The following is a 288,358-nucleotide window of genomic DNA, read 5'->3' on the forward strand; positions in this document are numbered from 1 at the left end:
TGCTTATGTTATCCACAGTGTCACACTCTACCATGTTGTTTCTTCCTGTATTTTGGTTTAAGCTGTAACTATGACCTGATTGATGCTGTATGTGCATTTCTTTATATTTTCCTGTAACATGTTGTCACTTCTAAATAAACTTTTATGGAATAAAAAAAAATAAAATCTACTGTATGTGGCCCACGGCCAAAGTTAAAAAAGCTATAATAAGAAAAGAACTTTTTAAAAATCTAAAAATGGAGGAACAAGATCATCATGTAACCGTTACAAGGAATATAACAGAATATGTAAAAAGGAAATTATGGCCCCAAAAATTCAAACTGAGCTACAAATTGCAAAAGATAGGACAAACCCCAAAAAAGTCTTCAAATATATTAACAGTAAAAAGGTCAGATCTGAGCATGGTGGCCCTTTACAAAATAATCTAAAGTGGGTGACTGGGGACAAAGAGAAGGCACATTTTTAAAATACCTTCTTCAGCTCTGTGTATACAAAGGAGCATGGGGGAGCTCATGTCCATAGTGGGGATGATAGTAACACAGCCCCAAATGATCCACAATGGCTCAAAATTGATATGGTCCAGAAATATTTAGACGGAATTAGGCTGGGTTCACACTGATGCAGTGCGGAATTTGCAGCATTTTCTGTGCAAATTCTGCACCCCATCAGAATCGCACCCCGTTCATGTGAACCAAGGCGGATGTGTATGTTAAGTTAACAACACCCAAAATCGGTCCGCGAAACGTGGTGCAATGTGCAGAATCTGATCGCAAAGGTGTGAATACCCATGCGATCCGATTCTAGTGCGGATCCAAAAAAGGGTCCTATACCTTTTTTAGTGCAGGTGTGGTACGATCAGAGATTTGCACAGGAATGCGGTGCGGCTCCTGTGCGAATCACATGCGATGTACTGCACCGCATTAGTGTGAACCTAGCCTAAAGATGAATAAAGCACCAGGACCAGTATGCATACACCCACGGGTTCTAAAAGAATTGAGCTTTTTAAAAAGGGATCAAAGTCTTTACCAATTAACTGCAGAGTTGAATAAAAAACCACATAGATGAGTTCTTGCTGGAAAAAAATGTTTTAAGCAATAGACAGCATGGATTCATGAAAGACAGAAGTTGTCAAACAAATCTGATTTCTTTTTATGAGGAGAGGAGGTAAATAAAACCTTATACAAAGAAGTGGCTGTGGACATAATATTCTTGGATTCTGCAAAAGCGTTTGACACAGTGTCCCACACAAAATTAATGTGTAAGGTAAAGTCTACAGGCTTGGGAAAATCCATATGTAAATGGATAGAAAACTGGCTGAAAGATCATATCCAGAGAGTAGTGGTCAATGATTCATACTCTGAATGGTCTAAAGTTATTATTGGTGTACCCCAAGGTTCAGTGTTGGGACCCTTACTTTTTAATATACAGTATTTATAAATAATATAGGATCTAAGATTAAAAGTACCATTTCAGTCTTTGCAGATGACACCAATCTATGCACTTGAATAACATCCTTACAGAATGCACTGCTTAATTGGGCAACTATGTGGTAAATGAGGTTTAATGTTGATAAATGTAAATGTATGCACTTGGGGGATATGAATATGCATGCTCATACATACTAGGGGGGAGTACAACTCGGGAAATCAATGGTGGAGAAGGATCTGGGGGTTCTGGTAGATCATAAGCTTAATAATGGCATAAAATGCCAAGCTGCGCTTTCCAAAGCGAGCAACATTTTTTTCTTGTATTAGGAGAGGTATAGACAAGAGAGAGAGAGAGAGAGAGAGAAGAGAAAGAAAGGGGGGGAGAGAGAGAACGCGAAATAGGTAGGAGAGAGAGAGAGGGAGGAGAGGGGGGAGAGAGGGGAGAGAGAGAGAGGGGGAGAAAGAGGGAGAAAGATAATTTTACCCCTGCACAAATCATTACTAAGACCTCATCTGGAATATGCAGTTAAGTGTTGGGCACCAATTCACACAAAGGATATCGGGTATCTAGTGAAAGTGCAGAGAATGGCAACCAAACTGATAAGAGGCATGGAGGAGCTCAGCTCATGAAGTGAATTTGGTGTAGAGTTAAATCTCCAAATATGGAAACGTTTCTTCACAGTAAGAGCTGTGAAAATGTGGACTAGAATCCCTCAACGGCCTGTTCTGGCCAGTTCAGTAGATTTAGTTAGATGTAGCTTTAAAAAAAAACCTGGATTCTTTCTTCAATGCACATAATATAACTGGATACTAACATTTATATGTAAAGTTGATGCAGGGAATATCCGACTGCCTCTTGGGGGATCAGAAAAGATTTTTTTCCCCTGCTGGAGCAAATTTGATATTGCTTTGCTGAGTTTTTTTGCCTTCCTCTGGATCAACTTTAGGACTAGATGGACTTGTGTCTTTTTTCAACCAGACTAACTATTCAACTATGTAACTAAGCTGCTGGTGACATTTTCTTTGGACTGCTGGAGCATGCAATGACTGTAAACCTAGTAAAGGCACAAGTTTTGCTGGCAGTGAGCTGAAAATGTTCATACTGAACATAAACTGTTTTTGGTTTGCCTTTTAAAAATAAAGACTGTTTTCCTTTTACCAACACTGCTGGCTAGTGATCTGGAACCCCAACATATAACTATAGTATGGCCTACTTCAATTTCAAACATCTGTATTTCTCCTTTGTATGCCTTTATAAATAAGACTCTCTGTATATATTGTCCTGCATGCAGCTTCATGTATTATATTCACAGTCTCTGCATAGCTAATAGTAAAAGAAGGAACTGCACAGTTTGATATTGATATATTGTAATTTATGATTTACCTTATATTGAACTTGAGTCACCAGCATGCAGCTATTAATTAGAGTTTGACACCTTTTTAATTTAACAGAGACTGTTTTTGGCCTTTAACAAGAAAACCATACATGAAGATGGTTTCCATGTGTATCATTTATTCTATTTTTACTATTTAACAGTATTACCCTAGGGTAGAGTGTTAAGTACTTTCTGGTTTCCTTGACAACTTACTTCTGTAAAGGTAAGACAAATGCAGTGTTCAAAAAAACAGGTCATATATCACATGAAATGCGCATTTGCTGATTTGGTGTTATATATATTCATGCTTTTTTAATTTTTTTTTTCAGGTACAGTACTTTTCCATAAAATGTTTTAGTTCTTCCAAGAAACAAAATGCTATTCATGTGTAAGATACCACTTAGCTAATTTAAAGCAGAATTATAAAGATTCATATAATAAATACTTTAAAGTGCAAGCATAACTAAACCTTTTCTTTGTTTTGTTTTTAATAGATTCTGGATGGATGAGACGACTTTCAGGTTTTCATTGCTATCTGTTTCCACAAAGGGTGATTCACACTCTCTATGTGCCCTGGCAGTTTATGTCATAGGACAGGAAGTGATGGGGAAATGAAAATGTTATAGTTGCCCTCTGAACAGGAGGTGAGGGAAATCTTCTAATGAGGACTGCTGTTCCACTGACAGCTGTCCAAGAGGGGATTCCTGCCACTTTGTTGAGTTTTCCTTTCACTTCTTCTACTGTCTCCTGACCAGGAAGAAAAGGTAAATCCTCCTAATGGGACACAAATAGCAGCAAATACATTTTCAGGGGTTTTAACCCTTCCCTAATCTAAAAAAGTTTTGTCTATAGATTTTCATTGTAAAGAGACATAATGCAGTCCATCACATGGGAGGAGGTTAGATGCTCTTCTCTACTCCGGAGGCGGGAGTAGCAAAGGAACGGTAAGGAGTATAGATGATATAGGGGGCACAATACAAAGGTTCTCTCCCTTTGTTCTGGATGGGCAAGATGACAGTGGGGTGGATTTACTAAAGGCCAATAGACTGTGCACTTCACAAGTGCAATTGCATTCTGCAAGTGCAGTTGCTTCAGAGCTTTGTAAATGAGGGGAAGGTCTGCTGACTTTCATTATCCAATCATGTGCAAGCATTAACACTTTTTTTTCTTTGCATGTGTTTGGATATTTTTGCAAAGTGAAGCTTCATCTCATGTACTAAGATCTGAAGCAACTGTCCTTCCAAGGTGCAACTGCACTTGCAAAGTGCACAGTCTAGTTGCCTTTAGTAAATTCACCCCAGTGTCTGTACACTTTAAATTGAAAGATATGAGCTCAGTTACACTTACATTCTCATACATTTTTCATATGTACTCATTTTATGTTATTCTTCTAAACATTAGCTGAAGGTATTGTTCTGTAGCTTTGCCTTTTTTTACATGACTGCAATGCCATATTGTTAACAATCACATGTAGATCATGGATACATGTCATAATTTTCTTACTAGCCTTCTTTATATCAGGCAAGGCAGTCAGCATCCTTCCTAAATGTTTGTTGCTAGAAAATCAATCTGAGAACAGGGCATCCAAAGCTTAGATTGCTTTCAGTGAAAGTATTCTGTGACAGCTTTGATCATGGACTTACATTGTTTTAAAGATCAATAAAGTACAGGTAAATAAACACAGCAAAATCAATGTATATAATGAGTAGAGAGTAGTAAATACATTTACCAGGTTTGGGGTTCAACTTAGATTAGGTTACTTTTCCAACTTTTCCAAACTTTTGGCACATTCTGCTTATATATATATATTTGCAGTGTATCTTTTCAATTGAGTATTTTAAACCTAACAGAAATATTCTAACAAACTTCAAAAAAAGTAATTAGGATGCATTTCTTTCATCCAGCTTCTTTCCCCACACCACCACTCCTGGTTGCCAGTTGTCAAATTGAAAGCCGATAATTGCTTGCATTATGCTGCACTGGACCCGCTGCTACTGTTTAAAATTACCAAAATGATACTTTCAGATAGTCTGCAAGTGTGATTGATTATATGCAATACTATTCAATTGTATGTATTATTTCCTTTATATGTAGTTTAAAGATGAGACTTTTTAATTGCATATGATATCATTTAACCCCTTCCTGCAGTGTATACACATATATGCAGCCTCACAAAAGTGGATCTGCTTCCGTGAGGGCACATATATGTAAACGTGTCTTTATACTGGGAGTGCATAGCTTGCCCCCAGCACAGGAACAGGGCTCTGACCAAGAACACCGGATCCCATACTAACAATCTGGAACTGATAAGCCTGGTTCCCAATCACCTGATCATTGTGATAGCCTCTGATTGGCCATCACACATCACAGTGATCAGTGTGCTGGGAGTATGTATGTACTGTACACACTGTGTGTGTGTATGTATGTATGTATGTATATATATATATGTATGTATGTATATATATATATATATATATATATATATATATATATATATAGTGAGGAACAGAAGTATTTGAACACCCTGCGATTTTGCAAGTTCTCCCACTTAGAAATCATGGAGGGGCCTGAAATTCACATTGTAGGTGCATTCCCACTCTGAGAGACAGAATTAAAAAAACTATTCAGGAAATCCCATTGTATGATTTTTAAAGAATTTATTTGTCTTGCACTGCTGAACATAAGTATTTGAGCACCTAAGAAACAGCAAGAATTCTGGCTCTCAAAGTCCTGTTACTGTGCCTTTAAAAAGTCCACCTCTACTCCACTCATTAATCTAACTTACTAGCACCTGTCTGAGCTCTTTAAAGACACCTGTCCACCCCACAGTCAGTCAGACGCCAACTACTACCATGGGAAAGACTAAAGAGCTGTCAAAAGACACCAGAGACAAAATTGTGGACCTCCACAAGGCTGGAAATGGCAACGGGGCAATTGCCAAGCAGCTTGGTGAAAATAGATCAACTGTTGGAGCAATTGTTAGAAAATGGAAGAGGCTAAAGACGACTGTCAGTCTCCCTCGGACTGGAGCTCCATGCAAGATCTCACCTTGTGGGGTATTACTAATGATAAGAAAGGTGAGGAATCAGCCCAGAACTAGAAGGGAGGAGCTGGTCAATGACATGAAGAGAGCTGGGACCACAGTTTCAAATGTCACTGTCGGTAGAACACTACGCTGTCATGGTTTCAAATCATGCATTGCACGGAAGGTTCCCCTGCTCAAGTCATCACATGTCCAGGCCCGTCTGAAGTTTGCCAATGACCATCTGGACGATCCAGAGGAGGCATGGGAGAAAGTCATGTGGTCAGATGAGACCAAAGTAGAACTTTTTGGTGTAAACTTCATTCGTCGTGTTTGGAGGAAAAAGAAGGATGAGTTACATCCCAAGAACACCATCCCTACTGTGAAGCATGGGGGTGGTAACATCATGCTTTGGGGGTGCTTTTCTGCGAGGGGGACAGGACGACTGCACTGTATTAAGGAGAGGATGAATGGGGCCATTTATTGTGAGATTTTGAGCAACAACCTCCTTCCCTCAGTCAGAGCATTGAAGATGGGTCGTGGCTGGGTCTTCCAACATGACAACGACCCGAAGCACACAGCCAGGATAACCAAGGAGTGGCTCCGTAAGAAGCATATCAAGGTTCTGGAGTGGCCTAGCCAGTCTACAGACCTAAATCCAATAGAACATCTTTGGAGGGAGCTGAAACTCCGTGTTGCTCAGCGACAGCTCCGAAAACTGACAGATCTAGAGGAGATCTGTGTGGAGGAGTGGGCCAAAATCCCTGTTGCAGTGTGTGCAAACCTGGTCAAGAACTACAGGAAATGTTTGACCTCTGTAATTGCAAACAAAGGGTTCTGTACCAAATATTAACCCTGATTTTCTCAGGTGTTCAAATACTTATGTTCAGCAGTGCAAGCCAAATACATTCTTTAAAAATCATACAATGTGATTTCCTGAATTTTTTTTTTAATTCTGTCTCTCAGAGTAGGAATGTACCTACAATGTGAATTTCAGACCCCTCCATGATTTCTAAGTGGGAGAACTTGCAAATTCGCAGGGTGTTCAAGTACTTCTGTTCCTCACTGTATATATATATATATATATATATATATATATATATATATATATACACATATATTTATTTTAATAGCACTAGGCAGTGACAGGTACTCTTTACTGAGAGAACTGGGGTCTGTTAGAACCCAGATCTCTCCTCTTCCCTTAAAAGCTTCTGATCACATCAATCTTGGTGCTGGTCTTTTGTCAAGCCAAAAAGGGTTAAGCAACCTTAAAGAGGTGGAGATCTACTTGAACAACAAGGAGGAAGTCAAAGATGACCGGGCACAGTGTTGCTTCCTCACACCTGATTTAAAGGTCTAATTGCTGTACTACTGTGTTGTGTGCATTGCATGGCAATCATGGGTTTAAATCAGGTGGTGGAGAGGAAACAAATCGCCCCTCCTCCCCCCCACCTGTTAAACACACTCAGATAATTTTTCAGAGTAGCAGTAGTGCCTGCTGCACTTGTGAATGAGCACATAGTTGCATTCAGCAGCAGCACCCTTAGTGCTTATTCGTACGTAATGTTGGGGGGTGGTAAAACCCTGCTGTTGAGTTGCAGTTTACCGCCCCCAGTCCCTACCTCCTTTAACTGCTGTGGCAGCAGCCAAAGGTGTACACAAGAAGCAGCAGGACTTAAACACGCTGTTGCTTTTGGTAGGTACTACCACCTACCAATCGCCACCCATTCAAGTAAAGGGGCCACTCTGCAAGCGCCCCACAACTGCATGGGGTCCAAGGGGTTAAAGCAGGTGGTGAGAAAGCAACATAACACTGCCTGGTTAAACCGCTTGTTTGCAGTACTGCAGAAGATTTCAGAGCACTTGCAGAGTGGTCTCATTCACTTGAATGGGTCATGATTGGCAGGTGCTACACCCACCAACCATGACAGGGTGTATAACTCCTGCTGCGGCTGTGACATGTACACCCCTGGCCTCTGCAGCGAAAGAGCGTGTGGTTGGGGCTTGGGTGGTAAAAACACATCTTAACTATGGGGTTTTACCCCCCCACAAGCAAACTGCTAATGTAAATGAACCCTTACTGTTCTGAGCCCCCTATAAGGCTGCTTTCACACTGATGTGCTACGGTTTACCTGCACCACGGGTGCAATGCAGTACATCTGTGACATCCTGAGTTAGCTGCGCTTTGCCATAGACTTTTATTATATCCTGTGGGTGTGCTGCACTGTCTGAGAGCGCACACAAACTCATGCATTCAGGAGTTTTGGTGTGCTTTCAGAAAGTGCAGCACACCCACAGGATATAATAGAAGTCTATAACTACCCCTACCCGTACCCTTCGCTCCTCACAGGACCTCCTTCTATCCTGCTCCCTGGTCTCCTCCTCCCATGCACGACTGCAGGACTTCTCCAGGTCCTCCCCTATCCTCTGGAACTCACTGCCCCAATCCATCCGACTGTCGCCTTCCCTCCCCACATTCAGGCGCTCCCTCAAAACCCATCTTTTCAGGGAAGCCTACCCCACCCTCACCTAACGGCCTTTCTCCCTCATTCCTCCCACCACTTCATCCCCCTCAGCCACTTCATTCCCCTCAGCCACTTCCTATTGTTCCACTACCCCCTCCCTCCTAGATTGTAAGCTTGAAAGAGTAGGACCCTCTTACCCCTCGTACGCTGTCTGTCTTTGTTGTACTGTGCCATGTATTGTCCCCCCTATTGTACAGCACTGAGCAAACCCCTTGGCGCTATATAAACTCGATGTAATAATAATAATAATAATATAACTAAGCGCAGCTAACTCAGTTGCAGGTAAACTGCACTGCACCCGCGGTGTGAGTAAACCAGCCCTATACTATAATGCCCAGTGTGTTGCTTTGCACTGACTTGAAGGTCACTTCTTTCCTGCTGCTGGCACCACTCTGGAGACCGCTAATCAGAATAAGGGGTGGAGTGCAGTTGGAATCACTTCGCACTGGACAGGCGCCAGCATTAAAGAGGAGGCAACGGCTTATGCAGCTCTTTCTCCCTACTACAGCTCCAACTTTACAAGTAGTTCCTCTGCATTGCACTTTGATGCTCTGGGGAGGGGGGTCAAGCCCAGACCATGATCTACCAGTCACCTGGCAGCGATCTACTGGTGGATCGTGTTCTACAGGTTGCTGATTCCATCCCTAAATACTAAACCCTACCCCTAAAAAGACTGTTGGGCCTCAGAACCATGAACACAGGGGGATGCACAAGAATATGTTGCCCACCACACCTAGCACAGTAGAACAACTTACTCCCCCTACACAGACTGTTAGTCCTCCCTAAACTGCTCTAACACACTGACAAATGACTGCTGGGAACCTGACGTTTATACTAAGGGGACTGGCACATGCCAAAGCTTCCATAATTTGCCATTATAACCTATCTGACCACCACTGAAAGTATGGCGAATGCAAACCTCATCCTTATGAGTATGAGGTTTCCATTTCAAAAACCTTCATGAGTAGAGCACAGTACCCACTGTGCTCTACTCATGAAGGTTTTTGAAATGGAAACAGTTAAAAAAAATATTTTAATTGTGGGGTTTATATTGGTAGTTTAGTTATTTTTGTTATTTTTTTTTTATATATGTGTTTTATTTCTTGTTTGTGTATTATTTTGTTGTCTGTATATTTTGCTGTAAATTGTTTAACTGTTCTTTTTTTTCTCATTTTGTGAAAAAATAAGTAAAATATTAAAGCTAATAGATCTTTATGGCACAAGAACTACTCCATGATAGTTAAAATGACATTCCTTAACCACTTGAGCTCCTGAGGATTTACCCCCCTTAATGACCAGGCCTCTTTTTGCTACTCGGCACTGCACTAATTCAACTGATAATTGCGCGGTCGTGCAATGCTACACCCTAACGAAATTTACGTCCTTTTTTTCACACAAATAGAGCTTTCTTTCGGTGTAATTTGATCACCTGTGCGCTTTTTATTTTTCATGCTATAAACAAAAAAAGGCCAAAAATTTTGAAGAAAAACAATATTTTTTACTTTCAGCTATAAAAAATATATAGTAAACTCAAAGTTGGTTATAAATTTAGGCCAAAATGTATTCTGCTACATGTTTTTGGTAAAAAAAATCCCAATAAGTGTATATTGATTGCTTTGTGTGGAAGTTATAGCATCTACAATCTATGGTATAAATACTGCAATTTACGCCATTTTTCTGCTATACAGCGCTGCGCTAGTTTAATGGACAATTGCGCGGTCATGCAATATGGTACATAAATTAAATTTACATCCTTTTTTCCCCACAAATTCAGCTTTCTTTTGGTGGTATTTGATCGCCTGTGAGGTTTTTATTTTTTGCGCTATAAAAAAAAAGGCTGACAAATTTGAGGAAAAAAAAACAATATTTTGGACTTTTTGCTATAAAACATGTCCAGTAAAAAAAAAAGCAAAAATCAAATTTAGTCATAAATTTCTGCCAAAATGCATTCTGCGACATGTCTTTGCTAAAAAAAATCCCAATACGTGTAAATTAATTGGTTTACGTGAAAGTTATAGCGTTTACAAATGGCGGGAAAGATACTGGAATTTTTAATTTTTATTTATACTAATAATGGCGCCGATCAGCGACATATGGCGGCAATCAGCGATATATGGCGGCGACCAGCGACTTATGGCAGGACTGCGGGACTGCGGCAGACATTTGGACACTGGGGGGGGGAACTGACTTGGGGTCACTGACATCCCCAGTGACACCAATACAGTGATCAGTGAAAAACAAACACTGAAACTGTACTAATGTCACTGGGGAGGAAGGGGTTAACATTTTTAGAATTTGCAGTGTAAGGGGAGTGTTTTACTAGGGGGCGGGGGTGTGTACTGGACTGGGGGAGGGAGGGGGGAGCTGATCGAGGGAGAGAAACTCTGCAGCTTCTCACAAGCTGTCAGAGAACTGACACAGAACAGGGCTGTGTGTAAACAATGCAGCCCTGCTGTGTGTCAGCGATCACCGTCAATCGCGGGAAAACGGCCGGTAAAAACCGGCCGTGACCTGGCGGCTGACACCCGCGGGACAGGTAGGGCGGGCCCCCGCCTCGCGCGTGCCCCCCACCTGTTTTGAAGGAAGCCGTTTTAAAACGTGCTTTTGCCTACGAGTGCCGCCCTGCCGCCGTTTATATGCGGTGGCTGGGCGGCAAGTGGTTAATCCCTAGGAGCAATCAACAGTCCTTTGCATTTTTTAAAAACCAAAGATAACCACCTTAATGTCACTGTACCCATTAATCCGTATTCACCTAAATTATATAAAATGGTATTTTGAGGAAATTAAAACTCCCGCCTTCGCTTATCCATAGTGTTTATGCACTATATCTTTGTGAATGCATATGGATTGAGCAGACCAAAATAATCAAAACTATTTTAGTGCACTACACTTTGAAAAAACTATAGTTTCTGAGGAGACAAGCCCTGAGCATAAAAAAGAAAGGAAGATATAGGGGTTGAGAGCAAAATCTGGTGCAGCTGTGCATGGTAGCCAATCAGCTTCTAACTTCAGCTTGCTCAGTTAAGCTTTAAAAAAAAAATGGAAGCTGATTGGTTTCTATGCAGAGCTGATCCAGATCCAGATTTTGCACTCTCCAGAGTTGGTGAATCAACCCAATAGATTCTGACTCCAACTATAAAAATGATCCAAAAAAGAGAAAGGAGAACTTAGGGTACTGCTGCCTATTTCAATCAAAATACAAATATGAAAAAACAGTAAAAAAAGGAGAACAAACATTTAAAGGTATACAAAAAATTGTAAAAATGTTTGTTAGCTGATTATCCACTAATACCTCCCATGAGGAAAAACCTTTAAACCATTTAAAACACAAAACCACATTAGCCATATAGGACCACTATACAACAAATCAAATGAATATACAATCACCTTATTATGAATTATTGATGCCGAGTATAAATATAAATTAAAAGACGAGAGTTATCTCTCAAGTGTCATATTGAGCACCAGAATAAATGAGAAATCGATGAAAAACCTAATCTATATAACCCTTTGTGATGAATATGATGTATAGTAGATCAAAGCTGCCACTGAATTGGAACCAGTTCACCAGTCACCATACAGGTGGAGCATTTCTGAGAAGAAACCCCCTGGAAACTCCAGGAAAAATTACTTCATAAAGGACCACCAAGGGTTCTAACTCCATGCCATGAAATTAAATCAAGGTAGGCATTCAGAGTGATTATCCTCTAGAGACTGAAAACTTTTCAGGCAATTCTTGAATAAATTCATGCTGTAGAAGTGCACACTTGACACACAAAATGAGGTCTTTGCAGGTCTTGCCTTATCTATTAGTTTGGTAAATTTAGACAGAGAGGACCACTAGTGATGTATTCCATTATTGTCAGCCATGATAGTCACCATGGAGTTAACTTTTACGTGTTAACCTCCCTGGCGGTATTCCCGAGTGTTGCTCGGGGTAAAGTTTCAGCACCACAAGCGGTAACCCCGAGCTACACTCGGGAATACCCTGCAGCGTTGCTCCGGGATCTCTTCTTCACTTACCTTGTCCTGCCCTCCCGCAATGTCCCTCCAGCAGTGTCCCCGGCAATGTCCTCTGGCCGATGCCGGCATCTGTCTTCCGGGTTCCGTTTCCTGCGATGTCGGAACGTACGGGGGATGGAACTGCGGGAAATTTAAAAATGTGAAAGTGGCATTCACTAAATACACTAAATCAAAACGTAAAACATTACTGTATCAAACCATTTCACATACATTTTGTCCTGTGCCCTGCCTGCATTTTTACCGTTCTTTCTGCCTGGAAACTGAAAGCGTCCAAAAAGCGTCCCTTTAGGTCAAAAGCGGTTTTAGAGAACAGTGATAGTAAATTAGAACTACTTGCAGAATTGAGTGATAATGATTCGTAGGGAAATTCGTCATCAGACACTTAAAACGATTCTGCGACTAAGCTCAGTGATGTGCGAACTTGGCGCTCTATTTCAAATTTCAGTGTTTTTGGTTTGATTATATTATTGAATTAAATTTATTATTATTTTTTATGATTATTTATTAAATTATAATTTTTATGATTTCGTGTTTTCAAGTTTTATCATACCGGGATGTTTATTAGACTCTTGTTCGGACAGATTTCAGTGAGTTATTCCTAAAAATTACAGGCCTACAATAAAAAAATACATATTTCCATGCAAAAAAATGTACCACTTTGTGCACAGAATTACTGACATAATCAGACCGCTAGGGAGGTTAATGGCCAGTAATGATAGATGATGGTATTTTGTACAGCCCCTGGCTAAAAGTATGGAATCACCACTCATGGAAAATGTCCATTCAATTGTTTAATTGTGTAGAAGAAAAACGAATCACAGATATGCCTCAAAACTATTTCATTTAACATTCCAACCTTCGGACTTTAAGAAACACTTAACAAAATAAAAAAGAAAGAAAACTGTAGTCAGTTGCAACTGTTTTTGCAGATCAAGCAGAGGAAAAAATATGGAATCACTAAATTCTGAGGAAAATAGAGTGGTGATTCCATACTTTTTTACCAGGGGTTGTAGATATTTGCTTGTTCTATATTATTTATTTATTACAGGTACTTATATAGTGCCATCAATTTACACAGTGCTTTACATATATATATTGTACATTCACATCAGTCCCTAACCCTCAAGTGGAGTACAATCTAAGGTCCCCTAACTCACATTCCTACATACACATACTAGGGCCAATTTAGACAGGAGACAATTAACCTACCAGCATGTCTTTGGAGTGTGGGAAGAAACAGGAGTATTCGGAGGAAACCCACACAATCACAGGGAGGACATGCAAATTCCAGGCAAGTGGTGCCATGGCTGGGATTTGAACCAATGACCTGAGTACTGCCAGGCAGAAGTGCTAATCATTCAGCCACTGTGCTGCCCAACATTACAGCAATATTCACTGACCTCCTTTGTTGGAAGGACTTAAAGGATAAGTTCACCTTTGGGAAGATGCTCCATATTCCACCTGTTTTTAGGGTGGAACATGTAACATGTTCCCATAGCTGCAGCCGTCGCCCACTGCCACCCCCCCCCCCCCCCCTCCAGCCGATAGTATGGGGAGAAGATTCTCCATACTATCTGTCAGATTTGAAAAAGATTTGAAAAAGCTCCGCCCACACGGCCACATTACTCATTCACAGAATTCTGTGTATGAGTGCCTACAAGTCTCGATAGCCTTTGCGACTGTGGACTTGTAGTTTTCAGTAAACTGCCACAGTACTGTGGAGCACCGTAGTGATTCATGTCAGAATATCCGCTTGCTCACACAACCCATATGGCTAGCAGATATTCTGACAGGTCTGCAGGAGACCTGCATGGCATCACCGATCTACTGATCATTGGTGCAATGTTTTCCAGGCTCCTGCAGTCAAAAATAATAAATGCACATTTTTTTACCTGCAAAAAAAATGTGCATTTATTAATTTTGTAAAAAAGGTGAACTTATCCTTTAATGTGTATTGTTCCTCTGTAGTGACCTTTGGTGACTTTGGTGAAGTGTCACCTCTATGACCTCTCACATTACACATTGTGCACAGTAATATGATCTCTTTAATGCCAGCCAAGTTGACATGAATACTTTATTTGAGTATGCATGGAGTTTGTATCATTTTATTTGTCCTATAGAGACTTTAATTTTATCTGGCTGGATATACCTCACCTCATTTACTTAATATCCATACTTGGCATCAATCATTCATAATTCATAGGCAATTGTATATTCATTTAATTTGAGGTTTAGCGGTCATATACTGTATGGCTAATGTAGTTTTGTATTTTAATTGGCTTTAGAGGTTTTGCTTCTTGAGGGCTTTTAGAGGATAATCAGTTAATAACATTTTGCACTACTTTTTGATTACTTTTAAATGTTTGTTGTTCTATTATTTGACAGCTTTTGTATATTTGTATTTTGATTAACTTGGGAAGCAGTACCCAAAGCTCTTCATTCTCCTTTTTTGTACATTTTTGAAGTAAAATATGCTCTTTAAACTTCTGTAGGTTGTCTTCATTTATTATATGCTGAACAAAAAGATGAAGACATACCTATAAATCCAAGTATTAAATGGACATTAAAATATGACAACCTTGTAAAAAAAAGAGAGAAAATGCTGGTTAAAAAACTTAAACCTTGTGCTCTCAGAAAATGCTTTTTAATTATCCCATTAGGCAGTTATAGTAAAGATAATATACAACATATGTTACCACAACAAATTTTATGATCATAGTCATATTTAAAGTCTTATTTTGATTAATTTTTCAAAAGTAATGAAGAATCAGAAGTATCATTTATTCTTTGCCCAGGGACTGAAATTAGAGGTATGTAAGTTTTCAAAAATAAATATTCATGAGTTGTGGTCCTTGGTGCATTAGGAAAATAAGTTTAAAATAAAAACATCCAAGTGGAAAATGTGATAATTGCACCCCAGAGGGCACCAGTATATATGCTACTCTGCAAGGGGCACAAACATATAACTTTTTCCAGAAGAGGAAAAGACAACTTGATTTATGACTTGATGGATCTCCACTCAGCACGTCAGTCATGTTTTATCAGTCCTGTGGTGAAGCAGCATTCTACTTTTGAGCTTCCAGCTGTTGCAAGAAATCCAGATCTGTAAAGCTGTGAAAAATAATATTCAAGATCGACAGGTTAGCTTTATCATGTCAGAGTATTATTAATATTATTTTATTAGATTTAATATATCTACTTTCTGAAGTGTAACACTTAAAGTGCCTGAGTGTAGCTCAGTTATTTAATTTTTTTGATAAATATATTATATACCAATTAGAAAATATCAGAAAAGTAGACAATAATGTTTCATATTATTTAAAAACAAAGATAGATGCAAGCTATCTATTCCATGAGGAAATAAAATGTACATGGACAAATAATAAAATCAATTATTTGAAAAACAAATTTAAAAAATTCACATATGTGAATGAAAATTGTTGGATGCAGATAATTCTTCCACATTTGGTCATATACTAGCAAATATATCCACAGCTTTTATCCACTACAGTCTTCCACCTATTATTTCACTTGTCTATATATATTATTATTTTATATTTTTTTAATATATACAGTATCAAAACTGTGTTATAAACATTTGGTTGCCAAATACCAGGAAACAGCTGAAACCATGGGTGTCAGATACCGTTTCCCCTAAAATAAGACCTACTCCGAAAATAAGACCTAGTGCTATTTTTGGGAATTGCTAAAGTATAAGACCTACCCCGAAAATAAGACCTAGTTGTGATCAGGGCTTTTTTCAGCTGGAACATGGCGGAACGCCATTCCGCCACCTCAGCCACTGGCCCTGCACACACCCATATCTACTGTCTGTTATAAACAGAAGTGACAGCACCATCCGCTCCCACAGAACCTCCCTACCTCTGTACTCACTGTGGGACAGGGAAGGAACAAATATTTGTGGGTGCAGTATGCAGTGTGTTTAGGGGTGGGGCATCTCCTCCTGCAGCCTAATGCATGGAAGCCGATGCCCCAGGGGTGATCGCCGGCCAGTGGGGAAGAGGCTGAGCGGTGTGAGAAGATAGGACCCGAAATGGGAGTTACTATAGAGAGGGGCCGGCTGCTGACAGCTGCGTTTTGCAAAGCTAGCTAACCATATGAGGGCAGTGGAGGGGGAGGGGGGATGTGCAAAGGTGAGCTGCAGTCAGGTGTTGCAGAGGTAAATTGAGCCAGGTGAGTTGCAGACAGGGTGCATAGGTGAGCTGCGGCTGGGGGGGTGCAGAGGTGAGCTGAGTTGCAACCCACCTTTGCACCCCCAGCCACAGCTCAGCTCTGCACCCCCTGACCACAGCTCAGCTCTGCACCCCCTGGCCACAGCTCAGCTCTGCATTCCCTGTCTGCAACTCACCCCTTCACCCTGTCTGTGGCTCATATCTGCACCCTGTCTGAAACTCACCTGTCAAGTCACCCCTCCAACGCCAGACTGCAGCTCACAACTGTCATCAACCGGCCCTCTCTATAGTAACCCTCATCAACAACTGCTTGCAGCTCACCTCTGCACCCCCTGTCCACACCTGGACATTTAAAAAATAAGACCTACCCCGAAAATAAGACCTAGTGTGTTTTTTTTTTAGCCTAAAAAAATATAAGACAGTGTCTTATTTTCGGGGAAACACGGTAGTGGTGAACTCTTTAATACAATGATGTTAATTTACTCAAGGCAAATAGGCTATTCACCTTGCACACCTATTATTTTTTCATCTAAATCTTTTGTATTCAGTGTTCAGGATATTAGAGTGCTGCTGTTTCTGACACATTTTTCATAAAGACATGAAGCTCAGGATTTTTGGATTATTTACACAATTGTTAATGCTTACTTGAAGCTACAGTTGACCATGTAGGCCTTATTGTTATAACATTTGTATTGCCGGATTCAACTACTGACGTGCAATTGTGCAGATTAGGTTTCAAAATAGCCGTACCCTTTCTTCCCCCTATATCTATTCATGTTACCAGGTAAATGCCCAAGAGAAAAAGGGTTTTTGTAAGGTAATGAAGTCCAAACATTGGTGTTTTAAAACACCCAGCTATATAACCAGATAGTGAAGATACAACAAAGGGGGGGGGGGGGTGAACTATAAGCTAACAAATCTACAGGAATCTAAATGAACTAAGAAAGCTGGAAAAAATGGCTAACCCACAGAGACCTTAACACATGTGAACCACAACGTAAACAACACAATACCACAAGTGTACTAACATATGTGAAAACACAAATAAGCACATCCTCAACTCAGGACATGTGCTATAGTACTTAAAGTGAACTGTATATATGAATAAAGTGGTAAATAAGTAGATAAAAATAATAAGCTGGTATAACAATAATCAATACAGAAAGAGCCCAAGAGTGATAGATACCAGTGCAAAACTAAACGTGGATGACATGAATGTCAGGGAAGAATGAGTGAAACATAAATACAGAATTAAACAAGGCATAAATAGTGCCACAAAGGTGTAAATGAGCACAAATATCACAAGTGCACTACCATATGGGCAACCAACCTCCTCCCAGGTACCTTCTCTCAGGCAGCTGCGTGGCACATTTGGTTTCCTAGTCAAACACTGGGCACGTGTTCCTTTTCTTCCTCTTCTCATAGGAAAGGGGAGAAAGCAGTCTCTTCCCTCCTGAGTGACAAAGATATGCTGTGTTTGGTATCCCTGAGTTGAAAATATAATTCTGAATAATAATCTGCCAGTTGCTAGAATACCACCTGCACGTATTGGACGATGTTAATATTAGTATGAAACTGTAGTTGGGACTAAATTTGGTGACCTCCTAACATCCATCCCCTAAACCAGATGATTGGTCAGTTGTTCTCGGGAGACAACCCTTTGATGTCATAGAAAAGCGACTGACCAGATCTAGTAGGGGAGCTGTCATTTTAACATCAACCAAGGAACATCTTAACAGACTTGAGAGCCAAGGCAACTGTTTTGCTTGGACAACTGGACTCTGCTAAAACTAAGGACTTTGCAAGTATTTTACCTTCTTAACTCCTTTCTTTTATTTCTCTGTTGCTTTATTGTTCTCTTTATTTCTTTATAACATCCCTTTCTGTAAATATTTTAATTGCACCATTTGACCTTTTCATTAATAAACGCTATTTTGAAAAGTGTTAAAATTATCTATAAGGCTTTTAATGCAAACCAAAGAATCCCTGCCTCTTGGAGAGTGCTACTGTGTATAATAATCCTCTGAATATACTTGTCTGTGGTGACAGTGTGTGTTGCAGATGTTTATTGTTCACATTTGTTCTTGCTAACATTGTGAAGGGTTGATAGTCCCAAAGCTATCTGGTGGCAGTTTAGAGTTTGAATGGTTAATTGTGTAATAAACTTAACCCAGTGACAATCGCTCTCAGGCTGCTGGCACCTAGATTGTGGTCCCACGAGCTGGAAAATCTTTGTGCAGGGTGCAGCTTTGTGCAGGGTGCAGCGGTATAAGATTGGCTGGTCCTTTGTCACGAGTTGGTGAGAAGGGCAGGGACGGGCACCGTGCTCATCACAGTGAGGTCTTCTGTTATCTTAATACTGAAATTTACTCACAAATGCGCTTTTTCAATTAGGCAGTGCATATTACCACATTTAAGTACTGTTTCTACAGTAACCATTTACAATCCACCTTTGGCTGATTTTTCCTCACAAAAGTAAATTCTGGTTGCTGTGCTACAGAACTATGCACTTAAATTGTTGTTCTATGTATTGTTTACTGAATCAGCCTTGCAGTGACTTTTTTATAACCTTTGTTTAGTGCAATTTTTCCCTATCTTAACTGTGTTCTACATTTCTTTTTAAATACTCCCTGTACAATATTTGCAGAACACACACAAAAAGAAGAAATAAAAAACATACCGTAAGATGACCTTGCAAACAAAAAAAACACTTTTACATTTTTCTTACCCAAATAAATACATTAGGGGGGCACTGTACTCTTTTTGTACTTCTTTCTATTTTCTTTTCTATTTCTTTAATTACCAATTACTTTTTGGAGAAAAATTTGTGCACATCCATGTTAAGTGTCAAAAAAAATTATTAATTATCACAGTCATTCATTTTTGTATTTCAGCTGGCCAGCAAGGTCCACCTTACATTTGTGGTCATTATCAATGCCTTATAGATTATCACATCTGTTTCCTTATTAATTAAAGTGCTAGCGTTGATTGTAGCTGTATTAGTGCACTTGTGACAGAAACAATTGAGCACTGTCCATGATACTTTTTTTATTTGCACTAACATGCAAATAGGAAAAGCTTTTGGGGTATGTCCCCTTCTTCAAGGTCCAAGCAGTACAAATTCACAAAGTATTAGCAGAAAAAAAAGACAATGTCTGAGGGAGAACAAAAAAAAAACACAAAAAAAAACCACACAAACAAATGTACACAGCAATTTCAATAAAATTTAAGATAGTGGCATAAGACCCAGAGAAAGCTATAGACTAGAGGGGAGGCAGTTATGGAGGGGGGTCATAAAACTGTTGGATAATGCATAAGAAACCCCAAGTCTAAAGCCTAGTACACATGATCAGAAAATTGTATGAACATTTTTTTAAGTGATCGTACGATTATCTGAATGATAGTACACAGCTGAAATTATTTGATGGGACACACACTAAACTTTTTCTTGTATGATAACAGATCATAGGATTTTCGCTTAATCAGTACAGTTTTCACCTGAAAATACAATATAAATACATTACATCACTTCTGAATTTTCTTTCTGTCGTACAAGAATTTTCATAACTTTAGTAACCTCTTCACTTTTGATATGAGACTAGCATGTAAAAAAAAAAAAGGGGGCAATGGGCTTAAATTTATCTTTTGTGTCAAATAGAACTATCATTCTTAGTTCAAAAGTTTTCCTTTCCTGATTAGTTTTACAGTTACCTTTAAGAAATAAGACATCGAGGCCTTGTATAATGTGGTCCGATTGTACGACATGGTGTCCCAGAGGCGTGCAGAACTCATCTTCTTTATGTTCCTTGATGATGTGTCTGTGCAAATTCATCCTTGTTCACAGCTTCTGTCCTGTTTCACCAACATAAGATCTTTTGCTACATTTTTTGCATTGGATGAAGTACACAGCATTACTGGTGGTGCAGTTGTATGATCAGTTGATATTGAAGGTTCTTTTTGAGTGTGACACTTTTTTTATTTATTTGGTTACACAGTTTGTAGCGTTTGTTATTGGAAGGTTTGCTTCCATTATTTGTGACTTCATAATCAGAATGAAGTTATCTACTGATTAGTTTATGTCTGAGGTTGGGTGGTTGTCTGAATACCAGTATGGGAGGTTGTTGGAATATTTCTCTCAGAGTTTCATTCTCTGGTATGATGGGTTGCAAAACTTTGATTATCTTTTTAATCCCTCATGCTGGATTGTATGTGGTTACTAGAGGTGCACGGTTGTTTCTTTTTCCTCTTTGTAGAGTATTAGAGTAGATTTTCTCTTCAGGTTTTCAAGGCCGTGTTTATGCTGGTGTTGATGGTTTTGTACTTGTAACTTTTCTCTATGTTTATTTCTATCTTCTGGATCTGAGCATATTCGGTGGTATCCGATGGCCTGGCTGTGTATGATGGCCCATTTAGTGTGTTGGGGGTGAAAACTAGAACTGTGGAGGTAGTTGCATTTGTCAGTGGGGTTCCTGTATATTGAGGAGTGCAACTAGTCATCTCTGATGTATACTGTGTCTAGTGTCTAGGAAGTTGTCATGTGTGTTTGAATAATCCATTTTAAGTTTGATTGATGGGTGAAAAGTGTTGATCAATGAGTAAAATTGTTTAGATTTAGATCTTCACCTTCTGTCCATATGATGAAAATATCATCAATATAGCGATAGTATCTGTATGGCTTTTGTTGTATGCTGTTCAGGAATTTGTCCTCTAGTGGAACTAAAGTCAGAAAACTCCTGCTAGATCACTTCAGGCTGGCCCCTTCTGCAGGTATAGCTATGAAAACAATACAAAATTAGAACATATACTGTTTAAAATCCAGTAATACACTGTCTCACCCTGCTGTGCACATGCTGATTTGCTCTCTATTATTTGGTACTGGGACAAAAATCAGAGCCACTAGAGGCCGCTCTGCTGACAGCCTGAAGATTTAGTGCTGCTCAGGGGCTCTGGGCTTCAGCAAAATGGCACTCTCCAGCAGGAAGAAACATGAACAGTGCTGGAGGCAATTTAGAGCACATGCTAATTTTGTTAGTATAATTATGAATGTAGAATTTATGTTTCTTGCTAAAGAGCATTATTTTTTAATAAGTTGTTATGGGTAAAGTTCTGCTTTAAGATCTTTATAGTTATAATCTACCTTAAATTCTAGTTTTTGAAATTCCTGGAATTCTATGAACTAAATATATACATTTATTTGTTTTTTTTTTTATTTAGGAGTCCATACAGTTTGAGAAGTATCCTCTTTATCTTGCTTTGAAAATTGAGTTTCTCCATATTGCACATTCCGTTACTTTCAGTCATCCAGGCCAAAACTGGAGAGGGAGGGTATATATTCTGTTTCCATTGCCTAAGTAAAGTTATTTCAGCAGCATAGATGATACTCTGTATGACAGAATCTTTAATTGTTGTAACCTAGGGCATGATCACAAGATATATTTTAGTGATTCAATGGATTCTTTACAGAGTTGATTTACTAAAGGCAAATACACTGTTCACTTTGCAAGTGGCGTTGGTCCCTACAGGGGAAATTTCTCCAGAGCTTTGTGAATGTGTCGAAGATTCACTTTGCAAAGAACACCCAATCAAGTGCAAGGAAAATAATTTTTTTTTTCTTGCACACAATTGGATGTTGGAAGTCAGCAGAGTTTCACCTTATTCACCATGAAATTACACTTGCAAAATGAACAGTCTATTTGCCTTTAGTTAATATGCCCCTACATTACATAGGGCGCATGATTGGTTATGCCCTTGCTGTATTTATAACTACTCTTCTGTTGCCTAGCTAAAGTTGAAACTTTGTGATAGAGTAAAAATATTTTATGCCATTGGTCATCTGTAAGCTTTATCCTCAGGTTATTTTCCCATGCCTGCAGGACCTTGGTAATTTGTATAAAGTTACTCTTAACCATCTATATATTTTCATGGTACCTTTCATGGGGATATCATTTGAATTTATAATCTAAACTTAGAAAAGAAGGAAATATTCACTCGCACATGTTTTAGTACTTTGGCCAAAAATTTTCCTTTAATAATATTTTATCTTTCTAAATTCTATATCTAACAGCATATCTGCATAAATTATTGCTATTTCCCTGTACATATTTTAGAAAGCCAGAAGTCAGCATTCCTGTGAAATTTTGTCTATTTGCAAAACCTGTGTGCTCCAAAGTTATATAATTTAGTACTTGCAACCTAGAAATAGAAAAGAAGTCAGGTTCTGAAAATGTTCTTGCAAATGTTTTTGCAAAATATTTTCTTCAAACAATATTTTCTTTTTTCAAATCCTAATATTTCATAACTTGGTTGCATAAATGTTAGTAGTCGCTTTCTATCAATGAGGAGGAGGAGAAATGCGTTGTTTATTAATATACAGTATACTGCTAAGGCTTCAGTGTAATGAGCCTAGTGTAATGTATTTTAGCTTGTTGCTAATTAACTTCTAACATCATCCCCACAAAGCTCTAGGAGTGTTCACACAGACCTTCTCAGAAATTGCACCAAATGAGACTAAGCACTTTAAGCTGTAGCAGAACCCGTAAACAGTGCTATACTACATATAATAAATTATAAATAGAAAACCTACAGGTATATAATATAGTTTCGCACTGTACATTGTTTTTGTTATGGAACCTCTGCCTCTGGAAATGTACCTGTAAATGTTTCTAATTTTCTCACTGATCTTGCTTGATTCACACCTTTCATTAATTAATGCTAACATTGACACTTATTTTCAGCAATAAAAATTACTGCATGCAAAAAATATACATGCATACATTGAGGTGGCAATATACGCAGGAGAACCGTAATAAGTGGTGTCAGTCTGTGAAAATGAGTATGAATGAACAATAAACTCATTTAATCAACAATAAACTAGGAGGATCTTAAAGGAGATCTTAAACTGCATTAAGGACAGATAGAACAACCAGTTTAAATATATGGCCTGATGTATCCTATACTCTCTCATGTAGGGGTGGGGTACTGTATCCACTGGCCCCTTTAATAATAAAAGGGGCTTCCAGATCCTGATAAGCCGCCTGCCCACAGAACCTAACAAGCACTGGTCAGGGTTGTGGTGCAAAAGACCTTACTCTCATTAACATGGCAACAAAGTGCTTTGCAAGGAGGGGTACCCCCATGTGGACTGCATATGGCCTGGTATGATTCAGGGCAGAGGGTACACACGTGTCCCCCCCCCCCTCTTGGTCGGCCAAGCTGTATGTTCAGTTTAAGGGTCTGGTATATACACTGCTCAAAACACTTTGAAAACTCATCAGATCTCAATGGGGAAAAATATCATGCTGGATATCTATACTGATATGGACGGGGTAATGTGTTAGGAATGTAAGGATGCCCCATCATGATGGAAATGAAAATGATCAACCTACAGAGGACTGAATTCAAAGACACCCCAAAAATCAAACTGAAAAAATTATGCAGCAGGCTAGTCCATTTTGCTGAAATTTCATTGCAGCAACTCAAAATGGTACTCAGCAGTTTGTACGGTCCCCACATGCTTGTATGCATGCCTGACAACTTCAATGAGACAACGGATGGTGTCCTGTTGTATTTCCTCCCAGATCTGAACCAGGGCATCTCTGAGCTCCTGGACAGTCTGAGGTGCAACCTAGTGGCATTGAATGGACCATGATATCCCAGAGGTGTTCTATTAGATTTCAGTCAGGCGAGCGTGGGGGCAATTCAATCGTATCAATTCCCTAATCCTCTAGGAACTGCCTGCATACTCTTGTCACATGAGGCCGGGCATTGAAGAACCCATGACGTACTGCACCAGCGTAGGGTCTGACACTGGGTCCAGGGATTTTATCCTGATACCTAATGGCAGTCAGGGTGCCATTGTCTAGCCTGTATAGGTCTGTGCGTCCCTCCATGGATATGTCTCACTGACCCACCACCAAAACAGTCATGCTGAATGATGTTACAGACAGCATAATGTTCTCCACGGCTTCTCCAGACCCATTCATGTCTGTCACATGTGCTCAGGGTGAACCTGTTCTGCCAGTGGGAGACCTGCCAATTCTGGTGTTCAATGACAAATGCCAATCGAGCTCTATGGTCCCGGTCAGTGGGCACAGGGCCCACTAGAAGACATTAGGCCCTCAGGCCACCCACATGAAGTCTGTTTCTGATTGTTTGGTCAGAGACATTCACACCAGTAGCCTGCTGGAGGTCATTTTGTAGGGCTCTGCCAGTGCTCGTCCTGTTCCTCCTTGCACAAAGGAGCAGATACTGTCCTGCTGATGGGTTAAGGACCTTCTACAGCCCTGTCCAGCTCTCCTAGAGTAACTGCCTGTCTCTTGGAATCTCTTCCATGCTCTTGAGACTGTGCTGGAAGACAAAGCAAACCTTCTAGCAATGGCACGTATTGATGTGCCATCCTGGAGGAGTTGAACTGCCTGTGCAACCTCTGTAGGGTCCAGGTATCACCTTATGCTACCAGTAGTGACACTGACCCTAGCCAAATGCAAAACTACTAAAAAATAGTCAGAAAAGATGAGTAGGGAAAAAAATGTCAGTGGCCTCCACCCGTAAAACCATTCCTGTTTTGGGGGTTGTTTCCCTCCTAGTGCACCTGTTGTTATTTTCATTAACACCAAAACAGCTGAAACTGATTAACAACCCCCCCTGTTACTTAATTGACCAGATCAATATCCCAGTTTAATTGACTTGATGCTATACTCTGATTAAAAAGTGTTCCTTTAATTTTTTTGAGCAGTGTTTTTAGGGGGACCTCACACATGTTTTTTTTTTTTCACTTTTTTGCATGGAGTCCCTCTTCAAATGTGTACTATAGCCAGAGGGCCTGGTATACATTTCCTGGGAGACCTCATGCTTTTTGTGTGTAAGGTGTCTCCTTAAAAATCATACCAGACTCAAAGGGTCTGGTATACATTTTCTTTGAAGGGGAGGGCTCTATGCAATTTTTTCATAATTTATTTGTTTATTTCAGGTATTTATATAGCGCCGTCAATTTACGCAGAGCTTTACATATATGTTGTACATTCACACCAGTCCCTAACCCTCAAGGGGCGTACAATCTAAGGTCCCTAACTCACATTCATACATACACATACTAGGGCCAATTTAGACAGGATACAATTCACCTACCAGCATGTCTTTGGAGTGTGGGAGGAAACCGGAGTACCCGGAGGAAACTCACACAAGCACAGGGAGAACATGCAAACTCCAGGCAGGTGGTGCTGTGGTTGGGATATGAACCAACAACCCTGCCAGGCGAAAGTGCTAACCATTTAGCCACTGTGCTGCCCATTATTGCTATAGGATGTACTACAGGAAAAAAAATTACAAAGAAAAAAAATGATACAGCTAAAATTGCCAGCAAATAACAATGCAGCGATTGCATTTTATATGCGGTTCTTTTGAAGTCTATTGTACTAAAAACACAAACTGCTGTGGGAAAAGAAGTCCCTGAGGCCAGGTTTACACCTGTGCATTTTTTTATGCATTTTGCAGGAATGCAGTGCATGCCATTTATCATGATTTCCTATAGATCACGTTATGCAGTTTTTGCGGGCACGTTTTTTGGAAAGGGTCAGGGACTTCTTTTCTCACAGCAGTTTGCATTTTTAGTCCAATAGACTTCAATGGAACCTCATATAAAACGCAAGTGCTACATTTTGTGTGCGTTTTTGATGCGTTCTTGGTGAGATTTTTGTTTTTAATCTGTCCAGCAACAAATTGGCCAAAATAAAAAAATAAAAAACGCAAAACGCATTGAAAACACATGTGCAAGGACACACCGCAAAAAGAACTGCAGAAACGGATCAAGCATAAACTGCATAGGTGTGAACCTAACCTGACCCTTTCCAAAAAACTTGCCTGCAAAAACTGCATAGATGTGAATGTGATCCATAGGAAATCATGATAAATGGCATGCACTGCGTTCCTGCAAAATGCATAAAAAAATGCACAGGTGTGAACCTGGCCTAAGGGAGCAGACTGACATTGAAGAAAATTCTTACTTCTCCCTTTCATACTTGGGGTCAAGGGCTATATTTGAAATGCTGTTTGTCTTATTGTGTTCACTACTGCAGGTACATTTGTGGTTCACTTTGAGATTAGTAATCAGGTGACTACCTTAACTGCCCTAGCAGGTATATGTACGTGATTTTGCATTTCTGGGTAGAGGGCATGTTCAAGGCGCACGCGCCACCATTTGTTGCCACGGCTGTCAATCACTGGGTCCTGGCCGGTAATTAATCGCCGGCACCCGATGACTGCCAAGCATCTCCTACGGTGGGAGAGAACTGTTAGTAAACATAACAGTTCTCTTAGTAAACATAACAGTTCTCTCCCCTGTCAGCTCCTGCACACTGCTTTGCATTGCTGTGCCCCTAATAAAACAGAACACAGTTAACCCTTTGATCTCCTCACATGTTAACCCCTTCCTGCCCATTGCCATTAGTACAGTGTCAGTGCTTTTTGTTAGCATTGATCACTGTATTGGTGTCACTGGCGATGTCAGTGATACCAAGTCAGCCCCCCCCCCCCAATGTCAGAATGCCGCAATGCAAGTGTACAATTCAAACGCACACGTTCCTGCATTAAAAATGGCTGTGTGCATAAGTGGACCGTCGGCTGGAACTGAACAGAATCAGCAAGGGAGAATGTCACCAGCACACTGAGGATCACCTATATGAGTCCAAAAGTTTTAATGAATGATCACATAGTTACAGCAAGGCAACGTTTCGGAGTCTCGCAGGACCCCTTCATCAGGCATGTGAATGCCAGCCGCAGTCCATCGCTATAAGGCGCTAATCGCCACCATTACTAGTAAAAATAACATTTAAAAAATCCCATTTGTAAATGCTATAACTTTCATGTAAACCAATTAATTTACACGTATTGGGATTTTTTTCTAGCAAAGACATGTAGCAGAATACATTTTGGCCTAAATGTACGACAAAATTTGAATTTTTAATTTTTTTTGCTGGACATGTTTAATAGCAAAAAGTCAAAAATATAGTTTTTTTCTCAAAATTGTCAGTCCTTTTTTTTTTCATAGCTCAAAATATAAAAGCCGCAGAGGCGATCAAATACCACCGAAAGAAAGCTCTATTCATGGGAAAAAAGGATGTAAATGTCATTTGGGTGCAGTGTTGCATGACTGAGCAATTGTCAGTTAAAGTAACGCAGCGCTGTAATGCAAAAAATGGCCTGGTCGGGGGGGGGGGGGGATAAATCCTCTGGAGAGCAAGTGGTTAAGAAGTACTTGCCTTAACTGTCTGCAACTAAAGAAACATTAGTAAATATTCAGTTGTTTACTGCAATTTGGTATCTTTGAAATTGTGATTTCTTTTACATTATGTCTGAACCCAGGGTGTCAGAGGTGTCAGGAGGCTCACAAGGTCAGGGCAACCACTGGGGACCTTCATCTTACAGTGGCCCTCACGAGGGTAGTGCTACATGAAAAACGTGAAGTTAGGCTGGCCATACATTATACAATTTTCCTGAGATTTGTGCTTTAGATTTACCATAAACCATATAATATGAGGTCAAACCTAAATAACACTTTCAATTGTATCTAATTAGGCAAGCCCTTGAACTACATAGTGGAAGGTAAATCTAAAGGAAATTGGGCAAAAATTGGTCAGAAAACTGTAAGAAAATTGTATAGTGTATGGCCAGCCTTAAGGACTGATTGGTTACTATGCACAGCTGCACCAGAGTTTTCACTCTCCACTTAAGTAAATCAACCCCATTATATTTTGACAGCAGGGACTCTCACCTGCCAGAATACGCTCATCAGTGCTCACAGCATTGGCTGCAAATGCTTATCAGATACTAGTTTTCCAGCATGACCATTCGTCAGTCATTCATATTTAAGGAGGAGCAATGGAGCCACCCTGGAACAGCAGCACAAATTAACCATTAGCCTCTCCGCCTATAGCCGTTTGGCGGCCACAAAAATGCTCTAGCTTTCCGGGGTGTACGCCATTTGGCGTACTCCTGCACATGCGCAGTTCGCGCGGTTGCAGAGCCGCGCAGCGGCATGATCTGTCACCGGCCGTGTACCTTGGACACAGCCGATAACAGATCTGAGTACCGGCCCTCGTTGCCGGTACCATGTGACCTGCTGTGACCAATCACAGCAGGTCACATGACAGTTGTATACAATGGATGGCTTCATTCATGCCATCCATTGTATACTAGTGCCTAGCTGTGAATGGTCACAGCAGGTCACATGCACATGTCATGTGATTAGCTGTGGCCAAATCACAGCTAAGCACAAAAAAAAAAAAACCCTGAATTAATTGATGTCATTCAGGTAAATGCTTGCTTATAGCAAAGTAATTCTTTGCTATAAGCAAATTGTGTAAAAAAAAAAAAAAAAATACTGATCACTTCCCCAAAGTAGTACAATCTTAAATTTTTTTTAAAAAAATGTAATAAAAAATTAAAAATAAAAAAATAAAAAAACCTAAAAAAAATATTTTTTTTTTCATACTGTCACCAGTCAGTGTCCCTGATCACCGCCATGCCAGTTATATGATGATGCTGTACTGCACTGGTGACAGTATGTAAAAAAACAAAATAGTGAAAATAATTTTTTTAATTTTCCGAAAAATTATGACAAAAGAAATACAACTTCAAAAAACTCACCATGCCTCTTATGAAGTACGTCGGACTGTCTACTTTGCAAAAAGGGGTCATTTTGGGGATATCTGTACTATTCTGACATTCTTGGACCTCAAGAAATTAGATTGGCTGTCAGTACTTCAGGATTGATCAATTTTCAGATCTATACCATAGTTTGTGAACTCTATAACTTTCCTACAAACTAAAAATACATCCTAATTTGGGTTATTTTTACCAAAGACATGTAGCAGAATACATCTCGGCCTAAATTTATGAAGAACAATTATTTATTTTTAAACTTTTATAACAGAAACAAAGAAAAACGTGTTTTTTTTCGAACTTTTTGGTTTTTTTTTGTCAATTTAGCAAAAAATATAAACCCCAGCGGTGATTAAATACCACCAAAAAAAAGCTCTAGTTGTGTGAAGAAAATGATAAAATTTTAGTTTGGGTACAATGTTGTATGACCGCGCAATTGTCATTCAAAGTGTGAGAGCGCTGAAACCTGAAAAATGGCCTGGGCAGGAAGGTGTAAAATTGCCCGGTATTGAATTGGTTAAAGCCTAACTCCAGCTAACACTATTAAGTGGTTATAAAGATATTTTTTCCCATTTATAAAGGTTTTGGCTAAATGAATGAATTACCATCGTAAGCACCCCTGTCAGTGTTAAACGGCTTGTCTCAGCTCTGACTTCTGCTTTTGTTTCACAGTTTGGTCAGTTAAAGAAGTTGAAAAATAAAAGCAGGACCAGCAGGTAAAAAAACATATATGGGGACAAATACTACTTTGGTAATGCTAGTCACAGACTGCATCATATATGTCATTTTTTATTTGCTTTATTTTGCCTTTAGTACCACTTTATTCAAAGTGACAATAAAGTAGCCACAAAATGGGACATAAATATTTACATTAATCTTTAAAATGATCTTACTGATACTCACTTCTTCCTGTTCTATGAAATGCATCAAAGACGAGGAACCTTGCAATAGTTTTACCAAGAGCAATGAATAAATGCATGTTGACAATATAAAAATGATGCATTTATACTGCTTGGTATAAAGTGGCATAATGTTTTAGTACAAACATTTATAAAATGTATGGAATAAATAAGAAAACAATAATAATTTTATATGTATCTTGTGGTGTACTGGTTATGCAAAAGCATCTACTGTATACATTTTCATATCTTTTGCCGCATGTCATCATTCTTGGATTCTGTTTAATTGAGAATGCGTGTGAAAAGTTGTCCCTTGAACTAAAGTAAGTGTATGTTTATCTGTACACCTTACTTTTTATCACATGGTGTTGATTTGTGTTGGTAGCCATTCTGCTAAAGAGAGGAGTCTTGTGTATGTATTTCTTTAACCCCTTGCCTACCGGGCACTTATACCTCCTTCCTTAACAGGCCAATTTTCAGCTTTCAGCGCTGTCGCACTTTGAATGACAATTGCGCGGTCATGCAACACTGTATCCATATGACATTTTTATCATTTTTTTCTCACAAATAGAGATTTCTTTTGGTGGTATTTACTTGCCGCTGGGGGTTTTATTTTTGCACTATAAACAAAAATAGAGCAAAAAAAAAGGTTTCTTTGTTTCTATTAATTTACTTTTTCTCCTTTACTCATGTGCGTTGATGAGGCTGCACTGATAGGCAGCACTGATGGGCACTGATAGGCAGCACTGATGGGCACTGACAGGCAGCACTGAAGGGCACTGATAGGCAGCCCTGATAGGCAGCACTAATGAGGTGGCACGGATAGGCGGCACTGATGATGGGTACTGTTAGTCAGCACTGATAGGCGGCACTGGCTGGCGGCACTGTGGGCACTGACTGGCGGCACTGCTGGGCACTGACTGGTAGCACTGCTGGGCTGCCCTGATGGGCAGCACTGATGGGCACAGGTGGGTGGCACTGATGGGCAGAGGTGGGTGACACAGGTGGGTGGCACTGATGGGCACAGGTGGATGACACCGCTGGGCACTGGTGGGCGGCACTGCTGGGCACAGGTGGGTAGAACTGGTGGGTGGCACTGCTGGGCACCGATCTTCAGGGCACTGATCATCAGTGCCCTGATGATCGGTGCCGATCCCCGCTCTGACAACTGCCGGTTCTCGGCAGTACTTTCCCCACGTTCTGACAGTGTGAGGAAAGTGCAGCCGAGAACTGGCAATTGCATTTCCCTGTGATCAGCGTGTCATTGGACACGGCTGATCATGTGGTAAAAAGCCGCTGTGATTGGCCTTTTACCACATCATGTGACCAGCTGTGTCCGTATGACACACCGTTCACGGAGATCACCGTGTGCGCGCCCCGGGGGGCGCGCAGGAGAGCGCGTTCTGGAAGGACGTCATATGACGCCCTCCCAGAACTGGCCGGCCGCAGTGTAGCCATCATTCGGCTATCTGCGGTCAGCAACTGTTTAAAGAACAACTAAATGCTTCTATATTACAGTCTAAACAAGTATCAAACCAGTTACTATGAAATGCACAACGTAAAAGAAAAAACTTCCTTTGCCTTCCCTTACTGAACCAAATCCTCCATCATTTGTGTCCAGGGGTGGACTGGCCATTTGGAAACTCGGGCACTGCCACGGCCAGGGTCAGTAGGGGGCCCCATGAGATGCCTCTGGTACCTTTTTCATAGGCTTTTTTGAGTTTGGGCAAGGACACAGGGGCCCCATGATCCCCTATTGCCCAGGGGCCCCATGAGTTGTCAGTCCGCCCCTGTTTGTGTCTCACATACTTCCCCTCCCAGACACTGCAGCTTTCAGTGGGAAAGTTTCAACAACAGAGGCAGTGATCTTAATCCAGAAAGCAGTGGGCAGTACTAGATGTGTCCAGATGCTGATTGACAAGCTACAGACGTGGGAATCTAAACTGGCAATGCTCATAACCATGACCCCTGCAATATTTTTTTTTCATCCCAATGTAGTGCAATCCGGTACAGCATACAGGAGGGTGGCAACTCTGCTTTGAATTGAAAGGCAGTGCAGCATTTTTGCCACAACATCACAGGAAGATACATTGGTTGAACTTTATTGGCAGGTTCAACAGGCATTTGTGGGAGTTTGCAAGGGGACTGAGTAATAAACTGGCACAAATTTACAATTTAGTTCGGTGGCACATTTTGTTTTTAAGGGATGCCACAAAACAAGGTGCTACAGAGTCCCTAGGACATTTGCTTTAGTATACTCCTTAGAGGGTTGCAGCTTGCAAAGCTCTCAATATCACCAATATTTAGCTGAGCAATGGGTAGATGTGACCATTGTTACAAAATATGGGCAACAAGGAAACACTTTGGGGTTGATTTACTAAAACTTAAGAGTACTAAGACTAGAGAGTACATGTTAGCCAGTCAGCTTCTAACAGCTTATTCAATTAAACTTTGATTAAAAAAAACAAAAAAAAAACAAAGACGATTCCGCCCTCTGTCATATCAGAAGTTCAATGTGCACACGCAATTGGCAAATAACTGTATCCACAGGTACCACTCGATATGGACGGGCTGTAACAAAATAAGGCTCACAAGGAGCAGATATATCTCCAAAAGTGTAGTATTTATTGTAATATATGAATATAAAAAACACTCGAAAATGATAAAAATAACACTGGCTTACATAGTTGGGCGCTACACAATTGGCGATATATCTGCTCCTTGTGAGACATTTCAAATAAAAGTGGGCTGCCAGGCCCTTAAAAATAGCTCCTGTCTGCCATGGACTCACTGTATAATTGCATCTACCATGAGATAAGTACTCCATGTCACAGTACATTGCACTGTGTCCAAGGTGTTATTTATGAAATTACTGAAGCTAAGTTCTGCAATAATTTTGAGTTTATCATGGAAATGTAGAATGGTTAACACATCCCTCAGATTATCCTCCTAGATTATATGTATGTACTGTAAGTACATGTGTAAAAGAAAATAAAAGACTATAAAAGAAAAACGGCCACAGTTCCACTTTAGGGTTACTGAAGTTTTTGAACTTTATAGTACATATGTGCTACACTGGTCTACTCCCACTTGAAGTGCCCTTGTACTGAAGAACATACTGTATAGAGTCGGATATAATGATAGCACATAAAAGCAATTATAACATACTCTGTAAAGACAAATGATGAACTAGGTTAATTTATAGGCTAGAACTACCTTTAAGTCCCAGAAAAGACCCACCAAGTTCCTTTACGTGTAACAATTACAAAACACAACTTGTTCATCCACCATACTATTCCCCTATGCTTTACTACACATGAATATTTTAGCAGGAGCCTTCTCATGTTCAAACAATTTGCAGTTCTAAGCCTCCGCTTTCCTCTTTCTGAGACAGACAACTCTGCCCTGCTGTGAAGCACATGCCCAGTCTCATGTCACTTTCAGCCTTGTTTCTCATGGATTGTTTTTTTTCTTCATAAGATCCCAAATGTCTGCATGCAAGCAGCTGCTTCTTAAATTGCATCATCTGTTGTGATTTTGGCAAGCTAGTTTTTATCGAAACTACATGGTATTTACTTTTCACAGCATGAAGGCTGGTAAACACAGATAATGAGTGCAACATATGGCAACCCAGTACCACTGCATTAATATTGATATATCCCAAAACACTGATCACAACTGTTATACTGGAAGTGGTTAGGGATTTGATGTATCTTGTGTAACATATTTTGTACAATGACCATTCAAGATCTATAGTTTAAGAATATTAAAAGTAATGTATGTACTGCTGACAAGGTACCATTATTAGAACTTTAGAAAGTCATTCAGTAAATGGCGGCATGGTTAAGGTGCAATGTAGCAAAAATACATATCGTATACAGCAGTGTAATAAAACTGAAAGGTAGGGATAAGCAGAACAATTTTGTCAAAAATGATTTTGCTGAAAAACAAACAATTTTGGCATTGGTAAATATTCACCGAAGTGGAAACTCTCAATTTTGCTTATTGAGCTTCTAGGTGGAAATGTTTTTTTTTTTTTAAATCTATTTTTCTAGAGGGTATGGGCTTTGGATATATTTAGGTTAGCGTATTACATTTTATGTCTTCTTTTTTATTTTGTGTATTTGATAATCATCTGTGTACTTATTTTACTATCTATTTTGTGTATTTGATAATCATCTGTGTACTTATTTCACTATCTATTTATTCTTTTTTTTAACAAAAAACCCTATAAAATAATACGACTAAAGAGGGTCAATTTTTGGCAAAAAAAGAACAAATAAGAATAGTTGAAAGAAGCGTTCATATTCCTCAGGGGTCATTTAAACCCTACTGCACCCTTACAAACCACCAAAAACCACCTGCATATTCTTTTCCCTTTGTCTCCAGTGCATTTTGGCATTTCACATCTGGATCTTGTGGTATGCTGGGGGCATTGGGGATGTACAATATTCACAGCTGAGCATTTTTTTAAGCTATATACTCTGTGTACACTGGAGTGCAATTCAGAAAGAAGGGAAATGCACTTTATTGTATGTATAACTGAACAATGATGTGCATTGCATGCGTTACTGCACCGCAAAGCTTTGAATATAGCTTTAGTCAGCTGGAAAGTTTTCATTGTTTAGCAGAAAGATTCTAGTTTGCAAACAGCTTCATATAGTATTGGTCCAGAGATACCCTATGTTCTTAACACAGAAATCTTTATAATGGAAACCTGAGTTCCTTTGGAACCATGGTTTCATTCAGCTTAAAGTGAATGTATGGGTGGCACAGTGCTTAGTGGTTAGCACATCTGCCTTGCAGTAAATGGGTCATGGGTTTGATTCCTGACTATGGCGCCTCCTGCATGGAGTTTGCATGTTCTCCCTGTGCTTGTGTGGGTTTTCTCCAGGTGCTCTGGTTTCCTCCCACACTCCAAAGACATGCTTGGTAGGTGAATTGGATCCTGTCTAAATTGTCCCTAGTATGTGTATGTATGAATATGAGTTAGGGATCTTAGATTGTATGCCCCTTGAGGGTTAGGGACTGATGTGAATGTTCAATATATATATGTGTAATGCGCTGTGTAAATTGACAGTGCTATATAAGTACCTTAAATAAATGTGAAAGGGAGTGGGAAAACAATTACATTGGTGAATTCCTAGTTTAGATTGGAGGGGGCTGAGGCAAATGTTGTCCTGCCTTTGAAAACTTTGCCCCAGCTTGCCAATTGTTTAGCCAGAGAAAAGTCTCCATCCACCTGCCTATGTTAAACAGGTTGTTTGTTTTTGAGTTGATGATAATCACTACATGTTTCAGCAATGGGATGGCAGGGGGGAAAAGTTTGTTAGCAAACTTGGGAGTTAAGCATTAAACAAAAAAAGTGATGGGGTGAAGTGGAGATGTTGTAATGTACCTACTTTTTATTAGGTTGTCGTCACAGCTGGCAGTATCCTTTTGCTGTCTGAGATGACTGGTGGTTGATGGAGTGGTGTTAGACAGTATCTTGATTAAGTGCTATAGTAGACACAATTCTACTTTACCTATTTAATTTGTTTTAGATGGTTATTGAGTCATTATTACAGTCTGTGATATGAAATCCAAGTAGGCCTGTGAGTCTAATTACCTTGGCTGGAGGTTAAATTGGTTCAATAATTTTGCCACTTAGTACTGCCAAGAGACTTTTTATTTTTTGTGCATTCGCCTATTTATTCTGACAAGTGCATGGTTTGTAAGCTGTCACTGATACATTAAAGTATAAACCCTGTTAAAAATTGTAATAATTTGTATGTCGCATTTATTTCAGATGCTGTTAATGGGTTAGAGAAGTGAACCCTACACCAGTCATGAGTTCACTTACTCAAAAGAACATATTTGCACGGATGTTGATAGTCATAGGAAACATGTAACAGATCTCCAGACACAGGTAATAGGCATATCACTTCCATGTTTAAGTGTGCATGCCTCCTTCACCACTTCCTACGTACATATCTCAGCACAGGGCTGGGCATACAGCGAAATACAGTTACTGTATGTCATGAGATTCCATTTCCCTGCTATTCCTTAAAAGGATACACATATGTTCAGTGGATTGCTTACACAGAGCCCCAGTTGTCCACAACAATGTGCACTGCACTGTGCTGCCACCTGACTTGCATCTGCTTGACTATTCATGGCTCCCAGCCACCAGCTGTCCTTCGATCAACACATCCTTCAATTCACTGCCACATTTACTACTGTCACTAGGTCATCAAAGTCATTTGATTTCCAGCCACTACAGCTATCTGATCCCCAAAAAACAGTCTTCAATCTTATACCGACCACAGCTGAATAACACCCAACTATCACATTCTTGGCTCATGCTGTACACTCCCTCTTGCTACTAAGCCCTGACATAGATCAGGTATTAAATACTACAGCCTGTCTTGCCCAATAATGCTCCGGTCAAAATGTATCTATTTGAATTACTGAAAGGTTTGCTATAACTGCTTCTGCACTGCCCTATAGTAGAAATACTGCTACAAGGCAGCACGGGTGATTCATGATGAGACATGATTCATGCTCCTGCCGTTTTTGCTGGCCAGGGGGGGTGACCCCCTGACCTGTGGGTGCCGTGATTTGATCCCCAAGGGATCAATCATCTGATTTAGGACAGTGATGGTCAGCCTAAATTGAATGATTGATCCTTGCCCTATCAGGGATCTTCCTGTACCTGTGTTTACACTTACACAGGTACAGGAAATGATACAATCTGCTCTCTGTGGGCACATTCCATCCCAGAGAGAAGAATCAAGACACAGTGAGTAAAAACAGCACACTTTTATAGTTAGAACACTTTAGGGCACATTTAACCCTTTGATCCCCCCCCCCGTTAACCCCTTCACTGCCCTGTCACCAGTGTCATTAGTACAGTGTAAAGATTTTTTGTTGATCACTATATTAGTGTCGCCTGATAGCATTAGCATCAGTTATTGACCCTCCCAGATAGTGCCAGGTTGTCCATCAGTACACCAGTAATCACATTTAACCCCTTGTTTGTCAGGAACACATTCACATACACAATAAACCTCCATTGCTAGTATAGTGTCTGAACGGATCAATATCTTTGATCAGATCAGCACTATACCAGCGTTATATACAATGGATTGGTGCTGCACTACTCAGTGAACAAATAAATAAATAAATAAATGGATAAATAAATAAATAAACCCTGCACCCAAGTGTAGAAGTATAGGAACTACTAAAATCAACGGGTGAAAAATTATGACCAAAGCAATGGACAAAAATATATAAACATCTGCATAATATATAAGTATAATTAAAGTGCAAGTGATGAACAAGTGTATAAGTGACCAAAAATATATAATAAATAAACTTGATTGTAGAAAAACATGACACAATATTTAAGTCAAAATCATTAAAAGTAAAAAAAGTGTATTTTTTTTTAATATGAGTTTGAAAAATCGCTGCGAGAGTACTATGTGACATAAAAAATTGCAGCACCCACCATTTTATTCACTAAGGTGTCTTAAAAAATATATAATGTTTCAGGGATTCAAAGTAATATCCTAGCAAAGAATAGTGATATTTTCTCATGTGAACAAAAAGTCTCAGAAAAGGATTGGTCTTCATGTGGTTAGAAGAGTGAGTGATATGTGGCATAAACTTCTAATGCCGGGCATAAAATGCCCCCACCCCCCAAAATGACCCTTTTTGTGGAAAGTAGACACCCCAAACTATTTGCTGAGAGGCATGTTGAGTCAATAGAAGAATTTATTTTTAACCACAAGTTTTTAGAAAATGACCAGAACAATTTTTTTGTTCACTCAAAATTGTCATTTAAATGATTTATTGCTCACACATGCCATATATGGAATTACTCCCCAAAATACATTCTGCTACTTCCCCGATTATGGGGATACCACATTTGAGAGAATTTTTGGCAGTCTAGCCAAGTACAGGACCCCAAAATCCAATAAGCACCTTCAGGCTTTTAAAGGGCTTTATTTCCTCATTAAACTTCCTGGCTACCTATTACAATTTCAGAGGCCCTGAAATGCCAGAATCGCACCTAACCCCCCCCCCCCCCAAATGACCCCTTTGTGGAAAGTAGACACCCCAAGGAATTTGATAAGATGCATGGTGAGTATTTTGCAGATCTTGTTTGTTGCCACAAGTTTTTTGTAAAATGAAGAAAGAAAACAAAAACATATTTTTTCTTTTCTTTTTTTTATATTTCAAAACCTTGTGATAAAAAACTAGATCTGCAAAATACTCATCATGCCTCTTTTTAAATTCCTTGGGGTGCCTACTTTCCAAAAAGGGGTCATTTTGTGGCATTTAGTGCTATCCTGGCATTTCGGGGCCTCCAAAATTTTTATAGGTAGTGAGGAAGTGAAATGAGGAAGTTACGCACCTTCAGGCTTTCAAAGTGATCATTGGATTTCAGGCTCCTGTATGTGGCTAGGCTCCCAAAAAGTCTCACGCATGTGGTATCCCCATACTTGGTAGAAGTAGCAGAATGTGTGTGGGGTGTATTTCCACATATACCCATGGCTTGTGTGAGAATATATATAATTTAAATGACAACTTTGTGTAAAAAAAGAAAAAATGTTTTTATAATTTTCCAAAAAATGTTGGAAAAAATAAATCTTCCATGGACTCAATATGCCTCTCAGCAGATATCTTAGGGTGTCTACTTTATATAAAGGGGTCATTTGTTGGTGTTTGTACTGTCCTGGTATTTTAGCACTTCAAGAAATGTGATGGGCAGTCAGAAAGTAAAAGCTGTGTAAATTCCATTATCTATACCATAGTTTGTAGATGTTATAACTTTCACACAAAGCAATCAATATACACTAATTGGGATTTTTTGTGACGGAAATGAGAAAATATTTTTTTTTCAAAATTTTTTGTTTTTTTGTTTATAGCATGAAAAATAAAAAGCGCACAGGTGATCAAATACCACCAAAAGAAAGCTCTATTTGTGTGAAAAAAAGGACATAAATTTCATTTATGTACAGCATTGCATGACTGTGCAATTGTCCGTTAAACTAGCGCAGCTCTGTATAGCAAAAAATGTTGTACATTGCAGAATCTATAACATAATTTGTAGACGCTATAAATTTACACAAAGAAATCAATATACACTTATTGGGATTTTTTTTACCAAAAACATGTAGCAGAATACATTTAAGCCTAAATTTATGACTAACTTGGAGCTTACTAAAGTAAAAAATATAGGTTTTTTTCAACATTTTTTATTTGGATTTTTTGTGACAGAAATGAGAAAATATCATGTTTTTCAAAATTTTTGTCTTTTTTTGTTTTTAGTGCAAAAAATAAAAAGTGCACATGTGATCAAATACCGCCAAAAGAAAGCTCCATTTGTGTGAAAAAAAGGACATAAATTTTGTTTGGGTGCAGCATTGTATGACCGCACAATTGTGAGTTGAAATAGTGCAGCGCCGAATAGCAAAGAAGGCCTGGTCAGGAAGGGGGTAAATCCTCTGGAGGGCAAGTGGTTAAACAATATGTTCACCTTTTTTTTTTTCAAAGGGCGAATTTAGCCTTTAACTTGTATAACATTCAATCCTAATCTAAATACCTTATATACTCAAATGTAAATATTACAAATAGAAAATTACAATTTAAAAAAAAATAGTGCAAGTGCTATTGAGATACATGTTTGTAGATTTGCCTCTGTGCAAATAACAATAGATAAATAATAATTTGTGCTCATTGCATTTATGTTTGATTTAAACTCATCCATCTTTGTATTCATAGCTTTGGTTCTTTTAAAATTGGTAACAGATTGGGGCACATCCTGCAACATCAGATCATTAAAAATTAATTTAAGTATAATTATTTCCGGTATATTGATTCACAGATTATATAACGATAAATGTTTGTTAAAATTGACGGTTTTATTAACACTTCAATAAAATCTCTTTAGAGTTGCAAACAGGGCTCCGTGTTTTCCATGCAGTGCATTTAGTGCAATATACTGTAAATATACATATGTAATCACTCAAAGTCTGTAATAGTAATTTGAACATGTATACTGTACAGCATATCTGCAATCATTTTTTCACTCTTATTTTAATTGAAATGAAAACAGCCTCAGTGTTGGCTTTGAATTGGAAATCCTGCTTGTCACAAAGACTATAAATCGTGAAATATTGACTGCACAGATGTTGATATGTCATTATTTTACCTTTTCCCTTGTAGCTCATAGTTTTTTTTTCTGTTGGTTCAATGCCACCATATTCTCTACAGAATAATTTAATCAATCATTTTAATCTAAATAGTTGGCAGGTTACAACAGGCCTTTTCAGTGACTGGGTCTTTAGACTCTGGTTGTTCGGCCTGGAATTTATAAAAAGCAAATGCATAGTAAGTCATGAAGCTTCTGTAGGAAGTACCATGGGACCATGTGGAGGGTTGTAGAAAACAGAGCCTCTGAAATGCCAGTGCATAACTGCCCAGATATGTTTTCGTTCTGGCTTTATAAAGCTCTGTTCAACATGGGAAAAGGTTCCGCTTAATGCCCCAATCATTCCATGCTTTGTTATACTGAAATGCAACAATGTGTTGCACTTCCAAACTTTATTAATAAAAAAGCAGTACGACCATCCTACACACTGTATAAAAACACACCTTTTATATTGTATGGACTGCTTTAAGCAGGAGTGTTGCTAACCTAAATTTACCATTGCATCCAAGATGTAGTAAAGGATTGTTAGAGTTCTGCTTTAGTTAGGTTTCCCCTAAGTTCATTTTTATTGTTTGCTTATTCCAGACTGCAATAGAGCAAAAAAAAAAAAACATTAATTCTGAGTTATAAAATTGTATGCCTCCCTGGCCAACCGCTAGGAGATTTGCTGCCAGCGGCACATGCTGGGGAAGAATATAAATGTTTAGGATGACCTAGCAGCAATTTTTCTTCCTGGGCTGTGTGTCAGAGGTCAGTGCCTTCCAGACTTACTGCCTGGGGTGAGGCCTACAGCTGAAAAGAAGCTAAGATCTGTGGTGGACATTGCAGGAAGTTTCCTGTTGATTTGCTTCAGGGGATACATGTGCTATCTGAAGTTGCTTTACACTCTGAAAAGTATAAAGTGCCAGTTTTGAATTAAGTATTGATTGGGAGTACAGGCCTTGCGTCTAATTTTTTGGTCATCCTATGCCCTAATACCCAGCTCTCCTTTTTAAAGTGACTGGTGCCCAATTTTTTCCACCCTACAAAGAGTCACAGATTCCACCCTGAGAGCTGCTTGGGCCCTCCTCATCTGCCCGGGGGTAATGGGTGCTGCAATAGTCAAAAATAGCCTTGGGAGAAAGAAAGAAATACTTTCTGTTTTAAAATATTTTAGAGGAAAACGATTCCAAAAGATAATATTAAAGTGATACTAAACAGAAGAGGTAATTGTCATAATTCATTCAGATAAATCATATTTTTTGTCTGTTTTCCTTTTTTTTCTCTTTTTTTTATTTTTAACTCATAATTCATATACACTGCTCAAAATAACACATCAGATCTCAATGGGGAAAAATATCATGCTGGATATCTATAATGATATGGGCTGGGTAATGTGTTAGGAACGTACGAATTCCCTATCGTTTTATGGAAATGAAAACCTACAGAGGACTGAATTCAAAGACACTCCGAAAATCAAAGTGAAAAAATGTTTCAGCAGGCTATTCCATTTTGCTGAAATTTCATTGCAGCAACTCAAAATGGTACTCAGTAGTTTGTATGGCCCCCACATGCTTGTGTGCATGCCTGACAACTTCAGGGTATACTCCTAATGAGATGACAGATAGTGTCCTGGGGTATTTACTCCCAGATCTGGACCAGGGCATCACTGAGCTCCTGGACAGTCTGGATGGACTGAAACATGATATCCCAGAAGTTTTCTATTGGATTTAGGTCAGGCGAGCATGGGGGCCATTCAATGGTATAGATTCCTTCATCCTCCAGGAACTGCCTGCATACTCTCGCCACATGAGGCCGGGTATTGTCCTGCACCAGAGGGAACCCAGGACCCACTGCACCAGTATAGGGTCTGACAATGGGTCCATGAAATTCATCCCGATACCTAATGGCAGTCAGGGTGCCATTGTCTAGCCTGTAGAGGTCTGTGTGTCCCTCCATGGATATGATATGCCTCCCCAGACCATCACTGACCCACCACCAAAACGGTCATGCTGAATGATGTTACAGGCAGCAAAACGTTCTCCATGGTGTCTCCAAACCCTTTCACGTCTGTCACATGTGCTCAGGGTGAACCTGCTCTCATCTGTGAAAAGCACAAGGCACCAGTAGTGGACCTGCCAATTCTGGTGTTCAATGGCAAATGCCAATCAAGCTCTATGGTGCCAGGTAGCGAGTACAGAGCCCACTAGAGGATGTCGGTCCCACAGGCCACCTTCGTGAAGTCGGTTTCTCTTGAGACTATGCTGGAAGACACAGCAAATCTTCTGGCAATGGCACATATTGATGTACCATCCTCGAGGAGTAGGACTGCCTGTGCAACCTCTGTAGGGTCCAAGTATTGCCTCATGCTACTAGTAGTGCCACATACCCAACCACATGCAAAACTAATGAAAAACAGTCAGAAAAGATGAGTAGGGAAAAAAATGTCAGTGGCCCCCACCTGTAAAACAATTCCTGTTTTGGGGGTCATCTCATTGTTGCCCATCTAGTGCACCTGTTGTTCATTTTATTAACACCAAAGCAGCTGAAAATGATTAACAACCCCCTCTGCTACTTAACTGACTAGATCAATATCCCAGGAGTTTAATTGACTTGATGCTAAACTCTGAATAAAAAGTGTTCCTTTAATTTTTTTGAGCAGTGTATATCATGCTATTCTATTTTTTTTTTTTTTATCCTCTAAGTACCGTATTCCAGCAGCACTGTTGTGTGACCACTTTTTTTTTTTGGTATCTGCAGGGAAAGATCCCTAGAAGGGAATTCATTTGCTATAGTATGTATCTGTCTGCAGAATCCAGGATTGGTGCTGTGCCGGTCACATGACTACAAAAATCCATGAAAATGAATATTTGAAGAGTCGGCTACTCGTCTTCCTGAATGATAATCTTTATTGTAACAAGTAAGATATACAGGTAAAATGTCTTATGCATTTCAGCAATAAGCCTTAATCATGATGGCAATGATTGCGGCTTATTGCCGAATGCATAAGCCATTTTACCTGTACATCTTACTTGTTACAATAAAGTTTATCACTCAGGAAGATGAGTAGCCAGCTCTTCAAATATTCATTTTCATGCTGTGACTGTGTTGGGATGGCACATAGAGCCAGAGCACCGACAGTCCACCTCTATGGGGAATATATCTGGGCATAGTATTTCTTATTCCACTAAAAAAAAAGTTTCAGAAAAGCAATTCAAATTAAATTCTAATATCAAAAACTGTTTTATAGCTCCATATACATATTTTTTGAACATCAAATGTGTATTTTTGTGTATTATTATAGTGTAGGCTGAGTCAAAGATGATTGACACTAGCTTTCATTTTATTCAGATTGCATCTGCATCTAAGGCTCTTTTTTACTTTACAGGTATTAGCAATTACATTTGCATTTATTTAACACTGTTTTATATTAAAACTAAACTTTTTTGTGAGTTTCTTATGGAATCTAATCAATCAGCATACTGTATCCTGCCCCCCATAGTATTTAGCAATAGGAGTATATGGAGGAGGAGGGAGGCAGGGGAGTGTCATTTACTACTGTGTATATGATCACATATGGAACTCTATAGTCATGTGGGCTGCACAGATAAGAAAAAAGAGGAAATAAAGGTCTTAGAAGGTAACTGAAATAGAGCATGCTCAGTAATGGTCACTGGCTGGTCTATACAATCTCAGCCTGCAATGGGGACACAGAGAAGATGGGAGGGACAGCTGAAGGCAGGATCAACCAGGTATATTTCACTGTACATAAAATATACATTTTAGTGGCTTTGTGAGTATGCACACTCTTTTATATAGAATGCAATGAGAGTTTTTCATAATCTGGGTTTAATGACACTTTGAGCCTGAAACTAGACCATCTAATAAACACGAGAACAAGATAACAAGAATGTTTTACAAAATAATTGTTATGATCTATATTGTTATAAATCCAAACAAGTCCAACTGAACTTTTAGTAAGATCAGCTAAACACATTCCAAAAGATGTGTTAGCATACTGTAAGGACCCTTGCTCTCTGAAAGCAGTAGTTCCTCTGCAGAGGTCCAATACAGCCCCTACTCAGTAACATGTATAGTTCTGCAATCAGCAAAACTCATAGACCCTGTTGATCGGAGAACTCTAGCTCTCCTTCTTTAGCAGAGGGTGTGTCAGACCTCTGCAGGGGGACCACTGCTTCCACACAGACACAATAAAGTCAGGAAGTGTTAAAACCCTTAACATGTTTTTCATACTATCTGTCTTAGGAAGATTTGCCCTCTCTAGCTGTCCTGGTGCTGTTACAGGAGTTGGAGGTGAGGGAAAATATTCCAAGAGGGACATTTTTTTGTCTTGACAAAGTCTGATAAACTAGCAAATTTTATGGAGCACTATTTCACATATTGCCTTAGAGCTCTGAAAGAGTTCCGCTCTCCCCTGCTGAAAACAGGAAAAGTATAAAATATCTCTCTTTATGAAATAAAGTTCTTTCTCCTATTATTAAACAAGTTCACTCAATTGAAACTCCTAAAAGAGAAACACTTCCTCCAGCAGGCAAATCTGTCTCTCTTCAGTCTGTGTTGCTTCAACCCTGTTCCCACTACATTGTATAGTTCCGACACATTCAATCCGCCTTTACCCTAATATATGAGAAACAACAGAAGAAACTATCATCCTTTGAAATGCTCCAAAAGAATATTATTAAACCCATACATGGCCAGATGGGGATGCCTGGGACTGAAATATTGTCAAGTTTTCTAAATTATAAATCCCCGTCTCTAGAGCAGAGATCCTTTTAGTAATGATTCAAACAATTTCATTTTGAGTAAAGGAAATCCACTAGGAATGAAAATGCAGCAAAATGAGCAGTACAAGGCCTTTAATCCATCAGACTGGAAGAACCAGAGCTCTGTAAGTACATTGTCTGCTTTATCTCAGCTCTGTGCCTTTTGCATGACATTTCTCACTCATATGGATAGGTTTTAATATCAGAACGGTGTGATTTAAATTTTACTTTTTACAAATATATGGTCACTATGAAAGTAAATAGTTAATGAGGTAAACAAAATGATTTTAGCTCAATGTGCAGTTGCTACACAAACTTCCCATGATGAGGAAACCATTTTTCTGTCCCTCCATAGAATACAATAATGCACATACAGTATAACAGTACTGTTCCATATACTGTCAGACATTTACAATACATAACCAAATCATTCTTTTTGCCAGTTAGATTTTATGCATGATACAATAGTTTAAAGGGAATTAATAACATATTTACATGCAATTGGTTTGATTTACTGGTGAGGGCAAAATCTGGTGCAACTGTGCATGGTAGCCAATCAGCTTCTAACTTCAGCTTTTTTAGTTAAAGTGTTACTAAAATTCCGTTAGCCCCGAACCCATCACTAGCACTCCTACACATTGGAATCGAGAAACTCCCTCCAAGCTCCAGAACAATTATTACCCATATACTCTTTGCCGCAAAAATTAATATTACTAGACTATGGAACACAAACAATACCCCCACAATCACCTCATTGATTACAGACCTTAACACTCAATGCCAAATGGAAAAACTATCCGCAATCAACACTTCCTCCTATCACAAATTCAATCTCCAGTGGACCCGATGGCTAAACCACCCTAAATGTAATATACAACCTTGATGACATCTCAGGAAATGAACTCACACCCCGCACTAAGACTGGTATCTACTCAATTCCCCAGTTATATTCCTCCCTCCCTCCCCACCCTACCCCCCCCACCTCTCCACCACCATCCCCCCCCCAATCCCCGTAACTCCTCACCAAGGCCCTTCAAAGGCACACGAATACCTCTGATGATATTGCTAAACAAGACTAATACCCCATCTGTCCAGAGGGCAGATCTACAACAAACTGATCAACCATATTTGTCTACTGTAATGTTGTATGATTTAACCTTATCTCTTTTCCCTGTTCTTCCATGTTTATCCTTGAAAACTCAATAAAAGTGTTACTAAACCCACAAGAGTAAAATCAGTCTGTATATGCAGTAAAGCATGCTTGTTATACTCACTGTGGAACCTAATGCTCTGCATTGTGTAAAAAGGCTCTTTGATTCTGACTTCTCTTGTTCAAATGTCCACGCTGCTAAGACAGACTGAACCCGTAGCCCTTTTGCACATGCTCAGTTTAGTGTGTATTGCTAGAGAGGTTTTTTTTTTCTTGGTAGAGTGCATGTGATCAGCACCGGGCCAATCAGCACTCCCAAGACAGAGGTCAGGGGTTCTACATCCTCCTTGAGCAGAAAGAAAACTCTTCCTACAAGCTTTAATCAGTGCTCTTCTGAACACTGATAGAAGTTACAAGACTGCTCTAACCGCTGATGACGAAAGGTATTTAGTAGTTTATATTTACTAAAATAATTGCATTTCCATGTTCTGTGCACTGTGGGAGACCAGATATAGTGAATGCAGAGTCCGGGGTTTAGTAACACTTTAAGCTTTGGCAAAAAAATTAGAAGCTGATTGGTTTCTATGCAGAGCTGCACCAGATTTTGCACTCTCCAGTTTTAGTGAATCAACCCCTCTGTCTTTTTCAAGTGTTTTTAGTCAGGTAAATATTATTATGCACTTGAAAGTTTTATATTTACTGCTCACAGTCAGCAGATGGCAAATGTGAGGCCAGTTTTACAAGGGGTTCTGAAAGCTGATTCACTACTATGAGTCCTCATGCACACGGGACGTTTTGATAACGCTAGTAACATTAGCTGTGTAAAGTCATGTTAAAAACATGCGTTTTTCATCTTTTTTAGCATTTTTGTGTTTAGTGTTTAGTGGCGTCTTGCCACGTTTAGTGGTGTTCTCCCGTGTTTTTCCGCGTTTGCATTTTTTATCATTTTTTTACCCCCCCAAATTTTTTTTTGGTCAAAAAAAGCCCAAAAACACTGGTTTGAGGCAGTTTACTGCATTTTACCATATTTTGACACGTTTTTCAGTATTAGAGTGTTTTTACAGCAAAAAACTCCTCAAGAAACCCACTAGTCCTGGGTTTTTTTTTCCATCCAAAAAAACGGCCCAGCCAAAAAACATTGATTACAGTCTATGTGTGCATGAACACATGGGATAACACGCTGGGGGTTTTACTAGCTGTAGAAAAAACCTTCAAAAGCCAAAAACAGCCGCTGTAAAAATGTTAAGTGTGCATGAGGACTGTGGTGTAAACAGCCCGAAACAATCAACAAGTGCAAAGTGTTGTAGAAATGTTAGTCCTGTTGTTCTTAGGGAAAGAAGCCTGTGAACGAAATTGCAGAGAAATGTTTCAGTAAATGTGTGTTGTGTAGCTGGTGTTTCATACATTTTTTAGAAATAGATCAGCCATTAGTCAATAACAGATAAGAAGGATAGCAAAGTATCTAGTATTTGCCTGGTAAACAATATTCAGTCTTGATTAGTGTGTTTCTCAGACAAATGTTGTTTATTTCATCAAGCAGTGTTTGCAAAAGATCCTTTGAAGACAATAGAACAATTGAATAGTATTATTCATGTGTTTATACACTGTAAGCTACTGGCATATATTAGCAATTGTTGTTATTATGTTAGAGAAAACATTAAATCAAACTTAGCTAGAAGCTTGGACTTGCTCTTCAATGGTTCTCTCTTCAACAGTATTAAGACCAAAGACACCTGAATTTCTCTCTTGCTAAATTTTCTATCTACTTTTTTTAATCATGTTCTGTTGTTTGCCGAATGTAAATAAGAAAATCTGAAGTATTTTCTGAGTATTCCCTACTATCTGGGAAATATAAGGTAACTATTGCTGATAGCTGAAACATTATGGTACATTAAATGATTATATTATCAGATCAGGTTTACTTAAAGAGTAATCATAAAAAGAGGAAGTGAGCGCTAAAAGCTTTTTGCAGCCAAAGCACCAAAAGGATACCAAATAACCTCTCAAAACCAAATATATATAAGGTGCAGCACTAAACAGTTCAATTAATACTCATAATGTAAAATATGCCAAATAAAACCATAAAAACATCATAAGAATAAAGTGACTTGTGACAAAGTGCCAAAAATTCATATATTCAGTGACTTTCGTGATAGTCCGTCACTGTTAGAGTGACTAGTAGTAATAATATGATGCTAGAGTAATAGTCCCAATAAAGAGTATGGGAGATCAAATTGTCTCCAGTAAAAGGTGCTCCACCCAGACTGTGGTGAAATGCCCGATCGTGTGTAAAGGCTGTGCACTCACCAGATTCACAGTTTATCTGCGCATTTAGAGACATTATTCTCTGAAGGCTCCTGTGTGGATGGATCTGGTCTGGTCTGGTTGGAACCCTGAAAGGAGTCTTCTGCTCTCTGAGCAGATGGTTAACGGTGCTGATGTTGAGGAAAGACAAGAGCTGTATGCAAGGGGAGACATTGCCAGTAGGAGTGAGCAGTGAGGGGTATACCTGACCAGACCAGATTCATCCACACAGGAGCCTTCAGAGAATATTGTCTCTAAATGCGCAGATAAACTGTGCATCTGGTGAGTGCACAGCCTTTACACACTATCGGGCATTTCACCACAGTCTGGGTGGATGGATCTGGTCTGGTCTGGTTGGAACACTGAATGAATTGGACAACCCTGAAAGGAGTTGTCAGGGCTCCCAGGTGTGACCAGAGGTGTGTGGCTGACGCAGGGAAACGCAGACCTCAGATATGTTATAAACAATATAATTTATTAACACTAACAATACAAACATAAACGCAGTGCAATACTAAAACATAATACAGTGCAACCAAACCAACCACCCACAGATAACAGTACATACAAGCAAGCGTCGTCAGGCAGGCCGGGTCAATATCAATAGGGCAGGTAGGTACAGGGGGAGCAAGCGGACATTGGTCGGGGTCACAGGCCAGGTTCAGCAGGTAGCAAGCAGCGTAGTACAGAGGGTAAGGCAGAGGGATGGTCAGGGTCACAAGCCAGGGATCAGAACAGGTAGCGGGCAGCGTAGTACAGAGGGTCAGGCAGAGGGATGGTCAGACAAGCCAGGGATCAGAGCAGGGTCAGCAGAGAATCAGACAGGAACAGAGAGCAGGAACAGGATACAGGGCCCAAGAGAAACACAACACCAAGGCAGAGTCTGCAAGTCTGGCCATCCCTTAAATACCCCAGCATAATCAGTTCCAGGTGTTAGCTGGCTGCAAAGTTGAGTCTCTGATTGCTGGGAGCACCCGCTGGCCAGCCCTGGTACTGCAGATCAAAAGGCAGGTGAGTCCCACCATTACTGGCTAGTCCATTCCTGACAGGAGTCTTCTGCTCTCTGAGCAGGTGGTTAACAGTGCTGATGTGGAGGAAAGACAAGAGCTGCATGTAAGGGGAGACTGAGCCACATTGCCAGTAGGAGTGAGCAGTGAGGGGTATACCTGACCAGACCAGATCCATCCACACAGGAGCCTTCAGAGAATATTGTCTCTAAATGCGCAGATAAACTGTGCATCTGGTGAGTGCACAGCCTTTACACAATATCGGGCATTTCACCACAGTCTGGATGGAGCACCTTTTACTGGAGACAATATGATCTCCCATACTCTTTATTGGGACTATTACTCTAGCATCATATTATCACTACTAGTCACTCTAACAGTGACGCACTATATGAGATCACGAAAGTCACTGAATATGTGAATTTTTGGCACTTTGTCACAAGTCACTTTATTCTTCTGATGATTTTATGGTTTTATTTGGCATATTTTACATTATGAGTATTAATTGAACTGTTTAGCGCTGCACCTTATACAGTGGGGATCGAAAGTTTGGGCACCCCAGCTAAAAATTTGTATTAATGTGCATAAAGAAGCCAAGGAAAGATGGAAAAATCTCCAAAAGGTATCAAATTACAGATTAGACATTCTTATAATATGTCAACAAAAGTTAGATTTTATTTCCATCATTTACACTTTCAAAATAACAGAAAACAAAAAAATGGCGTCTGCAAAAGTTTGGGCACCCTGCAGAGTTAATATCTTGTACTGCCCCCTTTGGCAAGTATCACAGCTTGTAAACGCTTTTTGTAGCCAGCCAAGAGTCTTTCAATTCTTGTTTGAGGTATCTTTGCCCATTCTTCCTTACAAAAGTCTTCCAGTTCTCTGAGATTTCTGGGCTGTCTGTCACGCACTGCTCTTTTAAGGTCTATCCATAGATTTTCAATTATGTTGAGGTCAGGAGATTGTGAAGGCCATGGCAAAACCTTCAGTTTACGCCTCTTGATGTAATCCCCCGTGGATTTTGAGGTGTGTTTAGGATCATTATCCATTTGTGGAAGCCATTCTCTCTTTAACTTCAGCTTTTTCACAGATGGCATCAAGTTACCATCCAAAATTTGCTGAAATTTTATTGAATCCATTTTTCCTTCTACTCGTGAGATGTTCCCTGTGCCACTGGCTGCAACACAACCCCAAAGCATGATTGATCCAACCCCATGCTTAACAGTTGGACAGAGGTTCTTTTCATTCAATTCTGTGCCCCTTCTTCTCCAAACGTACCTTTGCTCATTCCGGCCAAAAAGTTCAATTTTAACCTCATCGGTCCACAGAACTTGTTTCCAAAATGCATCAGGCTTGTCTATATGTTCATTTGCAAAGTTCAAATGATGATTTTTGTGGTGAGGACGTAGAAGAGGTTTTCTTCTGATGACTCATCCATGAAGACCATATTTGTACAAGTATCTCTTTATAGTGGAATAGTGTACCACAACTCCAGTGTCTGCCAGATCTTTCTGGAGGGATCGTGCAGTCAAACGTGGGTCTTGAATTGTTTTTCTCACAATCCTGCGAGCTGTTCTGTCTGATATTTTTCTTGGTCTTCCAGATCTTGCTTTAACTTCCACTGTTCCTGATGACTGCCATTTCTTAATTACATTCCGAACAGAGTATATTGACATCTGAAAATGCTTTACTATCTTCTTATAGCCTCCTCCAGCTTTGTGAGCGTCAACTATTTTAAGTTTCAGTTTTCTAGACAACTGCTTAGAAGAACCCATGGTGCTGATTGTTGGGGCAAGGTCAGATGAGTCTGGGCATTTAAAACCTTTGAGATTGACATCACCTGGTCTTCCCAGACGATGATTGAGAACAATCCATGACACTGGCAGGTCTTAGCTTGGCAAAGGGGGTAGTGGATGCTATAAATTCTGCAGGGTGCCCAAACTGTTGCAGACGCCATTTTTTAGTTTTCTGTTATTTTGAAAGTGTAAATGATGGAAATAAAATCTAACTTTTGTTGACATATTATAAGAATGTCTAATCTGTAATTTGATGCCTTTTGTAGATTTTTCCATCTTTCCTTGGCTTCTTTATGCACATTAATACAAATTTTTATCTGGGGTGCCCAAACTTTCGATCCCCACTGTATATACTTAAAGATTAGATACACAGATTAAGTATACTTGCTACTTCATCTTCTGTAATTGCCATTCTATGCCTATTTTACAGGGTTTTTTTCTTTATATATAAAGCCCTAATTCCTTAAAACAACACTTTCAACAAATTTAAAAGAGAAGTATGGCTAAAGCTCTTTTGGCCATACTTCTCTTTTGGGTCGAATCAGCTGATCAGAATCAGCCGACAGTGGGCTAAAGTCCACTGTTGGATGAATACTCAGAGCTTGTCCAGTCTCTGCTCATATCCTTACAATAATGTCAGGATTGACCCAGATGCCTGACTGGTAGCTGGCTCAGCCTCTCAACACTATGATGAGAGCCTGAGCCAGCCGCTTCTGCCCCTTCCACAGCCCCGTACTCTAGTGAGTGCTGGAGGGGCAGAGCACAAAGCGGTGTGCTGTGCAGAGAGCAGACCCGATAACTGAGCATACAACAGTCTTTGAACACTCAGTTCCAAGTGTATTGGTGTCAGGGAACAGATGCAGTATCAGATCGATGCTGCATCCACCTAGCTGAGTATGAATGTTTTTTTTTTAAAACCTGCATTTCTCTTTTAAAACTCCAATACTTACAGGAACATTTAAAACTATGTTGGATTATGAGTAAAGTGCAACAAGCCGTACACAATCTTCTGCACTTATCTCTTTTTTTTACTATTCACACTTTTACTGAGTGCAAGGAGTACAGTTATCGCTATGCTCCTGGCGCTCTGAAAGCAGAGATGCACTCTGCTACTCAGAATCTGTTCTATAATCCCTTCCCTCCACAATCCTTTCACAGAATAATTTGAATACTTCCAGGATGGGGCATCAGGAGAGGAGGGGCTTGCAAAGAGGCTGCAAACAAGGTTGCAGTTGCAGGATAGTGGACCCAAAGGTCCTGTGTCAGAGCACCATAAGTTCCCCCAAAGGTCCTCCCAGCACTTACTGAAAATAGTAAAGAGAATAAATATGTCCACAAGGTGGCAATACACCTTGCTGCTATAAGCCAGCACATTCCTAGCTTTCTTCTTTAAACTGACCATAACACCCTAGTCACATCAAGCCTGACTTTGAAATTGTGTGACTTACAGTGAAGTCACACGATTTCAAACTTGGGTGAGATACCGATTTCAGGTGAGATTTACAAGACATCTGACACATATGTCTATGCAAATCGTACCAAAAGTAGTACATGTACTACTTTAGAAATCGGTGCGGCTCCGACCAAGTTGGAACCACACCGATTGGACCGCTCTAATTGTGGACAATAGGGGGCGACTTGGCATATGATTTCCAAGTGCATGGCATGCAAATTGCATGCCAAGTTGCACCGGATGTGACCGGGGTGTAACAGCGGTATCTGTTAAAAAGATAGTGAATACCTACCTATCTTACCACCAAACAAGGCAAATCACTTAATGAAGTCTATTTCAGAAACTTCTATCAGTGTTGATTTGCTGGTTTACTGTCAACACGCACATCACTACTGAAACTTAAGGTTCATATGAACAAGCTTATTATTTGATAGGTGAATCATTTTCCAATGATCAACTATGTATAAAAAAACAGCAACTGCCCTCCTACCATACCTTAATATCAGGCAGGTGGTATGATAAATAATTCAACATTTACATAGAGATTTTTTTTTAAACAAAATTGCATTTCTACTCAAATGTAAGATATATTCAACTAACAAACACATTAAAAATAGCCATAGTTGCTATGTTCCTGCACACAGGCTCACAGGTTAAAGCCCTGATCTAGTTTATCTCTTAGCCTTTTGTCCAAACATTCTGTGTCCATGGCAAACTGGACTCAAAACAATATTATTAGTGAAGTCAGATAGAGAGACTTTCGCTCAGAAAGGATTAAGAGTTTAACATGTAAAACAGACAAAAACACAAGAATGAATTGCTGCTTTCTGAATCTTAAATAATTTTTTTTATACACAAAGGAACCTATACCAGTAGATAATCACAGGTTTTTAATTTTGATGAATATCAACCTCTTAATGCTTGTGGGCAACAGTTTGATGTACTATTGTTGTGAGGGACCGCCGAGCGGCACCACTAGCACTCCACTGGTCAGGCGTGCCCAGAGCGCGGAGTCTAAGCCCCAGGGTACTTGTTCACCAGGGCCCCTGATGGTGGGGATGGACTTGTAGTACCCCGGGACCAGGTCGCCACTACTGAGCACACCTGTCAGTGGTAGGGGTGTTCGCCAGGGGCTCCAACCAGGGAGAGCCAGATGTTAGGAGGTCGGGTGACCCCGATGGGATGGATGGATGGCTGAGCAAGTGCGAAGTCAGACAGGCCGAGTTGGTAACGTAGAGGACGGTAAGGTACAAGGGAGCAGGCAGAGAATCGTCGAGTCACACGCCAGGTCAGCAACAGTAGGTCAGATCTAATGAGGGGCATCCAGGGAGAGAGGTCAGGCAAAGCAAGGGTCTGGGCAGGAGAAATCAGCAGGTCAAGAACAATCCGGGTCAAATAACTTACAAGTCACAGGTTCAGAATCACAGGAAGCAGGTAAGACCAGAAGGCAACGAAATGACAGCTCAGGGACATTTAAATATCCCGCCCTGCACTGCCATTGGTGCCCAGCGGGCGGCCGCGGCTTCTACTGCGCATGCGCGAACTCGAACGCCGCGGCCGACCCGGACCTAGTGCCCGTGTCCCTGCACAGGGCGGAGCAGTGCGCCTGCGCCGGGACCATCGCGGCAGGGATCGAGGGGATCCCTGACAATTGTTGTCACCCACTATGCTAAACACTGGGGTTCCTTTATGTAGTGCCCCTCTAGTTAGCTAGGCGGAGCTAGACAATTCTTTAGGCAGAGGCTGAATAGCAGCCTGGGATGAGTCAGCCTGAGATACATCAGCCAGGTTACTATAGGTCAGGGCTGAAGGCACTGCAGGTCAGTTTCCTGATACCTTCAACCTGCTCTAGAATCTTGAGATGTTTCTAGAAAGCAGTGGGTAGGGGTGAGGAGGGGCTGATCTAAATGAATGTCTGAGGGATCTTGACCAATACTCAAGCAGAAGGTCAGGACAGCCCTCATATATGATTGAGCCTGATCGGCAGGAAGTAGTCAGTGTGTGTCAAGTGGAAGATGGAGTAGGAGGCTGGAGTGTAGAGCCTGGGAGGGGGCCCAGGAAAGTGGCCTACCTACAGGCTGGTTCTGGAAGAGCGGACCTTCACTCTGCCACCGTCTACTAAGAGGGACTGCCTAAGCAGCAGGGAAGGAGTCAGCCCAACAGAAGACCTAAAGGCAGCTACAAACCCATAAATCAGGAAGGACAGTGTGAGTAACCTTACACCCCCTGGGTAAGATAGGGAGAGAGGGCAGTCAGGTGGAGAACCCAACTAGCTCCTCGGCCAGGACTGTTTAATCATTGGCAGCTTCTGGATCCCCTTGCCCAGGGAATACTCCTAGTACTGCTGGGTAAAGAGGAGGATTCATCTGGGGTCTGAGGAGGTACACTGAAGAGCTGGAGTGCTCTCAAAGAAGAGATAGATTTTGCTTCCTGCCCATAGACTTGTACATAGTTCATCTTCACAGTTTACAGTTCCTTGGGCATCCCGTACATCCCTCAACCCCATCCAAGTTCAACACCCCTTAATAAAATCACAAAAACAAGCCTAAGGACTGGTTACTGTCTCAGTGTGAAAGTGAGGAGGAAGAAGATGTGTGTTGCCTGGCTGTGCAGGACTGTAGGGGGACCCAAAAACTTAGCAACTCTTGAGGGGGTAGTGCTACATTTACTAAAAGGGTAGAGGATGTGCACCTTGAATAGTGAATTTTCAATTACATTAGTGAATGAGGTAAAAATTCAATTTGCAAAGAATACACAATCACATGTAGGGGTAATTAAAAAAAAAAAGATTTTTGCTTGCACATGATTGGGTAATTAGTATCAGCAGAGCTCAATCACATTCAATAAGCTTACTGAAACTTTCCTTGCATTCATTTTTCTATTTAAGCAGCCTAAAATCCTTTTGTAAACCAACCCTACTGTTTCCAAACAGACACTGAATGGAATGCAGGGGAAAATCTTTGTGGCAAATGGGGCTAATTAAAGCCACTGGACCAGCCTTCATATTAAACAATATGTGAAATTATTAGTTATGTTTTTATGTTTTGAAAAAACAAAGAGGCGTGTACTGTATATACACCTGCAACATCTTGCCCCTCCTATGTTATCAGCTCTGGTTTTTACCTTACTTTATTTATAACAAGAAGTTTTGTTAAGTACATAAGCACGGGAATGCCACCTAGACTGGAGTCAACCTAAGTGCATTCAAGTCGCATAGTAAAGCAATTGTCACAACAATACTAATTTGTATCAAGCATTAAGTCAAGAACCTCTGCTGTACGGTGAACTGTCATAACTGTACAAAATGAGAAAAACATCCCTTCTACATGTACAGAAAAATAAAAACAGAGAAAAGAGGAGAAAGAAAGAAAATAAAGAACTAAATCCAGTGGTACAAGGGTAGGGGAAGGGACTTCAAGAATGTGTCAGGGACTCATAATCAATAGAACAAATAAAATGCAACCAGTGGACCCACCTACGGCGGAACTTGTCTTCCTGGCCATGAACTTCAGTCATGGTACTTTCCATTGAGTGGATTTCGTCAATCCTATTCAGCCACATGGAGAGAGATGGGGGAGTCTCCTGTTTCCAGAGATATGGTATGCAAGCCCAAGCAGCATTAAGCAGTTGTATTAATAGGGAGTTCTTGTATTGCTTCCACGAGAGGTCGGAGTGGAGTAGAAGATACTTGGCTGGGTTTTCCGCTATGTCAAAGTCTGTCAAGCGTTTGCTAAGTCTCTCTAGCTTGTGACCAAAAATTGGCTTATTTTCTACAGGACTAAAAAATATGAAGGAATGAACTGTCCCCTTCCTTACAATGCCAGCAGACCTTCGCCGCCTCTGGATAGATCTGATGTACAATAAGATGACAGGGACCCTATGCCATTGGGTGAGCAGTTTTAGCCCAATTCCTGATTGTTGTTGAAGAGCGGTGAGCAAAATATAGAATATAATCTCTCTGTTCAATCCAGAATATCAGCTCTGGTTTACTGTAAAGCCAATATTGCCTATCAAACTGTGGATCTTTTTGTCATGAAAATCACTAGAGATGAGCGAATCGAACTTGGCAAAGTGGAATTCGTTTCGAATATTAGGAAAAATTTGATTCGCACCGAATCCGAATTTTAGCAAACTTCGGGTGCACGAATCGAATTTTCCCCGATCAGCCGGCAAAAAGTGTCACTGCAGAGAGCTCCGCTATTTCTGACAGTTCTCTGACAGTTCTGACAGTTCATTTACAGCGGTTGAAACATTGTATCTATTTGTTTCCATTTAGGATACAGATGTTTTTATTCGGAAATAAATAGATACAATGTTTCAACCGCTGTAAATGTGAAGGAACTGTCAGAGAACTGTCAGAAATAGCGGAGCTCTCTGCAGATACACTTTTTGCTGTACTGGAATTCTTCTTCTTTTCATTCTTCTTCTTCTTTTCATTCTTCTTTTCATTCTTCTTATTCTTCTTTTCATTCTTCTTCTTTTCATTCTTCTTCTTCTTCTTTTCCTTCTTCTTCTTTTCATTCTTCTTTTCATTCTTCTCATTCTTCTTTTCATTCTTCTTCTTCTTCTTTTCATTCTTCTTCTTTTCATTCTTCTTTTCATTCTTCTTCTTCTTCTTTTCATTCTTCTTCTTCTTCTTCTTTTCATTCTTCTTTTCATTCTTCTTCTTCTTCTTTTCATTCTTCTTCTTCTTCTTTTCATTCTTCTTCTCATTCTTCTTCTTCTTCTTTTCATTCTTCTTTTCATTCTTCTTCTTCTTCTTTTCATTCTTCTTCTTTTCATTCTTATTCTTTTCATTCTTCTTTTCATTCTTCTTCTTCTTCTTTTCATTCTTCTTTTCATTCTTCTTCTTCTTCTTTTCATTCTTCTTCTTCTTCTTTTCATTCTTCTTCTTTTCATTCTTCTTCTTTTCATTCTTCTTCTTCTTCTTTTCATTCTTCTTTTCATTCTTCTCCTTCTTTTCATTCTTCTTCTTCTTCTTCTTTTCATTCTTCTTTTCATTCTTCTTTTCATTCTTCTTTTCATTCTTCTTCTCATTCTTCTTTTCATTCTTCTTCTGCTTCTTTTCATTCTTCTTCTTCTTCTTTTCATTCTCTTTTCATTCTTCTTCTTCTTTTCATTCTTCTTCTTCTTCTTTTCATTCTTCTTCTTCTTTTCATTCTTCCTCTTCTTCTTTTCATTCTTCTTTTCATTCTTCTCGTTCTTCTTTTCATTCTTCTTTTCATTCTTCTTTTCATTCTTCTTCTTCTTCTTCTTTTCATTCTTCTTTTCATTCTTCTTCTTCTTCTTTTCATTCTTCTTCTTTTCATTCTTCTTCTTCTTTTTATTCTTCTTCTTTTCATTCTTCTTTTCATTCTTCTTCTAATTCTTTTCATTCTTCTTTTCATTCTTCTTCTTCTTCTTCTTCTTCGTCGTGCCCCGTGACTGCCCAAATGAGTGAAGTGTGCGGTGATTCTAAGATCGACGGCACTCATCTGCATGTCATACTGACTGACAGTATTATTTCTCTTCCCCAGCAGACTCCAAGGGCATTTAAATTAAAGGTACAGTGTTCTGCACTAATATAAAGGCTCTCTGAAGCCTAGAAACCCTTTTAATAAGTTAAATTCGCAGCGAATAAATTCGCATCGAATCGAATTTCTCCCGCAAATTCGGCGAATCAGCCGAATCGAATTTTTTAATAATTCGCTCATCTCTAAAAATCACCATTAAACATTAGAATATCTGTCAACATATGTAAATAAGATGAGCAAAAGCCACATCCCCAACCTGTTGAATCTGTACCATCTGTTGAATTTGTCCATTTATTTATTTTAATTGGCCCACTTATACTTTATAGAGTATGTAATTTATAAATCTGGGGAGACCTGGCTCCTTCCTACAATTTTAAGAAATCATAACGACCCTAATTTACCAGGAAAGCCATTAATTGAAAGGCTTTAATCTGAGGCAGTCAGCAGGCCACATAAAAGACACTTCTCGTATGTTATCCTTCTACCCAAGAAGACAGGACCGACCCCCCAGGAACAAATGTATATGCAGCAGAGATGAAATAAGGTATGAAACACATTACTATTGTCTTCACTGTCCTTCACAACCTGGCCTCTGCATAAAGGACTGCTTCCCTCTTTGCCATACCTCACTTCAGTATTAAGATGTGCAGAGTGGTGAAATGTTTGAATTCTAGGAATACGTATAGAGCCAATGTCTATGTTTTCAATTTGCAGATCTCAGCAAGTGCCAGTGTTTCCAGTTTGCTGATCACAGCATGCTCCAGTGTTTCCAGTTTGCAGATCACATGAAGGACTAGTTTCCACATGTGGTGCCCTCTGATGAAGAGGTGTTTTATTGCCTCCTCACTTCCAATTGTAACCCCTTAAACATTGCACTAGCATGACACCACAGAATGAATTGGCCATGCTGTGTGTGAAAAATAACCTGTTAATATGACAACTTTGTGAAATAAAAAATATTTACTTTTTAATTTTTTCAATTAGAATGGAAATTTCAATTAGATCTTCAAATTACTCATAATGGGTCCTTCTAAATACTTTGGGGTGCCTGCTTTCCAAAAAGGGGTCATTTTGAGGTATGTGTACCTTCATGGTATTTTAAGACCTCAAGATATGAGCTAAGCAGTCAGAACGTCAGAGTTCATTTAAGAAAAAAAAAAAAAAAAAAATATATATATATATATATATATATATACACACACACACACACACACACAAGCTATCTGAGCTTTAGGTGAAGTGCTTGCAAAGCAGGTAAAATAATTCCTCCTTGGTAATAGCAAGAAGTAGTTTACTAGTGAGCAAAGTCACAGTAGCAGTAGTAGTAGCAGCAGGGCAGCGCTCCTCGAGTACAAGCTATTTATGGCCGCCTGTTGCAGTCCAAAATTAGTGGAAACTGAACAAAGCCCTTTGCAATGGCAAAGACTGGACACTAGCAAGTGTTTTCTTTTCTTAGACCCACACTAACTATCAAGCACCTGAGGGGTAGCAAAGCCTGCAGAGTCCCCAAGATCTCTCAGTAGTTCTCAGTAAAACTGTTAGAACACTGAAAACTGAAAAATGGCGTGAAAAGAAAGGGAGTGCAACATGACGGTGCTGAGATGGTTACTGCGCTACTCATTAGTGACAATGATGAAAAGTCCCGCACCTGGTATGCTGGTGTATGGATTATGTACTTATTGCCAGCTTTTTGTTTGCAGTGCAGACCTGAAGACTTTAGAGGGTGGTATGTCATAGTTGGTATGTTATCGAATGGTCTGATATTGGCTTTTGAGAAGGCAGATCATACTATGTTTGCAAGCCATTTTCTTGTTGTTGAGGATCTGCAAAATCATGTGTTTCCTGTTCACAGCCAATACATCAAGGAGATGTATGAGCACCTCCACCTATGCCCCAAGCTTCACACTAATAAAATTAGATGTGTCAGCAGTAGCTGGTAGACAAGTGCCAGAACAGCAGCTTAAGGGCTTCCGATGCTCCCTTACCAAATGATTTATTTATTTCCTTCTTATGGTCAATTTACATATCCAGATCTTATCCGTTTATTGCCATTGCCACTATTAGCTGATCTAACACACTGGAAGAAAGTGAAGATGCTGGTCAGGGGGCTCTCTTCCAAACCTCACAACTAGTTACTGGCAATTCTACTTGGGTTCAATTTGTTGGCATGTTCAGTGAACACATCCGAAAATCCAATTTACTGCAAACTTTATTGATGACAATGGGAGTTAAATCATGAAAATCAGTCATCTTCATTTTCAAGGTTAATAGGCAAAAGATTGTCAAACAAACAGCAAGGGAAGCTGCCCACTACTGGAGAGGGATGGGGGGAAATGGAGATATGTACCAATTCAAAAAAAAAATCAATGAAACAAAAATACAGTTTGCCGGGGAGCAGCTTTTTTTTTAATAAGACTTAAAGTGAAACATTACAAATTCACAATTCCTTTAAATACCATGCTTGAGGGATGCTTTAAATCTGACTGTGAAGTGATCCATCTGTAGGATGCACTACAACTAAAGTGAAATTTAGAAAGAAAAAAAAGTTGCTTAATTACATTTTCCTACCAGCTTAGTTCAAATTAGAAAAAATGTCAAACTGCACTGGAAGACATGTACCAATGCAAAAAAACGTAGAACTTAACAACTTAAGAAATGTGTGAACAGAAGACCAGTTGACAACCTCACAAATCTGAAAAACAGATGTCTGATGCTGAAAAGCCCATAAATCACTTACAGATCTGGTTGAGTGAAATCCTATCCTTTAGACCTTTACCTCCTTGAAATGTTTTGGAGCCGGGCAGAGGAAGAGAAAAACTCATAAAGCCAGGTTGAAATCCCATGCTGTCAATGTGGAGTGTACCAGGGCAGCAATGTGAGCAACACCCTTCACAAAGGCTTTCACTAAGGAGTAAGAGGCAAGTGGTCTTTGGAAAAGAATAGCTAGGGCTAAGATCTGACCATTGATGGTACTCAAAGAGGATCTTCAGTGTAATAAAAAAAAAAAAATATGTCAGTGGCTACAAATACTGTAGCTGCTGACTTTTAATATAACAATACTTTCCTGTCCAGGGATCCAGCACAATCCTCACCCAGGCTGATACTTTTTTAGTAAACATATTTTTATTGCAAATTAAACAATACAGAGATTGAAATACAAATAAACACAGACGCAGCAGCCATAGGTATCTATGGTGTCCATTGTGTCCAGTTATATAAGACACAATACAATAGGAAATTGAGATACAATATAACAAAGGAAAAAAGATAGGTCTCAGAACCCAACAAAATGAAACAATAAGTCAAGGTACAAATATGTCCACCAATGGTTCAAACAACGGGCGGTGTTATACGTGTATTGTATGGCTTGTTGCCATTGGAGATCTGTAAAAGAAGCATGAAGGTCAATCTCCCACTTTAATATGGAGATGGTTTTGGACAATTCATGTTTGTTTTGTAGTAAATTATACAGTATTGATATGCGTTAAGGGGGGGGGGGGGTGGTGTGGTAGGATGCAGTAGAAAGTGCCACACTTTAGGGTGCAGGCAAACCATGGGCAAGGGAGAGAACAAAAATATGTGGCTAATGCAGAGTAATGTAAAATAAGTTGTATGCAGCAAATTAAACTGTGATTTGAATTCCTAGGTATGGAATGCTTTTATCTGCCCAGGTATACGGTAGTTGCTGTTTCAAAGAAAGTATACTGTAAATGGCTGGGAGGCTCTAAGGTGTAAGATTAGGGATTTATTAAATTTCACTTTTTAGTATGAAATTGAACTAAACTCCGTTCAATTCCCCGGCCTGGGGAAGAGATGTTTTTGGGTTAGCTAGCATTAAGATGACATCATTCACACACAAGTTGATAGTTTAGGCAGAGCCACCAAAAGTAAAGCCAATTGCTTGTGGATGGGAATGAATGTACTCTTCTAAGATTTCAATCATTTAATTAAAGATTGATGGGGATAAAGGGCAATCTTGTCGGGTGCCATTTGTTATACAAAACTCTTTAGTCAAGATATTGTAGGTGTACACCTGGGCTGAGGGAGAAGAGTACAGGGCTAAAATGGCTGACAAAACTGTACCTTGGAAAATGAATTTAGCTAGGACTTGATTTATACACCACCAGTGTACGATGTCAAATGCCTTCTCCATGTCTATAGAAAGAAGAAGAGAAGGTGTTCGACTATATACTGAACAAGATTCAGGATTCACCTAGTGGTGTCCAAAGTTTGTCTACCTGTAATGAGCCCTATTTGGTCAGATTGTATCAATATAGGTGTAGCACCCTCGTAGTCTGTTAGGGAAGCTAGAGTCCTAATTGCTAGTCAGAGTCAAATTCAGGTCAGAGCTGAGAGGCTCCGCAGATCAGTTCTCTGAGACTTCCCCCTGCACTAGGACTTTGGAAAAAGTTCTAGAAGCAGTAGGCAGATGTTAGGAGTGGCTGATCTGCACCTTTGAGGGATCCTGGCCAATCCCCAACAGGAAGCTTGGAAAGGGGGCAGGACAACCCTTAAAATTGACATAGCCCGCTCAGCAGTAGAGGAGAGTAAGAGGAGGTGGAAAGCAGAGGAGAATTTGAGTGGAAGAGGATGTGAAGGATGGAGAGCAGGAGCCTGGGAGTGGCCCAGATGGAAAGGGGCTCACCTCCAGGCAGGGATCTTGGAGGGAGGAAATCTTAGACCTTCACCGGCCCCCAGGAAGAGGACCACCTGTGTAGCAGGGAAGGAGTGGCCCAGCTAGAAGGCCTGGTAGCAGTCACCGAGCCACCTGTAGCATGAGAGGAGGACCAAGTGAGTAACCCTGCACCCCCTGGGCCAGATAATGGAAGGAGCACTCTGGTGGGAAACCAGTTTAGCAACTACCTGAGACTGTGTTCTTTTAAAGGGGCAGTCAATGGCTCCCCTGCTCAGGGATTCCTTCACGCAGCCAGATAGAGGAGCATCTGGGGTCTGGGGTAGTACTACCGGAGACACTGGCTAGCTCTCCAAAAGAAACTGTTTGCTGAAACCACTTGTACATAGTTCAGGAAGTTGTCCTCAGTTTCTCAGTTCCATTGGGCAAGTTGAAACCCCCCTAATAAAACTTCAAAACAAGCTCAAGGACTTGTTTCTGACTCGGGAATGCAAGTTTGTGTGGAAATACGTGTTGCCTGGCTGTGCAGGACTACAGGGGAACCCAAATACTTTGCAACTCCTAAGGGGATTGTGTTGCATAGACATGATATCTGACAGGCGGTATGCCAACATTTTTGCGTACAATTTTACTTTTGAGTTCAGCAGAGAAATAGGTCTGAAAATAGCCAGCGTATAAAGTTCTTCAGGCTTAGGAAGGGTAACGATGTGTGCCCTCAACATCTCTGAGAGAAGTGAAGCTTTCACAGGAGCGGCATTGAACAGTGCAGCTAAATGTGGGGCAAGACATTCTCCAAAGGTTTTATAATATTTGCTGGAAAATCCATCAGGGCCACGTGATTTACCTTTTGGGAATGTTTAAAAAACACAAAGTGTTTCTGGACTAGAGAAAGGTCGCTTCAGATTGCTGAGAACTGAGACTTTTAATGATGGGATTTGGAGGCGATCTAGAAATTAATAACAGTGGACAATGGTTGGGTATTATTGGGGGTTGTCTTTAAGATTATATTCATAATAATCTGCAAATGAATCTGCTGTATGTTGGAAGTTGGTCAGTTTTTGTTTAATTGCAGAGTTGAGGTATTTTAGATTTCATGCGTTGTGATTTTTAAACCGGAGATTAGAAATTTCCCAGCTGTATTATGTTGGGCATAATACTTGGTTTGAGAAAGCTGGCGAAGCATCAGTTATCATGAAGAAGTCTGCGCAGTTCTGTATTAGGATTAGGGGCAGTTTTATTCTGGGTTTCCAGGGTATGGATAGAAGCCAGCACTTGCCGCAACTTAGTAGATTTGTGTTTTTTCACCTGGGCACCTAGTTGGATTAGTATACCATGCATGTACACCTTGCTTGCGTTCCATAAAGCAAAGGTCTCAGTATTGGGTGAAACGTTGAAACAAAATTATTTACGGAGCCATTGAAGGAGCACATGGCTAGTTGCAGATTCTTTAAGGAGCTTATCATTGCACCACCATAAGTGCATGGGATGGCAGAAGTTTTCTTCGGATATAGTTATGGAGACAGCCATATGGTCATTCCACGTGATATCCGCCATATTGGAAGAGGAAACTCTTTGCAGTAGCCATTTGTCAACTAAAAATACATCAAAACATGATTAAGATAAGAATAGTATGTGTAATTTCTCTCAGAGGAGTGTTGGCAGCGCCAAACAGCATATACATACTCAGTATGCATAAGCTATCTTAACGAATGGGAATGAAGACTTTGGTTTGAGGCGGTATCAATGTGCAGGTCAATGACCGAGTTGAGCTCAGCACATACTATTAAATTACTACTTTTGACCCCTTGGCGCTGACATTAAACAAATATGTGGCCCCACAGGACTAGACTTTTTTCCATGGGGCCTCATATTTGTGTATCTGTCTTTTTGTTAGGAGCATGCCAGCACAAAGACCCAGATGTCACCAATAGACCCATACTATCGATCGGGACTCCCAATTCTGTGTCACCTAATTGTTGTGATAGCCTCTGATTGGCTATCACAGTGATCAGTCACTGTGACGCCTGCTCTCCTTGTATTCTTTCTCTCTGAATGGAGAGGAAAGATACATTATATCTCCCTCTCTCCTTACAGAGAGGAAAAAAAACAACAGCGTGTAAAAATAAGTAAATAAATAAATAAAAGAAAAAATAATTAGGTCAAGGTTTGATCTAGGTCAGTGCTAGGGTTATTGTTTGGTTCAAGGTCAGGGTCAAGGGTCAGGATTTTTTTTATTTTTTTTTTAAATTAGAATCAGTGTCAGTTAGTGTCAGTGTACATACATACACATATGTGGTATTGCTTTGATCATCAGGAGCTGGATAATATATTTTGAGTTGTTCTTTGGTGGTAGGTTATGGTAGTAACAGGAAACACAGATAAATTAAAAAAATTACTTTTTTACTACTTTGGGCAAGTTATTCCTTTGATAATAAAAAAAAAAATCAGGAGATAACCATTACCATTTACCACCAAATGAAAGCCCAACTTGTCCTGAAAATAACAAAGTATAATTCACCTGAATGTAAAAAGTAGTTGTGATGATATGTACAGTTTTACTAACACATGTCAAAGTTACAAAATTTTACTTAGGTATCAAGATTAGTTTTACCCTTAGGCATGAAGGGGTTAACCTTATTTATTATACTTATAAAGAGTTGCGAAAAAAAATCTCCCTTGATGAGTGTTAGGAGCATACACCCGGCAATAGAATATTAATTACCATTAATGTCACACACCAGTATTATAGAGCGCCCCCTCTCATCAATGACAGAAGAGTGGAAAGTAAATGCAACTGAGTTTTTGTTGGCAATAAGTACCTCTTGTTTCTTTGAGGAAAAATTGGCAAAAAAGACATGGGGAAAGTCCGTATGTTGACATATTGGAGCTGCAGAAATTTGAAAGTGAGTTTCTTGGGCTATTAGAACATCCCCTTTGGCTTTAATGGCTTTAATTTCCATAGGAAAAATCTTTTGGCCGGAAGATATAGGCCTTGCGTATTAAGAGATAAAATTTTAAGCGTCATACCAACAGAATATTAAGAATTGTTGTAGACTCAGAACATACCATGGTAGTCAGTCAGAAAGGCGATTAGCTTGGACCATGAGTAGTAAAAATGCTGATGCAATCCAGAATGTGGTGACCATAAGAACTTTATTGGGTGGCCTGAAAAAAAGCAGTATGCAGGGTACCTTATAGAAGCCAGGTTTAAAAGAAAATAAACATATAGCTGAGCTGTAACAAGGAGCCCACCCAAAAGGGAAAAAGGAAAAGTTCCAAGCAGAACCAGTAGCAGCTAGGCTGCTGACTTGAACGGGGTGAATGTAAGTGGGACTCTGGCTGAAAAAGGTCATCATCTCCAGGAGAAGGTTGACCAGGCAATGTAAACTTGTTTTATTTATTGCAACCCATCGCAGGCTGTTTTTTTGTGGAGCTCTTGTAAGAATTTTTTTGCCACTCCAGCTGGGTGTTGGCGGAAGGATGAGCAGGGCCACGTGCAGGAGACTTTTCTGGAATTATGTTCCAATTCTTAAGGAGGCAAATGCCATCTTCCATGTAATTAACAATGGTAGTGGAGCCATCTTGGGTAATTTTTCAGTGTGGCTCGGTATTTCCACTGATAAGAGATGTCATGGTTGTAAAGAGCTTTAGTGATAGGTGTCAGATGTTTACACTGTTGTGAGCTATGTGCGGAGAGGTCTGGGAGCACCTGAAGTTTTGCTGCTTGTTCCAGTTAATGATCTTTTTTGTGGAACATAGGTAAATGGGCAGCACAGTGGCTAAATGGTTAGCACTTCTGCCTGGCAGAACTAGGGTCGCTGGTTCATATCCCAACCATGGCACCACCTGCCTGGAGTTTGCATGTTCTCCCTGTGACTGCGTCGGTTTCCTCAGGGTACTTTGATTTCCTCCCACTCTTCAAAGACATGTTGGTAGGTTAATTGGATCCTGTCTAAATTGGCCCTAATATGTGAATGTGAGTTAGGGACTTTAGATTGTACACCCCTTGAGGGTTAGGGACTGATGTGAATATATAATATATGTATGTAAAGCACTGCATAAATTGACGGCGCTATATAAGTACCTGAAATAAATAATAAATAAATAAATATGTGCACTTTGACCTGATAGAAATGTATCCACATTAGGACATATCTGAGGACTTCCTGAGATAAGGAAGAGGGCTTAGGGACCCTGTGGATTCTATAGATAATGAGATCCTCGGAGATTAGCGAGGGTGTAACTGCTTGTAAGAGGTCAGGCACATGAGGTAGAGGGGTAAGGTGAGGTAATTGAGAAGGTTGTATTGACACCAGTGGGGAATGAGGCTATGAGATCAGGGTGTAGAGCATCTGAGTGTGGCTGAGTGTCTGGCTCACACACCTCCATGCATGGTCCAGGAAAGATGTCTGGGTTAGACTCCCTACTGGGCCTTGATGTTGCCAGGCTTCTGGTGCTGGGATATGAGGCATATGAGCAGCATTCATCCTCTGTGTGGCCCATGTAGTTGGTGGCGGCTTCAAGACCTGTTGGGGAAGAAATCGCTAGAAGTCTTGTAGATGGACTGTTGTCGCCAATTTGTTGGTGATTCCTTGGAACCATCAGGAAGAAACCTGACAGTTCCTGCAGTATGGGTGTCACATTTCGGCACTGGGCCATTGCTGCAAGCTCGGTGTAGTGGAAGGTTACCAAGAGAGGAACGAGAGCAGTGCTGAGTGCTCGTAAATGTAGGATTCTCTCAGAGGGCTAAAGCTTCATGCGGCCATCTTTGTTGAGTGCCCCCCCCCCCACTTAAAGGAGGATCGAATGTTGTAGTACAGATGTACCCATCAAAATTAATCCAGGGAAATTGTATTCACAGTGAGGAGTCTGTTGGAAGCTGATGGTTCAGCTTGTTTTGTTTTAGCAGGCCATCATGATTGTTGTTTATTGTGATTGAGGTGGATCTGTGTTGTTGGACAGCATGACTGATAATGGATTCACATTGTGGGATGCTTTTTTTAATTTTTAATAAAGTTTTATTTTAAGGTGAAATGTGTTTATTTACATTGTAACTTTATTTTGATTGAGAAAAAAAGGTTACTCCTTACTTTCTCTTGTGGAAGGGAGAAGATATGTGGAGGCCTCCCCCATCCCCCAGAGATGTCGAGAAGAGGCCCTTTTCTTTCAACATGTGGACAAGACACTTTGCCAGGGGGGGCAGTGATCTCTCTGGTTGTTATAGACCCAGGGGTGCCTGCACCTACTGATATCCTTTACAGCCATTGACAGAAAGAAATTGTCATGTGTAATAGTGTAAATAATACCAGTTTTATGCAAGACTTTTGGATCCGCCAATTGGATAAAGGTTTGGGCATTCATCCCAATGTCTGAACAGCAAAGTTCAGTTCGAACTTGTTTATAAACCGAATCTTCAGCTCATCCCTAATCTCAGCACTGTACCTGGCCATAACTAACCAAACACGCTATGTCTTTTGTGATTTATGAGTGTCTGAATTTTGAAGCTTAATTCCTGGCACACAGCTAAATTACAATGAAATACAGCTGTTTTACCTGGTAAATAATTTCTGTACCTGTCCATCCATGTACCATGAGAACCATAATTTGGATCATACTCTGCAAATGTCAATCTCACTCCAAATCAGTCTTCCCCCTCCCTTTTTTTGAATGGTATGTGGTCTGTTTGTGTGCTGAGTTCAGGAGTGCACAGGGCACAGCTGGATATGTTTTATGGTTGTAAACCCAATTAGCTGGTTCCAGGATGTCTGTCAGGCTCTTGCCTTGGCCTGGTCGTAAAGCTATAAACCAGTCAGTCACTGGACATGAAAGCATTCTAGAGGGGCAGTAAAACATACATGCCACTTGAAACCACTTTTTCATACAATTTCATAAATCCCAGCAGGAACAAAGTACAATAAAACAAAGCATATATTCAGATAGGTCAGTTTAATGCAAGTCACCTGATACCTTACACCCCTAGATAACGTCTACCAGAGAGTAGAGAGCGATATCTCTTTAACCGTCACAGCCAGATATGTCATATTTGATGTCTGGACGTTCAGAATATCATTCTGCATATTAACCTGCCAGTGGCTAGGCTGCTGCATGCACCTATGGAAGGTTATTTACCATGGTATAAACTTGCTAGGGATTTGGGTCACAGCCTGAGTCTCCACCTAAACACCCCTCCCCAAATGAGGCAATTGGTTCTCTGCTTTAAGGAGACACCCTACTGGGTTCCTAGAAAACAGGCTGTCATGCCTGGAGAGAGAAGATGAAGAGATTCTCCCTTATAACATCAGGAACCAACTTTGGGAGAAAAGGTACCCTTTTGTTCAGGACACTTGAATCTGCTTAAACCAAGGACTTCGGCAAGTATTCTACCTCTCTAAACTTCTTTCTGTTATCTCTCTGTTGTGTTATTGCTCTCTGTATCTATATATATATATTGGCTACATCTTTTTCTGTAAATATTTTTATTGCACCATTTTGACCTTTTTAGTAATAAATCCTATTTTCTGAAAAGTGTTGAACTGTTTCTAAAGCTCTTTAATGCAAACTAAGAATCCCTGTCTCTGAAGAGTGCTACTGTGTGTTTTAAAACCTCTGTATACATCTGTCTGCGGTGACAGTGTGTATACAGTTGCTTATTCAAACATCATAGTGTTACTGATAAGATTTGTGAGTTCCTCCTTCTCTGTAAAAAGGTGGTGGTGGCAGTGTGAAGGGTTAATTGCGTAATTAACCTGACCCAGTAACAATCACTTTCAGGTTGCGGGCACATAGATTGTGGTCCATTAAGCTGGAACATTTTTGTGCAGGGTGCAGCTGAGAGTGGCATTGTTACGCAAGTGGCAGCGTGGTTTTAGATTGGCTAGTCCTTTGGTCACAAGTTGGTGAGAAGGACTGGGGTCTGATGCTGCGACAGTCACAGTGCAAATGAATGTTTTCTTTTCTGTACGGAAAAGGGAATGATATTTTGCAGAGGTTTTCCAATATTCCAGATTTTGTTTGTGTGAAAAGAGTATTGCTATTGTCCTCCAGCTTTTGTTATTGTTCCCTACAACTGCTATATGTCTCAGTCTTTGTGAGTGTTTCTTGGGCAACTTGCTAATGAAAATCAGTTCTTAGGTGCCTAGCTATCTACATGATCTCAATGTCAACAATACTTTTAGAACTAAAATCTTAGATTGTAGAAGTTTTTTGTTTCCTCGATTCTTGCCCGTAATGCTCACTCTCTGTCAGTAATATGTTTTTGCTACATTATTACAATCCTTTAAAGAAAGAACTAAAAGCATCGCCATAGCCCGCCCAGATCTCGTTATCTATCTGTCTGCAAATTAGAAAATACATCTTGGTGTTATTTGCAATTATGTTAGGTTCATCAGACATACTAATAAAGTATCTCATTAACTAGCTTGGATCCTGTGTTCTAGATGTCTAGTGGTACAATCAAGCTTTGCATTTAAATAACATTCTTCCTTTCATTGAACCATGCTTGATGTGACATTTTTCTAGTTGCAGACATTCCCTAAATGATCTAAGGCTGAAGACTAGATTGTCTCCTAAACTAAAACACTAAACACTACAGCAGATGCCAAATTAAACAAATAAGCGACTTACAAATCGTTTCCATTACAAATGTAAAAAGAGAGAACATGTCACATTTAAAGAAAGTGGTATGAGTGTAATACTGCATTCTTTATATATATATAGTATATACAGTATATTAATATACATTATATTAAAACAACATAATATTACAGAGCCATTTGATCCAAACATAGTTACATAGTCAGTCTGGCTGAAAAAAGACAAAAGTCCATCCAGTTCAACCATAAAAAAAAAAGTTATAATCGTATACCTACATTTGATCCAGAGGAAGGCAAAAAAAACCAGCAAAGCATAATCCACTTTGCTCCTGCAGGGGAAATCGGAGAGGGAATCGGATATTCCCTAGATCAACTTTACCTATAAATGTTAGTATCCAGTTATATTCTGTGTATCTAAGAACGAATCCAGGCCTTTTTTGAAGCAATCCACTGAGCTGGTCAGAACCAACTCTTGAGGGAGTCTAATCCACATTTTCACAGCTCTCACTGTGAAGAAACCTTTCTGTGTTTGGAGATTAAATTTCTTTATTTTTTTCACACAGCATACAACTTTCCAGGCTAGTTAGCCATCATCAGGGCAGAGTACAAAAAACATGACATTTATAAAGTAGAGCCAGGGGGTGCAACCGGAAAGTATAACCTGACAGATTATGGTGAGGTGGATTTAAAGATATCAAAAAATGAGATTCGGGAGTATGGTGGTTAACATTAAGCTTTCAGCAAACCTCCGCAAGTCCAGCATAGCCATTCCACCATTTGTAAACAAGAAGTGCAATTATAAAGTATGTAGTGCTACCCACACAGGGGCCACGGTTGTATAATAGGTCCTTTCTCAAGAACTGCAGAGACAGCCAGGCACACAGCAACAGTCCATTAACTTTTGTTCAGTCTAGGGGATGTCTTTTTACATTATGTTTGCTTGTAGAACAGTTAACAGGAGGGGGGTTGGGGTGGTATGTGGTACTTTAGAGGACACTTCTCATTCAGTGACAGCAGTACAAGCAACAGGAAGATTAGAACAGTCTATACGTTCAACCATGGAGACCATGAAGTAGGTTTGAGCACAAGTAGAGGTAGACTGGAAGAGTCTATAGGTTCACAGTTGGGACAATTACGTAGGTTTGAGCACAAATAATAGCATAAATGGAAAATGCAGATGGCTGCACTCCCTTATTCTTGATAGCAACACTCAAAAACAGTCCATAAAAGCAGCTCAATGGTACAATAGTACAAGGGAGTGCAGTAATCTGGATTTTCCATTTTGTACATGTACAGTGGAGAGCTGGGCTAGCACCCCTACTATGTTTGGAAAGTGGATGTTAACTGCTGGCTTACCGTGAGCAGCATTAGAAGTTGACAAATAAAGGCAGACTGTAACAGTCCATAGGTTCACGGCTGGGGACCATGAAGTAGGTTTAGCACAAGTACAGGCAGACTTGAACAGTCCACAAGTTCACTGCTGGGGACCATGAAGTAGGTTTTAAAGCAGCAAGGAGCCTCTTGTAGAGTAGTCCAGCATCCAGTCCAAAGGTTCCAGGGCCAAGTAGCCCCCTCCTCTTAGCTCACTGACTCTTTGAGCTCCGGACTATTTGACAGCACCCCAGCCACTATCTGGGCATGCGTCCCCAGGGATTCACTAGGCTCTGTTCAATATTCAGGCTGGTCATTTGAATTCTTCCTTCCCAAGCTTCAGAAAATTCTTCTAGAGGCAGGGGGAAGCAATCAAACTCCCAGGTTGTGAAGCTCTAAACAGAACAACCAAACCAATGAACCACTGCTCCTCTGATTACAGAAAGAGCAAAAACCTCAATTTTATATAGTTAGTCTGGCTGAAAAAAGACAAAAGTCTATCCAGTTCAAACATAAAAAAAAAAGTTATAATCCTACACACACAGTTGATCCAGAGGAAGGCAAAAAAAACCCCATCAAAGCATGATCCAATTTGCTCCTGCAGGGGAAAAAAATTCCTTTCTGATCCCCTTAGAGGCAATCAGATATTCCCTTGATAAACTTTACCTATAAATGTTAGTATCCAGTTATATTCTGTGTATCTAGGAAAGAATCCAGGACTTTTTTAAAGCAATCCACTGAGCTGGCCAGAATCAACTCTTGAGGGAGTCTATTCTACATTTTCACAGCTCTTACTGTGAAGAAACATTTCCGTGTTTGGAGATTAAACCCCCCTTTAACCTCTTGCCGCCCAGCCACTGCATTCAAACGGTGGCAGGGCGGCATGGCTGCGCAAAAGCATGTTTTTAAACGTGCTCCGCGCTCCCGAGGTGTTCATGGCAGGGTGGGTGCGCACGCCCCCGTCGACCCGCAGCTGTCACCATTTGATCCCCGAGGGATCAATCATTCAGTTTCAGCCAGTGATGTCCAACTGAAATCGGATGATCGGTCCCTGTCCTATCCTGTCCTATCCTGTCCTGTGTTGACAGTTACACAGGACAGGATATGATGTCATTCTTCTCTGCCTGGGCACATTATGTCCCAGAGAGAGAAGAAGACACAGTAAAAGTGAGTAAAACACTACACATTTACAGTTAGAACACACCTAGGTCACATTTAACCCCCTGATCGCTCCCCCAGTTAACCCCTTCACTGCCCTGTCACCAGTGTTATTGATCACAGTGAACAGATTTTTACTGATCACTGTATCAGTGTCGCTGGCGACTTCCAATAGTGTTAGCACCCCTCCCAGATAGTGCCAGTTTGCCCGCTAGTGCACCAGTAATCCAATTTAACCCCTTGATCGCCCCCCCCTCCCAGTTAACCCCTTCACTGACCTGTCACCAGTGTCATTGATTACAGTGAACAGATTTTTACTGATCACTGTATTACTGTCACTGGCGACTTCCGATAGTGTTAGCGTCAATTAGCGCCCCTCCCAGATAGCACCAGTTTGCCCGCTAGTACACCAGTAATCCCATTTAACCCCTTGATCCCCCCCCCCAGTTAACCCCTTCACTGCCCTGACACCAGTGTCATTGATTATAGTAATCAGATTTTTACTGATCACTGTATTAGTGTCACTGCCGACTTCCGATAGTGTTAGCGCCAGTTTACGCCCCTCCCAGATAGCGTCAGATTGCCGCTAGTACACAAGTAATCACATTTGACCCCCTGATTGCTAGGAACACGCTCACTTGCACGCTAAACCTCCATTGCTAGTATAGTGTCTGATTGGATCAATATCTTTGATCAGATCAGTGCTATACCAGCATTCACATTACTATAGTATCCCCAAAAACACAGCGTTAGCGGGATCAGCCCCGGCACCTGCCAGCACTTGCGTTTAGCCCCTACGCTTACCCCCCCCCCTTCTCCCCCAGCAAGTGCAGTGTCAGTAGATAACTGTCACTTGATACATTACACACAAAACCGCAGTGTTCACAGAATCAGGCCTGATCTCTGTTAGCACTTGTCGGTAAATTTTTTGTAGCAGTTCAAGCAGTCCCTGACAGCCAGGCGCTCTTTTTCCCATGAGTCGTACTAGGTACCTGTAAATTTAGTGGCCAAAATGGCTGTATAGCAAAAAATGGCATAAATGACAGTATCTATACCATAGTTTGTAGACACTATAACTTTCGCACAAAGCAATCAATATACACTTATTGGGATTTTTTTACCAAAAACATGTAGCAGAATACATTTTAGCTTAAATTTATGACTAACTTTGAGTTTACAATATATTTTTTATAGCCGAAAGTAGAAAATATCAGGGTTTTTTTCAACATTTTCGTGTTTTTTTTGTTTATAGCACAATAAATAAAAAGTGCAGAGGTGATCAAATACCACAGAAAGAAAACTCTATTTGTGGGAAAAAAAGGACATAAATTTCATTTATGTACAGCATTACATGACCACACAATTGTCAGTTAAACTAATGCAGCACTGTATTGCAAAAAATGGCATAAATTGCAGTATCTATACCAGAATTTGTAGACACTATAACTTTCACACAAAGCAATCAATATACACTTATTGGGATTTTTTTTACCCAAGACAAGTAGCAGAATACATTTTTGCCTAAATGTATTACTAACTTTGAGTTCACTATATATTTTTTATAGCCAAAATTAAAATATACAGTTTTTTTCAAAATGTTCGTGTTTTTTTTGTTTATAGCGCAAAAAATAGAAAGCGCACAGGTGATCAAATACCACCAAAAGAAAGCTCTATTCATGTGAAAAAAAGGACAAAAATTTCATTTATGTACAGCATTGCATGACCGCAAAATTATCAGTTAAACTAGTGTAGCGCTGTATAGCAAAAAAAGGCATAAATTACAGTATCTATACCATAGTTTGTAGACGCTATAACTTTCACACAAGCAATCAATATACACTTATTGAGATTTTTTTTACCAAAACCATGTAGCAGAATACATTTTGGCTTAAATTTATGACTAACTTTGAGTTTACAATATATTTTTTCTAGCTGAAAGTAGAAAATATTGTTTTTTTTTCAAAATGTTTGTGTTTTTTTTGTTTATAGCGCAAAAAATAAAAAGCGCACAGGTGATAAAATACCACCAAAAGAAAGCTCTATTTGTGTGAACAAAAGGACGTAAATTTTGTTTGGGTGCAGCATTGCATGACTGTGCAATTATCAGTTGAATTAGTGCAGCGCCAAACAGCAAAAAAAAGGCCTGGTCATTAAGGGGGGTAAATCCTCAATAGTGCAAGTGGTTAATCTCCTCTTCTTAAGAGAGAATAAATTCAGTTCCTCTAATATTTCCTCATAGCTGAGCTCCTCTATGCCTCTTATCAGTTTGGTTGCCCTTCTCTGTACTTTCTCCAGTTCCCCAAAGTTCTTTTTGTAAATTGGTGCAAAAAATTGAACCGCATATTACAGATGAGGTCTAACTAATGATATGTACCGGGGTAATATGATATCTCTCTCTGGAGTCTTCACCTCTTTTAATACAAGAGACGATTTAGCTCGCTTTATAAACCGCAACTTGGCATTGCTCGCCATTATTAAGCTTGTGATCTACCAGAACTCCCAGATCCTTCTCCACCATTGATTCCCCCAGTTGTACCCCCCCTAGTATGTATGATGCATGCATATACATTGCATTGAGGTCGACTTGTAAGTTGGAGACATCCTGTAATGACATTATTCCACTGCACAGCTTGGTGTCAACTGCAAAGACTGAAATGGAATTTTTAATCCCAGACCCTATATCGTTTATAAATATATTAAAAAGTAAGGGTCCCAACACTGAACCTTGGGGTACACCACTGACAGCTCTAGACCATTCAGAGTATGAATCATTAACCACTACTCTCTGAATATGATCTTTTAGCCAGTTTTTTTATCCATTTACATATGGATTTTTCCAAGCCTGTAGACTTTACCTTACACATTAGCCGTGTGTGGGGAACTGTGTCAAACACTTTTGAAAATCCAAGTATACGACGTCCACCGCCACCCCCCTGTCCAAGGTTTTGCTCACCTCCTCATAAAAAGAAATCAGATTTGTTTGACATGTTCTGTCTTCCATGAATCCATGCTGTTTTTTCCAGCAAGAACTCATCTATGAGGTCTTTTATTAAAATCTCCAGTATCATCTCAACTATAGAAGTTAAACTAACAGGTCTATAAGTACTTGGTAAAGATTTTGACCCCTTTTAAATATTGGCACCACATTTGTCTTATGCCAATCCAGTGGTAGTATGCCAGTCATTAAAGAGTCCCTAAAAGAAACAATGGCTTTGAACTAACAGAGCTCAATTCTTTAAGAACTCGTGGGTGTATGCCATCTGGTCCAGGTGCTTTATTCACCTTTATTCTGTCTAAATATTTTTGGATCATATCAATTGTGAGCCAATGTGGAGCTGTGTCAATGCCATGCCCATTATGGACAAGAGCCCCCCCCCCTTTCCTTTGTATACACAGAGCTGAAGAAGGTATTTAATAAATTTGCCTTCTCTTTGTCGCCAGTCACCCACACTAGATTATTTTGTAAAGGGCCTACATGCTCAGACCGGACCTTTTTACTATTAATATATTTAAATAATTTTTGGGGGTTGGTCCTGCTATCTTTTGCAATCTGTAAATCGTTTTCAGTTTTTGTGGTCTTTATTTTCTTTTTGCATATTCTGTTATATTCTTTGTAATGTTTAAACCATGATAGTGTTCCTTCATTTTTATCTTTAATAATTTAGCTTTTTCATCTTTGGACGTAAGCCACATAGGTTTGATTTTTAGCCTTTTAAACTTCTTGCCCATGGGAATATATTTTTTGCAGTGTGTTCACATGCAGTCTTTTTGAAGAACTTCCATTTCTGTGTTGTGTTCATTGATCCCAATATTCCCTCCCAGTCTGTGTCTTAGAGAGCAGCTCCCAGACTTGGAAAATTAACTCTCTTAAAATTGAGTGTTTTTATTTTTCCAGTATGTGCTTGCTGTTTACAGCTAACAATAAATGCAATCATGTTATGGTCACTGCTACCCAGATGTTCTTTTATATGGACATTCGTAATAAGCTCTGCATGGTTTGAGATTACCAGGTCCAGCAGAGCATTATTCCTAGTTGGGGCCCCTATGAAATGTACCATAAATTGTCCTGTAGTAGGCTTAAACATTTTTGCCCTTTAACTGTTCCTGCAGTACCATTACTCCAGTCAAGTTCCGGGTAGTTAAAATCCCCCATTATTATCACTGTGCCAGCCCTTGCAGCCCTTTTGATCTGTGCAAGGAGCTGAGCCTACACCTCCTCATTAACACTGAGAGGCCTATAACAAACTCCAATGATTACCTTTGTAGTACGCACCCCCATGTGCAGTTTGTTCCACCTATAATGCTTCTGCCTCATCACACTCTCCACCAACTAGGTCCTCTTTCACACTCGCTCTGAGCTCACTTCTTACATAGAGACAGACACCACCACCTTTCCTATTTACCCTGTCTCTCCGAAAGAGAACATAGCCAGGGATAATAATGGCCCAGTCATGTGAAGAATGAAGCCAAGATTCAGCAATACCAATTAAATCATAGTTCTGTTCATGTACCAAAGCTTCCAACTCACCTATTTTTCTTGGAAGACTTCTGGCATTGGTGAACAAACATTTAAATGCATTGACACTTTGTGCACAAATATTTTTACATTTTTTTTTCATACAAATGGTACTAATTCCATTGGTTGTTTGTAACATGGGAACCTTCTTATCATCTGCCATAGCCCTCTCCCATCTTTCTCCATCCACCCATCAATAAGTACTGACCCCTGTCTGATCTGTCTACCCTGTTATAATTTAATTATCCCTCCCCCGCCAATCCTAGTTTAAATACTCCTCCAGCCTTCCCATAAACCTCTCCCCCAGCACAGCAGACCCCCTTCCTAGCAGTATAACTAGAAGGCTACTACACTCACTTTAGTGGTAAATCCTTGCTGGACACCAGATAGAATAGGAGGCTCAGGATGGTATACCGTCAGTTAGGCTGCTGAAAACAAATACAAAAGTTTAGCTATTAACCACCTACCGCCTGCCATATAGTAATATGACGGGTGCAAGGTGGCTCTCATGTTCTGGGAGGACGTCATATGACATCCTCCCAGTCTCACTGCACATGCGTGACTCAGGGAGTGCGCAGCATGGCGATCGGCGATGCACTGTGTCCCTCGGACACAGCAGATCACCAATCACGGAAAGAGCTGAAGATATCGGCTCGGTCATGTGATCAGCTGTGTCCAATCACAGCTGATCACATGTAAACAGGGAAATGCCGGTTAACGGCGTTTCTTTCCTCTCGAGCTGTCACACTGACAGCTCGTGAGGAGAGGAGAGCCGGTAATCAGCTTTCCGCGAGGTGACATGTACACAGATCATCAGGGCACTGATGATCAGTGTGCCCTGATGATCAGTGTAGCCCCAGAAGTGCCACCTGTCAGTGTCCATCAGTGCCTTATGTCAGTGCTCATCAGTGCCTCGTGCCAGTGCCCATCAGTGCCACATCAGTGCCACATATCAGTGCCTACCAGTGCACATCAATGCCACATAGTGCCCATCTGAGCTGCTTTTCAATGTCACCCATCAGTGCCAGTTAGTGCCACCTATCAATGCCAATCAGTGCCATCTATCAGTGCTGCCAATCAGTGCTACCTATCAGTGCCACCTACCAGTGTCAGTCAGTGCTGCTTATCAGTGCGCATCAGTGCCGCCTATCAGTGCCTGTCAGTGCCACCTAACAGTGCCAGTCAGTGCCGCTTAACAGTGCCAGTCAGTGCCGCCTATCAGTGCCATATATAAGTGCCATGTATCAGTGCTGCCTTTCAGTGCCCATCAGTGATGCCTGTCAATGCCCATTAGTGCCACCTACCAGTGCCACCTCATCAGTGCCCATCAGTGCCACCTATCAGTGCCCATCAGTGCAGCCTCATTAGCGCACATCAGTGAAGGAGAAAAATCACTTATTTACAAAATTTTATAACAAAAACTAAGAAAAAACATTTTTTTTTCAAAATTTTCAGTGGTTTTTGGTTTAAGAAAAAATAAAAAACCCAGAGGTGATTAAATACCACCAAAATAAAGCTCTATTTGTCACAAAAAAATGATAAAAATTTCATATGGGTACAGTGTTGCATGACCGCGCAATTGTCATTCAAAGTGTGACAGCGCTGAAAGCTATAAACTGGCCTTGGCAGGAGGGGGCTAGAAGTGCCTGGTAGGCAAGGGGTTAATGACACCCAGCATTGTTCAACCTACTTTCTGTGAGCTTACAGCTTCACAGCCATACCACTGAATAAATAGAACTAAATGTGCACTTTCATGTAGTTCCCACTGTTATTGTCTTCTTTTTTCTCTCATTTATTACATACAAATTCTACCAGAGTACCCCTTTCAACATCACCTTCTTTGGATACCTGATATCTGATAATGTAGCATGTGACAGCGCTGAAAGCTGAAAATTGGCCTGGGCAGGAAGGGGTATAAGTGCCCTGTAGGCTAGTGGTTAAATTATCTTGAAAGACACCACTTCCCAGTATAAGACTGGGCACATACCACTTGTAACCAAGGAGAAGGGACAGCAATACAGAGTCTCCAAACTGCAACCTCCCAAAAGGATCATTGCACTTGCATAAAAAACACCAAAACAGATGGGAGTCTGTGCATGATCCACAATTTGAAAGCATGTGCCTTGTGATCTTAAACATGTTGCTAGTACAGAGAAAAGAGGGAGAGCCCCTCAAACATTGATTTGATTTACATAGGAGAAAACAGCAGTACGTCTCCTTTGTAAAACCTCTGATTATACTGAGGTATTTGTGATTCCAATATGTTTGGAGAGCACCAATTGTTCACTTTCTGGGTGAGTTTCTAAGAGACCAAATTTCGGGGCTTTACATGCCTGAAACAATCCAAAGTGGTTATAGAAAGGAGATGTAAGCTTAATCTGGACAGCAGCTCCTTTTCCTGGCCATACAATAAGGATGTTAGGAAGCCGTCATAGTGAGGGAAAGTAAGCTTAAAGTGTTACTAAACCCAGGACCCTGCATCCACTATATCTGGTCTCCCACAGTACACATAACATGAAAATACAATTATTTTAGTAAATATAAACTGCTAAATACCTTTTCTCATCAGACGTTAGAGCAGTCTTGTGGCTTCTATCAGTGTTCAGCCCAGCACTAGCTAAAGCTTGTAGGATGTGTTTTCTTTCTGCTCTAGGAGGAAGCAAAACCCCTGACCTCCGTGTGACCTGATTGGCCCTGTGCTGATCATATGTACTCTCCCAAGAAAAAAAAAAAACCTCTCCAAACTGAGAATGTGCAAAATGCATACAATTCAGTCTGTCTTATCAGGAGATATATAGAGAGATGGCATAAATAGATCAGATAACAGAAAATTAAATGATATAGGCGATATGAAAGAAAATGTAAAAAATTCTTCTAGATATTCTTTTACATATTTTTTTACATTCATTTACATTTACTTTGATATCTCCTATATCATTTAATTTTCTGTTATCTAATCTATTTATGCTACCTCTCTATTTACATACATACATGGTTATCTCAATTAGTTAATGTTAATATCTCCATCTCATTGGGTTACGCTTACAGTTGTGTATAATAATAATTATTTTTCTTTATTTTAATTTTAATTTTTTAAACAATTGTTTTTAATTCCCTAATAACTAAGTAGTTTATAGCATTAAAAGTAATAGATGTCAGACAGAGGAGCAAACTGCTTGTCCACCCGCCCCATCCCTCCCATTATCCTGCTTCCTTTGCTTATATAAAATTGCCGGTGAGTCTTCGGGGCTTAGGTCTGATGAAGGAGCCCTTTGCACATGCTCCGAAACGCGTTACTACCCCCACCTTACGTCACCTCCGACGTATGCATTTAACGACTCCTCACGAGGTTCTATAGCCATCTTAGTTTAGACATCTCTGCATTCTATGGGTCATGCTGCCCTTGGATGGCCCTTAACCCATACCACCAGGAACATTGGTCGAATTTACTATGATGAGCCTGGCATGTTTTGACATCCTGTAAGTGGAATTTAATCTTTGTATGTTAATAAACTGCCAATACTACACTGAGAGGTGCTTTCTTTCCATGTCTTTTTGCACTAGAGCTTTGATTCCAACTGTATGAAGAGCTGCCTCAGTGTCTGTTTGTCTTCCCTATCCTTGATATCCATTCTGGCACCCCCCTAGTGGCTGCAGAGGTCTGGTTCCAGCAGGAGCACCCTATGGACTATACACAAATAACTCTGTATGGCAGCACGTAAGTAATATATACTTTGGCATAATGGTAGATTTAATAAAAGCAGAAGGAAACATAACATTTTCTAAGCTCCCAGCATTGTCTATCACTTCATGCATACTGCAGTACCAGGGAGCAATTCTGTTTTTTTAATATTAAACTAACCCACTGTGTGCAGAGGACTACATATTGTACATAAATGTGAGCATTCACGTTCACTTGTACTGCACCAGTTCTGCTAATGGCTTTACCTATGTCTTAAGGCTGGCCATGCATTATGCAGTTTTCTTATTCAATATCCTTTAGATTTACCTTCCACTATGTAGTAAGAGGCCCTGTCTGATTGCATACAAATTGAAAGTGTTTAGGTTTGACCTCATATTATATAGCTTTGGTAAATATGAAAGAAAATTGTATAAGAAAATTGTATAATGTATGGCCAGCCTAAGGCTCCATGCACACTAGGTGTTTTAATAACGCCGGTAATGTTAGCTGTGTAAAGTCATTAGTCACATTAATGACAGTCAGCATTTTTGCATTAGCTTTCTATCAGCTTTTAGCTGGATTTTTTGCTAAAAAAAAAAACTATCCAAAACTGCTGGTTTGCCACGATTTATCATGTTTTGCTGCGTTTTTCAGCATTAGAGCATTTTTACAGCTAAAAAAACTCCTCTAGAAAACCACTAGTTCTGGGGTTTTTTTCCAACACCAAACACCCCTGCCAAAAAATGCTGATTACAGTCTATGTGTGTATGGACACATAGGATAACATGCTGGAGAGTTTACTGGCTCTAGGAAAAAACATCAAAAGCCAAAAACAGCAGCTGTAAAAACATCCAGTGTGCATGAGGACTTACAGTTGTGTTCATGTTAAACTGTATGTGAATTATTGTGACAGTTCCCAACTGTTGATCATTGTATGTAGAGACATCACTTGACAAACCAGAGTTGTCTACATGCTAAGTCTGACTCAATATATACACCCTTTGTAGCCAGGGATTTACAGACTATAGCATAGTGGTAATGCAGACAAAAACTCAGTACATTTAAAGGATAATTTCACCTTTTATAACATGTTACACTCATTTTCAGGATGTAACATGTTACGAATTGACTGGCCCCCGCACCCCCCCCCCCCATCCCCGTTGTGACAGCTAGCGGAGGACCTTCTCCCCCCTGCTAGCTGTCACAATTTTAAAAAACCGCGGACGTGCGAGGCTCCACCTGCCTGGCTACGTCACTCTTTCACAGTATTCTGTGAATGAGAAAAATACAAGTTCTGACAGCCATTGTGGCTGTCGGCTTGTCTTTCACAATGAACTACCACGGCACTGTGGAACGCTGTGGTAATTCATTAAGTCTTCCTCTCAGTAAGTATCTGCTTGCCCATACGAGATTACATGCGCACAGATACAAGATCTGCAGGAGACCTGCATGGCACCAGTGATCTTCTGATCGCTGGTGCAATGCTTTAGAGGCCCCAGAAACAAAAAATAATAAATACACATTTTTTTTAACTGCAAAAAAATGTATTATTTTTTTGTTAAAAGGTGAACTTATCCTTTAATTAATACATTTGGTAAATACATTTGGCAAGCATGTGAAGTTGAAATGGTTCCACACTGGTAATCTGGTATATATTGTGATCCTATATAAATGTGTTAAACTCCCACAATAGGAAAGGTTTATGGACCATTAGGAATGGTGAACAGATTGATTCAATTATACTAGACTGGGATGTTCCACAGCAAACCAGTTCAATTCTTTGGGTTTTTCAGATGTCTAAATAGTTGATTTTGTGGCTGCCATGTTTATGTGGCTAGCAATACATAAGAGAGGACATTTATGCTTTGTTACATCAATGACATCACAGTAAGCGGGATATGTCATGCCATAATCCCTTATGCAGCTTCTCAGTCAATAGCATTCTATCGTAACTACCACTGTCTGCTAATTGTAACATGCAGGCAGCCTAAGAAAATGTCTCCAAGTTATTTAATATGGAGTCCAAAAGGATTTGACTAACAGTTCAGTAAGTGTCAACAGACTGCAAGCATCTGTCTTGGGAAGTGAAACTAAGCCTTGACTATGATACTGAATTACCAAGGTTTTGGATTTCCTGTGGCCTACTCATCATTACCTAAGATTACTTAGGATTACTGCATGAATGGCTCCTAACATGTCATTTAATCTTCACGGAAAACCTAACAATATGGAACACATGCAGTTTTTAGACCTTGTTTACATTTGAGGTGCCCTCTGAAAAGTGATCAGTCTATGTGGATCGATTATTAAAGGATAGTTAGATGGCTCAGAGAAGACATGTCCCCTCCTGGGCACCCCCTGGCCTCCAGTGTACCCAAGGCCTTATGTCATGTGTGAAATAAGCTCTTGTTTTCATTTGCAGGAGTGCTTGTAACTGATAAAGAAGATACTCAGGAGATGAATTCTATGATAACTGACTGCATGGGTGTGGCCAAGGGAAAGGAAGATTTTTACCACAGGTTGAAGATTTCTTCAATCCACTGCTTTTTTATTCAGGTAAATATGCATCTGGAGTGGGAGGAGAAAGTTTATATAGGTCAGGGTGGGAGAAAAAAAACAGGACAAGTAATAGATCGTTTCACATTTTTTTTTATTTTCAAGGTTGTGTAATTGTTCAAGTACTGTGTAAAGGAAAAGAAGCATGTTTTTTTTTTCCCACTAGAATATTCATTCTTAAGTGGCATATTCCTGTAAAAATATATTTTATATATATGTATACCCCAGTATTTTAACATTTGGAAATATCATATACATGAGAAAAGTAAGCAATAACAACTGGTTATCCAGACCAGTGTTAGTTATTAAAAGCTACTGGCTATAGATATTTACTGTCACTAATAATGGAGATGATTGTTATTTAATTAGATCTTCTTCTGTCAGGTGAGGTGACATATCTAAAAGGTTGATTTACGGCGTGCTTGCTCAGTCTGGATTTGTTTGCTGATCAGAAAACATATTAGCTCATACCCAGACAGAATAGGGGGAAATAAAAAAGAGTCGCTTTGCAGAGCTTGCACAGCTCTTCTAAAGTTAGATGCTGCTCCTAATTAACAAAAGCCCCCACTCCCCCTCCTTCCCCACTTGGCTAAGAGTAGAGGGAGGAGGAGAGTGTTAACACTGTGCAGGGTCTGCTCGTGTAGTGAATTCACTGCACAGACAGGAAGAGAGAGAGGTGAGTGTTCTGTTGAGAGCTCACATACCATATCACAGGGTCACACCTGGTAGGATTCTGTGGCAATTTTCTGTATGTCAAACTGTTCTATTCCCTCTGTGAATTAGGCGCAGACCATGTACCGGTTTCTATTTTACTCTTAAAGTGGAGTTCCACTCAAAATCGGAAGCTCCGCTTTTTTGCCTCCCCCCCCTCCACTGCCATATTTGGCACCTTTTGGGCAAGGGGAAGCGGTTACCTGTTTTTGACAGGTACCTGCTCCCACTTCCAGCTCAATTCGCCATGACAAAGTGAGCTGGAAGTTTGGCCCTCACCTCCCTCCCGCAGTCTCCTGGGAACTTTCACAGGTCCCGGAAGATTGCCGGACCAATCAGGAGGCACAGCACGACTCGTGCATGTGCACTGGGCACCAAGCTGTGAAGCCGCAAGCTGTCACAGCCTGGTGCCCACAGTTGAGATGCTGGCGCCATGGAGGAAAGGATGGGAGAAGGGAGGGTGTGGGTGAGTACATCGCTGAACCCTGGGACAGGTAAATGTGTGTTTATTGAGAGTCAGCAGCTAAAGTGTTTGTAGCTGCTGACTTTTAATAAACACAAAAACGGCTGGAACTCCGCTTTAAGGTGGCACAAATAGACCTGATAGTTTCCTGCACCATTATAGTTGTGCAGGAAGCTTGATTAATTTCCTGGAATGAGTTTAAGACTGTCATATCAGGATTGTTTACATTTTAAAGAGAATGTTTATGTAGTTTAGCACATAAGGTAAAACTATGTTCACGAAAAGTTAAACATATAAAATTCTTTTTATATAAAAGTACGGTCAACATCTTTCATGCACTCCTTGTAAATCCTATCAAACTCTTCTTCTTGAGCAGGTGTAAAGTAATTCTTGTGATCTCCAGAGATACCTAATAGAGGGAAAGTAAAACAAAAAAAATAGCTGTTTATTGTTAAAACTGAACTCCAGGAACGTTAAGTCGCAAGAGGCGCATGCCACCTCATGGATTTATTTCTTTAACACATTTCTTTATACAAGTGATTTGAACTTCAGGCTCTACTCCACCTGAATGTCTCATTTGATCATATTAATATCAATATCAACCCAGAACTGAACACCGACTGTTTATTTGCACTGTGTCTTTGTGCATTTTGGTATGTGCTGCCTTCACCATCTGTTGCCCTTTCTGCATCATTATGTTTATGTTACTCTGTAAGTGTCTTGTCTAAGTTATGACTGGTCTTATCTTTACAACTCTCTCTGCCCTCTTGAAAGCCTGGCTTAGATGTCAAAAGCTTTCTTTGCTGGCCTGTCATCTTTATATTAGCTCATTGTCATCGATCCAACCCACACGCACATGCCCACAGTGACTAGCTAACCAAGGAGCGCATGTGTGGCCGTGACTTGGGGTAAGAGGGAATAAGGGGGACTTAATCTGAATATATATAAATATGTAAGACCAGCCGTGATATACTTTCACAGCCCGCACTACCTCTGGCCACCACTAGAAGGAGACTCCACTCCAATCCAGCTGGTTAACCACACACACAGGCAGACATGAATCTTATATACAATCTGGTGCACACTAAGGGTTGTGGAGCAGCCTAGCAATTGCACACCCTTCTAGGATTCCTCCAGCTATTCTACAAGCCAGAACCCCGGTGTTAATCACTCTTCCACTGTCCACACACCCTCACCATAGACACACCACAAACGGTAGCTTGCCACCACCCAACAGTTTTACTGGCCTGCTGGGCCACCACACACACACAGATCTCCATCTGGCAGACCTGTTACCTTTACAATCTGCATGCAATCTGCCAACAAGCAGTGCAATTGCATACAGATTGGCACTGAACTTGACCGAGCATATAAAGACACTGCAATACAATACAATCTCTCTGGAGATATGAGCCTGAGCTTAAGTACCCAGAAGTCACTTATTAGTTTTATAATTTAAAATCCCGAAAGTGGGCAGTGTATAAAATAGTACCAATCACCATTCAGCTGTCGCAATCAGGCGCCATATAACCATTTTCTGCATTTCTCTGGGGTTCTACATAGGCTACAAATACAGTTTTACATGCAGGTATAGCCTACAGTGTGTCCAATCAGAAGGAAGTATTTTCATATCTCTGCAGCTAATATTTTAGCTTTTATGAGAGATGAAATATATTAATTTGATCTGCTGATATACTTCAAAACTCCCAGACACATCGAAACCACCTCTGGTCTCCCGCTGTGTCATGAAGCCAAACTGTCTGGAGCCTTTTCCTTCCAGATTTCCCAGAAGGTGACAAATCTTATTGGCATCCAGGTGTTACCTCCTTCCAGAGGATGTTCTGTCCCTTTCAGATGCTAATTGGTGACCATATGTCTCTGACTTAATTCTGAACACATCTTATATTATTATAACATGGACTGAAGTTAAACCTACATTGTCATATTTCTACAGGTCACATCTCAAATCTTACATGTACGTTACACTCATGATTAATTAACAACCAACCAACCACCCCCCCTAATATTATTAATCTAGAGCACTTTTATGGGGAAGCGCTTTGCTGGGAGGAACATTGCTGGGTTCTTTCCTTTAGTGATTCTTTCTAGAAGTGATTCTTTATACAAGTGATTTGCACTTCAGCGATTGTGCGTAGTGAGCATACATAGGAAACTGCACTGAAAAGCACCTAAACAGGCTGTAGGTGACCCTCTCTCTATTCTGCACTCCTCTGTAGCATGCACTTTCTACCACTTTTTCTGACAGTTGTGTCTGCTCTCCTTAAAATCTCTTTCCTTCATTCCTCTTCTCCACCCCACAGCTTATATACATCTCCCTGCCTTCTGTCATCTCCCAATTACTGCACTCACTAATTCCTACTAATTCTAAATCCACCTGCTCATAAAACCTCCAGGACACTGAGGCATGTCCCATTATATATATCACATTCCCATATTAACTCCCTCATCCTTTTGCTTCTCTTAATTTCTGTCAATTAAGTGTGCCCAACACTCCCATCACCCTGCATCCTCTGGCAGCAGCCGCAATCCACAGAACTTAGGCTCCATTTCTCTTCTTCCCAAAGCCAGCCTCCCTTTTCCTGTGCCCTCTGGAACACCCGCTCTGTCTGTAACAAACTCACCTCCCTCCGCTACCTCTTTATCACAAATTCCTTTAACTTACTTGCCATTACAGAAATCTGGCTTCGTGATTCTGATACTGCTTCCCCTGCTTCCCTTTTCCATGGTGGCCTTCTCTGGACTCATTCTCCCAAACCAAATGGATGGAAGGGAGGTGAAGTAGGAATCCTCCTTGCCGCCCAGAGCACCTATCAGGTAATTCATCAACCTCCCTCTCAGACACTCTCCACTTTTGAGGCATATTGTATATTTCTATTCTCTCCAGTTTCTGTAAGAATCGCTGTGATCTACCGGCCCCCTCCTTACCTTCCTTGATGGCTTCTCTGCCTGGCTAACCTTCTTTCTCTGTTCTGAAATCCCCACAATCATTCTCGGCAACTTCAACATCCCTTTTAATGCCAACACTCCTGCTACTTCTAAACTTCGTAATCTAGCCTCCTCTTTAGGACTGAAGCAATAAATACAGGATTCTACTCACTCCATTGGCAACATCCTTGACCTTGTATTCTCCTATCTACCGTGAGGAACAGAAGTATTTGAACCTTGCGATTTTGCAAGTTCTCCTACTTAGAAATCATGGAGGGGTCTGAAATTCATATTGTAGGTGCATTCCCACTCTGAGAGACCGAATTAAAAAAAAAATTCAGGAAATCACATTGTATGCTTTTTAAAGAATTTATTTGTCTTGCACTGCTGAACATAAGTATTTGAACACCTGAGAAAATCAGTGTTAATATTTGGTACAGAAGTCTTTGTTTGCAATTACAGAGGTCAAACGTTTCCTGTAGTTCTTGACCAGGTTTGCACACACTGCAACAGGGATTTTGGCCCACTCCTCCACACAGATCTCCTCTAGATCTGTCAGGTTTTTGGGCTGTCGCTGAGCAGCACAGAGTTTTCGCTCCCTCCAAAGATGTTCTATTGGATTTAGATCTGGAGACTGGCTAGGCCACTCCAGAACCTTGATATGCTTCTTACGGAGCCACTCCTTGGTTATCCTGGCAGTGCGCTTCGGGTTGTTGTCATGTTGGAAGACCCAGCCACGACCCATCTTCAATGCTCTGACTGAGGGAAGGAGGTTGTTGCTCAAAATCTCACAATTAATGGCCCCATTCATCCTCTCCTTAATACAGTGCAGTTGTCCTGTCCCCTTTGCAAAAAAGCACCCCCAAAGCATGATGTTACCACCCCCATGCTTCACAGTAGGGATGGTGTTCTTGGGATGCAGCTCATCCTTCTTTTTCCTCCAAACACGACAAGTGAAGTTTAGACCAAAAAGTTCTACTTTGGTCTCATCTGACCACATGACTTTCTCCCATGCCTCCTCTGGATCATCCAGATGGTCATTGGCAAACTTCAGACGGGCCTGGACATGTGATGGCTTGAGCAGGGGAACCTTCCGTGCAATGCATGATTTGAAACCATGACGGCATAGTGTTCTACCAACAGTGACCTTTGAAACTGTGGTCCCAGCTCTCTTCATGTCATTGACCAGCTCCTCCCTCATAGTTCTGGGCTGATTCCTCACCTTTCTTATCATCAGTGATACCCAACGAAGTGAGATCTTGCATGGAGCCCCAGTCCGAGGGAGACTGACAGTCGTCTTCAGCCTCTTCCATTTTCTAACAATTGCTCCAACAGTTTATCTATTTTCACCAAGATGCTTGGCAATTGCCCCGTAGCCTTTTCCAGCCTTGTGGAGGTCCAAAATTTGGTCTCTGGTGTCTTTTGACAGCTCTTTGCTCTTGCCCATGGTAGTAGTTGACGTCTGACTGACTGTGGGGTGGACAGGTGTCTTTAAAGAGCTCTGACAGGTGCTACTAAGTTAGAATAATGAGTGGAGTAGAGGTGGACTTTTTAAAGGCACAGTAACAGGTTTTTGAGAGCCAGAATTCTTGCTGTTTCTTAGGTGTTCAAATACTTATGTTCAGCAGTGCAAGACAAATAAATTCTTTAAAAATCATACAATGTGATTTCCTAAATCTTTTTTTTAATTCTGTCTCTCAGAGTGGGAATGCACCTACAATGTGAATTTCAGACCCCTTCATGATTTCTAAGTGGAAGAACTTGCAAATTAGCAGGGTGTTCAAATACTTCTGTTCCTCACTGTATGTACTCTGTGCAACATCTCCAACAACCCTCTCCTGCTCTCTGATCACCACCTTATTAGCTTCACTATCTCCCATCTCCTCTCCCTCCAACCACCTAACAGTTCCCTGTAGAAACCTTCACTGACCTCAACCGTTCTCTTTTCTACTCTTTTACTGACCACCTCTATGACAAAATATCATCCGTGTCCTGCCCAGATCTAGCCACGTCTGTCTACATCAGTTCACTATCATCCTCCCTAGACAAGCTCACCCCCCTCACTACATACACAATCAGGTCCCGACCCCTACAACCTTGGCAAACAGATGACACCAGAGGTCTCAAAAAACAGAAAGACTTCGATAAATATAAATCTGCCCTCCAGAAATACTATTCCTGCCTCCACACTGCCAAGCAGACCTATTTCATTACTCTCATTAATACCTTCTCATCTAGTCCCTATCAACTCTTCTCTACCTTCAACTCTCTTCTTCATCCTCCACTGCCTCCACCCACTAACTCACTCACTGCCTAGGATATCTTAAATCCCTTCAAAAAGAAAATCAATACAATTCGTAAGGAGATCTCTGACGCACAGATACCTCCCCTACTTTACACTCCACCTCCACAGGGACAATCACTACTTCCCACATTCAATCCCACTGCTATAGACGAGGTTGTTAAACTTTTTTCTAACTCCCACCTAACCACGTGTCCCTGGACTCTGCTCTGGTCACCCTCTGGCTCTATCCTACCCTCTTTAACTCACACCTTCAATCTCTCCTTCTCTTCCAGCATCTTCCTCAATTCTCTAAAACATGCACTAGTCACCTCCATACTTAAAAAGCCCTCACTAGACCCCACCAATCTTAACAACCTATAACCCATCTCCTTACTCTACTTTTCCTCCAAACTCCTTGAGCGCCTGGTCTGAAACCAGCTGAGCAACCACCTCACTGTGAATAACCTTCTTGATCCCCTTCAGTCTGTATTTCGCTCTCAGCAGTCCATGGAATCTGCTCTCCTCAAACTTACAAACTATCTACTAATGGCTAAAACTAATGGACCCTATTTTGTACTCCTACTCCTGGACTTCTCTGCTGCCTTTGACACAGTAGACCACTCCCTCCTCCTCAAAAAACTTTACTCCTTTGGTCTCCATGACTGTGCTCTTCTCTGGTTCTCATCCTACCTATCCCAGAGCACCTTCAGTGTCACTTACAATTCTACTTCCTCTTCTCCTCTTCCTTACTCCGTTGGGGTTCTGGGATGCCTCCTCTTCTCAAGCTATACCTCCTCTCTGGGTCAGCTGATTGCCTCCCATGGCTTTTAATACAATTTCTATGCTGATGACACCCAAATCTATCTCTCTAACCCTTAGCTCACTCCATCAGTCTCCTCACGCATCACTAATCTACTAACAGACATATCAGCCTGGATGTCACACCACTTCCTGAAAATGTATCTATCCAAAACTAGGCTCATAGTATTTTCTCCTCTATGTGCCCCTTCCACTGACTTATCTGTCAATATCAGCGGCTCAACCATCAACCTGTCCCCACATGCCAGGGTGCTAGGTGTAATCCTGGACTCTGAACTATCCTTTCCACCCCACATCCAATAACTGTCCAAAGCTTGCTAGCTCAAACTCCTCAACATCTCCAAGATACGCCCTTTCCTAACCAATGACACCACAAAGCTTCTAACTCACTCCCTGGACATCTATCCGTTTATCCACTGTGCTGCCCTTATAATAATTTAATTTCATTTGTATGTCCATACATATATATGTATTCTCTCATTTTTCATGCAAGGGTTTCCTTGGTGCTTTTTGTTTTCATTTTCTTTTGTTTTTGTATGTGTATTTTTTATATATTTATATTCAATTTATTATATGAGCATTGTATATTAGATCTGCATGTGTGTTTATTGTGCCAAGTATACACATCTCATTTATTTATATATGTTTGTTTTACTATGTGTCCACTACCCAATCATTGCCCATCAATAGGCCAAGTTCTAAGGGAACATTTTTTACACATTTTTTATATACACTGTTTCATATATATGTTTTTCTTTTACATCAGTGATCACATGCATGTGGCTTCAATCCTGTGTATTGTGTTGTCGGTCAGTGGAGGAAAAGCTTTGCCTTGGATTGGAATGTTGTGCTTTTTTCTCTAGTTGTCCGCACTTAACCACATCATCTTCGGTTCTGGAAGTGACATCAGCGGGACGTACATCTTGTGGACACACTTTCTGTCCCTTTGAGCACACGCTGCTTTGATGGTGTGCATTCCAGCGGCCATCTTCTGCCTCCATGCCCCAGTCATATAACCCCTATAGTCAGTTCTTTTGGCTTCGTAGGAACTGTTCCAATACCTCTGATTGCCTTAAACAAGCTGATATACTGATAAACTACTTCCTTGAAAAAGATCAAATAGATATACAGATATTCCCCTGGGACTTTGTAAGGCAAAAACCAGTCATTCTATGTCTTTGGCCTCTTTCTAGACAAACGTAGCCTGGCCCTACAAGATATCACAATACTACAAGTGGTGAGCAATATTTTTGACCAAAATTTATATAATATTCTTTCATCCACACTTTGGTGGGTTTTCACCTGTTTATTGTCTTTAGCTTGCCCGCTGTTAATACATCCAGCTATTGATAAGGATATTTTTTCAGAGTTTCTGCATTAATCTTTTCCCCTGGGCCACACATAATTTAGTACTCTTGAGGAGACTAGTAATTACTGGACTTTTCTTATCTTATATTATTATACTCTATAGAGTTTTAATTTCTCCATTTATTGGTTGTTGTAGTGTGGTCCTTGCTGATGGGCATCTTACCAAGGCGCATTGCCCTTCCCCCCAGATGTGACATCTGGGAGGCATCTTCACCCAATTTTCTGTGACAATCCTGAAACAATATCTGATGCAGTGTAATCTGTAAATCCATGAGTAATCAGCCATTTTTGCACATTTTGAATTGTATACTTTTCATTATGTTATATGTATCTATTTGATGTTTTGTTATGTTATAGACCTGACATATTTATTCCCTGAAGAAGGAAACATTAATTCCAAAACGTGTTGAATTGGTCTGGTTATCATCATTGTTCAAGTTCAGATGGGCGGACAGCTCACTTGCCAGCTGATGTATTACAGACTGTCAGGTTAAATGTATACTGCACAGACAGGGGGCACAATCACAGAAGGGGGGAATGTTTCCTGCGTGAGTGCATTTTCTGCTGGAGTGTGAAGCAGCAGTTGAATACAGACCCCTGATCATGTCCTCTCTGCCTTTTCACAGGTAAATGCTACTGTCTCATCTCCACCTTAAACTGTTTCCCTGCAATGCACTGACTTTCTGCAAACGTAGAGTAAATGCTACTGTCTCGTCTCCACCTTAAACTGTCTCCCTGCAATGCACTGACTTTCTGCAAAACTCAGTATAATTAGTCTATATCTTTTTGTCAGTTTGTGGTGATTGATTCTCACCTCCTTTTGCCTTTCTGTGATCAGAGAATCAATCATCTTTTATGACTTTGGCCTGTGTCTGTGTGGCTGGTCTGGTTTTGACCAACCTCCCCTTAAATTCATGTGATCCTTATCAGTCCCTAATTGGGGCGGAGAAGAGTTGCTCATTTGATCATCTCCCTATATATTTAGACCAGCTTATGGGGGAGGTCACAGATGGGGGGCATTTTTCTTGTGTGGGTGCATGTTCTGCTGGAGTGCAAAGCAGCAGTTGAACACAGAAGTTTAACTGAGTGCTTTTTCTGCTGGAGTGTGAAGCAGCAGCTGAGCACAGCAGTGTAACTTAGTGTATTTTCTGCTGGAGTGTGACGCAGCAGTTGAACACAGCAGTTTAATTGAATGAATTTTCTGCTGTAGTGCGAAGCAGAAGTTGAACACAGCAGTTTAACTAAAGCAGGATAACTCAAGCAGCAGGAAGATACAACAAAGAACTCTACTGCCCGCTGGATGGACTGCAAGCAAACACCCTGGGAAATATCTCCTACAAGACTGATTCCCACTCCATGTACCTTTATAATATGCCCCCTCTACTCTTACTTTTCATATTACTATCCCGTTATCAAAATCTTATTTCTTTACCCCTCTGCTCCACTCCAAAGCTTACATATCACCCTCACTTCTACCATCTCCCTACTACTGCTCTCATCACCTCCTGCTGATACTTCTTCATCTGCTGACCCAAACACCAGGACAGGAAGGCATGTGCACTCATATACATCCCACTTTACTTTCCTCACCCTCCTTCTCCTAACTTCTGGGGATATCTCCCCAAACCTTGGTCCCTCCATTATCTCACCCCCACACCAGGCACCCTCCTTCCTTCAGGAATAACCGCAATCCACTCAATTTAATCTCAATCCCCATGCTCCTAAAAACCACCCTCCCTTTGGAATGCCCGTTTTGTCTGTAATAAGCTCACCTCTGTCCATGACCTTTTTGTTTCCCACTCCCTTAACCTGATTTCAAGCAGCAGATTCTGCTTCTTCTGCAGCACTTTCCTATGGAGGCCTTCTCTGGACTCACTCACCCAGACCCAGTGGTCGGAAAGGAGCTGGAGTTGGTTTGCTTCTATCCACACTGAGCACCTTTCAAGTCCTCCATAACCCTCCCTCTCTATTCTTCTCTTCTTTCGAGGCTCACTGCATTCGGCTGTGTTCTCCTATTTCTGAGGATTGCAGTGATCTATTGGCCTCCTGGACAGCTTTCTTGATGACTTCTCTGCCTGGCTACCCTATTTTCTCCCCATTAATGTTAACAACCCAGCTACATCCCAACTCTTCAACCTAACCTCATATTTTGCCTTAACACAATGGACACAGTCCTCCACTCACTCTGATGGGAATACATTAGACCTTGCTTTCTCCCATCTTTGTACTCCCTACAAGCTCACAAACACCAACATTCCTCTATCTGAACACAATTTCATCACCTTTATAGTGTCCTCGTCTTCAAACACCTATCCCTCCAAGCAGCAAAGAATTACCCACAGAAACTTAAAAAAAAAAATTAAACCCTTCTCTTTTCCACTCTGCAACTGACTGCCTCTATGACAGAATCTACAATAGTTCGCTTTCATCCACACTAGACTCACTAGCTCCTCTAACTACATGAAGTATCAGGCCCCGACCATTACAACCATGGCAGACTGACAACACCAAAAATCTTAAGCAACATAGTTGTGCACTGGAGCGATTTGCCGTAAAACCAGATCTCACCAAGCATTTACCCTATATAAATCTGCTTTCTTAACATACAATTCCTCCCTCCATGCTGCCAAACAAGCCTACTTTGTCATTCTTATTAATACCTTGTCATCCAGTCATTGTCGTCTCTTCTCTACTTTTAACTCTCTACTTTCTCCACCTCCACCTTCACCCAGTACCTCATTCACTGCTTACGAGATTGCAAATCATTTCAAACACAAGATTGATGCAATTTGTAGGGGCATTTCCACTGCACAGACATCTATCCCACTTAACATACCTTATATTAAACCTCTCTCAACACTTTCCTCTTTTGACCTTGTTACTACTGAAGAGGTCATTAAAGTTTTCTCAGAAGCCCGTCTCACCACCTGTCCCCTGGATCCTGTCCCCTCACAACTGCTAGGGTCACCCTCTTCTTCTATCCTATGCTTCCTCACTCACATCTTCAATCTCTCCCTCTCTAATGGTGCCTTCCCCACCCCTCTAAAGCATGCACACATTACCCATACTTAAAAAGCCCTTGCTGGACCCCACCAACCTGAACAAGTTAAGACCCAGCTTAGTCTACAATCGCGAGAGCTCCTACCTCACTGACAACAACCTTCTTGACCCTTTACAGTCTGGGTTTTGCTCACTCCACTCCACTGAAACTGCCCTACTAAAACTCACTAATGATTTACTAAGTGCTAAAACCACTACAATCACTACTCTATACTCTTACTACTTGACCTCTTTGCAGCTTTTGATACTGTTGACCATCCCCTCCTCCTAAAAAAACTCCACTCTCTTGGCCCCTGAGACTCTGCTCTCTCCTGGTTCTCCTCCGACCTATCGCAGCACTCCTTCAGCATTACCTATAACTCTGTCTCCTCCTCTCCACTTCCTCTTTCTGTAGGGGTCCCTCAAGGTTCTGTCATTGGACCCCTTCTCTTCTCCATCTACACCCCCTCCCTTGGTCACTTGATAAACTCCCATGGCTTTAAGTACCATCTCTATACTGATGACACACAAATCTATCTTTCTACTCCTCACCTCACCCCTTCAGTCTCCTCTCACATTACTAACTTACTAAGTGACATATCGGCATGGATGTCACTCCACTTCCTCAAACTCAATCTTTCTAAAACTAAGCCATTGATGATGAAACATTGATAATTAAATTTTCTTTCCTGCACCCAATCAACTCAATTCCCCCATCTATGCAGTTGGTTTTAATGGGGGAATCCTCTAGCAGAGCTATTGTGATCTCCCAGTGGGTGGGGGGCACATGGAGACATCTCTGCTGGGAGAATGCATTGATTTTTGATGGTGGCTGGCAATAATCGCATGTAAAAATTCAGCATGCGTGTTGTACAGAAGTTGATTGATGGATCAACGTGGGTACAATCTATGGCCAGCTTAAATTCAGTTACACATGGAAAGCAAATCAGCACAAGGAACATTACTTACAGTCAATCTCATGTGTTTTGTGGCTTGTTGAGTCCCTTAGCTGGCTACATTGGCTGCAGTCTTCCTCTGATTGTGTTGAAAAGGGTATGGTGGGATTGGGCGAGGAGGATTTCAGCTAATATGGGAGCCAGCAGTACAAGGGACATGTCCTATTGACTGTAAGTATTGTCTCTTGTGTTGATTTTTGTTTTTTGTTACTAAACCTAGGCTTTAAATAAAAAAAATCTCTAAAATATTATTATTTTGCTGACTTTGATGAAAATGTCAGTAAAATAAGACCATGGCTACCCCCAAGAGTACATTTATGTCAAGGCATAACTAGTATTCCACGGATGTTACCCTATAACATTTCAGAAGCACCTGAAAACAATGAAGTGTCTTTACCTTTTCTATAAAATGATCCTTTTTCCTTGTCGAAGAATTCATTCGGGACTGCACTGTAGTTGGACATGTTGTTCTCTTTCATAGATTTAAAGGAAGAATGTTCTACCACTGAATCTATGGCAGCAGCATCCAGATCTTTTCCCAGGAACTTGCAGATATTAACAACACTGCTCCTTGGATCCTGTTGTATTAAACAAGTGTGTATTTCAATAGTGTTTACACTAAAAAAATGTATAATCATTCAGCTGGGATGGGCTAAGAGAAGGATACATTATAGTGAACAGAACCTATGCAGTTGTTTCAAGGGAGGGGGCAGTAGGTTAAATTACATTTCCAAATTCGAGTGCAGCACACTTGGGCCACCAGAGTAGGAGGTGCCAGCAATACAGAAGTGGAATTTATGTAAAAGTAGCATATATAATCTAAATGGTCACACTGCAATTCCTGACATTTATTCTGCATTGCTTCCTGCAGCTACTGTAAAATACCCAACCTACCTAAGCACCTCCCAGCCATTTGTTATTACCGCCAGTGCAGACAGGGCTTGTCCTTAAATGTTCATGCTTAGTTCAAAGTTCTTTTTAATACTAGAAATTATGTTGAAACATAAGAGTACACAGAAATTACATTCAGCTTTCCATGCCTTTATCTGGAAACGAAAAAAAAACCTAAATACTTGTTATGCATACTCAGACTTCCAGCAAAAGTAATTGGAAAAAACCTTCCTGATTTAGGCTATACAAGTCTGGTTCTCCATGTGTTTGACTGGATCAATAACAAGTTATCATATGCAAACATCAACTCAGAGGCCTAGCTGGTGTCATCATATGCAAACACCAAATCACAGACCTAACTGGTGTCACCTTGGCCATTGCCAGGAGTTATCCATACTCCCCTTTCCAGGTTTCCAGATCACACAAAGAAAAGTATCATACTTAGAGATATAATAATAACTGATGGGAATAAGTAAGTTATTCAGGTTGCTGGGTTCTCTGCCTTCTTTGATGCTCTTCATCCCCATTTTTTCCACAAGGTTGGGATGGGAGACAATGCAGGAGGAGATTTGCTGATTTAATTTGCATTGTTAATTGTTTTTATACTTTTAATAGTCACCGTGTCACTGTGTTGGTACTCCATAAGAGGGCACGGACATGGCTGAGCATCCACTATGGCATTGTATATGCAATGCAACTTTATTGAAAATGTGTATTCATGACATCACTGTTGTACCTGTGTACAGCAGTGCATTAAAAAATACAAGATAAACTCCTAATCATTTAAATGGGAGTGTTAACTCAATTGACAGTGCTTTACCATGTTACTTTCAGCAAGTGTGACACATTGCCTACATAACTCGGCTATGGTATCCAAGGTTTGTTTTTATATAAAACTATAAACGGGGGTGGTAAATAAACACAATGCACATAGCCCTAGAACATGCTAGAAGTGCCCATGGCAAAGTGTGGCCAATGTATTGATTAGTTAATTTAAAAAAAAAAAATATCATGAAATATATTTAATGGGTATTGTTACTGTTTTTTGCAGTTTTGTAGTTGTATGGGTGTTGTAGCCTTTGGTTTCCCTTTTAGTAGCATGGGACAGGGGTCCATGGAAAAATAATTTTCCCTATGATATCTGTAGTGTGTTTCTACCAGGGTATATTTGACATAGATTGAAGAGAGTTACTGTTGCTATGACAAAAGATGCTAGGTTATGTATGTGTGTGATATTACAATGTGTACAGATGTTGATATCTGGTGTATGGGGAAATTCCTCTGGGCTATTCTGTCTCACGAGGGCAGAGAGATAGAGAGAGAGAAAAGTGGGGTGAGTGACTCCTAGGCTGCTAAGTTGAGGATGGCTATGGGTTTTGCAAACACTGACTGAACAGAAGAGACATTATGTCTAACATAGCCAGGCTCTTGAGCGTCTGTGGCATAAGATTAAGTCCCAGCAATGGGGAAATTGCACGACGCGATGAGGGACACATGCTTCCAGCGGTAGCTCCGTTAGACTCGGAGTCCAACGGGTCGATTCCCAGGGCAACAACACCTTGTTTTCCACTGATTTTCATCAGCACCCCTGTGGTACACCCCTATGCATGCTGTCAGGCAAGAAGGTGCGTGGTCGCCCTTCACAGCACTCACTAACCACATATTTATATTTACTCCGCACCAAAGAGAAGGAGGGTATGTCCCAACATGGCGCCCAGTCAGAGCGGGCCCATGCAGCCTCCAGAGGATCCTCAGCTGAGTCTACTACCATCCATAGGGACAGTGAGTACTCCGGTCAGTTTACTGCTGACATAGATGCTAGTCTATCTGCCATATATGAAAAGCTAGCTGATAAAATACAAACGGAACTATATAAAATTACTAGCACTCTTACTCAAGAAATTGCAGCATTGGGCAGTGACACAGACATATTGGAGACTAAACATGAGCTTTCTTTAGCCCACAATGATCTCAGGAAGAAACATGAACTGCTGGCTGAGAACTTTTCCTATTTAAATTCTCATGTAGAAGACTTGGATAACAGAAATCGCCGCAACAATTTGCAGGTTCGAGGTACTCCAGAGTCTGTTATTAAGCTAATGCCTGCAGTATCCAAATTATTTCATACTTGCCTCCCTGAGATACCACTACCCTCCTTTGCATGTGATAGAATCCACAGGGCCTTATGACCCAAACCAACTGCTAATAAACCACCTTGAGATATAATTCTATGTATGAAGGATTACCTAACTAAAGAAGAAATTTTACATGCATACAGGAATACCTCCAAGATAGAATTAGAAGGTTCCAAAATACAAATATTTCCACATATCTCTCCGGCCACTTTAAAAAGAAGATGCAAAATGAAAGCAATAACCTCAGTGCTTCAATCAGTTTGTATAAGGGTAAAGAGCTCCTGGTTAAATTTGGACTTTTAGAACCTGAGCCAGCACAATGCCTTCCTGCAACACCTCGTCCATCACCTATATAGTCTATTCCTTCCTCACCTTGAGATCAAAGAAGATGGTGACAGTCCTTCAGGGATCTGGCAGCTTGAAAAAATGTCTTCCCTCCGTCATAAAGGAACATATTTCATTTGATAAAGAAAGTTTGTTATGATCAATCATGATCAACTACCTATATCACTTGGGACAGAATGTGGATGAACGACAGAGAAGATATAAGAGATCCCGCCCTGCCAATCCTTCCTCCTCTTTCCTCCCCTCCCAGTTTGCTCTTAATAAGTTACAATTGGTCTTAAGGTGTTATCTCATAATGTAAATGGATTTAACCTGCCTTAAAAATGTAAAAAGGCCTTTTGTCATTATAAAAGATTGATATAATCCTTTTACAAGGTACTAATTTTTCACCTTCTAATCACCCATTGTACTTTGAAAAATCTTATGGTCAGCTTCACTGTATTTCATATTCATCTAAATCTCGTGGTGTGGCTATTTTTATTCGCAATTCACTAGTTTTTGAAACCCAAATTATTTACAAAGATCCTGAAAGTCGCTTTTTTACTCTAAAGGGTTCATGTAGAGGTTGGCTTGTTACAATGGCCTCGGTCTATGCCCCTAATGAATCCCAGGATACTTTCTTCAAAAAATTCTTTGAAATGCTTGATCGTTATCATTCTCCACACCTTATTATAGGTGGAGAGTTTAATTTGATTGCTCATCCTATATTAGACAGAAGTAGAGTTTTACCATCCACCAAGGCATTTGCTAAATCTCTTTCTCGCTCATTGAATAGTTTGCAATTGATAGACACATGGAGAGCACATAACATTGCAGTAAAGGATTATACATGCTATCCCCATCCACATGATAGTTATGCCCATTTTGACCATATTTTCAGTACTCCTATACTATTAGCCAATTCTTCTACTGCAGACATACACATACAGTATGCCCATGGTCGGATCATCATTTAGTTTCCTTCACCACTTCCCGTATAGGTTTAGCTCCTACTCCATACAGGTGGCACATTTGTTATCAGCTCCAGAAATTATACCACAACTCTCTTTATATATGGAAGATTATTTTACTCTCAATACAAATTCTAATATTTCTCCCACTTCCCTTTGGACCGCACCTAAAGCTGTAATGCGAGGACATTTAATCAGTGTGGCTGCTGCAAAAAATAGAGCTAAATTGTCTGATATCAGAGTTCTTACCAAAGAATTAGACCGTCTATATAATAGACATAGTCAATCTCCCTCTCCAGACCTTTTTAATCAAATTCAAAATAAACGGCAGGCTATAGACACTACTGTATATCATCATTTGATACTGAAAAATCCCTCAGATGGTCTAGGGCAAAATTTTTTTTACATAGCAATTTCAAATCTTCCATGTTTGCCAGAAAGTTAAATGATTCAACTAAACCTCCTCATGTATACAAACTTAGAAATGCATCGGGAAATCTAGTCTGCCACCCTCAAGAGATATTGAGTATCTTTTCAGATTTCTATAAGAACTTACTATCTACTCCTCAATCATCTCCCAATTATTTTCTCAATCATGGTTAGACAGAATTTCACTTCCCGCACTCTCTAAACAACAAACTGATAGACTTAATGCCCCGTGTACTGACCTAGAGATAAATAACATTATTAAATCACTTAAAACTTCTACTGCACCAGTAGGTAGTTTCTCTACCACTTATTATACAAAAATGTCTTCAATTTTAGTTCCTCATTTAACTAAATTATATAACTTTATTTTTCAAGAAAATTACTTTCCTGAAGAAATGTAATTAGCTAACATGTCCCTGTTACCCAAACCTCATAAAGATCAAACTTTGCCACAAAATTTTTGCCCAATTTCTGTTATTAATAATGATCTCAAAATTTTTGGTTGTTTATTAGCTGACAGACTAGCCAAAGTTATTACCTCTCTGGTTCAACCAGATCAAACTGGCTTTATCCCAGGTAGACAATTCACAGATAATCTTCGTTTAGCCACTAATATTATTCAAGATTCAAATCTTCATTCTCGGTCAGTTTGTATACTGAGCCTGGATATACACAAGGCTTTTGATAGTGTTAGTTATTTTTATACAGTATTTATATAGCGCCAACAGTTTGCTCAGCGCTGTACATTATAATGGGAGACAGTACACAAGACAGTACAGTAACAATACGATTCAATGCACAAGGGGTTCGAAGGCCCTGCTCCTTGGAGCTTACAATCTATGAGGGAGGGGATAGTGGTACAGGAGGAAATATCTGTGGGGGATGGAGTGGTAGGAAGAGTGGAGGAGTTCAGTAATTAGCTGAGGGCGGGGTAGGCTTCCCTGAAGAGATAGGTTTTCAGAGTGTGCCTAAAGGTGAGGAGAGTAGGTGATAGTCTGATGGATTGGGGTAGGGAGTTCCAGAGGATGGGGGAAGCCCTGGAAAATTCCTGGAGACGGGCATGGGAGGAGGAGACCAGGGGACTAGAGAGTAGGAGGTCTTGTGATGAGTGAAGAGTACATTTTGGGTGGTATTTGGATACCAGATTGGTGATGTAGTTTGGGGCAGTATTATGAACAGCTTTATAAATCAATGTTAGCATTTTGGATTTTATCCGTTAGGCAATCGGGAGCCAGTGGAGGGATTGGCAGAGAGGGGTGGCGGATACGGAGCGGTTAGTAAGGTGGATGAGTCTGGCTGCAGCATTCAAGATAGACTGAAGCTGGGATAGCCTGCGGTGGGGTAAGCCGATGTGGAGGGAGTTACAGTAGTCAAGGGGTGATATAATGAGGGAGTGAATGAGTTGCTTAGTGGTTTCCGGGGTTAGGACGTATTTTGGAGATGTTGCAGAGGTGAAGTCTACATGAGTTTGTCAGCGAATGGACCTGGGGCTGGAAGGACAGATTGGAGTCTAGGATGACACCTAGCAATCTGGCTTGAGGGGAGGGACTGATGGTGGTGTTGTTGGTCTTGATGGAGAAGTTGGGGGGGGCGCGGGCTGGGGGGAAAACTAGGAGCTCAGTTTTGGAAAGATTTAGTTTGAGGAAGTGGAGTGACATCCAATCCGAAATGTCGCTCAGTAGGCTTGTGATACGGGCGGAGACTGAAGGGGTGAGGTGAGGGGTAGAGAGATAGATTTGCGTGTCGTCAGCATAGAGATGGTAGTTGAAGCCATGAGAGTGTATCAGTTGGCCAAGGTGTAGATGGAGAAGGGGCCCGAGGACAGAACCTTGAGGGACCCCAACAGAGATTTTTCATAATCTCTCAGGGCTGGGTGTGAATTTATCCAAATGTTCAGCGATGTCTATTAACCTTCTGCCCTTGTTGTCTGCCTCTCTGCAGGAGAGATTCCCAATTTCTTGGTGTACACATTCTTTTTGTTATCTGGGCATTTCCCTTATACAAATCACTCTTCCAAACAAATTATCCATCACTCTTTATATGTATTAAATCGTTATTATCAATGTGGTCTTCTTGCCATATTTCATTTCTCGGGAGAGTGGTTGTTGTCAAGATGGTTATTTTGCCAAAATTGCTATTTTACTTTAGAACTTTACCAACATTGGTCTCTAAAACCACTTTAAAAAAACTTCTCTCTGTAGAGAAAAATTAATAAATTAATTTGGCAAGATAGAAAGCCCAGGTATGGTATGTCTCTCCTGCACAGATCCCAGCTCAGGGGCAGTATAGGTCTTCCTAACCTATGGTTATACTATTTATCGGCAAGATTTACACAATTAACCCAATGGTTTGCCCCATCTACTAACATTCCTTGGCTCTCTTTTGAAATATAACTCATACCATTTGTGGCATCGACATAAAAATAAATTTAATCTGGTATCTCCTACTCCTTCGTTAGCCTCATTTCTTGGAGATCCCAATTTATCTCCTGCTTTTAGAGACAGAGTCTCTTTTATGTCATGGCAAAAACATAATCTCACTAACCTGACATTTTTCACCAGAAACAATAAGTTCAGTTCTTTTGTCTCATTACAATCAGAATATAACTTACCTATAATGGACCTTCCAAGATATATACAAATTAAATAATTTTTAACAAACCTCTACTCTTTAACTCTTCAAACTCCTTATTCACTATTTGAACACAATTTTATATCATCTCCTAGAGATAAAGTACTAATTTCTCGTATATACTGCTATTTAAATTAATTCTCTGTCTCCAAAAAATCATACCCTTTGCTACAATGGGAATCCGATTTAGTTTGCTCCTTTTCTATAAAGGAATGAGACACCATGATTGATAACTTACGTAAATACACTCGCTCAATATCTGTCAGAGAAACATTTCTTAAGGTACATACTAGATGGTATATGACCCCTTCTAAGATACATTCTTTTTATCCTCTGGTTTCCCCTTGCTGCTTCAGGGGCTGTTAAGAACAGGGAACCTTGGTTCATATATTCTGGAATTGCAAGTTCCTGCGACCATTGTGGTTACAAGCTACAGCCAAAATATCTCAAATAGCAGGCAAGACAATTTCCTTAACTCTGCAAATAGGCCTATTTGCCTCAATACCAGATATACCCATTCCTTGTACTAGATTAATACATTTACTCTGTTGCTTCATACAATGGATAGCATTTAACTGGCGCTCCCCTTCTGTCCCATGGTCGCAGGTGCTTGCAAGGATGGAATCAATCAAATTATCTGAATACATACATCATATACTATATAATAATTTACATTTAAAGAAAAATAGACCAGGTGGGCTACACCATAACTTTATATATTTATTTGTATAATTGTCTCAAAATATTTCTTTATATCTACCTTTATTAGTGGTATATGTACTATAATTGTAATCTGTACTGGAGTCAATCAATATCTATGTATTGAGCTTTTGCTATATCTTTGTCCTTTAATCGGATGATATTTAGGTGATATTGTTTAACTCTGACTTCTCTGTATTCGGTACCTTATGACATTTTTGTACATTTGTGTTTGATTGTACTTGAACGTGACCTTCCTAATAAAATAGTTTGTAAACAACAAAAAAAAAAGACTAAGTCCCAGCAAGGCTTTAACCTATATAAACCTGCCCTAGAAAAATAACATTTTTGCCTCCACACTGCCAAACAGACCTATTTTATCAATCTCATTAACACCCTCTCACGCAGTCCCCATCAATTCTTTTCTACCTTTAACTCTCCACTTCATCCTTCATTACCTCCACCCACTAACTCACTCACTGTCCAGGAGATCGCTAATCACAGTACAGATATCTCCCTCACCTTACAATGTCACAATCAATACTTCCCTCATTTAACCCAGCTACTATAGAGGAAGTAATTAAACTTTTTTCTAACGCCCACCTAACTACTTGCCCCCTGGACCCTGTTCCTTTGCAAATTCTATGGTCACCCTCTGTCTCTATCCTACACTCTTTAACTCATATCCTCAATCTCTTCTTTTGGATTGGTATCTTCCCCAACCCTCTAAAAGATGCAGTAGTCACCCCTGTACTTAAAAAGGCCTCACTGGACCCCATCAATCGTAACAACCTTAGACCCATCTGCTTAATCCCTTTTGCCTCCAAACTCCTTGGACGCTTGGTCTACAACCAGCTCAGCTGCCAACTCATTGAGAGTAACCTTTTTGATCCTCTCAAGTCTGGATTTTTCCCGCAGCACTCCACAGAAACTGCTCTTCTAAAACTATCAAACGACTTACTACCAGCTAAAACCAATTTTCCATACTCTTACTCTGGGACCTCTCTGCTACTTTTGATACAGTCGACCACCCCCTCCTTCTGAAAAAACTCTATTTCCTTGGTCTCCGTGACTGTACTCGCCGTTGGTTTAGATCTTACCTATCTCACCGCACCTTCAGTGACACAACTCTATTTCCTCTTCTCCTATTCCTCTTACCATTGGGGTTCCCCAAGGTTCTGTCCTTAGATCTCTCCTTTTCTTGATCTACACTTCTTTCCTGGGTCAGCTGACAGCTTCCCATGGTTTACAAAACCAGTTCTATGCTGATGACATCCAAATCTAGCTATCTTTCTACCCCTACGCTCACCCTATCAGTTTCCTCACATATTACTGATTTACTAGCAGACATATCAGAATGGATGTTACACCATTTCCTCAAACTCAATCTATCCAAAACTGAGCTCATAATACTTCCACCCCCTCTACATGCCCCTTCCCCTGACTTCTCTGTCAAGATCAATGGAACAACTACCAGTCCGTCCCTGCATGCCAGAATGCTAGGGGTAACCCTGGAATCTGAACTGTCCTTTAAGGCCCACATCCAATCCCAGTCCAAACATGCAACCTCAACCTCTGCAACATTTCCAGAATACGCCCCTATCCTGCTTCCAACTAATACACTGTGCTTTTACTTTCTCCATCAGCTCATCCCCCAGAGTTATTACCTTTTGTATCACTTGACCCTCCCTCTTAGATTGTAAGTTCTATCAAGCAGGGCCCTTTGATTCCTCTTGTACAAAATTGTATTGTATCTGTAATATCTGCCTTTATTTTGTAAAGCGATGAGCAAACTGTTGACACTATATAAATCCTGTATAATAATATCTTTTTTTTTTCAAAAATAGTTTTATTGAAAGGATTAAGGCAGATTAATACAGATACATGTACAGGTTACAGTCCGAACATAGACACAGTTTGCAAATGGCCCATTTTGCAGACGGGGTAGAGGTTTGGGACATCTCTCCGTCCATTAAGAAATATATATGTATAACCAAGGGTATAAACCAAACCAGCTTAAACATGATTTGATGTGGACGAATCCTTATGGTAGCACTGTTGATCAATCCTCTAATAAGCCCTTTTGACTGATAAATGTGAAGTCGTGGTATAGGACAGGATGGTAAGTGCACTAGAAAATTGTGTGTCTACCCCAAGGGGTTGGTGTCTAGGAAGAGCTAATCAAACCTATATGACAGTTTAAATTCTAGAGTCCATTGAAGGCATAGATGTGAAGAAGTAATATTAAAGAAGTGAGATAGAAAGAAGTCAGATAGATGGATAGAGAGAAATAGGGAGGTAGGATGGGGAGAGGAGGAGAATGAAAGGTCATGAAAAAGACAAAAACCCCCCCACAAACGAGGGGGGGGGGGGTAGTAGGAGAGGGGAGAAGCGGTGGGGGGGAGGGTATGAGGGAAGGGATATCTGCAACTAAGTGTTAATATATGTGAGTTTGAGTAATAGGCTAATATAGGGGTCGGTAACCTGGATAGATAGGTTATGATGGTGAGTCAGTCTGGATGTGCATTATATGCACAAAAGTAGGGAAAGGTTTCTTGTATCGTACAGTTGTGATTAACTGTTTAGTTGGGGAGTGTAGGAGAGTCATGCTAATAATATCTTTTTAAAACTGTGTAATAATAAACAATTAAGGATGTACCAAGATAAAAATCTCTTTTACACTGGATTACTGCACAGATATAGAAGAATTATGCAAGGCACACCAAGATTCCAGAAGATACATGCTTCTTGTGTCAAGACTTGCATTTAGTTTTCCCAGAATTCAGCTTTAATGAGAAATCCCGCCCTTACAGAAAGAGAGTATTACTCTGGATCCTACATTACCTTGACCTCTTATAACACTCTTATTTGATAAAAGAGTGTATTGGCAGAACAGACCGCAAAGGCCTGTTTTTCAAATACAATAATTTAGCAAAAATGTAAAAACTGTACTTTTGTTTTTTAAGTTAAATAATTTGCTAATATCTCACTGTCTATTTACATTCCTGAATTAAAGGTGTGTGCTCCAACTAAAAAGTGCACTGTCATCAGCCTCTTTATGTATACTGCAAACACAATAGGGTCAGGATTTAGACAATCACAAGTTATAACTTTAGACCACACACAACACAGAAACTATTTAGTACAGTGTGCATTTCACCTCTTAACATATGATAAGAAATGGGATTTCTATGTAGATAAGACCTACCTTTATCATGTTGTCATAAGACAATAACAAGAAATTGGGATTGTCCTTCATTGTCAGCCATCCTTTCACATGTTCAAACCACCGACCAAATATAACTAAAGCAAAAGCACAATACAGAAACCAAGTCAGTGTCATTTTCACATATTTACAAAATTCTTTATTATACTTAAGGGACCTTTTATACCTTTGCAGTCCATGTTAACATGTGTTGGTCCACTCATTTTGAATAGACTATTGCATGAAGACATACAAAAATGGGACCTGTATTTTTTTTTCTTTTTTTTAATGAAGTTCACCATAACACTTGGCATATGTGTTGTGTCATGCTGCAAGGTGAATGAGTTGCATTTTATCAGTTTAAAAGAATGGAACTGAAGAGCACCATGCAAAGTGCAGTGTGTTAACATGCTTGTGGTGATGCGACATGTGGCAAAGGATTTTTCATTTAGCTGTATAATCTGATGGATAGGTGTATGTTGTATATCACAAGATTGAGTATGCTGAATTACAGTATTTAAATAGTGTATTTATCTATATGCCTGGAGTTTTGTTTCATAGCTGGTGCCTAGACAGTGGAGATAGGCGGGAAGAACAGTTCTAATCATAATACCTCCGCCAAAAGTCGGGATCATGGTGATGTGCTTGCATCCTCATCATAAATGGAAAAACTATACAGGAGCAATGAAGGGACCAGTCCTGTGTTGTATGAACAGCATGCACAGGTGTTTGGTCTCCTGCACAGGAGATTCTGCAGTTAAAGTTTCTCAAAGAGGGCTTTAGCAGAAGATATCAGACCAATACTGTAGAAGAAAAAAATACTTTCCCCGAGGACAATGGAGGAAACAGTACTATATTATTTACACACATATTGAATAATTTTTGTCTGAATTTGGGCTTTGACATTGATCTAAACTATAGGGAAGGGTTAAAATGTATGTCAGTTTTTATTTCTTTGCTGTTCCATTTGGGCAATTTCCCTGCACTTGCAAATCCCTTCTTAGACAGTTGTCACTGGAACAGGTGTCCCTACTGGAAGATTTCTCCTTTATTCTTGTTTTTAGTTTTAACTTTACTTTTAAACTCAGTGACAGTGGTTATCAGGGCAACTAAAGAAGGTGAATTTCCCCAGCGGGAACATACAGCAGTAAAAACTTAATTTTTCTAGCCCTTGCACATGCTATCCAAAACTAAAAAAAAAAATAAAAGAGAAAGACTTTAGATACACTTTACAGCTTTCAGTTGCAACCTCTAGACCAAGGGTATTGAATTAAAATTCAAGGAGGTTTGGTCACTAAAATGTTCTTCCGGCCAAGGTCCGAATCTCAAGTTTGGGCTTTGACATCAGAATGTCCCCTTACATCAGGTGTCCCCATCAGAGCACACACTTACATCAGGTTTCTGCATCAGCAGGCCCCCTTACATCAGTTGTCCCCATTAGAGTTCCCCATTATATAAGGTTCCCCCATCACAGTGACACCTTCTATAGGTTCCCCCATCACAGTGACATCTTACATAGGGTGTGCCCATCAGAGTGCCTCCTTACATCAGCTGTCCCCATCATATCAGGTGTGCCCATCAGTGTGCTCCTTTACATCAGGTGTGCCCATCACAGTGCCATTTTCATCAGGTATTCCCATCAGAGTGCCCCCTTACATCAGTTATTCCCATCAGAGCGCATAACAGAGTGCATTAAATAAGGTTCCCCCATCACAGTGACCCCTTACATAGAATGTCCTCATCGGAGTGACCCAATACGTCAGGTGCCCCATCACATTAGGTGTGCCCATCAGAGTGCCCGTTTACCTTAGTTGTCCCCATTAAAGTGCCCCTTTACATCAGATGTCCACATCTATTTTCCCCATCAGAGTGCCCCTTTCCATCACATGCCTATCAAAGTGCCCTTTTCCACAATATGTTCCCATCAGAGTGCCCCCTTAACATATGTGCCCATCAGAGTGCCCCCTTAACATAAAATGTGCCCATCAGAGTGTCCTTTAACATTAACTGTACCCATCAGAGGGCCCCTTATTTTATGTTAAGGGGCATTTAGATGTGCACATTTTATGCTAAGGGACACTCTGATGTGCACATGTTATGTTATGGGGCACTCTGATGGGTACATTTTATGTTAAGGGACACTCTGATTTGCACAATTTATGTTAAGAGGCATGCTGGTGGGCACATTTTATGTTAAGATGAACTCTGATGGGCACAACATAAAATGAGCCCATCAGAGTGCCCCTGAACATTAAATTTGCCCATCAGCATGCCCCTGTAAGTACAAACACACCCTTTGAGCTGCAGGGGTGGGAGCTGTACTGGGCACCTTGGTGAAGTGGGTGGGGCGCGCAATTGACATCACACAAAACACTGTGGAAAGGCAGGGAGCTGGAGCCGGGACGAAAGACAGTGAGCTGCAGGGGGTGGGTTGCACATGTGACATCACTGGTTGCTGGGATGCCCGTGGTCCCAGCAACCAATGACTGCTAAATGGTGAGCATCTGACAATCTAGACTGGCGGTCTGGACGGAAGCATTGCTCGGTCCGTTTTTGGACCACGGTCCGCCATTTATTGATGGCTGCTCCAGACAGGGAAGATCCAGTAAATTCAAATTTATGCCGGATCTCTCCAACTCATGGATTTAGGATGTATCTTATAATTATAGATTCTTTGTTTCTAATGTCTATCCAAGTACATCTAGTATCCAAAGAAAATGGATTCAACATTTTTTAATTTATACATCCAATTATGGGTGTTCTGCTTCTTGGAACTGCTTAATATCAGCTTTATATTGTTTTGGTAAATTGTCAAATACAACTTAAATATCATTCACCAATGTAATCATCATCATATCACCAATGTAATGCTTATATTTTGGGATCCCTTTTGGGGATCTGACCTACACATTAATATAGGGTGCACAGATGAGGCATCTTTTCCATTTACAGCTGCAAGACGTTTTGATATTTTGAACTCAGCAGAGGGTACAGCGAATTGTAAAATTCATAAACCAAACATATGAAACAGAATGTATGTGATCTAGATGTACTGTAGAAGTCATTAAAATTCAGAATGTAGTTAGAATGTTACAGGTGATACAAATGCCCAACATTGGGCTTTAATACACAAAAGGAAATATGGATTAGTAGGCATGTATGTAACATTTACACCAAATGTTACTTTACAATAATAACTAAAAATATATGCTCACTGAAAGTAAGCTACATTTATCATTTAAGATGCCATTCTTACCATCATTGCTGAGAAACAGAGAGATAAAATCCTGGAAATCTTTCCTATTTTCCATGAACTGTGCAATCAAGGAGAAGTGATAGAGAGATACACACACATCTTTAGGGTTGCGTACTGTATAGATCACCTAGGACAGGAAAGTAATATGTAAAGTTACTGCAAAGTTATCACATTTGCACTTTACAGGCAAATTGCTTTCTATAAACTAAAGATGTTAAACATCATCTAGCCAATGATGATGCAAAACATGTAAGCAGCTTCTGTAAATTCCATAGTGATCCTGGCTCTGGCACAGGGGCGGACTGACAACTCATGGGGCCCCCGGGCAATAGGGGATCATGGGGCCCCTGTGTCCTTGCCCAAACTCAAAAAAGCCTATGAAAAAGGTAACAGGGGCATCTCATGGGGCCCCCTACTGACCCTGGGCCCTTGGGCAGTGCCCGAGTTTCCAAATGGTCAGTCCGCCCCTGCTCTGGCAAGTTCTCCCCAGTGGCATGATTGCAAGTGTGACATTAGCCTTATTGCATCAAGCGGATGTCCAGCCACCTGAATATAGTATCTAAATATCAGGGATACTAATTATTATTATACAGTATTTATATAGCGCCAAATTGACTCTCAGTCTTAAAATGCAATAATGTGGACATCTCATGCTATTAGGGAGAGTGCTTTAATGCTAGTAAGGAGAACCTCAATTATTTTAGAAACCATGATGCTTCAAAAGAAAACAAGATCAAGCATTTTTCCCATATTGTTGGGTGAATTCTTTCTTGGACTACCTAGGCATCCACTTAACTTTTGCCTATTCCTCCCTTTTTGCAACCATTATCAACTCTTGCGTTCCATCACCACCCTCATGGAATCCTGGTGCTTTCCCTCCCTATAAATATGGTCAAGATGAAAGTCATTCCCAAAGTTTTGTACTATTTCCAGACCCTTCTGATTCAAGTACCCACCTTTTTCTTACGCCTTCTCCAAAATAGGATTCTCTCTTTCATTTGGGCCCACAAATGTCCCAGGCTGCGAGGAGGGCTATATTTCCAAATATTATATGGTGGCACAAACTCTCAACTTACTATGCTCCATGTGACGTTGGATGTCTCTCTGTGGGTGTTCCTGGAGGTCCCTAACTGCACACCCACCCTGGCCTCAGCCCTTCTATGGCTTGCCTCCAAGCTATGCCCTCTGTCCCTGAGCCCTCTCATGTTAAATAGCTTACATATTTGGGACTCTGTCCGGTACTCTGGCAAACTGATGCCCCCATTTCTTCCCCTCCTCCCATTAATAAACAATCCTCTTTCTCCTCGGGGCTGGAACAGCCTCGAGTATTCTCTTGGTAGCCCGCCCATAGTTTCACCCAAGTCTGTCACTTTTTGGGATCCCATCACTTCCCATCCTGGACCTCAAATTCTTCTGCTACATGCAACTACAACACTGGATAGTTGTCCTTAGGCACAATTCTTCTTTTCTGATCCAGAAAACAATCTTCGAGCATACCTGTCTCCATTTCCCAGGAGCCCATGGTACCATCTCCACACTCTATTCCTTTCTGAACACAGGTGGCCCATTCACATCTCTTCCCTACATGACCCTCTGCAAGCAGATGACTGTGGCCAGTGTGGGGGACAAGATCCACACTTGATGGTCCTGTCCATTCTTGGTGGGATTCTGGTCGAGGGTCTTCGGTTTACTGTTGACCCTCTTCTATACACCTTTCTGCAAAGAGGCCAGATACCCTAACAATCTACAAGAAGATATTCACTATTCTTCATGATGCTCACCCTAAGTTTCTTCAGCTATGGGACTCCTGGTGGTCAAATGCAGTCCGGAACCTACCTCAAACTAGTATGGGCGCCCCCAACTAAGGTGATGCTTCTTAGCCTGCAGGACTTATTTTTCTCCTCTTAGCTTTGCCTTGCTCTTTGCTTTCTCTTCATTACTGCTCCTTTCCCCCCCCAAATTCCACCTTACCCTTCACCCCCTTTTCCTATTTTCCATTGCACCTGCCACTTATGTTTACCCCCGGCCCTCTTGAAAATTGTTTTATACCACTGTACACTCAAAATGCACATACTGATGTTGTGCTATTGTTTTCATTATCCAGTTCTCCTACACGAGAACCGAATACTTCTATGCACTATATAATGTTCACCTTATATTTCAATAAATAGTTGATAGTTGCTGGCATGGGGCATGCTTTCGCAATGGGGCTATTAAGTATGTAGTCTCAAGGAGGGGTATCAAGTTGCTTTGACTGAAATTATTAGTGCACAGTCTGATGACGAAGGGCAGACAAAGCTGAAACTTGCAGCTGTAATAATTTAAAACTCCAAGTGTTTCTGAACACTTTGGGAAGAAATCATTTATTGTACTGTGCTGAAGTGATCTGTTTATGGAAAAAAGAACTTTTGTCCTTTTTAAATTAAAGACTAAGTTCACCTTTTAGTGATGGGCTCAGAATGCTTATTTTTTAATTTTGAACCGAAAGGTGAAGAATCACAGCTGTCATGGACTAGGTAAGTGAGAGATAAGCACATTGGGATAACAGACAGAAAAGACATTAGAAAAGGCTTCTATTTATTGTGAAAAGGTGAACTTAGCCCTAAATCATTTTTGGGTGTAAGGTTAAGTTCAGGGCATTATCCAGGTCTTATCAGTAGTCAGGGTGACTTTGTTGCTCTGAAGTTTACTAAAGAGAATATGATTTGCTGCTGTTCTCATCTCCACCATCGACTCCAGCCTTATGTATAGAAGTCAGTGAGTTAAACTTCATTCATCTTACAATGGAGAAAGGATTCCAAAGCTTTGTTTTTATTACATAGAAATCAGTTTATAGTTCAACTGTTATCATAGTGGGGTTACAACCAGGGGAGGACTGACAACTCATGGGGCCCTGGGGAAATAGGGGATCATGGGGCCCTTGTGTCCTTGCCCACACTCAAACCACACCCAAAAAAGCCTATGAAAGGTACCAGGGGCATCTCATGGGGCCCCCTACTGAACTTGGGACCTCGGGCAGTGCCCGAGCACCGGAATGGTCAGTCCCACCCCTGGTTGCAACTTACCTTGGCCTTAGTCTTGTAAAACGACTGTGGAAATAGATATTTAGGTAAATGTGTTGTGATAAGCCGAGGAGATGGTCTGTTCTCAATTTGTTTTCTGCCAGAATGTTGTTCAATCCATGGGGCACGGTTCCAGCTAAATTCCGTTTTTACTGATGTTGGATCTCCATTGCTATAAATTAAGGTAAGGATTTCTTGAAGCCATGTGGTTCCTGCAAATACATAAAATAATTATTAATGCAGTCAGGTGCTTGGCTATAGACGGAGAGGAATTTGGAACACTGTGCTGCAGTGCTTTACATGTCTACCCTGAACTTCAGGCTGAATGGGTTAACACACCCTCACCTCCATCCACCAGGGGAGCTGACAAGCAGAAGGAGCTCAAGAGATTTGACAGTGGGCAGCATTGAATCATGGAAGATGTAGTGCAGGGGAATGATAATACTTTAGGAGTCAATGGACTTTAGAACAACAATTCCCAATATGAGTAAGGGGTAAAGATAGAGAGAGCTTTATTCTCACAGGCTGAACACCAAGGGATTTCTTAATTACTGCAAGCGGACCAAGGTTTGCACATTGCTGCTCCTGTGTTCACATCAACCTGCTACAAGCCTGTGGCTGGACCAGATTCACTCCAAGCAGATCCATAAGTGAGCTGAACAGTGGGACATCTGTTGCTGTATCGTTGGGATTGGTGAGAGGACATTGCTGACAATAGCCTGCTGCTGTTAGCAGTGACTGAGCATATAGGGATTGGCCATCTAACTAGCAGCATTATTTACTGCATGAAGACTTTACTGGGACTGTACTCATGCGCTCCACCATAAAGAATGGGCTCCATCACTAGCTGGCTAAACAACTAAGGCTAAAGACTGCTCACTCATATAGCAACTTCACAAGAACTTTGCCCATTGTCCATAGCAAGAGGTATCTCTTTAGTGAGTTTCATCACTGCCATTCATACTGACTGCACTCTAATCCAAGAATGGCCTGAAGAAAAAGCTCATGCTCCGCAACGCATCTCCAATTTTGTTTATCATCTGCACTCTAATCCAGCCTACTGTTTACAGAGGAATTATTGCAGTATTAATTATCATTGCTGTTACAGTTTTCTAATGGCAGTTTTAATGCTACTTTTGTGAATTACCAGGTTTATTGTAATTTAGCTGCATAGAACTGCATTCTTTTCTTCAATAGCCTGTAACTGTGATTGACCTAATTCTTTACTCTTCATTTATGTGCATACTGCAATCCATGAGAATATATTGGGTTCATTTACCACTAACCAGTCTGATTTCTGCTTTTTGATGCTGAACCTTAGTTGTGTGCAGGGTATCTATGTTTGTGCTCCCAGTAGCAGAGCAATATCTACTTCTATGTCAGTGGGACTGAGGTTGTTCTCAGAGTTGAAGCAGAAGAACAGAGAACCCAGTCTACCAAGTAGCTCCTGCGGTGGTAGCGCTACATTAGCGTTATTCGCATATGCATGTAAAATATATCTGGCTATGGAAATCTCCCTTCGTGTTCCCCTCCACATTCTCTATTGTTGTGTTTTTACTTACTTTTTACACCTTTTTAGTAAATGAGTAGGGGTACTATATGGGCGGAATCTGGGGCCCCTTTTTTAAATGGGGCTTCCGGATTCCGATAAGTCACCCCCCACATCTTCATCAACATGGGGACAAGGTGCTTTGGGCCTAAAGGGCCTGATAGGGATTTTAAGGGGCCACCCACACTTTTTTCCCCCCATTTGTGGGAGGTGGGGTTCCTCTTAAAGGGTCTGGTAAGTCTTTTAGGGGGGACGCCACGTACCTGGTAAGGATTAAGGGAGGGACCTCAAGCTGTTTGTTTTCATGTATTTTTTTTTAATATATTTTTTTTTTTTTTTCGGGGAGAGTATTCTCCCCTCTGTCTTACATAGGTGTCCGTTTATGAAAGAGAGAAAAGCCGAAATCCTGATGATCACTGCTAATCTCTCAGGTGTGCCAGTTCATGAAGCGGAGAACATTTTCTTCTCATCACAGGACACACCCTTCTGTCATGAACTTTTACAGAGATCACCAGTTTATGAAGATGAAGATCTCACTGGCCATCTCTTTAAAATATCTCTGTCCGAGATTCTCCAGCCCGGAGCTGGAGAATCTTGGTGAGAAGCTGCTGTGATGTGAGGAAAAAGGCTTCTTTCTTCCTAATATCAGCACCAGCGGGATTAAACATTGCTAGAAATTATAACTATATATGTTTATATATGTATATTTGTGTTTTATATATAGTGTACAGTATATATATATATATGTATACATACACACACATACAGTATAGTTATAGTTTATTGTTGTTTAGAACGCATTCACACCTGAGCAATGTAGAATTGTTGGCAGAATTGCACAATTCTTGCCACAATTCCAAATTGTGCTAAAATTGCGTTAAAATACACAGTGCGCTTTTGAGTGACATTTATTGTTAATGGCTCCCAAAATGCATTTGCTGCACATTTTGTCATTTGATAAATAGGTTATCAACGCACCAAAATGCGCATTGAAAAAACACACAACGCTCCATGCCCAGAAAAGGTTCAATTTGGCTTTTTTGGCCCTTTTTAATGCATATTTTGGTGCAGTCTTTAACATACATTTTACTGCTTTTTTCAACAAACATTTAAAAAAAAAGTGAGTTGAAATTTTTATGTGCATTTTGGTGCTTTTTTAATATGTATTTTGGCTCTTTTTTTGTGTGTGTTCTGGAAATGTATGTAGTGCCATTATTTGTTAATGGCACCCAGAAGTGGCTAGCAGATGTGTAGTTTGCCTAAATATGCATAAAAACAAATCAAAATGCACTTTAATAAAGTGCCAAAATACATGCTAAGAAAGTACCAAAATGTTCATTACAAACCACACCAAAATGTTAAAATAACCTGTGCCAAAATATGCATTAAAGCGCCTAAATGTATGTTTAGAAAAGTGCCAAAATGCACATTAAAAAATCCCACATCAAAATGCATGTTAAAAAAAATAAGGCATGTTAAAAAACGTCAAAATGCACATAAAATAATGCTAAAATGCACAATACAAAGGAACAAAAATACACATTTAAAGAATGTGCCAAAATGTGCGTTAAAACATACAAGTGATCAGGTGCTTATTATTTACATGTAATTGCATGGTCTTTTTAACTTTGGATTCATTGTTTAAACTCAGGTGATCTGTATTCACACAATTATCTCACAAGATCACAGGCAGCTCTCCCCCACAGATCTCAGCTGTTCTCAAAGGAAAAACGTCTCCTCTCTTCTCCTTCTGAGAACAAATGTTCTGCGCTTCATAAACAGGAGGACAGAGAAGATTTTCCCTGAGAACTTCAGAGAACTGAAATGAGATAAATGATCTCTACTTAATAAACGTACACCATAGTGTGGGGTGGGGACTGTGCACTGAGAGATCAGTGCATTGTGGGGTGTTTGGCAGGTGAAATGTTGGTGATGCCTTCACACCGTAACCCTTCAGAGTTAGGGCTCGTTCGCACTTGACTGTTTTACCAAACGTCTCTATAGCGTTTGGCAAGCGTTGGTCTGGCGTTTGCGGAGTGTTTTTTAATGCTTGGCAAACGCTCTGCAAACGCCACATGCGCAGTTTAGTGGCGGTTGCTAGGCATTTGCCAAGCGTTAACAACGCCCCACAAACGCCTATAATGAAGTTTGAATGGTGTTACCGCTCTGCAAATGCATCGCAACCGCACCGCAAACGCCGGCCGGGCGTTTGTGGAGCGGCACCATAGACTAGACTAGGAGGCTTCAACGCCTCCTGACTCTACCAGAGGCGTCCATTTTGCCGTGACGCTAACGCTCCCGTTAGAACAGCACCATGTGCTGCAATGTGCAGAATTGTCAGAGGCATTTGGGAAGCGGTAAAAATGCTTCCCAAAGCCTCTCTGCCGCCTGCACACAACGCTAGTGTGAACGTAGCCTTATTCTTGATGAGTGTGGGATTGGACCCCGCTCTAACAATTCCAATTATATACACCTGTCACGCAGGTGCAGAAAAATTGAGCTTTGAGTGTTGGTGGTGCCTGAACATTGTAACCTCTCACAGTTACTTTTGCTGGGTGCAGGAATGGGGCCTGCTGTTAACAATTGTTAAAAATAAGAGAAAAATTGCAAAAAATTTAAATTACATGCACCTGTCAAACAGGTGCAGAAAAATTAGACCTTGGGTGTTGGTGGTGCCCTGAACCAAAAACATTGATGAAAGCTAGCATAATCAGAATTCAGGAATAGGATAGGCAGCATAGACAATCTTCATGGTACCCAAGATCCCTAACAAATTTAATCAGTTACATCAGCATCGGGGGGCTTGATAGCTGCTGTTAATCCCAGACTGATTCATTTTGATAAATGTCAGCCGGTCAATGGAGTCTGTGGACAGATGCAATCTTTTATCTGTCACAAAACCTCCAGCAGCACTGAATATTTGAAAGATCTCAAAGTTTCCTCTTGCCCCTAGATAATCCTGCATCATATGATGCAGATGCTGCCAATGAGTGCTTAACCACTTGCCTACTGGGCACATATACCCCCTTCCTGCCCAGCCAATTATCAGCTTACAGAGCTTTTGCACTTTGAATGACAATTGCGCAGTCATGCAACATTGTACCCATATGAAATTTGTATAATTTTTTTCACACAAAGATAGCTTTCTTTTGGTAGTATTTAATCGCCATTGGGTGTTTTATTTTTTGCGCTATAAACAAAAAAAGAGCAAAGAATTTGAAAAAAAAAGGTTTTTCTTTGTATCTATTATAACATTTTGCAAACAGGTAGTATTTCTCCTTCACTGATGTGCATTGATGAGGCTGCACTGATAGGCAGACCGGATAGGCATGGATAGGCAGCACTGATGGGCACTGATGAGGTGGCATGGGTAGGCAGCACTCATGGGCACTGATGAGCTGGCACTGATGATGCTACACTGATAGTTGGCACTGCTGGGCACAGGTGGGTGGCACTGCAGGGCATAGGTGAGTGACACTGCTGAGTGGCACAGTTGGGTGGTACTGTTGAGTGGCACAGGTGGGTGGCACTGCTGAGTGGCACAGGTGGGTGGCACTTCAGGGCACAGGTGAGTGGCACTGATCGGTACAGGTGGGCGGCACTGCTGGGCACACGTGGGTGGCACAGGTGAGCAGCACCACTGGGGACTGATCATCAGGGCACTGATCATCAGTGCCCTCATGATTGGTGCAGATCCCTTTGCTGACAATTGCTGGTTCTCGGCAGTACTTTCTTCAGATGAACAAAAACAGACAAGGGCGCACTCTCACAGTGCATTACCGTGGAGACCCACGTATTTATTAAATGAAATAGAAATATACTCACAAACCAATGAGAATAAAAAACAGAAAGAGTGGTCCGCAACAACAGCGCATGCAATGCTGTGCTCTTGGAGTGGATTTGCTGATGCATTTCGGGAGACGAAGTCCCTTCCTCAGAGCTCTTTCTGTTTTTTATTCTCATTGGTTTGTGAGTATATTTCTATTTCATTTAATAAATACGTGGGTCTCCACGATAATGCACGATGAGAGTGCACCCTTGTCTGTTTTTGTTCACCAGTATTCAGATTTCCCAGTCTTTGAGGGGCAGCACCTCTTCGTTTGGCATTTTCAATTCCCTGGTCTGCATGAAGATTTGAGCACTGGTTTCATTTGTTTGTCTATTGGAGTACTTTCTTCACGCTATCACAGCGTGAGGAAAGTGCAGCTGATAACCGGCAACTGCATTTACCCGGTGATCGCTGTGTCATTGGACACAGCTGATCACGTGGTAAAAGGCCGCTGTGAATCGCCGATCACTGTACCTCGTGTGCACGCTGCTGGGAGCGCACAGGGGGGCGTGTCCTGGAATTATGTCCATGGACATCATCCCAGGATTACACAACCATGCTGTAGCCATCCTTTGACTATAGCACGGTTGGGAACCGGTTAAACCTAACAGCTCTGGGTGCTGAAGACTAAACAATTGTTTAATGGCATAGGTCAGCAGGTCGCCTTCTCCACCGCTCTTCCTTTGACTGAACAAAGCTTCAGAAAAACACTTAGGAAATGGTAACCTGCCAGTGTCTGCAAAGGTGTTACACAAATTTTTCTTCAAGGCAACCTCAAGATGTTTCATCCTCTGCTCCCTCTGCAAAGGCAGGTTGAGCTCTGCAACTTTAGCCTTGTAACGTGGATCAAGAAGGGTTGCCAACCAGTAATGATCCCTCTCCTTCATACCACAAATCCTTTCATTCTTTCACGGGGTTTGCAGAATCAGGGAGCCCATGCAGCATATGTTTGAGGAGACATGAGATTCTGAGTCCTCTGGGTCACTGAGGATGACACTGTCAGGATCTCCTCCCAGCCACATACTACTCCTTACTGGGTTTCTGTGCACTGAAAATCATCCCTTGAAGACTACCGTATGTTATCCTTTACTTCCATGTTGCCACAATCCTCTTCCTCCTTTCCTGCTGCCTGTTCTGTGACTCAGCAGGAATGGTATTTGCATAAACAGGCCTTGAGAGGAAAGGAAGTCCTCTTCTTCCTCCCTCTGTTTTGCCTCAAGTGCCCTGTCCATGATTCCACGCAGCGTGTGCTCCAGCAGGAAGACTAGAGGGATAGTGTCACTAAAGCATGCATTGTTGCAGCTCACCATCCTTGTGGCCTCCTCAAATGGTGAAAGGACAGTACATACATCCTTTATCCTGGCGTGCTGAAAAGAAGACAAGCTCCCCTGATCCTGTCCTTGTGCCATACTCACACAGGTACTCAATGATGGGCCTCTGCTGCGTGTGCAGCCACTGCAGCATTGCCAATGTTGAATTCCACCTGGTGGGCATGTCGCAGATGAGGTGGTTGGTGGGCTGGTTGAATTCCTATTGAATGTCAGCCAGCTGAATACTGGCATTGTATGCCCGCCGGAAATAGCCACAGACTTTTCTGGGCTGCCTCAGAAGATCTTGTACCTATTCACGAAATGTTGCACCACCAAATTCAGGAGGTGTGCCAAGCATGGAACATGTGTCAAGTGTCCCTGTCAGAGGGCGGAGAGAAGGTTGGTGCCATGTCACATACAACTACCTCTGAACCTGCCCCTGCAGAGCTGACAGAATCTCTGCCCCAGTGTGGCTCCTGTCCCCTAGACAGACAGGCTAAAGCCCTGCATGGCATCTTTTAGCCTGACTGCTTGCATAGCCCCTTGATTGCTTAGACAGAACTGTTGGTTCAGAGGACAATTCACCAGAAGAGGCCATAGAGGAAGAAGAGGGGGTGGAGCAGACAGATGTGACAGAATCACCACCAACTTTTTGGAGGTGTGGTGGCGGAACAAGCTCCAGCACTGAACCCTGTCCTGAATCCTTCCCAGCTGCCAGCAGAGCTACCCAGTGCGACTTGAAGGAAATGTATTATCCCTGGACCACGTGTCAGCAATAATGTGGACCTTGCTGCTGACTGCCCTGTCCAACGAGGCCACAGTATTGCCTTCCACATGATGGTACAGAGTTGGAATGGCCTTACATGAACAAAAATGTCTTTTTGGGAACCTGCCACTGTGGTACAGCACATTCTGCAAATTCACGGAAGAGGGCTGAGTCCACCAAATGGAAAGGCAGCGTTTGTAACGCTAGCAATTTAGCCAAGATAGCATTTAGACACTGGTTTCGTTTTTCTCAACAACTGGGGTAGTGAAATTTGCCTGGTGAAATCAACAGGGGGTGTACTGCTAGCAGATTGGGTGCAATGACCTGTGGCACCCATTGCTATGCCATCACCCCTCTCAGTGGAAGCTGTTGAGAAGACTTGAGGTATTATAGTAGAGGTAGAGGTCCGAGATGAGGAGCAAGGAAATGTCTGCACTTTTTTAGGATGTGAGTATTTCAAGTGCTGTTAACAACGGGCTGCATGGCAGGTTGTTATATGTATTGTCAAGCACATAGTGCTCAAGCACCTGTAGAGCTCTGGCTTTGAAAGACATACAGTTTATTTGAAATGTATTTTTAAAAATATTTTTCATATATTTTGTAATAAAAATGCATTTCAACATACAGTATATATATATATATATTTTTTAATACATAGAATATGGCCAAAATTGTAGCATTTCAAATATATGACAATGTATTTGGAAAGAATATTTTTTAAATATATTTCAAATATATTTTTCTTCCAGATGTGCGTCTACGACCACCACTTTTCACTGTGGACACAGAGGCTGCTTGCCCTCTTTTAGCTGCCTGTGTGTGTCTGCCTCTGCTTGTTGGCCTTTCGGACATGATGGGGAAAAATAAGGGAACCACCTGTGGCGCAGAAGGGGGAACAGCAAATATGCCTCAAATATTTTTAGTGCTGCTGCTGCTGTGGCAAAACAATAAAAAATAAAATTTTAAATTTTAAATTAACCACATGCCGCCCAGCCACTGTAGAAATATGGCTGCAGGGCGGCACAGCTGGGCAAAACCACGGTTTAAAGCGTGTGTTTTTCAAAACAGGTAAAGGGCGCGTGCGAGGCGCGCTGCCGCCCTACCTGTCCCGATCACGGCCGCGGATGTCAGTCGCCGGGTCACAGCCGGTCGTTACCGGCTACGTACCAGCGATTAGTGGCGATCACTGACAGAGAGCAGGGCTGCAGTAGCTGTGCTTTCTGTCAATTCCCTGACAGCTCCTGACACGCTGATCGGGACAGAAGATTTTATCTGTCCCGATCAGTGTGTCTCCGTGCAGTACACACCCCCGGCCCCTAGTAAAACACTCCCCTCACACAGTTAACCCTTTCACTGAATAATAAAGTTAACCCCTTCCTCCCCAGTGCCATTAGTACAGTGTCAGTGTTTTTTTTTTGCACTGATCACTGTATTGGTGTCACTGGGGATGTCAGTGACCCCAAGTCAGTTCCCCCCCAGTGTCAGAATGTCCGCCGCAGTCCCGCCATAAGTCACTGATCGCCGCCATAAGTCGCTGATCACCGCCATTATTAGTATAAAAAAAAATTAAAAATCCCAGTATCTTTCCCGCCATTTGTAAACGCTATAACTTTCACGTAAACCAATTAATTTACACGTATTGGGTTTTTCTGTAGCAAAGACATGTTGCAGAATGCATTTTGGCAGAAATTTATGACTAAATTTGATTTTTGCCTTTTTTTTTACTGGACATGTTTTATAGCAAAAAGTCCAAAATATTGTTTTTTTTCCTCAAAATTGTCAGCCTGTTTTTTTTATAGCGCAAAAAATAAAAACCGCACAGGCGTTCAAATACCACCAAAAGAAAGCTCAATTTGTGGGAAAAAAAGGATGTAAATTTCATTTATGTACCGTATTGCATGACCGTGCAATTGTCCGTTAAACTAGCGCAGCGCTGTATAGCAAAAAATGGCGTAAATTCCATTATCTATACCATAGTTTGTAGACGCTATAACTTTCACACAAAGCAATCAATATACACTTATTGGGATTTTTTTTACCAAAAACATGTAGCAGAATACATTTTGGCCTAAATTTATAACTAACTTTGAGTTTACTATATATTTTTTATAGCTGAAAGTAAAAAATATCGGGACCGGGAGTCGGAAGTGACGTGTGCAGTGTGGAGTTGTGCCGTACCCCAGGTATGAGGTGTCATCGCTGAGTGCTGGCTCTGGACACTGGCAGAGTCCCCACTTGCAGAACCTGCTCAAAAAGGGGACCCCAGATGGTGACACGCTTGAGACACGTATATGAATTTTGGAATATCCAACCTAAGTTGCGATTGGAAGGTGTATGACCCTGTCCTTATCTTGGCAATTGATAACCGCTATCCGATACTACAGGATAAATCTTACATGTGTATTTTTGACGCACTTCTGGTGAGTGCGCAATTTTTACCCCAGATTCACCGTGTGATACACTGAACTTTATCCCATGCACCTATTAGGATCTATCGGATCCCCACGCTTGGCCTTATTTTGGGACTTTTCATTTCACTCAATCTCACCTTAGTGTGATATGTTATTTGAACTTAATTTATAATATGTTATTTATGTCATTTATGTTATTTAGCGCTGCACCTTATATATATATTTACATGTAAAGCCTAATGATTTACTGCTGCTTGGGGGCTCTGGGCTTCAGCAAAATGGCAGCCTCCAGCAGAAAGAAACAGACAATTCTAGAGGTAATTTACAGCACACAGTAATTTTAGTAGCATACTATAATTATTAATGTGGAATGTATGTTCCTTGCTAAAGAACAATATTTTTTATCAGATTGTTATGGGTAAAGTTTTAGTTTAAGGAAATACAGGATTGGCGCATGCAAATAGCAACTATCCATCTGTCTGCTCTCTACAAGCTGGAATACCCAAGAGCATAGAAATAGACAAAACAACCTCAGATTGTGGAGCCTGCCCAAAGCAACTAAAGATGTAGACCTCCCTGATACGATAAGAGGAGTCCTTAATTCTATTCTTGGGCATCCTGCCACCAACCCTCTGTGGTTTTACGGAGTCCTTGGGGCCTTGCGCCCCTGCAACATATCTACTGAACAACCATGCAATACCATTTTTCATCTGCACTACTATGAAGACAAGTATGCCAGCAAGCTAAAACTCCAGAGGACCCCCATCATCACCTAAAGGTTTACTGCAGCTCAGGGGCTCTTGGCTTCAGCAAGATGGCAGCTTCTGGCAAGAAGAAACAGGAACAGTGCTGGAAGCAATTTAAATAACACACTCATTTTGGTAGCATAAATATTAATTTGAAATGTATGTTTCTTGCTAAAGTACATTTTTTTTATTAAGTTGTTACTGGTAAAGTTTCACTTTAACCACAACTATGGAAGTTCTTCAAGTTTCACAATTTATAGAAGCATTTAATGACCAGGGTTCAAATATATGACTTATAAGTTCATTTAATGAATGTCCGGAGCATAGAGTTAGTATGCATAATTTAATCATCACAGCAAGGGTGATGGCATCACCAGGGCCCAAGCATTTTAATTATTATTGCAAGGGTGGTGGCATCACCAGGGACCATGTACTGTAACAGGTAAGGTGCACATATATATTGCACCCTTCCTGGGACAGTGATAAAAATCTAGATCCTGCTTCCAAAATTCTGAAAACTTTTCATAAGACGAATAATCATCTCTAAGAGATAAAAACACAAATTATTTTAAACTAAAAAGACCAACAATTTTCATGTAGCAAAAAAATTACCTGACTTGGGATAAGTTACATTAAAAACATCATCATCGCGCGTTTCAAACTCTTTCCATGCCCAAGTTAAGCTTTCATGTGTGTGAACACCACCAGGGACTCTCATTCCTTCATATTCCATGTATTGTTTTGTCAGTGCCATGATGAGACCTTTTGGAGTAAACATGAAAAAAATTACTTTGCAAGAGCAAAAGCTTCCCTCGACTGAAATATAATATCACTGAAGTCATCTATAAAAATATTAAAGCAAATGCACCAGATACACCATTTCAATACATTTTATAATAATGTACAATTGCATGATTAGGGCTCATGTACACTGCAGCTGATAAACTCACGCTCAGGAGCTTTTCTGCGTTTTTTTTAGCAGCCCCTAAACCAGGGGTCCTCAAACTTTTTAAACAGGGGGCCAGTTCACTGTCCCTCAGACCGTTGGAGTTTTTAAAAAAAAAACTATGGTCATCTCCTGTACTGTGTCCGCATTTGTTCAGAGACTGCGGACCTACAACGGCGGTGGGAATACTTGGCCGGCCGCTCTATAAGACGCACAGACATTTCCCCCTAAGTGTGTCTTATGGAGCGAAATAGTGTCCCATCATTGGTGTCAGTGGGAGGAATAGTGCCCCATCATTGGTGTCGGTGGGAGGAATCGTGCCCCATCATTGGTGTCAGTGGGAGGAATAGTGCCCCATCATTGGTATCAGTGGGAGGAATAGTGCCCCATCATTGGTGTCAGTGGGAAGAATAGTGCCCTTTCATTGGTGTCAGTGGGAGGAATATTATTATTATTATACAGAATTTATAAAGCGCCAATGGTTCGCTCAGCGCTGTACATTACAAAGGGGGACAGAACATGTGACAGAACAATACCAATACAATGCAAAACATGAGGGGTTCGAGGGCCCTGCTCTTTCGAGCTTACAATCTAAGAGGGAGGGGATAGTGGTACAGGAGGAAATAGCTGTGGGGGATGGAGTGGTAGGAAGAGTGGAGGAGGTCGGCAGGTTAGCAGGGGGTGGGGTAGGCTTCCCTGAAGAGATGGGTTTTCAGGGTGCGCCTAAAGGAGAGGAGAGTAGGTGATAATCTGATGGGTTGGGGCAGGGAGTTCCAGAGGATGGGTGACACCCTGGAGAAGTCCTGGAGGCGGGCATGGGAGGAGGAGACCAGGGAACTAGAGAAAAGGAGGTCTTGTGAGGAGCGGAGTGTGCGTGCTGGGCGGTACTTGGATATTAGGTGAGTGATGTAGTTCGGGGCAGTATGGTGAACAGCTTTGTACGTCAGTGTAAGGATTTTGAATTTGGAATAGTGCCCCATCATTGGTGTCAGTGGGAGGAATAGTGCCCCATAATTGGTATCAGTGGGAGAAATAGTGCCCCATCATTGGTGTCAGTGGGAGGAATAGTGCCCCATCATTGGTGTCAGTGGGAGGAATAGTGCCCCATCATTGGTGTCAGTGGGAGGAATAGTGCCCCATCATTGGTGTCAGTGGGAGGAATAGTGCCCCATCATTGGTGTCAGTGGGAGGAATAGTGCCCCATCATTGGTGTCAGTGGGAAGAATAGTGCCCCATCATTGGTGTCAGTGGGAAGAATAGTGCCCCATCATTGGTGTCAGTGGGAGGAATAGTGCCCCATCATTGGTATCAGTGGGAGGAATAGTGCCCCATCATTGGTGTCAGTGGGAAGAATCGTGCCCCATCATTGGTGTCAGTGGGAGGAATAGTACCCCATCATTGGTGTCAGTGGGAGGAATAGTACCCCATCATTGGTGTCAGTGGGAGGAATAGTGCTCTATCATTGGTGTCAGTGGGAAGAATCGTACCCCATCATTGGTGACAGTGGAAGGAATAGTGATCCATCATTGGTGTCAGTGGGGGGAGGAATAGTGCCCCATCATTGGTGTCAGTGGGAGGAATAGCGCCTCATCATTGGTGTCAGTGTGAGGAATAGTGTCCCATCATTGGTGTCAGTGGGAGGAACAGTACGTCATTGGTGCCAGTGGGGGGGGGGGGTGGAATAGTGCCCCATCATTGGTGTCAGTGGAAGGAATAGTGCTCCATCATTGGTGTCAATGGGAAGAATCGTGCCCCATCATTGGTGACAGTGGGAGGAATAGTGCTCCATCATTGGTGTCAGTGGGGGGAGGAATAGTGCCCCATCATTGGTGTCAGTGGGAGGAATAGCGCCTCATCATTGGTGTCAGTGTGAGGAATAGTGTCCCATCATTGGTGTCAGTGGGAGGAATAGTGTCCCATCATTGGTGTCAGTGGGAGGAACAGTACGTCATTGGTGCCAGTGGGGGGGGGTGGAATAGTGCCCCATCATTAGTGTCAGTGGGAGGAATAATGCCCCATTATTATTATTAGTGACACCAACGATGGGGCACCATTCCTCCCACTGACAGCAATGACACTAAACTAGCCGACCCCTGTTCCAGCATGGTGCTGCTGCAGCCAGCATACCTCGTTGCAGCAGTACCATCTGCACGGCACACTTACCGTGAACAGCGGTCAGCTGTCCTTCCTTCACTTCGGCCTCTCCCTCCCTTGATTTTCGTGGGGCCGCTCGGCTCCGCCTCCTCGCTTTTGATTGGCCGCCTGTGTGCCTTTCCTGAGCTACAGTACTGGCGCCCAATCACCGGTGAGGAGGCGGAGTCGAGCGGCAGGGCGGACATCGAGTGAGGGAGCGGCCGGAGTGAAGGAGCTACGCATCCTGGACTGGATCGTCGTGGGACTGGAGCCAGGTAAGAGACAGCAGCCCCCTGCCCACCCCTGTACTTGATGTCCCCTGCCGGCGGGCCGGATGAATGTGCTCTGCAGGCCGCATGTGGCCCGCGGGCCGTAGTTTGAGGACCCCTGCCCTAAACTCTCCCTAATGTCCATGTACACTATGTCATTTACAGTCATTTACAGACAGTTGAGTTTACAGTAGTTTTTTTGAACGCACCAAACTTGCGTTCAGGAATAGATTTTATCAGCGTTTCAAATGCCAAACGCTTGTAAACGCAGCTAACCACATTTATAAGCATTTGCATTTAGAAGCGTTTTTTAACTGTTCCATATCCAGATGCTGTCCAGAGCCTTTTTTCATCATCATAAATGCATGCAAAGCATTTTCCATGTATTCAAATGGACCTAGCACACCAGCGCAGTCAGTTCCAGGTTTTGTGTGAAGGAAAAATGGTAGAACGTGCCGCATTATGCTCAGAGTGGGATCCATAGTGAATACAACCAGAAAAGACAGGTCATCTCAACACATACTGCTCACACATACTGCTCTCTCTGCTTCTGCTCTCTCTATTTCTCTCAAAATAGTTAATTTTTTTACTGTTTTTCAGTGCATTCTGGGCATTTTGGAAGGTCTCCTGAGGTTATCTTAAAAAAAACGCTTCTAAACACAAACGCGCATAAACGCGGTATGCAAACGTGACTAATCAGACATTTTCTAACCTACATTTTCCAGCAGTCAGTTTCCATCATTCAGAGTTTTCCAAACATTCCGTGTACATGAGCCCTTACAGCTAAGTCAATACCGAAGCAAGGTTTTTAATCACAGATAAACTGCATAGGTAAACCATGCCATTCTTCATATCGTCCTATCTAACAGTGCCCATGCTAATACCCTCTGCAACCATCTGAGATAGAAAAGGGGGATATTTTTAGCACAGCATATTTGGATAAAGGACATAACTCTGCCAAAACCCTCTGAATCACACAAAGCATGGCAAATTAATAGGCTGTAATAAATACTTAAATAAATACTTAAACCACTGGGGCTTGGTAACTGCCACGTTCCCATTGCATTAGTGTTTCAAAGCAACCATTGCTATAACTTAAAGAATGGTGGAAAAATGTAGTGCACAATAAAAAATTCTAGTGAATAAATAGTAAATTTTTTCATACAGATCCTTGCACCAAAACTAAAAGTAACATTTGAGAAGAATGAAAGACAGGAAATGAATTACAAAAGAGGGGCAGCCCCTTTAATTAATGAGCTATTAAGAATTATGCCTATGCACTGAGACTGTTGTGAGCTTTTTATTGTTCCCTCCTTCACGCCACAACTATCTAGCAATCTGTAGAGAGTAAGGTGATTTTTATCCAGTTTCATAGCTGCTACTTTGAGATTTCTAGGGAGTTGTGGCACAAGAAAATGTAGCAATAAAATCCATACAACAGTCACTATGTGCAAGTGCATGTAAAGGGAATAGAAAGAAGAGGACAAAACAATTTAAAATATAAATCACATAAATAAATCATCATACCCCAAGTTTTAAATGGTAACACAAGGAGGAACTGCCTGGTTATAATTCATCTTTAAATCTTTAAAATCATCAAGCATCCGGGTGAACCAGATGAATAAGCAGATTATTCACAAAATGGAAAATTGCAGAGCTCTCAGATACACCATAGGACAGGGGTCTGCAACTTTTAAGACATAAAGAGCCACTTGGACCCGTTTCCGAAGGGAAAAAAAAGACTGGGAGCCGCAAAACCATTGCAACATTTAAAACAAATCCGACATTGCATATATTGTTTCTTACCTTAATGCTATATACAGGATCGTGCAGTTAGCTTCATCCCCCATATAGTAATTCATCCCCCATAGTAATTCATCCCCCATATAGTAATTCATCCCCCCTATAGTAATTCATCCCCCATAGTAATTCATCCCCCATATAGTAATTCATCCCCCATAGTAATTCATCCCCCATATAGTAATTCATCCCCCATAGTAATTCATCCCCCATATAGTAATTCATCCCCCCCTATAGTAATTCATCCCCCATATAGTAATTCATCCCCCACATAGTAATTCATCCCCCATATAGTAATTAATCCCCCATATAGTAATTAATCCCCCATAGTAATGCATCACCCATATAGTAATTCATCCCCCACATAGTAATTCATCCCCCATAGTAATTCATCCCCCACATAGTAATTCATCCCCCATAGTAATTCATCCCCCATATAGTAATTCATCCCCCCTATAGTAATTCATCCCCCATATAGTAATTCATCCCCCCTATAGTAATTCATCCCCCATATAGTAATTCATCCCCCATATAGTAATTCATCCCCCATATAGTAATTCATCCTCCATAGTAATTCATCCCCCATATAGTAATTCATCCTCCATAGTAATTCATCCCCCATAGTAATTCATCCCCCATATAGTAATTCATCCTCCATAGTAATTCATCCCCCATAGTAATTCATCCCCCATAGTAATTAATCCTCCATATAATAATTCATCCCCCATAGTAATTCATCCCCCCTATAGTAATTAATTCCCCATATTGTCTCAATTCACTTACCTTTGCTCCGCACGTTCCTCTCGTTGTGTTCCCGCGCTGTGTTCCGGTCTTCAGGGCGGACTGTGAAAGGAGTTCGTCACGCTGCCCCGCCTACATCCTGGCTGCCCCGCCTACATCCTGACAGCCAATGTTCCACGCTCCACGGGCCGGATTAAAAGAGTCCTGACTTTTGAGGCGGCCGCCCGAGAGGAGGGAGGGGAGCGGGCGCCCGGCACACAGAAGAGCCGCATGTGGCTTGCGATCCGTGGCTTGCCAACCACTGAAACCCTATTGCCTGTCACCTGGTGGGCAGTGTGCTCCGGAGCCGCAGCAAAGATGAAAAAGCCGCATGCGGCTCTGGAGCCGCGGGTTGCCGACACCCGCCATAGGGGAATGAGCAGGCTCTTTTTGAAATTTAAAACAGGAACACTTGATGGAGGACATTGGTGTGATGTCCCTGCTTGGTGGTGGATTTAGAAATGAATTATAACCAGGGGGTTTCTCTGTGTGTGTTACTCTTTACAGCCTGGGGTGTGAAGAAGTTTGGGAAAACTGTAGAAGAGCTTGATTGGGATTTATACAGCTCTATTTTCCTTGTGATATTGGTCCTTGAGATTTGATCATAATTATGTACCTGTAGTTTAATATATTGGTTAGACGCCCATACAGTATATTACCATTAGATATAAATACTGTAATATTTTTTATTTAGTAGCTGGTGCTATGCAGGACGGTGTGTAGTACATGATTATGCATTTGTGGCTATGGTATTATCTCTAGAATTCCGGGACTGATATGGATAGTACAGTATTCTGGACATCTTCATAGATAATTTAACATTTGTGGCCCCAACACTTATCCTCTTTGGCTCCACCTATAATATGGTGTTCTTGGATGGCATCAGCTGCTTTGCTGCAAATAAGGAAACCCCTGTTTTCTATGTAACACATAAGAAAATATGTATTTTATTTTATTTAATTATACACTGTAGATTACCTTTATCCATATTCTCCTGAAGAAGTAAATGAATTCCATGAGACATATACAGAAAATACAGCTCCAATGTTATACAGTGCATTCATAAAGTATTCAGACCCCCTTCATGTTTTTCAATTTTGTCATGTTGCAGTCTGATACTACAGTTGTTTAAATTAATCTTCTTCTTATTAATCTACACTCAGTACCCCATAATGACAAAGTGAAAGCAGAATTTTAGAAATGTTTGCAAATGTATGAAAATGAGATATCACATTGGCAAAAGTATTCAGGCCCTTTACAACAACACTTGAAATTTAGCACAGGTGCCTCCCATTTCTCTTGAGTGTTGCTGAGATATTCCTACACCTTTGAGGTCCACCTGCGGTAATTTAAATTGATTGGACATGATGTGAAAAGGCACACAACTTTCTATAAAAGGCATCACAGCTGAAAATGTATACTTTATCAGAATAAAAGCCATGAGGTCAAAGGAACTGCTTGCAGAGCTCACAGACAGGATTATTACAAGCCACAGATCTGGGGAAGGCTACAAAAAAAAAAAAAAACTTTCTACTGCACTTAAGGTTCCCAAGAGCACAGTGGCCCCCATAATTCTCAAATGAAAGAAGGTTAATACAACCAAGACTCTTCCTTGAGCTGGTCACCTGGCTAAACGGGGCAATTGGGGGCTAAAGGTCCTTAATAGAGATGAGCGAAGTATTCAAAAATTCGATTCGACTGATTCGGCGAATTCGTGGAAAAATTTCGATTCGAGTCGAATATATTCGCTGTGAATTTAACTTAAAAAAGGGTGTTTCTAGGCTTCAGAGAGACTTAATATTAGTGCTGAACACTGTACCTTTAATTTAAATGCCCTTGGAGTCTGCTGGGGAAGAGAAATAATACTGTCAGGCAGTATGACATGCAGATGAGTGCCGTCGATCTTAGAATCACTGCACACTTCACTCATTTGGCCAGTCACGGGGCCAAAACCAGAGTGTGGAGCCACAGTGTGGCGGTGGAGGCAGCAGCAATGGGAGGCCATACAGCACCCTATGACAAAAATGGAAACCACCAGCAGTGTGAGGAGACCTGAAAGTGGCACATGGCAGAGTGTGGCGATAGAGACAGCAGCAATGGGAGGCCGTACAGGGACCCATGACACACTCTGGACCTGGCAGCAGCATGAGGAGGCGGTACAGGGGCCCATGGCAGATTACGGGCCTGGCAGCAGCATGAGGAGTCGGTACGGGGGCCCATGGCAGATTACAGGCCTGGCAGCAGCAATGGGAGGCCGTACAGGGACCCATGACACAATCTGGACCTGGCAGCAGCATGGGGAGGCGGTACAGGGGCCCATGACAGATTATGGGCCTGGCAGCAGCATTTGGAGTCGGTACGGGGGCCCATGACACACTCTGGACCTGGCAGCAGCATGAGGAGGCGGTACAGGGGCGCATGACAGATTACGAGCCTGGCAGCAGCAACTTGGACAGGAGGACGTTCAGTTTCTGCACCGTCTGGTGCGTGCTCGCAAACTGTTGTCTCTTGGAAACGGATTCCAAGAAAGACTGCTGACGGAATCCGTGAAGAGGAGTAGCAGGAGAAGGAGCATCTGAACGAGCGGAATATGCCAACAAGCGACAACAGGGGCCCATGACAGATTACGGGCCTGGCAGCAGCATGAGGAGTCGGTACGGGGGCCCATGGCAGATTAGGGGCCTGGCAGCAGCTATGGGAGGCCCGTAATCTGCCAGCACCCTATGACAAAAAATGGAACCCACCAGCAGTGTGAGGAGACCTGAAAGTGGCACATGGCAGAGTGTGGCGATGGAGACAGCAGCAATGGGAGGCCGTACAGGGACCCATGACAGACTCTGGACCTGGCAGCAGCATGAGGAGGCGGTATAGGGGCCCATGGCAGATTAGGGGCCTGGCAGCAGCTATGGGAGGCCCGTAATCTGCCAGCACCCTATGTCAAAAAATGGAATACACCAGCAGTGTGAGGAGACCTGAAAGTGGCACATGGCAGAGTGTGGCGATGGAGACAGCAGCAATGGGAGGCCGTACAGGGACCCATGAGAGACTCTGGACTTGGCAGCAGCATGAGGAGGCGGTATAGGGGCCCATGGCAGATTAGGGGCCTGGCAGCAGCTATGGGAGGCCCGTAATCTGCCAGCACCCTATGTCAAAAAATTCTACACACCAGCAGTGTGTGAGGAGACCTGAAAGTGGCACATGGCAGAGTGTGGCGATGGAGACAGCAGCAATGGGAGGCCGTACAGGGACCCATGACAGACTCTGGACCTGGCAGCAGCATGAGGAGGCGGTATATAGGGGCCTATGGCAGATTAGGGGCCTGGCAGCAGCTATGGGAGGCCCGTAATCTGCCAGCACCCTATGTCAAAAAATTCTACACACCAGCAGTGTGAGGAGACCTGAAAGTAGCACATTTCAGAGTGTGGCGATGGAGACAGCAGCAATGGGAGGCTGTACAGGGACCCATGAGAGACTCTGGACCTGGCAGCAGCATGAGGAGGCGGTATATAGGGGCCTATGGCAGATTAGGGGCCTGGCAGCAGCTATAGGAGGCCCATAATCTGCCAGCACCCTATGTCAAAAAATTCAACACACCAGCAGTGTGAGGAGACCTGAAAGTGGCACATGGCATGAGACACTGTGGACCTGGCAGCAGCATGAGGAGGCGGTATATAGGGGCCCATGGCAGATTAGGGGCCTGGCAGCAGCTATGGGAGGCCCGTAATCTGCCAGCACCCTATGTCAAAAAATTCAACACACCAGCAGTGTGTGAGGAGACCTGAAAGTGGCACATGGCAGAGTGTGGCGATGGAGACAGCAGCAATGGGAGGCCGTACAGGGACCCATGAGAGACTCTGGACCTGGCAGCAGCATGAGGAGGCGGTATATAGGGGCCCATGGCATATTAGGGGCCTGGCAGCAGCAATGGGAGGCCCGTAATCTGCCAACACCCTATGTCAAAAAATTCTACACACCAGCAGTGTGTGAGGAGACCTGAAAGTGGCACATGGCAGAGTGTGGCGATGGAGACAGCAGCAATGGGAGGCCGTACAGGGACCCATGAGAGACTCTGGACCTTGCAGCAGCATGAGGAGGCGGTATATAGGGGCCTATGGCAGATTAGGGGCCTGGCAGCAGCTATGGGAGGCCCGTAATCTGCCAGCACCCTATGTCAAAAAATTCTACACACCAGCAGTGTGTGAGGAGACCTCAAAGTGGCACATGTTTGAGGCATGATTCATGGCGGATTTAGTCAGTTGTGTCAGGAACTGGTGGTTTGAAATCCAGACTAATCCACGCCTGATTCATTTTCACAAACGTGAGTCTCTCCACACTTTGGGTGGACAGTCGTGTCCTCCGCGGAGTTACAATACCTCCTGCCGCACTAAACACGCGCTCCGATGCCACGCTACTGGCCGGGCATGACAGCCTTTCAAGGGCAAATTCAGCTAGTTGGGGCCAAAGGTCAAGTTTCGTTGCCCAGTAGTCAAGGGGATTGTCTACCTCGGTTGGCAGGGTGCTGTCCAAGTAGGCCCAAGCCTGTTGTTTGAGGTCCTGCTCCAGGTCCACCTGATGCTGCTGCTGCGGCTGGTTAGTAGTTTCCTCACTGCGCTGGTGAAGAAAGCTACTCATCATCGACTGCAGACTGAGGCAGCCGCTGCTGGTGGAGCTGCCACTGCTCCTACCACCCCACCCCTCCCCTGCTGCCTTGGCAGCGGAACGCGAGCGCACAGGGCCCACAGTGTCTGAGGATGGACGTTGGCGCACAAAGGCAGAGACCAACTGACTACATAGGTGGTTTTTATAGTACGTTATTTTGGCCTCCCTCTCAGCAGGTGTGAAAAAGGCCACCATTTTGGAACGGTAGCGAGGGTCCAACAAGGTGGACAGCCAAAAGTCATCCCTCTGTCTGATGGTTATTATTCGGCTGTCGCTACGCAAGCAACCGAGCATGCTATGGGCCATTTGTGCCAAGGAATGCGAGGGACTCCCTGCCTCCATCTCCACAGCATACTGCCACGGTGCGTCTGGGTCCTCTGTCTCCTCCTCCTCTACCAGATGCTCCTGCTCCTCCACTCCAGTCCGCTGAGTGGAAAAACCACCCATTTCACTCAATTCCTGAGCACAAATGTCCTCCTCTACCTCCTCCTCTTCTTCCTGTCCTGCCCCCACAGGGGTCATGTGGCGTTGAGATCTGTGCGCCACGTCTACCGCACCCTGACCAGCCATTGTTAACAGCATTTGTTCAAGGACGTGCAACAGAGGAATGACGTCGTTCATCCCATAGTCCTGCCGACTCACGAATAGCGTGGCCTCCTCAAAGGGCCTGAGCAAGCGGCAGGTGTCACGCATGAGCTGCCAATGGCTGACATCGAAGTTACACAGGGGAGTACCTTTATCCGCTTGTAACATCAGGAAATCGGTGATGGCCTTTCGCTGTTCGTAAAGGCGGTCTAACATGTGTAGGGTTGAATTCCACCTTGTTGCAACGTCGCAGATCAGGCGATGCTGTGGAATTCCGTTCTGCCGCTGCAGCTCAAGGAGGGTGTGCTTTGCGGTGTAGGAATGGCTGAAATGCATGCAAAGTTTACGTGACATTTTAAGGATGTCTTGCAGTGGGATGGTGGATTTTAAGAACCGCTTGACAACCAGATTGAACACGTGAGCCATGCATGGCGCATGGCACAACCTTCCTTGACGCAGAGCAGACACCATGTTCTTTCCGTTGTCGGTCAACATGGTTCCGATTTTCAGTTTGCGCGGAGACAGCCATCTGTCGATTTCTCTGTTCATTACACTCAGAAGTTCCTCCCCTGTGTGACTACGTTCGCCAAGGCATACCAGGTGCAGAACAGCGTGACACCGTTGCGCCCTGCACATGTGATATGCCGGTCGGGTAATGGGACTTGGCACGGGGGTGGCGGCTGAGGACACGGCGGAAGAAGAGGTGGTAGAGGCGGACATCTTTGCCGGACCAAGGACGTGCAAACGTGGAGGCAAAAGCGGCGTGACCTGTCCAAGTTGCTGGTGCGGCTGTGACGGCACCACGTTCACCCAGTGGGCCGTAAATGACATGTACTGTCCCTGACCATAGTTACAGCTCCACACGTCGGCGCTGCCGTGCACTTTGGCAGAGACCGACATGCTCAAAGACTGGCCCACCATGTCTTCTACATGTGAATGCAGGGCTGGCACTGCCTTTTTGGCGAAGAAATGACGGCTTGGCACTCTCCACCGCGGCGCGGCACAAGCCATCATTTCTCTGAAAGGTGCTGAGTCCACCACTTGGAAAGGGAGGGACTGCAGCACCAGCAACTTGGACAGGAGGACGTTCAGCTTTTGCACCGTCGGGTGCGTGCTCGCAAACTGTTGTCTCTTGGAAACGGATTCCAAGAAAGACTGCTGACGGAATCCGTGAAGAGGAGTAGCAGGAGAAGGAGCATCTGAACGAGCGGAAGATGCCAACGAGCGACAACTCCCCTCAGCAGAGGTGTTGGAGCCTTGACTGGCTGATGGAGGGCGATTGACGTCGGGTGACGGAGCAAGTAACGGAGCGGGTGATGGAGCGGGGGCTGGGGCGGGCAGAACCGCCGTATCTTTATCACGGTTTTCCCAGGCCACCAAATGGCGACGCTGCATATGCTGCCGCAACGCTGTAGTCCCAACATGGGCCCCCTGGCCACGCTTGACTTTCTGGCCACATAGTCGACATACGGCTACGTTTACTTCCTCAGGCGGCTTGACGAAAAATTGCCACACCGCCGAGTAGGAAACTTTGGCCCCGATACTCCTCACTGGCTGACTGCTGCTTCCTCCGTGCACACCGGCACCACTACTGGCCGTGGTGGTAGGCTGCAGTGGAGCTGGTGCTCTACTCCGTGGCCGTTTGGCTCCACTGACACTGCTGCGACCCTGCTGCTGTCTCCTGGGCAACCCACCGACTGTTTTGCTCGCTGCCAAGCTGCCACCCTCTTCTCCTGATGATGCGGAAGAAATTGCCTGATGACGACGAGGCTGCCAAGTGCGATCAACCTCCTCATCATCAAGTAGGGTCTCCGCCTCACTACTAGCCCCCTCGGCTGCGTCTGGGTCAGGAGACAGACCTGTCTCTAGACCGGCTACCGAGCCACTCTCCTCGCCACTACTTCTTCGCCTGGCTGCTGAAAAGGCGGATGTCTCCCCCCGTTCCTGACCGCCCTCTGTTAGCTCTTCCTCACTGTACAGTGGGGCTGAGCCCACAGCATGCGATACTTCGCTTGGTGAGGGAACACCAAAGGACAGGGGCAGGTAGAGGACACGTGATTTCAGTGGGCTTGGTCCCGGGCCATGCCAACTAACGGTTGTGTCTGACGTACCCACCGACCGTTGGCTGTAGGTGTCAGAGGTGACCTGGGAAGAGGAAGACGACCGAGCCAACCAATCGACGACGGCAGGGTTGTCGGTGGAGACACGACCGCTGGATGACACCGGGAGCACTGGCCTCTGGCTGCGAATAGTGCTGCCTCGACCCCTTCCTCTGCTGCCACGTCTGCTCGCTCCTAAAGCATTGCCTCCTCTGCCACTCCTCTGCATGTTGTCTGACATACTCTTTAATTAAACGATTATGTGTCCCTGAGTAACAATTCTGTGTCCCTGAGTAACAATTCTGTGTCTGTGCGAGTAACAATTCTGTGGCCCTAAGTAACAGTTCTGTGGCCCTCAGTAACAATTCTGTGTCCCTGATTAACGTTTCTGTGGCCCTCAGTAACAGTTCTGTTTCCCTGAGTAACAATTCTGTGTCTGTGCGAGTAAGAATTCTGTGTCTGTGCGAGTAACAATTCTGTGGCCCTAAGTAACAGTTCTGTGGCCCTCAGTAACAGTTCTGTGGCCCTCAGTAACAGTTCTGTGGCCCTGAGTAACAATTCTGTGTCTGTGCGAGTAACAATTCTGTGTCTGTGCGAGTAACAATTCTGTGTCTGTGCGAGTAACAATTCTGTGGCCCTAAGTAACGGTTCTGTGGCCCTCAGTAACAGTTCTGTGTCCCTGTGTAACAATTCTGTGTCTGTGCGAGTAACAATTCTGTGGCCCTAAGTAACAGTTCTGTGGCCCTCAGTAACAATTCTGTGTCCCTGATTAACGTTTCTGTGGCCCCAAGTAACAGTTCTGTGGCCCTCAGTAACAATTCTGTGTCTGTGCGAGTAACAATTCTGTGGCCCTAAGTAACGGTTCTGTGGCCCTCAGTAACAGTTCTGTGTCCCTGTGTAACAATTCTGTGTCTGTGCGAGTAACAATTCTGTGGCCCTAAGTAACAGTTCTGTGGTCCTCAGTAACAATTCTGTGTCTGTGCGAGTAACAATTCTGTGGCCCTAAGTAACAGTTCTGTGGCCCTCAGTAACAATTCTGTGGCTGTCCCTGAGTAACAATTCTGTGGCCCTAACTAAAGTTTCTGTGGCCCTAAGTAACAATTCTCTGGCACTCAGTAACAATTCTGTCTGTCCCTGAGTAACAATTCTGTGGCCCTAATAACGTTTCTGTGGCCCTAAGTAACAATTATCTGGCACTCAGTAACAATTCTGTCTGTCCCTGAGTAACAATTCTCTGGCACTCAGTAACAATTCTGTCTGTCCCTGAGTAAAAATTCTGTGGCCCTAAGTAAAGTTTCTGTGGCCCTGAGTAACAATTCTCTGGCACTCAGTAACAATTCTGTCTGTCCCTGAGTAAAAATTCTGTGGCCCTAAGTAAAGTTTCTGTGGCCCTGAGTAACAATTCTCTGGCACTCCGTAACAATTCTGTCTGTCCCTGAGTAACAATTCTCTGGCACTCCGTAACAATTCTGTCTGTCCCTGAGTAACAATTCTCTGGCACTCAGTAACAATTCTGTCTGTCCCTGAGTAAAAATTCTGTGGCCCTAAGTAAAGTTTCTGTGGCCCTGAGTAACAATTCTCTGGCACTCCGTAACAATTCTGTCTGTCCCTGAGTATGAATTCTGTGGCCCTAACTAGCGTTTCTTTGTCCCTAAGTAACAGTTCTGTGGCCCTCAGTAACAGTTCTGTGTCTGTGCGAGTAACAATTCTGTGTCTGTGCGAGTAACAATTCTGTGGCCCTAAGTAACAGTTCTGTGGCCTTCAGTAACAATTCTGTGTCTGTGCGAGTAACAATTCTGTGTCTGTGCGAGTAACAATTCTGTGTCTGTGCGAGTAACAATTCTGTGGCCCTAAGTAACAATTCTCTGGCACTCAGTAACAATTCTGTCTGTCCCTGAGTAACAATTCTCTGGCACTCAGTAACAATTCTGTCTGTCCCTGAGTAAAAATTCTGTGGCCCTAAGTAAAGTTTCTGGGGCCCTGAGTAACAATTATCTGGCACTCAGTAACAATTCTGTCTGTCCCTGAGTAACAATTCTCTGACACTCAGTAACAATTCTGTCTGTCCCTGAGTAAAAATTCTCTGGCCCTAAGTAAAGTTTCTGTGGCCCTGAGTAACAATTCTCTGGCACTCCGTAACAATTCTGTCTGTCCCTGAGTAACAATTCTCTGGCACTCAGTAACAATTCTGTCTGTCCCTGAGTAAAAATTCTGTGGCCCTAATTAAAGTTTCTGTGGCCCTAAGTAACAATTCTCTGGCACTCCGTAACAATTCTGTCTGTCCCTGAGTAACAATTCTCTGGCACTCCGTAACAATTCTGTCTGTCCCTGAGTAACAATTCTCTGGCACTCAGTAACAATTCTGTCTGTCCCTGAGTAAAAATTCTGTGGCCCTAAGTAAAGTTTCTGTGGCCCTGAGTAACAATTCTCTGGCACTCCGTAACAATTCTGTCTGTCCCTGAGTATGAATTCCGTGGCCCTAACTAGCGTTTCTTTGTCCCTAAGTAACAGTTCTGTGGCCCTGAGTAACAATTCTGTGTCTGTGCGAGTAACAATTCTGTGGCCCTAAGTAACAGTTCTGTGGCCCTCAGTAACAGTTCTGTGTCTGTGCGAGTAACAATTCTGTGTCTGTGCGAGTAACAATTCTGTGGCCCTAAGTAAAGTTTCTGTGGCCCTCAGTAACAGTTCTGTGTCTGTGCGAGTAACAATTCTGTGTCTGTGCGAGTAACAATTCTGTGGCCCTAAGTAAAGTTTCTGTGGCCCTAAGTAACAATTCTCTGGCACTCCGTAACAATTCTGTCTGTCCCTGAGTAACAATTCTCTGGCACTCAGTAACAATTCTGTCTGTCCCTGAGTAAAAATTCTGTGGCCCTAAGTAAAGTTTCTGTGGCCCTGAGTAACAATTCTCTGGCACTCCGTAACAATTCTGTCTGTCCCTGAGTATGAATTCCGTGGCCCTAACTAGCGTTTCTTTGTCCCTAAGTAACAGTTCTGTGGCCCTGAGTAACAATTCTGTGTCTGTGCGAGTAACAATTCTGTGGCCCTAAGTAACAGTTCTTTGGCCCTCAGTAACAGTTCTGTGTCTGTGCGAGTAACAATTCTGTGTCTGTGCGAGTAACAATTCTGTGGCCCTAAGTAAAGTTTCTGTGGCCCTCAGTAACAGTTCTGTGTCTTTGCGAGTAACAATTCTGTGTCTGTGCGAGTAACAATTCTGTGGCCCTAAGTAAAGTTTCTGTGGCCCTAAGTAACAATTCTCTGGCACTCAGTAACAATTCTGTCTGTCCCTGAGTAACAATTCTCTGGCACTCAGTAACAATTCTGTCTGTCCCTGAGTAAAAATTCTGTGGCCCTAAGTAAAGTTTCTGTGGCCCTGAGTAACAATTCTCTGGCACTCAGTAACAATTCTGTCTGTCCCTGAGTAACAATTCTCTGGCACTCAGTAACAATTCTGTCTGTCCCTGAGTAAAAATTCTGTGGCCCTAAGTAAAGTTTCTGTGGCCCAGAGTAACAATTCTCTGGCACTCCGTAACAATTCTGTCTGTCCCTGAGTATGAATTCTGTGGCCCTAACTAGCGTTTCTTTGTCCCTAAGTAACAGTTCTGTGGCCCTGAGTAACAATTCTGTGTCTGTGCGAGTAACAATTCTGTGGCCCTAAGTAACAGTTCTGTGGCCCTCAGTAACAGTTCTGTGTCTGTGCGAGTAACAATTCTGTGTCTGTGCGAGTAACAATTCTGTGGCCCTAAGTAACAGTTCTGTGGCCTTCAGTAACAATTCTGTGTCTGTGCGAGTAACAATTCTGTGTCTGTGCGAGTAACAATTCTGTGGCCCTAAGTAAAGTTTCTGTGGCCCTAAGTAACATATCTCTGGCACTCAGTAACAATTCTGTCTGTCCCTGAGTAACAATTCTCTGGCACTCAGTAACAATTCTGTCTGTCCCTGAGTAAAAATTCTGTGGCCCTAAGTAAAGTTTCTATGGCCCTAAGTAACAATTCTCTGGCACTCAGTAACAATTCTGTCTGTCCCTGAGTAACAATTCTCTGGCACTCAGTAACAATTCTGTCTGTCCCTGAGTAAAAATTCTGTGGCCCTAATTAAAGTTTCTGTGGCCCTAAGTAACAATTCTCTGGCACTCAGTAACAATTCTGTCTGTCCCTGAGTAACAATTCTCTGGCACTCAGTAACAATTCTGTCTGTCCCTGAGTAAAAATTCTGTGGCCCTAATAACGTTTCTGTGGCCCTAAGTAACAATTCTCTGGCACTGAGTAACAATTCTGTCTGTCCCTGATTATGAATTCTGTGGCCCTAACTAGCGTTTCTTTGTCCCTAAATAACGATTCTGTGGCCCTCATTAACAAGTCTGTGTCCCTGAGTAATGGTTCTCTGTCCCTAAGTAACTTTTCTCTGTCCCCAATTATCGTTTCTGTGGCCCTAACTCTGTCCCTGTCCCTAGTACAGAGCGGTCTGCCTCTGTTCAATAACTGCAGGCAAATGAAGAATTCCAAAATGGCCGCTATTTATAGCTCGACCATTACACAGTGCTGGCTGGCTGGCTGCTGATTGGCTGATGCGATCACATGTAGTTGAGGAATGCATTATGGGTCAGCGCGCCTTGTCTGCGCGCCTTCCCAGACATCCCCGCTCCGTCGCCGCACATGTCAGCCGCCATTTTCTGAAAAATTTCGATTCGCGCGTCCGAATTAGGCTATTTTTCGGATTCGGCACGAATCGAAATTTTTCCGATATTCGACTCGAATTCCACTTCGGATACTTCGATTCGCTCATCTCTAGTCCTTAATAAGAGAGGTCAAAAAGAACCCAATGGTCACTCTGACTGAGCTCCAGAGATCTTGTGTGGAGATGGGACAAAGTTCCAGAAGGACAACCATCACTGCAGCCCTCCACTGATCTGTATGGCAGAGTGGCTAGCCTCTCCTCAGTGCAAAATACATGAAGGTCTTGGAATTTGCAAAAAAGCACCCAAAGGATTTTCAGACTGTGAGCAACAAGATTATCTAATCTGATGAAACAAAGATTGAACTGTTTGGCCTCAATTCTATGTCTAGAGGAAACCAGGCACCACTCATCACCTGCCCAATACAATCCCTATAGTGAAGCATGGTGGTGGCAGAATAATGCTATGGGGGTGTTTTTCAGCAGTAGGAATTGTGAGACTGATCAGGGTTGAGGAAAAGCTGAGCCTATGCAGTAAGGGACACCGCATGTAATTCGCACAGGAATCGCACCACATACCTGTATGAATTACATGCAAATGTCTGCTTTTTAAATCTGCACCTGAATCCCATTGCATGAGTGTCCTCACCCATGCGATGGGGTTTCTGGCAATCGCATCGTGTTTTGCAATCTATTTCGAGGAGTCATTAATTTATCATTGACACACACACCAGATCGCATGAACGCGATGCTATTGCAATGGAGTGCGGGAAATGCACAGGATTCACAACATTTCCCGCACCATATTGGTGTGAACGAGGGCTGAATGGAGCAAAGAACAGAGATATTTTTAATGAACACCTATTCCACAGCACTCCGGACCTAAGACTGGGCAAAGGTTCACCTTCCAACATGACAACGATCCTAAGCACACAGCCAAGACAACACAGGAGTGGCTTAGGAACAACTCTGTGAACATCCTAGAGTGGCCCAGGCAGAGCCCTGACCTAAACCCTATTGAGTATCTGTGGACCTGAAAATGGCTGTCCACCTATGGTCCCCATCCAACCTGACTGATCTCGAGAGGATGTGCAAAGAAAAATGGCAGAAAATCCACCAATTTAGGTGTGCAAAGCTTGTCGCTTCATACCCAAAAAGACTCGAGGCTGTAATTGCTGCCAAAGGTGCTTCAACAAACAGGGTAAAGGTTGATATTTCAGTTTTTTCCTTTTAATAAAAACACAGACATTTCTAAAATTCTGTTTTCACTTTGTCATTATTGGGTACTGAGTGTAGATTAATGAGAGAAAAATTAGTTGAAACAATTGTAGTATCAGGCTGCAACATAACAAAATTGTAAAAAGTGAAGGGGGTCTGAATACTTTATAAATGCACTGTACATTCTGTATTAAGCATATATGGGTAAGTAAAATACTAGAATTGGCTTTGGGTTGAGGGTGTTTTTCATTAAAATATGCATGTTACAATATATAGCCTATAGAACTTAATCTGTGGATCATGCACTTTTAAAATGGTTGTAATAAATATTTGGAATACATATTGTAATTTCTGTAGGAGGGACAGTTTCATACATACCTAAGTGAGATTTTGGAGTAGCGCAAAAAATATACTATTTCAAATAACTAGTACTAAAATTGTTACTGTGAAGAATAATATAACAGAGATATGTTATTGATGTATATAAAAAATTGCAAAACCTTACAAAGTTCCCACTTATATATTGTATCAAGTTAATTAATAACAAATGTTTATAATTTTTAAATTGTGCTTATCTTAAGAAACATTGAAAATCTACGGAATAGGAAACTAATTAAGGAACACGTGCTAAAAATGTGGAGATTTGCTTCCTCCTATGCCTTGTAGTAATGCCAGACCTGCAGTGCTGTTTGTGCTTTGTGTTGGTGTGCATTGTGATAAAATGATCCATGCATACATCTTATCTCAGTGCAGCTTGTTACATGTGGCATACATCTCAAAGCACTGCCACGCATAGATTTGAATGAATGGAATTTAAAAAAAGAAAACAAATTAAAATAGGAACAAGTTGTAACAAAATACTACAGCATATGTGCACAATGCAAACTAGTGTGCACGTTATGTGCACCATCACTCATGTCCACTGGTGTGAACAGGCCCATTATGTGCATTAGAGCAGTAGAGCACAAGCTTTATGTACTTTATTTGTGTGTGTGTGTTTTTATGTGCATCTTATTAAGGCAGCCCATTAATCTGAATGGACTGCACAAGGTAGAAAAATCACACCAAAGAGGTGCATGTACTTATTGTTAAAATGAACCTCACCATAATGCATGGTGATAAAGCTGGCCATAGATAGATTTTATTTTAATTTCTTTGTTCAAGCAGCTGTCTGAATGAGAAATAAAAGGAAAAGGTTCCACTGCCTACACTCAGGAGGAGGATAAAGGAATGCCCACCACCAGGACATTGTATTCTGAGAATAGGACCATTCCCTGTCAGAATACACTGTTCAGTGCCTGCAGCTACTGGTCAACAAAAGTTTTCCAGTGTGTCTGTTCCACAGAAGTTGATCAAACAATCACTGTTGGGCAGGGACTGTCACACACTAATCAATGAACCAGCAAACACAAATGCTCCTGCGCTTGGGGATGGACTCGATGCAGGCTACAACCACATTAAGAATGTCCTGGAACATGCACACCTTGCTGCCCTCAATAGACCGGGGAAATCCAAATATACTGAATGAGGAAAGAACAAACAGAGGGCGCACAGGCCTAGTGCATTACCATAAAAAATGTTTAATAAGAAATAAAATAGGTGTTGTACTCACAAACGACAATAAAGTCAAGGCACGTCATAAAAGAACAGCTTAGTCAACACCGCGCTGAGTAACAGTCCGCAAAAGGGAGTGTAGACATCCAATAGGCTGATGCGTTTCGAGGACTTGCCTGAGGAAGAGACAAGTCCTCGAAACACGTCAGCCTATTGTGAGTACAACACCTACTTTATTTCTTATTAAACATTTTTTATGGTAATGCACTAGGCCTGTGTGCCCTCTGTTTGTTCTTTCCTCACACACTAATCAATATTTGGCCAGACCCTGCCGGTCCAGCCAAATGTCAATGTAGAGCCATCTTTATTTACCATGATTTGTGGTGTGCTTGTCAGGAATGGACTGGCCAGCAATAGTGGGACTCACCTGCCTTATGAGCTGCAGTACCAGGGCTGGCCAGCGGGTGCTCCCAGCAATCAGAGACTCAACCTTGCAGCCAGTCAAACACCTGGAACTAATTATACTGGTGTATTTAAGGGACATTCAGACCTGCAGACTCTGCCTTGGTGTTGTGTTTCTCCTGGGCCCTGTATCCTGTTCCTGCTCCCTGTTCTTGCTCCCTGTTCCTGTCTGATTCTCTGCTGACCCTGCTCTGATCCCTGGCTTGTCTGACCATTCTCCTGCTCCTGATCCCTGGCTTGTCTGACCATTCTCCTCTGCCTGACCCTCTGTACCACGCTGCCCGCTACCTGCTGAACCTGGCCTGTGACCCCGACCATTCTCCGCTTACTCCCCCTGTACCTACCTGCCCGATTGATATTGACCCGGCCTGCCTGACGACGCTTGCATTGTATGTACTGTTATCTGTGGGTGGTGGGTTTGGTTTGTTTGCACTGTGTTATGTTTTAGTATTGCACTGCGTTTATGTTTTGTATTGTTAGTGTTAATAAATTACATTGTTTATAACATATCTAAAGTCTGCGTTTCCCTGCGTCAGTCACACACCTCTGGTCATACCCGGGAGCCCTGACATTACACCAAGGCCAATCCTGACCAGAAGTGGCTGCACAGGGAAGCCATCTTGGTTTGTTGATGGGAAGGATGGATCTGGATGAGGTTGCGTATTTATATCTGCTAGTGTTTGATGACAGGGAGTATGCTTATCAAACTCTGAAGGAGTATACCCGGGATGAACTGCTAGAATGTATACAGCTCGCTCATGTTCTAGTAGATCAGGGCACAGAGTTCTCTGAGGTGCAGCCATTGATTGTGGTTTGTGCTGAGTTGGTTTCATCTGGTACCCCCGAATGCAGGGATGAATTTTTGCCACCATTTAGTGCAGACCAGGTAGAGTCCCTGGTGTGGTTATTAGAGGATGATGTGGGTTACTTTCTGGAGCGTTATTCCACATGTTCACCACAGGTATTAAGGGATTGTATAAACGCAGTGCAGTCTTTGGTCAGACAGGCTTAGTGTAAGCTCAGCTTTGTTCAACCCATACTGCAGACATGGACAGATTTGTTACACCCAGCCTCAGTCAGCTTACAAAGACCCAGTCCTGCTTCTAATCTATTTCCTCAAAGCTCTACTCCTGTATTCCCAACAGCTCCTCCAGTTACAGCCCAGTATACTTGGCTATCTACCGCATGTCAGTACCCTGTTCCCACTCGCTGCACCTATCCTGCCTTTAACCCTGTAAAGAAGCCCTCTGTAGCGACTGTTCCTTCCCCTGTTCCATCCTCCAGCTCTTCTCTGTCTCCAGCTGCTCCATTCGTTTGCAGACCTGCGTTTACTTGCAGTGCTCCAGTAGTTAAAACCAGAAAAAAGCGAAAATTCTTTCCAACCAATACCAACCTGCCAGTATCCAAACCGGTGAACCTGCCTTCCGTGGTTCAGCCTGAATCCTCTACTCAGCCTGATGCCTCTCTTCAGCCTGAAGCCTCTATTCAGCCTGAAGCCTCTATTCAGCCTGAAGCCTCTATTCAGCCTGAAGCCTCTACTCAGCCTGAAGCCTCTACTCAGCCTGAAGCCTCTACTCAGCCTGAAGCCTCTACTCAGCCTGAAGCCTCTACTCAGCCTGAAGCCTCTACTCAGCCTGAAGCCTCTACTCAGCCTGAAGCCTCTACTCAGCCTGAAGCCTCTACTCAGCCTGAAGCCTCTACTCAGCCGGATGCCTTTACTCAGCCGGATGCCTCTACCCAGCATGATGAACTGATCCAGCCTGACGATCCTATTAGGCCAGTTGACTCGATGCCCGCTGTTGATCCAGATGATCCGGTACCTGATCCGGTTCCCGCTGTCGTGCCAATTGAGTCAGAGCCCACTGTCGTGCCTGGTGATTCGGTGCCCGCAGTCTTGCCAGACGACTCGGTGCCCGCAGTCTTGCCAGACGACTCGGTGCCCGCAGTCTTGCCAGACGACTCGGTGCCCGCAGTCTTGCCAGACGACTCGGTGCCCGCAGTCTTGCCAGACGACTCGGTGCCCGCAGTCTTGCCAGACGACTCGGTGCCCGCAGTCTTGCCAGACGACTCGAAGCCCGCAGTCTTGCCAGACGACTCGAAGCCCGCAGTCTTGCCAGACGACTCGAAGCCCGCTGTTCCCCCAGTTGGCTCGGTGCCTGCAGTCTTGCCAGTTGACTCGGTGCCCGCAGTCTTGCCAGTTGACTTGGAGCCCACTGTCGTGCCTGGTGACTCGGTGCCCGCCGCTCCGCCTGGGGGCCCGAGACCTGTCACTCTGCCTGGAGGCCCGATGCCTGTCGCCCCGCCTGGGGGCCCCATGCCTGTCGCCCCGCCTGGGGGCCCCATGCCTGTCGCCCCGCCTGGGGGCCCCATGCCTGTCGCCCCGCCTGGGGGCCCCATGCCTGTCGCCCCGCCTGGGGGCCCGATGCCTGTCGCCCCTCCTGGGGGCCCGGCACCCGCCGCTCCGCTTGGGGGCCCGATGCCTGTCACCCCGCCTGGGGGCCCGATGCCTGTCGCCCCGCCTGGGGGCCCGATGCCTGTCGCCCCGCCTGGGGGCCCGATGCCTGTCGCCCCTCCTGGGGGCCCGGCGCCCGCCGCTCCGCCCGGTGGCCCAGTGCCTGCTGCTTCGCCTGGTAATCAGATGTGCCTCTGCCCGGAGTCCAGCCCGATGTGCCTCTGCCCGGAGTCCAGCCCGATGTGCCTCTGTTCCTTCCCCTGTTCCATCCTCCAGCTCTTCTCTGTCTCCAGCTGCTCCATTCGTTTGCAGACCTGCGTTTACTTGCAGTGCTCCAGTAGTTAAAACCAGAAAAAAGCGAAAATTCTTTCCAACCAATACCAACCTGCGCAATGTGCCTCTGCCCGGAGTCCAGCCCGATGTGCCTCTGCCCGGAGTCCAGCCCGATGTGCCTCTGCCCGGTGTGCCTCTGCCCGATGTGCCTCTGCCCGGTGTGCCGCTGCCCGGTGTGCCGCTGCCCGGAGTCCTGCCCGGTGTGCCAGTCTTTGATATCCCGCCAGTTACCAGACCCGGGCGGTGGAACATTTTGCCCAGCTAGGACTGTTTGGAGCGTCCGATGTGCCTCTGCCCGGAGTCCAGCCCGATGTGCCTCTGCCCGGAGTCCAGCCCGATGTGCCTCTGCCCGGAGTCCAGCCCGATGTGCCTCTGCCCGGTGTGCCTCTGCCCGATGTGCCTCTGCCTGGTGTGCAGCTGCCTGGTGTGCCTCTGCCCGGTGTGCCGCTGCCCGGTGTGCCAGTCTTTGATATCCCGCCAGTTACCAGACCCGGGCGGTGGAACATTTTGCCCAGCTAGGACTGTTTGGAGCGTCCTGAGGCCGCTCCTTGAGGGGGGGTACTGTCAGGAATGGACTGGCCAGCAATAGTGGGACTCACCTGCCTTATGAGCTGCAGTACCAAGGCTGGCCAGCGGGTGCTCCCAGCAATCAGAGACTCAACCTTGCAGCCAGTCAAACACCTGGAACTAATTATACTGGTGTATTTAAGGGACATTCAGACCTGCAGACTCTGCCTTGGTGTTGTGTTTCTCCTGGGCCCTGTATCCTGTTCCTGCTCCCTGTTCTTGCTCCCTGTTCCTGTCTGATTCTCTGCTGACCCTGCTCTGATCCCTGGCTTGTCTGACCATTCTCCTGCTCCTGATCCCTGGCTTGTCTGACCATTCTCCTCTGCCTGACCCTCTTTACCACGCTGCCCGCTACCTGCTGAACCTGGCCTGTGACCCCGACCATTCTCCGCTTGCTCCCCCTGTACCTACCTGCCCGATTGATATTGACCCGGCCTGCCTGACGACGCTTGCATTGTATGTACTGTTATCTGTGGGTGGTTGGTTTGGTTTGTTTGCACTGTGTTATGTTTTAGTATTGCACTGCGTTTATGTTTTGTATTGTTAGTGTTAATAAATTACATTGTTTATAACATATCTAAAGTCTGCGTTTCCCTGCGTCAGTCACACACCTATGGTCATACCCGGGAGCCCTGACAGTGCTGCAATGCACGAGTGTTACAAGATGCGTTGAGTGTCCAATACCAATTAATGGCATTGCAGTACACCAACGTAAACAACATGTGTTCATGTTTTGCGGCAAAGTGCACAATGAAGCACACTTTCCCACATCATATAGAAGTGAATGGCGAATTATTCCTTTTTATTTTTTTTATTATGTACATATATATGGGGTTTAATCAAACCCTGATATTCCACTTTTGAAATATAGAAAGATATCGAGGTCACAAAGTCCACATTCTTCTTGTCCTCTGCAGCTGCATTCGGTAGCACTGAACAGGAAATACTTGGTACACAGAGCTTCCTGTGTATCCACAAAGTGGTAGTAGGCACGGCAAATTCATGTTTACTATCTCTTCATTTATGAATAAACACTAAGAATATCATATAGATCACAAAGGCAATTTAAAAATCTGGAATTTAAAAAAGCTGGAGTGCTAGAAACCAGGAAGTGATGTCACCCATGCCTCCTGTAAGTGGCAGAAGCCAGGGCCACAGGGTTCTTTTTTTGTTAGCAACATCTGTAGATTTTGATTGACTTTGGAGGTGATTCGACTTTTCAATTGATCAGAAGTGAGGGGTGGGGGCTTTCAACTGAGCAGAGGTGAAAGATCATGGAAGGTTTGCTGAAAATGTTGACAACAGTGGAATATGACTTAGCAATGTGCATCAGCAAAGCAGATTATATTTTCATTTGAAGGGCAGCTAGCCTAATAAATAAATAAATTGGTCAAAATCAAGAAACACCACAAGACAGCACTAAAATAAACCAAACAGTGAGAAATCAATAAAAAGAATTAGCGATACACATGGAGACAATTAATGTACAAATTAATATTCAGACCCAAAATTAAAAACATGTATTTAATAGCTCTTTAAAAAAGTGGAGTGTTTCACAGTTGTTTTGATCAGTTCGTGATGGAAACCCCACTAAGGGGTTTATTTACTAAAGGTGGAAAGTACAGTGGGGATCGAAAGTTTGGGCACCCCAGCTAAAAATTTGTATTAATGTGCATAAAGAAGCCAAGGAAAGATGGAAAAATCTCCAAAAGGCATCAAATTACAGATTAGACATTCTTATAATATGTCAACAAAAGTTAGATTTTATTTCCATCATTTACACTTTCAAAATAACAGAAAACAAAAAAATGGTGTCTGCAACAGTTTGGGCACCCTGCAGAATTTATAGCATGCACTACCCCCTTTGCCAAGCTAAGACCTGCCAGTGTCATGGATTGTTCTCAATCATCGTCTGGGAAGACCAGGTGATGTCAATCTCAAAGGTTTTAAATGCCCAGACTCATCTGACCTTGCCCCAACAATCAGCACCATGGGTTCTTCTAAGCAGTTGTCTAGAAAACTGAAACTGAAAATAGTTGACGCTCACAAAGCTGGAGGAGGCTATAAGAAGATAGTAAAGCATTTTCAGATGTCAATATCCTCTGTTCAGAATGTAATTAAGAAATGGCAGTCATCAGGAACAGTGGAAGTTAAAGCAAGATCTGGAAGACCAAGAAAAATATCAGACAGAACAGCTCGCAGGATTGTGAGAAAAACAATTCAAAACCCACGTTTGACTGCACGATCCCTCGTGAAAGATCTGGCAGACACTGGAGTTGTGGTACACTATTCCACTATAAAGAGATACTTGTACAAATATGGACTTCATGGAAGAGTCATCAGAAGAAAACCTCTTCTACGTCCTCACCACAAAAATCATCATTTGAACTTTGCAAATGAACATATAGACAAGCCTGATGCATTTTGGAAACAAGTTCTGTGGACCGATGAGGTTAAAATTGAACTTTTTGGCCGGAATGAGCAAAGGTACGTTTGGAGAAGAAGGGGCACAGAATTGAATGAAAAGAACCTCTGTCCAACTGTTAAGCATGGGGTTGGATCAATCATGCTTTGGGGTTGTGTTGCAGCCAGTGGCACAGGGAACATCTCACGAGTAGAAGGAAAAATGGATTCAATAAAATTTCAGCAAATTTTGGATGGTAACTTGATGCCATCTGTGAAAAAGCTGAAGTTAGAGAGGATGGCTTCTACAAATGGATAATGATCCTAAACATACCTCGAAATCCACGGGGGATTACATCAAGAGGCGTAAACTGAAGGTTTTTCCATGGCCTTCACAATCTCCTGACCTCAACATAATTGAAAATCTATGGATAGACCTTAAAAGAGCAGTGCGTGACAGACAGCCCAGAAATCTCAAAGAACTGGAAGACTTTTGTAAGGAAGAATGGGCAAAGATACCTCAAACAAGAATTGAAAGACTCTTGGCTGGCTACAAAAAGCGTTTACAAGCTGTGATACTTGCCAAAGGGGGCAGTACAAGATATTAACTCTGTAGGGTGCCCAAACTTTTGCAGACGCCATTTTTTTGTTTTCTGTTATTTTGAAAGTGTAAATGATGGAAATAAAATCTAACTTTTGTTGACATATTATAAGAATGTCTAATCTGTAATTTGATGCCTTTGGAGATTTTTCCATCTTTCCTTGGCTTCTTTATGCACAGTAATACAAATTTTTAGCTGGGGTGCCCAAACCTTCGATCCCCACTGTACAAGATCAGGCTCACTTCTGCATAGAAACCAATCAGCTTCCAGGTTTTATTGCAAAGCTTAATTGTTTAAGGACCGCCCTATAGCAGATATACTGCTACAGGGCGGCACCTGTGCGCAAAGTCACGTGTATATATGTATATATATATGTATATATATATATATACGTGATTTTGCATTTCCGAGTAGGGGGTGTGCGTGAGCCGAGCACGCCTTACCAGTGCCGCCATCCGTGTGGATGTCAATAACCGGGTCCCGGCTAATAATTACCCACCGGAGCCCGGTGATTACCGAGCATCTTCAATGGGGAGGAAGATTGCTTACAGTGAAGCACCCCCCCACCCCCTAGTAAAACACTCCCAGCACACAGTTAACCCTTTGATCTCCCCTCACATTAACCCCTTCCTGCCCAGTGCCATTAGTACAGTGTCAGTGCTATTGTTTAGCACTGATCACTCGGTGTCACTGGGGATGTCAATGACACCAAGTTAGTTCACCCCCCAGTGTCAGAATGACTGCCGCAGTCCCACAGTCCTGCTAAAAGTCGCTGATTGTCATCATTACTAATAGGAAAAAAAAATTCCATTATCTATATCACCATTTGTAAATGCTATAACGTTCACATAAACCAATTAATTTGCACGTATTGGGATTTTTTTTTTAGCAAAGAAATGTAGCAGAATATATTTTGGCCTAAATTTATGACAAAATTTGATTTTTTACATTTTTTTACTGGACATGTTTAATAGCAAAAAGTCCAAAATATTGCTTTTTTTCTCAAAATTGTCAGTCTTTTTTTGCTTATAGAGCAAAAAAATAAAAACCACACAGGTGATCAAATACCACTGAAAGAAAGCTTAATTTGTGGTAAAAAAAAAGGAATTAAGTTTCATTTGGTTGCAGCTTTGCATGACCACGCAATTGTCAGTTAAAGTAAAGGCAGCAACGTTACGCAAAAAATGGCCTGGTCATGAGGGGGGTAAATCCTCAGAATGGCAATTGGTTAATTGAACAAGCTGATTGCTTCCTATGCAGAAGTGAGCCTAATTCTGCACTCTCCAACTTTAGTAAATAAACCCCTATGCATTTATCAGGGCTCAAAATGTCAAGTCCTCAGCTACTAGCCAGGTCTTAAGAGTTACTTGCCACCAGTTGCCCCACCCAACCCTTACCCTGCACCATCCCTAATTCTGCCCCTAAACATGCCCTTTTAAATTATCTGATGAGATGACACTGTTAAATGTTACCCACATTACATCAGGGTCCCCAGAGTCCCCCCACATTACATCAGGGCTTCCAATGTCCCCCTAAATACTCCATCATACTAAGACCATGTACCGCATACAACCATAACCCCCCATAAACTTTCACTCACCAAACCATAACTCTACCAAGCATATCCTACCTACTATTCAACCCAGCAGTACCTCAAATGTCCCATACTCTACCACCAATGATAACCACAGCATCCTGAACCTGTCCAAACCACCCATACATGTATGTTTATACACAGACACATGTACCCACACACACGCAGACACATATACATACACAGACACAAGTACACACAGACACGTGTACATACACAAATATATAGGTACATACACATGTACACACACACAGATACAGTACATACACCCAGATACATATACACACAGACCCATGTAAATACACACATGGAATGTGGAATTTTTGAGGCCTGAATTTATTATGTGTTGTCTTTTACACAGCACACCTTGAAAAAATAATTATAGAAATGTTTGCCTTTTAGACATTTCTCAGGAGAAGGTGGCATGGCTAATTGCAAGGAATTTTGAACAATGTCGGAGTGAGTCTGTCCTAAATCTGTCCTTATTAATATACAGTGTAAGAAGCTTAGCTTCTAAACCTTTACCTTTGTTGGGAAAGAAAGTGTTCAGATCTAGTTAAGAACAATAATGAAGATATGCCCTCACAGTACAGGGAAGGATATTAGGGAAACACAGCTGCCCAGCTTCCTTATAGACAAAGAGAACTAGTGAGATTTTACAGTGCTGGAAATTCCAGTACAGAACATTTAAAAGAGATCAGCTTCATTTTTTAAAGATGTTTGCTATGTGAGAGTCCATACACACTGGCTTAAAAAAACACCAATACTTTTGGAAGAAAAAAATGCTAATTTGAGGTGTTTTTTGTACTAGTGTTTAGGAGCTTTTAGCAGCGTTTAGCATTTTTTCTGCCAGAAAACAGCTCTCAAAAACACAAAACAGAAGGGTTTTTTCTGCCTCTAAATACTGAGCTTAAAATGTGCCTCTAAGCCATCTTAATGTGCATTGACACACTAAATGACATTGATTGCTTCTACATGCAAAACACTAAACTTCTCTAGGAGCAATGTTTTTTTTTAAGCCAGTGTGTATGGACCCTAAATGTCAACACGTAACAAATATAAATTAGGTTTTATCCCAAATTGGCTGCAAAAATAAAAAGCACTTTAAGTTCTTTGAATTGCTGAGCTAAGGTACATGTTCTTGCATGCCCTGCTTGTGTTCACAGATGTGTACACTTTGTAAAGACCAATATCTGTCCACAACAACTGATTGATAGCTAGCTCTTCAACTGTTAACACCTTAGCTACATTTTTCTATTAATTTGGGACTTTTCCCTTTTTCTTTCAGATTATATCTTTCAGCTTAAGGTGACCAGAGTGCATTAGGCAGTTGTTGCTGACAGTCCATTGCCTATTTTTGTATCACCTCACTGCATCTCTAATAAAAAAATAAATACATAAAATTTTGTTTGCGCAAGTGTGGCACGTTTGTCACGTGGAAACCACAATCGTAGCAAAATTGCATGTTTTCAAGTGCCATTGAAATGAATGGCACCTTGACACGATCCAGCGTTTTCACATTGCCACAACATGTTTTCAAATTGCGGGCAGAATTGCTCTGACTGCTCCCTTGCAACCACACATGGACTCCTCGGGAGGGTAGAGCCCTGAACTATGGTCAGGTCCTACATCATAAGGGTTATAAACATCTGCACACTCAGCCTTCTGGTTACTGGCAAGACCCAGACCCTGAGCTGGAGACCAGTTATCACTTTCTCCTACATTTTCACCGTGGCAAGGTCTCGAAGCTGCCCCCGCATGCTAGTGAGGGGGTTTCCTGAAAGGCTAGAAGCATGGCAGCTGCTAGTGGGGGGTTTCCCCTTAAGGTCTAAGGTGGATGGGCTAAGTGTGGGGGTATATTAGAATCAGTGAGTAGGAGCACTTCCTCTTTGGACTTCTGCTCCTACACGAGAAACTTCCACCCTTCGTCCCTAATAATAGCAATACTACTGATTTAAAAAAAAAAAAAACAAAAAAACAAAATGCCTTACTAACCTCTCATTTCTTTTGTTACCGCTTTTTCGGCTTTACTGGTGGTTTGTTACCCTGCCAGCTATAAAGGTCTGGTTAATAACCTTAGTGGTCCGTGTGAAGACTGTGCATGTCCTGAACTGGTGGTTGGAACAGGTGCCTATGCTATGTTGGTATTGGGTGCTCACAGCTTGGCTGTGACTATCACGTTGAATTTTGAATCTTATGTTTCATGTTGGAGCCTTTATTAAAGTTGTAATTATAAGTGATAAATAAAGCTGTGGCCTCGCCCTTCCAATTCACAAATGTTTCTGTGTTTTATTTGTTATGAAGGTACAAGGTTGTTTGTTAAGTGGAGGTGGCTTTATGCCTACACTTCTTAACAGTCATGTACTGCCACACATTCTATAATTCGTATAATTTTTGCTGCTAGAATTCCCCCCCCTCCACATCCTTCTGGTTACACCCACTCCCATTGTGGAAGGGTGGGCAGTCTATGGCCTGCAGCTATGCCGCTAGAGCTTTGCCTCTAGTGCTTTGTTTATGATGAAATAAAACTATATATTAAAAAATTAAAACTGGCTGCTGAGTGCCACTGACAAAGCAAAGGAATTTCAGACATGACTGGCCTCTCCTACACTACAAGACAATGGAACTGCACAATTTCCAGTAATTTATTACTAATTTAATACAAAATGTATTATGTACTACTATTTATTTCAGTTGTGCTCTCCCTGGGATTCAGTTCAATCAAATGAAACAACGAACAAAGACCCCCAGAAGGCTTGCTACTACCAAATTACATTTCATCAGAAATGTAATCTTTTTTTGAACATGCATTAAAATTAACATTGCACCATGATTTTTGCAAACAACTTAAAATACACAATTCATCAACTGTCATGATCACTTTAAATAACACGACTACCAGCTAGACCCCTGTAGCTTTGGATGATTTGCTCATTTCATCTTTTGCTATTGCTCTTTATACTTAGATTTTAATATTTATGTATTTACTATATATTATTGAAACACATGGTACTTTGTGGACTTGAATTATAATTCAATAGCATGATGTAGCCTCCATATTTCCAGCTACAATTATGTATCCTGTTACAGGGATATGTTTCAATTATTTATATTGCATAGACTACATAAAAATTCATGAAAAGTAACACAGGGATTATTTGGTATGCAGACTGTAAACTTTAAACATGAAGATAATCAATCTTTGACAGGCAGATGAACCCCTTATGAGATTTAAAAGATATCTAAACCTAATATTGTGCAACTGTAAGTGTCGGCTTTGATAAATATGCAGGTACAGCTCCTACCTGAATTTGGTGACACCCTATTTTATTTTTGTCAGTTGGAATTGTAATAAAAAATGGCTGGTACATGTCCCTCTTTCTGTAGTTATCCCACAGAGGTAAACTGTGGAGGCCATTTTTGGGTGTTTCAAAGTAAATTTTGCTACAATGCAAGAGCTCTGCAATACATGTGCACAACAAGTAGCATAACAAATGTCTCTGGTGTGGCTACACTAATATAGTACTGCTTACCAGTCCTCAGGTGTGGTTGCTTATTTTGTTTTCAGAACATTTTCTCATGTACACAGACAAGAGGAGGAGCCAGAGAAAAGGAACATTGCACTTCAAGAGCCTTGCTGATGATCTGAGGTCTGTGTTTAGCTTATGGATGGATACAGAGGAGGGGGGACACAGTAACCAGGAAGGGGGTGGAGGGGGGGCAGGTACAGAAGATGCAGAGATAGAGAAAATGCAACCCCCCCCACTAGCACAAGGCCTCTCCCCTACCAAAGCACCCCCATCACATATACTCTTACCCCCCTCCCCCAAATCAAAGAGATGAGTGGGCAATCACGGTTTTTGGGACCCCTGGCACCGCATAAAGGATGTGGGGCAAGTGCCCTGGCTGCCCACTTTGGCACGCTCCTGTCAGGAGAGTTACAGGAGCCAAGTGCCAGAACTTACTTTGGCACTGAGCTCCAAGACTCAGCCCAGATTCACGAGACACCAAGATTTTATTAAAATTTCAGGAAGGTCCCTCCAAAATAGAACAGTTGGGAGATATGGATTTATTCGAGAAGCAGGGAGAGGATTTGTGTGTCCAGTCCTCCCCTCACCCCACCTTCTAGCACAAGTCCTCTCCCCTATCAAAGCACCCCCATCACATACTGTATCCTCTTTCTCTCCCTCCCCCCGAATCAAAGAGATGGTGGCTGTCACAGAGTAGGCAATCACAGTGTTTGGGACCCCGAGCACCCTGCAGGAGGATTTGTGCTGGGAGGTTGATTTGAGGGAAGGAGGATTTGTGCCGCGGGGGATTTGGAAAGAGGAATTGGGTGCGGAAGGATTTGTACTGGAATGGGGGGAATTGTGCTGGGCGGGAGGATTTGGGGGTGGAAGAGGATTTATTCTGGGAGGGAAGGAGGATTTGTGTTGGGAGGGGGAATTGAGGGCGGGTGGAGATAGGTCCTGGGATGGGGAAGAAGGGTGGATTATGCTGGGAAGGCTTGTGATGAGCAAAGGGAAAAAGGTTTTGGTGTAAGAGGGGAATTTGAGGTTTGGGCAGGAAAGATTTGTTGTGGGCGGGAAGACCACATTTGTGCTGTTGGGAGGGGGGGTTTTTGTTGAGAATGAATTCTGTGCATTGCACACCCCTTCCCCTCTGCCTTAGAGACTCCTGCACTATATACACAATACTGTATATTACATACTGCTCACAAAAGTGTTCATTGTTTCAACAGTTGCTGGTTGCTAAGCAGTCCCTGACAATTTTAATGACGTGGCTCAGTGGACATGGCCAGAGGTCCCATTTCTGGGGGCACAGTCTCTGATGGGGGTGCTGCTTCTGACGGAGTGCGGCTTCGAAAGAGTGCGAAGCAGTTAAACACAGCAATCTAATTATGCCTTCTCTACTTTCACAGGTAAATGCACCTCTCCTACCTCCACTCCTAACTCAAACGCATTGACTCCTGCTGTTTTTCTCCTGGGTAAATGCACCTCTCCTACCTCCACTCCTAACTCAAACGCATTGACTCCTGCTGTTTTTCTCCTGGGTAAATGCACCTCTCCTACCTCCACTCCTAACTCAAACGCATTGACTCCTGCTGTTTTTCTCCTGGGTAAATTCACCTCTCCTACCTCCACTCCTAACTCAAACGCATTGACTCCTGCTGTTTTTCTCCTGGGTAAATGCACCTCTCCTACCTCCACTCCTAACTCAAACGCATTGACTCCTGCTGTTTTTCTCCTGGGTAAATGCACCTCTCCTACCTCCACTCCTAACTCAAACGCATTGACTCCTGCTGTTTTTCTCCTGGGTAAATGCACCTCTCCTACCTCCACTCCTAACTCAAACGCATTGACTCCTGCTGTTTTTCTCCTGGGTAAATGCACCTCTCCTACCTCCACTCCTAACTCAAACGCATTGACTCCTGCTGTTTTTCTCCTGGGTAAATGCACCTCTCCTACCTCCACTCCTAACTCAAACGCATTGACTCCTGCTGTTTTTCTCCTGGGTAAATGCACCTCTCCTACCTCCACTCCTAACTCAAACGCATTGACTCCTGCTGTTTTTCTCCTGGGTAAATGCACCTCTCCTACCTCCACTCCTAACTCAAACGCATTGACTCCTGCTGTTTTTCTCCTGGGTAAATGCACCTCTCCTACCTCCACTCCTAACTCAAACGCATTGACTCCTGCTGTTTTTCTCCTGGGTAAATGCACCTCTCCTACCTCAAACTCACTTTCACTCCTGTTATATTCAGAACAAATGGTGTACTTATATTTGTGTGTATGTTGAGCAGTCCTCACCTTCAGTTGCACCCAGTTTACGACTGTAGCCTGGTTCCTATGAGACATCCCCCAACATTCATGTGAGCCTTATCAGCTTCTAATTGGGGTGGAGTTGAATGCTCATTTGAGCATCTCCCTATAAATTCAGATCAGCTCATGGGGGAGATCTCTGATGGGGGGCACAGTCTCTGATGGGGGTGCGGCTTCTGATGGAGTGCGGCTTCGAAAGAGTTTGAAGCAGTTAAACACAGCCGTTGAACTAAAGCAGGAGAAAGACACAACAACAGCAAGAAACTCTACTGCATGCTGGACAGACTGCAAGCAAACACCCTGGGAAACATCTCTTACATGCCTGAGTCCCACTCTGTGTACCTTTATATAATACACTCCTCTTCATACTACTATCCTCTGTTCCCAAGATCTCACTTCTTTACCCCTCTGCTCCACCCCAAAACTTGCACATCTCCCCCTCATTGCTTTCATCTCCCTACTACTGCCCTCATCACCCCCAAAATGCCTCTTCTACTCCTCATTTTCCTCTCCTCCATTCCCAAAATCCATTCACTATATCCCTCTGGTCCTCCTAAACATTTGTATATTGTGTCCTCACTGCTTCCTTCGCCCCTCTATGGCACCCACCACCTCCTCCTATTATTCCACTCTCCCACTGACCCGAACACCTCCACTAGGAGTTTCTCACGCTCCTGCACATCCCGCTCCCATGCCACCTTTCTCACCCTTCTCCTCCTCCTAGCCGCGGGAGACATCTCCCCAAATCCTGGCCCTCCACCACCTCCCTCACCCGCACAACACCCTCCCGCCTCCATGTCCTACCGCAACCTAGTATCTGTCCCCCTGCTCCCTAAAATCTCCCCCCCGTTTTCATGTGCACTCCTGAACGCCCAATCGGTGTGCAACAAGCTTACCGCCATCCACGACCTCTTTGTTTCCCGCTCCCTCAACCTCCTGGCGATCACGGAAACCTGGATCCAGCCCACTGACTCTACCTCCCCTGCTGCACTCTCCTATGGAGGTCTCACCTGGACCCACTCACCCAGACCTAACGGTCGTAAAGGTGGTGGGGTTGGTCTGCTCCTGTCACCGCAGAGCACCTTCCGAGTCCTCCCAAACCCCCCCTCCCTATCCTTCTCCTCCTTCGAGGCCCACTGCGTCCGACTATTCTCCCCAACCCCCCTGAAGATTGCTGTGATATACCGGCCTCCTGGATCCATACCCTGCTTCCTGGAAGACTTCTCCTCCTGGCTACCCTTCTTCCTCTCCTCTGAGCTACCCACCATCATTCTTGGGGATTTCAACATCCCTGTCAACCTTGACAACCCGGACACAGCCCGTCTCCTCCACTTAACCTCCTCCTTTGCACTTGCACAGTGCATACAATCCACCACCCACTCCGACGGTAATATCCTTGATCTTGTCTTCTCCAACCGCTGCGCTCCCCACAACCTCACTAACACCCCCTTCCCTCTCTCTGACCACAACCTGATCACCTTCTCTATCGCCTCGTCCTCCAACACCTACCCTTCCAAATGTCACACTACTACCAGCCGTAACCTCCGCAACCTTAACCCTGCCCCCCTCCACTCTGCAGCTGATCAACTCCACGACCGCATCCTCCCCCTGTCCTGCCCCGACTTGGCTATGATTGCCTACAACAACGCGCTGTCAGCAGCCCTTGACTCACTAGCGCCTTTAACCACACGCAACATCAGACTCCGACCGCTCCAGCCCTGGCAGACTGATCACACCAAAACCCTCAAACGACGCAGTCGTGCCCTGGAGCGACTATGGCGCAAAACAAAATCCCAACAAGCTTTCACCTGCTACAAATCTGCCTTCCGCACCTAGACCTCCTCCCTCCACGCAGCCAAACAAGCCTACTTCCTGACCCTCATCAAGGCCCTCTCCTCCAATCCTCGCCGACTCTTCTCCACCTTCAACTCTCTACTCTCTCCACCCCCACCTCCACCCAGCACCTCACTCACCGCCCTTGAGATTGCCAATCACTTCAAAAACAAGATTGACACAATTCGCAAGGACATTGCCGCAACTCACACGCCCTCTCAACCCGTCCCCTCTCACACAGCTACCCCATCATCCCCCCTCCCCCTCGACATTACCCGCAGGGACTTCGTCGCTGCTCAAATTCCCTCCAACCCCCTTCCCCCTCACTTAGCTACCCCCTCTTCACCCCTCTCCCACGGCCTCACCACTGCTCTGACCTCCTCTCCCACCCCACCCTACATTCCTCATACTGAAGCTCCCCCAACACTCCGCACCTTTGACCTTACTACCATCGAGGAAGTCTCCAAGATCCTCTCTGATGCCCGCCTCACCACCTGCCCCCTCGACCCTATCCCCTCACAATTCCTACGACCTCCCTCCCCCTCCATCCTACGCTCCCTCACCCACATCTTTAATCTCTCCCTCTCCTCCGGCACTTTCCCCTCCCCACTGAAGCATGCACACATCACCCCCATACTTAAAAAGCCCTCCCTGGACCCCAATGACCCGAACAACCTCAGACCCATCTCCCTGCTCCCACTTACATCTAAACTCCTCGAGCGCCTCGTCTACACCCGCCTATGCTCTCACCTCAACGACAACAACCTCCTCGATCCCCTACAGTCTGGCTTCCGCCCCCTACACTCCACCGAAACCGCCTTACTCAAACTCTCCAACAACCTTCTAACCGCCAAAGCTAATGGCCACTATTCAGTGCTCCTACTCCTTGACCTCTCTGCGGCCTTCGACACAGTTGACCACCCCCTCCTCCTCAAAATACTACACTCCCTCGGCCTCAGAGATTCTGCTCTCTCCTGGCTCTCATCCTACCTGTCACAACGCTCTTTCAGCGTTACCTATAATGCTACCACCTCCCCCTCACTCCCCCTCTCTGTTGGGGTCCCTCAAGGCTCTGTCCTTGGGCCCCTTCTCTTCTCCATCTACACCTCCTCCCTTGGCCAACTCATACACTCTCACGGCTTCAACTACCACCTCTATGCCGACGACACACAAATCTATCTCTCAACCCCCCACCTCACCCCCTCGGTCTCTGCCCAAATCACACACCTACTGAGCGACATATCAGATTGGATGTCGCTCCACTTCCTTAAACTGAATCTCTCCAAAACCGAGCTCCTTGTCTTCCCCCCAGCCCGAACCCCACCCCCCATTGACTTCTACATCACATCCAACAACGCCAATATCAAACCCGCTCTGCAGGCCAGAGTACTTGGTGTCATTCTGGACTCCAACCTATCCTTCCAGCCCCAAGTCCAATCTTTAACAAACTCGTGCAGACTCCACCTCCGCAACATCGCCAAAATCCGCACGTTCCTAACCCCAGAAACCACTAAACAGCTCATCCACTCCCTCATCATATCACGACTCGACTACTGCAACTCCCTCCTCACTGGCCTGCCTCGCCGCTGGCTATCCCCGCTTCAGTCGATCCTGAATACGGCTGCCAGACTCGTTCACCTTTCCAAACGCTCTGTTTCCGCCACCCCCCTCTGCCAATCCCTCCACTGGCTTCCGATTGCGCAACGGATCAAATTTAAAATCCTAACACTGACGTACAAAGCTGTCCACCATACTGCCCCGAACTACATCACTGACCTAATATCCAAGTACCACCCAGCACGCACACTCCGCTCCTCACAAGACCTCCTTCTCTCTAGCTCCCTGGTCTCCTCCTCCCATGCCCGCCTCCAGGACTTCTCCAGGGTGTCACCCATCCTCTGGAACTCCCTGCCCCAACCCATCAGATTATCACCTACTCTCCTCTCCTTTAGGCGCACCCTGAAAACCCATCTCTTCAGGGAAGCCTACCTCACCCCCTGCTAACTTGCTGACCTCCTCCACTCTTCCTACCACTCCATCCCCCACAGCTATCTCCTCCTGTACCACTATCCCATCCCTTCTAGATTGTAAGCTCGAAAGAGCAGGGCCCTCGATCCCCTCATGTTTTGCATTGTATTGGTATTGTTCTGTCACATGTTCTGTCCCCCTTTGTAATGTACAGCGCTGAGTGAACTATTGGCGCTTTATAAATACTGTATAATAATAATAATAATAATTTCTATACTCTACAATCACATACTAGCTAAACCTGACGAGGGCACCTCTTCATATGTTCGTAAGTAGGAGAAAGAACTAGGACACACCTTTGACACCACAGAATGGTCTGAAATTTGGTCTGCAACCAAGGCCTGTTCACCCAATCTGGTTGCGGTGGAAGCCAATTATAAGGTTCTTACCAGATGGTACTGCAAAATTCCCTCCAGATCACTCTTTGTTCTCATGGCTGTTCAGGACCGGGTACTCATTTACATATCTGGTGGGACTGTCCAGTGGTCTGAGACTATTGGAAGACTATTTTTACACTTGCCTCTGAGCTGTTTGAGTTACCTCTTCAGCCAGACCCATCACTTGCTCTCCTTAACCTGAAACCTGTGTCAATGATGCACTAACAATTTAAACTTATGATCTCATTACTGGCAGCCATGAAACAAATGATAGCTAAGGTGTGGAAATCTCCCTCCTTAATTTTGGCTGAGACGAAACACAGAAGGAACCGCTTTTTGATACAAGCTAAGATGGCAGCTATTGAAAAGGATCAGATTGGCAAATTTGAAAATACCTGGCAACCCTGGATTAAACACAGCCTACCTTCTGAGTTTAACAAAGCAGTAATAAAGTCATGGCAACTATTCACCCCTTACATACTTGGCATTTCGCAGGGTATTGGTCGCATCATCCTTGGGACACCTCACCCTTTCCAACTCCCTAGTTCCTTAGCCTATTTTCCCCCTTGCTTTCTTCTCCTCCTCTCACTCTGGGAATCTCTGTCACTATTTAACTCACCCTACAAGGGTAAGCCTAAACTTATTTGAGGAACTACCATTGGTACTCTTTACATTTTGACCCGTTCCCTCACAGTCTCCTTTTGGGTTACATCATGTATGGTTTGGCTCTCGGAACAAAACGAGCATGATGTGTTAGCTGGTTAACCTTGTTTGATACTTACGGTCTGTAACCCTTCATCATCTACATAGTCAGTTAATCACACACATCATCCCTACACCTTTATCACCCGTTGTACCGATTTATCATAATATCCTTGAGTTACAGAATATTCTCTTTTGCTAACCTTCTAACCTTGGTTATGTACACTCCCGTTAATTGGAGGACACTTTTATTTTTTCTCCTACTCTAGACTTTTTTTTTTTATTTTTATTTGTTTTCCTTTTTTTCTTCTTTCTTTGACCCCCTGACCACACAATTGCCAGTTAAAGTGGCACAAAATAGCAAAAAATGCTCTGGTCATGAAGGGGATAAATCCTTCCGGAGCTTAAGTTGTCAAACCGCAAAGTCAAATAACCTAAGTCAACAGTTAACTTCATGGCTAGTAAATGCTGTAAATGTCAGCTTAATATATATGTAAAATAAATATCAGTTATTCTATGAATAAAAATGCTATATAACACAAACAGAGGACATAGTTTCATTGATATTTCCATAACCTAGTAACTTCTATTATGGAATAGCTGTCAAGTATGCCATGGAAAGGCTTCCTATTCTTCTGTTCCGCTAAGCTAATTAGATTTTATAGGTTATCTTTCCATATATTAGCATATCAACTTGAGACAGCTGACCTAGTTATCATGGAAAATCTGCATCAAGAATCTTCCAATGGACACATAAAGCGTGGAAACAATATAATGTATGTAATACCACAATTGACAATTTTGTAGTGAAACTCAAGAATCTGGTGACCTTTGCTACTCTGCCTGTTGCTTAACAACATTCCTTATGGTCTCAACACAGTGAAGGTGAAGGGTTGTGTGTATTTTTTTTCTTTATTTGTTTAAGGTATACTGTACATATGGTGCTGACAATTTACATAGTACCTTAGATATTGTATATTTATATCAGTTCCTGCCCTCAAATAACTTACAGTCTAAAGTTTCCACCTCACATGAATATGTACACATCATAGGGCCAATTAACATACTGTACCAGCATGTCTTTGCATTATGGGAGGAAACCGGAGTACCCAGAGGAACCCGACACAAAAACAGGAAGTCTTGTCTATATTCCCATTGCACACATTCCTGGAAACCGGGCTCATCGATAGCAGGTGCTGTAGCGACTACCAGCTGGATACTGGAAACATCACAGATAAATACACATATTCGCCAGTACACCAAGGATCTCCAAATGGTCAAAAAAGGCTTTTACTGCAGAATGATCACAGAAGAAAAGGTGCAACGCTTTGGAGATCCTTGGTGTGCTGGTGAATATATGCATATATTTGAAAACGGCAAAATACGAGCGCTGGATAGGAATCAAAGAGCGACTAGCATGAAAAGGCGAACCTCAGAAGCCTCCATAGTGGATATATAAGTAAAACATGCAGCGCTGGTACAAATCTAAAATTGAAGCATGCGAACTTGAAATGCAATAATCAAAAAACGACAAAGCAATCACTACTTAATAACATACATAAAGGGGATTGTCAGATAAAATAGGCATCCAAAGATGTGATCAGTGGTGATGAATATATGCGTCCAAAGTTATTATTATAAAGTGCACAGTGAAAACTTTCAAGGCAAAATAGTGAAAAAATTGGTGACTTCTGTGACCATGTTCCTTATTGGGAGATGAGTGTAGATTGCACTAACCGGAAAGCGCGATTTAATGCGCGTTTGAGTGATTAATAACCAACTCCTGGTCATCCACATATGGAAACTGGATCTCTGCGGGGATCATCTAGCCTGCGTCAGCTAGGTAAGTATCGCACCCTCAGGGTCTCCAAGTACTAGGAAAAGACAATCTTCTCTCCAGCAGGGGGAGCCTGTCTCACCATTAATGCAGTAGCCACCAGGTCATCATGTTATGCCTTGGAAGGGGGGGTGCTCGGGAGTAACGAGCCAGAACACAGAAAATCCTGATAGTGTAGTACTTTATTAGAAACAACGGGGGTATATAGCAAGAGTATGAACTCACATGTTGCACTTGAGAGCTAGCAGGGAGAAATCCAAAATGGCCACCAGCCATCCACGAGGGCCATGCAGTGTGAAGTCACAGGGTATAGGGCACCTCTCTAACGCGTTTCGTGCTCTTGCACGTTCTCCTCCCTTTGAGTACTACACTATCAGGATTTTCTGTATTCTGGCTCGTTACTCCCAAGCCCCCCCCTTTCAAGGCATAACATGATGACCTGGTGGCTACTGCATTAATGGTGAGACAGGCTCCCCCTGCTGGAGAGAAGATTGTCTTTCCTTGGTACCTGGAGACCCTGAGGGTGCGATACTTACCTAGCTGACGCAGGCCAGACGATCCCCGTTGAGATCCAGTTTCCATATGTGGATGACCAGGAGTTGGTTATTAACCAATTCAATACCGGGCAATTTTACACCTTCCTGCCCAGGCCAGTTTTCAGGTTTCAGCGCCATCCATCCATCCATTGTATACAGCTGTCATGTGACCTGCTGTGATTGGTCAACAGGGCCGATACTCAGATCTGTCATCAGCTGTGTCCGAAGTACACGGCCGGTGACAAATCGCACCGCTGCGCCCCTCTGCAGGAGCGCAATCTGCGCATGTGCAGGAGGACGCCATATGGGTGGGCGGCAAATGGTTAATCACTCAAACGCGCATTAAATCGCGCTTTCCGGTTAGTGCAATCTACACTCATCTCCCAATAAGGAACATGGTCACAGAAGTCACCAATTTTTTCACTATTTTGCCTTGAACGTTTTCACTGTGCACTTTATAATAATAACTTAGGACGCATACTGTATATTCATCACCATTGATCACATCTCTGGATGCCTATTTTATCTGACAATCCCCTTTATGTATGGTTTTAGGAAATGATTGCTTTGTCGTTTTTTGATTATCACATTTCAAGTTCGCATGCTTCAATTTTAGATTTGTACTAGTGCTGCATGTTTTACTTATATGTGCATATATTTACAAGAACAGGAAGAACATGTAAACTCTATACAGGTAGTGTCTTGGTTTGGATTCAAACTGAGAACTCCAGTAGTGCAAGCCAATGTGATTGAATGGTTACAAAAGAACTGCCTGTTCTTTTTAGTTTGTGCTCTTTAAAGCTGATTCACACATGTGTGGTGCGGATTGAAGCTCGAGTTTCACAGCCAATTGATACAGTAGTTGTTGAGCGATTCATGTCGGGTTTACATCAGGTTCAGGACAGGATTAGAAATGGTTGCCATAGAAGCCTGTATTCCACACCTGAACCTGAAGGCACTGCTCAGAAATCATACATGACTCTTTTTCAAACCGCACTGAATCCCTGCCAGCAGTGCACTGGACATATGTGAACAGGTACCATAGGAAGCAATGTTTTTTCATGTGTCATGCGGATTGGATGCAGTTCAAACCGCATCCAATAAACATACTGTATATGTAAACCATCACTTACTGTGTAGCCAGGTGCTTGGCTAAGAATAAGAGTGAGTGACAAAAAATGCTGGCTGAAGCTGGTCTCTGTAGCTGCTGTCCTGCGGTACTGAACTGGTTAACAGCTATATCAGCAAGAGGAGGGAGATGCTGAGCAGCAAGAATTCCATAGACTAGTCAGGCAGCACTGCACTGTGGGAACTGTAGTCCAGAGAAGAAAGAAACTCTACTGTAATCAAGAGCTTTTGAACTGCATTTCCCAGAGAGAGCTTTGAGTGAGCATCAATAATCGCTTGCTTTGCACCAAAAAGTGATTTGATTTTGTACACATTTTGCACTATTCCCTGGGCACTACACCCTGAGGTGAAATGCTAGCCCAACTATCCCTGGTGGCCCCACTAGCCTTTAGCGGTCAGAGGGGTGTTACAGGTGCTAAACAGATACAATATCGCAATATAAACTTCCACCAGTTAAGTTGTGACAATAACAAAATAAAACAGAAGGGTTAAAAGATCTTTAGAAGACTGCAACTGTCCATTATATTCAGGTGAGTGTCACCCTTCTCTGCACCCACACATAACTACCCTCCTTTGAACCCATCCTTTTATTGGTAGTAGCCATTTACTTTTAAGTTCCCCTTATAAGTTCCCTTAATTATGTTCTTTCTACTTTCTGCCATGTTCCTTTCCATATAGAGCTCCTTTCTGTATGGCTCAAGGGCTCATTCAGCCTTGGGGCTACTAGTCCTTGAAGAAAACTTGTACTAAAAGAAGTATGAAGTCTGATCATATTAACTTCTCCATATGAACACGCTAGTTTCCTGGATGATATGCTCACCTAATGGCATCTATACTTTCTAACTCACTAACTAAAACCAAATATGCAGACTTTTTGCTAAACAAACTAAAAAGACCAAAAATGTAAAAAAGTTTTTTTTCAGTTTCTATTAAAACATTTTGCAAACAGGTTATTTTTCTCCTTCACTGTTGTGGGTTGATGAGGCTGCACTGATGGGCACTGATAGGCAGCACTGATGGGCAGCACTGATGAGGCGGCATTGGTGGGCATTGATGAGGAGGCACTGATGAGGCTGCACTGATATGCGGACTGATGGGCACTTATAGGTGGCACTGATAGGCAGAACTGATGGGCACTAATAGGCAGCACTAAAGGGCACTGATGAGACAGCACAGATAAGCAGCACTGATGGTAACTGATAGACTGTAATGATGAGGCGGCACTGGTGGGCATTGAGTAGGAGGTACAGATGAGGCTGCATTGATATGAGGCACTGGTGGACAGTGATAGGCGACAATGATGGGCACTGGTAGGCGGCATTGATGGGCACTGATAGGCGGCATTGATGGGCACTAATAGGTAGTACTGAAGGGCACTGATAGGTGGCACTGATAGGCTGCACTGACTGGTGGCACTGAAGGGCACAGAGCAGCAGCACTGATGGGCACATATTGCCAGCACTGCTGGGCACTTTTGGGGCTGCACTGATAATCAGGGCACTGATTATCAGTGTAGATGTCTCCTTTCAAACTTTCCGGCTATTGGCTATCAAGTGAGGAAAGTGCTGGCGATAACCGGCAAGTGTGTTTACATCGTGATCAGCTGTGATTGGACACAGCTGATCACGTGTAAAATGCCTCTGTGATTGGCCCTTTACCATGACATGTGATTGGACACAGAGATCACAGAAAGCGCCGGGTGCATGCCCCTGGGGGCACACGGGGGTGGGTGGGGGTGCGTGGTTCAGGAACACCCTACCAGAACTGGATGACCTTGCCGTAGCCGTCATATGGCAATAGCAAGTGGTTAATAAAAACCCTGCTTTGTGTTTTTTTATCATGCACTAACAAATGCACGACATTTTCATATTTTTTTTCTATTTTTTATTAATCTACTATTTTTATTTACTACTGTAGTGCCTTTAGTATAACACTGATGATGCTGCAGATGCCAGCTATAGACATCGCTTGTTAAGCTATTAATCACATTTAAAAATATAAAATAATCTGTACACCGCTGCGATATACTCTATATTGTTCACCCTTTTGGATTTATTAAATGTTATGGATAAATCAACATTGCGGCAGTTGTTCCGAATTATAATATTATTCATTTTTCTTGATATAGCAATGGGTTACAGGCAATGCAGGTATAAACCACCTCTCTATGTAACGGAAGGCAGGAGTCATTATATACTTTAACAAAGAATTAGACGGACTTAAACTAATAAGCATTTCCCAAAATTGACAAATATATATCAATACATATAAATTTACTAATCAGTGAACTGTAAAGTTAACCAGTCAGAGAATTTTTATGGTAAGGATAGTTATCTTTTTCCCTCTCTTTTTCTCTCTCCTCTCTTCTCTCGCTCTCTCTCATCTCCTCTCTTCTCTCTCTCTCTCCTCTCTTCTCTCCTCCTCTCCCCTCTTCTCTCTCTCTCTCTCTCTCTCTGCTCTCTCTCCTCTCTTCTCTCTCTCCTCCTCTCTCCTCTCTCTCCTCTTTCTCTCTCCTCTCTCGTCTCTTCTCCCTCTCTTCTCTCCTGTATTCTCTTTCTCTCTTTCTTGTGTATAATACTAAGCTCATGTTGGAAAACAAGGAAAACCTACCCAGGATCCAGTCGCCTTGCCACTAAACAGATTTCCTGTTGAACAGATCCACTGCTGAATTAGAGCAGAATGGGATGATGTCAGTTCAGTTTTTTGTTAGAAAATGTTTAGACGACTAGTAACTATTGATGAGTCTATTCATGTTGTGTAACACAATCTTGAGACAGACATTCCAGGGAAGGGGCCCATTTTAGGGTGTAGGAACCTTTAAAGTGAACTATATAACATAATAGAAAGCAATTGAAAAAAGAATGGATACGAAAAACTCTCCCAATATATATATATATATATATATATATATACACACTCTCATTATAATATATATATAATGTGCAAAAGTTCTATGCAGGTGTAAAAAATTGCTGTTCATTAAGAATGATTTCAGAAACTGTAGTGTTAATAGTTTATTTGTATCAATTGACCACTAGCATACTGCCCCATGTAGATATCCACTTCAACTCCGGAAGATTTTACACTCTTCGTGACCAGGTCATTTTTTGCTAGTTGGCACTGCGCTACCTTAACTGGCTATTGCGTGGTCATGCAACACTAAGGAAAAAATGTCACCAGCACACCAAGGATCACCAACATGGGTCCAAGGTTTTAATAAACCATCACATACAGTAGTTACAGCAAGGAAACGTTCCGGAGTCTCGCAGGACCCCTTCATCAGGCATGTGACATCACATGCCTGATGAAGGGGTCCTGTGAGACTCCAAACGTTGCCTTGCTGTAACTATGTGATGGTTTATTAAAACCTTTGGACCCATGTTGGTGATCTTCGGTGTGCTGGTGACATTTTTTTCTTGCTGATTTTGTTCGGTTCCAGCCGACGGTCACTGCAGCACCCACTTATACACACAGCCATTTTTAACGCAGGAACGTGTGTGTTTGGATTATACACTTGTGTCATGCAAATTATAAATTATAGTATATATATATATATATATATACCGTATTTTCCGGCGTATAAGACAACTTTTTTTACTTAAAAACATACCCCAACAATTGGGGGTCGTCTTATACGCCGGGTATAGAACGCTGGATGTGCGGTAATACTGTATGGTAGCTTCAGCTACATACAGTGTACCGCTCTGAGCCAATCACGGCGAGCGATGTATTCTATTAATGAATACAGAGCCTGCACGGATTGGCTGAAGTTTTGACATCATCAGCCCGCCTCTCTGACACAGCCAATCCGAGCAGCCTCAGTATTCATTAATAGAATACATCACTTGCTGTGATTGGCTCATATGACGTCCTCCCATTCTCCGCGCATGCGCGGCGATGCGCTGTGTCCCTCGGACACAGCTACCACCGATCACGGAAAGAGCCGAAGATGTCGGCTCGGTCATGTGATCAGCTGTGTCCAATCACAGCTCATCACATGTAATCAGGGAAATGTCAGATATCGGCATTTCTCTCCTCTCGAGCTGTCATGTTGACAGCTCGAGAGGAGAGGAGAGGAGAGCTGGTAATCGGCTTTCCGCGGAGGGGACATGTACACTGATCATCAGGGCACTGATGATCAGTGTGCCCTGATGATCAGTGTAGCTCCAGCAGTGCCAGCTGTCAGTGTCCATCAGTGCCACATCAATGCCACATATCAGTGCCTACCAGTGCACATCAATGCCACATATCAGTGCCCATCTGAGCTGCCTTTCAGTGTCACCCATCAGTGTCGGTCAGTGCCACCTATTAGTGCCAGTCAGTGCCGCCTATCAGTGCCATGTATCAGTGCTGCCTTTCAGTGCCCATCAGTGATGCCTGTCAATGCCCATCAGTGCTGCCAATCAGTGCCACCTATCAGTGCGCATCAGTGCCGCCTATCAGTGCCACATATCAGTGCCAGTCAGTGCCACATATCAGTGCGCATCAGTGCCAGTCTGTGCCACCTATCAGTGCGCATCAGTGCCGCCTATCATTGCCGCCTATCAGTGCCGCCTATCAGTGATGCCTGTCAATGCCCATCAGTGCCACCTACCAGTGCCTCCTCATCAGTGCCCATCAGTGTCACCTATTTCATATGGGTACAGTGTTGCATGACCGCGCAATTGTCATTCAAAGTGTGACAGCGCTGAAAGCTGAAAATTGGCCTGGGGGAAGTGGGTATAAGTGCCCTGTAGGCTAGGGGTTAAATGGTGTTGCCTCAGAAGGGGGGTAGTCTTCTACAATGAGTATAGCCCAAAACCCATGCTTTAACTGGAAAATTAGGGGGTCGCCTTCTACACCCAGTCGCCTTATACGCCGGAAAATACGGTATATATACCATTATTTGTAGACGCTATACCTTTCACTCAAATCAATCAATATACACTTATTAGGACCAAAGATGTGTAGCAGAATGCATTTTTCCTAAATTTATGTAGAAATTGTTTTTATTAAATGGAACAGCATTAATTCTTCTAGGTACACTTGCACACCACAGTTTTCGAAGGAACTCGTCAGTAGGTTGTTCCAAACATCTTGGACAACTAACCACAGATCTTCTGTGGATCTATGCTGCCTCAGATCTTTATGTCTCTTTGTGTAATCCCGGACAGACTTGATATTGAGATCAGGGCTCTGTGGGGGCCAAACCATCACTTCCAGGACTCCATTTTCTGCTTTACACTAAGGATAGTTCTTAATTACATAGGCTGTATGTTTGGGGTTGTTGTCTTGCTGCAGAATACATCTGGGGCCAATCACATGCCTCCCTGATGGTATGACAAAATTATGGAAAGACCAGGTAAAAGTATGAAATCGTTACCTAATATGGTGTTGGACCACCTTTGGCATCCAAGATGACCTGAATTCTCCTGGGAATTGACTAATATAAGTCTTGGATGGTGGATAATGGAATCTGATACCACTCTTCATGCAAAAATCATTACAGTTCTCTCAGAGATGCCGGAGGTAGAAAAACAAACCCAAACCGGCATGCGCGGCCAGGGATGATGGCAGACGTGTTCTGCTGAGCTCCGCTCATCCCCGGCCAGGAGTGACTCACCCGCTCCGCACTACAGCTGATCTTCTGCCTCGGGTGAGTCACGTTTCACTAAGCACCCTGCCCAGCACCAGGGAGAGGCTTCTATGGGGAAGATAGGGCGCTGGAAGCCCCCCTCCCCGCAGCCTCAGGACCCGCGGCCCTCGCCTCTGCGGCGCTTCCTATATAGGCCGCAATCCCCGGCCTCTAGTGAGGATAGAGGTCCGAGGAAAGATCCCGGACCTCTAGCGGCCGCGGAGGGTACTGCACCCTATATAATCCCAGCACAGCTGCAAACCTCTGCTCCGATCCTTCCACACATGGGGGATCATGACCCCCAATTGACAGCAGGAGAGGCTATGGACAACCCTACTCCAGGGGGTCTCCCAGCCCCTGGTCTGAATCTTCACCAGACAAAGTCGTCTCCTCTGCTCACAATCTCCGCGTTAGACGACAAGCTGCAAATTTTTTTACGAAACATTACCGCCTCTATAGCCGCTGAAGTGGGAAAATTGGCTAATGAGCTCAGAGGGGAAATAGCCCAGATTGGGGACCGCACGGATAAGCTGGAAAGTAAGTTTGATGATTTGGTGCAATACGTTCACGTTTTGGAGGAAGATAATGCCTATCTGAAACATTCCATGTCCCAAATGCAGCTCCAGCAAGAGGACCTGGAAAACAGGGAACGGCGCCAAAATATCCGTATACGTGGTTTGTCCGAATCTGTTGCTGATGCTCAATTGCACTGCCATCTACTGTCCTTCTTCATCGCTACTGCCCCCATGGTCCCAGAGGCAGATTGGCGGATGGATAGGGCCCATCGCTCTCTGGGCCCTAAACCGATTGAGGGAACCAGTCCACGTGACGTTATAGTCCGCTTCCACTACTTTCAAAGTAAAGAAGCCTTACTATCAGCAGCCCGCCACAAATCTTCTTTGGAGTTTAAAGGTGATAAACTCCAACTCTTCTGTGATCTTTCTCCGATTACTCTTGCTAAGCGACGGGCTTTTAAGCCGATCACCACACATCTTCAACATCATCGTGTCCTGTATCGTTGGGGGTTCCCCTTTAAGCTGGTGGTTGTTAGGGACAACACTCATGTTGTCCTCCGTGATCTTCAAGAGGCGGATTCTTTCCTTAAGCAGTTGGGACTTCCACCTCTACCTGCTGATATGTCCTCGCCGCCGCCTACTCCATCCCGTCCTTCTGTCACCCCTTCCAAGATATGGACACCAGTCCGCGGAGGTCGGAGGAGACGCACACCGCAACGTCCACGCCCTCCCCGATCAAGCGACCCTCCTGCCTGATGATTTTCAGGGGTAACCTTTTGTGCCGAATCGGGTGTTTTGTTCGGCCATAGCCTTGCTGGGTGCATTTTATTTTGTTCTTGTTTTCTCTGGCCGGGTTTGACGTCCTCCCGGAAGTGTCGGATGTCGTGCTGCCCTCGATACTGTCTAGCCAATGGCCTAGACGATTTGGGCTTAGTTGACGTTCCCAAGTTTATATCCTTGCGGATACCTGCTCTTCATTGTGTATTTTTTTCTGTTGTGTTATGTTTTCTGTTTTCTGTTTTTTTTCTTTTTACTACATCGATGGTAATTTTTCCATTTGTCATGCTAATACATGTAGCCCAGCCACTGTTATTCTATAATGGCTTTGAGGTTTCTGTCATACAATGTTAAGGGCCTCAACTCTATTCAAAAAAGATGGATGGCTTTGAAGGAATTTCGATCCTCAGGAGCAGATATCATTTTTGTCCAAGAGACCCATTTCAAATCTACAGGCTCCTTTCGTTTTGCCTCGAGATTTTTTCCCCGTGCCTACTCGGCTTTTGATCCTTCTGGGAAGGCCGGAGCGGCAATTTTGATTGGGTCACATTGCTCCCTTCGGGTTGTTTCCTCCAAAGTTGACCGACAGGGTCGTTTCATTCTTCTGGAGTGTATGTTTGGTGAGACTCCCATAGTTCTGCTGAATTTATACGCCCCTAACACAGGCCAATTGCAATTTCTATCCCAAACACTCGCCGAACTGGATTCCTTTTCCACTTCGCAGGTGATAGTTGGGGGAGATTTTAATCTGATTCTTTCCCCCCATAAAGACAGGAAGGTTCTTTTTGAGTCCTCTCCCTCGAAGCGGCAATGCTCCTCTTCAAAATCCTTTCGTAGATTAATTAGGGAGCATCGTCTCTTTGACGCATGGCGGATTAAACATCCTCTCCATAAACAGTTCACTTTTTACTCTACCCCTCACCGTAGTTATTCTCGCCTAGACCATTTTTTCGTTTCTGCTCCATTGCTTCCACTTCTGGTATCTTCTGATATTAACCCCATTACTTGGTCCGACTATGCCTCTTTGACTTTAAACCTTTTTTTCCCCCCTCTTATATCCAAACCTTGTCATTGGCGCCTTAATGAGACCTTTCTTTCCACAGACCATCTTAGAGATGAATTATCGCAGGGACTTGATACTTATTTCACCCATAATGTTGGTTCCGTAAACTCCTCCTCAACTCTATGGGAGGCTCACAAGGTGGTTTTTCGAGGGCTCTGTATTTCTATGGGTTCTCGTTTAAAAAAGTCCTCGGCGAGTGCTAGGGCTTCCCTCATACAACAGCTATCTTGGGCGGAAGGTCAGTTATTGGCTAAGCCATCTATTCCTGGGCTCCAGAGGGTAATTTCTCTACGGGATCAGGTTAAAGCTCTTGACTCCAGTAGGACTGCTCAATCCCTCCTTTGGGTCAAGCAGAAATTCTATGAATTTTCCAATAAGCCCCATCGTATGTTAGTCAATCGTCTCAAAGCTCAGTCCCCTTCCACGATGCCTGACTTACTAATACAGCCAGATGGAAGCCCCACTTACGATCCTCGGGCTATGGCAACTATTTTTGGCTCATTTTATGGGAAATTGTATAACTGTTTAACCCCGGACCTGCACCCACCCCTCACACAGTCATTATTTGATAATTTTTTTGATACATTGTCACTCCCGAGTATTTCACCTTCGGACACTGCCACCCTTAATGCTGACATTACCCTAGAGGGATTACTGGACACAATCAAACTTCTCCCTTCTCGTAAAGCTCCGGGACCGGACGGATTGCCCTACTCCTACTATAAAACATTTATTGGTATTCTGGCACCGCATCTCCTCTCTCTATATCACAATCTTTTTAAGGGAATTATACCTCAGACTGAATTCTCCCGTGCATATATCTCGGTCATCCCTAAACCCGATAAGGACCATTCTATCGTGGACAACTACCGCCCCATTGCCCTACTCAATTCCGATTATAAGATTTTTACCAAAATTTTAGCCAACCGATTGTCCGGAATCATCTCCAAGATCATACATAGGGATCAAGTGGGCTTTGTACCTGCCAGACATGCCGCAGATAACACTAGGAGAACTATTGATCTGGTTGATCTGGTTAACAGGTCCTCTACCCCTACAGTGTTATTAAGCTTGGACGCTCAAAAAGCTTTCGACCGTTTAAGCTGGCCTTATATGTTCATGGTCTTGGAGAGATTTGGTTTCAAAGGTCCATTTGTAGCAGCTTTGAAGGCCCTCTATTCATTCCCCCTTTCACAGGTCAGATTAGCTTCTTTTCTCTCGCCTCCCTTTCAGATGTCAAACGGAACGCGTCAGCGCTGCCCACTCTCTCCTTTACTGTTTATTCTTTGTCTGGAACCTCTAGCCATCGCTATTAGGTCAAACCCGGATATTCGCGGGATACAGTCACATTCCCATGAGTACAAATTATCGTTATTTGCAGATGACATTCTTCTCACGCTTACGAGTCCCCATACTTCTTTACCGATTTTGCATAAGTCCTTGAAACAATTTGGGGCTATTTCAGGTTACAAAGTCAATACGTCCAAAACTGAGGCACTCCCAATACATATCCCTCCTATCGTTTTGTCCTCGCTTCAGGAAGCCTTTCCCTACCGGTGGTGCACACACTCTTTAAAATATTTAGGTACTAATATTTCTCTCTCTTACCAATCCATATACGAGGCCAATTTCCCCCCTTTGTTTATAGCAATCTCTCGCTCTCTGAAACGTTGGGATGCCTTGCCCATCTCTTTTCTCGGTCGCATTAACGTTCTAAAAATGACCGTGTTACCCAAACTCTTGTACTTGTTTGCAACTCTCCCCGTTCCCGTTCCTATGTCAAAGCTTCACTCGCTTCAGAAATCTTTCCTACACTTTATCTGGCACAATATGCGGCACAGGATTGCACGTTCTGTTCTGCTTTCTCCGCGTTCTAGGGGAGGTCTGGGAGCGCCGGATATAATCAGGTATTATTATGCAACTCACCTTAGTTTTCTTCTGTCATGGTCCACGCAACACCCTCCCAACACATGGACTGAGATTGAATCTTTACAACTGTCCCCAGTTCATCCATGTTCCCTTCTTTGGTCCACCGCGGCAGTGGATATCTCTTCCTTCCGCCATCTATTCCTTGGTCCCATGCAATTTTCATTGACGGTATGGCAGAAATGTAAGACTCAATTTACTCTAGCCTCTGAATGCTCCCCTTTGACAAATATTCTCTACAACCCTAACCTGCCAGACAATATGGCCATATCTCGGATGTCTCTTTGGGTGGTATCTAACCTTTTTCAATTGCGTCACTTGGTACATCCGGTGACTCGTAAATTACATTCATTCCCGGATCTCCAGAAAAAAGCTTCTTTACCTCCTCATCACCTATATATATATCTCCAAATACGCCATTTTTTCTCTACTCTATCATCTTCATTGATCCTGGGGAAGCCTACACCCTTCGAACGTTTATGTATGCAGAGCCCCCACCAAAGGGGTATTATCTCCAATACTTATAAAATTCTTATGGCTGCATCCCCTTTATCTAATGAAACTCACCTTTACATGCGTAGGTGGTCTCAGTTTGTACAACGTGATATTGATTTACTGACGTGGAAGAATATTTGGGTAAATGCATCTAAATCTTCTGTTTGTGTGGTTTTTAAGGAAAACATTTATAAGATTATGATGTTATGGTACAAAACACCTGAGGTTCTTCATGCTTTCAACCCGAGTGCTTCTCCTGTCTGCTGGCGCTGTGGTAAGGATTCAGGTTCTCTCTATCATATTTTTTGGACTTGTAAATCTATTGTTCCTTTTTGGGAGGATGTCCGTTCCTTGTTGCAATCAATGCTGCATGCCTCGCTCCCTTTTGACCCTCTGCATTTTTTGCTGGGCTTGCCATTCCCGGGTCTATCTAATCCAGCCAGAAAACTTGCTGCTCACGTGTTGACCGCGGCCAGGAGAAGTATTCCTATGGGTTGGTTATCTTCTACTCCCCCCACACTGCTGACTTTGTACAAACTTATTGCTGAAGTAAGACGGATGGAGTATTTGACTGCTTTACATAATTGTTTGTCTGCTGTATTTGAGTTGATTTGGCTCCCGTGGGATTCCTTCATTTCCTCTTTGCCGGCTCGAATCTAAGATCCTGATTGTTTCTGCACTGATTTTGTATGACTTTGTATGATTCTATTGGACATGATTATATATAGTTATGCCATCGATGTTTCTCTCTGTTCTGTTTATAATTTACTTATTTGAAAACCAATAAAAATTGTTAATACAAAAAAAAAACAAACCCAAACCTTGTTCTCCAAAATTCATATTGAGGTCCGACAACTGCAGCACCCAGGGAAGGTGTGAGACCTCATCTGCATGCTCCAGCTGTGTGAATCTGAGCATTATTGTCTTGATAAATGTCTTTGGGAAACAATGTTTGCACCATGGGGTGTACATGGTTGGCCAAAATGTTTACATAGTCGCTGGAAGTGACTTTACCTTTCAAGGTGATGATGGGGCCTGCAGAATAGAAAGATAAGGCTGCCCAAACCATGACTGCACCGCCACCATGTTTTACTGTAGGCACAAGACAGTCCTGGTCATAAGCTTGAGATGGTGTTTGCCACATGTAAACACTTTCGGTGGTTGGGAACAGTGTGAAGCTCAATTCATCAGACCATATTACAGTCTTAAATTGATCAATAGTCCATAATTTATGGGTGTTACACCACTCTTTCCTCTCCTGAACATTAATATCAGTCACTACTGGTTTGGCAATTGCAGCTAGCCCTTTGCTTGTGGAGTTCCCTCCGCACAGTTTTTGTAGACATGGGCTTTGGAAGACTAAAGCCTAGTGCACACAGGACAAATGTTCGGTGGCATCAGTCAGTTCAATAGCAGCCAGGCGACAATCGGTCGGTTCAGTGGAAGTCAGCTGAAATTTGTCCTGATTCTATTGAAGCATGACCAAAAAAGGTCTACCAATCAGCTCCCGATAAGTACTCTCAGTCAAATGGCTGAGAGGGCTGACCATAGTGTTCTGGCAGAGGGAGTACTCCCCTCTGGCAGAACACAATAGCACAGCAGGGGAGATCGCTGTACTAACATCAAATAGTTAGTACAGTGGCTCCACCAGAGCTGTCAGTTTTTTTCATTCAGCCCACTGGGTTGAATGAAAAAACACTAGTAGTGTGTACTAGTGTGTACCAAGGTTAAGAGTGAGCTCTGCAGTCACTTTTGCAGCAGTTGTCTCCTTATTCTAGGTCATAATCCTGCACAATGTCCTTTTGTCTCTTTCAGTCAGTTGACCATGTCGACCATACTCATGCTTATCAGATAAAATTTTCCTAGAAACTGTATATGCCATTATAATCATAATATTGTACCTCACAACAATGTAAATAAATTGGCAACTTCATTCACAGAGGCACCAACTAAGCAGGCACCAACAATTTGCCCTCTTTGAAACTCAGTAAGCTCTGACATGATTCCGTAATATAAAGTGAGGCTTCACACATGTTAGCTAGGTGTCTCATCACACAGAGGAACCAAAAGAATGTTACATCACTTTGGCTTTCATCTAGAAATATGCTGTCAGTTTCACACCTGCAAAACATGTAGTGTTTCCGTATTTTTGTCCAACCCATGTATTTCTCAGCATTGAGGACATCATTGATATTGACAAAATCTCCAACTCCATATGCAGAAATACAGGCCCAAACTTGCAAGAAACCTCTACAATTCTTCAACGTTGGCTGCAGACACTTATTATTGTACTGCTCTCCAGCCTTGTTGATGAACAAACTGCCTCCTGCTAGAAGTATCTCAGAATGATATATATGACAGCCTACAAGGATCGCTGGAGATTGACTTGGGGGATGTCATATATATCATTCTGACATACTTCTGTCAGGTGTATTGAAGTATCCTTGCTTTATTTGTTAGCATAACTTAAAATAGCACTATAACAATATACAATATAACTAGCTTTTGCCCACTCCAAAATTAAACAACTCTCATAAGAGGAGTGGTGTTACTTATTTAACAAATGTATTCCTTACATTAACTAGTTGTTCAATATTAGAACTTCTTATATGTGCAAAAATAGATATGTAGAATTTGCAATCATTATCTATTTATATATTTATCTCTACACATATGGGCCGTTCTAATACATTTTAGATGCCTTTGCCAATTTAATACCATCACTGGCCCTCTTCATGCACTGTTTTGTCCTGGGCATTGAAGTCGCTGTGGGATTTGTCTCTCAACTTACCTCCTCAAATGGGATATGCCTCAGATTTTTCTGGTGGTGTTCCATATTTAGGTAACTGTGCTTGGTCACATGCATGCATAACCAATCTGCTGAAACTCTATATATTTTGTAATCTTGTATTTTTACATTTAGAAATCATTCATCTATTCCGCTCCTGATGAAGTGGAGATTTTCTAAGAAACGTTCAGCTTTTGAAACAGATAATTTTATATGTAGAGATTGTGTATAGCTGAAAATTGTTATAGCAAGAAACAACTCATTGTAAAATTGGAAAATGTCCCTTGTATAAGTAAAGACAATTTGTGTGTTTTTAAAAAAAACCTTTTTGATATAAAATAAACTTCATTATTTTAATTGTAATTATGTGTAGTGCCGTGAAAATCCCGCGGTTGCCCTTTTTTTCTATTTTGTTCCCCTGTGGCTCCTCCGTATCAGTCTGTGGCACCATGTCTGCAGATCCCTATGATCTGCCAACTGTGGGGCACTTGATGTCGAGTACACATACGTGCCTGACTCTGCCTTTGTCAATTGCACCATTTGCAGCTCCTCTAGATACATTTTGCTGGGCTCTCTATGAGCTGACTCGGCTCAGAAAAAAATTGAGGAATCTGCCCTTGGCTCTACCAACTAGAAACAGGAGAGCCAAGGGGTCTGTCATCATCGATTCAACCACCAACCAATCCAGAATCTCTTCCCTTCATTTTCCTCCTAATGTCAGCACCTGTGGTAGTGAGCTCTATTAATCCTCAACTTGGGGTTCTCCAGGGTGCGGAGTCTAAGCCCCAGCCTGCCACACCTTGTACACCTTGTGGGAAGTTTTATAACAGGTTTAAAAAGACAGGTAAAACTCTGCATATAGACTGCAAATTAACTTGGAAGATAGCAGTTAAATGCACTAAATACACAAACCTTCTAGAATTGGCATAATAACATCAATAAACACAATATTCATGTATATACTTATATACCGGTATAGCTATAGATTGGTATTAACCCCCTGCAACTATAGCAGCAATATGACCCCAGCTAAACTGACATCTTTTTAGGCTCAGTCCCAAATTCACTTGTATACTGTGGGATTGTAACACTGTGTGAGTCTATGTGTTGCACAGGCCTGTGTTAGTGAATCGGTGGAGTGCTTTTAAGGGCTGACATGTCACTGGTTAGCAGTTGCTCACCACATCCACAAAAAACAGTCTCCAGGGGTTAACTCCTTGAAGGGATGATGAATGGGGCTCTGTCTCTCTGCTAGTTTTTTTTTTTGTTGTCAATTGTCGGTGCTGCACAATCTCTGAGCTGCCTCACCTGGGATGGTCACACGCCTCCTCTGCGATTTCCAACACTCTGACTTCTCTTTGCGGTGGGAGATGTTGTTGCTGCCAGTAACTGCCGTCGCGGATGACTGGTACCAATGATCACAGCTGCTACTGACTTCAGCTGCTGTAGATAACCACTCTCCTTAGCAACTTCTGCTGTTCTGGAAACAGTGTCAGTATACTTCAACAGTAGGGGCTGCAGACTAGCTCCCACATGTCCTCTGCAAAGGCCCACGTCGCTCAACCACCCCCTTCCCCCTTACAAAGCATCCTGGTCTTGTAGTTCTGTGCAGTATAAAGTTGCATTGTCTGCCTGTCAGGGTCCTGTCCACGGCAGGAGTTCTGGAAGATCTGGCGTTTCTGCCAATACTCTACATGGCCACAGAAGGACACATCAGCCTCAGTTTGGTGCCAGACTGGTGCTCATCACTTCCTCTGGTTGCTGGATGATCTCTATCTCCCCATGCCTTGTTCCTGTTTCTGTTTCCTGTTTCCTGTGACTTCCTGATACCGACCCGGCTTGCACTTAGACCTGTCTGCTCTACTGAACCCCTGATCTGACCTCGGCTTGGCTAAAGGATACTCTCTCTCTCGCTCCTCCGTGTATGACCTCGGCTATTCCATCTGACCATGTCTGCTCTGATTCCCACCTGGTACTTGACCTTAGCTTGAACCGGTTATCCAGTAAATCTCTAATCCAGGAAGGGCTCGCATACCCACACAGGCGCCACCAGTCTGCAGACCTGTCTCCGTACACCGGCTGTGCTTCTGAGTGGACCACCAACCAGCACTCCTACAGGTGACCTGTGCAACTTTGGGCCTGACTCCCGCTGTCCCACTTTCAGCCACAAGGGAAGCCCTCTTTCCATTGGCCTCCACCACCAGGTACGTGATACTGCCTCTGTAATGAAACTGCAACTCCCACAAATACTCCAGTACTGCTGAGAACTGAGCCAATCAACTACTTTCTGACAACATGCAGTCTTAAAAGGGAAACAGTTCTTTAAAAGGGAAACAGCAATGGCCCCGCTAAATAAGTTTTAGAGATAGAACAGACAGTTCTGAAATATGTCTGGACAAAAATATATCATATTTTAAGCATCATAAAATACTGACATTTGCTATAAATATAGATTTTTTTTTGTTTCGGATAGTGCCATAAAGGTTGGGAAACCCTGTCAGTATCTTTTCTTTTGCTGGTACATTTCCAGACCTGGATCACTCACAAGGTTATCTAAGCAGATATCTAGGGTCTGGTGGGTGACCTGGCTCACAAACGTAGAAAAACTTGCTTATGTTGTCAGCTGGGTCTTCTGGGTTTAGCAGAAGTGATTACTGCCACCTGCCTTGCAGTTAACGTTGCCAACCGTCAGTATTTTTACTGGCAGCCTGTAAAAAATGGGCACTTTTCTCCTGCCAGTAAATGCCAGTGACAAGAAAAGGCTGCCAGTTAAATATATCAGTAAGCAAAAAAATAGTGCAGCGCTACACAAATAACATATGGTGCAATATTCATACTTAAATAGCCACACAGAGATACATAGTAGTAACTATGAGAGGTACTGATATCAATAAATGTGCCCCCCTCACTTCCACTCAATACTAGTGTGCAAGGTGGACAAATAAATCAAACAGTGTGAATAGAGTTCTTCAAACAGCAAGTGATGGTGTCTGCAAGGCAGTAAACTTCATGCAAGGTGCATACATCAAACTCAGGTGATAGTGAGTGACAATCCTCCTCTAGCTGAATTGCCCCCTCACCTTAATACAGCGACCCAAAGGGCCTTCACGCCTTCAAGATCATAAGTGGGATCTTAACCACACATGCTGGCAGACAACCTCCTCCAAAGCTTGCATCTACTGGGGATATTACTCTGGGTGCCTTGGTTCCTGACCACCTCTGGATATGCCACTCATCAGGATGATAGAAAAAAAAGACTCTGATAGTGTAGTATGCCAGATAATCAGTGCTTTCATTACAAAAAGTTTAGCACTTATATTAGGTGAGCACTCCCATGCTTCCTTCCGTGATGTTTAAGCTAACAGGTGTTCTTCCTCACATGCATGGGTGTACTGCATGGGTGAACTGCACTCATGACTTCCTCGCGTTGCATCACTGCACTCGGGGCTTCCTCAGGATCCTGAGGAAGTCACGAGTGCAGTGACGCAACGCGTCGATACATGAGAACTCAGCTTCCGGTGAGCGGTGACGTACGTCCAGTACAACCGCCATCTTGGTACACCTGTCAGTGAGGCATGTTTTTTTTTCCTATCATCCTGATGAGTGGCATATCCAGAGGTGGTCAGGAACCAAGGCACCCAGAATAATATCCCCAGCAGATGCAAGCTTTGGAGGAGGTTGTCTGCCAGCATGTGTGGTTAAGATCCCACTTATGATCTTGAAGGCGTGAAGGCCCTTTGGGTCGCTATATTAAGGTGAGGGGGCAATTCAGCTAGAGGAGGATTGTCACTCACCATCACCTGAGTTTGATTTATGAACCTTGCATGAAGTTTACTGCGTTGCAGACACCATCACTTGCTGTTTGAAGAACTCTATTCACACTGTTTGATTTATTTGTCCACCTTGCACACTAGTATTGAGTGGAAGTGAGGGGGGCACATTTATTGATATCAGTACCTCTCATAGTTACTACTATGTATCTCTGTGTGGCTATTTAAGTATGTATATTGCACCATATGTTATTTGTGTAGCGCTGCACTATTTTTTTGCTTATTGATCTATCTAACTGGTGGTATCAGTTTAAGTGCTGGTGGCTCATTACGAGATTTCTGTTATTATACCATTAAGCGCAGAAGGATTCAACACATTTTTATCAGTTAAATATATGTCTGTGACACTGGGCTTGGAACTGTATTTGTACATGCCAGAGACGGCCGAAACCATCCAAGTGCCTGCTACAGTATGTTTGGGCGGCACGAGTGTGTCATGTAATGACATGGTGCAAGGGAGCCGAGCAAAGCAGCCTCATGTGTGGGTCTGCGGGACAGCAGCGACGCAAGCCAGGAACAGAGCTGTCATTGCTGTTTGGACTGAAGTGGACTGAAGAGACTACCTGATGTGGAGAGAGATTGGAGAGGTAAATGAGCTTACAATCTATTAAGCTAGGCATAGGTTTTTTTTTTTTCATTTAACCAGTGGTGGCTGCAAGGTGAATGGAGGAATCCCCCCCCCCCCCCCCCCGCAGGGACACTGTATTCTGATAGCATCTCCCACTGCTGTAGTCACTGATCAACAAAATGCTAAGACTGACTGATTTTCCAGCGTGCCTTTTTGACAGACCTTAGCCAAACAATGGACTGCTGTCAAACAGGGAAGGCCACAGACAGATCAAAATTTGGCTAGTCCCTGGTGAACCTGTTGAATTTTTATCCATGAATGCCCGGCTTAGGATGTAAAAGAGGATACAGAATGTGAATCATCTTACAGTCTAATAGGGTATAAGAAAGGGATACATACGGTGACATTCTTTACATTCCATCAGAGAATGATAAAATAGCATTGTAGAAGATCTACAACCAATATTGTAAAGAGACCACACACACCACACACACACAATAAAATTAATTAACATCTACTAATACATAAATAAAGTATGCTGCACTAATACTGTATAATCGTCTCTGCTCTGAATTGTGCCACAAATCACAAGTGCTATTTAGCATACATATTCACCATCTTATTGTAATAATAAATACCACATGTACCATAGATATGTGAAGACATGCAAAAGTATATGTGTGTTGAACTATGTTAAAAAACAAAAGTGTCCATGAATATATATCCATTAAAAACTCCCAGAAATAATAAAGAACTTCCGCAAGTGAAAAACTCCTGTTTTGTGTTCAGGTGCAACACCTCCACCAACTCTTATGGGTTTACAAGCGTTTGAATTTTTTTTTAACACTTACAGTTCCCAATGCTGTCCAGAGCCTTTTTTCATCATGAAAAATGCTAGCAAAGCATTTTCAAGGTACTCAAATGGACAAAACACTAAACACAGGATGTTCCTACCAAGCTTGTCACACATTGTAATGAAAAATGCACACTTCAGACCTTTCCCACCCTTGGAAACAAAAGATATGTTAATGAACATTCACACCTCAAATTCCTCATGTAGACCCCCTGCCAGGTTGCCTTAATGACTCACTCCACCAGACACCTTTCCCTCCCTTGGAAACAAAAGATGTGTTAATGAATATTCACACCTCAAATTCCTCATGAAGACCCCCTGCCAGGTGACGTTAATGACTCCCTCCACCAGACACCTTCCCAACCCTTGGCTACAAAAGAAATGTTAATGAGCAACTCACACCTAAGCTAATCTCAACACATACTGCTCTCCCTGCTTCTTCTTTCTGTATTTCTCTGAAACAGTCTGAAATAGTTAATAATTTACCACTTTTCAGTGCATTCTGGGCATTTGGGAGGTTCTCCTGTGCTTATCTTTAAAAAACGCTTCTAAACGCAAATGCGCATAAACGCACATAAACGTGCTATGCAAGCATGGCTAAACAGACTTTTTTTTAACCTATGTTTTCCAGCAGTCAGTTTCCATCGTTCAGAAGTGTCCCATGTACATGGGGCCTAAATAAAAGGTCTTATGTGCATATCCTTTTTAGAATCTGGACAGGGTCATCACTCCACGGATCTTTCCAGATCTCATCAGACATCTATCCACATAACTGGCTTAGAGAGGTACAAAAGGAACACCATAGTGCTCTCCATAAATCAAAATATTTATTAATTTATAGAAATACATACATGTATGTGAAGACTTTCACTTGAACCCTTTCACTGCCAGGCCTGCACTCCACTTTTAAACTCAGATGGCCAAACCATTTTCACAGCTTCTCCATTGTTTTTTTTATTTTTCCCTTACAGCTTTCAGAGTTTGTTAAAGACCGCCCACCCCCCCCCCCCCTCCAAACCATACATTTTCTGAAAGCACATGACCTATAGAATAAAGAAATGTGCTACTGATTTTTTTAGGCCCCACAATAGTTGCACAAATGTTTATTAATTCGGTATATTCATTAACAATACTAAAATAATAAAATTATTATCAATGGATACATATATGGCAAATCTTTAAAATTTCCTGATAAATATAAAAGATAAAACTGTATTGAGTTAATAAATAACAAATATCTGTACATTTTAAATAGTACCTTTTTATGAAATAGTAAATACTGAAGGTGAGCAAAACTGTAAATAAAAACAATTTACTCAAAATCTGTGTGAGCTCAGGGACATGAACCCAGACCCACGCAGATGACAATTTAGGAGCAGAGGGTATGTTTGTGCAGTTGCTACATTCAAATTGACATCAATGGGACTGCTTGTACAGGGATGCACATAACACCGATTCAGGTAAACCGAGACACTCAGAAGTATAGACTGTAGTATGCCCTATGTGAACAAAGCCTTACAGTTTTTTTTTTACAGTTTTATTTGGATCATTTTGTACTTTTTTGAGGGGGGTGAGTTGGGGGGGTAGGAGTTGAGAGAGGGGGGGGCTTTGGTGATATACGAGAAGTCTAAATAGATGTCTGATATCTGTTTTTTTTAAGACAGAGAAAGGGATTGAAGACAACCATTTTCTCTGAAGTCTCAGCTGCACAGTACATGAATGAATAGGAGTCTGAATAGAAACCCATGTTCATTCATAAACTGATATGTACATAGTAAACACAGTTTACTATGTTCAGTTAGCAATGGACACAGGAGCAGTCAATAGTGATCTCTGGCTATGTCCATTCAAGGAAAGGAGGGGACTGGTAAACACATGTTTACCAGCTCCCCCTTCCATTCCATCCTGACAGCTTCCCCCCCTCCCTGTGCTCCAGCAACAGCTGCAACCCGTGGGAGGAGGGGAGGGTAAGCCGGCTAGCAGCAGTTCACAGAGGGAGAGCCATGGATGGGGTGAGGGGGGTGGACAGCGGGATTGGGGAGGCGGAACAGCAGTGGGGGTGATTTCTTAAACATTTTATAACTCTGTTGCTCCCCAGCACCTAAAGCCAGAGGAAGGGCACGGAGGGAAGCTGACAGCAGGGATGCCGTTATTGATCACTGCCGACGGGATTGGTGCTGGGGGGGATCGGTGCTGGGGTGATCAGTGCTACAGGGAAGGGGGGTGGAGGTAGGGAGGGGGGAATTTTAGAGATGGCAAGGTATGTAAATTGGGGTTTGCAGTGGGGAGAAATGTCAGAGTCGCTGAAGTGACCATGAGCTTATAGAAGAAGGAGAAAAGTCATGTCCGTATGGCATGTGGGCCTAGCCAGCTGGAAGCAGTGCTGTAGGTCCATACACCATATAGGCCTGGCAGTGAAAGGGTTAAATCACAAATGCTGGGGAGACAATGAGCCTGCCACTGTTATAGAGCGTTCACACTGATCATCTCCACGGCAGAGCCTCTTCTCACAAGCAACCTCCATTTGCACCACCCAACATATTTTATCACCACAGTGCTATCAGAGGCATTATGTAGATGAACAGAGTGAAGGCCATTTTACCAGTGGCAGGCTCATTTTCTCCCCAGCGTTTGCATTTGTGATTTAAAGCTAAAGTGATCTGTCTGCATGTAAGTGCAGTTTTGTTCATCAATACATATTTTGATTTGCAGTGAGTGGTGTTTCCTTTTGTATCTTTTGTACAAGCCTGTTATATGGTTCAATCCTTAATGCTTGATGAGATCTGAAAACATCAGCCCTGTCCAGGCAGTAAAAAGGATTTGTGCATAAACTGAAAGCATGCATATGACCTTGCTTGGTCTTAAGCTAGCTCTGGAGATTTCTTTTCACTCCCTCCTCTAGAAACACTGCAACAATTTAAAACCTCTCCTAAATAAGGTAATATTTCCTCTGCACATTCACTCTGGGCAAAGTGATAGATTCACTGAAAACATCTGTATTCATATCTGATAAACATTTTAAATATACAGGCAAAACAATTCTAAATTTAACCTCTTGCCGACCGCGCATAGCCGAATGACGGCTTCACCGCGGCCGGCCAGTTCTGAGTGGACGTCATATGACGTCCTCCCAGAACGCGCTCTCCTGCGCGCCCCAGGGGGCGCGCACCCGGCGATCTCCATGATCGCTGTGTCCTACGGACACAGCTGATCACGTGATGTGGTGAAAGGCCGATCCCACCGGCCTTTTACCACGTGATCAGCGGTGTCCAATGACACGCTGATCACAGGGAAAGGCAAGTGCCGGTTCTCGGCTGCACTTTCCTCACGCTGTCAGATCGTGAGGAAAGTACTGCCGAGAACCGGCAGTTGTCAGAGCGGGGTTCGGCACCGATCATCAGGGCACTGATGATCAGTGCCCTGATGATCGGTGCCCAGCAGTGACACCCGCAAGTTCCGCCCAGCAGTGCGCCCACTAGCCCCGCCCACCCGTTCCCAGCAGTGCCCCCACCTGTGCCCAGCAGTGCCCCCACCTGTGCCCAGCAGTGCACCCACCTGTGCCACTCTGCAGTGCCACCTACCTGTGCCCAGAAGTGCCACCTACATGTGCCCAGCAGTGCCACCCACCTGTGCCCACTAGTGCCACCCACCTGTGCCCACCAGTGCCACCCACCTGTGCCCACCCACCAGTGCTGCCCACCAGTGCCACCCACCAGTGCAGCCCAGCAGTGCTGCCAGTCAGTGCCACCAGTCAGTGCCCAGGGGTTGTGCCAGTCAGTGCCGCCAGTCAGTGCCCAGAAGTGATGCCAGTCAGTGCCGTCTATCAGTACCCATCATCAGTGTCACCTATCAGTGCCGCCTATCAGTGCTGCATATCAGTGCCGCCTATCCGTGACCCCTAATTAGTACTGCCTATCAGTGCCAGTGAAGGAGAAAAAATACCTGTTTGAAAAATTTTATAAAAGAAACAAATAAACTTTTTTTTTTTTTCAAATTTTTTGCACTTTTTAAATTTATAGCGCAAAAAGTAAAGCGCCCAGTGGCGATTAAATACCACCAAAAGAAAGCTCTATTTGTGAGAAAAAAATGATCAAAATTTCATATGGGTACAATGTTGCATGACCGCGCAATTGTCAATCAAAGTGCGGCAGCGCTGAAAGCTGAAAATTGGCTTGGTAAGGAAGGGGGTATAAGTGCCTGGTAGGCAAGTGGTTAAAAAAATCAACATTTAGATTCAAATCTCAGAACTTAAAAATAAAAAACTATTAAAATTAAAGGATGTGGGCTGCATGGATACCAAAATGCGTAACGTTGTAAAGTCTTCTAGTAAAAAATGTTATGTTACAGAATAAAAATGGCTCAGGAGCACATAGCTGGGGTGGCATAGGCTGAGTTTCTTTCAATAAAGTGGGTTTCTTTGATTAAGTGGGCAACTCCACAATGCCTCATTTGAACATCTCTTCTCTGTCCTTTCACAGGTAATCTATGCATCTATGCTGCTGATTTTCACATCCACCTAAAACTGAAGCCAATTAATGTGTCTATCGGTAATCTATGCCAGCCTTTCTCAATCAGGGTGCCCAGGCACCCTGGGGTGCCTTGAGGCTTCTTCAGGAGTGCCTTCCCAAAATTTCTAAAAATTGGCCAAAACTTGTTTACAAGGCAGTGGGTGGAACAATAACAAAATAAAACAATTCCTCCTAAGTGTGGGTGTGATGGACCAGGGTAACTCGACAGGATCCCCTATGAACACATATCCAGGGATATTGAGGCCTTGCTGCCCTCCTATGACTGCGGAAGTCCAGCAGTACTGCAAAGAATCAAAGAAAAGAAAGAAAGGCACACCAGCCTAGTGCATTATCCCAGTGGGTTTATTGGTAGTATGGAGAGCTGACCTGGTTAGCTCTGATAAAGAGGGGTACCCTCAAAATGAGTAAGCTGTCTTGGATCCTGGACGGCGCTTCTGCCGGTGTTGGGTCCATTTGGGTCTATACATCAATTGCTTGATGAAGGGGTCCTGCGAGACTCCAAAGTGTTGCCTTGCTGTAACTATGTGATCTTTTATTAAAACATCTGGACCCATATTGGTGAACCTTGGTGTGCTGGTGTCATTCTCCCTTGTTGAATCTATTCAGTTCCAGCTGACGGTTGCTGCAGCACCCATTTATACACACAGCCATCTTTAACGCAGGAACGTGCGTGTGTGGATTGTACACTTTACATCAATTGTGCCACGAATGTTGGTTTCACGTGCCATATATCACTTGTGTTTGTGAGTATGTGTTTAGCTCTTCAAACTACCATTAAACCTATGAGCATAATTCACTAGGCTGGTGAGCCTTTCTTTCTTTTCTTTGATTCTTTGCAGTGGGTGGAACAAGCATGCCTTTCAGTTACACAAAGCCACAGGTTTTCATTGTGCAACATTATGACCTTCTAGCCGCTGGCGTCCTGACAAACATTGACATTATAAATTGATAAGGAGGATGTCAACTGCCTGTACAGCATCCTAGTTTGACCCTCCTCTGCCCCTCTCCAGCAGTGCTGGGGTCACATTAGCTCAGTCAGTGATGGGGAAAAACTGAGGGAGAAGAGAAACACTGGAATACTAGTCAGTACCAGTGTGCGAAAGTGTATTTTCTTTGGAAGAATAAATCACCTCTAATGTCAGGTGTCCTATGTGTGTGGATGTTGCTGCATTATATAAAACTATTAAAATAGTTTTTCACATTTTAGAATGGGGTGCCTCAAGACTGTCCATAATTTTAAAGGTGCTTTGGGACTGTCCATAATTTTAAAGGGTGCCTTGACTGAAAAAAGAAACACTGATTTATGCAACTATATTGCTGCTTTCACCATGTAGCCCGATCCAAATGATTGTGATTAGAGATGAGCGAAGTATTCAAAAATTTGATTCGGCTGATTCGGCGAATTCGAGGAATAAATTCGATTCGATGCGAATATATTCGCTGCGATTTTAACTTATAAAAGGGTGTTTCTAGGCTTCAGAGAGCCTTTATATTAGTGCAGAACACTGTACCTTTAATTTAAATGCCCTTGGAGTCTGCTGGGGAAGAGAAATAATACTGTCAGTCAGTATGACATGCAGATGAGTGCCGTCGATGTTAGAATCACCGCACACTTCACTCATTTGGGCAGTCACGGGGCCAAAACCAGAGTGTGGAGCCACAGTGCGGTGGTGGAGGCAGCAGCAATGGGAGGCCATACAGCACCCTATGACAAAAATAGAACCCACCAGCAGTGTGAGGAGACCTGAAAGTGGCACATGGCAGAGTGTGGCGATGGAGACAGCAGCAATGGGAGGCCGTACAGGGACCCATGACACACTCTGGACCTGGCAGCAGCATTAGGAGGCGGTACAGGGGCCCATGGCAGATTACGGGCCTGGCAGCAGCAATGGGAGGCCCGTAATCTGCCAGTACCCTATGACAAAATGGAACACACCAGCAGTGTGAGGAGACCTGAAAGTGGCACATGGCAACATGGCAGAGTGTGGTGATGGAGACAGCAGCAATGGGAGGCCGTACAGGGACCCATGAGAGACTCTGGACCTGGCAGCAGCATGAGGAGGCGGTACAGGGGCCCATGGCAGATTACGGGCCTGGCAGCAGCAATGGGAGGCCCGTAATCTGCCAGCACCCTATGACAAAAAATGGAACACACAAGCAGTGTGAGGAGACCTGAAAGTGGCACATGGCAGAGTGTGGCGATGGAGACAGCAGCAATGGGAGGCCGTACAGGGACCCATGAGAGACTCTGGACCTGGCAGCAGCACGAGGAGGCGGTACGGGGGCCCATGGCAGATTACGGGCCTGGCAGCAGCAATGGGAGGCCCGTAATCTGCCAGCACCCTATGACAAAAAATGGAACACACCAGCAGTGTGAGGAGACCTGAAAGTGGCACATGGCAGAGTGTGGCGATGGAGACAGCAGCAATGGGAGGCCGTACAGGGACCCATGAGAGACTCTGGACCTGGAAGCAGCATGAGGAGGCGGTACAGGGGCCCATGGCAGATTACGGGCCTGGCAGCAGCAATGGGAGGCCCGTAATCTGCCAGCACCCTATGACAAAAAATGGAACACACCAGCAGTGTGAGGAGACCTGAAAGTGGCACATGTTTGGGGCATGATTCATCGCGGATTTAGTCAGTTGTGTCAGTAACTGGTGGTTTGAAATCCAGACTAATCCACGCCTGATTCATTTTCACAAACGTGAGTCTCTCCACACTTTGGGTGGACAGTCGTGTCCTCCGCGGAGTTACAATACCTCCTGCCGCACTAAACACGCGCTCCGATGCCACGCTACTGGCCGGGCATGACAGCCTTTCAAGGGCAAATTCAGCTAGTTGGGGCCAAAGGTCAAGTTTCGTTGCCCAGTAGTCAAGGGGATTGTCTACCTCGGTTGGCAGGGTGCTGTCCAAGTAGGCCCAAGCCTGTTGTTTGAGGTCCTGCTCCAGGTCCACCTGATGCTGCTGCTGCTGCGGCTGGTTAGTAGTTTCCTCACTGCGCTGGTGAAGAAAGCTACTCATCATCGACTGCAGACTGAGGCAGCCGCTGCTGGTGGAGCTGCCACTGCTCCTACCACCCCACCCCTCCCCTGCTGCCTTGGCAGCGGAACGCGAGCGCACAGGGCCCACAGTGTCTGAGGATGGACGTTGGCGCAGAAAGGCAGAGACCAGCTGACTATATAGGTGGTTTTTATAGTACTTTATTTTGGCCTCCCTCTCAGCAGGTGTGAAAAAGGCCACCATTTTTGAACGGTAGCGAGGGTCCAACAAGGTGGACAGCCAAAAGTCATCCCTCTGTCTGATGGTTATTATTCGGCTGTCGCTACGCAAGCAACCGAGCATGCTATGGGCCATTTGTGCCAAGGAATGCGAGGGACTCCCTGCCTCCATCTCCACAGCATACTGCCACGGTGCATCTGGGTCCTCTGTCTCCTCCTCCTCCTCCTCTACCAGATGCTCCTGCTCCTCCACTCCTGTCCGCTGAGTGGAAAAACCACCCATTTCACTCAATAATTCCTGAGCACCAATGTCCTCCTCTACCTCCTCCTCTTCTTCCTGTCCTGCCCCCACAGGGGTCATGTGGCGTTGAGATCTGTGCGCCACGTCTACCGCACCCTGACCAGCCATTGTTAACATAATTTGTTCCAGGACGTGCAACAGAGGAATGACGTCGTTCATCCCATAGTCCTGCCGACTCACGAATAGCGTGGCCTCCTCAAAGGGCCTGAGCAAGCGGCAGGTGTCACGCATGAGCTGCCAATGGCTGACATCTAAGTTACACAGGGAGTACCTTTATCCGCTTGTAACATCAGGAAATCTGTGATGGCCTTTCGCTGTTCGTAAAGGCGGTCTAACATATGTAGGGTTGAATTCCACCTTGTTGCAACGTCACAGCATGAGGAGTCGGTACGGGGGCCCATGGCAGATTACGGGCCTGGCAGCAGCAATGGGAGGCCCGTAATCTGCCAGCACCCTATGACAAAAAATGGAACACACCAGCAGTGTGAGGAGACCTGAAAGTGGCACATGGCAGAGTGTGGCGATGGAGACAGCAGCAATGGGAGGCCGTACAGGGACCCATGAGAGACTCTGGACCTGGCAGCAGCATGAGGAGGCGGTACAGGGGCCCATGGCAGATTACGGGCCTGGCAGCAGCAATGGGAGGCCCGTAATCTGCCAGCACCCTATGACAAAAAACGGAACACACCAGCAGTGTGAGGAGACCTGAAAGTGGCACATGGCAGAGTGTGGCGATGGAGACAGCAGCAATGGGAGGCTGTACAGGGACCCATGAGAGACTCTGGACCTGGCAGCAGCATGAGGAGGCGGTACAGGGGCCCATGGCAGATTACGGGCCTGGCAGCAGCAATGGGAGGCCCGTAATCTGCCAGCACCCTATGACAAAAAATGGAACACACCAGCAGTGTGAGGAGACCTGAAAGTGGCACATGGCAGAGTGTGGCGATAGAGACAGCAGCAATGAGAGGCCGTACAGGGACCCTTGAGAGACTCTGGACCTGGCAGCAGCATGAGGAGGCGGTACGGGGGCCCATGGCAGATTACGGGCCTGGCAGCAGCAATGGGAGGCCCGTAATCTGCCAGCACCCTATGACAAAAAATGGAACACACCAGCAGTGTGAGGAGACCTGAAAGTGGCACATGGCAGAGTGTGGCGATGGAGACAGCAGCAATGGGAGGCCGTACAGGGACCCATGAGAGACTCTGGACCTGGCAGCAGCATGAGGAGGCGGTACGGGGGCCCATGGCAGATTACGGGCCTGGCAGCAGCAATGGGAGGCCCGTAATCTGCCAGCACCCTATGACAAAAAATGGAACACACCAGCAGTGTGAGGAGACCTGAAAGTGGCACATGGCAGAGTGTGGCGATGGAGACAGCAGCAATGGGAGGCCGTACAGGGACCCATGAGAGACTCTGGACCTGGCAGCAGCATGAGGAGGTGGTACGGGGGCCCATGGCAGATTACGGGCCTGGCAGCAGCAATGGGAGGCCCGTAATCTGCCAGCACCCTATGACAAAAAATGGAACACACCAGCAGTGTGAGGAGACCTGAAAGTGGCACATGGCAGAGTGTGGCGATGGAGACAGCAGCAATGGGAGGCCGTACAGGGACCCATGAGAGACTCTGGACCTGGCAGCAGCATGAGGAGGCGGTACGGGGGCCCATGGCAGATTACGGGCCTGGCAGCAGCAATGGGAGGCCCGTAATCTGCCAGCACCCTATGACAAAAAATGGAACACACCAGCAGTGTGAGGAGACCTGAAAGTGGCACATGGCAGAGTGTGGCGATGGAGACAGCAGCAATGAGAGGCCGTACAGGGACCCATGAGAGACTCTGGACCTGGCAGCAGCATGAGGAGGCGGTACGGGGGCCCATGGCAGATTACGGGCCTGGCAGCAGCAATGGGAGGCCCGTAATCTGCCAGCACCCTATGACAAAAAATGGAACACACCAGCAGTGTGAGGAGACCTGAAAGTGGCACATGGCAGAGTGTGGCGATGGAGACAGCAGCAATGGGAGGCCATACAGGGACCCATGAGAGACTCTGGACCTGGCAGCAGCATGAGGAGGCGGTACAGGGGCCCATGGCAGATTACGGGCCTGGCAGCAGCAATGGGAGGCCCGTAATCTGCCAGCACCCTATGACAAAAAATGGAACACACAAGCAGTGTGAGGAGACCTGAAAGTGGCACATGTTTGGGGCATGATTCATGGCGGATTTAGTCAGTTGTGTCAGGAACTGGTGGTTTGAAATCCAGACTAATCCACGCCTGATTCATTTTCACAAACGTGAGTCTCTCCACACTTTGGGTGGACAGTCATGTCCTCCGCGGAGTTACAATACCTCCTGCCGCACTAAACACGCGCTCCGATGCCACGCTACTGGCCGGGCATGACAGCCTTTCAAGGGCAAATTCAGCTAGTTGGGGCCAAAGGTCAAGTTTCGTTGCCCAGTAGTCAAGGGGATTGTCTACCTCGGTTGGCAGGGTGCTGTCCAAGTAGGCCCAAGCCTGTTGTTTGAGGTCCTGCTCCAGGTCCACCTGATGCTGCTGCTGCTGCGGCTGGTTAGTAGTTTCCTCACTGCGCTGGTGAATAAAGCTACTCATCATCGACTGCAGACTGAGGCAGCCGCTGCTGGTGGAGCTGCCACTGCTCCTACCACCCCACCCCTCCCCTGCTGCCATGGCAGCGGAACGCAAGCGCACAGGGCCCACAATGTCTGAGGATGGACGTTGGCGCACAAAGGCAGAGACCAACTGACTACATAGGTGGTTTTTATAGTACGCTATTTTGGCCTCCCTCTCAGCAGGTGTGAAAAAGGCCACCATTTTTGAACGGTAGCGAGGGTCCAACAAGGTGGACAGCCAAAAGTCATCCCTCTGTCTGATGGTTATTATTCGGCTGTCGCTACGCAAGCAAGCGAGCATGCTATGGGCCATTTGTGCCAAGGAATGCGAGGGACTCCCTGCCTCCATCTCCACAGCATACTGCCACGGTGCGTCTGGGTCCTCTGTCTCCTCCTCCTCTACCAGATGCTCCTGCTCCTCCACTCCTGTCCGCTGAGTGGAAAAACCACCCATTTCACTCAATAATTCCTGAGCACAAATGTCCTCCTCTACCTCCTCCTCTTCTTCCTGTCCTGCCCCCACAGGGGTCATGTGGCGTTGAGATCTGTGCGCCACGTCTACCGCACCCTGACCAGCCATTGTTAACAGCATTTGTTCCAGGACGTGCAACAGAGGAATGACGTAGTTCATCCCATAGTCCTGCCGACTCACGAATAGCGTGGCCTCCTCAAAGGGCCTGAGCAAGCGGCAGGTGTCATGCATGAGCTGCCAATGACTGACATCGAAGTTACACAGGGGAGTACCTTTATCCGCTTGTAACATCAGGAAATCGGTGATGGCCTTTCGCTGTTCGTAAAGGCGGTCTAACATGTGTAGGGTTGAATTCCACCTTGTTGCAACGTCGCAGATCAGGCGATGCTGTGGAATTCCGTTCTGCCGCTGCAGCTCAAGGAGGGTGTGCTTTGCGGTGTAGGAATGGCTGAAATGCATGCAAAGTTTACGTGACATTTTAAGGATGTCTTGCAGTGGGATGGTGGATTTTAGGAACCGCTTGACAACCAGATTGAACACGTGAGCCATGCATGGCGCATGGCACAACCTTCCTTGACGCAGAGCAGACACCATGTTCTTTCCGTTGTCGGTCAACATGGTTCCGATTTTCAGTTTGCGCGGAGACAGCCATCTGTCGATTTCTCTGTTCATTACACTCAGGAGTTCCTCTCCTGTGTGACTACGTTTGCCAAGGCATACCAGGTGCAGCACAGCGTGACACCGTTGCGCCCTGCACATGTGATATGCCGGTCGGGTAATGGGACTTGGCACGGGGGTGGCGGCTGAGGACACGGCGGAAGAAGAGGTGGTAGAGGCGGACATCTTTTGTGGACCAAGGACGTGCAAACGTGGAGGCAAAAGCGGCGTGACCTGTCCAAGTTGCTGGTGCGGCTGTGCCGGCACCACGTTCACCCAGTGGGCCGTAAATGACATGTACTGTCCCTGACCGTAGTTACAGCTCCACACGTCGGCGCTGCCGTGCACTTTGGCAGAGACCGACATGCTCAAAGACTGGCCCACCATCTCTTCTACATGTGAATGCAGGGCTGCCACTGCCTTTTTGGCGAAGAAATGACGGCTTGGCACTCTCCACCACGGAGCGGCACAAGCCATCATTGCTCAGAAAGGTGCTGAGTCCACCACTTGGAAAGGGAGGGACTGCAGCACCAGCAACTTGGACAGGAGGACGTTCAGCTTCTGCACCGTCGGGTGCGTGCTCGCAAACTGTTGTCTCTTGGAAACGGATTCCAAGAAAGACTGCTGACGGAATCCGTGAAGAGGAGTAGCAGGAGAAGGAGCATCTGAACGAGCGGAAGATGCCAACGAGCGACAACTCCCCTCAGCAGAGGTGTTGGAGCCTTGACTGGCTGATAGAGGGCGATTGACGTCGGGTGACGGAGCAAGTAACGGAGCGGGTGATGGAGCGGGGGCTGGGGCAGGCAGAACCGCCGTATCTTTATCACGGTTTTCCCAGGCCACCAAATGGCGACGCTGCATATGCTGCCGCAACGCTGTAGTCCCAACATGGGCCCCCTGGCCACGCTTGACTTTCTGGCCACATAGTCGACATACGGCTACGTTTACTTCCTCGGGCGGCTTGACAAAAAATTGCCACCCCGCCGAGTAGGAAACTTTGCCCCCGATACTCCTCACTGGCTGACTGCTACTTCCTCTGTGCACACCGGCACCACTACTGGCCGTGGTGGTAGGCTGCAGTGGAGCTGGTGCTCTACTCCGTGGCCGTTTGCCTCCACTGACACTGCTGCGACCCTGCTGCCTCCTGGGCAACCCACCGACTGTTTTGCTCGCTGCCAAGCTGCCACCCTCTTCTCCTGATGATGCGGAAGCAATAGCCTGATGATGACGAGGCTGCCAAGTGCGATCAGCCTCATCATCATCAATTAGGGTCTCCGCCTCACTACTAGCCCCCTCGGCTGCGTGTGGGTCAGGAGACAGACCTGTCTCTAGACCAGCTACCGAGCCACTCTCCTCGCCACTACTTCTTCGCCTGGCTGCTGAAGAGGCGGATGTCTCCCCCCGTTCCTGACCGCCCTCTGTTAGCTCTTCCTCACTGTACAGTGGGGCTGAGCCCACAGCATGCGATACTTCGCTTGGTGAGGGAACACCAAAGGACAGGGGCAGGTCGAGGACACGTGATTTCAGTGGGCTTGCTCCCGAGCCATGCCAACTAACGGTTGTGTCTGACGTACCCACCGACCGTTGGCTGTAGGTGTCAGAGGTGACCTGGGAAGAGGAAGACGACCGAGCCAACCAATCGATGATGGCAGGGTTGTCGGTGGAGACACGACCGCTGGATGACACCGGGAGCACTGGCCTCTGGCTGCGACTAGTGCTGCCTCGACCCCTTCCTCTGCTGCCACGTCTGCTCGCTCCTAAAACATTGCCTCCTCTGCCACTCCTCTGCATGTTGTCTGACATACTCTTTAATTCAATGATTATGTGTCCCTGAGTAACAATTCTGTGTCCCTGAGTAACAATTCTGTGTCTGTCCCTGAGTAACAATTCTGTGTCCCTGAATAACAATTCTGTGTCCCTCAGTAACACTTCTGTGTCCCTCAGTAACAATTCTGTGTCCCTCAGTAACAATTCTGTGTCCCTCAGTAACAATTCTGTATCTGTCCCTGAGTAACAATTCTGTGTCTGTCCCTGAGTAACAATTCTGTGTCCCTCAGTAACAATTCTGTGTCCCTCAGTAACAATTCTGTGTCCCTCAGTAACAATTCTGTGTCTGTCCCTGAGTAACAATTCTGTGTCCCTCAGTAACAATTCTGTGTCCCTCAGTAACAATTCTGTGTCCCTCAGTAACAATTCTGTGTCTGTCCCTGAGTAACAATTCTGTGTCCCTGAGTAACAATTCTGTGTCCCTCAGTAACAATTCTGTGTCCCTGAGTAACAATTCTGTGTCCCTCAGTAATAATTCTGTGTCTGTCCCTGAGTAACAATTCTGTGTCCCTGAGTAACAATTCTGTGTCCGTCAGTAACAATTCTGTGTCTGTCCCTGAGTAACAATTCTGTGTCTGTCCCTGAGTAATAATTCTGTGTCTGTCCCTGAGTAACAATTCTGTGTCCCTCAGTAACAATTCTGTGTCCCTCAGTAACAATTCTTTGTCTGTCCCTGAGTAACAATTCTGTGTCTGTCCCTGAGTAACAATTCTGTGTCCCTCAGTAACAATTCTGTGTCCCTCAGTAACAATTCTGTGTCTGTCCCTGAGTAACAATTCTGTGTCCCTCAGTAACAATTCTGTGTCCCTCAGTAACAATTCTGTGTCTGTCCCTGAGTAACAATTCTGTGTCTGTCCCTGAGTAACAATTCTGTGTCCCTCAGTAACAATTCTGTGTCCCTCAGTAACAATGCTGTGTCCCTGAGTAACAATTCTGTGTCTGTCCCTGAGTAACAATTCTGTGTCCCTCAGTAACAATTCTGTGTCCCTGAGTAACAATTCTGTGTCCCTCAGTAACAATTCTGTGTCTGTCCCTGAGTAACAATTCTGTGTCCCTGAGTAACAATTCTGTGTCCCTGAGTAACAATTCTGTGTCCCTCCTTAACAATTCTGTGTCCCTCAGTAACACTTCTGTGTCCCTCAGTAACAATTCTGTGTCCCTCAGTAACAATTCTGTGTCCCTCAGTAACAATTCTGTATCTGTCCCTGAGTAACAATTCTGTGTCTGTCCCTGAGTAACAATTCTGTGTCCCTCAGTAACAATTCTGTGTCCCTCAGTAACAATTCTGTGTCCCTCAGTAACAATTCTGTGTCTGTCCCTGAGTAACAATTCTGTGTCCCTCAGTAACAATTCTGTGTCCCTCAGTAACAATTCTGTGTCTGTCCCTCAGTAACAATTCTGTGTCTGTCCCTGAGTAACAATTCTGTGTCCCTGAGTAACAATTCTGTGTCCCTCAGTAACAATTCTGTGTCCCTGAGTAACAATTCTATGTCCCTCAGTAATAATTCTGTGTCCCTCAGTAACAATTCTGTGTCCCTCAGTAACAATTCTGTGTCTGTCCCTGAGTAACAATTCTGTGTCCCTGAGTAACAATTCTGTGTCCCTCAGTAACAATTCAGTGTCTGTCCCTGAGTAACAATTCTGTGTCTTTCCCTGAGTAACAATTCTGTGTCCCTCAGTAACAATTCTGTGTCCCTCAGTAACAATTCTTTGTTTGTCCCTGAGTAACAATTCTGTGTCTGTCCCTGAGTAACAATTCTGTGTCCCTCAGTAACAATTCTGTGTCCCTCAGTAACAATTCTGTGTCCCTCAGTAACAATTCTGTGTCTGTCCCTGAGTAACAATTCTGTGTCTGTCCCTGAGTAACAATTCTGTGTCCCTCAGTAACAATTCTGTGTCCCTCAGTAACAATGCTGTGTCCCTGAGTAACAATTCTGTGTCTGTCCCTGAGTAACAATTCTGTGTCTGTCCCTGAGTAACAATTCTGTGTCCCTCAGTAACAATTCTGTGTCTGTCCCTGAGTAACAATTCTGTGTCCCTGAGTAACAATTCTGTGTCCCTGAGTAACAATTCTGTGTCCCTCCTTAACAATTCTGTGTCCCTCAGTAACAATTCTGTGTCTGTCCCTGAGTAACAATTCTGTGTCCCTGAGTAACAATTCTGTGTCCCTCAGTAACAATTCTGTGTCTGTCCCTGAGTAACAATTCTGTGTCTGCCCCTGAGTAACAATTCTGTGTCCCTCAGTAACAATTCTGTGTCCCTCAGTAACAATTCTGTGTCTGTCCCTGAGTAACAATTCTGTGTCTGTCCCTGAGTAACAATTCTGTGTCCCTGAGTAACAATTCTGTGTCCCTGAGTAACAATTCTGCGTCCCTCAGTAACAATTATGTGTCCCTGAGTAACAATTCTGTGTCCCTCAGTAACAATTCTGTGTCTGTCCCTGAGTAACAATTCTGTGTCCCTCAGTAACAATTCTGTGTCCCTCAGTAACAATTCTGTGTCCCTCAGGAACAATTCTGTGTCCCTCAGTAACAATTCTGTGTCTGTCCCTGAGTAACAATTCTGTGTCTGTCCCTGAGTAACAATTCTGTGTCCCTCAGTAACAATTCTGTGTCTGTCCCTGAGTAACAATTCTGTGTCTGTCCCTGAGTAACAATTCTGTGTCCCTCAGTAACAATTCTGTGTCCCTCAGTAACAATTCTGTGTCCCTGAGTAACAATTCTGTGTCTGTCCCTGAGTAACAATTCTGTGTCTGTCCCTGAGTAACAATTCTGTGTCTGTCCCTGAGTAACAATTCTGTGTCCCTCAGTAACAATTCTGTGTCTGTCCCTGAGTAACAATTCTGTGTCCCTCAGTAACAATTCTGTGTCCCTCAGTAACAATTCTGTGTCTGTCCCTGAGTAACAATTCTGTGTCTGTCCCTGAGTAACAATTCTGTGTCCCTGAGTAACAATTCTGTGTCCCTCAGTAACAATTCTGTGTCCCTCAGTAACAATTCTGTGTCCCTCAGTAACAATTCTGTGTCTGTCCCTGAGTAACAATTCTGTGTCCCTCAGTAACAATTCTGTGTCCCTCAGTAACAATTCTGTGTCTGTCCCTCAGTAACAATTCTGTGTCTGTCCCTGAGTAACAATTCTGTGTCTGTCCCTGAGTAACAATTCTGTGTCCCTCAGTAACAATTCTGTGTCCCTCAGTAACAATTCTGTGTCCCTCAGTAACAATTCTGTGTCTGTCCCTGAGTAACAATTCTGTGTCTGTCCCTGAGTAACAATTCTGTGTCTGTCCCTGAGTAACAATTCTGTGTCCCTCAGTAACAATTCTGTGTCCCTCAGTAACAATTCTGTGTCCCTCAGTAACAATTCTGTGTCTGTCCCTGAGTAACAATTCTGTGTCTGTCCCTTAGTAACAATTCAGTGTCTGTCCCTGAGTAACAATTCAGTGTCTGTCCCTGAGTAACAATTCTGTGTCCCTCAGTAACAATTCTGTGTCCCTCAGTAACAATTCTGTGTCTGTCCCTGAGTAACAATTCTGTGTCCCTAAGTATTGTTTCTGTGGCCCTAAGTAAAGGTTCTGTGTCCCTAAGTAACCATTCTGTGGCCCTAAGTAACGTTTCTGTGGCCCTAAGTAACATTTCTGTGGCCCTAAATAACGATTCTGTGGCCCTAAGTAACGTTTCTGTGGCCCTAAGTAACGTTTCTGTGGCCCTAAGTAACGATTCTGTGGCCCTAAGTAACGTTTCTGTGGCCCTAAGTAACGTTTCTGTGGCCCTAAGTAACGATTCTGTGGCCCAAAGTAACGATTCTGTGGCCCTAAGTAACGTTTCTGTGTCCCTAAGTAACGATTCTGTGGCCCTAAGTAACGTTTCTGTGGCCCTAAGTAACGTTTCTGTGTCCCTAAGTAACGTTTCTCTGGCCCTAAGTAACGTTTCTCTGGCCCTAAGTAACGTTTCTGTGTCCCTAACTCTCTCCCTCAATACAGACAGCTCTGCCTCTCTTGAATGACTGGAGGCAAATGGAGAATTCTAAAATGGCCGCCATTTATAGCTCGACCATTACACAGTGCTGGCTGGCTGGCTGCTGATTGGCTAATGCGATCACATGTCATGAATGAATGCATTATGGGTCAGCGCGCCTTGTCTGCGTGCCTTCCCAGACATCCCCGCTCCGTCGCCGCACATGTCGCCGCCATTTTAGGAAAAATTTTGATTCGCGCATCCGAAGTCTGCTAATTTTCGGATTCGTCGCGAATCGAAATTTTCCTAATATTCTAAACGAATTCCACTTCGCCGAGTTTGATTCGCTCATCTCTAATTGTGATGTTAATTTTTTTCTTTATTGTTTTCTCTAAATTATGGGTTGGTCATAATCTTTACAACTCTGCCCTCTTACTCCTCTTGCAGTCTGATCTTGGTATGAAAAGTTTGCTGTGTTATTCATGTGTCTTTTATTAACTTCTGATTAATCAGTTGGCAAATGCTAATCATCACAGTATAAATCTAGACCACCTTTATGGGGGAGCACATGGCTGGGGTGGAATAGGCTGGTATTCTTTCATTAAGTGGGCATGTCCACTCTGCATTTCAGTGAATATTAGAGATGAGCGAATTATTCAAAAATTCGATTCGGCTGATTCGCCGAATTTGAGGAAGAAATTCGATTTGATGCGAATTAATTCGCTACGAATTTAACTTATTAAAAGGGTTTCTAGGCTTCAGAGAGCCTTTAAATTAGTGCAGAACACTGTACCTTTATTTAAATGCCCTTGGAGATGAGGAAGGAGAAGGAGAAGGATGAGAAGAAGGAGAAGGAGAAGGATGAGAAGAAGGAGAAGGAGAAGGATGAGAAGAAGGAGAAGGATGAGAAGAAGGAGAAGGAGAAGGATGAGAAGAAGGAGAAGGAGAAGGATGAGAAGATGGAGAAGGAGAAGGATGAGAAGAAGGAGAAGGATGAGAAGAAGGAGAAGGAGAAGCATGAGAAGAAGGAGAAGGATGAGAAGAAGGATGAGAAGAAGGAGAAGGATGAGAAGAAGGAGAAGGAGAAGGATGAGAAGAAGGAGAAGGATGAGAAGAAGAAGGATGAGAAGAAGAAGAAGGATGAGAAGAAGGAGAAGGATGAGAAGAAGGATGAGAAGAAGGAGAAGGATGAGAAGAAGGATGAGAAGAAGGAGAAGGAGAAGGATGAGAAGAAGGAGAAGGAGAAGGATGAGAAGATGGAGAAGGATGAGAAGAAGGAGAAGGAGAAGGATGAGAAGAAGGAGAAGGAGAAGGATAAGAAGAAGGAGAAGGAGAAGGATGAGAAGAAGGAGAAGGATGAGAAGAAGGAGAAGGATGAGAAGAAGGAGAAGGAGAAGGATGAGAAGAAGGAGAAGGATGAGAAGAAGGAGAAGGATGAGAAGAAGGATGAGAAGAAGGAGAAGGAGAAGGATGAGAAGAAGGAGAAGGATGAGAAGAAGGAGAAGGAAACAAATAGATACAATGTTTCAACCGCTGTATGGAGGGAATGTCACAGAACTGTCAGAAATAGCGGAGCTCTGCAGATACACTTAGCGGAGCTCTGCAGATACACTTTTTGCCGGCTTGGAATTCTTCTTATTTTCATCCTACTTCTTCTTCTTCTTCTTCATCCTCATCCTCATCCTCTTCTTCTTCTTCTGAGGATGAGGATGAAGAAGAAGAAGAAGAAGAAGAAGTAGGATGAAAATAAGAAGAATTCCAAGCCGGCAAAAAGTGTATTCTGCAGATACACTTAGAGGAGCTCTGCAGATACACTTTTTGCCGGCTTGGAATTCTTCTTATTTTCATCCTACTTCTTCTTCTTCTTCTTCTTCTTCTTCTTCATCCTCATCCTCAGAAAAAGAAGAAGAGGATGAGGATGAGGATGAAGAGGAAGAAGAAGAAGAAGAAGAAGTAGGATGAAAATAAGAAGAATTCCAAGCCGGCAAAAAGTGTATCTGCAGAGCTCCTCTATTCTGCAGATACACTTGGAGGAGCTCTGCAGATACACTTTTTGCCGGCTTGGAATTCTTCTTATTTTCATCCTATTCTTCTTCTTCTTCTTCATCCTCATCCTCAGAAGAAGAGGATGAGGATGAGGATGAAGAGGAAGAAGAAGAAGAAGAAGAAGTAGGATGAAAATAAGAAGAATTCCAAGCCGGCAAAAAGTGTATCTGCAGAGCTCCTCTATTCTGCAGATACACTTAGAGGAGCTCTGCAGATACACTTTTTGCCGGCTTGGAATTCTTCTTATTTTCATCCTACTTCTTCTTCTTCTTCCTCTTCATCCTCATCCTCATCCTCTTCTTCTTCTTCTGAGGATGAGGATGAAGAAGAAGAAGAAGAAGAAGAAGAAGAAGTAGGATGAAAATAAGAAGAATTCCAAGCCGGCAAAAAGTGTATCTGCAGAGCTCCTCTATTCTGCAGATACACTTAGAGGAGCTCCGCAGATACACTTTTTGCCGGCTTGGAATTCTTCTTATTTTCATCCTACTTCTTCTTCTTCTTCTTCTTCTTCTTCATCCTCATCCTCATCCTCTTCTTCTTCTTCTGAGGATGAGGATGAAGAAGAAGAAGAAGAAGAAGAAGTAGGATGAAAATAAGAATAATTCCAAACCGGCAAAAAGTGTATCTGCAGAGTTCCTCTATTTCTGACAGTTCTCTGACTTTCACATTTACAGCGGTTGAAACATTGTATCTGTTTCTGAATAAAAACATCTGTATCCTAAATGGAAACAAATAGATACAATGTTTCAACCGCTGTACATGTGAAGGAACTGTCAGAGAACTGTCAGAAATAGCGGAGCTCTCTGCAGGGACACTTTTGCCGGCTGATCGGGAAAAATCCGATTCGCGCACCCGAAGTAGGCTAATATTCGGATTCGACGCGAATCGAATTTTTCCTGAAATTCGAATCGAATTCCACTTCGCCTGGTTCGATTCGCTCATCTCTAGTGAATATATGAAGAGAAAATCCACAGTAATCTACTTTTCAAAACTCCAAACAGACTGCAGGTGACCCTGTTTCCCCATTCAGCTCTTTCATCTCTTGCACAGTCTACTTCTTAATCCTTCCACACTGTAATATATGCTATTTCTCCTTCTCACAGTTATGTCCTTTCTCCTTAAACTCTCTTTTCTTCACCCCCCTTTTCCACCCCACGTCTTATATATATTATCCTCATTTCTGTCCTCTCCTCATTACTGCACTCATCAGCTCCTGCTAATTATAAACCACATGGGGAATGTACCTTCATATAAATCACACTCCCACATTACCTCCCTCACCCTTTTGCTTCTCCTAACTTCTGATGATATATCTCTAAACCCTGGGACTCCATCATTTAACTGTGGCCAATGCACCCACCACCCCACGCCTTCTGTCCTCAGCTGCACTCCACACAATTTAGTTTCTATTCCTCTGCCTCTAAAAACCAGCATTCCCTTCTCCTGTGCCCTTTGAAATGTCCACTCTGTCTGTAACAAACTCCCCTCAGTCCATGACCTTTTTAGCACTAACTCCTTTAATCTACTTGCTGTTACTGAAACCTGGCTTTATGAATTTGACTCTGCTTCTCCTGCTTCCCTCTCCCATGGTGGCCATCCCTGGACTCACTCTCCCAGACCAAGTATATAGAAGAGAGCTGAAATATTTCTATCCTAGCAAAGCACCTTTCAGGTTCTTCACTCTCTTCACTTTCTGTCCCTTTCCTCATTTGAGGCACATTGTATTTGTTTATTTTCTCCAGTTTCCCTGAGAATTTCTGTGATCTACCAACCTCCTACTGGTATCAACCATCCCTAATGACTTCTCTGCTTGGCTACCCTATTTTCTCTCTTCTGAAATTCCCACAATCATTCTCGGTGACATCAACATCCCTGTTAATCCTAACACTCCTGCTTCTTCTAAACTTCTCAATCTAACCTCTTTTGACCTGAAGCAATGGATACATGCTTCTGCTCACTCTGATGGCAATACCCTTGACCTTGTTTTCTCCTGCCTATGCACTCCATGCAAACTCTCAAACAATCCTTTTCCTCTCTCTGATCACTACCTTATTAGTTTCACTTTCACCATGTCTTCAATCTCCTCTCCTTCCAACTGCCTAACAGTTACCCATAAAAACCTTTGCCACTTTAACCCTTTTTTTCCCCATTCTACTAGTGACCACCTCTATGACAAACTCTCAGTCCTGTTCTGCCACATCCTAGCCATTCCTGTCTACAACAATTCAGTGTCATACACCCTGGACACACTCACCCCCCTCACTACACAAAATCAGCCCCTAATTCCTACAAACAGAAGACAAAATAAGTTCCAAAAAACATAGTCGTGCTCTTGAGCATCTGTCAACTAAGTCTCAGAAATACTTCAACCAATATAAATCTTCATCCAAAACTACAATTCCTACCTCCACATTGCCAGGCAGACCTATTTTATCTCACTCATTAACACCTTCTCACCTAGTCCCCGTCAACTCTTCTCTTCCTTTAACTCTCTACTTCATCTTTCACTGCCTCCACCAGCTAGCTCACCCACTGCCCAAGAGATCACCAATCACTTCGGAAATAGGACTGATACAATTCTAGATGAGATCAACACTGTCCCATCTCCATGCTCCCCTTTACCTCCAAATGTTTTGAACGTCTGGTCTACAACCGACTGAGTTACCACCTCACTGAGAATTAGTCTTCTTGATCCCCTTCAGTCTTGAATTTGCTCTCACCACTCCACAGAAACTATTCTCTTAAAAGTCACACACAATTTACTAAAGGCTAAAACTAATAGTCATTATTCTGTACTCCTTATCCTGGACCTCTCTGCTACCTTTGTAGCAGTTGCCAACCCTTCCTCCTCAAAAAACTCCATTCCTTTGGTCTTTGTGACTTTTCATTGTGTCATGGAAATTTTGTATTGTTGGTCGAACTTTAAATGTGTCATGTATTCGTGTTATTCATATGTCTCTCGTGTGGCTTAATTAAAGCTCTGAAGGCTGCAATTGGGCCATGCGCATGTACAATGTATGTATTACAGTACTCAGCTTGGTAGTGGATGAGATGGCAGATCTGCGCTTATAGACCGGCGTGTATACCACCACGGCATTCCATGCGAATGCTGCTGTCAGTAGACCGTGGGCCTGTATCCACATATCAGCAGCATGGTACCACGTGGGCTTCATAACGCAATGCGCAAGCGGTGTGAACTCCACGTGTAGGCTTATGCATATCTTACAACCCATTACCAACTTGAAACTGTATCTTGGATGGATGTGTTTTAATAAAGATCGTATCGGGCCCATCCAGGTACAGACTGATATTTTTAGGGAGTGCTTGTGCAGAGAATTTTACATACCAATAGAAGCTAGTAGGACAGGAAATATGACCTCAGATGGCTCATAGGGGGGAAGGGGAGGAAGTCTGCTGACCTCAGAAGGTTCATGGGGGAGGACCAGTGATAGATAATAGCAAAGGCTATGCTCCAATTGGAATGTACATCCTCTGTATAAGCAATCCCCATTGTATTGTTCGGTGGGAGGGATTGACTTTATTCATGTGGGGGGCATGTGTGTATTCTTAATAAAAACAGAGAGCTGAGCCTAAAGCCGGCCCTTATGTGGATTGCAACCAGCCTTAGAGTGTCGTGTGATCATTCTAGGGTAACGGAGCTCCATCACCCACAAATTCAACAGAACCAAAGTATTTGGATGGGCAGGAATCGTGTAGTTTGGCTGCAGTCGTGGTAAGCGAGATTCGCACAGCTTTATGGGGGATTTCTGCACATCCAACTGCGAGTACTCACGGTAAGGAGAAATTCGTTAAAGCGAATTTCCAAGACAGTTTGGCGAGCCTGGTGGATACTAACGCGTATTCTTGCGTAGCTAACCTAGAACGAGGGGGGAATGGCCATCATGAACTAGCAAAAAGTATGCCGGCACATTTCAGGTCTCTCTGCCATTAAGAGGATCGCTTTTTGCGTGTTCGTGTGGCTGATTTCGCTCTCTGTTAGCTAACAAGAAATACCGCTTAACAAGGACCTCGTTTTTTGTCCTAAACTCTTGATTTGTGGGTGAAAAGACGAGGGTTTGTCTCTGCTGAGAGCAGCAGGGGGGGTGGGTTAGGTTGGCTGGATTTGGTCAAGTTTAAAAATCTTCCAACCAAAAATTAAACGGGTATATGTTTTAGTGGGTAAAAGTTGTTGCATAGTGTTAGGTAAGTATTTGTGGGCTGTAGGTACTGTGGTGATTGCTTTACCCCCCTCCACGTGAGGTAATTATTACAGTGCTGAAAGGCTTAGGTTAATTGTTAACTGTTGTAAGATCTCTGTGTGTATGTGATCTGTACAATGTTTTGTGGTACTACTGCTCCCAGCAAGCATGCAGCAGGGGGTCCTTTCTGTTACATGTGCATGTTAGTGTGATATGTTGGTGTTTTATGTCCGTTCTGTGATTGTGCCCAAATTGTGTTGTATGTGTGCTTCATATTGTTGTGTAATTGTCCAGTGTATGTTCTGTCTAAAAGTCTGTTTTATGTAAGAGGCAATTTTGAGGCTAGAGTCTGCCGTGTGCTCCTCTGTGGGGGGTCATTCTAGTATCTGCCATGTGCTCCTCTGTGGGGGGTCATTCTAGTATCTGCCATGTGCTCCTCTGTGGGGGGTCATTCTAGTATCTGCCATGTGCTCCTCTGTGGGGGGTCATTCTAGTATCTGCCATGTGCTCCTCTGTGGGGGGTCATTTTCTTGACTAAACCACATGGACTCCTTTTGTTTGGTGGCCATTTTGTTGGCTACCAAATGTGCAGTAATCTCTATGCAATGTGCATGAAGTTTCCTATATGCATTTGACCCATATTGTGTTTTTAATCCAAATTTTTTACAGTTTCATTTGTTTGCTTTTAGCTTTAAGTTTGCGTATTGCCAGCCAATTTAAAGTGTATTAAGCGAGTTTTCCCTTCACGTGTTCCACATTTAATGAGCGCGGTGTAGTCTGGGTTTTTGCACATAGATTTCTTGTATAGTGATTATGTTTTTCTTGTGTTTTTCCTGTTAAAAGTAGTTCCTTATTGTAAAGCGGGTTTGTTTTAAGCTGCTGTGTCGCGTGTTTCACGTCCAGCAGACTTTTTGTGTAAACGGTTCTAGGTGGTTGCAGTAAAGATTGCGTGTATAACGTGGATCGTTTAGCGGTGCTGATAGGAGTGATTTTTGCGTCAGCAACAAGGTTACTTTTGGCGCAGTTTTTCGGTTTACCTCTGTGTAATTGTTTTACTGTGAAACGTCCCGTGTTTTTCATAAGGATCCACTTTGTCCTTTTTAACAGTTTTTCAGGTTGAAAAAGGGTTTTTCTGTGTGTATTAGGAAAGTTTTTTTTCTTTACACAAATTTCCTAAAGGTCAGTTAGCAGGTTTCTGCCCAACCAGTGACCCCTAAGTAACATCCAAGAACCCCTCTTTTTGTTTTGACTTGTGTTAGCTACTGTGTGCAGGGAGAGAAAAGCCACTTTCATCATTGTGCTGTGTGGCCTGCCAAACACAGTGGGTGATGAGAACCACATAAATTACGCTGTGTGAGTGGGCGGTCCAGGGAAGTCCTGGTTACCACAAACACTTCGGGTGGTCAGGATCACACAAATTGCGCTGTGGGAGTGGGAGGTGTGCTCTCAGTCTGACCGCCACTTGATGCGCTTCGGGTGATCGATAAGTATCACATAAATTACGCTGTGCTGGGAAAGTGGTGGAATCAGGCCTCTCGGTAGGATCCCACCGAGTGCTCCAGGGGGTAAACAGGTACCCGGACGCGGGATATATACCAGTGACTAGTCACGATGGGCAGTAGTCAGTCCATGAAGAGAGAGGGGGAACCAGCCCTCTTCAGGGTAAGGACAGCTGCACAACTGATGAAGGTGAGTTTGGGGGGGAAGTCTACAGAACCCCTCAAAAGGTGGAATAAATGGTCGAAGGGTACCAGATGGGAAATTCCCCGGGAAGGTACATTTGACGCATGGAGGTGGGAAAAATTCATCTCTGAATTTGGACCACGGATGCAGGCGTCAGAACTAGAGATCGCACAGCTATGGCTTCACAGGTCAATCCGATTAGGGAGGCAGGGCATACATAAACTGGTGTCTGTCCGGAAGAACCAGGTGATGTATACCTGGCCTCCAGAGGGAATAAAACAGGAGGATCCAGTGTCAGAGGTGGAAGAAGCTCTTTCAGGGCTGACTCTACTAAGGCAGGCAGGATCAGGGTCTGCTGGGGTTCCCCAACAACCAACAGTGGCTGAGATAAGTATAACTGCACCTGTCTCTTCTGTTAGTGACGTCACTCTTGACATACCTTCTGTGTCTTCTGTCTCTATGCCTCAGCCTCTACCTCTACCTCTCCTTTCTTCCTGCTTCACCCCAGCTCCTTCTGTTTCCAACTATGAAGCCTTCTCAACAACCGATTTGCAGACTATCTGTGAATCAAGGGGAGTAGACACCCGGTTAAAAAACAGGGCGGATTGCATCAAAGCGCTACGAACCACTGATCAGACCCCTGCCCCCCAGCTATACCCTGATCTGAGGGACCTCAAACCTGAAGGTGCAGTAAGCGAGGTGGTTAATCTAAGCCCACCGATGATGCTGGGTCAGCCCTTGCACTCTTCCCGGACCGAGGCCTATCCAGTCAGGATGCAGCAATTTGAAGGTCCTCCCAATGCACGGGGGGAACGGACTTTAGGGGAACGGGTAGTTTGGCATGTCCCCTTCACCCCGGCAGAGATCCGCACTATTCTGGCTGAGCTCCCGGACTATCGAGTCAATCCGAGAGGATTTGTTCGAATGTTTGGACAAAACCAGTTCAGCTATGGTATGAGCGGGTCAGATTGTGCACAGATCCTACGGGCAAAGGTGGGCATGGAAGTGGCCAGTACAGTGATTGCAGGGTGCTCTATAACCACGCATGAGGAGATGACTTCAGGGGGCAAAGAGTTCTGTACACAGCTAAAGGCAAAGCTTCCAGAAATGTATGGTGCTACCTCTACTACGGACATGATGAAGCTCACCCAGGGTCCTAATGAGGAAAGCGCCTGCTTCTGGCGCCGTCTCAAGCAAACGGCACTGGATGCAGATCTGGAAGTTGGACCTGATGCTCCAACTGAAGGGGTAAAGGTGACCGCGACGCACATTCTGTTGCGGGCCAAATTTTTGGAAGGCATCAATATTAAAATTCGGGAAAGGCTGGTTCTGGCCCGACCCGAATATAATGAGATGTCTATCCCTGCTATCCTTTCCACTCTTGCGGCAATAGAGAGGGAAATGGATAGAAGAAAACAAGACAAGGCCAAAGTTCTTATGTCCCAGACCCCACACGAAAAACCAAGGGATCTGGGTCACAGGAAGGATAGGCCCCCACCCAGGTGCTTCCAGTGCCACCAAACGGGGCACATGAGGAGGAGCTGTCCCCAATTACCTAAAGGTCGGTGGCAGTTCATTCCTGATGAGTCCCCCGCCCCTATGACCACCATGGTAAGTAACTCCTATGAATCCTCATAGGAAGTTGGCAAATCGGTGTCGGCCCAGATCCATCTTTTTCTCGAGGAATTAAAATATCCCCTCCCTTGCCTCATCGACACCGGTGCAGCCAGAACAGTCTTGCGAAAACAGGACATCCAAGGCAAGGTACCCCTCTCAGGGGAAAGCCCTCCTAACCCCTACTAACCTCACTATCAAACGATGCACTATTCTTAACCCAGCTTCTCTTCTTCCTGTGTCGGAAGATGAGAAGGGGGGGGAGGACAACAATGACAGTGCTGAATTTTGCAACACGACTAACAATACTAACACCTCTTCTGCTAACATGTCTTCTTTGTCCACTACTAATCTCTCTTCCAAAGGACACGACTGCATTTCTTTGGTGGAACTGGAGTCAGCGGCGACACACCCCATATCACCCCGAGAGTAGCGGTAAGGTTGAACGTCTTCCGATACCCAAAAACCTTGGCCTGAGTGTCTCCCCATTGCCCTCTATTCCATCCGGAATGCCCCTCGGCAACCACATGGGCTGTCACCCTACGAGGTGTTGTTTGGGGGACCTCCCAAAACAGGGTTGTACTTTCCTCAACAGTTGTTGTCTTTGCATTCACAGCTTACAGGTTATGTGCAATCTCTGCAACGGGAGCTGCAGAAGATACACCATCGGGTTCGCGAATCGCTCCCCGATCCAAATACAATAACAGGTGTTCTTTCTATTGAGCCAGGTGATTGGGTCGTCCTAAAGAAACATCAAAGAACCGGACTCGAGCCACGGTTCACCGGACCATACCAAGTCCAGCTGACGACACCTACCTCACTCAAGCTCGAGGGACGAGACAACTGGGTGCACGCAAGCCACTGCAAGAAGCTTCTCAGCTACACCAGAGAATGAGGGGTGTCATTTTCCTTTTTCTTTTTGTTTGTATGTCTTACATGTGTGTGAACGGAGGAAAAGATGGCAGATACCCCAACCTTTTATTTAAAATGCACCTACGTTTAGCCAGAACCGCCAACAAAACCAACTGTTGGGTATGCTCTAAGCCCCCACCCAGTCATCACATGTCCGCAATGGCCGCTGTTCATGCCCTATATGACATCCGCGTCGGCATGAAAAAGCAAGGGACCCCTGGTCAGCCCCCACGTAGACATTTATCGGTAGAACTTAATGACACATTTTTAGCAGGTAACATCAGTTTCAGCACCAATATTAGCTCTAGCTCCTGTAGGGCCCTCGTCAGTCCATTATGGGTAACTGGGCAGCTAGGCAGCCCTCAGGTGTGCTTTAACATCAGCTTTGGCACAGGTAACAAGTTTGTTGGGACTACCACCTGCGAGGGAGGTATAACTGTCAATCTGACTAACCAGACTTCCTTTCTGAGTAACCACACTGACCGACCAGACCACGTGTGTTGGAAGGACGGATGTGATGTGCAGACTGAGGGAGCAATCCCCCAGTCTGTGCAACTGTTGCTCAGTGCCAGAGGCCGAACGAGGAACTCCTCCTGCTCTGCTCTGACAGGTCCATACTATTTTCTGTGTGGTTCGGCAGCCTATAGAACATTCCCCCAGAACGCGAAAGGTTCGTGTGCCCTCATAAAGCTAGTCCCCGCATCCTATGTAGTGATGGACCATGAAGAGTTGATGGTCCACAAGAAGGTAAGGATGGCAGGGAGAGTTCGCAGGGAACTGTTCTCTGAGGGCGACCAGGCATGGGCTTGGTTCCCCTCATGGACAGGATGGGGAATAGAACTTATGAAGCGCCTGAACAATTTTTCTGTCATCGTGGATAGTATGTTTAACGAGACCGTAGAGGCTGTCAGAGAAATTGCCCAAGAACAACGGCAGATGGGAATTTTAGTGCTTCAGGAGAAGATGGCCCTCGATTATCTTTTAGCCGCCAAAGGGGGGTTCTGTGAGTTCATCGGAGAGGATTGTTGTACTTGGATAGAAGACACCGATGACAAGGTCCAGGCCCATATGGACAAAGTTAGTGAACTACAGGGAAAAGCTAGAGCTATAGCTAGTGAGGGTTGGAATCCGTTCAAGGGTTTGGGAGGATTGGGAGATTTCCTGTTCTCCATCGGATCTTGGTTGAAGGAAGTGGGAGTGTATATCCTGATGCTTCTCTTTTTCATCTGCCTTTTATATGCCGCGGTGAGATGTTCCTGTTGCCTCATCGACCGTGTAAACCAAGCTCGGGCAGACGACCACATCTCCATGCCCGCTCCTGGGATCCCACTCCAACCACTGATCGGAGGAAGACCTCACCAACCATCCACCTTCTCTACAGATTACGTCCTGGCTTCCCTCTAATTTATCTCTCTGAAGACCACATTCTCCAAGACCTTCAAGCAAGCTTCAAGCCTCATCATGGTTTGTGTCTGCGATTTGGAAAACTGTCTGGGTCGAGACCAGCCTTGTGTGGCCCCGTCTGCAGGGGCAATTTGAGAATCTGTTGCTGGATCTCCCCAGACCACCGTGGGATCACAAGCTTTATTCATACCACAAGTCTGTTTGTGGTTTTTGCAAGAGCCTTCCTGTAGTGAAGGTTCCAACGCTCTTGAGGATCATCGCTTCAATCAAGCCTGTTTGCGTCGAGTCTGCGTCGGGTCTTGTTGTTTCAGGTACCCCGTGGAGCTTTATTCTCAGGGACAACTACAGGAACTCTTTGAAGTTTGAGACTACACCCATCAAGCTGAAGAAGATCAAGAAGGGACACGAGGAGAATATGATAAAACAGGAGGGAATGTCATGGAAATTTTGTATTGTTGGTCGAACTTTAAATGTGTCATGTATTCGTGTTATTCATATGTCTCTCGTGTGGCTTAATTAAAGCTCTGAAGGCTGCAATTGGGCCATGCGCATGTACAATGTATGTATTACAGTACTCAGCTTGGTAGTGGATGAGATGGCAGATCTGCGCTTATAGACCGGCGTGTATACCACCACGGCATTCCATGCGAATGCTGCTGTCAGTAGACCGTGGGCCTGTATCCACATATCAGCAGCATGGTACCACGTGGGCTTCATAACGCAATGCGCAAGCGGTGTGAACTCCACGTGTAGGCTTATGCATATCTTACAACCCATTACCAACTTGAAACTGTATCTTGGATGGATGTGTTTTAATAAAGATCGTATCGGGCCCATCCAGGTACAGACTGATATTTTTAGGGAGTGCTTGTGCAGAGAATTTTACATACCAATAGAAGCTAGTAGGACAGGAAATATGACCTCAGATGGCTCATAGGGGGGAAGGGGAGGAAGTCTGCTGACCTCAGAAGGTTCATGGGGGAGGACCAGTGATAGATAATAGCAAAGGCTATGCTCCAATTGGAATGTACATCCTCTGTATAAGCAATCCCCATTGTATTGTTCGGTGGGAGGGATTGACTTTATTCATGTGGGGGGCATGTGTGTATTCTTAATAAAAACAGAGAGCTGAGCCTAAAGCCGGCCCTTATGTGGATTGCAACCAGCCTTAGAGTGTCGTGTGATCATTCTAGGGTAACGGAGCTCCATCACCCACAAATTCAACAGAACCAAAGTATTTGGATGGGCAGGAATCGTGTAGTTTGGCTGCAGTCGTGGTAAGCGAGATTCGCACAGCTTTATGGGGGATTTCTGCACATCCAACTGCGAGTACTCACGGTAAGGAGAAATTCGTTAAAGCGAATTTCCAAGACAATTGGTTCTCATTCTACCTATTCCACAGCACCTTCAGTGTCACTTACAAGGGTCCCCCAAGATTCTGTTCTTGGACCTCTCCTATTTTTGATCAACACCTTCTCCATGGGTCAGCTGATAGCCTCTCATGTCTTTTAATACCATTTTATGCTGATAACACCCAAATCTATCTCTCTGCCCCTGATCTTACTCCATCAGTCTCCTAATGCAGCACTACTTTACTAACAGACATATCAGTCTGGATGTCACACCACTTCCTCAAACTCAATCTATGCAAAACTGAGCTTGTAATATTATCTTCCCAATGTTCCCCTGACTTCTCTGTCAAAATGGATGGCACAACCACAACTATCAACCAGTCCCCACATGCCAGGGTGCTAGGTGTAATCCTGGACTCTGAAATCATCTTTTGGCCTCACATCTAATCACTGTCCAAATTGTGCTGCCTCAACCACTGCAGCACCTCCAAAATACGCCCCTTCTTAATCAAAGACATCACAAAGCTTCTAATTCGCTCCCTGATTCACTCCCTGGTTATTTCTCCCCTCGGCCACTGCAACTCTGTCCTCATTAGATTACCTTTACACAGGCTATCCACCCTTCAGTCCATCATGAATGCTGTTGCCATACTCATCCACCTTACCAACTGTTCAGTGTCTTCTACCCCTCTCTGCCAATTCCTTCACTGGCTTCTGCTCATCCAATGAATTACATTTCAAATACTAACAACAACTTACAAAGCCATCCATGATTCTGCCCCCAGCTACATCACTGATCTAGTCTCGAAATACCAACCAAATCATTCCCTTTGTTCCTTCTGATACCTCCTGCTTTCTAGCTGTCTTGTCTCTTTCTCCTAAGCTTGACTCCAGGACTTCTCCTAAGCCTCTCTCATCCTCTGGAACACCCTACTCCAATCTGTCTATCTCCTACTGTATTGCCTGCCTCCACCCAACAACTGTACTTTTATTTTCTATATCAGCTCACCCCCACAGTTATTACGGTTTGTATCACTTGACCCTCCCTTTTAGATTGTAAGCTTTAACAAGCAGGATCCTCTGATTCCTTCTGTATTGAATTATATTGTAACTGTATTGTCTGCCCTCATGTTGTAAAGCCTGTGCAGACTGCTGCGCTCCATAAATTCTATATCATATTATGAATAAACAACAATTTTGCAGAAATCTTTTTCCAGTTTGTTAACATTGTAGAGGCATTTTATAATGCTATAACTTCTTTACATTTACTAAACTTTACACTGTTCTCCTAGTTATCTTGATTTGTCTAGCTATTATCATGGAAAATACTGCAAAAAAACTACTACTACCGATGTAGCAAAGTTTTCTCTTTAAATTTTTATTTTCTGTCAAGGTTCAGCACTACATAAGGGGGTGATTTACTAAAACTGAAGCACTCAGAATCTGGTGCCGCTGTGCATGGCAGCTTATCAACTTCTGACTTCAGCTTGTTCAGTTAAACTTTAAATAAACTTTTAATAAAACCTGCAAGTTTAATGGTTTCTATGTAGAGCAGCAACATATTTTGCACGTTCCAGTTTTAGTAAATACCCTCCAAATTGTGAGTGAAAAAACAAGCAATATGTTATTAAGTGGGGGGCTCAATAAGCTAAGCAAAATAGATGCTGGTGTATTTCAGACAATTTGTTGAGGATCTTAGATCTTTTATAACTGAAATTTCCCACAAAAAACAGTAACATTTTGCACAGATTACAAAATCTCTTCATTCTTACCTTAAAAGTAAGTTCACACAGGTAAGGATACCAGTTAACAGCAGGGCAGAGAAAAGTACAAGACTGAAGGCAGAGCTAGTTAATGTATGGACGGAACCCTTTGTATGAAAGACTTTTACTGAATGCCAAGGTTTTACAACATGAAACAAAAAACTCAAGGCTATGGCACTCTTACTGTCAGTCCTACATGAGAAAACAAGACACACCTTATTAGCTTTTTTATCAGGTGAACAAAGCATGTCACAGTTATCAGTTTCACAATGTTGACAGAAAGAATACCCAGCACAGCAAATGCTGATCTATTGGTTAACCCTGGCAGTTAGTACACAATTAAAGTGGAACACAAATGATTACTTTTAAACATTCTAAAGCTTTCCTGAACAACTAGACTATAATATCTAAAAATGCAGACCTCACATCAGAAAACTAAAAATTATCCATCTGAGGTCTTTTATTTTAATTATAGGTGTTAGGGACAGTGCAAGTCAGTGCAAGTTTTTTTATTGTTATTTAATATTAGTTCCACTTGAAGGACATTGAAATTCAGCTGCATTTCTTTTATAACCCACATTCTCAACTAAAGTTTGACATTTCGTGAACTTTTTGCAGAAAAATTTTATGGGTCAAATTGTGGGAGCTGAAATTTAAAACAAAAAATGCTCCGTTGGATATATACGGAAATTAGAGACAAAGTGGGTTAGAGTGATCACAGAATAGTTAAACTGGTTAATTACAGATAAGAGAGACATGTTGGCATGATAAAAAAACTAAGTTTCAAAGAAGGCTAACTTTAACTACCTCAAGACTGGACTGTTGCATCCAATTCCTGCCATGTCACTTTTTTAATGACAATTACTTATTAATGCAACACTGTGCCCAAATTAATTTTATATCATTTTTAGATGGATAGAGCTTTCTTTTTGTGGTATTTAATCACCAGTGTTATTTTTTTATTGCTTGCTACATAAAGGAAAAAAGACCAACAATTTTGAGAAAAAAACATTTCTTAGTATTGCACTTACAACATTCCAAAAATAGTTAAGCCTTATTTAAAATAGCCTTTCAGTGAGACAGATATTGCAGGTGCTCTTGCCACCTCCGGATCTGTCGGACAGAACACCGTCTCGTCACTTCCGGTTGCGTAGCTGCGTCACTTCTGGTCCGCAGCACCGTCACACCCTGACATGTTTCGTCGTTGTAAGTGCAATATTTTGGCTTATTAAAGTGGTTTACCTTGGGTAATACACAATTGGAGCAAATTTCTTTTCTCTTTCTATGTAACTATGGAGAGGAATATATATCATGATCCTGGCTACCATTCTTATCATGGGCAATTATTGGAGGAACTTCCCAGTCTTAACAATTTGGAGTCTGTATAAAGTGGAAAAAAGTCTGTGTTCTGATGACCCTGATTCATGGAATTTATGTAATAAGGCTCATTAAAGACTATGTTCTGGTGAGTGCACACATAAGCGGGGGTGTATGAAAAGCACAGCACGTGGTTTATTTATTTCTGCACTGAGAGTCACAAAGGATTCACATTGTGGAATATTTTTTTGGACGATATTTTTTGGATGATTTTTTTTGTAATTCAATATTGATTACAATGGACTTATATTTTACGGTGTCTTGTGGGCACTATTATAACATATATAATTTGTTTGTTTATTTTTTGTTACATATAATTTTATGTCACTTAATATTTGTGTAAATAAGTTTGTACATAAAGACAATCAAAAGGAATTAGTGTGACACATATATATAATGCGCCGGTAATTATCATTAATATTAGGAGTGGTATTTTTTGGAATAAGTAATACTTACAATTACACTCCAAAACACATTCTGCTATACAATGCCTAAACACGTGTGCCACGCTAAACTATAAAATAATTAATAAACTATGGGGTTGATTTACTAAAACTGGAGAGTGCAAAATCTGGTGCAGCTGTGCAGAGAAACCTATCAGCTTCTATATTTTTTTGTCAAAGCTTTAACAAGCTGAAGTTAGAAGCTGATTGGCTACCATGCACAGCTGCATCAGATTTTGCACTCTTCAGTTTTAGTAAATCAACCTCTATGTGTCACTGTACCGTTTAAAATTTCTAGTGATATATGATCGTGTGAAAATAGAAAATAACTATTAATACAATAAATCAATCCTTATAAATGTACATGATAGTCCTTTGTGTAAAAACACACAATTCCAAACAGATGTGTGGAAAAGTTCAAATCTGTGCAAAATGCGGTCAATCTACAAATAATTGTGAAGATCCTTCAATCAAAAGTGATGAATAATCTTAATGTGTATGGAAAAGAAACCTCCTGCACTGCCAGTAACTATCTAAACTAGGTGAGTTGCAGCAAAAATCTAACTGTGTACCCACAAACTTAGTAAATATGCCAAAAATTATGCTGCACTACTCAATATATAGTGAAAAGCCAATATTCAAAGTTCTAACCATCAATTCCAAATCAAAAAGTAAATTCAAGTAACTCAATCAGTAAACACTCAGCTGAGCACAGCTCACCGTGACAATAACGTGAATATACATGTATATATCCCAAATATCAAAGGGAACAAAGAAAAAAAAATAAAGGATAAAGAAAAAAAGTGGTAAAATAATGAACAAAAACACCAGGCTGAGCAACTTCCCCTAATGTGATAACGTGAACTGATGATTCACATGTTAAATAACATACAGTGAGAAATTACAATCAGAATGATAATATATACAAAACAATTATTGGGTACCTGATAATATAAATAAACACTCGACAGAGCTCCTCTATTATGGAAAGGTTAACTGGTGAATATATATATATATATATATATATATACACAGTGTATATATACATATATATATATATATATATATATATATATATATATATATATATATATGTATATATATAATCAATGTGAAAATAATAGGAATACAAAATCAGAGTAATAAACACCTGGCTAGGAATCCTACATAACAAAGCAAAACAAGTGCAAAAAATCACAGTGTGGAAAAATAGTTCAAATAAAGTCAATTGTGCAAAAAAAAATCTCTTCAATAATCAATACATTGATTCAATTCAAATAATTCAATCAGCCGGGTGTTTATTATTTTACCACTTTTTTCATTATCTTCTATTTTCTTCTCTGTATGTATAGTATATTCATCTTATTGTCACGGTGAGAGGTGCTCAGCCAGGTGTTTACTGATTGAGTTAATTGAATCTACTTTTTGATTTGGAATTGATGGTTAGAACTTTGGTTATTGGCTTTTCACTATATATTGATTAGCACAGAATCATTTTCTGTATATTAATCTTAATGTGTATGTGCTCCTCGTCCACCGACACCAGAGGCAACAAACTGGTGGCTTCTCACTTTAAAATGATGACCCTTAAAGAATAAAGGTCACACAGCCCATCTTCCCTTTAAGAGCCATGAACCACTCAAACACTGACAAGCTAGTGATGTTTCATTCAAAGATCCTCTCCAGTGTAAAAAATGCTCATAAAAGATACAAAATGGAAACTTTGTGGTCTCTGTTTGCAAGCAATAATAATCTTTATTCTAACCAAGGATCACACTCACAGACACTGAGTATAGTGAGGTTAAACAACAAGGCTTCAGAACAGGATGTATCCTGTGTCTCAACACTCTCTTCAGCTTCAGGGTGACAGCTTCAGCTGTCCCTGGAAATGGGCTGTTCATACACCAAAGAAGGAACATTTCAACTCCCTGTGAGTGCTTGCTACTGCTCCTCCCTATGGGTTATGTTGAAATGAATTTATCAAGAAAATTATGCTATGCCTTCTGAGTATGTGGATCCCACATGTGTGAAACTTTTTCACAGCATAGATGCATATAGGGGCCCAAAATTCAAAGAGCAACTCTGGGCTTTCAAGGTGCATAAAATATGCATCTACGGTACTTTTACTGACTACCCATCATATTTAAGTTCCTGAAGTGCCGAACTTGCCACAAGTTTTTGGAAAATGCAGGAAAGAAAATTAAAATGTATTTTTTTGCACAAAGTTGTCAACTATTAGGATATTTGTAACACACATCGCAGGAATTACACCCCAAAACACATGCTGCTACTCCTCCAAATGTGTGAGACTTTTTCACAGCCTAGCCACATAGAAAGGTTCAAAATCTAAGGAGCATCTTTAGGTGTTTCAGGGACTTAAATTTTAGTTCTAATTTCTTGACTACCTATCACATTTTTTGGAGGCCCTGGGGTATCAGGACAATAGAAACACATGACCACAAGAAGGCATGGTAAGTCTTTTGAAGACTTCATTTTTGGAAAATGCAGAATGAAAATGTATTTTTTTACACAGAGTTGTTAATTAATAATTTTTTTTTAATGCACAGCATAGACATACAGTACTTAGAATTACACCCAAAAACAATGCTACTCCTTTCTAGTGTGGCAATACCACATTTGTGAGACTTTTCACAGGCTAACTACCTAGATAAGCCTCTAAAGAAGCACCTTCAGGCTTTTTAGGGACATAAATTCTACATCTAATTTCCTATCACATTTTTGAAGGCCCTGGAGCACCAGGACAGTAGAAACACTGATAAATGACCACATATTTTAAAAGGCATTGTGAGTCTTTTGAAGACTTCATTTTTTTGCCACAAGTTTTTGGAAAACGCAGAAAGAAAATGAAAATGATTTTTTAAAACAAAGTTGTTGATTTATTAAGACATTTTTCACATACATCCACTTCTTCTGGATATGATGATACCACATGTGTGAGAGTTTTTCAGTGTTACTGATTATGTACCGGACATGACATCTTGCATATCACAAAAATCAACCAATTGTATCAAAAACAGTGTACTTCACCCATATCAGTCTGCGTCCCTATAATTCTAGCAAGCCTAGCCTATTGGTACCTGGCTGCCCCCAACAACGCAATGTTCACTAGAGAGGATGGCTGGAACTGATGATTTGCAGGAACATAATCAGTTGGACATGCAGATGGGTATGTTTAGGTGGCAGGCGGAGACATGGTCAGCAAACAGGCATCGGATTGGTCCAGGCAGAAACATGGTCAATAAACAGGCCATGGTCAATACAGGCAGCAGGCAGAGGCAACACTGCACTGAGTGGTGGTAATCAGGAACACTGTTGCTGGCTTATACTGGTCTGGCGACTGAGGACTAATGTGGCAGCAATCAGGGACACTGTTGCTGACTTACATTGGTCTGGTGACACTGTGTTTGGTGTGGCAGTGATAAGGAACACAGTTTCTGGCATTCAGTGGTATAGGAACACTGGAACTGGTGTGTCAGTGATCAGAAAAATGGTTGCTGGTTGCACTCGTCTGGTGTGATGGCAATCAGGAACATTAATTCTAGCTATATTGGTTTGGAGACACTGTGACAGGTGTGGTGGTAATTGGAGACACTGTGGCTGGCTGCACTATTAGTGCTTGTTCACACATGAGGTTGAGGGGGGTGGTTTTACCACCCCTCAACTGCTACCTCCTTTAACTTTAGAGGCAGTGGCATGCGGTGGCAGGAATTATAGCCCCTGCATTCCTGCCGATGGTGACCTATTCAATGAATGGTGGTGCTTGTTTGGGATCCAAGGGGTTAAAGCAGGAGGTGATGAGGCGATACAACACCTCCTCACCACCTGTAAAATGAATGGATTGAGTTCTTATGGTGACATTATGGCTAGTGTGGCAGTGATCAGGGACATGAGGACTGATGTGGTGGGTGTCAGTGACACTGCAACAGGTGCACTGGTGATCAGGGACACTGTGCCTGGTGTGGCAGTGATTATGGACACTGTGCCTGGTGTGGCAGTGATTATGGACACTGTGCCTGGTGTGGCAGTGATTATGGACACTGTGCCTGGTGTGGCAGTGGTTATGGACACTGTGCCTGGTGTGGCAGTGATTATGGACACTGTGCCTGGTGTGGCAGTGATTATGGACACTGTGACTGTTGTGGTGCTGATCAGGGACACTAACTGGTGTGGTAGTGATTGGCACAGGTAACAATGTACTGATGTCAAGGTGATCAGAGTCAGTGCTGGGGGCACTGATATACAGTGATACCAGAGCAGTCACAGTACAACGTCACCATAATGTTATGTATATATACAGAATTTTTTTTTACATACAGTACTGTCACTAGAGCAACTACTGTTCAACTGCTTTCATGCACTCTTTGATTACTACTGAGATTGCCTTGATTGGCCCTATACCTTTTGATCACTGTGGCCAATTACTACAATCGCAGTAGTTAACAACAGCTGTATAAATGAAAGCCTTTGTTAGCTACTATCAGTAACCTTTGTTTACTGTGATCAATGTTATTGGTTACACCGAATGTGTGTTCAAGGGACACTACAATCACAGGTCACATTGCTGTAGCCTCTCTAATGCTTTTTTAACTATATTGATGAGACTAAGATTAAGTTCAAGGCAAGCTTTATCTATTTTAAATCCAAAATCAAAAATGTAACATATTGCATTTTACCAATCATTAGATATGGTGGCTGCATTAGTTTATTTTAAGCTTTTTTTAGTGGGTGATCTGACCAGTAACACACCTCCTGTATTAAAATACCTCCGCTCTGGATGAATGAGCACAGGGGGCACATTTGTAGAGCAGCATTGTCAGAATGGGGGAGGGGAGTTTTAGAAGTACTAGCAGATTTGCATACAGTAACAAATTGAAGCCAAACTCCAGCTAACACTTTATATTTACTTTTTTTACATGTACAACTCAGTATTTTCTGTTAGAAAAGTACTTAGAACCCCCAAATAGTATATGTTTTTAAAGCAGAAGCAGTAGAGAATAAAAAAGTGAGTTTTGCCATTTTTTATGTCACACAGTATTTGTGCAGCATTTTTTCTAATGTAATATTGGACAAAATACACTTTTTTAAATTTTCATGCAAAAAAACACAATAAAATACCTAATTGTAAAATATAAAAGGTGATGTTATGCCAAGTAAATAGATACTATTCATATAACACTTTAAAATTGCACACACCTGTTCAATGGCAACAAATGATGTAAATGCTCTTGTCCATAGGCAATGCTTTAAAAGTCTTCACAGTTTACGGCTTTAGACTTAGAAGGTCTGATATTCAAATTACTGCCCTTGATCTGACATTCATGGTGATACATCACATGTGTGGTGTGATCGCTGTTTACATATGCATATGGGACCATTGCAAGTGTTCGCCTTTGTGCAGGAGCATAGGGGGATAACTGTCCTTTTAATTTTTTTTAGCACTTTTATTGTTATCACAAGGAATACAAAATATCCCTTGTGATAACAATAGACAGAGACATTTTCTGAGAAATCTGGAGTCTATTAGACCCCAGATTGCTCCTCTTCCCTTCACAGCATCTGATCACACTGAGATCGGTGTAATCAGATGCTTTCATAATTTTAAAATAGAGCTGTTTGCATCTGGAGAAACCAAAAGTAATCTGCTCTGCATTCTGATCAGCTCTATGGTTAGCTGACACTTCTGGTGGGACGGGAGAGCCTGAGAAAGCCGTGGAAGGCGGTAGGAGGGGGGGAGTGATTATCATCCCATTATAATCACTCAAAGTCTAGTAATGTACCGGTACCTCGCTGGTCGTCAAGTGTATATGCAGTTACAGCAAACAGTTTTTTTTCCTTTTGGGATATTGGTTTTACATAAATAAATAAAAGCTGAACATTGTAAGCAGAGTTAAATGGTTTGTCTCATCACTGTATCTGAAGCGTTCTGCTTGAGAGCTTGTTCTTTTGAAAAACAACAAACTTTCTGGCTGGATCAGCAGATACAAATAGAAGAAAGCCTAAAAACCTAAAAAGAAAACTAATGCAGCCATCACATATAAGAATTAGTAAATTGCAATATAATAAATGTTTGCTTTTGATTTTAATACCACCCTAATGTCCAAAGTCCCTATCATGATGTTTTTTAGGGGTTTTTTCTTTGTTCTATATCTCCTTCCATTTGCTTGATCAGATGCTCAGATGCTTGTAGCAGTTAAGCCTAGTACACACGGGCTGTATGTCGGACAGCATTGGCCGATTCAATAGAAGCCGGCCGACATTCAGCCCGTGTGTATGGCAGCCAGTCCAACAGAAGCCGGCTGTTCAGCCAGCTTCTGTCGAAAGGGCATGACTGAAGAAGGTCTGCTGATCTGCTCCCAATCAGCACTTTCAGCCATTGGCTTAGAGTGCTGACCAGAGTGTTCTGGCAGGGGGCTGTCCTCCCTGTCAGAACACAATAGCACAGCAGGGGAGATCGCTGTAGTAACATTGGATAGCTGTCAGTTGAACAACAAAAAAAAATGAGTAGTGTGTGCTTTAGGAATAAAACTTCTGTTTTGTGCACAGCCCAGTCATTTACTGCTGTTGTCATTGTTGGATCATTTGGACTGAAAAATAGTTTACATTTTTTTTAACTTTTTCTGAGACCTCCAAGCATATAGAGGAGTTCAGTAGAGACTCCATTTAAATGTCGATCCCAGATTCTTAAGGCACTGAGTCTAATAATGGGACCTCATGGAGTTTAGCTGATTGTATAAACAATACGGTGATTGAGATAGTAAATAGCCATTTATAGATAATGAGGCATAATCATGACATTAGTGCATGAAGTCTGTAGCCTTTGGATTGCATTCTCACCAAATATCTGTCAAGCAGGGGCAGACTGACCATTTGGAAACTCAGGCACTGCCCGAAGGTCCGGGGTCAGTAGGAGGCCCCATGAGATGCCCCTGGTACCTTTTTCATAGGCTTTTTTGAGTTTGGGCAAGGACACGGGGCCCCTATTGCCTGGGGGCCCTATGAGTTGTCAGTCTGCCCCTGCTGTCAAGTCACAATATAATAGCATCTGAGCTATTTTATTTCTGGTTTCGGAAGGATGTTTTAGTTTACTTTTTTGTAGACTTCAGGCTCTAGTAGAATCCCCTCCAAAAACACTACATTTTGCATATAAGGAAAGAGCATGTGCAATAGTGTATGAAAAAGATTGGAGCTGACCTTGTTTCAGGGCATATTGATATATAAGATGTAAGGGGGATCAAATTATTTATATGTCCCTAATCTGTCTTCTGGGTCATGACGTTGGACTGATTGAAAGGTGACTTTTTTAGATATACAGTACAGTACATATGACAACACCATTAGTTTTATCTTTCACCTTAATAGGAAATCATACATTATTACTGTGTAATAATGTACGATTGTATTCTGAGAGTACGTTTATTTCATGTAGAAGTAGAACATCCATTCGCAAAGAAAACTATAGAGGAAGTGCTTCCTGTCTGTGAATAAGCATATTTACCACCTTATACATTATGTATTAATATTTTAACCAATGGATTTTCATGTGTGTGAGTCTTTAGAAAGGAATAAAAGAAATATAATTCATACTCAGTTGTAGGATTCAATTGATGAAGGCTGTTCATAGCGGCTAAATCCTGCAGGTGGGGCATCCGCTGGTGAAAAAAGCTTAAGAGAGAAATGCATTTCCCTACTAAATGAGGTGGAAAGAAAGCAGAAAAAGAAAGTAGAAAAAGGATAGTAAAACAAGGAGAAAACATGTCTTGGAGGAAAATACCCCAAACGTATCTAGGGTATTTCCATAAAATGTAAACACATTTGGCTTCCTCACCGCCCTGAAGAGCAAAGACCAAGCCAAAGAGATTCATAGCTTCTGAATACATCCTAACCCTGGTATAGAACATAAATACGATCACAATGTCACGTACCTGATCAGAGACTGAAATAAGGCTGGCCTCTCTTTTATCTCCAGCCCAGGTGCCACTGAAGGTGGAACAGAGGGTACCGAGGGACAGGAGAAACATGGGTACCGGCAGGTGTTGATAGGAGCACTTGTGGCAGGAGATGTAGTCCTGGGCAGCCTGGTAGAACATCAGGTCAGGAACAGTAACTGTGCACAGAAATTCAGCGAAGGTCAAAAGGGGAACTCACCATGTGCTGCTGGTTCCTGATGAGTAGCTTGTCAGAGCTCCCAGCAAACATGAGATAGGAACACTGTGGTGAGCAGTGCTGGTACCAGTGACAGCCAGGCAGGCACTCAAACAGGACATGAAAACAGGACTAGAAACAAGGTTACAGGGATAACAAAGGTCAACCGCTGGCACGCAGCGGGGTACAGAATCATAAGGCAGTGAGTTGGTCAAGAACAGAGCTGGGGTCAGGAACTGGTGACAAGGCAGAAACAGCATGCAAGTTCAGGTCATAGGCAAGTTGTCAAGCTGGGTCAGCAACAACGGAACACGCAGAGTAATAGTACGATATGGGGAACAGCTGAAAGACCAGTCAGCACTTGGGCAAGGGTAAAAATTTCACCTGGCCACCCTTCTGAGGAGAATGCCACACACATTTCTGTGAGCCAGACATCTCACAGGAATTCCCTGACACACAACTGGCCCTGCTCTGTTGTCACAGCATTTGATTGACAGCATTGGGCGCCAATGGCTCCCACTACCACTCAATCTGCCCAGTGAGGAGGAAGACAGCAGCAAGAGCCATTGCTCTCATGCAAATCACTGGATCAGATCTGGCTCAGGTAAGAAGAAGGGGGGACTAGGGGGATCCTGCAGCACAGAAGGCTTTTTACCTTAATTCATAGAATGCACTAAGGTAAAAATCCTAAGGCTTTAGAACCACTTTAATGTTAGCAAAATTAAGTAAGAAACTCTCAAGTATGAACCATACATACAGGTATATCAAGATCTGTTATTGGAGAAATTAATGTTTGGTCTGAGCGATACATCCATGAATGTATTGGAAATAAAAGTTGTATGGTATCAACTGATATATAATTCACCCTCCTGTTTTCTCATCTGGATTGTAATGAGGATTAAGTGTTTATTTGGGAGTACATAGATGTCCAGTTAGTTTTAACAATCCTATAAGTAGGGGACATATTGGCCATATTTATTTCTCCTATTTGGATAGTGAGTTAGTCATACAAACATCAAAAACTCAATTAAGACTTTCAGCTGATTCAACTGATTATATAATTTCAGTGGTAGTCTGTAGTAGTCCGGTATTGACTAGACTAGTGGTAGTCTTTATTGACCAGGTCAGATCCCTATAACTATAAGAAAACTATGTAATCAAACTTCATAGTCAAGGAAAGTATGAGGACCCATGTGAAGTAAATAGTCAGGGGCTTCTCATTGAATATCCACTTAAATTTATAGCAGAGTGACAGCTTAAGGACAGTGGAGGAATCTGATCTCTAGAGTATGTAAGTGGTGAGGAACCAGTGTTGATTGATGGTTCTGTAATAAATTCCAGGATCAACATTAAGCTTTCTCCCTCCTTAAAAAAAGAGAATGGTTAGGATTTGCTAAGAGTCGGGTCAAGGGTTTAAAAGTTCTTAGCTCTTGAAATTCGGTAGAAGAAACATTAGCAAATATTTGAATTTGGTGCCCCCTTATTTTTTAAAATACATTGGACTGCATGGATGTTAATACCTGTAATACTGTTATTTTAATGAAAAGACAGCTAGCAGAGAGCAACCTTGTGATCTGGAAAGTTTTAAAATGTATTTCAGCTGCTTTCCAGGTATGGAGCCTCAAATCTGTGACTGTAGCACCTTATTCTCAGAACACTTTATAGGTGTATTAAATCTGAACCAGAATTTTTTAAAATCATTTTATAGTCAATAGTAATATCTACTAACGGTTACTTCAGGATTTTTCTTTTTTCTCCCCAAATTACTGTCGGTTTTAGCACATAATGTTTGAAAACTTTGCTGCTGTTGGCTTCCAGTACTATGTTGTGGTAAATATTATTATTATTATTATTACTACGAGTTTATATAGCGCCAAAGGGTTTGCTCAGCGCTGTACAATAGGGGGGACAATACATGGCACAGTACAACAACAACAAACAACGTACGAGGGGTAAGAGGGCCCTACTCTTACTCTTTTCCATGTCTGTAGTGATAAAATGTTGTTCTTGCAGTGTCATTTATTTATTCATATAAACATTGTGGCATATTATCACTATGCAGGGGGCACTGTAAGGCACCTATTCTCAACAATGGTTGTTCGGAACCTTGGGGTATCTCCAGACGCTACTAGGGGTTTCTTGAGCTGTCCCTTACTGACTTCTTATTTGATGGCACCTGCATTGTTCTGGGGGCAATGCCACTTGGCATGACACTAATGTTCTCTTCAACTGTCTGTAAGGGGGGGGGGGGGGAATCTGACCACCAATATAAAGGAAGAATTCTCTCCACCACTGTAAGGGGAGCATTCTTCCCACTGCCCCCAATGTAAGGTGCATTTTTTTTCCACTAAACCTCAATGAATTTTCTTTAACATGGGTTCTCTTAGATCTGAAGGTTTCCCTGGGGTAAAATGATTAGGAAAGTATTCTTAAGACAATGGGTATACCATCTACCATGACCTGGTATAGTTACAATGTGAAACTGGGAACTCCCTTTCACATTTCAGCCCATCAGTTATCTCTGTGGAGTACTTTTTTAGCCCAGAACAGTCTTACTTTCATTAACTTTTTGAATGCTCAAAGTAGTTTGTATTTATGTGATGTACTGTATGTTATACCATACAGTTCTTTGTGTAATTTAGTGAAAAGAATGCATCTAGGCAAACAGTGCATGACCATGTCACAAACCATTCTGCTTATTCCTTATATTCCCAGGCCATCGTCTCCTTTTTTATAGTCTTCTGAGCAAGAGCAAGTGCATTTCTCCTTTATAATTACCAAACATCTTTTATTCTCTTTCATGAAAGTACTTTTGAATAAGTAACAATTCATCTTGTAGGTCTTAGTCCCTGATGTGCACTTGATCACACTGGCTGCCTCATATACCATTCTGTTTTACATTGTTATTTAAAAAAAAAAAAAAAAAGGATTTCTCTTTTGGAAAATAATAGATAATTCATTCTGTTACTGTTCAGACACCCCTGAAAGGTGAGGTCAAACCAGGATTTTTTTTAAGAAGTGCAAACTATAAATCTAAAGTGATAGATATCATATGACAACAACAAAACAAAAGTATACCATAAATGTGAATGTATAGCAGTTATACTAAACTTCAAATGATATAAATCAAAACACTATATATGAGAGCAGTGCTTATAACTGTCCATCTAAAATGTTGAATATGAATGTTGAAAAAGTCCTTTTTATAAGCAGTAAGTGTCCAAATGTGCTACAACGTAGACATTTGCATTTTGGAATAACAATCTATATACTGTATATGTGCATACAATATACAAAGTTAACCAGTGCATTTTACAGGGGCTTTTAATTTAACCGGACCCAGGTAAGCACTCCACACCTGCAAATGTTTCAATGGTCTTTATTAACATATAAAAGCCTGTACTAGAATTTAGGTTAGTACAACCAGTACAAACAACCAGAGCACAATATAGAATACTGTTGTAAGCAAGTCCAAAAGCAGCACAATATAGGCCAGACTTTTCATAGTATTTACTTACCTTTGCAATACCAGGCTAGACTTAAACAACATACCGAGGTACATTCATGCCGGCATTGGTGTCCTTGTTGACTTGTGATAGAGTGCTCTCTTCCCAAATATGAGATTTGTAACTTGAACTAAAGCACAGATCCTGAGTGATGAAGTCAGGTGAACGCAGCCCATCAGGCCTTTGGCCTACCTCTAAAGCCTGCTTTGGATGGAAATCCTACTTCTCTGAGTCTCAGCGATACATGGTCCTCTCACAGTACGTTATCGGAACAGAAAGAAAACCCAAACACTGGGACACTCTGAACCCCAGAACAAATAGACACTGGAATGACTGAACACTGCAGTAGTCTCACAATTCAGCACACATATCCTTGGGGAGGGGGGGGTTTTAGTACATACTCACCCCACAGCAGCACACAGCCATGCAGCTCAGTTAATATAATGAGAAAAGTGAAAACAGCACAACAGTACCTTACTGCAGCTCCTGAGTTCCCAGCCCAGGCTTGGCTCACAGCAGCCTCTCTGTCTCAGCATCACTTGATCCAGCAGCATCTGACCCAGGTAAAGCACTTATGCATGGCTGCTGTATTGAGTCCTCTCCTTGGGCTTACAGTCATTCCCATAGCCATACTTAAGCTCTACAATACAGCCATGGGCTCTGGAAGCTTTAGGTAGACCTGCCAATTAAGTGCAGGTTCTACATTATGCAGCCTATTCTCTGCAGCAGCAACCACTTCTCCCTGGTACTTTTAAATTCCTTGTGTTGCCAGTCCAGTTAGCGCTTCTTTCCATTGGGTGGTGGGTGAGGCTTAGCTGCAGGCCAAGTTGCCAATATAAATCCTTTCTGCTCATTGCTAGGATTGGGTCCTGCCCCTTGACTGTTCAGTCAGCCTTTCAGTTGCACTGTCAGGATTATTTTAAGGCTGGAATATTTTTCAGGTGCTGTTTCACGTGGTTGTTGGTGCCAGACGGGCTGGTCTGAGTATTTTAAAAACTACTGATCTACTGGGATTTTCACACACAACCATCTCTAGGGTTTACAGAGAATAGTCCAAAAAAGAGATTCAGTGGGCAGCGGTTGTGAGGACGAAAATGCCTTGTTGATGTCAGAGGAGAATGGGCAGACTGGTTCAAGATGATAGAAAGGCAACAGTAACTCAAATAACCACTTGTAACAACCAAGGTATGCAGAATACCATCTCTGAATGCACAACACATTGAATCTTGAAGCAGATGGCCTACAGCAGCAGAAGACTACACTTGATGCCATTCCTTTCAGCTAAGAACAGGAAACAGAGGCTACAGTGTGCACAGGCTCACCAAAATTGGACAATAGAAGATTGGAAAAATGTTGCCTGGTCTGAAGAGTCTCGATTTCAGCTGCAACATTCAGATGGTAGAGTCAAAACAACATGAAAGCGTGGATCCATCCTGCCTTGTATCAGCGGCTCAGGTTGGTGATGGTGGTGTAATGGTGTGAGGGATATTTTCTTGACACACTTTGGGCCCCTTAGTACCAACTGAGCATTGTTTCAACTTCACACCCTACCTGAGTATTGTTGCTGACCATGTTCATCCCTTTATGACTACAGTGGACCCATCTTCTGATGGCAAATATCAGCAGGATAATGCACCATGTCACAAACCTCAAATCATCTCAAACTGGTTTCTTGAACATGACAATGAGTTCACTGTACTCTAATGGCATCAAAGAGCTTATATTAAGCTAGAATAGATAGTACACTGTATGGACTGCACTCTTTGTATAAATAAATACAAATGTGTAATAATATATAAAAGTGCCATAATGCACTCTTATATATTATTACACATTTTGTTTATAAAAAGAGCGCGGTCCATAAAATATACTATCTATTCTAGCTTACAATAAGCTCTTTGATGTTATATGAATAATTTTAGTTGTACAAAAGGGACACAAATAATTTATACAAATTATTAAAAGAGCTGTCTATTTTATCCCATACATATAAAAGTTTAACTACTAGTCTAACACTAACATGAAACTCACGTGATTGAAGATACTATCTTTTTTATACCAAAAGACACACATGCATAACAATAATGTTGAGTATAGTCATTAAAAGCATGTTATGCCTTCACTAGTGTACTCTATCCACTGCCACCAGAATAGGGTTGGGGGGGGAATCGATCAACTTGGCTACAACAAGCATGTCAGATTTGTTATTTGATTATTGCCAGCAGCCATAGCCCTTACCAATAATTACTGGGTTTTCTGCCAGCAGGGACTGCTCCCCGCATCCCCCTGCTGGGAGAACACAATAGCTCTGTGTGAGGGATTTTCCCTTCAATACTGACTGCGTTGATGGGGGAATTTAGTGATTTTCTTTCCTGCAACCCATGGACATTCAATTTTCGTGCTGTAATCAAACGTGCCTGATCTAACATGCTGGAGTTTTTAAAAAAAATTAAACAAATGATAGCACGATCGTATGAGCTATTTTTGTTATTTGATCGACAGAAATTTCGTTTTTTGACTCATCTATGGTCTGCTTTAAGCTTTGGCAATAAAATCTGTAAGTTGATTGGTTTCTATGCAGAGTTGCACCAGATTTTGCACTCTTCTGTTTTAGTAAATAACCCCCACAGTCTTTGAAAGAAATCAGCAATATGTTTACATTTTGAATTCTTTTTTTAATTCAATTTTTTTTTCGAATTTGAATTCTATTTGAATTTGAATTCAGATGATTTGTTATTTTGTACATAATTTTGTTTACTCATTTTGGATTTGTTCAAATTCCTTACTATTGTAATGCGGAAATTGGTAGACATCTAAATCTCCGGGCAAATGACAGGGTGACAATGCAGAGGGAAGATTAGGAGTCCAGGACAAAATGTTGCCACCTCATAAAAGCTGTCATTCCAGGGACAGCGATGAGACTCTCATTACTACCCCGGAAATGACAACCATCACTCTGTCAGTTTTTCCTCCAAAACCTGGAAAATATTTAACCAGTATGGGAATCTTTCCCATTTAATAGCATGCAGCAACAGCCCTGAAGAAGGGAGAGTCTTTTCTCCAAAAACGTGTTGGTTTGATGTACTTGTCAATATTCTCAATAAATGCCTCTTCTACTACCATCAAAAGTGCATTCTTTTGGATATCGGGCACTCCTTCTTTCCTAATATTCCAGGTCTATGTGTAGAAACGACCTTAAGGCCGTACCAGAAAGGCAGCAGCCCAGACCCTAAGAGGGCTTACCGCCAGTACCCACCATTGGGCACAACCTACTGGAGGGACATCTCCCCACCCACCCATACAACTACCACTTCCAGTCAGTGCAGCGTGGTCTTTAGCACAAACATACAACAATGGGAGGATGATTTAGTCTGGGGCTATTTGCATGTTCCTGAGCCTTTAAGGGGACCCCACCTGACATTAGCCTTAAACAGATTCCAGGACATCAAGAGTAGAGCAGGGGCCGGGCTATATACAAGGACCAGGTGGTGGTCGTCAAAGCCAGTTAGCTAAGTTACTCTGCAGCTGCCCAGAGACCTGACTCAGACTGTCCAGCCCATGGAAATTATGCTGAAATGGCTGACGCAAGATTCCAGCCTAGCAGATCTTGCTGTTTTTTAGCAAACATCCCAGATATGATGGTCTGGGATTCTGCCAGGAGACCGCCTAGCCTCACTATTTCAAATGGAGGGGCTCCAACTAAAGTTATCTTTGAAAAAAAGGGGGACATTTTCTAAAAACATGCTGAAGTGCCTTATGGTTTGTAGATAGCCAGTGTCAGGGCTGTGTGGTTTTTTTTTGTGTTTGCTTATTTCCACTGTTCTGCAGATGTCTTCAGACAGCTGTCTTATCCTGCACAAGAATAAGAGGACAGACTGTTGCTGATGAAAGACTTCCTTCTTGGAGGAGGTGCTTTGTCTCTATTTGAATGTATTCTGTACATAAGTTGTTGTGGTATTTTGTTTATTTTCCTGCTAATAGCTATGGACATCTACAGTCAGGATGTATATAAACTGCTCATGTAAATATGTACATTATGTATATTTTATATTTTTCTACAAATATTTACTTGTAAATATCCCCTTCCCAGTTTTTTTCCCTTTTATCTTTCCTTTTTCTCTATGGGATGCCCTGTTCCTGGTCCCAGGAACCTTTTTTTTGTCCCCCAGCCGATGAGGACATGGCTGTGTTCTATCAGGGTTGAATGTTGCGCCCCTCAGGTTTAGCTAAAGAGAGCTAGTCAGCTTTTTAGGCAGAGGCTGAAAAACAGACTGGGATGAGTCAGCCTGGGATGAGTCAGCCAGGTTACTCTGGGTCCGGACTGAGGGATCTGCAGGTCAGTTCCCTGAAACCTCCCCTGCTCTAGAAGCTTGAGAAGTATCTAAAGGCAGTGGTTGGGGGTGAGGAGGGGCTGATCTGCATACTTAAGGGATCCTGGCCAATCCCCAAACAGGTGGCTTGCATTGGGGTTGGGACAACCCTTAAATATGAGAAAGCCTGATCAGTGCGGGGAGTAGTGTCGGATGGAAGATGGAGTGAAGGATGGATTGTGGATCTTGGGAGGGAGCCCAGGAGAGGGGGCCTACCTGCAGGCAGGAGCTGGAAAGGAGAATCACTCAATCGTCCCCTGAGAGAGGACAGCCTGGACAACCCAACTAGCTCCTCATCTGGAGCTAAGTGGCAGTTTCCGGGTCCCCTTGCCAAGGCATTGCCTCTGGCATCTGGGTGAAGAGGAGAATTCATCTGCGCTGTCACAGCACTCATGTAATCACTCATCTATGCCAACAAAAAATAGATGGCTGTAAACAGGCAGGTACATTTATTTTATTACAGAAGATATATAGAGTGTCTCTTCTGCATTAATAAATAGCCTGTCTGCTTTCAGTTCATTGTTATAACACTTTAGTTTGGCTTTAGAAATGTATGTAAGCCCTAACAAGGAACTTTTTTTTATTTGCTCCCTTTGATCTGTAGAATACAATATCTAGAGAGTATTTTTATGCATGTCCAATAAGTGCAAAAAAAAAAATACAGTTGATACTGACAGAAATCTCCTAAATTACTGTCTTTTAATTTTCTAAAACCACTAAAGGGTGGATTTACTAAAGAAAAATAGAGTGTGCACTTTGCAAGCGCAGTTGCACACATTTTACTTAATGAATGTAAATGTGGTGACGCTTTACTTCTTATAGAATACCCAATCAGCTGTAAGGCAAAAAAATATTTAACTTGAACATGTTTGGATGATAGAATTCAGCAGAACTTTACCGCATTTACTAAGTTTTGGGGGAAATGAGTGCAACTGCACTTGCAGAGTGCACAGTCTAGTTGCCTTTAGTAAATCCACCCTATAGTAGTTTTGTCAATAACAGTAGAGATACACAAATGTGCTTGTTAATGTTCTGAATGTTTTCCCTTTTATAGCAATCAACCCAAGCTTACTAACAAGTGCTACCTAAAAACCAATGCAATGTCCAGAAAAAATAATCATTATCAAAAGTCCATTAAAATAAGAAGCAATCCAACAAAAACTTCATTTGTGATGTTGTTGAATTCAAGATATAAATCCAAATGACTTGTGTTTAAAATATACTGCAAATCCAAAGCAAAACAAATACATTTTGAAGTGTTTAAGCTTGTATAGAATGTGTATAGCACTGCACTGTTGGAACTGCAGTCCAGAGGAGAGAGACTCTACCATAATCAAGCTTTTCCAGAGATGGATTGCCAGGACAGGAAAGAGATGCATTTTGTCAGGCTGTAAAGGACACTTCTCCTTTTGCCGTGAGGGAGTACAAATCTCTGTCCATTGTGCTCCATCACTGCTTCATGTTGGAGGCCTGAGCAGGATCCAGAGCACTGAGTTTGGTAGTGCCCCCAGCCAGATTTAACTGGGTGCAGAGCAGAGGGTGGACTAATCATTGTGTGTGACCGGATGGTGAGCTGCAATATTGCTGGGACTGGTGAGCTTCTGATGTGAGGATTTACAGTACTATCTGCTGCTAGAGAGAGAGAGAGATTGAGTCCTTTAGGAGCTGACCATACAACCACATCGTAGCCTAACTGCTGCAACAGGCTTGACTGAGACAATTCTCATGTGCACCAAAGATACAACTGGGTTCTAACACTAGCAGGCTAAAGGGTTAGGACTACAGATTGTCCCCTTACAGCTGCTATACCGAGATCTTTACTCATTGCTTATGCTAAGAGGTACCTCTCAGGGGAAGATGAAAAAAAGAGCGCACAAACCTTGCGCATTACCACAATAAATAGTGACTAATTTTATTAATAAGGAAATATACTCACAAAATGATTGTATAATAGGCATAAGTAACCATAATCCAAACAGGGTTACAGGTAAATCAAAAAGGGGGGGGATGAAGGCTAACGCGTTTCGAAGGGTGCTCCCTTCTTCATCAGAGCTGGGTTTGGCAGATAGAAACTTCAGTATGGCAGAGTTCCCATGGCAAGGAGATATTCAGCCACTGAGTGTCAGTATTATAGCAGTTCAGCCTGCACCATACCCTAGCCTTTCTACTAGAGTGCACTCTAGACTAGTTACAGTATTATTAATCCCAATGCACTACTTATTGCTGATCCGAACTCTAACCTAAGCCACTTCAGATCAGAGCCTGAGCAGAGTGTATCCCAGTGATTTTGGGTAATGCAGGAGTTTTACATGCATTTTTGCATGTGTCAAGCTCAGACATTTGTTTCCTGGATATGGAAAGCAGATAGGTGGAGAGCAGTTCTATAGCAAGAGATTACTTCTTCAGGCTTAAATATGCCCACAAAGATGAAAAGGAGCAATCTTATTGAATAATATGGGATCAAAAATGCCTGAATATATCCAAAAAATGGTAATTTTTTAGGTGTAGGGCATAGAGGGTAGGGTGACTAGGAGGTCAAGTGTGAACAGAGAAAATTAGAATGGGATTCTACATAGTCAGGCATACAAAACCATAGTCAGGCATATAGAAATGAGAGGGAATAATGCTCAAGTGTGAATGGGGGCTAAAGTTTACTTCCTGCATGCTGTAAGAAACTTGTTTGTACCTTCTGGATGCATTTTAAGTTTGGTACAGTACAATAATAGATGATCAAAGACTGCAGACTTGGAATATTAGATGGTCAGAGATTGCAGACATGTTATCAACATTGCTTTGACTGGGACCATGCTTCAGGAGACAGTCACAGACTAGAAAAATATTATATGAGACTACTGAAGATCACAGCAATCTCAGCTCCTTTACAAATCAATGCTTACACACATATGTACTGCACAGCCCCCTTAAAATTAGTTGTGCCACTTTTGATATTTTTCTGAAGAAGATCCATCATAAAAGATCAGAGGAAAAAACATAAACAGAGAATAATGGACAGTACATAAATAGTAAGATAGTACATATGAAAGAAATAATTAAATCATTAAAATACTAGATGCCTGTCTGAAGTATATTTCCTTCACTGGCTTAACTAAGAAGCAAAACACAAACTACTGTCTTCAGAGGCCCCAAGGGCCATACAATAAGTTCTAAATGGTCACAGGTATTATGCTGTCACTTAGACTCTATGGGGTTTATTTACTAAAGCTGGAGAGTCCAAAATCAGACTCCCTTCTGCATAGAAACCAATCAGCTTCCAGGTTTCATTGCCAAAGCTTCATTGAACAAGCTGAGGTTAGAAGCTGATTGGACTCTCCAGCTTTAGTAAATAAACCCCTATGGGTCGAAGGAAAGGTAGAGGTAAAGGTAGAAAGATTCTGATGTCACTGGAGAAATCCACTTTCAGTGCCTTTGGGGGCACTCATTACATCTGGAGTAAGAAGTAAGAAGAAACACGGAAAGGTTTCTTCACAGTGGGAGCTGTGAAAATGTGGAATAGACTTCCTCAAGAGTTGGTTCTGGCCAGCTCAGTGGATTGCTTTAAAAAGGCCTGGATTCTTTCCTAGATACACAGAAAATAACTGAATACTAACATTTCTAGGTAAAGTTGATCCAGGAAATATCTGATTGCCTCTCGGGGGATCAGGAAGGGATTTTTTCCCAGCAGGAGCAAATTGGGTCATGCTTTGCTGGGCTTTTTTTGTCTTCCTCTGGATCAACTGTGGGTATAGGATTATAACTTTTTTTTTTTTTTTAATGGTTGAACTGGATGGACTTTTGTCTTTTTTCAGCCAGACTAACTATGTAACTATGTACTTTCTGTTGCTATTTGGTGTTATCACCTAAAACACATATGAATTATTATTGAGATTAATTAAAACTCAGATTTCCTGCTTAGCACAGTAACAGTGCAACAGGTGAGGTTCAGTGAACAGGGGGTATGGATTTCTGCAGATTAAAAAAAAAAAAAAAAAAGTATAATAAATAAAATTAAAAAGTACTTTGATCTCCAGTTAAAGTAAATCTAAATACAACACCCCCCTCCCCTTTTTTTTTTTTTTACTTTTGAATTGAGTAAAGATGGGTCTAGAACCTGCTGTCTTTGTCTCTGCTTTGGAGACTCACTCTTGCTGTTTATTATGGTGACTAGAGATGAGCGAATCGAACCAGGCGAACCGGAATTCGATACGAATTTCAGGAAAAATTCGATTTGCGTCGAATCCGAATATTTGCCTACTTCGGGTGCGCGAATCGGATTTTTCCCGATCAGCCGGCAAAAGTGTCCCTGCAGAGAGCTCCGCTATTTCTGACAGTTCTCTGACAGAAGGAACACATGTACAGCGGTTGAAACATTGTATCTATTAGTTTCCATTTAGGATACAGATGTTTCAACCGCTGTACATGTAAAGAAGCTGTCAGAGAACTGTCAGAAATAGAGGAACTCTGCACATACACGTTTTGCCGGCTTGGAATTAATCTTATTTTCATCCTACTTCTTCTTCTTCTTCTTCATCCTCATCCTCATCCTCAGAAGAAGAAGAAGATGAGGATGAGGATGAAGAAGAAGAAGAAGAAGTAGGATGAAAATAAGAATAATTCCAAGCCGGCAAAAAGTGTATGTGCAGAGTTCCTCTATTCTGCAGATACACTTAGAGGAGCTCTGCAGATACACTTAGAGGAGCTCTGCACATACACTTTTTGCCGGCTTGGAATTAATCTTATTTTCATCCTACTTCTTCTTCTTCTTCTTCTTCTTCATCCTCATCCTCATCCTCAGAAGAAGAAGAAGAGGATGAGGATGAAGAAGAAGAAGAAGAAGTAGGATGAAAATAAGAATAATTCCAAGCCGGCAAAAAGTGTATGTGCAGAGTTCCTCTATTCTGCAGATACACTTAGAGGAGCTCTGCAGATACACTTAGAGGAGCTCTGCACATACACTTTTTGCCGGCTTGGAATTAATCTTATTTTCATCCTACTTCTTCTTCTTCTTCTTCTTCATCCTCATCCTCAGAAGAAGAAGAAGAGGATGAGGATGAAGAAGAAGAAGAAGAAGTAGGATGAAAATAAGAATAATTCCAAGCCGGCAAAAAGTGTATGTGCAGAGTTCCTCTATTCTGCAGATACACTTAGAGGAGCTCTGCAGATACACTTAGAGGAGCTCTGCACATACACTTTTTGCCGGCTTTGAATTAATCTTATTTTCATCCTACTTCTTCTTCTTCTTCTTCTTCTTCTTCATCCTCATCCTCAGAAGAAGAAGAAGAGGATGAGGATGAAGAAGAAGAAGAAGAAGAAGTAGGATGAAAATAAGAATAATTCCAAGCCGGCAAAAAGTGTATCTGCAGAGCTCCTCTAAGTGTATCTGCAGAATGTCATTTATGGAAACAAATAGATACAATGTTTCAATCGCTGTATGGAATGAATGTCCCAGAACTGTCAGAAATAGACTATTTCTGAAAGTTCTGGGACATTCCCTCCATACAGCGGTTGAAACCGCTGTATGGAGGGAATGTCCCAGAACTGTCAGAAATAGACTATTTCTGACAGTTCTGGGACATTCCCTCCATACAGCGGTTGAAACCGCTGTATGGAGTGAATGTCCCACAACTGTCAGAAATAGACTATTTCTGACAGTTCTGGGACATTCCCTCCATACAGCGGTTGAAACATTGTATCTATTTGTTTCCATAAATGGATCCATTTATGGAAACAAATAGATACAATGTTTCAACCGCTGTATGGAGTGAATGTCCCAGAACTGTCAGAAATAGACTATTTCTGACAGTTCTGGGACATTCCCTCCATACAGCGGTTGAAACCGCTGTATGGAGTGAATGTCCCACAACTGTCAGAAATAGACTATTTCTGACAGTTCTGGGACATTCCCTCCATACAGCGGTTGAAACCGCTGTATGGAGGGAATGTCCCACAACTGTCAGAAATAGACTATTTCTGACAGTTCTGGGACATTCACTCCATACATGTCCCAGAACTGTCAGAAATAGACTATTTCTGACAGTTCTGGGACATTCCCTCCATACAGCGGTTGAAACCGCTGTATGGAGTGAATGTCACAGAACTGTCAGAAATAGACAGAAACTGTCACAGAACTGTCCTTCTTCTCATCCTTCTCCTTCTTCTCATCCTTCTTCTCATCCTTCTCCTTCTTCTCATCCTTCTCCTTCTCCTTCTTCTCATCCTTCTCCTTCTTCTCATCCTTCTTCTCATCCTTCTCCTTCTTCTCATCCTTCTCCTTCTCCTCCTTCTCCTTCTCCTTCTTCTCATCCTTCTTCTCATCCTTCTTCTCATCCTTCTCCTTCTTCTCATCCTTCTCCTTCTTCTCATCCTTCTCCTTCTCCTTCTTCTCATCCTTCTCCTTCTCCTTCTTCTCATCCTTCTCCTTCTCCTCCTTCTCCTTCTCCTTCTTCTCATCCTTCTCCTTCTTCTCATCCTTCTCCTTCTCCTTCTTCTCATCCTTCTCCTTCTCCTTCCTCATCTCCAAGGGCATTTAAATTAAAAGGTACAGTGTTCTGCACTAATTTAAAGGCTCTCTGAAGCCTAGAAACCCTTTTTATAAGTTAACTTCGTAGCGAATTAATTCGCATCGAATCGAATTTCTTCCTGGAATTCGCCGAATCAGCCGAATCGAATCTTTGAAAAATTCACTCATCTCTAATGGTGACCCCGGATGCCAGGACAAAATAATGGGAAACACCGATTTTACAGTTGTCAATGGAGCAGGTGGGAGGGCAGAGGAATCTTATAATGGAGACATCTGTTTTTCGGAACCTTGCCTAAGGAATGACATAGATGATGCAATTTTCTTTCCTGCAACCATGGGTTACAGGAAAGAAAATTGCTTGATTCCTCCATCAACACAGTCAGTGTTGATAAGGGAATCAAGCAATGTTCTTTCCTGCAATACCTCCCACAATGCTATTGTGTTCTGCCTGTCAAGGGGCCTTCCCTGCCAGCAAACCACAATGATTGCTGCTGGCGGCTATAGCTGCTAGCTGTAATTGCATGCACAATATTTGACAGGCTGGTTGTACTGAAGTCAATCGATGGATTGACTTCAATACAACCAGCCTGCCCATACATGGATTGAATCTTGGCCAGTTCCTGCTGAACAGGCTGAGATTTGATCCTTCTATGGCTGGCTTTAGAAGTGATTCCCCACACAATGGAAAATTTCCTTCACTTTTTATTATGTCTCCAGGACAGGAAGTGAAGGGAAATCTCACACCCCAAAAGCTCTCAGGAGCTCCTACTATTTTTTATTCTTTCCAAACAAAAAAGTTTTGACTTTAAATACTGTATGCTTTAAGCTTTAACTACAGAAACTCCAAATATTAAGAAATATGAAGAGAGTGAGGAAACTTTATTAATTGCAAAGATGATGTTAATGAACTGTAACAGGACGTGAAGTGTCAGTAAGGCATATGAAAAATAATCAAGATAATTATAAATTTTAAAAGTGTGCTCTTGGGCTCTGCCTATTACCGCATACGTGGGATCCCTGTGGGATCATTTCAGCACAATCCACAGTATTATGACAACCCTGAATATTTAATTTAATTAAATGGGCTAGAAGACGTTCCAGGAATTCATAATTGTTGATATTGCTCATTTAAAGGGATGCTATCTGTTTACATACCTTTTTAAGCATAGATGCCTATTTCTCATATTGATGTCTGTCTTAGCTTATTATTTCCCAGCAATCTATCGTTAGAATCAAAATAGCTTCCTAATGCACACTGCTTGTCAGAGTAGAGGCACTGAAGCTGAAACACAAAACTGTTATACAAAACCTGCGTTAGGATAAATATGAAGAATACTATTGCTGACCTTGCTTTATTCGAGGTCTAGTTTCTTTGCTGTCATGCAAATCCAATGGCTTCAAGTGATTCTAAGGTATTTTTTTTTTAAATATCAAACATGTTATACTTACCTGCTCTGTGCAATGGTTGTGCACATAGCAGCCATGATCTTCCTCTTCTAAGGTCCCCAATCAGTGCCCCTGGCCCCTCCCCCCTGAAAAATGCCTCCATAGCAAGTTGCTTGCTTTGGGGGCACACGTGACTGCTCGATCCCAAACAGGCCCTGTGTACCCACTGACACACAGAGCATGACTGCGCCCCCTCCCCAGCTCCTTTCTCACTGGTTGTGATTGAGAGCAGTTCCCACTGCTGTCCCTGAGCCAATGAGGAGGCTTGTGGGCATACCATAGCTGGATCGAGATAAGTATAAAGGGTGCAGAGGGGATGGAGCTGCATGCAGAAGGTTTTTTACCTTAATGTAAAAAAATTTCTGGTAAAAAAGGTAAGGTAAAAAACCTTCTGTCTTTAGAACCACTTTCAGTACTTTGAGGGATTGGCCTAAAACAAAAACAAAAAAATCTGCAAACATCTACTGTACATGCTAACAATGAACTTTTTTATTTCTTCCCTTTCAAACTGTTAAATATACCATTGCAAGTGTTCTGTTATATCTGTTCAACAAAATCAAAAGACACCATAACAGGTAGAGGAAACCTGCCCAATGACATAAAAGTGGCAACTTTAACTGACACTTACTAAACTAGTACTAAACTAGGATTAACAATTAAAAGAGGGTCAAAATGACAAAAGAGTACAGTATGCATACAGTACAGAACCATGTTAAACTGCATATGAGGCTGTAGAACCAGGAGCTCATAGGAGCGTGTGTCTGGGATTCAATAAGGACATTAGGTGGCTGTACAGCACAGTCTCTATAAGGCTCCATAGGTGCAGATACTAGAGAAAGGCCACTACTTGAGTAGACAGTACATTACATAAACAGTGGCTTTTGCACTTAGCCTCTGTATCAGCATCTTTCATAGTACAGTTCACGGTACAGGTGAACAACTGGAAAGAATCTCTGGGCTGGCTCCACAGGCAAGCCACTGGAGGTGTCCCAGAGTTGGAACCACAGGTAGACAGCTTAAAACACAAGGCTACCCACTTGAAATACAGTCCTGAGGTAGCAATTGGCACAGTGTTCTCTGCGGTCACTGGGTATTTCATAGAAGTTGTGTGCTATTGGCCTCCTGCCAAGCTTCCCCACACTAGGTCTAACAGTGGACAACTGTTCACCTGACTGCAGATCCCATGCCCAGCCACCTCTATCCGATGAGGTGCGGTATCTTTGAGCTGCAGAGGGTAGGAAATAGGGGAGAACATATATTTGTTGTGCTTATCTGGAGTCCAGGGGCTGTGGGAATTCAAGGTATTTTAAAAAAAGGAATTAAATGAGCTTGTATTTGCATCTATATATGGCGAGCCAAGGGGTACTCCTCTCTAACACATGTTGAACCTGTCAGAAATTCAGTGAGTTCATAAAAGCCAGTGTTTTCTGCCTCTGTTGCACTTTTATAAGTTACTTTTGTTTCTAGTCATCTAAGGTGAGGGGAGGTGCTCCACAGTTCTGTCCTAGAATTACAAAACTGTTCCTCTATAGATACAGTACAATGTGTGAAAATTGTCACCATAAGAGAAACATTGTTTCACTGCCAGAATTGCCAAGTAAAAATAAAGGAAACCTGATGAAAGGAAATGGTTTCATCCACCACATCTAAGGAATAGTATGCTGCAATTTATAAAAAAACATTTTCTTGAGTTTAGGTATGCTTTAACAAAAAGTATACTGGCTGTCTGGGAAATTATATTTTACATAAATTTATATAAGGAAATGAAATCTTTATAAAAGTAAGCCCATGGCAAAAAGGGCATTATGATGGCCATAGCAGACTATGAGAATTACTGTATATGAGGCCCAGATACACTGGGGGCCCAGCACTGACTGGTTACAAAATGATTTATACATATAACAATTGTCTTTGAAATACATTTAGATAAAATGCATGTACTGTACAGATAGTTTGGGAACACACGTATAATTACAGAGTCAGGGTCCTTCATGGTTTTACTGCAGAGCTCCATCACACATGGTTACAGTCTTACATAGATAGCCACACATCCCCTTTAGGGAATGATGAGGTGTAGTTTATCACCCAATATCATTTTAAACATAGGCAAATGGAGAGGTTCATCAAGTGAAATTGGAGAATTCTGCTCCAAGATCTCAAACTAGACCCAGTCTTAGCTGACAAACCCAGGATCAAGTATAGCAGAGCATGTAATGTTAAGAACATAGTTGCCCCTAGTTTGATCAAATAACTAGTTTCCCACTCTGCTCATCCTCTGGCTATGTTTTACCAGCTTACAGGCATGTACCAATGTAGAAAATCTAAGTGCAAAATGTGCCAGTTTGTACATCGGCAAAAAAACTTCGGAGATTCCTGTAGTGAGACTTACGTTATAAAAAGTTTTTGCACCTGCTTCTCGGAATATGTGGTCTACTGTCTGTCCTGCCCAATTGGTCTCCTTTACGTAGGTCGCATGATTCGGACCATGAGGACCCATTTTGTGGAACACAGGAGGCTCACTGAGGATGGCAGTGAGGACTACAGTGTACCTAGACATTTTCTCACCCAGCATGACAAGCCCACAGAGGCTCACAGAGTCTGGGTGGTTGAATCCATCCCCCTTGTGTCTCCGTAAGAAGAAAGGTTCCAGAAGCTCTGTAGTGGAGAGATGTTTTGGATATTTATACTAAATACTTTGGCACCAAGAGGGTTAATCAAAGACATTAATACCATAATTTAATCTCTGATCTAGGTTGTTTTCATCTACTCCTTTATCTTTAATTTTAGACCTTTTTACTTCTATCATGTCATGTCTGTCAAGTACAGAATAACAATCTTTATACAGTACCATATATGTGATTTACTAACACATATTTTTAGTGTCATTTTTTATAACCTTAGGGCTATTGTTTTATTAGGCATTATTACTGTTATTTATTTTTACTTTCAGCATTATTTCTATTATTGTTATTATTACATAGTGTTGTTTTCTGGTTGTTTTATATTGTACTGTTCCAGTTTGGTCCTTTTATACATGATCCGTTTTATGTGCTAACATAATACTTTAAAAATATGTAATATCTTCCCTTTTCGTTTATAGACAACTGATTGATTTTTATACGGTGAAACCGACTCACTAGCTGCATGACTTTTTTTCTCCTTTCCCTTGTTTCCTTTAAATTCTTTCTAAATTGGCTCCTGCCACATACTCTGCCTGATTAATTAGTTCAGGATCTCATCATTCCACTGTCTCTCCCTTTTTCCTCAGCTGCTTTTTCCACTGTGTGGCCAGCTCTGCCCTGCCCTTTCTGATTGGTACTTGCCAGCCGCTTGACAGCTCTTAAATATTCCACCTTTCCCATGGCGGGCCAGCATGACAAAGAAGGCAGAGCCTCAGAAATGCATTGTGGCCCACCCAGGGGCGGACTGACCATTGGTATGGACTTGAACCTATATATCTTACTGCCATCTTGATATTGCTTGTAATTTTTTACAAGGTTGTGTGCACAATCCTACATAGCAACACAACAAAAAGCATGGAAACTCAATGTAAGATGTGGTTCAGACATTTTTTCCAAAATATATAACTGGTTGCCGCCCAGCCACAGTGTTTTTACTGCGGCAGGGCGGCACCTCTGCGCAGAGCGCCGTCTTTTAACATCGCTCTGCAAAACAGGTAGGGGGCGCGTACGCGGCGCATGCCCGCCCTACCCCTCCCACCGATCTCGGCAGCGGGTGTCCATCACCAGGTCCTGGCGGGTCATTACCCGCCGGGTCCCGGCGATTACCGGCAATCACTGACAGAGAGCACGGATGCAGTGTTTACACTGCAAGTCTGCTCTCTGTCAGTTCAGAGCACACGCTAAACCTGAGAGAAGAGTTTATCTCTCAGGATCAGCGTGTTCCCGTAAAGTACACACCCCCGCCCCCTAGTAAAACACTCCCCTCACACCGTTAACTCTTTCATTACCTAAAAAATGTTAACCCCTTCCTCCCCAGTGCCATTAGTACAGTGTCAGTGTTTTTATTTTGCACTGATCACTGTATTGGTGTCACTGGGAATTTCAGTGACCCCAAGTCAGTTCCCCCCAGTGTCAAAATGTCCGCCGCAGTCTCGCAGTCCCGCCATAAGTCGCTGATCACTGTCATAAATTGCTGATCACCGCCATAAGTCGCTGATCGCCACCATTATTAGTATAATAAAAAAAAATCCCAGTATCTTTCCCGCCATTTGTAGACACTATAACTTTCACGCAAACCAATTAATTTACACGTATTGGGATTTTTTTTAGCAAAGACATGTCGCAGAATACATTTTGGCAGAAATTTATGACTAAATTTGATTTTTACATTTTTTTTACTGGACATGTTTTATAGCAAAAAGTCCAAAATATTGTTTTTTTTCTCAAAATTGTCAGCCTTTTTTTATAGCGCAAAAAATAAAAACGCACAGGCAATCAAATACCACCGAAAGAAAGCTCAATTTGTGGGGAAAAAAGGATGTAAATTTAATTTGGGTGCAGTGTTGCATGACCACGCAATTTTCAGTTAAAGTAACGCAGCGACGTAACACAAACCGCTTCTGTAACCGCTTCCTGACCACCCTACAGCAGAAATACTACTACAGGGCGGCATGGGTGCGTAAAATCACACATATATATATATATATCTATATATATATATAGATATATATATACATATATATATGATTTGCACTCCAGTGGTTTTCACGCCCCTCCCAGATAGCGTCAGATTGCCCGTCAGTACACCAGTCATCACATTTAACCCCTTGATTGCCAGGAGCACGCTCATGTACAATAAACCTCCATTGCTAGTATAGTGTCTGAACGGGTCAATATCTTTGATCAGATCAGCACTATACCAGTGTTCACATTAGTATAGCGTCCCCTAAAACGCAGCGTTAGCGGGATCAGCCCCGGAACCTGCCAGCACCTGCGTTTAGCCCCTACGCTTAACCCCACCTTCTCCCCCAGCAAGTACAGTGTCAGTAGGTCACTGTCACTTGATACATTGCACACAAAACCGCAGTGTTCGCAGAATCAGGCCTGATCTCTGTTAGCACTTGCTGGTAAATTTTGATGACTCTCATATGCAGCAGAGTGCCAGTACTAGTGCTGCTTTACCTTTTGGTGAACTGGCAAGTACCAGCGGTCTAATACATCTTGGTCTTTCACATACCTCCTTGATTTTTGGAGCGGTTTTTCACGAAATATCTGTAAGCGTTGATTGTGGATCAAAGCAATTTATATGCACAATTTATCACCGCCAACCCAAATTCAAAGCTTGCCAGACCAGTCGCATGGAAACTCATTACGGTTTCAAATTTACATTTTTTCGGCCAAACCCTCAACACGGGCATTACTAAGAGAAATGAATTGCGGTTACATTGGTCCGCAGACCCGATTCATCATATGCCTGTGTTCTCTGCTGCCATGGCCAGGCATACAGTAGATATGAGAGTATAATGTGTTTTATGCATTTCAACAACAATACACTCTGTCATCTTTGGGGTGACCCTGAATTTGACCGGCTCCACAAAATTCAGCCCCTCTCAAATCACCTTAACCAAAAATTTGCAGATGTCTATACTCCCCAGCAAAACATCTGCGTTGATGAGTCCCTCATTAATTTTTCTGGCCGCCTTGCATTCGAACAAGTTCTCCCCTGCAAGCGTACCAGATATGGGGTCAAGATGTAGAAGACCTGTGGGAGGGCAACAGGCTATACTTATAAGTTTTGGATTTATGAGGGAAAAGATAGTCACGTGGAGCCCCCTGGATGCCCAGACTACATGGGGAGCAGTGGCAAGATAGTTTGGGACTTGGTGTCATCCTTTTTCCATATGGGGTGCCACTTATACGTGGACAATTTTTATTCAAGCGTGCCGCTATTTATTATTATTATTATTATTATACAGTATTTATAAAGCGCCAATAGTTCGCTCAGCGCTGTACATTACAAAGGGGGACAGAACATGTGACAGAACAATACCAATACAATGCAAAACATGAGGGGATCAAGGGCCCTGCTCTTTCGAGCTTACAATCTAGGAGGGAGGGGGTGGTGGCACAGGAGGAGATAGCTGTGGGGGATGGAGTGGTAGGAAGAGTGGAGGAGGGAGGCAAGTTAGCAGGGGGTGGGGTAGGCTTCCCTGAAGAGATGGGTTTTCAGGGTGTGCCTAAAGGAGAGGAGAGTAGGTGATAATCTGATGGGTTGGGGCAGGGAGTTCCAGAGGATGGGTGACACCCTGGAGAAGTCCTGGAGGCGGGCATGGGAGGAGGAGACCAGGGAACTAGAGAGAAGGAGGTCTTGTGAGGAGCGGAGTGTGCGTGCTGGGCGGTACTTGGATATTAGGTCAGTGATGTAGTTCGGGGCAGTATGGTGGACAGCTTTGTACGTCAGCGTTAGGATTTTGAATTTGATCCGTTGCGCAATCGGAAGCCAGTGGAGGGATTGGCAGAGGGGGGTGGCGGAGACAGAGCGGTTGGAAAGGTGAATGAGTCTGGCAGCCGTGTTCAGGATGGACTGAAGAGGGGATAGCCAGCGGCGAGGCAGGCCAGTGAGGAGGGAGTTGCAGTAGTCGAGTCGTGATATGATGAGGGAGTGGATGAGCTGTTTAGTGGTTTCTGGGGTTAGGAACGTGCGGATTTTGGCGATGTTGCGGAGGTGGAGTCTGCACGAGTTTGTTAAAGATTGGACTTGGGGCTGGAAGGATAGGTTGGAGTCCAGAATGACACCCAGTACTCTGGCCTGCAGGGCGGGTTTGATGGTAGCGTTGTTGGACGTGACGGAGAAATCAATGGGGGGTGGTGTCCGGGCTGGGGGGAAGACAAGAAACTCGGTTTTGGAGAGGTTCAATTTAAGGAAGTGGAGCGACATCCAGTCTGATATGTCGCTCAGTAGGTGTGTGATTCGGGCTGAGACCAAGGGGGTGAGGTGGGGGGTTGAGAGATAGATTTGTGTGTCGTCGGCATAGAGGTGGTAGTTGAAGCCGTGAGAGTGTATGAGTTGGCCAAGGGAGGAGGTATAGATGGAGAAGAGAAGGGGCCCGAGGACAGAGCCTTGAGGGACCCCAACAGAGAGGGGGAGTGAGGGGGAGGTGGTAGCATTATAGGTAACGCTGAAAGAGCGTTGTGACAGGTAGGATGAGATCCAGGAGAGAGCAGAATCTCTGAGGCCGAGGGAGTGTAGTTTTTTGAGGAGGAGGGGGTGGTCGACTGTGTCGAAGGCCGCAGAGAGGTCAAGGAGTAGGAGCACTGAATAGTGTCCATTAGCTTTGGCGGTTAGCAGGTCGTTGGAGAGTTTGAGTAAGGCGGTTTCGGTGGAGTGTAGGGGACGGAAGCCGGACTGTAGGGGATCGAGGAGGTTGTTGTCGTTGAGGTGAGAGCATAGGCGGGTGTAGACTAGGCGCTCGAGGAGTTTAGATGTAAATGGGAGCAGGGAGATGGGTCTGAGGTTGTTCGGGTCATTGGGGTCCAGGGAGGGCTTTTTAAGTATGGGGGTGATGTGTGCATGTTTCAGAGGGGAGGGGAAAGTGCCTGAGGAGAGGGAGAGATTGAAGATGTGGGTGAGGGAGCGTAGGATGGAGGAGGAGGAAGGTCGTAGGAGTTGTGAGGGGATAGGGTCGAGGGGGCAGGTGGTGAGGCGGGCATCAGAGAGGGTCTTGGAGACTTCCTCGATGGTAGTAAGGTCAAAGGTGTGGAGTGTTGGGGGAGCTTCAGTATGAGGAATGTAGGGTGGGGTGGAAGAGGAGGTCAGAGCAGTGGTGGGGCCGTGGGAGAGGGGTGATGAGGGGGTAGCTGAGTGAGGGTGAAGGGGGTTGGAGAGAGTTTGAGCAGCGACGAAGTCCCTGCGGGTTATGTCAAGGGGGAGGGGGGATAAGGGGGTAGCTGTGTGAGAGGGGACAGGTTGAGAGGGCATGTGAGTTGCGGCAATGTCCTTGCGAATTGTGTCAATTTTGTTTTTGAAGTGATTGGCAATCTCAAGGGCAGTGGAACTTGGAACTGGCGCTTGTGGCAAAGTGTGACCTAATGTGTGTCCACCATTAGAAGGGGGTGGATGCAGGGCAGTATATTCTAATGGTGGGCATACCACACACTTTTTCTGGCAGAGATTTCTTCTCATTTTTTCATTCAGTCCACAGGCTGCATACAAAAAAAAAAGAACATAGCATATATACCTAACAAGGACCAGCGACGTACTGGTACATCACTGGACTTTGAATGGTTATACCAGGATGATGCCTACAGTTGCAGGTATCATACTGGTATAATTTTTTTTCAGCCTGCGATCGGCTTTCACGTAAAAGCAATCCTAGTGGCTAATTAGCTGTAGGATTGCTTTTAAAAGCAGCGGGAGATGATGCCCCCCTCCCCCACTGCCTTCCACGGCCTTCTCGGGCAGTCTCGTGCCATCGGGGGAACCTGAGAATGCAGCCGGTGTTTCTGCCAGCTGACCATAGAGCTGATTGGAGACCAGAGTGGTGCCAATCATCTCTATAGTCTAAGAATTCGGAAGCTACAAGCATTTCATCACTTCAGTTTCGCAGGATATAAACAGCACCATTTGTAAATTGGGAAAGCATCTGATCACACATATTTTGGTTTGATTAGATAATGTAAGGGCAGAGGAGATATTGAATTCCCTGTTATAGCATTAAAAGTGATCAAAAAAAAAATGAAAGGTACAATGTAAAAATAATAAAAAAAAGTCAACATAACTACAAAAAAAAAAAAACCGCTCCTCCCATGCGCTCACACCTGTGTGCGCAAGCCTTGACCCTGTGCCGGTATGTAACCAGCGGTTGCACCATACATGTGAGGTATTGCCATGAACGTCAGATCAAGGACAGTAATTCTAACACTAGACCTCCTCTGTAAATCTAAAATGGTAGCTTTTAAAGGCTTTTAAAGTGTTGCCTATGGATATTAAAAATGTTTGCAGTTTGTCGCCATTGCACGGGGCATGCGCAGTTTTAAAGCATGCCATGTTTGGTATCTATTTACTCGGCATACCATTATCTTTTATATTTTACCAAATAATTGACCAATATATTGTGTTTCTGTGCATTAAAAGTAAGAAAAATGTTTGTTTTTGTTTAAATTTGCATTTGAAAAATCACCGCGCGAGTACTATGTGCCATACAAAATTGTAGTACCCACCATTTTATTCACTAGGGTGTCTGCTTTAAAAAAAATATATAATGTTTGGGGGTTTAAATTAATTTCCCAGCAAAAAATACTGATTTTTTTCATGCCCCCACCCCCCAAAACGACCCCTTTTTGGAAAGTAGACACCCCAAACTATTTGCTGGGAGGCATGTTGAATCAATAGAAGAATTTATTTTTTTACTACAAGTTTTTGGAAAACTTGGACACTTTTTACACAAAAGTGTCACATAAATGATTTACTGCTCACACATGCCATGGGTATATGTGGAATTACTCCCCAAAATACATTCTGCTACTTCTCCCGAGTATGAGTGTACCACATGTGAGAGACTTTTTGGCAGTCTAGCCAAGTACAGGACTCCAAAATCCAATAAGCACCTTCAGGCTTTTAAAGGGCTTTATTTCCTTATTACACTTCCAGACTACCTATCACAGTTTTGGAGGCCCTGAAATGCTAGGATAGCACCTAACCCCCCCAAATGACCCCTTTCTGGGAAGTAGACACCCCAAGGAATTTGATAAAAAGCACAGTAAGTATTTTGCAGATCTCGTTTGTTGCCACAAGTTTTTGGAAAATGAAGAAAAAAAACAAAAACATATTTTTTCTATTTTTTTTAATATTTCAAAACCTTGTGAGAAAAAATGAGATCTGCAAAATACTCACCATGCCTCTTTTTAAATTCCTTGGGGTATCTACTTTCCAGAAAGGGGTAATTTGGGGGGGGGGGGGGTTTGGTGCTATCCTGGCATGTCAGGGCCTTCAAAACTGTGATAGGTAGCGGGGAAGTGTAATGAGGAAGTTAAGCACCTTCAGGCTTTCAAAGTGGTCATTGGATTTCAGGCTCCTGTATGAGGCTAGGCTCCCAAACGGTCTCACACACGTGGTATCCCCATACTCGGTAGAAGTATCAGAATGTATTTTGGGGTGTAATTCCACATATACCCATGGCTTGTACGAGAAATAAATCATTTAAATGACAACTTCGTGTAAAAAAAAAAAAAAGTTTTTGTCATTTTCCAGAAACTTGGAAACTGTATGCAGCATTGCATGACCGTGCAATTATCAGTTAAATTAGTGCAGCACAGAGTAGAAAAAAAGAGGCCTGGTCAGGAAGGGGGGTAAATCCTCAGGAGGGCAAATGGTTAAATTGTGTTTGCAGACAAAAAAGTAAGCCATCACAGCGTTTTCCCTGACTCAACAGAGTTTACCTGCTATAGTAGTGCCTTTTACTTTGTTTGGAAATCTAATCTGAGCCCTGAGCTTTGTTATTCCTGATCATGCCTGATTGTAACTATTGATTACACGTGAAAGATAAGCACTAAATATATGGGGATTTTTTATTGTCATTATAATTATACATTATTTTTTTTTTTTCCAAAAAAGTATTTATTGAAGTAAGAAAGGCATATCAGGTCATATACAGATACGGAGCACAGTCCGCGCATATACATCTGGCCTATTCTCCCGTAACGCAGACGGGTCATCAGATGTTCATTTGAAGTGTGAATCATCCTGAAGCAAAATAACACATTATAACAGGTGAATGATATAAACCAGTAGAAGTACTGATTATAATAGGTAGTCTAGAGAATTAAGATGGATGCTGATCTACTAAGTAGGGAGTGCTCAGATAATAGGACAATGAAGCGTAGGACAACGATATCATCTAAAGGCGTGCATATCGTATGTGTCCGTATCCGGGAAATGTAGGTTTCTTTTTATAAAGGACAAGCACAACTATATGCGAGAGGACACTCTGTCCCTTATAAGAGATATAGTCAGTTGGGTAAGAAAAAGGTGTGAAGGAAAGAAGGAAAAGAAAAGAGAAGGGCGCATCAGATGAAAAGAATTAGGAAAGATAATGTCATAGAGGGGAGGGAGAAAAAAAAAGGGGGGGGGAAGGAGGGGGTCAATTATTAAGTAGTGGCTGTTATACCAATCATACCATGGTACATTAGTCAAACTAACGTATATTATTCCTTTGATTTAAGATACAGTCCGGTTAGGCTCAATCCATGGAGCAATTCTGGGGGTGAGAGCTTTAAAGGTTGTTTGTGCCCCTAAATCTTGTCTCAGTTATTCATAGAAAGATGATAGATATTGGTGGTTTGAAAGTGTTTCCAACAAGCCCAAGTCTTCCTGAATCTCTCGGGGTGCTCCCTTGCCACTGAAATCAGTTCCTCCAATACATTATTTATATATAGCGCCAACATTTGCTCAGCGCTTTACAATATAAAGGGAGACAATGCAGCAACAATACAGTTCAATACAAGAGGGTTAGGAGGGCCCTGCTCCTTGGAGTTTACAATCTAAGAGGATTTTAACAAAATGTAATGTATTCACAACTTCATATCAGGGTGAGGTTTTTTAAAACAAATGTAAGAAATGGGTTACTGGATCACAATGCACTTGGACTGCTGCACAAACTGAGCTGTCAAGAGAAAAGTGTGGTCCCTTCTTCTTATTTATTTATTTATTTATTTCAGGTACTTATATCGCGCTGTCAATTTACGCAGCTCTCTACACATATATATATTGAACATTCACATCAGTCCCTAACCCTCAAGGGGTGTACAATCTAAGGTCCCTAACTCACATTCATACATACACATATTAGACACACACATATCTTATTGATATGGTTGCAGCAATCACAGCTGGATACGGGAAGGCCTGGAAAAAATGGAAAAATTGGGGAAAACTATTTTCTCAGTTTGTTTTTTTTTTTTACAGAAAAAAGTTCTTTTGCAATGATAAATAAAGTATCTATACCATGGTATTCAAACTATATAACATAACATAACATAACAATATAACTAGAGATGAGCGAATCGAAGTATCCGAAGTGGAATTCGAGTCGAATATCGGAAAAATTTCGATTCGTGCCGAATCCGAAAAATAGCCTAATTCGGACGCGCGAATCGAAATTTTTCAGAAAATGGCGGCTGACATGTGCGGCGACGGAGCGGGGATGTCTGGGAAGGCGCGCAGACAAGGCGCGCTGACCCATAATGCATTCCTCAACTACATGTGATCGCATCAGCCAATCAGCAGCCAGCCAGCCAGCACTGTGTAATGGTCGAGCTATAAATAGCGGCCATTTTGGAATTCTTCATTTGCCTGCAGTTATTGAACAGAGGCAGACCGCTCTGTACTAGGGACAGGGACAGAGTTAGGGCCACAGAAACGATAATTGGGGACAGAGAAAAGTTACTTAGGGACAGAGAACCATTACTCAGGGACACAGACTTGTTAATGAGGGCCACAGAATCGTTATTTAGGGACAAAGAAACGCAAGTTAGGGCCACAGAATTCATACTCAGGGACAGACAGAATTGTTACTCAGTGCCAGAGAATTGTTACTTAGGGCCACAGAAACGTTATTAGGGCCACAGAATTTTTACTCAGGGACAGACAGAATTGTTACTGAGTGCCAGAGAATTGTTACTCAGGGACAGACAGAATTGTTACTGAGTGCCAGATAATTGTTACTTAGGGCCACAGAAACGTTATTAGGGCCACAGAATTGTTACTCAGGGACAGACAGAATTGTTACTGAGTGCCAGAGAATTGTTACTTAGGGCCACAGAAACTTTAGTTAGGGCCACAGAATTGTTACTCAGGGACAGACACAGAATTGTTACTGAGGGCCACAGAACTGTTACTTAGGGCCACAGAATTGTTACTCGCACAGACACAGAATTGTTACTCGCACAGACACAGAATTGTTACTGAGGACCACAGAACTGTTACTTAGGGCCACAGAATTGTTACTCGCACAGACACAGAATTGTTACACAGGGACACAGAACTGTTACTGAGGGCCACAGAACCGTTACTTAGGGCCACAGAATTGTTACTCGCACAGACACAGAATTTTTACTCGCACAGACACAGAATTGTTACTCGCACAGACACAGAATTGTTACTGAGGGCCACAGAACTGTTACTTGGGGCCACAGAAACGTTAATCAGGGACACAGAATTGTTACTGAGGGCCACAGAACTGTTACTTAGGGCCACAGAATTGTTACTCGCACAGACACAGAATTGTTACACAGGGACACAGAACTGTTACTGAGGGCCACAGAACCGTTACTTAGGGCCACAGAATTGTTACTCGCACAGACAGAATTGTTACTCGCACAGACACAGAATTGTTACTCGCACAGACACAGAATTGTTACTCAGGGACACAGAACTGTTACTGAGGGCCACAGAACTGTTACTTAGGGCCACAGAATTGTTACTCGCACAGACACAGAATTGTTACTCGCACAGACACAGAATTGTTACTCAGGGAAACAGAACTGTTACTGAGGGCCACAGAACTGTTACTTAGGGCCACAGAATTGTTTCTCGCACAGACACAGAATTGTTACTCGCACAGACACAGAATTGTTACTGAGGGCCACAGAACTGTTACTTGGGGCCACAGAAACGTTAATCAGGGACACAGAATTGTTACTGAGGGCCACAGAACTGTTACTTAGGGCCACAGAATTGTTACTCGCACAGACACAGAATTGTTACTCAGGGACACAGAATTGTTACTCAGGGACACATAATCGTTTAATTAAAGAGTATGTCAGACAACATGCAGAGGAGTGGCAGAGGAGGCAATGTTTTAGGAGCGAGCAGACGTGGCAGCAGAGGAAGGGGTCGAGGCAGCACTATTCGCAGCCAGAGGCCAGTGCTCCCGGTGTCATCCAGCGGTCGTGTCTCCACCGACAACCCTGCCGTCATCGATTGGTTGGCTCGGTCGTCTTCCTCTTCCCAGGTCACCTCTGACACCTACAGCCAACGGTCGGTGGGTACGTCAGACACAACTGTTAGTTGGCATGGCCCGGGACCAAGCCCACTGAAATCACGTGTCCTCTACCTGCCCCTGTCCTTTGGTGTTCCCTCACCAAGCGAAGTATCGCATGCTGTGGGCTCAGCCCCACTGTACAGTGAGGAAGAGCTAACAGAGGGCGGTCAGGAACGGGGGGAGACATCCGCCTTTTCAGCAGCTAGGCGAAGAAGTAGTGGCGAGGAGAGTGGCCCGGTAGCCGGTCTAGAGACAGGTCTGTCTCCTGACCCAGACGCAGCCGAGGGGGCTAGTAGTGAGGCGGAGACCCTACTTGATGATGAGGAGGTTGATCGCACTTGGCAGCCTCGTCGTCATCAGGCAATTTCTTCCGCATCATCAGGAGAAGAGGGTGGCAGCTTGGCAGTGAGCGAAACAGTCGGTGGGTTGCCCAGGAGACAGCAGCAGGGTCGCAGCAGTGTCAGTGGAAGCAGTGTCAGTGGAGCCAAACGGCCACGGAGTAGAGCACCAGCTCCACTGCAGCCTACCACCACGGCCAGTAGTGGTGCCGGTGTGCACGGAGGAAGCAGCAGTCAGCCAGTGAGGAGTATCGGGGTCAAAGTTTCCTACTCGGCGGTGTGGCAATTTTTCGTCAAGCCGCCCGAGGAAGTAAACGTAGCCGTATGTCGACTATGTGGCCAGAAAGTCAAGCGTGGCCAGGGGGCCCATGTTGGGACTACAGCGTTGCGGCAGCATATGCAGCGTCGCCATTTGGTGGCCTGGGAAAACCGTGATAAAGATACGGCGGTTCTGCCCGCCCCAGCCCCCGCTCCATCACCCGCTCTGTTACTTGCTCCGTCACCCGACGTCAATCGCCCTCCATCAGCCAGTCAAGGCTCCAACACCTCTGCTGAGGGGAGTTGTCACTCGTTGGCATCTTCCGCTCGTTCAGATGCTCCTTCTCCTGCTACTCCTCTTCACGGATTCCGTCAGCAGTCTTTCTTGGAATCCGTTTCCAAGAGACAACAGTTTGCGAGCACGCACCCGACGGTGCAAAAGCTGAACGTCCTCCTGTCCAAGTTGCTGGTGCTGCAGTCCCTCCCTTTCCAAGTGGTGGACTCAGCACCTTTCAGAGAAATGATGGCTTGTGCCGCGCCGCGGTGGAGAGTGCCAAGCCGTCATTTCTTCGCCAAAAAGGCAGTGCCAGCCCTGCATTCACATGTAGAAGACATGGTGGGCCAGTCTTTGAGCATGTCGGTCTCTGCCAAAGTGCACGGCAGCGCCGACGTGTGGAGCTGTAACTACGGTCAGGGACAGTACATGTCATTTACGGCCCACTGGGTGAACGTGGTGCCGTCACAGCCGGACCAGCAACTTGGACAGGTCACGCCGCTTTTGCCTCCACGTTTGCACGTCCTTGGTCCGGCAAAGATGTCCGCCTCTACCACCTCTTCTTCCGCCGTGTCCTCAGCCGCCACCCCCGTGCCAAGTCCCATTACCCGACCGGCATATCACATGTGCAGAGCGCAACGGTGTCACGCTGTTCTGCACCTGGTATGCCTTGGCGAACGTAGTCACACAGGGGAGGAACTTCTGAGTGTAATGAACAGAGAAATCGACAGATGGCTGTCTCCGCGCAAACTGAAAATCGGAACCATGTTGACCGACAACGGAAAGAACATGGTGTCTGCTCTGCGTCAAGGAAGGTTGTGCCATGCGCCATGCATGGCTCACGTGTTCAATCTGGTTGTCAAGCGGTTCCTAAAATCCACCATCCCACTGCAAGACATCCTTAAAATGTCACGTAAACTTTGCATGCATTTCAGCCATTCCTACACCGCAAAGCACACCCTCCTTGAGCTGCAGCGGCAGAACGGAATTCCACATCATCGCCTGATCTGCGACGTTGCAACAAGGTGGAATTCAACCCTACACATGTTAGACCGCCTTTACGAGCAGCGAAAGGCCATCACCGATTTCCTGATGTTACAAGCGGATAAAGGTACTCCCCTGTGTAACTTCGATGTCAGCCATTGGCAGCTCATGCGTGACACCTGCCGCTTGCTCAGGCCCTTTGAGGAGGCCACGCTATTCGTGAGTCGGCAGGACTATGGGATGAACGACGTCATTCCTCTGTTGCACGTCCTTGAACAAATGCTGTTAACAATGGCTGGTCAGGGTGCGGTAGACGTGGCGCACAGATCTCAACGCCACATGACCCCTGTGGGGGCAGGACAGGAAGAAGAGGAGGAGGTAGAGGAGGACATTTGTGCTCAGGAATTATTGAGTGAAATGGGTGGTTTTTCCACTCAGCGGACAGGAGTGGAGGAGCAGGAGCATCTGGTAGAGGAGGAGGAGGAGGAGACAGAGGACCCAGACGCACCGTGGCAGTATGCTGTGGAGATGGAGGCAGGGAGTCCCTCGCATTCCTTGGCACAAATGGCCCATAGCATGCTCGGTTGCTTGCGTAGCGACAGCCGAATAATAACCATCAGACAGAGGGATGACTTTTGGCTGTCCACCTTGTTGGACCCTCGCTACCGTTCCAAAATGGTGGCCTTTTTCACACCTGCTGAGAGGGAGGCCAAAATAACGTACTATAAAAACCACCTATGTAGTCAGTTGGTCTCTGCCTTTGTGCGCCAACGTCCATCCTCAGACACTGTGGGCCCTGTGCGCTCGCGTTCCGCTGCCATGGCAGCAGGGGAGGGGTGGGGTGGTAGGAGCAGTGGCAGCTCCACCAGCAGCGGCTGCCTCAGTCTGCAGTCGATGATGAGTAGCTTTCTTCACCAGCGCAGTGAGGAAACTACTAACCAGCCGCAGCAGCAGCAGCAGCAGCATCAGGTGGACCTGGAGCAGGACCTCAAACAACAGGCTTGGGCCTACTTGGACAGCACCCTGCCAACCGAGGTAGACAATCCCCTTGACTACTGGTCAACGAAACTTGACCTTTGGCCCCAACTAGCTGAATTTGCCCTTGAAAGGCTGTCATGCCCGGCCAGTAGCGTGGCATCGGAGCGCGTGTTTAGTGCGGCAGGAGGTATTGTAACTCCGCGGAGGACACGACTGTCCACCCAAAGTGTGGAGAGACTCACGTTTGTGAAAATGAATCAGGCGTGGATTAGTCTGGATTTCAAACCACCAGTTCCTGACACAACTGACTAAATCCGCCATGAATCATGCCCCAAACATGTGCCACTTTCAGGTCTCCTCACACACTGCTGGTGTGTAGAATTTTTTGACATAGGGTGCTGGCAGATTACGGGCCTCCCATAGCTGCTGCCAGGACCCTAATCTGCCATAGGCCCCTATATACCGCCTCCTCATGCTGCTGCCAGGTCCAGAGTCTCTCATGGGTCCCTGTACGGCCTCCCATTGCTGCTGTCTCCATCGCCACACTCTGCCATGTGCCACTTTCAGGTCTCCTCACACACTGCTGGTGTGTAGAATTTTTAGACATAGGGTGCTGGCAGATTATGGGCCTCCTATAGCTGCTGCCAGGCCCCTAATCTGCCATGGGCCCCTATATCACCTCCTCATGCTGCTGCCAAGTCCAGAGTCTCTCATGGGTCCCTGTACGGCCTCCCATTGCTGCTGTCTCCATCGCCACACTCTGCCATGTGCCACTTTCAGGTCTCCTCACACACTGCTGGTGTGTAGAATTTTTTGACATAGGGTGCTGGCAGATTACGGGCCTCCCATAGCTGCTGCCAGGCCCCTAATCTGCCATAGGCCCCTATATACCGCCTCCTCATGCTGCTGCCAGGTCCAGAGTCTCTCATGGGTCCCTGTACAGCCTCCCATTGCTGCTGTCTCCATCGCCACACTCTGCCATGTGCCACTTTCAGGTCTCCTCACACACTGCTGGTGTGTAGAATTTTTTGACATAGGGTGCTGGCAGATTACGGGCCTCCCATTGCTGCTGCCAGGCCCCTAATCTGCCATAGGCCCCTATATACCGCCTCCTCATGCTGCTGCCAGGTCCAGAGTCTGTCATGGGTCCCTGTACGGCCTCCCATTGCTGCTGTCTCCATCGCCACACTCTGCCATGTGCCACTTTCAGGTCTCCTCACACTGCTGGTGTGTAGAATTTTTTGACATAGGGTGCTGGCAGATTACGGGCCTCCTATAGCTGCTGCCAGGCCCCTAATCTGCCATAGGCCCCTATATACCGCCTCCTCATGCTGCTGCCAGGTCCAGAGTCTCTCATGGGTCCCTGTACGGCCTCCCATTGCTGCTGTCTCCATCGCCACACTCTGCCATGTGCCACTTTCAGGTCTCCTCACACACTGCTGGTGTGTAGAATTTTTTGACATAGGGTGCTGGCAGATTACGGGCCTCCCATAGCTGCTGCCAGGCCCCTAATCTGCCATAGGCCCCTATATACCGCCTCCTCATGCTGCTGCCAGGTCCAGAGTCTCTCATGGGTCCCTGTACGGCCTCCCATTGCTGCTGTCTCCATCGCCACACTCTGCCATGTGCCACTTTCAGGTCTCCTCACACACTGCTGGTGTGTAGAATTTTTTGACATAGGGTGCTGGCAGATTACGGGCCTCCCATTGCTGCTGCCAGGCCCCTAATCTGCCATAGGCCCCTATATACCGCCTCCTCATGCTGCTGCCAGGTCCAGAGTCTGTCATGGGTCCCTGTACGGCCTCCCATTGCTGCTGTCTCCATCGCCACACTCTGCCATGTGCCACTTTCAGGTCTCCTCACACTGCTGGTGTGTAGAATTTTTTGACATAGGGTGCTGGCAGATTACGGGCCTCCTATAGCTGCTGCCAGGCCCCTAATCTGCCATAGGCCCCTATATACCGCCTCCTCATGCTGCTGCCAGGTCCAGAGTCTCTCATGGGTCCCTGTACGGCCTCCCATTGCTGCTGTCTCCATCGCCACACTCTGCCATGTGCCACTTTCAGGTCTCCTCACACTGCTGGTGTGTAGAATTTTTTGACATAGGGTGCTGGCAGATTACGGGCCTCCTATAGCTGCTGCCAGGCCCCTAATCTGCCATAGGCCCCTATATACCGCCTCCTCATGCTGCTGCCAGGTCCAGAGTCTCTCATGGGTCCCTGTACGGCCTCCCATTGCTGCTGTCTCCATCGCCACACTCTGCCATGTGCCACTTTCAGGTCTCCTCACACACTGCTGGTGTGTTGAATTTTTTGACATAGGGTGCTGGCAGATTACGGGCCTCCCATAGCTGCTGCCAGGCCCCTAATCTGCCATAGGCCCCTATATACCGCCTCCTCATGCTGCTGCCAGGTCCAGAGTCTGTCATGGGTCCCTGTACGGCCTCCCATTGCTGCTGTCTCCATCGCCACACTCTGCCATGTGCCACTTTCAGGTCTCCTCACACTGCTGGTGTGTAGAATTTTTTGACATAGGGTGCTGGCAGATTACGGGCCTCCTATAGCTGCTGCCAGGCCCCTAATCTGCCATAGGCCCCTATATACCGCCTCCTCATGCTGCTGCCAGGTCCAGAGTCTCTCATGGGTCCCTGTACGGCCTCCCATTGCTGCTGTCTCCATCGCCACACTCTGCCATGTGCCACTTTCAGGTCTCCTCACACTGCTGGTGTGTTCAATTTTTTGACATAGGGTGCTGGCAGATTACGGGCCTCCCATAGCTGCTGCCAGGCCCCTAATCTGCCATGGGCCCCTATACCGCCTCTTCATGCTGCTGCCAGGTCCACAGTCTCTCATGCCATGTGCCACTTTCAGGTCTCCTCACACTGCTGGTGTGTTGAATTTTTTGACATAGGGTGCTGGCAGATTACGGGCCTCCCATAGCTGCTGCCAGGCCCCTAATCTGCCATGGGCCCCTATACCGCCTCCTCATGCTGCTGCCAAGTCCAGAGTGTGTCATGGGTCCCTGTACGGCCTCCCATTGCTGCTGTCTCCATAGCCACACTCTGCCATGTGCCACTTTCAGGTCTCCTCACACTGCTGGTGTGTTGAATTTTTTGACATAGGGTGCTGGCAGATTACGGGCCTCCCATTGCTGCTGCCATGCACGTAATCTGCCATGGGCCCCCGTACCGACTCCTCATGCTGTGACGTTGCAACAAGGTGGAATTCAACCCTACATATGTTAGACCGCCTTTACGAACAGCGAAAGGCCATCACCGATTTCCTGATGTTAAAAGCGGATAAAGGTACTCCCTGTGTAACTTAGATGTCAGCCATTGGCAGCTCATGCGTGACACCTGCGCTTGCTCAGGCCCTTTGAGGAGGCCACGCTATTCGTGAGTCGGCAGGACTATGGGATGAACGACGTCATTCCTCTGTTGCACGTCCTGGAACAAATGCTGTTAACAATGGCTGGTCAGGGTGCGGTAGACGTGGCGCACAGATCTCAACGCCACATGACCCCTGTGGGGGCAGGACAGGAAGAAGAGGAGGAGGTAGAGGAGGACATTGGTGCTCAGGAATTATTGAGTGAAATGGGTGGTTTTTCCACTCAGCGGACAGGAGTGGAGGAGCAGGAGCATCTGGTAGAGGAGGAGGAGGAGGAGACAGAGGACCCAGACGCACCGTGGCAGTATGCTGTGGAGATGGAGGCAGGGAGTCCCTCGCATTCCTTGGCACAAATGGCCCATAGCATGCTCGGTTGCTTGCGTAGCGACAGCCGAATAATAACCATCAGACAGAGGGATGACTTTTGGCTGTCCACCTTGTTGGACCCTCGCTACCGTTCAAAAATGGTGGCCTTTTTCACACCTGCTGAGAGGGAGGCCAAAATAACGTACTATAAAAACCACCTATGTAGTCAGCTGGTCTCTGCCTGTCTGCGCCAACGTCTATCCTCAGACACTGTGGGCCCTGTGCGCTCGCGTTCCGCTGCCATGGCAGCAGGGGAGGGGTGGGGTGGTAGGAGCAGTGGCAGCTCCACCAGCAGGGGCTGCCTCAGTCTGCAGTCGATGATGAGTAGCTTTCTTCACCAGCGCAGTGAGGAAACTACTAACCAGCCGCAGCAGCAGCAGCAGCAGCAGCAGCAGCAGCAGCATCAGGTGGACCTGGAGCAGGACCTCAAACAACAGGCTTAGGCCTACTTGGACAGCACCCTGCCAACCGAGGTAGACAATCCCCTTGACTACTGGTCAACGAAACTTGACCTTTGGCCCCAACTAGCTGAATTTGCCCTTGAAAGGCTGTCATGCCCGGCCAGTAGCATGGCATCGGAGCGCGTGTTTAGTGCGGCAGGAGGTATTGCAACTCCGCGGAGGACACGACTGTCCACCCAAAGTGTGGAGAGACTGACGTTTGTGAAAATGAATCAGGCGTGGATTAGTCTGGATTTCAAACCACCAGTTCCTGACACAACTGACTAAATCCGCCATGAATCATGCCCCAAACATGTGCCACTTTCAGGTCTCCTCACACTGCTGGTGTGTTCCATTTTTTGTCATAGGGTGCTGGCAGATTACGGGCCTCCCATAGCTGCTGCCAGGCCCCTAATCTGCCATGGGCCCCTATACCGCCTCCTCATGCTGCTGCCAAGTCCAGAGTCTCTCATGGGTCCCTGTACGGCCTCCCATTGCTGCTGTCTCCATCGCCACACTCTGCCATGTGCCACTTTCAGGTCTCCTCACACTGCTGGTGTATTCCATTTTTTGTCATAGGGTGCTGGCAGATTACGGGCCTCCCATAGCTGCTGCCAGGCCCCTAATCTGCCATGGGCCCCTATACCGCCTCCTCATGCTGCTGCCAGGTCCAGAGTCTCTCATGGGTCCCTGTACGGCCTCCCATTGCTGCTGTCTCCATCGCCACACTCTGCCATGTGCCACTTTCAGGTCTCCTCACACTGCTGGTGGGTTCCATTTTTTGTCATAGGGTGCTGGCAGATTACGGGCCTCCCATAGCTGCTGCCAGGCCCCTAATCTGCCATGGGCCCCCGTACCGACTCCTCATGCTGCTGCCAGGCCCGTAATCTGTCATGGGCCCCTGTTGTCGCTTGTTGGCATATTCCGCTCGTTCAGATGCTCCTTCTCCTGCTACTCCTCTTCACGGATTCCGTCAGCAGTCTTTCTTGGAATCCGTTTCCAAGAGACAACAGTTTGCGAGCACGCACCAGACGGTGCAGAAACTGAACGTCCTCCTGTCCAAGTTGCTGCTGCCAGGCTCGTAATCTGTCATGCGCCCCTGTACCGCCTCCTCATGCTGCTGCCAGGTCCAGAGTGTGTCATGGGCCCCCGTACCGACTCCAAATGCTGCTGCCAGGCCCGTAATCTGTCATGGGCCCCTGTACCGCCTCCCCATGCTGCTGCCAGGTCCAGATTGTGTCATGGGTCCCTGTACGGCCTCCCATTGCTGCTGCCAGGCCCGTAATCTGCCATGGGCCCCCGTACCGACTCCTCATGCTGCTGCCAGGCCCGTAATCTGCCATGGGCCCCTGTACCGCCTCCTCATGCTGCTGCCAGGTCCAGAGTGTGTCATGGGTCCCTGTACGGCCTCCCATTGCTGCTGTCTCTATCGCCACACTCTGCCATGTGCCACTTTCAGGTCTCCTCACACTGCTGGTGGTTTCCATTTTTGTCATAGGGTGCTGTATGGCCTCCCATTGCTGCTGCCTCCACCGCCACACTGTGGCTCCACACTCTGGTTTTGGCCCCGTGACTGCCCAAATGAGTGAAGTGTGCGGTGATTCTAAGATCGACGGCACTCATCTGCATGTCATACTGCCTGACAGTATTATTTCTCTTCCCCAGCAGACTCCAAGGGCATTTAAATTAAAGGTACAGTGTTCAGCACTAATATTAAGTCTCTCTGAAGCCTAGAAACACCCTTTTTTAAGTTAAATTCACAGCGAATATATTCGACTCGAATCGAAATTTTTCCATGAATTCGCCGAATCAGTCGAATCGAATTTTTGAATACTTCGCTCATCTCTAAATATAACCCTAATGAAAGATTTCTGAGACTTTATGTAAAACCCTAATTTATTGCAAGTTCTCTCAGAAGAAGACAAGCAAATTCTGGAATACAATTTAAGTAACTCTCTAATTCTCAATGCAGTTTGCAAACCAGAGAAATATGCATTATGACACTAGGGAGCACTGCAGAGGAAAAGGCACCAGGTTAGTTTGCTTGTGAGCTCCATCTTGTACCTCCTTCAGTTGGGTGATTGCTGGGATACAGTATATGATAGTTTCTGTCCTCTCGGGCCTTAATTGACAGGTAAGAGGGAGAATTTGTTAACAAATTAGTTTATCATTTTAACCTTTAAATGATTCCAATTAAAGTTCTCTACCATAACAGCATAGTGTTTACCTGTAGTCTGGTCAGTAAATAGTTTTTTTATCTTTTCGTCCTCTCAGTAAAATAATGAGACCAACATCTAGAGTTTAGAAACATTTCCACAGTCCGATTTCTGTTAAGAGCAAAGCTTCAATTTGCAAATATTGTGAGAGGAAATATTGTTTTCTAAATGCTACAAGGATGAGAAAACACTTTCTGGCATGCCAGGGGTGCCCTAAAGACGTTAAAAAACTCTTTATGGTATGAAATGGTGAGGACCATAATGAAAGTGCAAGTAAGGGAGTGTTGCAGAGCACTGCCTCCCAAAAACACACAATACCTTCATTAATAGATAAAATGACACCTGAAAATCAGAAGAACATTGATCAGCATGTTTCACCCGGCCTCCATAATTAAACCCCAGGGTGAAGTGAAACATGTTGGAGGCATGGCTTTGATAAATCTAACTAAGGCTGCTTTTACCTGTTAACCACTCAGACCAAGCAAGGTGTGCGGTGGCTGGGCTATGTCTTCCTATTTTTACAGTGCGCTTCAGGTCTGGGCAAACCTTTCCCCAGCCTACACCCTAACTAGTCAGTGGAATCCAATTCAGCAGACCTTGTTAGTCTGAGCTTGGGCCACTAAGCATTTATCATGAAACTCCATCTTCCAGTTAGACATGTTGAGAATACGTCTGTTTCCACATAGGAAGTGGGCAGTCATGCTTGATGTCTCTAAAAATCCCAGCCATAGGTTCTCAGGAGGGATGTTAGGCTGGTTAATGTGAATGGAGAGAGAAAAACCACCAGGGGTTTGTGCAGCAGAGGAGCCCTTGGTAGAGTGGAAGGGGGGTCATGGAAGGGTTGAAGTTATTAAGAGTAATGAATAGACATTTGTTGGTAACACCAAAGATGCGTGTCGTGACTGCTATGCCACTCTATCAGTTTTTGTGGTGTTTCACAGAAATTCAGTGCCTACTGGTTGCACAGTAACATACAGTATCACATATCTGTGTGGGTCCTTCCATGACCATCACTCCATACTACCATGGGCGCCTCTGCTGCACAAACCCCTGATGGGTTTTTTCTCTCCACTCACAATATCCAGATGCACTTAACCAAGCACAGACAGTGCATTTATTCACGGTACTCTATACCTGTAGCTTTCATCTTCCCTATATAGCCATGGTGTAGACCACACTGGGGCTCATATCTACATCACTACACCACTGCTTCTACTAGTGAAGCCTGAATTGCTAGAAAAAGATGGGTAGTATGTATCCAGCATTAGGTATGACGGATTTAGATCAATGCAGACTAAGTGATGGTTAACATTTTAATGTGAGGACTATAATTTGGAGAATGTCTTAACCACAGGTTAACAACTTTGAGCCCTTGCCTTGAAATACTAGCAGCATCCACAAAAATTTCTCATTTTGTTTTAAAATAGCAACGTAGCCTTCCAAAGTTTTTCCATTTGATGTATTATTTAACTGTGTATGGAATGTCTGCTTTATGTGTGAGTTGTCTAATGAATTTTGGAAGATAGTAAATAATTTAAATGCACAACATCTACTGTGGATATGAATGAAAAGGCTTTTCTTGAAGCATTAATTTACTTAGATGTAGCAGACAGGCAATAAATTATACATACCAAAGTTTTTAAAGTAAGAGTACTTTCATATTTCTGCTCTGGAGTGCTTACAGTCATCCTTCAAAGATCTGTTTGCCGGGATAATTATGAAATGGTTTACAGTTTTACTTTGTAATAGCTAAGGGAAAAAATAATTTAACAAATGTGACGTAATTAGAGATGCCCTGAAAGAAATTTCCTCTGTTTGCTACACAGTAAATGACCGCATCCTTGATCTGGGATGAGTGTATTACAAGATTATTTCTAGACTTTTAATAAAAGAAAAGGCATGTGTCTGTGTACATGTCCACATATTTACGCCTCATTCACGCTGACACTATACAATTGCATTTAGAGGACATTTCTAAATGCAAACAGATGCATGCAATGATTTTTCAGTGGTACCTTTCACACTTGGCATTTACCTGCATTTAGGTGAAGTCAGTTTAGCAGTTTTGGAAAAAGGAATTCTGTGTGTCCAGGATCTGATTAGAAACTCTAGATGCAACTAAATGTATGTACACACATGTAAAAGCAGCTAAGGCAGGAACACCTAAGCACAAGATAAAGGGCACTGGGATGTAGGTACTAATGTGAATGTACAATATGTAAAGTGCTGTGGAACCTGAGACAAAGTGAAGGTATATTGAAATGACATATTTACTTTGTCTTTGATCTGAGATATTCTTTACAGATATTGCTGGAACCCCAGGATATCTTTCAGTGATTTTTGTTCACCAAAGAATTTAACCTCCACCCAGCCCGCCATATAAGGAAATGACGTCCGCAAAGCTGTTCTCTCGTTCTGGGACGACGTCATATGACGTCCTCCCTCACTAACCGCACGTGCGCGACTCTGGGGCACGGTGATCAGTGGTGCGCTGTGTCCCTCACACACAGTAAATCACCGATCAACAGTAAGAGCTGACGATGTCGGCTCGGTCATGTGATCAGCTGTGTCCAATCACAGCTGATCACATGTAAATAGAGAAATGCCCGTTATCTGCATTTCTCTCCTCACGAGCTGTCACGCTGACAGCTTGTGAGGAGAGGAGAGCCGAAGAGCTGGCATTCCTCAGAGGGGTCATCTACACTGATCATCAGAGCACTGATGATCAGTGTGCCCTGATGATCACTGTAGCCCCAGCAGTGCCACCTGTCAGTGTTCATCAATGCCAGCTGTCAGTGCTCATTAATGCCACCTGCCAGTGCCCATCAGTGCCTCATCAATGCCACATATCAGTGCCTACCAGTGAACATCAACGCCACATATCAGTGCCCATCTGAGCTACCTTTCAGTGTCACCTATCAGTGCCAGTCATTGCCACCTATCAATGCCAGTCAGTGCCACGTATCAGTGCTGCCAATCAATGCCACCTATCAGGGCCAGTCAGTGCCGCCTATCAGTGCGCATCAGTGCTGCCTATCAGTGCCTGTCAGTGCTGCCTATCAGTGCCACCTAACAGTGCCAGTCAGTGCGGCCTATCAGTGCCTGTCAGTGCCGCCTATCAGTGTCATATATGAGTGCTGCTTTTCAGTGATGCCCAGGGGCGGACTGACCATTTGGAAACTTGGGCACTGCCCGAGGGCCTGGGGTCGGTAGGGGGCCCTATGAGATGCCCCTGGTACCTTTTTCATAGGCTTTTTTGAGATTGGGCAAGGACACGGGGGCCCCATGAGTTGTCAGTCCTCCCCTGGTGATGCCTGTCAATGTCCATTAGTGCCACCTACCAGTGCCTCCTCATCAGTGCCACCTATCAGTGTCCATCAGTGCAGCCTATCAGTGCCCATCACTGCAGCCTCATTATCGCACATCAGTGAAGGAGAAAAATCACTTATTTACAAAATTTTATAACAACTAAGAAAAATGTATCTCTCTTCTCCATTCATAGAGAGAAAAAAACAAGGGGACCGGGCTGTACAGTGACTGATCACTGTGATAGCCAATCAGAGGCTATCAAAGCGATCATGTGACCCGGAATCGGGAGTCCCAGGTCCTGATCATTAGAACAGGACCCGGGGCTCTCAGTAACACCGCGGTCCTTGTGCTGGGAGCACACTGTGCAATGCGCTCCCAGCACAAAGACAGGTACCCAAATATGCGGCCCCATGGAAAAAAGCCCAGTTCCGTGAGGCCGCATATTTGTGTTAGGCCGGCGTCAAGGGATTAAGAGATGGGTCTGTGAGCTAATTATGCTGTAGTTACTTAAAGTACATTTACATTTTTCTGGCCAAGTTTGCAAAACTTTATATTATTTACATGTTCTTGTTCTTTTCTGAAAACTCCAAAACTGATGTTTTTCTCTGCAAATGTATAGTGGGCCTTGCTATGCAGAGGGAGTATGAAAATATTGTTTAAACATAAGAGGCATGTGTATTCATGCTTGAATCTTTGTGTGCATTGTGTATTTCTTCCAGACCTGTACAGTAACACAGTGTCAAACTTCTTCTTTGGAGCAAACAAAGTGGATTTACTTTAGTTTTGGCTATTGAGGGGGTATATTAAAGCAAAAGCTTTTGTGCTCAGAGATAAGCTTTAAAGTGGTTCTAAAGCTTTAAGTTTTTTTTACCTAAATACATTCTATGCAATAAGGTAAAAAACCTTCTGTGCCTGGAATCCCCCCCTTATACTTACCTGAGCCCCATCATGATTCAGCGCCATGCATTAGAGCAGTGACTCTCTGTTCTGTCCCTCCTCACAGGGATCCATAGCAGCTGTCAATCAATCTCTGTGACAAGGGAGCTGTGGTCGGGACCATGCCCCGCTGTCTGTGCCTGTGGACACAGGCAGCAGAGCTCAGGAGTGAGCTCTCACGAGTTCCCCCATAGGAAACAGCTTTCTATGAGGACACTAGATGAAGGGGAGGAGCCATGGGTGCCAACAGGTGACCTAAGAAGGAGAGGATAGGGGTTGCTATATGCAAAACCATTAAACAGAGAAGATCAGTATGACATGTTTCTTATTTTAGTTTAAAAAAACTGATGCTTTTCAACCAATTTAGGACTTTTACATCCAATCCTTGGCAATTTGTTCCTTGTCATTGTTTTCTTACTGAATGTCACAGAATTTTAGTCCTGTTGCCACTAAAGGTCCTAGTAATTAAAAGAGGCTGCTGTTAAGATGCCTACTACCACCTGAATCCCTCCTATTTTTGTGCTAATTTTGGTTATCCTGCATCTCTAAACCCTCTTGCCTAGATCTGACTTCAACAATAGACAGTAAAAAGACTAAAATTGCTGGCACCCAACCCCAACAAGAAATAGAAATGTTAGCCTGCCCCATTACTTCCAGGGCCATTCTGCATCACCCCAAGAGGAGAAGGAGTGCTACAGAAGCTAAACTGGTTTCTTCAGCAAGACAGGTACTTAAAATTCATAGCAAATCTCAAAGCATTATATTTTAAAATTGATAACAGAAAATTGACTGATAATATTGAACCATAACCAAAACTACGTAAGAGGTTTACTTCTCTGTATACAGTACTTGGATATCAGCCAGTAATCTTGGAATTAATCTTAACCTTCTTCCTGAGTTCATCAGTAGGCCAGAAGTGATTAACCAGCAGTTCAATGCCCTCGTGATGTTGGTTAAAAAAAAGTTGTTTGTTAATGACAATTTTTATTTCATCCTTTCACCCACATATTTCAGTGTGTGTAAACTTGTTAAAATCTGATGCATGCAACATTACTGCATTGTATACTGTATAATAAATCTGAAATATGTAACAGAGATGTGAATGTCTTGTGATTGACAGGCAGTTAATGGCTAGTGAAGATCCTTACTGCTGGTAGGTCAAATGTTACTGTGTGCAGTTTCATATTAAACAATCTACTACTGTATGATCAGTGACAGCAGACACTGTAGTTATCTTGTTATCTGGGCTAAAAAAAAGAACAATGTTTTTTAAAGTGTATCTAAAGCCATGTTGGATAAGTGGACAGGTTTCTGTTCTCTTCCCATCCCTGAGACACAACAGGACGTGAGAGGAAATCACCCCAAAGTGAAGGAAAATCTGCTTCTAAAAATTTCTTACCAGTATACATTTCTTACCAGAACAAGGGTCTGCAGGAGAAATTTTTACTACACTTTCTGCTCCAGTAACAGCTGTAAAATGTGGGGTTTCCCGTCACTTTCCAACACAATGTAAGTGGTCAGTATGATAAATAGGCAGGATAAGTCTCTTCATCAGGATCACAAATAGCTATCCATGCATTATAAAGGTTCTAATGCACACATACTAGTTTACTTAACCTCCCTGGCGGTATGATTATTTCAGATTTTTGGTGCTGAAAGCGGTACCATTATTTTGCATGGAAATATGTAGTTTTTTTATTGTAGGCTGTAATTTTTAGGAATAACTCAATGAAATCTGTCCGAACAAGAGTCTATTAAACATCCCGGGTATGATAAAATTTGAAACACGAAATCATAAATTATAATTTAATAAATAATCATAAAAAATAATAATATAATAATAATACATTTAATTCAATAATTTAATCAAACCGAAAACACTGAAATTTGAAATAGAGCGCCAAGTTAGTACATTGCTGAGCAAAGTTGCAAAATCGTTTTCAGTGTCTGATGACGAATTTCCCCACGAATCATTATCACTCAATTCTGCAAGTGGTTCTGATTTACTATCGCTGTTCTCTAGCTGATCTAAAACCGCTTTTGACCTAGAGGGACACTTTTTGGACGCCATGGATTTTTCTAAGTTTACAGGCAGAAAGACAGACAAAATGTAGGCAGGGCACAGGACAAAGCACTAGGGACAATATGTATGTGAAATGGGTTGAAACAGCAATGTTTTACTGTGAAAAATGTGTTTTGAAAAAAATGACATTTTTTCAAATTTTCAAATTTCCCGCCGCCGCCGCTGCCCGTACATCCCGACGTCACGGGGACCGGAACACAGAAGCCGGATGCCGGCATCGGCCGGAGGAGATGGCCGGGGATGCTGCAGGGGACACATCGCGGGAGCGAAGGACAAGGTAAGTGCTGCAGGGACTCCCTATGCAGCGCCGCATGGTCAGCCCGAGTGTAGCTCGGGGTTACCGCTTTTGGTACCAAAACTCTACCCTGAGCTACACTCGGGAATACCGCCAGGGAGGTTAATATACACTTCAAAGGTTTGGATAGTGAATGGAGGAAATAAAGTGTAAATCAAAACTAATTCAATTGTTTAGTGTGTTTGACATCCTGTCTTATTGTTTAAAATGTCCAGGTCCTTCATGCTCTTTGTTTGACAATAGCTTACTTATTAATAGCCCTACAAATAGCTAAGAATGAATAACAAGATTAACCCCCTCAAGTAAACTCCAATTGGGTTTGCTGCAAAGTTTTCAAACTTTAAGCACAATTTGAAAAACTGTTTGTGGATCAAACACAAACAATTGTAAATGAGACACCCCTTGCTTTGTATTATTTAAAGTATAACTAAATGCAAAACATTTTTTTTTAGTTTTGGATAGAGGAGAGATGGATTAGAACACCTGGCAGTTTTTATTGCTGTCTGTGTCCCTGTTAGGGAGATTCACACAACTATTTGTCCTGTTTACCATTAATATTGAAAGTGAAAGTAAAAGAAAATCCCAAAATTTGGGTTGTCCCCAGAAAAGTAATAGAGGGGGAAATCTTCCAATAGGGATATTAGTTCTGGTGACCTGGGGGGCCCAAAAGATTCCCTTAATTTGCAGGGATTTCCTCTTACTTACTGTTTGGCTATAGGAGAGGAAGTGATGGGAAATTTTCCGCAATGGGACACAGATGGTGAAAAAAGTCCGACAGATGTTATAACCCCTCCTTACTCTATCCAAAATGAAAAAAAAAGTTTTCCTACTATTTCTACTTTAGATTACCTGTCTTTATAACTTCTATAAATGTCAACTGTCCTTCCTACAGGATAATGCTAAAACTGTTCTTCATTTTCAAGATGTGGTCTTATAAGTGAAGTGGATGATCCTTATTTTGCATCATGTGTTTATCTCTTTTTTTGTGCTCCCCGAGATTTTATTTCCTTTTACAACTGCAGCCCGGGATTCAGAAGTACCACTTCGCAAACTGTCCCCAACTGTATTTCACTTAACATAGAGATGACTGTGTTATTGAGTTGTACTGTATGTGCATGGCTTTTATAGTTGCCAGTACGTGCAGAGGGAGAAAAGAGTATGACAGTAGGCAGTACGTGCAGGATTGAGGAGGGTATAGTAAGGATGGGGGGTGGGGGAGAGCTGTTAGAAAAAATATCTTGGTTGTCAGAGAATATAGTATGGACAACAGGTTGTGAGATGTCATAGAACATAGTGTGGACCATTGGTGTAGTGAATAGAAAAGGACATCATATTAACATCAGGGGAAAGGAGGAAGCCAGAAAATGTAGTTTGCAGACATTGTGAAAAGAACCACAACAGAAGCTAGTGTAGGTATTTGAAAAAGAGGTTTAAAATAGGTGTTTAGAAAGTGTGCTAATGGAACAATGTGTTGTGGGGATGTAAACTCTGATTATGTACTGTACTGAGGGCCTGTAAGCATTACAATGCAAACTCTGTAAGAGGCTATATATATGAGGCTTTTTCAAAGCTAACTGATGCTACTACTGTATATCATGGCAATCCCCACTTAATGGGGGTGGGTACCATCACTGTTATTAGGCATTTATCATACCAGTGCTGTTTATGTACTTTTTATTCTGTTGATGTGACTGTTGGACAGATGAGGGTACCATAATAGTCCAAATACAAGTGAACTATTATGGTACCATCATCTGTCCAACAGTCACATCAACAGAATAAAAAGTATACCATTTATTGAAAACTATTAATATTAAATATCATTGTTACTTGCATAAAAAATAGGGCCTATGCATACTGTATTACCCTCCAGATAAAAAGCTCCCTATGTGTCCTATGTAACAGCATTGAACAGGTGACAGGTACTCTCTATGAAGACATTAGACTCCCCTCTCCTCTAGTTCATCCATTCAAGCACAAACTGGGAGTCAACAGAGGAGGGCTATAAAACTGCCTAGATCACTTTTACATTACAACCTTGAACCTTCTGAAATCTACAACAAATTTGTGGTTGCACTTGCGATTTTCTTTTAGCTTTTTCATTGCCATGCCCTGTGGCACACATCATTTGCAGCAAAAGGGTTAAAGCATTTATAAAGTAGAAGCTGTCAATTGTGACCAGGGCTCAAAAGAAGTGTGGAGCAGGATAAGCTTTCCAACTGACATTTGAGGCCCCTAGAATACACCAGGGGAGCTGCCCTTCAAGTAATCTGTCGGCTGGGCTGTCAGTTTGAAAGATATGTCCCACCTGGTTTACCTAGAGTGCTGACAGTTGCCTCTGTATAAATGAAGGTTGAGGTTGCAGAATTCAATCAAATGAAGTGATTAAATGTGAATAAAATATTATTTAATCCTCACATAATGTTGGTTCAAGCAAACATATGATTGAAATCACTCAGCTAGCCCTACTTAGTTCTTATTAACTCCTCCTTCCCCTTCTTCCCTTCACTAATTTCTTTGCTGATTTTGTTAATTTCTGCAGCACAATTTAAAAAAAAAATTATTATAATTTTTATTAACTTTATAATACTTTGTAACAGAAACATAATTTAAGAACACTTAGGAAGCCCATACATTATTCATATTTTTTTCATTCAACCAGTGGGATGAATGTAAAAACACGACCTGATTCTCCCATCCAAACATTCAGTGTGGATGGGGGAATCACTCTCTCTGTTATTGTATTCTGACAGCTTGAAGACTTCCCCACTGTCAGAATACACTAATCAGGAAAACCCGACAGGGTCATTGTAGATTGACTTCTATACAACCAGCCTACCCATACATGGATCGAAATTTGGGTAATCCCGTTGAACCTGTTGAACCAGTCGAATTTCAATACATGTATGGCCAGCTTTATGGGTTTTTCATAATCTACCAGTGCCAACTGCTCAACTCACAAATCAGATTTTGCACTTTTGATAAGCTAAAAAACCTAGTTGAGGGATAAGTTCACCTCTTAACAAAAAATAATAAATGCACATTTTTGCAGGTAAAAGAATGTGCTTTCATCAGGTTTTATTTGTGGGGCCTCTAAAGAATTGCACCAGTGATCAACAGATCGCTGGTGCCATGCAGGTCTCCTCCTGACCTGTCAGTATATCTACTTGCTCATTCATCCCATACGAGCAAGCAAATACTACTGAATGGAAGGCTCAATGAACTATCACGAAGCTGTGGTTAATTGAAAACTACAAGTCGACAGCTGCAAAGGTTGCCGGAATGTATAGCTTTCCCATTCATGGAATACTGTGAATCACTGACTCGGCCCATTCATAGAATACTGCCACTCACTGACCCGGCCGGGCAGGCGAAGCCCCACACTGCCATGTGTTTTTTTAATTTGACAGCTAGCGAGGGGGGATAAAATCCCCTGCTAGCTGTCACAGCAGGGAACGGGGAGGAGCAGCAGGGGCCAGTCTAATCGTAACATGTTACATGTTACACCCTGAATTTGGATGTAACATGTTATGATAGGTGAACTTATCCTTTAATTCCCAGATGGAAGAATAAATTGGGTTATTGTAATGTTAATGGAATCCTGGGTTTGTTCCACTTTCCTGATCATGACTAAATTAGACTGGTTTAACCACCCATCCAATTCCCTTTTCCAAGAACCAGATACCAAAAGATGTTAACCCTAAGACTGAATGGCAGAAGATGTCATTTTTCCCTACAGCATCAGCCTGGACACTGCTTTTGAAGAAGTGAGTGCAAGTTCTCTATGTTAGGGGAGAAGGGGGTATGCTAGAGCAGAGATGTCCAACCTTTTGACTTTCCTAGGCAACATTGGAAGAAGATGTATTGTCTTGGGTCACATATGAAATACACTAACAAAAAGGATAGCTGATAAGCAGGAAAGGTTGTTTGTAATATTTTTAAGTAAAAGAAGGCAACAAAACTAGTGCAATATCTGACAAAGTGCTCATCAGATATTTTGGTTCTAATGTTGACCTTCGCGTGCTTCATCCTTGAAAATAGTTGCTCACAAATATAGTTGCTGCTGAAAACAGATGACATGAATAAGGCATGAATGTGAAGAGTGGGATATTTTTCTTTGAGAAGATAAAACTTATAAAAGTCCAGAAAAAGAAACTGTCAAATTTTCAACCACGTGTTCACAAAATGTAAACATACTATTACCAAAAAAAAAATCTAAATTTTTAAGAAAGTTTACGATTTTGTGTTGGGCCGCACTCATATCCATATTGGGACACACATTGGACACCCCTGTGCTAGAGGGCCCTGTTTCTCACATTTCTGGTTTTGGTGTTCATACCCCTGGCCTGTAGATGACACTATTTACAGTTGTTATATACAGTATGTAATACTCTCTGAAGTTTGTTCAAGTTCTTGTTCTCTGTTTGCAGATGCCTGAATTTGTTATGTAAGCACTACACTACACTAATATAACTTTACCGACTACAGGACACTAGACTTGTGATGAGGATGTCTACACCCTTTTGAGAATTAAATGTCTTTTATTGCTTAGAATTGTATGTTTGTGAATTAAATACTGTATTTGCTGCTAATCAGGACGACTCAGCAACTACTAGAAAGCGTGCTTTACTTATTCATTGCCTGAAAACAGAAAGTCAGCATATTTTCTATACCCTGTCAGCAACAGATGACACTTATGATACAGCTTTCACGGCATCAAAGAACTTATTAGTGTATAAAGTAAACATGGTTGCGGAATGGTATAAATTCTGGCAATGTAGACAGCATAATGGGAAATCCACAGTACATTTATAGCAGCTTTGAAAGAGTTGGTTGTCACTTGTGAGTTTGGTGTGCTAACAGATTAAATAAAAAGAGACCAACTAGTAGAAAAAACAAATTTGGTCCACAAGTACTGCTTCTACACAGCACATTGCAAATTGTGCTGTGTGCCCTGCAAAAGATGCACAGTGCTGGAAATGAAAGAAAATGGCAAATTGAAGGAAATCTGCTATACACCTACTGATAAACAGATATGTGAAGTTCTCAGAAGGTTCCTGTCTTAAATGCAGATAACTATGATGCTTCCATATAAACTTTTGAGTGCTGTGACTATTACTAATGCTTCTGCTAAGAAAGGCTACCCCATTATCCAGGCTACCCCATTATGGTCATTTCAAGATGACGACCAGAGCAGCCACATGATCGCCAGCTCCGGCACCCCCCGCTGAATCCGCCGCCATCTGGGCGGTAGCGGGCTCCGGAGCGAAGGGTGTTGGGCGCTCTGTCCCTCCGGCGGAGCTCCGACGGCTTGCGGCCTACCGCGGCCTGTGAAGCCATGGTCTTTCCTGCCGGCCGCCGCAGCGTACCGAGACGCCGCCGCTCTGCTCTAGAGAGAAGAGAAGCAACCACCACCCCCACCGGTACCTACAGAGTGAGGGGAAGCCACCGGCACAGAGGGGGAGAGCCCCTGCCTCCTGCTCCCTCCTGTCCTGCCTCCTGTATCGAGAGGGGAAGCCACCGCCACCGGCACCAGCACTGAGAGGGTAAGCCACCGCCACCGGAACTGCTTCCCTGCTCCCTACCGTGTGCTACACAGCCGCTCCCCATGCCCCTGCCACCGCACAGCCCTGAGCTTCCCACTGTGTGCTACACAGCTACCCCCCATGCCCCTGCCACTGCACAACCCTGAGCTGTGCCCTACAACACCTACAGACGCCGGGCTCTACCGCACCTACAGACAACGGGCCCTATAGCACCCACAGACGCCGGCCTACAGCACCCACAGATGCCGGCCCACAGCACCTACAGGTGTTGGCCTACAGCACCTACAGATGCCGGGCCCTACAGCACCTACCGTCGCGAGCCTACAGCACTTACAGATGTCGGCCTACAGCACCTACAGACGTCAGGCCCTACAGCACCTACAGACGCCGGCCCACAGCACCTACACACGCTGGCCTACAGCACCTACAGACGCTGGCCTACAGCACCTACAGACGCCGGCTTACAGCACCTACAGAAGGGATCCGGTGCTGCAGGTTTTAACAGGAATACATGGAAAACAGGATGTATCTGGAAGCAATAATTTATAAGCCACTTCATTAATCTGACGTTTCACTCGAAATGGGCCCACGAATTTGGGTGCTAATTTCCTCAATGGGCACGCCAACTTCAGATTGGTTGTTGCCAACCAGACTTGATCTCCTGGGTGCAGGATTAACTCCTTTTGCCACTGCCTCCTGTAATACCTTGTTATTGGATGCAAAGAAGTTCAGAGTATCTTGAGCAGCCGGAATCAAAATTTCTGAAATTAGATCAGGCAGGAAGGTAGGGTGGAACCCATAGTTGGTGAAATACGGGGATTGCTTGGTGGCGGAGTGACTCACATTGTTGTAAGCAAACTCTGCCAAAGTCAGGAGTGCCAGCCAGTCATTCTGGAGAAACGAGGTGTAGCACCTGAGGTATTGCTCCAGGGTTTGGTTGGTCCTTTCAGTCTGCCCATTCGTTTGCGGGTGATACACGGAGGAGAAGGATAGCTTGACTTCCAGAATCTCACATAAAAAAACTTCGAGGTAAACTGAACTCCTCGATCCGAGATGATATCTGTAGGCACTCCATGGAGCCTTACCACCTCCTTAATAAAAATCCACGCAGTCTCTGGAGCGGAAGGTGTATTCTTCAGCGGAAGGAAATAGGCCATCTTGGACAGGCGATCTACCACCACGAAAATCGCAGTATGATCTTGTGAGGGCGGTAGTTCCACTATAAAATCTATGGATATCATACTCCATGGTCTATCGGGCACTGGTAACGGTCGCAGCAGGCCCCAAGCCTTGTTCCTGGAGGACTTATTCCTATTGCAGATGGTACAGGTCTTCACGTAAGCTTTGTAGTCCTTGCCATACTTGGTCACCAAAATGTGCGCTGTACCAGTTCTAATGTTTTGAACACTCCAAAGTGGCCTGCCAACGGATGATCGTGGCAGTAGCCCAGGATCAGAGTTCGAGCTTCCTCAGGTACCACGATCTGTTCCCCTTTCCATAAGAGTCCAGCTCTGTTTTGTATCGAGACTCCAGGTGGATTGCGAATTCCCACAGATGCAGTTTGTAATTTGGACAGAAGTTCAGATTGCAAAATTAGAAAGTTCCCTGCCAGCAGGATGGTGTCTGGTTTAGGACCTTCTTTAGGGTCCTCGAACATGCGAGAAAGCGCATTGGGTTTTGTGTTCTTAGAACCTGGTCTGTACGTTAAATGGAGGACAAACCTCGAAAAGAACAATGCCCATCTGGCCTGACGTGGTCCTCAAATATTCTAGCTTCTTATGGTCCGTGTAAACTAGGATTGGATGCATGGCCCCCTCCAGCGCGTACCTCCACTCCTCCAGTGTTGTTTTGATTGCCAAGAGCGCCCGGTCTCCAATGTCATAGTTCCTCTCCGCTGTTGTGAGCTTCCTGGAGAAGAAGGCTACAGGGTGCATAAACTCCTTAAGACCCTTCCTTTGAGACAGGACTGCTCTTACTGCGTTTTCGGACGCATCAACCTCCAGTATATACAGCAAAGAAGAGTCGGGGTGACTCAAGATGGGTGCTGCTGTAAACAATCTCTTCAGGGTCTCAAAGGCAGCCTGTGCTTCAGGAGTCCACTGGAAGCAAATCCCCAGCTTCGTGAGTTGAGTGATGGGAGACACAAGACCCGAAAAGTTCTTAATGAATTTCCATTAAAAATTGGCGAAGCCAATAAACCGCTGAATGCCCTTATCAGCAGGCACTGGCCATTCCAAGATTGCAGAAATCTTCTGTCGATCCATGGCAATTCCTGTGGTGGAAATAATCCCAGGAATGGCATGCTGTGCTGCTCAAAGCTGCACTTTTCTGCCTTGGCGTAGAGCCCTTGTTAGCGAAGTCGCTCCAGCACGCTCCTGACATGACCTCGATGCGCCTCCAGGGATGGGGAAAAAATCAAGATATCATCTAAGTAGATAACAACGAAGACATCCAGATAGTCCTTGAATATATCATTTATAAAGTGCTGAAAAGTGGCGGGTGCGTTGCACAACCTGAACGGCATGACTAGGTACTCGTAATGGCCGAAACGGGTATGGAACGCTGTCTTCCACTCATCCCCTTCTCGGATGCGGACCAAATTATAGGCACCCTTCAGGTCCAACTTGGTGAAGATGGACGCCATCTTCAGTCTCTGAAACAGTTCCAGAACTAAGGGAAAGGGATAACAGTTCTTTACGGTTATCTTGTTCAGTTTCCTATAGTCTACACAAGGCCTCAGGGACTTGTCCTTCTCCTCCATGAAGAAGATTCCGGCTCCACCCGGTGACGTGGAAGGACGGATGAATCTCTTTTGGAGGTTCTCGTCTATATAGTCATTGAGTGCCCCCAGCCCCTAGCTCCTGCTCGGATAAGGGGAAAAGGGGATTTCAGACCCTGGGAGAAGGTCAATTGGGCAGTCATATGCTCGGTGCGGAGGAAGAATATCTACTCCCCATTGGCTGAATACATCAAGGTAACTGTGGTAAGCCGAAGGAATTGCTCGAGCTAGCTCTGCATCAGTGTCCACGCATAAAAGTGCCTGTGGGACCAACGGTGTCTTGGGACAACAATGCTTTTGACAATAGGATGAGCAGAACTGGATGGACGCAATGGCATCCAAGCGAAAGAGTTCCCGATGGTGGCCGGCCACCGTAGTGAAGATTGGTGGGGTCTCTCGATTTATCAGCCCAGATTTGATCCGGGACCCATTGGCCAGAAAGATGTTCAAACCGCGCTTATTGGTTTGTAGGGGGATCTGCTGATGGGCAGCAAAGCTTAAGTCTATAAAACAGCTGCAGGCCCCAGAATCAATAATGGCCGTCACCAACAGGGTTCTTCCAGGGAGCTGGAATGAGATAGGTACGGCTAGGTGAGTTGACTTGTTAAGACAAGCTGGAGATATAGCAGAAGCAACAGAGGCAAACCTACTCAACTTTGCCGGACAGGAGCGCACAGAATGACCAGCTTCTCCACAGTAGAGACAGAGGTTGTTAAACCGTCGTCTTTGATGTTCTTCAACTGTTAAAGAAGGCCGTATCAGTCCAAGTTGCATAGGCTCGGGCCTGTCCTTAGGTTCAGGGTTCTGACTACTAACAAAAAAAATTAGACTGGAGTGGTACCCGGGGTAGCACCCATGTCGGTCTCTGTCCTTGACTGGACCTTTAGAGCCTCCGTTCCCACAGCCTGCGGTCAATCTGGATGGCCAAAGTTATAAGATTTTCCAGGGAGTCGGGTATGCCCACTCTAGCTAATTCATCCTTGAGTGGGTCAGATAGGCCCAAGCGAAATTGATGACGCAGGGCTGCGTCGTTCCATCGGGTGTCGCCACTCCAGCGCCTAAATTCAGAAGCGTAATTTTCTGCCGCTCGGCGGCCTTGTTGGAGGGTGTGCAGAGCCGTCTCAGCAGAAGCGGCCCGTTGCGAGTTGTCATACAACTTTGCCATTGCCTTGAAGAATGCAGAAACCGAGTTCAGATGTGGATGGCGAGCTTCCAGCAGTCGGTGGGCCCAGCCCTGAGGCTCACCCTGCAGTAACAATATGACGAACCCCACCTTTACGGATTTCGAAGAGAATGTCCATGGCTGCACATCAAAGTATAATTGCAGGAATTCTGAAACGCCCTGAACTTCTCTCGATCCCCATTGAAACGCTCTTGCGTTGGCACACAGGGTTTGGGTGGAGGTAGAGTGACCATTGCTCCGGCGGAGGATTCTGTGGGGCCCCTGGCAGGAGGCGGGGTAGGCGGACCCGACAATGTGATCACTGGCGAGGCTAGGGTCTGAATGCATCCCTCCAAATGTGTATACCTCTCCTGTAGCGTCTTGATGACTTGGGTGAGTGCCACCAGATGTTGGCAAATCTCATCTAACGGGGAAGGTCCTCTTCCAGGCTCAGCCATGGCCGTAAGGTACTGTCAGGTACCGCCTGGCAGTGACTCTAGAGATCACTGCACTCTTCCACCTCCTCCCTCCTCCTACTCCTGCTGCTCCCTTACCCTTAAAGGTTGTCCTAGCCCCTTGCCAAGCCTCCTAACTGTAATACCCAGGCTGCTACTCAGCCCTCCTGTCTGACAATCAGGCTTCTAGCTCCCCCTAGCTAACTAGGATGGCGCTACACTTCTACAACTAATAGCAATAAATATGATACTAAGAATGATGGTAGATCACAGCAAAAATATCAAATTCTGAGGAATTTCTGAATCTATGAAGCCTGCAGAAAGTGGGCAGTATATTCAGCGTATGATTGAGCACCTCCTATCATCTATCTCCTGCCAGCCATCTCTCCCCAAAAAATTATTGTTGACAGATAATCTTCTATATCTTTAGGATTAATAATTCTATGTTTTTTGTCCTGCAGATGTAATAAATATGTTGCAGGTAGGTAGGTAGTCTTTTTCCTGTTCTTTCCTACACATGTCCTCTTTAGCCAGGATACCGCCTCACCCGGAGATTTCCTTGGGTTAGGACATCCCTGTACTATAGCATCCAGCTCCTTAGGAACTATTGCCTTTAAAATCAGCTGCTCCCCAATCATCATGAATGGAAAGGCTGAATTCATCATATCTAGCTCAGCTGTCTCACCTTTAACTTCCTCCTTGTTACTTTCTGCCGACCTAAGAATTCTGTCACTCATTTCTAAATTCTGTCCCTTTCTCTTTACTTTCCTTTTACCCCTCTCAGTATCCCTTTGACTAAAACTCCCAGTTTCCCCATCTGAGCCAGATTCTTCTGACTTCCCTGTATTTGTCTGGGAAGCAGCAATAAGAACCCCTTCATCTACTTTTTTTACCTGTGGGAGTGCTGGGTATAATGAGGCTGCATGTGGAGCTGTAGGGGCAGGACATGCCTCACTGTGTTTGTATGGCGGGGGTGGTGCGGAATCATTTGCTGCAATTAGATTCTTATAGCCTGGTGCATACTTCAACCAATTCTTACCCCCTTCATACATATAATTCTTGTCCCAATATGGATCTCCAGTCCCCCAGATACCTACCTGAGGCTGTTCAAGCAAACACATTCCTCTAATCATATCCATACACATAGTGTCATTTCCCCCTTCACGAGGAAAACTAGCTCCACTCAGTCCTTCTGACCATCCTGCTAAATTGTCCACCCAGGGATTAACGTAATAATAGTCATAAGGAGATACCCTTGCTATATATTCTTTACAAGTTTCATTTGAGGTAGATGTGTTCTTTCCCTTCAGCTTTCTAGTTTTTCTTAATAGCTTAATCAACCTTTGTGGCAGCACATGACGGGGTCCTTCCTCCTTACCTGAGGAATTACCCATAGCAATAAATTAGTAAACCAACAGACAAGACAAAAAACAACAAAAACAAACTTTTTACAAATTATACAAAGTGCTGTGCCAGGTGTGTCCGGTATTATTCCCTGACCTGATAATCCCTTAGTCTTGCTCCTAAAACTCCACCCAACAAATTTCCCTTAAGTTCGGAATAATTACCTCGGTAAAGAAAATATTTAAAAAATAAAACTCTCACTTACCTTGGCAATTATCCCACTTCTGACACCACTGCAGGTAAGTAGGTGGTCTTTTTGCTGTTCCTTAGGGGCCCCCTCAGGATACCAATAGTCACATCAGGACACAGCTACGAGATTTCGGAAAGTGAGTGCACTCAAGTCACCTCAGTTGTGATTACAAACACTTCAGCTTTATTGGCATAACATCAGGGTTTTTATACTGTAGCCTTTGGGCAGACACACTTTCAGACCATCTAGTCAAATACATGTACAATATCTTTACCTTAACTCAACAATTATTTGTATGATGTCTGCATTTACACTCAAATTTCTGCCTTATCTTTCACACCATATCTGGCCTAACGCCCAGACCATGGCTATAATCTGGCCCAATGCCCAAGCTGTGGTCACAACTTTTCAGAAATGAGAGTAAAGGTTATCTCCTTTTTTTTAAAGTTTGCAAAAACACTTATTTCTACATAAAGCTGGCATAGACAGTTTTGTTAGTGTGTACAAAGTTCATATATATGTGTATGTTAAACAAGCATCTTGTATTAGTGTGTACAAAATGGATTCAGTTATATTCCATTAATCCTTTCACATGTAATTTTAGTTTGAGTTTTCCAAACTTTAAGCCGTTGTGCTAAAATTTTTCCGGCTTTATTACCAGAGAAATAGTATGGCAATTTCAAATATTTAAAACGTCTGTCAAATTGCTCGGTCAATAAAAGCTTGAATTTGTTTTGGAGATTAGAGAGACAATGAGATAGTTCAGGAATAGCTCCATGGTACAAATCTCAGCAAAAAGGTGATCTACCTTTTGTGTCCTCTGCTCGTTAACTGTGAACACAATTGTAGGATTATACCTCTAGTAAAGGCCTTATGGTCACACCATAAAGTAAATCGGTCCGAGACAGATTGTGCATTCAGAGTGAAACATTCATTCAAATATCTGGCAATATGAGAAGCATGAGGGGAATGTAACACCTGAGAATTAACATGTCAAATATATGTAGGCCCAGGAGTATGTTCTTCCATTACAGATATGGAGACAGGAGCATGATCGGACCAGGATATATTGCGTATGGAGAAATAAGAGACAGACTGCAAGATAAATTTGTCTACAAGTATCATATCAATTCTTGATTAGAAATTGTATCTCAAAGAATGTAAAGTACAATCACGTTCATTTGTATAGTGGCATCTCCAAGCATCAAAGATATACTGAACTTGGAGTAGGGAATGTAGAGTAGGTGGGGGACACATGGATTAGATGCCATGTCCGGATGGTAGTCCGTTGTGAGAATAAAGTCTCCACATACAATGAAAGAGACTTTCTTAAACACTTAAATACCGGGCACTTTTATCCCCTTCCTGCCCAGGCCAATTTTCAGCTTTCAGTGGTCTCGCATTTTGAATGACAATTAATTAGTCACGCTACACTGTACCCAAACAAAATATTTATCATTTTTTTCGCACAAATAAAGCTTTCTTTTGGTGGTATTTAATCAGCACTGGGTTTTTTATTTTTTTAAGCTATAAAATACAGAAAATTTGAAAAAAAAAAATAATCACGTTTTTCTTAGTTTCTATTATAAAAAAAAGGAATTTTTCTTCATACATTTAGACCAACGTTTATGTTTCAATATTTTTATAAAATGTTTCAGAGAAAAAAACAAGGAAGTGCGATATGGTTCATTCATACAGTATTACATTAGACGATATATAGTTAAACATTTTTGTTGTTGTTCCACCCAATGGTATGTGGAGGTGTAGATCTTGTTTAGCAATATCATCAGAGGTATTCATATATAGGTATGATGAATCTTGGTGGGGAGTTGGGTTGTTAGGGGGGTTTTGGTGGTGGTGGGGGGGAGGAATATAACTGGGTAATTGAGGAAATACCGGTCTCAGTTTGGGCGGTAATTCAACTAATAAAGTGTCATCAGGATTATACAGAACATTTTGGGTGGTTTAGCCATCGGGTCAATTGGTTGTTAAATTTGTGATAGGAAGAGGTATTAATAGTTTTTCCATTTGACATTGGGTGTTAAGGTCTGTAATTAATGAAGTGATTGAGGGGGTATTATTTGTGTTCCATAATCTGGTAATGTTCATTTTGGCGGCAAAGAGTATGTGGGTAATAATTG

At 43.2% G+C, this 288,358-nt stretch overlaps 1 protein-coding gene across 2 annotated transcripts; it reads right to left on the reverse strand.

Annotated features, from left to right (window-relative positions):
• Positions 1-83,892: 83,892 nt before the first annotated feature.
• On the reverse strand, positions 83,893-219,161 carry LOC149451113 (sulfotransferase 2B1-like). Of its 2 annotated transcripts, none has more exons than XM_089690953.1 (7): positions 219,004-219,161; positions 125,230-125,379; positions 114,010-114,218; positions 110,945-111,071; positions 107,692-107,786; positions 96,801-96,981; positions 83,893-85,400 (listed from the first exon to the last, which is right to left on the reverse strand). In XM_089690953.1, the coding sequence occupies exons 2-7, from the start codon at positions 125,369-125,371 to the stop codon at positions 85,297-85,299; spliced, it is 858 nt and encodes a 285-aa protein (XP_089547079.1). In that variant the 5' UTR covers positions 125,372-125,379; positions 219,004-219,161; the 3' UTR covers positions 83,893-85,296. The 2 variants fall into 2 exon arrangements, with proteins under 2 accessions (XP_089547079.1, XP_089547080.1); XM_089690954.1 differs by lacking the exon at positions 219,004-219,161 and adding an exon at positions 170,618-170,751.
• Positions 219,162-288,358: the final 69,197 nt, after the last annotated feature.

This window comes from Staurois parvus, unplaced genomic scaffold (assembly GCF_062004578.1).
Source record: "Staurois parvus isolate SC_StPar_1 unplaced genomic scaffold, SC_StPar_1.0 ptg000548l, whole genome shotgun sequence".
NCBI lineage: Eukaryota > Metazoa > Chordata > Amphibia > Anura > Ranidae > Staurois > Staurois parvus.

Coding starts and splice junctions, on each gene's coding strand:
- LOC149451113 (XM_089690953.1), bottom strand. CDS start 125,371: ATGGCACTGACAAAACAATACATGGAATATGAAGGAATGAGAGTCCCT. Junction 114,219..125,229: donor TGTAACTTATCCCAAGTCAG/GTAATTTTTTTG, acceptor ATGTATTTGCAG/GAACCACATGGCTTCAAGAA. Junction 96,982..107,691: donor CTTATGACAACATGATAAAG/GTAGGTCTTATC, acceptor TTAATACAACAG/GATCCAAGGAGCAGTGTTGT.